The sequence below is a fragment of the Epinephelus lanceolatus genome, chromosome 10 (genome assembly GCF_041903045.1).
Source record: "Epinephelus lanceolatus isolate andai-2023 chromosome 10, ASM4190304v1, whole genome shotgun sequence".
In the NCBI taxonomy this organism is placed as follows: Eukaryota; Metazoa; Chordata; class Actinopteri; order Perciformes; family Serranidae; genus Epinephelus; species Epinephelus lanceolatus.
In genome coordinates, this window is record NC_135743.1 from 17,192,501 (window position 1) to 17,442,547 (window position 250,047).

General features: G+C 40.5%; 17 protein-coding genes across 26 annotated transcripts in view; 10 read left to right on the forward strand and 7 right to left on the reverse strand.

The window, feature by feature from the left end:
• The window catches only part of LOC117259838 (cell adhesion molecule CEACAM5-like), a 21,585-nt gene extending 19,556 nt beyond the window's left edge, over positions 1-2,029 (reverse strand). For all 5 annotated transcript variants that reach the window (XR_013492193.1, XR_013492194.1, XM_078171695.1 and 2 more), the window contains exons 1-2: positions 1,920-2,029; positions 199-516 (exon numbers count right to left, since the gene is read on the reverse strand). Coding sequence is in view for 3 of the 5 variants with exons in the window: in XM_078171695.1 (XP_078027821.1) it covers positions 199-516; positions 1,920-1,965 (364 nt within the window). In the remaining 2 variants the exon portion in view is untranslated. The remainder of the gene's footprint in view (positions 1-198; positions 517-1,919) is intronic.
• Positions 2,030-2,714: 685 nt separating this feature from the next.
• Positions 2,715-13,907, forward strand: LOC117260291 (cell adhesion molecule CEACAM1-like). Of its 2 annotated transcripts, XR_013492195.1 has the most exons (6): positions 2,715-2,871; positions 3,512-3,829; positions 5,802-6,080; positions 6,424-6,690; positions 8,502-8,609; positions 11,085-13,907. XR_013492195.1 is itself a non-coding variant. In XM_033632255.2 (5 exons), exons 1-5 carry the CDS (start codon positions 2,826-2,828, stop codon positions 11,111-11,113), a joined length of 939 nt encoding a protein of 312 aa, XP_033488146.2. In that variant the 5' UTR covers positions 2,715-2,825; the 3' UTR covers positions 11,114-13,907. The 2 variants fall into 2 exon arrangements, 1 of the variants encoding a protein (XP_033488146.2); XM_033632255.2 differs by lacking the exon at positions 8,502-8,609.
• A 4,101-nt stretch (positions 13,908-18,008) lies between these two features.
• On the reverse strand, positions 18,009-46,229 carry LOC117259837 (cell adhesion molecule CEACAM5-like). The gene is made up of 12 exons (XM_078171214.1): positions 46,097-46,229; positions 34,447-34,764; positions 33,354-33,632; positions 32,325-32,576; positions 30,209-30,317; positions 29,528-29,546; positions 27,511-27,598; positions 21,228-21,521; positions 20,160-20,531; positions 19,508-19,774; positions 18,713-18,985; positions 18,009-18,547 (listed from the first exon to the last, which is right to left on the reverse strand). Exons 1-12 carry the CDS (start codon positions 46,140-46,142, stop codon positions 18,255-18,257), a joined length of 2,610 nt encoding a protein of 869 aa, XP_078027340.1. The 5' UTR covers positions 46,143-46,229; the 3' UTR covers positions 18,009-18,254.
• A 1,273-nt stretch (positions 46,230-47,502) lies between these two features.
• Positions 47,503-63,260, forward strand: LOC117260290 (cell adhesion molecule CEACAM5-like). 2 transcript variants are annotated; one of them, XM_033632253.2, is made up of 12 exons: positions 47,503-47,659; positions 48,692-49,009; positions 50,635-50,913; positions 51,221-51,487; positions 52,444-52,722; positions 52,908-53,174; positions 55,255-55,527; positions 55,675-55,926; positions 57,436-57,550; positions 58,715-58,746; positions 58,887-58,927; positions 60,655-63,260. In XM_033632253.2, exons 1-12 carry the CDS (start codon positions 47,614-47,616, stop codon positions 60,904-60,906), a joined length of 2,421 nt encoding a protein of 806 aa, XP_033488144.2. In that variant the 5' UTR covers positions 47,503-47,613; the 3' UTR covers positions 60,907-63,260. The 2 variants fall into 2 exon arrangements, with proteins under 2 accessions (XP_033488144.2, XP_033488145.2); XM_033632254.2 differs by lacking the exons at positions 52,444-52,722; positions 52,908-53,174.
• Positions 63,261-65,052: 1,792 nt separating this feature from the next.
• On the forward strand, positions 65,053-71,390 carry LOC117259566 (hemicentin-2-like). Its single transcript, XM_078171696.1, has 5 exons — positions 65,053-65,241; positions 67,125-67,382; positions 69,483-69,776; positions 69,858-70,133; positions 70,225-71,390. The coding sequence occupies exons 1-5, from the start codon at positions 65,178-65,180 to the stop codon at positions 70,314-70,316; spliced, it is 984 nt and encodes a 327-aa protein (XP_078027822.1). The 5' UTR covers positions 65,053-65,177; the 3' UTR covers positions 70,317-71,390.
• Positions 71,391-77,467: 6,077 nt separating this feature from the next.
• Positions 77,468-101,578, forward strand: LOC117266091 (hemicentin-2). Its single transcript, XM_078171215.1, has 18 exons — positions 77,468-77,555; positions 77,663-77,968; positions 82,073-82,354; positions 82,469-82,735; positions 82,817-82,906; positions 86,902-86,994; positions 87,156-87,446; positions 90,282-90,563; positions 90,664-90,927; positions 93,569-93,844; positions 93,944-94,195; positions 94,633-94,908; positions 96,363-96,614; positions 96,709-96,984; positions 97,881-98,132; positions 98,223-98,510; positions 100,362-100,619; positions 100,898-101,578. The coding sequence occupies exons 1-18, from the start codon at positions 77,501-77,503 to the stop codon at positions 100,978-100,980; spliced, it is 4,143 nt and encodes a 1,380-aa protein (XP_078027341.1). The 5' UTR covers positions 77,468-77,500; the 3' UTR covers positions 100,981-101,578.
• Positions 101,579-103,760, reverse strand: LOC144464497 (uncharacterized). Its single transcript, XM_078171698.1, has 5 exons — positions 103,519-103,760; positions 103,389-103,439; positions 103,172-103,252; positions 102,959-103,033; positions 101,579-101,897 (listed from the first exon to the last, which is right to left on the reverse strand). Exons 1-5 carry the CDS (start codon positions 103,718-103,720, stop codon positions 101,791-101,793), a joined length of 516 nt encoding a protein of 171 aa, XP_078027824.1. The 5' UTR covers positions 103,721-103,760; the 3' UTR covers positions 101,579-101,790.
• Positions 103,761-106,810: 3,050 nt separating this feature from the next.
• pafah1b3 (platelet-activating factor acetylhydrolase, isoform Ib, gamma subunit) lies at positions 106,811-110,979 on the reverse strand. The gene is made up of 6 exons (XM_033639766.2): positions 110,894-110,979; positions 110,495-110,588; positions 109,999-110,088; positions 109,737-109,853; positions 109,457-109,579; positions 106,811-108,371 (listed from the first exon to the last, which is right to left on the reverse strand). Exons 2-6 carry the CDS (start codon positions 110,573-110,575, stop codon positions 108,111-108,113), a joined length of 672 nt encoding a protein of 223 aa, XP_033495657.1. The 5' UTR covers positions 110,576-110,588; positions 110,894-110,979; the 3' UTR covers positions 106,811-108,110.
• A 162-nt stretch (positions 110,980-111,141) lies between these two features.
• Positions 111,142-121,523, forward strand: prr19 (proline rich 19). 2 transcript variants are annotated; one of them, XM_033641045.2, is made up of 4 exons: positions 111,142-111,263; positions 114,551-115,809; positions 118,002-118,141; positions 119,689-121,523. In XM_033641045.2, exons 2-4 carry the CDS (start codon positions 114,564-114,566, stop codon positions 120,316-120,318), a joined length of 2,016 nt encoding a protein of 671 aa, XP_033496936.2. In that variant the 5' UTR covers positions 111,142-111,263; positions 114,551-114,563; the 3' UTR covers positions 120,319-121,523. The 2 variants fall into 2 exon arrangements, with proteins under 2 accessions (XP_033496936.2, XP_078027826.1); XM_078171700.1 differs by having other exon boundaries at positions 118,017-118,141.
• On the reverse strand, positions 120,559-128,529 carry tlr21 (toll-like receptor 21). Of its 2 annotated transcripts, XM_033641729.2 has the most exons (3): positions 128,464-128,529; positions 125,532-125,620; positions 120,559-123,984 (listed from the first exon to the last, which is right to left on the reverse strand). In XM_033641729.2, exon 3 carries the CDS (start codon positions 123,883-123,885, stop codon positions 120,946-120,948), a length of 2,940 nt encoding a protein of 979 aa, XP_033497620.2. In that variant the 5' UTR covers positions 123,886-123,984; positions 125,532-125,620; positions 128,464-128,529; the 3' UTR covers positions 120,559-120,945. The 2 variants fall into 2 exon arrangements, with proteins under 2 accessions (XP_033497620.2, XP_078027825.1); XM_078171699.1 differs by lacking the exon at positions 125,532-125,620 and having other exon boundaries at positions 128,464-128,519.
• Positions 128,530-128,739: 210 nt separating this feature from the next.
• cnfn (cornifelin) lies at positions 128,740-130,422 on the reverse strand. The gene is made up of 4 exons (XM_033641537.2): positions 130,284-130,422; positions 129,813-129,938; positions 129,585-129,721; positions 128,740-129,403 (listed from the first exon to the last, which is right to left on the reverse strand). The coding sequence occupies exons 2-4, from the start codon at positions 129,934-129,936 to the stop codon at positions 129,314-129,316; spliced, it is 351 nt and encodes a 116-aa protein (XP_033497428.1). The 5' UTR covers positions 129,937-129,938; positions 130,284-130,422; the 3' UTR covers positions 128,740-129,313.
• A 6,903-nt stretch (positions 130,423-137,325) lies between these two features.
• On the forward strand, positions 137,326-139,865 carry cxcr3.2 (chemokine (C-X-C motif) receptor 3, tandem duplicate 2). The gene is made up of 2 exons (XM_033640163.2): positions 137,326-137,680; positions 138,087-139,865. The coding sequence occupies exons 1-2, from the start codon at positions 137,546-137,548 to the stop codon at positions 139,185-139,187; spliced, it is 1,236 nt and encodes a 411-aa protein (XP_033496054.1). The 5' UTR covers positions 137,326-137,545; the 3' UTR covers positions 139,188-139,865.
• Positions 139,866-142,548: 2,683 nt separating this feature from the next.
• Positions 142,549-145,589, forward strand: LOC117265429 (C-X-C chemokine receptor type 3-like). Of its 2 annotated transcripts, XM_033639914.2 has the most exons (3): positions 142,549-143,064; positions 143,641-143,991; positions 144,282-145,589. In XM_033639914.2, the coding sequence occupies exons 1-3, from the start codon at positions 143,062-143,064 to the stop codon at positions 145,041-145,043; spliced, it is 1,116 nt and encodes a 371-aa protein (XP_033495805.2). In that variant the 5' UTR covers positions 142,549-143,061; the 3' UTR covers positions 145,044-145,589. The 2 variants fall into 2 exon arrangements, with proteins under 2 accessions (XP_033495805.2, XP_078027827.1); XM_078171701.1 differs by lacking the exon at positions 142,549-143,064 and having other exon boundaries at positions 143,400-143,991.
• Positions 145,590-153,132: 7,543 nt separating this feature from the next.
• On the reverse strand, positions 153,133-156,017 carry cxcr3.1 (chemokine (C-X-C motif) receptor 3, tandem duplicate 1). The gene is made up of 3 exons (XM_033640319.2): positions 155,892-156,017; positions 154,388-154,787; positions 153,133-154,304 (listed from the first exon to the last, which is right to left on the reverse strand). Exons 2-3 carry the CDS (start codon positions 154,775-154,777, stop codon positions 153,567-153,569), a joined length of 1,128 nt encoding a protein of 375 aa, XP_033496210.1. The 5' UTR covers positions 154,778-154,787; positions 155,892-156,017; the 3' UTR covers positions 153,133-153,566.
• A 12,893-nt stretch (positions 156,018-168,910) lies between these two features.
• trim35-28 (tripartite motif containing 35-28) lies at positions 168,911-177,624 on the forward strand. Its single transcript, XM_033641743.2, has 6 exons — positions 168,911-169,569; positions 171,275-171,370; positions 172,538-172,768; positions 172,885-172,907; positions 174,006-174,124; positions 175,997-177,624. Exons 1-6 carry the CDS (start codon positions 169,144-169,146, stop codon positions 176,530-176,532), a joined length of 1,431 nt encoding a protein of 476 aa, XP_033497634.1. The 5' UTR covers positions 168,911-169,143; the 3' UTR covers positions 176,533-177,624.
• Positions 177,625-178,032: 408 nt separating this feature from the next.
• megf8 (multiple EGF-like-domains 8) lies at positions 178,033-203,656 on the forward strand. Its single transcript, XM_033640361.2, has 44 exons — positions 178,033-178,199; positions 178,797-178,986; positions 179,104-179,267; positions 179,357-179,566; positions 179,674-179,854; positions 179,991-180,079; positions 182,464-182,677; positions 182,798-182,981; positions 184,195-184,340; positions 184,439-184,549; positions 184,642-184,793; positions 184,894-184,995; positions 185,182-185,329; positions 185,705-185,868; positions 186,226-186,429; positions 188,082-188,279; positions 188,421-188,678; positions 189,127-189,245; positions 189,344-189,475; positions 189,753-189,866; positions 190,007-190,090; positions 191,007-191,246; positions 191,379-191,563; positions 191,905-192,118; positions 192,339-192,579; positions 194,354-194,486; positions 194,827-195,077; positions 195,233-195,343; positions 195,453-195,571; positions 195,993-196,218; positions 196,324-196,495; positions 196,606-196,769; positions 196,901-197,036; positions 197,114-197,345; positions 197,449-197,575; positions 197,673-197,883; positions 198,020-198,234; positions 198,315-198,510; positions 198,881-199,049; positions 199,153-199,345; positions 199,438-199,608; positions 199,746-199,876; positions 200,193-200,325; positions 200,518-203,656. Exons 1-44 carry the CDS (start codon positions 178,176-178,178, stop codon positions 202,015-202,017), a joined length of 8,658 nt encoding a protein of 2,885 aa, XP_033496252.2. The 5' UTR covers positions 178,033-178,175; the 3' UTR covers positions 202,018-203,656.
• Positions 203,657-207,706: 4,050 nt separating this feature from the next.
• On the forward strand, positions 207,707-212,128 carry LOC117265500 (uncharacterized). The gene is made up of 3 exons (XM_033640018.2): positions 207,707-207,821; positions 208,094-208,574; positions 210,303-212,128. Exons 2-3 carry the CDS (start codon positions 208,127-208,129, stop codon positions 211,685-211,687), a joined length of 1,833 nt encoding a protein of 610 aa, XP_033495909.2. The 5' UTR covers positions 207,707-207,821; positions 208,094-208,126; the 3' UTR covers positions 211,688-212,128.
• Positions 212,129-250,047: the final 37,919 nt, after the last annotated feature.

Below are 250,047 nucleotides of genomic sequence, written 5' to 3' on the forward strand. Positions count from 1 at the left end.
GATGAGAAACCATCTGAAAATTTACATAGTGACGCCATTTAAGCATGAAATATTATTTTTGACCTTGGAAATAGTAATTTGACAAAAAAGAAAAGTTCACGTACAGTACTTTAGTAGTTGTGTATGAATTATGGTCTCAGTATACATATTATTTCTGCATTCAGCACTGAAATAGATACATGTGAAATGTTGTCTCACCATATACGTTCAGTCTGGTTTCACCTGTCTTCTGTGGCTCTCCAAATGGAAAAATGCTAACTCTGTATACCCCACTGTCATTCAGAGCCACATTTCTGAGCTCCAGAGATCCAGTAGACATGAAGAGGGTGATCCTGCCTTCATACTCTGGTGCAGTTGTATTTACACCACTGAAAGTGATTATAGATTTTCCATTAAATGCCCAGCCCAGTGTTAGAAATGGTTTCTCTGATGGAGTCAGTGTTGTGTTGAACATCACCGTCTCTCCCACAGCTCTATTTAGAACATCAGGCAGCACACCAACTCCTTTGGTTAAACCTGGGGAGACAGTTACAGGTCTGAGAGGGACTATAATGAGGACACTGCAAAATGGCTTACTGTGATGATGTGCTGAAATCAATTCAAGTCAACAAATCAAGTCAGACTTTATTTATGGAGTACATTTAAAAACAACTGCAGTTCACCAAAGGACTGAACAGGCACAAAATATCAAAATATATATATATAGAAGCAAACAACAGTAAGGACATCAGAAAAAAATAATTGTAATAGAGAACACAACAGAAGTCTTGATTTGGAAACTTCTCAAAACATAAAACTGCAGTAGATAATAAAAAAACCTGCTCTCTCTGACCAACCTAAACCTAATTTGGAGCTTGAAGTTTTTGCCCAACACTTTACATTGTTATTGATGATATTTCATTTGTACATGTTACTAAGAATAGTGAGCCTTGTAGTATGTGTCACAACCGTCAGCAGATTACAATCATTTTTCGGTGACAGCACAGATCATGGACGAGCTAGGATGACCTCAGCTGTCCAACCCACTTTGTTCTATATTTTATTCCAGCTGTTGCTTAGCGCTTGGTGCAGTATTTAACCAGTGTTGACCTCACAGTTTTATCTTTCCCAGTTATCCACAACCACATTCATCTAATAAACACGAGAGTTCAACTTCTTTTCAGCCTACGATCAGACTGAATGGCAGTTTCATTATCAGTCACTTGAATTTACATGGTGATTGTATAACTACCTTCTCCTTAATTTATGTATTAGTTATAGCTGCATGCCTCAGCTTGTGCTGTACAAGCAACTGCAGATGAATCTTGAGTGCAAATGCAGAGTTAAACATAAAAGGTTCAGTGTGTGGGGTTTAGAGGCCTCTGTTGGCAGAAGTGGTTTGTAGAGTGTATTTTCCCTTGTTCATATACTAGCCTACTTAAAAAAAACTGTGTGGCCAACACAGACTCTGTGAAAAGGAAGTTCTGAGCTCCATTTGTCTGAGTGAGGAAAAGACTAACATATTTTTTACATATAATTATCAAACAAAATAGCTCCATGATACAAAAAAGTCTGAGAGGAGAATACAGTATAACACTATGCTACATGTATTACATTCTCTTGTGAATGGCTTTTTGTCAGTGCTGCATTGGGTTATTAGGTATTTTTGTCAGGTGGCAATTTTCACTGTCCAACAAATTCCCAGCTAACCGGGACATTTCCATTTACAGAATCGACAGACTAAACTTATATGTCTGTGCACTCATATTACTACAGATGAGAAGCTCGTACCATCGTTTGCGGAAAAGAAACTGACTGCCCATTTGCAGTTGTCTCACAAAGCTCTCTCAAAGCTCTGACACTGTTAAGCATCAATCATTACATTTTGATAAATATCTGACTAAACTGCTTTTATCTTCTGTCATTTGTTAAGAGCTCACCTGAGATGACTGCAAGAAGGATGAAGTGTATCACAGTTGTTTCCATTTCTTTTGCAGTATCATCAGATATCGGAGAAGTGACGGCTCACAGTGCTTTATCCTTGGTGATATGAAGTAAGTACAAGGAACCTCTGACAGGTAAATCACCTGCACTATTTTCGTCAATCATTAACCATGAACATACTAAACTTTGATCACCAAGCAATCAAAATCATTTATTATTAATAACAAAGGACTTCTTGTTGATATCATGTACGGATAACAACAATCAGCACAGTTTGACACGACTAAATATTCAGGGGTTAGGTCATGTATTAACACAGTATCCTGCACTGCATGTGATAAAGTTATATTCTATGTGTGTCATCTTGTAATTATACTGCAGGCTCTCTGGCATTTTAATCTGTCCATTATATTGATCCAGCCTAAAATATCTCAACAGCAGTTTGATTATGTATTGCCTGTAAATTGAGAGTTAAATTTTTTCTCTTTAAACATGAAAACCAAGCATACAAACCAAAACAATACAAAAAGATCTATAAAAGCTTAATTTATCACAAGAAACTAGAAACACTAGAGGCTTGTTTATTTGTGATGTCACACATTAATTCATGTTTATGTTTTGCCTAATATACATAGCCTAACCAAACATACTTTGTTTACCAACCCACATGTTGCTTGTGGAATCACTAATACCACAGCAGTATGTCAGTACAAACACATTTACACCACTGGAGGGCGACGTCTTGCAGCTTTAGGGTATGACTGCATCTTCAGTGGGTTTGTCTCATTATGCAACATAGTCACTCATAAAATTAGAGCTGCCGATGCTCACATTTATTTGGACAGTCAAACCTTTGATGGTTCAACTTTCCTCAGCTGTTCACATCTCACAACGATCGATCAATGGATATTTTACCTTTACTTTGTATTGTCTCTGCGGCTTTTACAGGTAAGAATCATGATCTTATACGTTTTATTGTCTTTGCTGTCGGTGTTTGAAATACATTTTCTGTATTTTAAAAATTGTCACATTGTTGAGAAGATGTTGGACAGAAGTTTAGCAACTGATCTTGAGGTCTGCTAACCATGCTTTTGTGACTCAGTAGCAGAATGGATAACAGATCATAGTCTAACTGGTAAAGGCAACTTAATTGCTGCTATTAATTATAGTAAGCTGTACTGCATGTGGTTTTGGTGATTGGGAAATGACTTTTTTTATGTAAATAAAAAAAAGTAGTTTTACTAAAATAGTATGAATCAAAATCATGTTAGATGAAGCTGCTATGTGTGTGTTGGTTTGATTATGAACTCAAGGATCTCTTACTAACTGGGTCACTTTGTTAGATTTGATGTCCATAATTTGATTTTAAAAAAAGATGATGTCCGAAAAGGTCCTCTACTCAAACACATATGATTGACAATCACTCTAAGTTTTTTTGATTGCTTATCTGTTTTTAATAGATAGACAACCTCAGTAAGGCATTATGGAAAAGATGATTTGGGGGGGTTTCTTTCTCTTTCTAAGTGGCCCATTTTGCAATGTACTCAACTTACTGTAGCGTTCTCAGGCCTGTAACTGTCCCCTCCAGGTTTAACCCAAGGAGCTGGTGTGTTGCCTGATGTTCTGAATGCAGCTGTGGGACAGACGGTGATGTTCACCACAACACTGACTCCACCACAGAAACCATTTCTAACAGTGGGCTGGACATTTGGTGAAAAAGATATAATCACTTTTAATGGTTTGAATATAACTGCACCAGAGTATGAAGGCAGGATCACCCTCTCCATGTCTACTGGATCTCTGGAGCTCAGAAATGTGGCTCTACATGACAGTGGGGTATACAGAGTTAGCATTTTTCCACTTGGAGAAGAATTTAAGACAGGGAACACAAGGCTGAATGTATATGGTGAGACAATATTTCAAATGCACGTATTTCAGTGTTGACAAGAGAGCACGCGTAGCATTTCAACAAGGAAAAGACGTTTGAGTTTAAATAATTGTGTTTAGGTGTTCATTGGTTTCAAATAAGATCTATAATGAGACCAGAAACAGCTACAAAAATAACAACCACTATTACTATTACCATTATTATCACATAACATAATAATAATTACATAGTCAGAGTCACAAATTTGATATCTTTAGACTCGACAAAATCAAAAAGAATTGGACATTAATACCAATGATTTGTGAATTCACTTGGACTTGAGCCTTTTGATTTATTGTACTTCTTGAGAACTTCTCTTAGGAAAAGAAAGCTAAGGACATTTTTACAACACGTGATGAGTTAGGTACAGAAAAATACAAATTTCATTGTGTTGTGGTACTGATTTACATGCTAAGAAAGTGAAATGTCAGCACTTTTTATGATCTGGTTCGGTCTCATTTGTTTCTAAAATGGAGCATTATGCCATTATGAGCAAATAATTACTTGTTTGGACTCGCAAGGACTTGGGACATTGGTCAACCCTGACTTGAGACTTGACTCAGAACATTCTTATCTTAATTTAGGACTTGATTTGAGACTTGGGTGCAAAGACGTGAGACTTGCGAAACAATGACTTGGTCCCACCTCTTGAACAAAGATAAACAAGTAGTGAAAAGCCTGGGAAAAGCAAGTAAATGAACCTTCAGTGAACATTTCTCTTTTGTCAAACTACTATTTTCAAGGTTAAGAATAAACTTTCACTCTCAACGTACTTGAGTATGTAAATTGGGGGATGATTTCCTCTTTTTTCTTCTTTGATTTTAAATGGCAGTTGGCGTCCAAAAAGTTGCAGTAGCCCCACCTACTTGATTTACCATAAGGTCTCCACTTACCACACAATTTAAAAAATCAAGAGACCACTTAATGGTCACATTTTAACACCAAGTTACTTGAACTTATGGGATATCAATCTTTCAATTTAGGAAGCACAAGAGATTGTGAATCAGTTTCACCTGCTTTGGTGCAAGTGAAAGTGACAACAGGTGCAATGGAGAGGCAAAAGCAAGGTGACCCCCTATCGGGGAATGGTTTTACAATGTGGTGGCCACAGACAGTTGCTCTACCCTTATCCTTCCTGACTGATTCTCCTCTAGTTTTGTGTTCTGCTAGTGTCCTCGTCACTACTGGTAGCATGAGGCGGTACCTGCAGCCCAATCAAGCTGCACAGGTAGTCCACCTCTAGGATGGCGCATCGATCCCTGCGATCGCAAAAAGGTTTGCTGTGTCTCCCAGCACAGTCTCAAGAGCATGGAGGAGATACCAGTAGACTGGCTGTCACACAAGGAGAGATGGACAGGTCCGTAGAAGGGCATCAACCCAGCAGCAGGACCGGTATCTGCTCCTTTGTGTGAGGAGGAACAGGAGGAGCACTGTCAGAGCTCTACAAAATGACCTCCATCAGGCTACTGGTGTGCATGTTTCTGTCCAAACTGTCAGAAACAGACTCCACTTGGACCAAAGAATAAACTCATTACAATCTTATGGTTGAAGGTCAAAGTCAGTGTGACCTCACAAAATATGTTTTTGGCCGTAACTCAATAATTCTCATGCTAATGATAACAAAACTTCACACAAATAGGATAGGATAAAAAATTAAGTGATGACATTTTAGATTCTAAAGGTCAAACGTTAGCTTCACAGTGACATCATAATGCTATTGTGTAGATTTAATGTGCTTTTGGGGGGAAAATGTGTGTGAAAAATCAATTTTTTTTCACAGACATGGATGTAAACTATAATAGAAACTTGACCAGTGCGCAGAGGCATACAGCTGCTGGGTGATAATTTTAGTGTGTAGTGGCAGGAGCTAATGTAAACTTTAAATTCAGTGTTTCCCAATACTGTGACTCTGTCATGTGGTGGCAAATATAAATGTTGTTTTCACCCACAGAGCCAGTTTCCAGTGTAATGGCAACAGCCAGCAGCACAGACTTGGTGGAGTTCAACAGCTCCGTCCGTCTGTCCTGCTCTGCCTCTGGATCCTCTCTGTCTTTCCTCTGGCTGAACGGCAGCTCTGAGGTTACAGCCAGTGACAGAGTTCAGCTCACTGATGGAGGCACCATTCTCACTATATTAGACGTGACCCGCTATGACCAGGGACCATTCAAGTGTCATGTGTCCAATCCTGTCAGTGATGGCACCAGTGATCCAGTGAACCTCTCCATCAGCTGTGAGTTACTAACCTACATGTTCAGTTCTTTATCTGACGACATCTGTTTGCAAACAGAGTGAAAGAGTTTAGATTATTTGTTATTGTGGTTCCCCATTAGCTGTGCAAACTATTAAACACATATTCTGACCCACTGAAATAAAGCACAAAATTACTGTAAACTGCAGCACAATATGAACTAAATCAATATACAATCAGTTTAATTCAGAAACTGTTAATTGCAGGCTTGTTCTGTTATATTAAATTGCCCTGAGGTGTATTTTTTTCTCATGACTTGATGTATGATAATGCTGTTGTGTATACTAACTTTTTTGGTGTTGTTTTTTTCTTGCTCTACCCCCAGATGGCCCAGAAAATGTTATTTTAACAATATCTCCGTCACAAGAATACCATGTAGAAGGGTCAAACATCGACCTGATGTGCTCAGCTGACTCCAAACCTGCTGCCCAATTTAAGTGGCTTCTGAATGGAGTCCTGCTGTCTGATACTGGACCACAGTTCAGGCTGATGAACATTCAGATGAGTCAAAGTGGGAACTACAGCTGTCAGGCCTTTAACAGCAAAACTCTGAGATATGAATCATCTCCACCTGCCACCATCTCTGTACTGAGTGAGTTTGAATAAGTTTTATTTATTTTATTTTTTTTGCAAAAAAAAATGGATAGAAAAGGTGAGACCTGTGATAGTATCAGAAAAAAACCTCTTAAATACAAAACTGTTGTACTAAATATTTGTGAAACGAAAAGAAGCATTCTTGCTGTAAATACGTTTCAGGGCTCAACAATAAGGATTGTGTGATTTCCTGGGGCAAGTGAAATTCCACCTCGGGCTAGTAACTAACATCTCAGTTGCCTGATTGCACAAGTGGTAAAAAATAAATTAAACAGCTTCCCTCTCATCTCTGTTGAGATTTGCACATGTGCAGTACCATTCAGGCATTTTCGAAAAAATAGAGGCAAGTAAAGACAAAGTTTATGAGCTGAAGCACAAGCAAGGATTTGAATGGGTGGCATTTGAGGATGCGGGTGAAAGATTAAACATGCCAATTAGCTTTCGTCTTTGTTGTTATTTGATAACCACTAATAAATCAACGTACCAGTGTTGTATAGAGGCAAGAAAAAAGTTCAGGCACTGAAGGCAATTTTTGCATGTACAGAGACAACTGAGGCTCAGTGTGAAAAATATTTAAATAGTACAAATATTACCTCCTGGAGTGGCCAGTAGCACAGCAAAAGTTGTGGCAAGTAACTATAACAAAGGGATAATGATAGTTAAATACAATCACCATTTAAATGCACATTATTTGTTGTAAGTGCAATATCTTTACAGTAATCTAATTTGGCACAGACTTTATGGCGTTTCATATCTCAGATTTGTTTTGGGGTGACTGAAAATGAAATTGTCATTCAGTAATCTAGCATTTTCTGCAAGTTGCTAAGATTACTTTTTGGTGATTTTTTTTACTTTCAACATGCTGCACAATGTAGATGAACCTGAAAACATTAATTTTTTTTTTTTCTTTTTTTAATTAATTTTTTTATTTAACAAGACAGAAGTACATACATCAAACAACAGCAGCCACAACACAAAAAAAAAAAAAACAAACAAATCAAAAACAACTCAGACATCTGCGATAATCAAAAGATTATCTCCATATAAATACAAATGATGCTGCTCTATATTATGGTAGTGGACGTGTACACATGCAAATACGCACAAAACACAACAAAGACAACTTAACAAACAGCACCCGACGAACAGCCAGACAATTATCTCCTTTCCCATTTACGACAACAGCCTATCAAGTAAGGAACATAGCAATGAGCAAAGAATATACTTATATACCGTATAGATAAAGAAAGAAAGAAAGAAAAAGAAAGAAAGAAAGAAAGAAAGAGAAAAAACCCCCAAAAAACTCTCAAAGTAGGGCAGGGGCAAAAGCTAACCTGCCAAAGAGTTGAGGTGTTTGATAATGGGCCCCCAGATACACTCAGACTCAACAGATGATATACTTTTGTTGCTACAAAGCCTCTCAAGATACATCCCTGAGACCATTTCCCTGAGCCATCTAGAGAAGCTAGGAGGGTCAGAAGCCTTCCAATCATTAAGAATTAACCTTTTTGCCACCAAAGTGCCAAATCTGATGGTCTCCTGTATAGAGCATGGAAGTGAGAAAAGGGCTTCGGAGCAACCAAACAAAACAAAAACTATGTCTGGTTCCAGCCGTACATCATAAACTTTACAATACCATGAAAAAATTTGTTGCCAGAAAGGAACAATCTTAGCGCAGAACCAAAACATATGACCCAGAGTCCCTATTTCTTGGTTGCACCTATCACAGATATTAGAAACGTCAGGATACATTTTGCTCAACTTTTCTTTGGAGAAATGTAATCTATGCATACTTTTATATTTAATCAGCTGCAACCTGGCATTGATTGAACCTGAGTGAATCCTTTCCATCCCCTCCCTCCACACCTCATCGGACAGCTCCACACCAAGATCTGCCTCCCAGGCAGACTTGATATGGTTTGTTGACACTACTGACAATTTAGAAAACAGTGTTACAAATTTTGAGACAAGGTGGATCGATCCCGGATTTTGTTTCATTATAGCAAAAAAGGAGTGCTCCATGCTAGGATTTACATAGTTGTTTAAATTTTCTTTAACAAAATGCCTAACTTGTAAATAACGAAAAAAATGGGCTTGAGAAAGGGAAAAGCTCTTTTTCAGCTCATTAAAGGAAGCTAAATGATTATTAAAGTACAAGTCTGAAAAGGTAACCAGGCCCCTATCTTTCCAAAATGCAAAAGCTTGATCAGACTGAGCTGGAACAAAACTGTGATTGAAACAAATAGGAGAATATATAGAAAATTCAGGAAATTGAAGAACCTTCCTAATTTGTTTTAAAATTTTAATAGAATTTTGCAGAACAAAACTATCCTCAGCTAGATGCAAAGGATAATCTTTCGTGCAAAACAGAAGAGCTGAAAGGGAACTCTTTCTTGCAGCATGCGATTCCAATTGTACCCACTTAGGTGTGTCACTGAGCTCACTACGTTGAGGGAGCTGATCCTGCCAAAAAATGAAAGCTCTGGCATTGGTTGCTCAATAATAATGTCTGAAACTTGGAAGGGCAAAACCCCCATGTTTCTTGGGCTTTTGTAGGTGGGCCTTCGAAATACGATGGGTTTTATATCCCCATATAAAGGCATAATTATAGAATCGAGTTTTTTAAAGAATGACAACGGAAGAAGAATAGGAATATTTTGAAACAGATACATAAACCTAGGGAGCGACACCATTTTAATTGCATTAACCCGCCCTATAAGAGAAAGTGGCAAAGACCTCCAATAATCAATATTTCTCTTAAGCTTGTCTAGCTGGACATCGAAGTTGTTCTTAAATAAATGATTGGAGTTTACAGGTATAGACAAGCCTAAGTAAGAAATCTGGTCTTTGGCAATTTGAAAGGGCAGGGATTTGAGAAAAAGGGGATCCAAATTTGTAGTAAGAGGCGTAAAATCTACCAGACACAAAGCCATTTTGATCGGGATGAACTAGAGATGCAATATGCTTACTTAACCTAGTAGCCAACATCTTTGCTACCACTTTCTGATCGGAATTTAACAGACTGAGAGGTCTATAGGACAAAGGGTCAGAGCCGTCTCTCCCTTTCTTAAGTAGAAGACAAATGTAAATAATAAAACGATTGTGGAAATAAATGGCTAGCAATAGAGTGTTGAATCATTCTATGTAACAATGGGGCAACAAAATCAGTGAAGGATTTAAAAAACTCTACGCTAAACCCATCTGGGCCTGCAGCCTTACCGCTAGGAAATGATTTTATTGCATCACAGATTTCATTGACAGTAAAGTTAGAATCCAAACATTAATTTGACAAAATCACAAGAATATTATGGCAAAGGGTCAGACATCAGCCTGATGTGCTCAGCTGTCTCCAGACCTCCTGCCCTGTTTGACTGGTTTCTGAATGGGGACCTGCTGTCTGATACTGGACCTGATGAACATTTAGATGAGTCAGAGTGGGAACTACAGTTGTTAGGCCTTTAACAACAAAACTCTGAGATATGAAACATCTCAGCGGTCAGTTGTCTCTGTACTGGGTAAGTTAGAACGAAGAGGTTTAGTGGATATAGTAGTGATATTTCTCAGAAAGATGGCACATGCATAATTTGTACTGACAACGTGTGTATTCTAATCAGTGCAACTGGCAAATATAGCCAATACAGAAGCTGAACCCATTACTTAAAGAAGCTAACAGCTCAAATACATTGATAGAAAAGCTGAAAGGTAGCTCTGTGTTCCTACAAAACACCTTTCACTTTGCAGGATTCTAATTAAATCAATGTTTAGAAAAATCTAAACATGATATTGACACCAGTTGCCCAAAGAGAGTGATATGTTTCTAAATATTTAATATTTAAAAAAAAAAAGTGAACCCAAAGCAACGCCTGAGCGGCGTGCATTTGGTGTGACGTGCTTGTTTTTTCGTCTGGTGCACAGCTCCATGGACCTGCTTCTCTAGAAACAACATGGCGAACTCTGTGAAAAAGGACCCGCTCTGTTTCTAGATAGGCTTACTTGCAAGTATTTATAAGCCAATGAAAACTTTATTTTTTTCTGTGATTAAGCGATCAATGAAATCTTGCCGACTAATGAACTTTCTGGTTGGCTAACTATTAGGTCGACTATTAGGGGGAAGCCCCAGTTGCAAGTGATCTGCAAACTTTTAAATATGAAATTCTTTTTCTACTGTATACTATTGGTCAGTCTGTGATCAGGTTTATTCCGACTGATTTAAAGAGGCTTCCTCCCCCCATTCACCAGACTCCTGTGTTTACCACAGTTCTCAATGTCAGACTTTGAACCAGGAAGAAGAATTTCAGTTCAGACAGGATATTAATCAGATATGTTTTCAACTGATATGATACAGCTGTAAAAGTAATCCAATGTTTTTCCCCCTCACTTTTTCTTTTCTAGGAGCTCCATCATTTAGAGGTCAGGTTTGACAAGAACAAAGGTAGTGGGACTGTCCAGCCTGGGCCACAGAATGACACATCAGAATATGTCAAGCTCCAAGTGAACAACAGTCGTCCTAAAGCGTCCTCACCTACTTCCTATGACAACCACCAGGCGCAACAGAAGGGAACAGCTCCTCAGCCTCCTAATGCCACACAAGTTGACTCAAGTTCGCAAGAAAGCAACCGCACTGGATCTGAAGGATCCTTATAGGGGACTATTTTGGACTTGAGTTTATTTAGTCAAAGCACTTAATCAACAGCAGTTAATAATCAACCAGTCTGTGACAGTTATTGCTGTGACTGAGGTCACACAGCACAATGCTGACCTATTTGCTTTCATTCACATATAACAGCTTTCTTTGTCTGTGCACAGTTAATGCAAAGTGCACATTACATGTGAGTGAAAATTTTCTCTTTATGTGATTCACTTGTTTGCTTGAGCATAATGTTTGACACTGATGTGGTGTCATGTTTGACTCCTCGTGTGTACTGTGTGATGCAATTATGGATTTATGTTTTGCATCATACAAAATGAAAAATATTGGTTATTTAATTATATTTAATTCACCTTTCACTGGTGTTTATCAGGACATGGATATACTTTGAGCTTGTTTTTTGGCCAGTACAATGGTGAACTGCAATGGCCTAGCAGTAATGGAAAGATTAATGTTATCAGTTGGTCCAAAGGAGCAGTTTAAAGAGCAATACAGATTCATATCTTAATAATTAAATTCCACCATGATAAAGTTAAACTCTATTAAAACACAAAGGGGAGGTCTGCTGCCACAATATCCAAAACGCTAGCATGCAAAAATAAGCATAACAATGGGTCTCTCTGTAGTTCCACTTAAATCATAGAGAAAACCAGAGGTGTGGACTCAACTCACATGACTTAGACTCGAGGTAGACTCCACTCACAAATTTGTTGACTTTAGACTTGACAGAATCAAAAAAGGCTTGCAATACAACTTGGACTTTAATTGCATTGACTTGTCACTTCGCCTGAACTTGAGCCTTTTGACTTGGAAATACTTGACCCCCCCCCCCCCCCCCCCCCCCGAGCCCAAAGATTAGAAGGCTATTTAAAATGTGCCACAAATCAATTCATTTGCTGAAATCAGCTAATGTTAAAATTATTCATTCTCAACAAGCCAACATGCAGTTCCTCAGAGGATTCTCTTTGTAACACCCAAAGAGGAAATAAGAAAAGCACATTTTAATGTAACAAATCATGAATTCAAAAGAACATACGTGGAGAAACTAAAAAAGTTAATCTAGAAATAAAATCCATGAAGGGGGAGGAAGCAAAATTACAAACATTACCCCTAATTGTCACTGCATTTCAATTACTGCAATAAATTCAAAGTTCAAGGTGAATAAATATGTTGCCATGCCAACCTGACATCATCACAGCAACACAATCTACTCAAATAACAAAGCACTAAGATTATAGGAAGGTGTGAATGAGCGAAAGCAGTAAATTAAGGTAGTTTTTCTTTTGTGATCTAAAATCTCAATAAATGACAATATTTTCTGACAGAAAACACACCAACATTTTATGGTTTACTATTGTCCTGGCTCCGCCTGTTTGAACAGTGACAGTATTACCTTGGGAATCACAAATGATGATGAACTTTGAATGTAATAAAAACTTTTAAATACTCTAAGACATGTTGTGAAAACATCAATAATAATATTTCCTCTCAGTTCCTCTCCCATGTAACAAGATTCAAATGTCACATCCCTGAAGCAAAACAGTATCAGACTGTTCAGTGATCACAGTAGAAAAAACACATTGTTTCCGTTTCAGGAGCTGAATAGATGCTACCCTGTGAAGCTGCTTTAATAATTACATGAACACCTATTTACAGCTAGGCCTGCCGAGAAACTGTTGTAGTAATAAAATAATTCAGGTCATTTACTGTAGTCAGTACAAAGGCCAGGTCAAAAAGAGGCGGGGACGTCAGGGAACTACAAACTCATGTGAGACAGTGCCATCTAGTGTTCTGTGTTATTCAGTGCTCTAATGAAGCTGCAATTGTGCACAACTGTTTTTATTCGTCTTGTCACTGTTTCTTCCTAATTTAGACTAATTCATAGATAAAAAAGAACAGTCACATTCCCCTACAACTAACAAAAGTCACAAAGCTAACTTGTGCTGGAAGTTGAAAACAAAAAAAATAATGAAATGAAAATAAAGACTTAATAGATATTACTCCTGTAATTTGTATGCAAAATTGGTCTGTCCAACCAGCAGACAGAAAATTCCACCCGCAGAAACATTGCAAAAGTAGCCCAGTTGCCCAGGGAAACTGTGGACCTTGCAACCCTGACTCAGAACACAAAAGATTCTGCAGCAGACAGTGCAGTCAACAAGTCTTCAACAAGTTGATTTATTCAAGGGCTGTAACAGACTCAAAATGATGCTAGTTGAATTAGATGTGGCTGTTTAATACGAGTATGTGACTATTTTTTTTCCTCAGCTGAACAACAGTAGCTGGCATTTTGTCAGCTAGGAAATTAAAGGCATTGGTAGACACATGACCTTTTTAAAGTAACACCAGTGATTGATCAACTAATGAAAATGTGGTCGGACAAAAGCATAACGACCAAACAGTTGACCAAACGAACTTTACAGCCCTGGTTGTCACATTGAGAATGGTTGCTCACTCTCACCCTTCTGTCCATTCATAGTTATCAACACGGATCCCATTTGCTATGACTTGATTAGAATTAAATGAATGCATTAAAAGCACTTTGTTTGTTTCTATGAACAGCCAAATGGTGTGTTGCTTTAAATGCTGCTGCCCTAAGGAACCATGGGACACCTTTTTTTTGTAAAGGATGAAGAAGACAAGAAAGGAAGCAAAGAAGCACCTTGCCTTAGCATTTAGGAAATTTGACCAGCTCTTATCATGGCTGCCACTTAGATACTTCCAGGTCATGTAATTCACTAAGGAACCTTACTAAGCAAAAAACACTATTCAACCACAGCCCCAGTCTTACACTGTATATGGAATGATGTTGTCATATTGTTGTGGATATTTAAATGCCATACACTGAGTTTATGCACAGCTCCTATTCTCTCACACATTCACACACTAGTGGGCGACCCTACCATACAAGGTTCCACTGGCTACTCCATCAACATATTTACATTTATAAGGTTTAAACACCATAACACACAATTTAAGATTCGATATCTTGCCCAAGGACACTTCGACGTACGGACTGGAGGAGTTGGGGATGTTTTACCTAAATGCAACATATGAATTCATCCCCATTAATTTGGGTAAAAACATTATTGTAGACTCAAAGAAATGATGTTAATAATATTTTCATAAATGTTTTTATTGATAAAGGGCTGTATACAAGTGGCCCTGAGGGTCAAAACACAACAACATTTCAGAAAACAAAACAGCATTTCACAAAACTAAACAATATTTCAAAAAACAAAACAACATTCCAGAAAACAGAACAGCATTTCAGAGAGCTAAACAACATTTCCCAAACATGTCAACATTTCATAAACAAAACATTTTAGAAAACAAAACAACATTTTGGAAAGTGGAGTAAAGTGGAGTGTTGACTTTTAATTTTGGAAATGTATGTAGCAGCAGGCAGCTCTGCAGCAGTGCCGCGGCAGCAGCGCTGTCTGTGTGAACACTGCACTTGTGTGAGCTGCAGCAGCTCAGCAAGGTAGCTGTCAGGTGCTGCTCACACAGGCAGTGTGGCCTGGACATTAGTAATACAAAAAAACTAAACAAGTGTGCGAAAATCTCTTCAAGCTGCCTTATCTTAGTTTCAAATATTTTATATATAAACAATTGATTAAATTATGAATGTAAAATGCATCATAATGACAAAACCCACAGAAACCCAACTTTGCCTCTTTGTTTTGAGCTGAAAGGCGAGTGAATATTGGACTTGAACAAGTTGCCAGACACAGTAGCAGAAATGTCACTTTTGCTCCGCAATGGATGTGTAAATAGGAAATTGTTTGCTAACACATTAGCGATAAAAACAAGCACATTTCATATGTAGAGTGGTAATTCAGTTACTGTTAAATGGCACCGCACTGTCTAACCTGAAATTTAGGGTTCAGACCTAGAGTTGTCTTGCTTTGGTCTGAATCAGGGACTAATTTTCTTACACAGTTGCATAATTACCTAGAGTTGGTTCATATTCTCACTGCAGCATTTACAAGCAGACCAGAAGAAATGCCTGTGTGAGAAAGCTGCTCTTGATTGGTCAGAATTTCCATGTGGGAAAAATCCAGGAAATAAAAAAAAACGTTGAAGAAGAGTACACTTGCAAGATAAATGTGACACTTTCTAATGTCACAATGGAGGGACAACTACGCAGGTTGATTTTAGCGCTGGTCATCGTAGACTATATTGCTGTCATTGTTCATTTTAGTCAAACCATACAGTTTGAAAACAAGGCGCGGCTCCAACTAGAAAACAATGTTTTCATGCAGCATACAGACCAAAACAATACAAAAATATCTATAAAAGCTTAATTTATCACAACAAACTAGAAACACTAGAGGCTTTTTTATTTGTGATGTCACACATTAATTCATGTTTATGTTTGGCCTAATCTAAATTGCCCAGCCAAACATCCCCTGTACACTTACCTCCATGTTGCTTGAGGTATCACCAATACCACAGCAGTATGTCAGTACAAACACATTTACACCACTGGAGGATGATGTCTTGCAGCTTTAGGGTATGACTGCATCTTCAGTGGGTTTATCTCATTACGCAACGTAGTCACTCATAAAATTAGAGCTGCCGGACGCTCACATTTATTTGGACATGTATGAGATGAATAATCCCCATTATTTGTGATCTTCACTGCTAATATTACCGGATACAGCTGCACTGCGTACTGGCTTCCATAGCTGTTTTTCAGAAGTGGAACACTTTGCCTGCCCGATTTTGATGACTTTTCCTTAAAATTTGTGCTTCTACCATAAGTAGGTCAGTCGGCATTTAAATTTTGTCGATTTCATTCGTATTTATTGTTGTTACAGTATGTCCTGCATTGTTGTGCTGTAGTCTACAGACAAAATTAATAGTTATAGTTATTAAAAGTAAATTCATCCTCATAACTGTATTATTGGCCTATCTATATTTCACATACAGTGCATGTTAGCAGGAGAACTATCTAACTCAGCTTCATCAAAATAAGACGTGTATTTCTTGGATGCCTCTAAAATGTGTTGTGTGGCATCTGCTGGAATTACAAGAGTTTTAAAGTAAGGTTAGTGTTAAAAGTCAGTCAGCCATTAATCTCTCAAGACAGATTCTGCATTCTACATTGTAGAATCTGTTGGCAGCCCTGTGTGAAAGACGACTTGAGAGGGAGGGAGGGCGGGGCTTTGAGTCTGAATGATGCTGCGCTTTAGCCAATCACAATGGAGGGGGCGCGGCCGAGACATACAGGTGTCCCCAGGAAATGTGTACCTACAGAAACAGCAAGCTCTGCGTCCATTGCACGTCCATAGCGACCGCTCCAGTGATGCCGTCTCGTTAACGTGAAAAAAAATATTTTTTCCAGCAGATGTCTGAGTTACAACATGATTGAGCTAACTGGAGTAGTTTCATGTCGTATCCGGCAACGGGAGGCTTTTAACAGATGACGTCCTGATGTTAGCTTTGCTAACTGTCCCTGTCAGCTGCAGCCACTGATGCTTTCTAGACATCGTGATTTCCCATAACTGAATAAATACCACACATAGCAACACAAAACGGCTTTGCTAGCTCAATCATGTTGTAACTAAGATATCCGCTGGAAAAAATATTTTATTCACGGACCGTTTATTGAGTTATTACCTTATTTTTATACAGGCTATGGTTATAGACAACGCTAACGGCTAACGTTAACAGCTAACAGTTAGCCCAGCTAATCTACGATAACCATATTAATTACGTGCACACCGAAATAGTAACGTTTGTTCAGTCATTGTGTTTATAGACTTAACAAACATCAGATTAGTCTACACGGTGATATAGTGACGTGAAAAATGTGATATATAGCTAAACTCTGCTGGTTTTCTACCCAAAGTATTTGTAAACAACACTGCGATTCCCTGGGGGCACCGCCGGAAGTGAAGGGCGTGAGGCCCCTTCACTTCTGGCTAGTCGAAAAACTCCGGGCTGTGCCTCCAGAGGTAAAGAAAGAATTTTTTTTTTTTTTTTTTTAACCGATGGATTTCCAGATTGGTCAGCCATTAATACGTGATTAAAAAAAGGGAGACTTACTTATTTTTATAAATAAAGTATCCTCCAGCAGCTGCTGCATAAACAACCACTAAAACTGAGATAACTATTGCAGCGATGGTGCCAGCTGAAAGACCTCCAGACCTCCCATCTGAAACGAAACAGAACAAAAACAAACATTAGGAATTCGCCCAGCAATATTAGCTTTTTGTAAACTCACAGACACAATCACAAGTGATAAAATAAGTTTTTATCATGGTGAATGCAAATATTTCTATGTACATGCAGTACCACCACAACCACATGATTATATGCAGTAGATGACATAAGTGTTAGAGGAATAGTCAAGCATAATTAATAGTCCTGGCCCTGACTAATAAAAGTTCAGTGATTTGCTAATGTAATACAGGCAAAAAGCTTTAACAAGGACAAGAGATGATAACAATTATGACGATTGATTAATTGGTCGTTAAGAATTTGATCGGATGTTTGAAATGTAACTGATAAATTGTTAGCGTATGCAATATGTTTCTGTGAGCTTTGATTGTAGAAATAACACATTTGGTGTTTGGCACGAGCAAAGTTTTTATGTTTTTTTTTGAAAATCATGATTACTCTATTAGTTGATCATTATTTTTACCAATAATCAATTGAGGAAAAGGACATATCTCTGGTTCTGCTGCATTAATTTTTGATACTTTCCGTCATGAGTCTGTAAAGTGTAGAACTGCAATGCTAAACTTTGGAAGAGTATTTTTAAGGGCAGCTAATTAGAGTTTTGCATTTCTAGCCACTGTTGTCTCATAAGCTTAAAATAAATCTGTAACATATAGTTGAAGCAATGGATCTGCAAGAAACCTTCAGATTATCAGAGTTATAACACAGTGGGTTGATCATAATATTCAAGTATCAACAAAATGTGCAATCAGCACCATCCTGGTACCTGTTACAGACAGTTCATGGTCTGCAGACAGTTTTCTTCCAGTTACGTCATTCATCGCTTCGCAGGTGTAGATGCCACTGTCAGAATGTTGAATGTTGTCTTTAGTGAACACAGCAGAATTGTGTATCTCTGTCCCATTCAGTATCCAGGTGTAAGTGGCAAGTGGTCTGGACTCAGCAGAGCAGGTTAAAGTCAAGTTCTCATTCAGATGTATCTGACTTGGACCTGTGATTTGAACATTTTCTGGTCCATCTGAAAAACAGATATTTGTAAAGTTCTCACAGCAGCACAAATGATAAGATTATAAAATTAAACTAAACTGCTGTTTTACAGACCTACAATAAAAATATTTCAGTACAACAGTGTTATTTATGTCACTCATCATTTTGAGCACTAAAAGTACAGTTAGTCACCTACAGTTGACCTCCATGGAGTATTTAGCTTCATCGCTGCTGACGGGATTGCTGACTGTACAGGAATATTCTCCACTGTCTTTTTTGTTCAGGCTCTTAAAAGACAGCACTCTGTTCTCATCGTAAAGTATTATGTTCTCAGACACGCTCAGATCTGAGCCACCCTTCCTCCACTTTCTGGTAAAGACAGAGCCAGCAGCGTCACAGGTTAAGTTGACTGAGTTTCCTTCAATCAACACGTTTGTTGACGGCTTAACTGAAGCACCTGATATTATCTCTGTTGGGCAAAAGATCAAGAAAAATAGGAGAACAGGAACAAATGTAATTGTTACTGAAGGATAACGGAAAAAATAAGTGTCCCCTTGGGGATTAATAAAGTATTTCTTCTTCTTCCTCTGCTTGCTCAGAACTACTTCACTATTAGTTTGACACTTATTAACCCACAGGTTCCCTATTCTAAAGTTGCCTCCTCTTCACACTTACTAAATTCATTATAGCACATCACTATGGCAACTAATATCTCCTTTATTAATGGACCAATTGGGCAAAAGATCAGGACAAATATGAGAACAGGAAGAAAAGTAGTGAAGCTGCTGGGGCTTGAATTCAGAACAGTTCATCTTTGTAAGAGGCAAACATAGCCTCTAAGTTGTTCCTGTAGAAGCAAAATTTGCAAACAAATCTTGAGTGCACATTTATGTAATTTTATTCACTTAAGTATTGTTTCATTTTGTTCACAAATGTTTATATAATAAAGTTTTTTAACTAACTTTTCACAAAACCTATTATTCAAACTCACTCAGTACAGAGATGGTGGCAGGTGGAGATGATTCATATCTCAGAGTTTTGCTGTTAAAGGCCTGACAGCTGTAGTTCCCACTTTGACTCATCTGAATGTTCATCAGTCTGAGCTCTGGTCCAGTATCAGACAGCAGGACTCCATTCAGAAGCCACTTAAATTGGGCATCAGGTTTGGAGTCAGCTGAGCACATCAGGGTGATGTTTGACCCTTCTGCATGGTATTCTTGTGACGGAGACATTGTCAAATTAACATTGTCTGGGCCGTCTGATTGTAGGGATAAAATGACAGCAAAAAAGGTCAACAAAATGTAAGGAAAAATAAAAATGACTCATTATGAGGCATTATAGCTGATTACAATGCACAATGGATGTCGTCATCGAAAAAAAGGAATAACCCTAATCTTAACCCAGTAAACACTTTCTAAGCAAAACTGTTGAAGGTGATAAAGTGCTGTAGTTAGTACTGGAGTCAAGTTGAAAAAATTCATTTCTAGTATGTAGTGCAACCAGTTAGGGAAGGAAAAGACCACAAAAGAAAGAAAAGACAAGGCCACTCCTCACTAAGCTGTGATAATAATCTAAACTCTTTCACTCTGTTTGCATACAGATGTCGTCAGATAAAGAATGGAACATGTAGATTAGTAACTCACAGCTGATGTTGAAGGTTATTGAATTACTGTCGCCATTACTGACAGGATTGGACACATGACACTTAAATGGTCCCTGGTCGTAGCGGGTCACATTAGCTATAGTGAGGTTGGCGCCTCCATCAGTGAGCTGAACTCTGTCGCTGGCTGTAACCTCAGAGCTGCCGTTCAGCCAGAGGAAAGACAGAGAGGCTCCAGAGGAGGAGCAGGACAGACGGACGGAGCTGTTGAACTCCACCAAGTCTGTGCTGCTGGCTGTTGCTATTACATTGGAAATTGGCACTGTGGGTGAAAAACAAATTATTTTATATTTGCCACCACATGACAGAGGTACAGTGGTGACTGACACTGCTGTGGCTGAGAATGAATCTGTTTATCATGAGATGTTGAAGATTTTCTAACTTATCAATGAGAATCAAAAAGGCTATTTGGGGCTTTTAGAAAATGCGTTCCACATTAGAAGGTAATGTCCAATTGACCACCATCAAAAGTATGACAAAGTTAAATTAGTGCCTCTCTGATACGGTCTTAACAAGAGCTAAAGTAATACAGTCTATACAGGTGTGTCAAAAGAAAAACTCATATTGTTCGCATATTGTTCATCATCATCAGAGGCCATGTGAAATTATTCATATCTCAGTTACGATGCAGTTATTGCAAGACTTGGAGGCTTTAAAAAAATTTCATGATGAGAAACCATCTGAAAATTTACATAGTGAAGCCATTTAAGCATGAAATATTATTTTTGACCTTGGAAATAGTAATTTGAGAAAAAAAGAAACGTTAATTTAAGGTACACTTACTAACTTTTTCCAAGCTTCAACCACATCTCAGATTTTTGTAGTGCTTGTTTTTTCTAATTTATATAATAATAATAATGATAATAATAATAATATGAACATGAATAAAACGAATGTTGGTCTTATATAATACCACTGAACACCTCAACACAATTATTTGAACTGAAACAATGTCTATTTCTTGTTCAGTTGCTCGGCATAATCTCCATTCAGCACTGAAATAGATACATGTGAAATGTTGTTTCACCATATACGTTCAGTCTTGTATCACCTGTCTTCTGTGGCTCTCCAGATGGAGAAATGTTAACTCTGTATACCCCACTGTCATGTAGAGACACATTTCTGAGCTCCAGAGATCCAGTAGACATGAAGAGGGTGATCCTGTCTTCATACTCTGGTGCAGTGAAGTTTGCACCAGTGAAAGTGATTATAGGTTTTCCATCAAATGTCCAGCCCAGTGTTAGAAATGGTTTCTCTGGTGGAGTCAGTGATGTGGTGAACATCACCGTCTCTCCCACAGCTGCATTCAGAACCTCAGGCAACACACCAGCTCCTTTGGTTAAACCTGGAGGGGACAGTTAGGCAGATCTGAGAGGGACTATAATGAGGACACTGCAAAATAGGCCACTGTGATGATGTGCTGAAATCAAGGCAAGGTAAAGTCTTGATGTAGAAACTGCTCAAAACACAAAACTGCAGTCGACAAAAAAAACAAAACAAAACAAAAAACATCAGTTGTGTAATTCTCAAAGCACCCACATGTTGGTGCTCCTGATCCATTTGCATGTGTTTAAATGGGGTAATCTGCGAAAATCAGCGCTAACAGCCACACACACTTAAAATAACATTATTAGTGTCTTCAGAGAGTTGGTGATAACTGATGCACATTAATTAGGGTCTCAGACTTCCCAGTTATCACAGCAGCAGTGACGCAGCCAGGCAGAAGCCTTGTCTTGCCAGGCAGGCGTGCTATAGTCAGCGGATATTTCGATGGACCTGCAGCTCATGGTCTGAAAATTTCAGTTTTTGTTTTGCAGATACTATTAGCAGCCAGGTGTCTGTAGTCAACAATGCGATTTACACCTGGGGTTTAAAGCTATAGTGCGTAACTTCTGTCGCCTCCCAGCGGATAATGCGTTATTACAACTAATAAGCTGGCGGCACTTCCATGTACACAGAGTAACACTCGCCACACACTGTGTACACAGAGTAACACTTGCCTTTGTGGTAGGATCCACTTCTGAACCGTGTCTCGGCCGCTTCTCCGCCATGTTGCTTTCTCTTTCTACCAGCACTCTACCTCTTGCTATGACACTCTCCGCTCTTCCTCCCCCTCCCTTCTTGTTGTGAGGAAGCATTTCCTGTGTGCCAGCGCGGGAATGTCGCCGGTCGACACGCATACTAAAAATGATATATATTGAAAAATACCGAATATACCCGAGAAAATACCCGAGATGTTAAAGGAGCCAATCGGCTAAATCAGCATTGTTTCATCTCCTCTAGTAGTGGCTTGGGTGAAACGGACATTCGCGGACCTGTAGAAGTTACGCACTATAGCTTTAAATAGTCAATGTGGCAATTTTTTACACTCAGGTGTACAGTATATTCCTGGTCGTCCCAGCAATGTCAAAATATGACGTTAACAAGAACAGGTCTAAGGTGTTAAAGTTAATGCACAGTGCACACAGTGTGATCCATAATAACGAATTTCAGATATTGGTGTAAATCATAAATGTACACCAATCAGCCAAAACATTAAAACCACTGACAGGTGAGGTGAATAACTTTGATTATTCTATTCCAATGCATTGTTCTGATGGAAAACCTTTGGTTTTGGGTCATGGCAACAGTACTTCCCAATGGCAGTGGCCCCCCAGCAGGATAATACACCATGCCACACTGCAAACATCGCTCAGAAATGGCCAAAGGAATGTGACAAAGAACTCAAAGTGTCAACCTGGCCTCCAAATTCCCCAGATCCCGATCTGAATGAGCATTTGTGGCATGTGCCATTAACCCACCACACAACCCACTGGACTAAATGCATCTGCCGCCAACGCACTGGTGCCACACACAGCAGGACACTTCCAGAGATCCTGTGTCCATGCCTCAACAGGTCAGAGCCAAGTCCGATCCAAGGAGGCCGCACCTTGGATTAGAGGTACATCTGGAGTACCTGCACATCATAGTATCCTTGAGCAGACTGGGACCTGGGAAATTTGGAAGCCAGGTCGACACCTTGAGCTTTTTGTCATGCCCCCACAGGCCATTTCTAAACACTTTCTGCAGTGTGGCATGGTGCATTATCCTGCTGGGGGGCCACTGCCATTGGGGAGTACTGTTGCCATGAGGGGGGGGTACTTTGTCTGCAACGGTGTTTGACTGGGTGGAACATGTCAGGTGGTATCCACATGAATGCCACAACCAAAGGTTTCCCAGTAGAATAATACCCTGGAACAAAAATAATCAAAGTTGTTCACTTCACCTGTCAGTGGTTTTAATCTTTTGGCTGATCGGTGTATAATGATAAGGGACAACTGCAGTGTGACTACTCTCACCTGGGTGCAGATAGACACCATGTTCTTATTCCCTGTCTGCCGTGGTTCTGCGTTCTGTGTTCTTGGCGCAAAAGCAACATTTATTGAAACAGGTGCACATTTCAGTACTCACCACTGTGACTTATACAACCTAGTAGACTGGACATCCCTCCACACCAGACAACTCCGCCATTGGCTTCAGCTCATTTACAAAACCATACTTGGTATGACACCTCCCTACCTCTCCTCCCTCCTGCACCTCTCCCACTCTGCCCTCAATTTAAGGTCCAGTAAACTCATTAAACTCTCCATCCCCAAAGCCTGCACAGTCTTTGGACGCAACACTTTCCGCTTTGCTGCAGCTAATGACTGGAACACCATTCAAAACACCCTCAAACTTACCGTCCTCACATCACTCACAGTCTTTAAACAAAATTTGCAACAAATTATAGTTGACTCTTGCACCTGTTGAGTAGGCCTACTTGTCATGTTTGTACTGTTTTTCACCTTTATTGTATTGTATTTATTAATTGTTTATTAATTGTTTATTGTGTATTTTATATAACTTTATTTTTTATTTTTAGCATCCACTCCCCCTCTCCCTCCAGAGAGCTTTTGCTCTTTGGTTCAGGCTGCATTTGTAAATAAGAATTTGTTCTTAATTGCTTGCCTGGGTAAATAAAGGTTAAATAAAAATAAAAAAAAAAAATTATTCTTTGCTTCATGGATAATTGCGATCAGACACCAAAAAAAGGGCAAATTGCACTCACCTGCAAAACTTTATGGGCATGTTTGCACTGTCATATCATTAGTGCGATATCTTTTGCTAATCTGACCTTTAGACTGAGCAAAAGACTGTCGAAATAATGGACGTAGCTTCTGTGATGTCACCTGTTGATTTGAAGCCTTGGGTTCGGCATTTTGGCCGTCACCATCTTGTTTTTGTTGGAGCCAGAAGAGACCATATTTGGACGTTATTATTTTTATAACGTCCAAATATGGTCTCTTCTTCTTCATCCCCCTACAGTTGTCATGAAGGAGGAAATTGGCTTTAGAGACCAAAACCGTTTATTGCACCATGCTGTGAACACGTTTATTTCTGCTGTAAAGCTGGCCATTTTAACATAAGGGGATTCACTGTTTTGGATCCAGCTTCAAGTCACTTTTCGATGAACTGCAGTTTTTGCCATTTTCACATTGGCTTCATTTTTCAGCCTTGGAGATTGTTGACGGGGCAGATTTAGCACCAGTGAAAAGCTCATACCATCCAATGTGAAAAAATCTGAACTACCCATTTGTAGTTATCTCCAAAGCTTTGTTAAGCATCAATCGTTACATTTTGATTAACAAGTAAATACATTAATTTTACCTGCTGTCATTTGTTAAGAGCTCACCTGCGATGGCTCCCAGGATGATGAAGTGTATCACAGTTGTTTCCATTCCTTCTGCAGTCTCATCAGATGTGATGGGAGAAAAGAGGGCTCACAGTCCTTCAATTTGCCTTTGCTTATGTCAGAGGAATGTGTGTTGATTTAGATTTATCAAGGCAGTACAAGGAAGTACTGTGCAGTGCAGGTTTTTTCCATCATCATACCCCTGAAAGGCTCACTCAAAGCCCTGTTTTGCATCCTCAATCATTAACTACGAACGCAACAAGCAACTTTGGATCATCAAGCCCTCAGAATCTTTTAAAACTAATTAAAAAGGAGTTCTATTTTTATTATGTCCAAATAACATCAATCATCACAGTTTGACATGACTAAACATTCAGGGATTTATTCATGAATTAACACAGTAGCCTGTACAGCAGTTGTTAAAGTTACACACTGTGTGTGACAGTAGTTTTATTGTTATACTACAAGCTCTGTGGCAGTATTGTTCTGTTTGTTGGTTGGTTGATCCACCATTTTGGTCCAGACTTGAATATCTCAACAACAGTGTAATGGTTGCTTTGAAATTGAAAGTGTACATTTTTCTCCAGACATTAATGGCACTAAGAGAATAAAAACGTCTGACTCTGGTGATCCCTTTCCATGTAGCGCCACTGTAAGGCAAACATTTTTGATTTTTAGTGAAATATCTCATCAGCCCTTGCCATAAATTTTGGTACAGACAATGAATCCCAAGGACTTTAATGGTTAAATATTCTGACGTCTTTTTGTTGTTGTTGTTACTACTCTTCTTCTTCTTCTTCTTCTTTTTGGTAACTTCAGGGACCCAAAGTCCTCTCCAATACTAAAGTCTCAAATGCAAATTAAAATAAAAAAACAAGCACACAAACCAAAAAAAAAAAAAAAAAATCTAATACAGCTGAATCTATCACAAGAAACTAGCAGCTTGTTTATTTATGATTTGACACATTATTTAAACCTTCATTTATCCATGTTTTTATTGATGCATACTGCTCCTTATCATCCAATGAAAAAATTACATACATTTTTTCTAGATGCCCTGTGTATAATTTTATATATTTTTTTATTGTTCTGTGAGAGCAACATTTATGACTGCACAGCATTAGTTTGCCCTGACTGTCCTGTTGGATTTCCTGTTGCTTTTGCTTACAGCCTTTGAGGTTTAATTCAACAACCTATCAGTGAGAATTAACTGATATATTCACAGCAAACTGTCAAATTATATGCACATTATTTTTGCTGCATCATATCACAGGTTAATAAATAAAACTCTGCAGGTAGGTTGTTCGAAACATCTTGGACAACTAACCACATATTTTCTGAAGATGTAGGCTGCCTCAAATCCATCTGACTTGTCATATAATTCCAGACAGATGCAATGATGTTGAGATCAGGGCTCTGCGGGGGGCATACCATCACTTCCAGGGCTCCTTGTTCTTCTTTAGGCTGAAGATAGTTCCTAATGGCACTGGCTGTATGTTGGGGGTCATTGTCCTGCTGCAGAGTAAATTTGGGGCCAGTCAGACACCTCCTTGATTGTACTGCATAATGGATAAGTATCTGCCTCTATTTCTCAGCACTGAGCACACCATTAATCATGACCAAATTCCCAACTTAATTTGCAGAAATGCAGCCCTAAACTTGCAAGGAACCTCCACCATGCTTCACTGTTGCCTACAGACACTCATTATTGTACCGCTCTCCAGCCCTTCGGCAAACAAACTGCCTTCTGCTACAGCCAAATATTTAAAATTTTGACCCATCAGTCCACAGCACCTGCTGCCATTTTTCTGCAGTTCCACAGTATGGCTTTTTGGCCGCAGTCCTTCCATGAAGACCACATCTGGTCAGATTTTTTCAGACAGTAGATGGGTGTACCTCGGTCCCACTGGTTTCTGCTAGTTCTGAGCCGATGGCACTGCTGGGCAATTTCAGATTTTGTGAGAAAGTAAGACAACTGCGTCTACTGTCCTCAACATCGACCGTGTCTTTGTGCTTCTTCAAAAGAGCTTGAACAGCACATCTTGATACCTCAGTCTGCTTTGAAATCTTTTCCTGGGAGAGACCTTGCTGATGCAGTGTAACTACCTTGTGTCTTGTTGCTGTGCTCAGTCTTGCCATGGTGTACGACCTGTGACATGAATTAGATTAGATTAGATTCGATTCGATTCGATTCAATTCGATTAGATTAGATATTAATAGATTAAAAAGACATCTGATGGCCAAAAGTGTCATCTACTTCAAACAGTTATGATCGATAATCACCCTAACTTCTTTTGATTGCTTATCTTTTTTTAATAGATAAACAACCTTTGTAACGTATTTTTGAAAAAAATGTCTTCTTGATTTTGAAAAAGTATAATGTCCAAGTGGCCCATTTTGCAATGTTCTTAGCTTACTATTGTCTTTCTCAGATCTGCCTAATTGTCTCCTCCAGGTTTAACCAAAGGAGCTGGTGTGTTGCCCGATGGTCTGAATGCAGCTGTGGGAGAGACGGCGATGTTCAACACAACACTGACTCCACCAGAAAAAAACATTTCTATCAGTGGGCTGGACATTTAATGATCAAATGGGATCATTTTCAGTGGTACAAACTCAACTGCACCAGAGTATGAAGGCCGGATCACCCTCTTCATGTCTGCTGGATCTCTGGAGCTCAGAAATGTGGCTCTAAATGACAGTGGGGAGAGCATCTGGAGAGCAACAGAAGACAGGTGAAATAAGACTGAACGTAGATGGTAGGACAACATTTCAAATGTATCTGTTTCAGTGCTGAATGGAGATTATGCAGAGCAACTGAACAAGAAATAGATATTGTTTCAGTTCAAATAATTGTGTTGAGATGTGGTTTCAAATTACATCTATACTGAGACCAGAATTCAGACAATAACAGTAATAATAATAACGACAACCATTATTATTCTTATTATTATCATCACATTGTAATAACTATATAGTACTAAGCAGAGGTGTGGACTCCAGTCACATGACTTGGACTCGAGTCAGACTTGAGTCACTGATTTAATAACATTAGCCTCGACTTGACAAAATCAAAAAACACCTACAACTCAACTTGGACTTTAACACCAATGACTTGTGATTTCACTTGGACTTGAGCCGTTTGACTTGAAAATACTTGTTACCACATGTCTTGGCAGTTGACCCAGTAGTTCTTCAGTCAGTGGACCAAAGTGGTGACTGAGCAACAGTCTAACTCGAGCTAAAAAGACCTGTTGTTCATTCTCCGTTCTACCTTCAGGAAGAGTTAAAATCACATCACTACCACTTTGCTCAGTATCTTTTATGCACCAGACTGCCACAGCAACTAGTTACACCACAGGAGGGCAGCATACTGCAGCTTTTGACATGATGGTGTTCTGCAGTGAATTTATTCTGGCATTTTGGGACTCAGCACTTTGGTGGTTTCAGTATGAACTTTGACAAGAGTCCTGTAATTACAGCTGCCATGGGACAGCAATCATAAAGAGGACTGTCAAAGTCTGATGATTAGCTTTCACTTGTCCATGAAGTCAGGTCAACAAACAAGATTAAACTTCACAGGCACAACTTCATTAACCATCAACATGTCTTTATTGTTTGTATTTATAGTTTGATGACATGAGAAAAAGTCAAATGTGTCAAATTTAAACCTCATTTCCAAAGTCGCTGGTGTTTCACCATGATATTGCACCACTGTTTAAACTATTGATACATATTTAGTTGCTGTCACATGAGAGAGAAATCATTAGTATTTTGTGGTGCAATTTTCCAAACTGCATATCACCTGCAAGTCTTATTCCAACCCAGTATGTTTCCATGGCTTACAGTTTTTAGTTTGGACACAGTGGGAGAACAGAAGAATAAAAGCAAACATTATACATTGCAAATACACAAAGCACACAAAACACATAACATAATTACAGTAATTTTATTGCATCAATTCATAAATGCCAGGAATAAATGCAAACACATTCACCACTGTTTAGTAACAGGCAGTTGTTTTAACTTGACTGTCTATGTGCAAAAGAGTCAGCATAGCTATTTATAAGTAAAACATTTTCATTTTAACAACACATTAAATGCAAAAGGGCTCAGAGCGTAAAACCTCCAGAGAATTACAGCTTAACTCTGCAGCCCTGTCAAGCTTGTGATTCTATTTTAGCCTTTTCAATCTCATAAACTCAATTTCCAGGAGAAGTTTTTAGCAATAAAACTCTGATAAACCTACTGTAAGCTACCTCCTAAAAGCAGAGTAAATCGGAATTGCATTCGACAGAAATGAAATCTTTCTCTGTAATGGATGAGTAAATGACAAATGTTTCCCGATAGAAAAAAAATACATTCATTACAATAAAAAGAATAACATTGACATACATTAGCATATTCTTTTCCTCGGGCTGGTTATGATGTTTCTGTTTTGCTCATTTTCTGATCATATGCTGGACAAGAAGTGAAAAAGAGGGTAAAGTCACTGCTTTGGTCAACCGTATGATGTAATGAGAGGTCAGTAACATAAATCCTACATTTATCCCTGTTAACCAAATCAGATTAGTTTGAAACTCACTTTTAAAGGGGAAGATTTTTGAGTTTATATGTTCTCATACACCACTGAAGTGTTCTCATACATCTGTTCTTCTTTGTCTAGGCCAAAAGAAAAGTATTGTTACATCTTATTATTCATATGTACATTTGCGTAATTGCAGTGTATTCATTCTGTCTATGTTGTTATTTGTGCTTCTACCGTAAGTAAGTAAGTTGGCAGTTAAATTGTGTCTTTCCTTTGTCTGTTTCATTCGTGTTTATTGTTGCTATGTCCTGCATTGTTGTGCTGTAGTCTACAGACCAAGTTAATAGTATTAAAGTCCACTTTTGAACAACATGGATCATAGATTTGTGGCTGTGTTTTAGTTATTAAAAGTAAATTCATCCTCATAATTGTATTATTGGCCTGTCTATATTTCACATACAGTGCATGTTAGCAGGAGGACTCTATCTAATCTATGCATCACACCACAGCTTCAGTGTATTTCTTGGATGTCTCTAAAACATACTGCGCCACATCTGCTGGAATTACAAGAATTGTCTAAAGTAGCTTGGTCCGCTGCTTGCTCACCCAACACAGATCTGCACTCCACTGAATGCACGTTACTAGTTTTTATTTTGTCATTTTCATCCCTTTCATAAAAATTCTACAAAGGTTGGTGTAATTTTTACAGTAAGTCTAATGTGAATGAGTTTCAAAGTAAGGTTAGTGTTAAAAGTTTGTCAGCCTTTAATACATGGTTTAAAAAAGGGAGACTTACTTATTTTTATAAATAAAGTATCCTCCAACAGCTGCTGCAGAAACAACCACTAAAACTGAGATAACTATTCCAGCAATGGCGCCAGGTGAAAGACCTCCAGGCGGCCCATCTGAAACGAAACAGAACAAAAACAAATATTAGTAATTCGCCTCACAATATTAGCTTTTTGTAAACAAACACAATCACAAGTAATATGATGATGAAGATTTCATCATGGTGAATGCAAAATATTTCTATTTATATGCAGTACCACCGCAACCACCTGATTATGTATAGTCTAGTATAATTTATAGCCCTGACTAATAAAAGTTCAGTGATTTGCCAATGTAATCCAGGCAAAAGGGTTTAACAAGCACTAGAGATGATAATTTGGGCCGCCTGTAACCACAATCTCATTCTTTTGGTCACTACTCAGAGCTCATGACCATAGGTGAGGTTGGGATGTAGATCGATCAGTAAATGGAAAGCTTTGCCTTCCGGCTCAGCTCCCTCTTCACCATGACTGACCGGTGCGTCGCCTGCATCTCTTCAGAAGCCGCACCAAATCGCCCATCCATCTCACACTCCATTCTACCCTCACTCATGAACAAGACCCCGAGATACTTGAACTCCCTCGCTTGAGGCAGTAACTCTCCCCCAACCCGGAGAGGGCAATCCACCATTTCCGGAAGAAAACCATAGCCTCAGTTTTGGAGGTGCTGACTCTCATCCTTCACACTCAGCTGCAAACTGCCCCAGTGCATGCAGGTGGTCACGGTATCATGATGCCAACAGAACCAAGTCATCTGCAAAAAGCAGAGATGTAATTCTTAGGTCCCCAAACTGGACCCCTTCCTCCCACCTGCTGCGCCTCGAGGTCCTGTCCATGAAAATCCCAAACAGGATTGGTGACAAAGGACAACCCTGGCGGAGGCCAACACCCACCAAGAATGTGTGTGACTTTATCCCAAGTATGCAGATACAGCTCCCACCTTGGTCATACACGGACCGGATGGCTCTAGCATGCGAGCCCTGTACTCTGTACTCCCACAGTACCCCCCACAAGACCTGCCAGGGACGTGGTTGTAAGCCTTCTCCTAGTCAACAAAGCACATGTAGACTGGATCCCCCTCCACGTTTCTCCATTATTGCCTACATGAGCATTGAAGTCCCCCAGAAGAACTGTAGAATCCCCAGCCAGCACCCCTTCCAGGACGCTGCCAAGAGACTCCAAGAATGCCGGGTACTCCGTACTGCTGTTTGGTGCGTACACACAAACGACAGTCAGAGACCCTCTCTTTGCAGTCGCATCAAGACGACGCTCTTCTTCTCTGGGAAGAACCCCAAAACAGCAGCACTCTGCCAGGGGCTTGTGAGTATCCCAACACCCGCCCGGCACCTCTCACCCTGTGCAACTCTGGATTAAGCGAGAGTCCAGCCCCTCACCAGGAGTTTGGTTCCAGAACCAGTGCTGTGCGTGGAGGTGAGCCCAACTTTATCTAGTTGGTAATGCTCCACTTCCCGCACCAGCTCCCACTCCTTCCCCACCAGAGAGGTGATATCCCACCTCCCCAGAGCCAGTCCATGACGCCAGGGATTAGCACGCCCATTGCCCCACTCCTGCCTGCCGCCCAGCACACAATGCACCCGTCCCTGATGCTTATCCCTGCAGGTGGTGGGCCCACAGGGTGGCTGCTCCATGTGACTCATTTGGGCTGAGCCTGACCAGGCCCCATGGCCCAAGGCCCAGCAACCAGACACTCACCGGCAAAATCACGCTTAGTCTATTAATTCATCATTAATTTTACCAATAATCAATCAAGAAAAATGCTCACAATTTGCAATCCTAACAAGGACATATCTCTGGTTCTGCTGCATTCATTTATGATACTTGCCGTTGTGAGTCCGACAGTGTTGAAGTGTAGAACTGCAATGCTGAACTTTGGAACAATCTCTTCCTTTTTTTGCATTTCAAGCCATTGCTACATTTACTATTTACATTTAGTTGATGCAATGGATCTGTAAAAAACATCTTTAGGAACCCTGCTACCCTTCAGATTATCAGAGGTATAACACAGTGGGTTGATCACAATATTCAAGAGTATCAACAAAATCTGCATCAACACTACACTGGTACCTGTTACAGACAGTTCATGGTCTGCAGACAGTTTTCTTCCAGTTACGTCATTCATCCCTTCACAGGTGTAGGTGCGACTGTCAGAGGGTTGAATGCTGTCTTTAGTGAACACAGCAGAATTGTGTATCTTTGTCCCATTCAGTATCCAGGTGTAAGTGGCAGGTGGTCTGGACTCAGCAGAGCAGGTTAAAGTCAAGTTCTCATTCGGATGTATCTCACTTGGACCTGTGATTTGAACATTTTCTGGTCCATCTAAAAAACAGATATTTGTAAAGTTCTCACAGCAGCACAAATGATAAAGAACATAAAATCTTGTTTTACAGAAACCCACAACCAAAACATTTCAGTGTTATTTATAGCACACTGTTAAAACTGGTGAACCATGAGAGAATGGACTCAAACGCACGACTCAAGAGGCAGTTCAGGTAAGTAAAAAGTCTTTACTGGACAAAATAGGTTGAGGTACACACAGGGAGATCAGTAGAGGCAAAAGTATCCAAAAAGGGACAAGGCAGAGGCAGAGTCAAAAAACAGGCTAAGTCCAAAAAACCAACAAAGAGGCACAGGGAATCAAAAAGCTGGAACGTCGACACACAAGGAGCTAAGACGAACTGGCACAGAGAGAAAACAAGGCACACACTAAATACTGTGGTGAGGGGAAGGATAACAAGGCACAGGTGAGACTAATCAGGGCGGGACAGACAATCAGACACAGGTGAAGCCATCAAAAGGGAGGGAAAACACACGGGCAGGAAGTGAAGTGATCTGAAATGAGAAGAGATGTGAGTTTCAAAGTAAAACAGGAAACAACATAACTGAATAAAAACAACCTAAGAAACCTGAGCTGTGACACACTCATCATTTTGAGCACTTAATGCACAGTTTGTCACCTACAGTTGACATTCATGAAGTATTTAGCTAGCAGGAATATTCTTCACTGTCTTTTTTGTTCAAGCTCTTAAATGACAGCACTCTGTTCTTGTTGTAAAGTGTTATTATCCAGAAAAACTGAGCATGTAGGTTACTTACAGCTGATTGAGAGGTTTATTGGATCACTGGTGCCATTACTGACAGGATTGGACACATGACACTTAAATGGTCCCTGGTCGTAGTGGGTCACGTTTAATATAGTGAGATTGGCGCCTCCATCAGTGAGTTGGACTCTGTCACTGGCTGTAACCTCAGAGCTGCCGTTCAGCCAGAGGAAAGACAGAGAGGCTCCAGAGGAGGAGCAGGACAGACAGACGGAGCTGTTGAACTCTACCAAGTCTGTGCTGCTGGCTGTTGCTATTACATTGGAAACTGGTACTGTGGGTGAAAAACAAAATGATTTTATATTTGCCACCACATGACAGAGGTACAGTGGTGACAAACACTGCTGTGGCTGAGAATGAATCTGTTTATCATGAGATGTTGAGGATTTTCTAACTTGTCAGTGAGAATCAAAAAGGCTATTTGGGGCTTATAGAAAATGTATTCCACATTAGAAGGTAACTTCAGGCTCTACTTTTTGGTGGTGTTTTTTTTATATATAAATGAGCAATGTAATGTCCAATTTTTGGTGGTGGTTTTTTAAGAATACATTGTCAATGTACTGTAGTCCAATTTAACACCATCAGAAAGTATGACCAAAAAAAGGCAAATTACTGTCTCTCTGATACAGTCTTAACATGAGCTAAATTAATACAGACTATACAGGTGTGTCTAAAGAAAAACTCATATTGCTCATCGTCATCAGAGGCCAAGTGAATTATTATCTCAGTTATGATGGAGTTATTGTAAGACTTGGAGGCTTTAAATTTACATACTGAAGTCAGTGAAGCATGAAAGATGATTTTTGACCTTGGAAAAAGTAATTTGACAAAACGTTTACCTCAGGAACACACTTTTTCACAAGCTTTCAATAAGTGTCTTTTATTAGTTTTATGTAATTATTATATTATGAGATAATAATTCTTATAATAGTGATATAATGATAATATGAAATTTGGTCTGAGTTTTTTGAAACCCCTGAACACCTCAACACAATTACTTAAACTGAAACAATGTCTATTTCTTGTTCAGTTGCTCTGCATAATCTCCATTCAGCACTGAAATAGATACATGTGAAATGTTGTCTCACCATCTACGTTCAGTCTGGTTTCACCTGTCTTCTGTGGCTCTCCAGATGGAAAAATGCTAACTCTGTATACCCCACTGTCATTTAGAGCCACATTTCTGAGCTCCAGAGATCCAGTAGACATGAAGAGGGTGATCCTGCCTTCATACTCTGGTGCAGTTGAGTTTTTACCAGTGAAACTGATTAGATTTTTTTCATCAACTGTCCAGCCCACTGTCAGAAATGGTTTTTTTGGTGGAGTCAGTGTTGTGGTGAACATCACCGTCTCTCCCACAGCTGCATTCAGAACATCAGGCAACACACCAGCTCCTTTGGTTAAACCTGGAGGAGACAGTTAGGCAGGTCTGAGAAGGACCATAATGAGGACACTGCAAAATAGGCCACTGTGATGATGTGCTGAAATCAAGACAAGGTAAAGCCTTGATGTAGAAACTGCTCAAAACCCAAAACTGCAGTTGACAAAAAAACAAACAAAAAAAACCCAAAACACATTTTTTTCTGAAGCTAAAATACAGTACCTTTATAAAAAGGTATCGGAAGGACTTCCGGTTGAGCCCACGCGGGAGATGTTGCTGTGAACTGCTCTCCAAGATATCCCTCTAAATATGCTATCTTAAACAAAATGTTTGAAATATACAGAGGCTAAACTAGTCGGATACGTTTTGGACTACGGTGGCATGAACTTGCGCTCGGGATCAGTGACTCGGAAGGTGGAAATTAAAAAGAAAAATAACAGACGCAACGAGCAAACAAAGACAAGCATGGACAGGGCGGCCAGAAACACTCCGAAACACTAAAGAAGACATTGCTGCGCAAATCAAGGATTTCAGATCGGAATTTCAGCAACGCTCTGATGAAACAAAAGGAGACATCTCAAAACTAAGATCTGAAGTAAGAGAGATACAAGCGGCGTTAAATGGCATTAAAGAGGATGTTTCGGCTGCGGAAAAAAAGAATAAATGATTTGGAGGAGAGAGAGAGATAGCCTAAGTAATATTAAAGTCTTGACCCACTTGCTGCAGCAAGAAAGACATGTGGCTGAAAAACTGGAATATTTGGAGAACAAATCAAGACAGAATAACATAAGGATTTACCAGGTGAAGGAGAAGGCGGAGGGAGATGATATGGTCAGTTTCCTAAAAAAGGGCACATCTCGGAGACGCTGGAGATACCAGCGGAGGAACAACTTGACATTGTAGCGGCACATCGATCATATCAGAGAAAATCCATACAGAGTGGAATAGCTCCGCGCTCAATCGTGGTTAAATTTCTGACATGGGACACACGCCAAAAAGTCCTCCGTGCTGCACGGTCGAGGAAAACAATAACCCACGAAGGCAGTCGGATTTATTTCGATCAGGACTACTCATCTAAATTACAGAGAGAGAGAAGCCAATATGCCCCAATAAGAAAAGAACTGCGATAGAAAGGAGTGAAATCTCATCTCATCTACCCGGCAAAGTTGAGAGTTTTTGATGAAGGCGGATCCCAGATGTATAACTCGGCGAGGGAGGCAGCTGTAGCCCTGCATACCAAAGGTGCCATCAGCGGAGCGCAGCACCTGCTGGATCAGGAGGACCCGCTACCCAACACCCAGACTGGCAACCTTTCAGCGCCGTTTGAACAGTGGAGGAGACTGGGGGGACATTATCAGACGGCTGCGGACTTATTGAAAGAGCTGGAGGGTAAGCCTTGAGCTTGGCCCCAAAGGTACTGTAACATGCGAACTATAGGCTAAAATGGCCTGCACACACATAGTCCGCATACCTGCGTGCATATAGACTTTGAAGAAACCGAACAGCCAAATATATTATTTTTATTTTTTATTTTCTGAACTACTGTAATGTAGCCTATGTGAAGGCTGGATAGACGCCGATTTCAAGGAACTGAACTCTAAGCCAAATCAAAATGATAAAAGAGCAAGGGGACTTGAAAAATAAGGGGGCATTTTCTTTTTCTTTTTTTTTTTTTTTGTATGACATTTAATTAAATACAATAAAAGAATAGAATGCCTAGGTTTTTTTTCTGACTTACTGATTTTGAGACGCATAAATGGTCGAAAAAGTGGGATGAAACCCATAATGTACTGTGTTTAAATTTGCTGCTGGTATTTTATTTAGACCTAGCCTACTAACTAAAAGAGAAAAGGCTGTCGAGGTTAGGCAGACTGGGCAAAACTTGAGGTTGTAAACCTCGAAGGATATAATGGGCAACATAACGAGGGGTTTTACATTTACTGCAGTTTTGTTTCTTCTTTTGATCAATATAGCCTATTAATTTATTTTGATCTAACGCCCATAGAGAAGTATGAATTTTAAAAGACAAAGGCACATAATTGTGTTTAAATATTTATGGAGAAATCAGGTCTAGAACCAAAAGGAAATTGTTTAACTTTCCCCTCCCTTTATTTATTTATTTATTTTTGTTATTTATTGTTTTATTTTTAATATGCTCTGACTACTTTCAAAGGCTGTGCCAACAATGATATTACAAGAAACTAATAAAAAAAAAAAAAGCAAAAGAGAAAAGGCATTCTAAATAAGGGGAGGGAAAATGAACACTTAAAGGAAGATATTTGAGTAACAGGCCACCTTAAGATGGTATAGCCTAAATAGATTGGGGGGGGGGGGGGGGGTTTCACAGCGATGTACAATGCAACTTGTTTTTGGGAAGCTGTTATTGCTTTCTCACTTGGGGCAATTCCAGAGAGAAGCCCCAGATTTCTATTCATATTTAGGGAATCTATACTTATTCGGCAGTCTTATAGTGACTGCTACTTCTGGAAACCATCATCTTTTTCTTTTTCTGTCTCACTTTTTTGGTATGGTGATTTTGTGTTGTTCACTTGTTCACATGACTGTCAATGATAATGTTAAATACTTGAAAAATAGTGTAACCAAAGTTCTGTTACATAACATGGACTGTGATTTATTGGACAAATTCAACTTATATGCTATCTTTACCAATAAATGAAAGCATTAAAAATTATTTCATATAATGTGAATGGTATAAGTAATCCGATAAAACGCAAGAAGTTACTTCAACAGCTTAAAAAAGAAGCGGGAGATATTATTTTCTTGCAGGAAACACATCTCGTGAAATCAGAACATGAAAAACTTAAGAAATTGACAAAGGCCCAAGTTTATTATTCATCATATAAATCTTCAAAAAGAGGAGTTGTTATTTTAATTATGCCTCAAATAGCTTTTACGCTCGAAAAGATGTTAACAGACAAAGAAGGCAGATACATAATGATAGTTGGAAAGATCGATGAGGTATTGGTCTCATTTATGAATGTCTACAATCCACCTGAAGAAGGTCCAGACCTAATTAAAAAAGTTGTTGAGACAATAGTGTCAGAAAGCCAAAGGATAACAATCACTGCAGGTGACCTAAATATAATTATGGACCCAAGTATGGACACACAAAGTGATAGATTGCATAGCTCAGATCAAGCTGCTAAAATAATGAGAGGAGCAGCTAAAGAAATAGGGCTGATAGATGTGTGGAGAACTTTCCACCCAAAAGAAAGAGATTATACTTTTTTTTCAAAATCCTCTAGTAAATATTCAAGACTGGACTATTTTTTTATGTTTAAAAATCATGTATCGAGGGTTGTAGAATGAAACATAAATTCTGTTACATTGTCTGATCATGCTATGATAACTATGAAATTAAATCTCGACCTGGAAGTGGGTCATACTCTCTGGAGATTAAACAACTCTTTGTTACAAATGGAAGACTTTAAGATTAAAATAAGATCATCTTTTAAAAATTATCTAGAAATTAACGATACAGAGGATATCGAACCGGTTACATTGTGGGAGGGAGCAAAGGCAGTGCTGAGGGGGGAAATCAGATCTTTTGCCTCATATAAGAAGAGAGAGAGGGGGAAAAAAATTAAAGAAATAGAACAATCAATAAGGATATTGGAACTGGAACATAAGGTGAAAGGAAATGGTGCTACTTTGAATCTTTTGAATGAACTAAGAAAAAAACTTCATCAATTATTAACTGAAAAGGTAGAGAAATCTTTGATATTTACCAAACAACAATACTTTGATAGTGGAGCAAGAGCAATGAAAAACTTGGCGTATAAATTGAAAAAACAACAGATAAAATCAAATATTGTGCTATTAAAGATCAAACCAGGAATATAAATGTAAAAGGTAAACAAGAGATAGCACAAGAATTTGCAAAATATTATGAAAAATTGTATAATCCTGAGGACAACCTACTTACTCAAAATAAAATTAGCGAATATCTATCTGGAATAAGACTACCACAAATAACAGATGAACAAAATGCAAACCTAACTATACCAGTTACATTAGATGAGATTAAGGTAGCAATAAAGAAATTAAAAAAGGGTAAATGTCCAGGGAGCGACGGATTTACAGGTGAATTTTACAGAGAATTTGAGAAAGAACTACTGCCAATCTTAGAGAGAACATTTAACTGGGTGTTGGATCACGGCCAATGGGCAAACACTTGGTGCAACTCTGTAACTACAGTAATACACAAAGAGGGAAAAGATCCCTCTGACTGTGGATCTTACAGACCAATAACCTTATTGAACGTAGACCAAAAATTGCTAAGCAGTATTCTGGCAAATAGACTGGCAAAGATTGTTTCGAACATTATAGACCCAGATCAAACATGTTTTATTCCAGACAGATATCTATTTGATAATGTACGACGAACTCTGAACATAATAGATTATTCACAGAAAATGAACATTCAAACACTGATTTTAAGTTTGGATGCCGAAAAAGCCTTTGATAGGGTGTCATGGTCCTTTATTTTAGAAATTTGTGCCAAATTTGGCTTTCATGACACCTTTATCAAATGGCTACAAGCAGTGTATACAATATCAAAAGCACAGGTTAGGGTAAATGGCACCTTGTCAGATAGATTTGAATTTAAACGAGGAACAAAACAAGGAGACCCACTGTCTCCTCTAATTTCGCAATCTGTATCGAACCCCTGGCAGCATATATCAGAATGAATAAAGAAATTGAAGATGTGAACATAGCAGAGGAGTGTCACAAATTGGCCTTATATGCTGACGATGTGGTTTTATATATAACAAACTTAGAAAAATCATTACCGGCATTAATGCAAACTATTAATGCTTACAGTTCAGCCTCAGGTTACAAGTTAAATATACAGAAGTGTGAAGTGATGGTTCTAGGTGCCCCTGTCTGCAAAGTATTGAAAAAGGAGTATTCATGGCAATGGGATAAGGATAGGGTGAAATATCTCAGTACTGTGATACCAAAAAATACCAATTTACTGTACCAGCTGAACTACAAAAGTTTGGAAGTACAAATTAGGCAAGACCTGAATCGGTGGAGAACTGTTATCTTAACACTGGGTAGAAGAATAGATGTAATTAGACTGAATGTGCTCCCCCGCTTTTTGTTTTTATTTCATACAATACCTGTGTATATAAGTTCAAGTGTTTTTATAAACTGGGACACAATGATGAGTAAATTCTTGTGGGATGAAAAGAAACCGAGAGTTAAATTGGAGACATTGAAAATGGCCAAAGAGAGGGGGGGACTTGCTCTCCCCAATCTGAAGCATTACTATTATGCTGCTCAAATGCACCCAATACGGGTTTGGTTAAACGATAATTCCAAAGCAAGGTGGAGGTCAATAGAAAAGTACATGTGCCATGTTTCATTAAAAACAATACCTTTCTGTACAGTGATCCAACGAAAAACACAAGTAACTGAGAATATATTCAGCAGAAATACTTTGAAGATTTGGCGTAGAATTAAAAAGCATTGTGAAATGAAGAATGACCTAATTGCATTGAGAGAGATAAAGGAGGATCCTGAATTTACACCTAATAAACAGAATGCACTGTTCAGTATATGGGCACAAAGAGGACTTGATGTGTCTTGATGATAATGGAGTAATGCCATTTGAAACTTTAAGGAAAAATTATGATTTACCACACTCCCACCATCTTTGTTATTTGCAAACGAGAAGTTATATCCGTGACAATAAGATAGGAAGAAAGACCAAAAGTGAACTTCACCCACTTGTTAAATTTTTGCTATAGAACTATAACAATGTTAGAGTACCACATCAAATTTCAGCAGTGTATGCTATTCTAGAAAATAGCTACAAGCAGCAAGACACGAGGGCCAAATTAAAATGGGAAGAAGAACTCAACATACATATAGCAGGGGAAACGTGGAAGCAAATGAATCAGAATATACACACAACTACAGCATCTCCCTATTGGAGGGTGTATGCATGGAAAATACAATCACGTTACTTTATAACACCAGTGCAACAAGTTAAATATAATCGTAAAGTACTATCAAACTGCTGGAGGGAGTGCGGTGAATCTTATGCTAAATTTAGTCATATTTTTTGGTCATGTCCATCATTAAAATCATTTTGGAATAACATACAGAATGAAATTAATATTATTTTAAAGGTTGACATTCATCTGAATATAGATTTTGTGCTGTTGGGTAAGACAGTTGATAAAATACGAAATGAAAATGATAGATATTTGTTAAGGGTTCTGCGTGTAACTGCACTGAAACAGGTAACAAGGAACTGGCTTCAAAAAACATGTCCTGTGATTGATAAATGGAGAGATACTGTTCAACAAATATATAATATGGAGTATTTAACTTACAAACTGAGAGGTAACCTGAAATTATTTGATAAAAGATGGTCTAAGTGGTTGATGTATTATAATGTGGTTAAAGAGTGATTACTGAAGTAATGAGTCTTGGTTCCTCATTTTGAGGCGGACAGTCATTTGGGGGAGCACTAAATGTGCCTTGCTTTGAGTAAGGCTGCACTCTTGTTTTCTTTATTTTATTTATTTTTTATTTTTTATTTTTTTATTTATTTATTTTCATTTATTTATTTATATTTATTTTATTTTATTTATTTATTTATTTATTTATTTGTGTGTGTGTGTTTGTTTCTTGTTAATATTGAGGTAGATGAGAGACCTCGATAAAGGAAAAAATAGATTTATGAAATAAGATTTTCTTAGGTGGAAAAAGAATCAAGGATGTATTTGATTTGTTTTGCTTTTAATTCTTACAGTTATGAACCTGACATTGACTGAACACATGGAAATGAAATGTCAGTATTTTTAGTATTTATTTAGGTTTTTTGTTGTTATATTGATTGGTTCAACATATCACTGGGTGGTACACTTACTCACATCTTGTCAAAAAAAACAAAAAAGGTGTCATCTTTTTTCTTTTCTTATCCATAGTAGATTGCAAAAATATGTACAATGTGTGCATAAAATGTGATGACAATAAAAAGTATAAAACATAAAATAAAATACAGTACCGTCCCTCTGAGTATGCGCATTGAAGCATCGTAACTTTTTTAATACCTCAGTTGAAACTTTGAGGGTTCTCTAAAAAAATGTATTTGCTGCAAACTGAAACAAAACCTCAGAATAAAGTTAAGCTGATTGTCAAATCGCTAATTTTACACAGAGAGTCAGAGAGTAGGCCTACACTGAGGGGAGACTTCACTAAAGGATCGTGCGGCTTTTGCAGCTACTAAACCTGGACAAGTAGGACAAAAAGTTCTATCAGACCAAACAGATAAAATTCTGATAGTAAGAGGAGTCATTTTGCAGGGGTTGTGACAAAAAATTATCCACAGATTTCCAGATGTCTCTCTCACAATTTAAGACAATGGGAAAAGTCTTTTTTGGCCCAATGGCATCACATGACAGACCCAGAAGTTGTTTCACTGTTTGACCACTATGAAAATTGGCTTCAAAATCTGGCACACTTTCTGGGGGCCTTGTGCATACACCGAAAATGCGCTCCTGGATATCTGGACCACTGAATATGCCCAGTAGTGTTGCTCCCCCTGGCTCCACCAGTGATTTACTGTATGACTCTTTATTGTAATGATGTTACAGATTTTAAATGACTTTTCTCAGCTGGAGGAAAATTTTACAAATACAAACTTCCATAAGAGTAAGAGTCATAATTGTTTTTACTGATTTGAGATTTCTAATGCAATGCTATGGGAAAAATGTTTTTTGGAGTGCAGTGAATTTTTTCACTGTAATACCATAATTGGCCACTGGAATTAATTGGAGGCAAGACTGAGCAGCATTCCTGGTGGCCTGGTGTAGATAGCCAAATAACTGCAGTGTGACTGTTCTCACCCAGTTTCAAATTGACACTATGTTCCTATTCCCCCTCTGCCATGATTCTGCCTTCTGTGCTCTTGGCGCAAAAGCAACATTTATTTTTCCCTCATGGATAATTGTGATCAGACACAAAAAAACTCACTCACCTGCAAACTTTATGGGCATGTTTGCACTGTCATATCATTAGTGCGATATCTTTTGCTAATCTGACCTTGAGACGGGGCCATAGACTGTGTAAATAATGGACGTAGCTTCTGTTACAAACCCAGCTCGTTACGGGAAAAGGGAAGTAACACACACACACAACCCGATGGAAGGATTGCAAATTAAAGTGTATTTATTTATAAAGACAAATGGAAATTAATAATGAAGTCAACAGAAAAGGGCCGCCAGGTGCTGTCAAATCAACAAATAAATATAACCAAAAGAGGACTCCTTAAAATAAAATGGAGCTATCTGTCTAATGTTTAACATAAATCGGGAATAACAACAAATCAGGCAATCTTAAAACAAAACCTAACTAACTGCTCTAGTGAAGTGGTGAAAACAAAAATACAAATGACCAGCACCCCTAAACCTAGTGTTACTAAACAATGTGACAAAAACCTAACCGTGAGTGCAGGTGATCGAAATCAGTGATGAACTTACGCCTGGCCCAAATCTGGGTAATACACAAATCAAGAGCTAACGCTCACAGCACACAAATCAAGAGCTAACGCTCACACTATACAGAAAGCTGAACCACACAAAATAGAGCTTCTAAGGTGTCTGCCAGCGGCTGCAGGGCACACCAGCCTTTTATATCCTTTCCCCGCGCCGTCGCCCTCTGATTGGCGGAGCCCCGCACCAATCAGTCGCCGGGGAATCCATCCAGGTGCTGGAAGGACACGCCCGCTGGAGACGCTCTGCTGCAACACAGCGGGATAGAGCACACACGCAGAGTGGAGAAACAATGCCAACGGCTCAAGACCGTAACAGCTTCTGTGATGTCACCTATTGGTTTGTGGACTGCCGTTTTGAAGCCTCGGGTTCGGCATTTTAGCCATCACCATCTTGTTTTTGTTTTTTTGGACCCAGAAGTGACCATATTTGGACGAGAGATTGGAGCTGTGGAGCAGCAAGGGGTGGATCCAAGTCATAGACTGTAGGGACAGCTCAGAGACAGCCTGTTGCTCAAAGTGGACCGCCCTTAACCCTTGTATGGTGTTCATATTTTGTTGTCCAGCCACTGTTTGTGGGTCTGGTGGACCCACAAAATTTTGGGGTTTTTAATTCAACGCAATCAAACAATTTTATGTTAAAATACTCAACAGACGTTTACTTCATCTCAATTACAAGCAATATAAACAGCATTTAATATTTGCCCTTCACCTTTGTTAGATCATATTTATGAATTAAAGTGCTACTCGTTTTTTTTAATAAAATGTAATAAAAAAAAGAAAATCAATTATAATCAAAATATGAGTGGAAAAAAATCACCAAATTTACAAATGAAGCAAGGTTTTTCATACCTATTGATGGATGTGTTGATTTTTATCTATTTGAACTTCATTAGAAATTTAACCCATTCAGGTCAGTTTACACAACACAAGCTGAACACATACAGTAGTCAATCTACCTCTGCATCATCACTGAAAGCTTCTCTCTTTTCCAAAATCAATTGCAAGGCCATCTTAAAAAGTTGTGATAAGAAACCACACTGACAAAGCTATATGTAATGTGTCCTGCCCCCAATTTGCAGCAGGATAGAGTATGAGAAAATAAAGATTGGATCCCGCAAGACAGAGGGTAAAATGTGTGGGACTGTGAGAGCAGCAGGTGTTGGTGCTTGAATGTTGCAGCCTGGTGTGGGAAAGGCAGGGGCAACACAAAACACATATGCTAACAGCAGGCCCAGACAGGTGGAGGACAGAGTTAAGGTACACAGGCCCTACTATTTCCACACCTTTATTAGCCCCGGGTCCAGTGGACCCAAACATCCTGTATGTAATATACACATGTAGGGGGGGTAAACAGTGTGTGGTCATAGAAAATGTGTTCTGATATATGTTCTTCGCAGAAAATGAGCCAAGGCCAATGAGTCTCAGTTTGAAAAAATAATCGTATCATTTTTCTTTTGATAAAAAATTAAAACGGGTTCCACAGACCCGAACATCATATGCGTAACTTTGGGCCTTTATAAAATGTAAATGGGTAAGCTATAAAAAAAAAAATCCTCCCCCTACAGTTGTCATGAAGGAGGAAATGTTATTATACCAAAACCAGTTATTGCACCATGCTGTGAACACGTTTATTTCTGCTGTAAAGCTGGCCATTTTAACATAAGGGGATTCACTGTTTTGGAGCCAGCTTCAAGTCACCTTTCGATGAACTGCAGTTTTCACCATTTTCACATTGGCTTCATTTTTCAGCCTTGGAGATTGTTGACGGGGCAGATAGCGATACCAAGTGATACACACTTTATGATGCTTTGAGCAGTGGCAATCCATTATATGTGAATTCACCCCTCAATGTCCTCTTTAACCCGTTATGTGGGTTAATAATTACCCATTGTTTCTATCAACAACAGCAAGGGAACTAATATTAGTGAAAAAAGGAACGACTTCGACTTCCTTTTCTGTTACGCTTAATAATTAGCCTGGTTTATGTATACAGTATTTACTGGTAAGTACATTTTTAGATTTTTTAAAGCGTTTTCCCATAATACATATTATATTACATGATATAATATTATAACACATATATCATTCATACATAACCTGTTTGTGTTGTTGTATATATTAGTTGCACCTGTTTGCACCTTACTTTAGATAGTTATTTTTTTAATTCTACTGTGAGCTAGTTCCTATAATTTGCACCTTACTGTTATCTAGCTTTGTATCTGCACTTTTCTAACTTTGTATTGCAGCTGTTGCACAGCCATTTTCCTCAGGATAAATAAAGTTCTATCTTATCCCATCCTATCTTCATACATGCAATATACAGTGTCTCTATGTGTACAGTGTAGAGGCTAAGCTTCGATTACTGTGTGTGTATCCAACACACACACTATTTAAAGGAAGTACTGGGCTCCACTTGTCTGAGTTAGGAATGGACTTCATTTGATGATGATAGTAACCATAGCAGGAAATTATTTATCAAACTAAACAGTCCATACAGGTGATATAGATAATACAGTGTAACACTACACCAAATGTATTGCATTCTGTTGTGAATGTCATTTTTGTCAGTGCTGCATTGTGGTTTAGGTATATTTGTCAAGTTGCCAGCTAACAGGAATATTTCCATCCACACAATGTGCCGACTAAACTAATGTGTTTATGCACTCATATTAGTACCAGTGAAAAGCTCATACCATCTAATGTGAAAAAATCTGAACTACCCATTTGTAGTTATCTCCCAAAGCTTTGTTAAGCATCAGTCGTTATATTTTGATTAACAAGTAAATACATAACTTTTACCTGCTGTCATTTGTTAAGAACTCACCTGCGATGGCTCCCAGGATGATCAAGTGTATCACAGCTACTTCCATTTCTTCTGCAGTCTCATCAGATGTGATGGGAGAAAAGAGGGCTCACAGTCTTTCACTTTGCCTTTGCTTATGTCAGAGGAATGTGTGTTGATTTCGATTTATCAAGGCAGTACAGGGAAGTACTGTGGGGGGGTTTCCATCATCATACCTCCGAAAGGCTCACTAATCTGCACTGTTTTGCATCCTCAATCATTAACTATGAACGCACCAAGCAACGTTGGATCATCAAGCAGTCAAGATCATTTGTAATTAATTAAAACTGATGTCTTGTGAAGGAGTTCATTTTTTATAATGCCCAAATAACAACAAATATCACAGTTTGACATGACTAAACATTCAGGGATTTATTCATGAATTAACACAGTGGCCTGTACAGTAGGTGTGAAAGTTATGCACTGTGTGTGACAATAGTTTTATTGTTTTACTACAAGCTATGCGACAGTATCGGCTGTTGGTTTGTTGGTCCACCATTTTATTTACACTAAAGATGTCTTGTTCCCATCTGTGTAACATAAAATATTATTCTTGTTCCAGCTCTTCATTGGAGCTGTATTATGTTTACACAAAATGAATATTCAAAACAAGACTTGTTTTTAATTTGTTCTAGATGCTGTGTGTATAATTTTATATATTTTTATTATTCTATTAGAGCAACATTTATGTCTGCACAGCATTAGTTTGCCCTGACTGTCCTGTTGGACTTCCCGTTGCTTTTGCTAACAGCCTTTGAGGTTTAATTCAACAACTTATTAGTGAGAATTAACTGATATATTCACAGCAAACTGTCAACTTATATGGACATTATTTTTGCTGCATCATATCACAGGTTAATCAATACAGTACTGTGCAAAAGTTTTAGGCAGGTGTGAAGAAATGCTGTAAAGTAAGAATGCTTCCAAAAATATAAAGTTTAATTGTTTGTTTTTGTCAATATACAAAATGTGTTGATGCTGTTTTGAAGGCAAAGGGTGGTCGCACCAAATATTGATTTGATTTAGATTTTTCTTCTGGTTGCTCACTTTGCATTTTGTAAATTAATAAAAGTAAACAAACTTTATAATTTTTGAAAGCATTCTTACTTTACAGCATTTCTTCACACCTACCTAAAACCTTTGCACAGTACTGTATGCTATAATGCTTTTATTTGTATGCTTTGTCCAATCTAAATAGCCTTAACGAATGTACTCTGTTTACTAACCCACATGTTGCTTGTGGTATCACTAATACCACAGCAGTATGTCAGTACAAACACATTTACACCACTGGAGGGCGACGTCTTGCAGCTTTAGGGCATGACTGCAGCTTCAGTGGGTTTATGACATTATGCAGACACTTTGTAACTCAACATGTGGGTTGCTCTGCATTTACTCACTCATGAAATTAGAGCTGCCAGACGCTCACATTTAGTAGGACAGTCAAAGTCTGATGGTTCAACTTTCCTCAGTTGTTCACATTTCACAACGATCGATCAATGGATATTTTACCTTTACTTTGTATTGTCTCTGTGGCTTTTACAGGTAGGAATCATGATTTTATAAGTTTATTGTCTTTGCTGTCAGTATTTAAGACACATTTTCTGTATTTTAAAAATCGTTTAAGTTGTTGGAGAGAAGTTTGGTTACTGATCTTGAGGTCTGCTAACCATGCTTTTGTGACTCAGTAGCAGCATGAATGACAGCCAATAGCCTAACTGGTAAAGGCAATTTAATTGCTGCATTTATTTATAGTAAGCCATACTGTAAGTGGTTTGAGTGACATTGAAATGTCTGGGGTTTTTTTTAAATTAATTTAAATAAAGAATGTAGTTTTATTAATACTGTATGAATCACAATCATGTTCGATGAAGCTCCTTTGTGTGTGTTGGTCTGAGAGAAAATAGAAAAAACTCATTGATCTCTTGCTAACTGGGTCACTTTGTTAGATTAGATCTGTAATGTGATTTAAAAGAAAGCTGATGGCCAAAAATGCCATTGTTTTGTGCCCAAGGCACACCAAAGGACACGCCAGAATCTCAAGGCAAACCTGTATTTATATCTGTGCACAATAACCTCTGTAACGTGTGTTATCACTCTCATCATAACATAAATGTTAGTTTTTATTTACTAATATCAAATAACAATTGGCAACCAACCATTACTCATGAAATATCTATTAACAAATTGATTCAGGACTTGATTTTAAACTTTGTAATATTACATCAAAGCACCAGCAACACATCCATTAAACGGGAAGTAATGTAAGATAATGTGATGTGTCACACACTTAAAATTCCCTCGTGCAAACGCTGACACATAGGTTCCCTGTGAAGTTTTGTTTTTTTTTTTATGATTGAATTCATATTTTTAAGGTAGAGTTTGCCACACCTGGATTTGCGTCATGTCACACCAATGTGCCACAGCACATCATTTGAGAACCACTGAGATAGACAACCATTGTAATATATAATAGAAAAGATCATTTGGGGGGTTTCTTTCTCTTTCCAAGTGGCCCATTTTGCAATGTGCTCAACTTATTGCAGTGTTCTCAGATCTGCCTAACTGTCTCCTCAGGTTTAACCCAAGGAGCTGGTGTGTTGCCTGATGTTCTGAATGCAGCTGTGGGAGAGACAGTGATGTTCACCACAACACTGACTCCACCAGAGAAACCATTTCTGACACTGGGCTGGACATTTAATGGAAAAAATATAATCACTTTCAGTGGTACAAACTCAACTGCACCAGAGTATGAAGGCAGGATCACCCTCTTCATGTCTACTGGATCTCTGGAGCTCAGAAATGTGTCTCTACATGACAGTGGGGTATACAGAGTTAACATTTTTCCATATGGAGAGCCACAGAAGACAGGCGAAACGAGACTGAACGTAGATGGTGAGACAACATTTCACATGTATCTATTTCAGTGCTGAATGGAGTTTATGCAGAGCAACTGAACAAGAAATAGACATTGTTTCAGTTCAAATAATTGTGTTGAGGTTTTCAGTGGTTTCAAATTACATCTAGGCCTATACTGAGACCAGAATTCAGACAATAATAATAATAAGAAGAAGAACAGCCATTATCATTATTATTATTATTATCATTATTATTATTATTATCATCCTCACATTATAATAATTACATAGTACTAAGCAGAGCTGTGGACTTGAGTCACATGACTTGAACTTGAGTCACAGGTTTGATTAAGTTAGACTCGAAAAAGTCAAAAAAGACTTGCAACTCAACTTGGACTGTGACACCAACAACTCATTATTTTACTTGGATTTGAGCCATTTGACTTGAAAGTACTTGATGCCATCTCCCAAACCAATTGGGGAAAATATTTTTTTCCAATATGGGATGAGTTGAATAGAAAAACATACAGAATTCCTTGTGTGGTGGTGCTGGTTTACAGTGTTATATGCTACGAAATATGCAGTGTCAGCACTTCTGTTTTCATAATCCGGTTTAGTCACATTTATTTGAAATGCAAATATTTAATTGCATTTCAAATAAATGTGAAATGCACATATTTAATTTCGGGTGGCTTTGGCTTAGGGGTAGAGCAGGTCGTCCCCCCAATCAGAAGATAAGCGGTTTGATCCCCGGCTCCTCCAGTCTGCATGTTGGAGTATCCTTGAGCAAGATACTGAACCCCAAATTGCTCCCGATGATGCTTCCATCGGTGTGTGAGTGTGTTTAAAAAAAAAAACTGAGTAGCAGGTGGCCCCTTGTATGGTAGCCTTGGCCATCAGTGCATGAATGTGTGTGAATGGGTGAATGTGACTCATAGTCTAAAAAGTGCTTTGAATGGTCAGATGACTAGAAAGGTGCTATACAAGCGCAGGTCCATTTACCAAATTTTAAAATACTTTCTGTAAAATGTAAATTTATTACTATGCTTTTAAAATGCACATTATGGCATTATGAGTGAGTTATGACTTGTTTAGGACTCTAAACTCATGTTAAGGACCTGGGACTTGACTTGGAATTTGTTAGGCTTGACTTTGGGATTGATTTGGGACATGTTTGCAAAGACCTAAAACATACTTGTGACTGTCAAAACAACGACTTGGAAATTAATGAAATTTAAAGCCAAATTAATTTCACTGACTCTGTTTTTAGGTACACCTATATAGTATGTATATATTTAGCTCTTGTTGAGACTGCATCAGAAAGCTGTAGATTTAGCTGTTATGGTCACACTTTCTGATGGTGTTCAATTGGGCTACATTACTTTGAAAAATTATTCCAAAGAGCAGCTACAAAAAAGTACAGCCTAAAAATACCACTGAGTTAAATCAATGCTGGTTAAATGTCCCTCTGATGTGCAAAGCATTGTGTAAGAGCCCAAATTGCGTTTCGGCCTTTGTATCTTGGTCACGAAATAATTAGTGAGAAAATGTTGCTTTTTTGTAGTGGCAGGAGCTAGTGTAAATTTTAAATTTAGTCTTTTCCTCTACTGCACCTTTCTTATTTGGAGGTTAATCTAACACCATTTTGTTTTTCACCCACAGAGCCAGTTTCCAATGTAATAGCAACAGCCAGCAGCACAGACTTGGTGGAGTTCAACAGCTCTGTCCGTCTGTCCTGCTCCGCCTCTGGATCCTCTCTGTCTTTCCTCTGGCTGAACGGCAGCTCTGAGGTTACAGAAGGTGACAGAGTTCAGCTCACTGATGGAGGCGCCAATCTCACTATATTAAATGTGACCCGCTACGACAAGGGACCATTCAGGTGTCAAGTGTCCAATCCTGTCAGTAATGACAACAGTACTTCAATAACCTTCAACATCAGCTGTGAGTTACTAACCTACATGTTCAGTTCTTTATCTGACGACATCTGTTCGCAAACAGAGACAAAGAGTTTAGATTATTCTTCTTTTTGTTTCCCCATCAGCTGTACAAAGTATTAAAAACACATTTCAACCTAATGGAATCCAGTACAGCATCACTGCAAACTACAGCACAGTGTGAGCTAAATCAATGTACAATCAGTTTCATTTAGAAAGTGTTTATTGCAGGCTCTCTTTTCTCATGACTTAATGTATGCTAATGCAGTTGTGCATACTAACTTTTTTGCTGTCGTTTTTTTCTCTACCCTCAGACGGCCCAGACAATGTTACTTTGACAATGTCTCCGTCACAAGAATATCACGCGGAAGGGTCAAACATCGACCTGATGTGCTCAGCTGACTCCAAACCTGCTGCCCAGTTTATGTGGCTTCTGAATGGAAGCCTGCTGTCTGATACTGGACCAGAGCTCAGACTGACGAACATTCAGATGAGTAAGAGTGGGAACTACAGCTGTCAGGCCTATAACAGCAAAACTCTGAGATATGAATCATCTCCACCTGCCACCATCTCTGTACTGAGTGAGTTTGAATCAAAGGTTTTGTGCTAAAAATATAGATAGAAAAATGGGACATACCTGTGATAGTGTCAGATAAAACTTTATTAGATATAAAACAGTTTTAACAAACATCCATGGAACAAAAAGAAATAATACTGTACATACATTTCAGGGCTCAACAATAAGGATAACCTGATTGCAGAGGGCTAGTAAATTCTACATCAGGCTGGTAACTCTAGCATCTCAGTTTCCTGATCTAGCAAGTGTTAAAAACTATTAAATCACATTGTTTTGTTCCCATGCTGAAAATGTAAGTAGCTAAGGGGTGAATCATCTTGTTTCTTTTTCTCATCTCTGTTGAGAGTTGCACTTGCTCAGTATTAATCAGGCTCTCGTGAGAAAATGGCAACAGATAAAGACAAAGTTTATGAGCTGAAGCACAAGCGGGCATTTCAGTTATTCTGGAGACAGAAGTTTAGCTGCATGGCATTAGAGGACGTGGGCGAAAGATTAGACATGAACTTTAGTCTTTATTGTTATTTGATAACCACTAATAGATAAAGCAATTTGTATAGGGGCAAGAAAAAATAGACTCTGTTGAAGTAGATTGCTCACCCACTTGCACGACTGAGCACGTGAAGAAACCTTTGATAATGAACCCTGCATTTGGACCCAAGATAGGTCGGCAATGTTTGCTTGTACAGAGACAACTGAGGCTCAAAATGAAACATGTTTGAACTTATACAAAAATGACTTCCTTGAGTGGCCCACAGCAAAAGTTGTGGCAAGCACCCAAACTAAAAGACAAATTAAGAACAATAAACTTGTAAGATCAGCCAACACTGGTTAAATATTGCACCAAGCATTAGGCAACAGATAGGATAAGATATTATACAGAGTGGCTTGGACAGCTGAACTCATCCGGCCTTAGGCAGGAAAACCGGCTAGTTTAAAAACCACTGTGTTTTTCACCCACAGCACGTGTTGCCAATGTTGTGGTAACTTCAGACCCACCAGACTTGGTGGAGTTCAACAGCTCTGTCCGTCTGTCCTGCTCCGCCTCTGGGTCCTTTCTCTCTTTCCTCTGGCTGAACGGCAGCTCTGAGGTTACAGAAAGTGACAGAGTTCAGCTCACTGATGGAGGCGCCAATCTCACTATAGCTAACGTGACCCGCTACGACCAGGGACCATTCAGGTGTCGTGTGTTTAATCCTGTCAGTAATGGCACCAGTGATCCAGTAAACCTCTCCATCAGCTGTGAGTTACTAACTTATATGTGCATATTCTTTATCCTGCACTATATGCATCCATGCGTCAAAGCTGAAGGTATAATGAGGCTTCACACTGAACTAAACTGCATGTAATCTAGCATTTTCTTCAAGATACTAACATTACTTTTTGGTGATTCTTTTTTTCCACTCCCCACGTGCTGCACAATGTAGATGGTCCCGACAATATTAATGTGACAGTATCTCCATCACAAGAATATTATGGCGAAGGGTCAGACATCAGCCTGATGTGCTCAGCTGTCTCCAGACCTCCTGCCCTGTTTCACTGGTTTGTGAATGGAGACCTGCTGTCTGATACTGGACCAGAGCTCAGACTGATGAACATTCAGATGAATCACAGTGGTAACTACAGCTGTCAGGCCTTTAACAACAGAACTCTGAGATATCAAACATCTCAGTCATCAGTTGTCTCTGTACTGGGTAAGTTAGAATGAAGAGATTTAGTGGATATAGTTAAGTGATCACAAAGATGACAAATAAGTGCCCAGCTGCATATTCTGTATTGACAAAGTGTATATACTCAAATCAGTGCTTCTTGATATTATATTAAATAATAATTTAAAAAAGACAAGATAAACATAAATTGTGTAACATAGAGCACTTAAGTCCTATGCTTCCTGACCAGACAGACAGACAGAGTGACTAGCTGGTGAACAAATGGGATCATTTAGCACAGTGGTCGTCAACTGTCAGTCCATGGGCCACAACCAGCCTGCCAAAGCCCGCCGAACATTATTGAATTCAGAAAATTTGAGGAGGAAAAACATGCGTTCCAGTATTTTGGATATTTAGCTCTTTTTTTCAAATTCTTGAATTGAAGCAACTGCAATTGGTTGAGCTGTGGGTGCTAAAGACATTATAAGTCTATCTGTTAGCATTTAGCTTAGACAGCCCGATGCAGGAGTCAGGCCAATGCTACTCTAAGAGCTGTGCTTGCTTCACTGGTTGTGCACTGAATAGCAGTACCCTAGGGTCGATGAAGCTGAAACAAATTTCTGTTGTTTAAAAATGGGATGCAGCTTACACTGAATTTTAATGCAAGAATGGGGACAAAACCATCGCTCTTATTCAACATGTCATTTTTTTTCATGTGCACAATATTGGTGATTGTTACTGTTATTTTTAAGGTACACATATTCACCATTAACTAGTTGCTTATTAGCATGCATGTTGGTAGCATAGTAGCTCCTAATTAGTCATTATAAAGCTATGCATTGTTTCTCTGGACCATATACCACAGCTACTAGGCCATTAAGTAAGAGTTTCAATCAATCAATCAATCAATCAATCAATTAATCAATCAATCAATCCCTCCCTCAATAGCTTTCTAATTATTGCTTATTAATAGTAAGTAAGGAAGTACTTGTACATTAATTACTATATTAATATGCCCAATATGGGCCTAATACTGTGGTAGTTCCGCAAAGTCAGTCATTCTCCCTTAATAACAGTTAATAGATAATGATCTATTCTTATTTAATTAAAAACAACACTACAACTTTTAATGGTGTCCAAAAACACTCCAATTTAAAGGAACAATGTGTACGATTTAGGGGGATTTAGTAGCATCTAGCAGTGAGGATTGCAGACTGCAACCAGGTAAACCTTCTCCCAGTTAAAATTCCATCAGTGTTAAATGTTCAGGAAGTTTTTACCGGGAGCTGAATCATCCGCTGAGGTCTCTTTTTCTACAAAACGAAGAGACCAGCTGATTAAAACTGGTAAAATGCTGATAAAAGAAGTTTGACTATAAAAAAATCAGTGCTTTTTCTAAAGTCTCATCGCGGTGAGGCTAATGATGTTGGTCTGGGATGCAAAAATGTGAATGACCCTATGTAGAGCCAGTGCTTGTGTTTTTTTCTTCTGTAATGGGCTAGAAACATGGCAGTGCAACATGGCGGAGAGACCCGGTCCCTATGTAGAAATAAATGCCTCCTTCTAAAGTAACGAAAACACTGCGTTCTTATTTTCAGGTGATTCAACACCATAGAAAACATACTTATTATATGATATTCCATTTCTGCCAATACGTCCTCCTAAACCGGACACACTTAAACTTGAAGTCTTCTCAAAATGTGTTGGCCATTCTATGGTGAGGTTTGCTCACAACTAATTTACGAGTAGTTTAACACTTATTAACCCGCACAGATTTCCTATCCTGAAGTTGTCCCCTCTTCAGGCATGAAGGCAGTACATTTTTAATAGATATTGTATCTGAAAATTGATGAATTGGTCCATTAATAAAGGAGATATTAGTTGCCATAGTGATGTGCTATAATGAATTTAGTAAGTGTGAAGAGGAGGCAACTTTAGAATAGGGAACCTGTGGGTTAATAAGTGTCAAACTAATAGTGAAGTAGTTCTGAGCAAGCAGAAGAAGAAGAAGTAGAAGAAATACGTTACTAATCCCCAAGGGGACATTTATTTTTTACCTGTTATCCTTCAGTAACAATTACTTTTGTTCCTGTTCTCCTATTTTTCTTGATCTTTTGCCCAACAGAGATAATATCAGGTGCTTCACTTAAGCCGTCAACAAACGTGCTGATTGAAGGAAACTCATTCAACTTGACCTGTGACGCTGCTGGCTCTGTCTTTACCAGAAAGTGGATGAAGGATGGCTCAGATCTGATCCTGTCTGATAACATAATACTTTACGATGAGAACAGAGTGCTGTTTTTTAAGAGCCTGACCAGAAAAGACAGTGGAGAATATTCCTGTACAGTCAGCAACCCCGTCAGCAGCGATGAAGCTAAATACTCCATGGAGGTCAACTGTAGGTGACTAACTGCACATTTGGTGCTCAAAATGTGCTATAAATAACACTGTAGTACTGACATGTTTTGTTTGTAGGTGTTTATTTTATTTGATGTTCTTCATAGTTTGTGCTGCTGTGAGAACTTTACAAATATCTGTTTTTCAGATGGACCAGAAAATGTTCAAATCACAGGCCCAAGTGAGATACATCTGAATGAGAACTTAACTTTAACCTGCTCTGCTGAGTCCAGACCACTTGCCACTTACACCTGGATACTGAATGGGACAGAGATACACAATTCTGCTGTGTTCACTAAAGTCAACGTTCAACCCTCAGACAGTGGCATCTACACCTGCGAAGCAATGAATGACGTAACTGAAAGAAAACGGTCTGCAGTCCATGAATTGTCTGTAACAGGTACCAGGATGGTGTTGATCGCACATTTTGTCAATAATTTTAAACTAGTCCATACCCATTGAGTGCACAGTTGCCCACGTACAGTTTCACATGGTGTGTGTTTGGGATACAGGTCATAGGAAATTGCAAATTAAATAGTCTACTGAACCCATTAAGAAGAGCAATGTATTCAGACAGAGTTTTTGTGAATTTGATAGTACAATTGCCTTATTTGAAAGTACAGTAGTACCATTGCCAATAGTGGGATAGTTGGTGGGCTAAAACTGTACATTAGTAGTTGAGGTAGCACGTTGAAAGGCAGATAGTTAAAGTGTTTATATGTTGTATTGACTTAAATGAGGGGCACACTGGTAGTTCCCATGGGAAAGGTGCGGCTAGCCCTTGTTGCAGCAGCAACATGACTTAGTCATACCAGAAATTAGAAAAAAAAACAACATTGGTCCACAGGGGGAGCCACAGCGATCGGTTGCATTTTAGCCATTTTTCTGTTGTTATAGCGCCACCCAGTTGCCAATTAGAGTTAAATTTCTCCAGTCACCTTGAGGCGTCCTGTTCTACATATCTACCAAGTTTAGTAAAAATCGATATGGCTGTTAGGCCTAGATAAGAAATCAGCTCTCTAGCGCCCCCATTTTGTTTGATGGGGTCAATAATGGAGGGGTCCCCTCAGATTATGTGTGGTCATATGCCTACAAAGTTGCGTGGTGATCGGTGAAACCCTTGAGATGTTATACACCTTTATGTGATGAGCCACGCCCTCCGCAATATTCACCACCTTATAGAAGCTCAGTTTTAGTAAGTTTTCCAACTTTTGCCAAGAGGGAACTTTAGATATTGGTCCCTAGATTATGTTCACCGAGTTTCATGCAGATCAATCAAATTTCCTAGGAAGAGATCGATTTGAAGGGTTTTTCAAAAAATCCAAAATGGCGGAAAATCTATATAACCAGAAGTTATGGGTTCTTGGGGCAAATTTGTTCCTCATGAGGAGAGGCATCTCTGTGCAAAGTTTCATGTCTCTACGACATACGGGCCATGAGATATGCCCATTCAAAGTTTGCCCCCCTTTGGCCAATTGATGTAATATTGCTTCATTCGCATCCTCCCATGACCCTCTACCACTGTGCCAAATTTCACATGGATTGACCAAGTAAGTGAGGAGAAAAAATGTGGAACAGACACACACACAGACAGAGTTTTTGTCATTATATAGTAAGATACCGATCAACCCACAGTGTTCTACCTCTGGTAATCTGAAAAAAATCTGTGGAGTTCCCCTTTAAGAAGAGTGTATTGACCATCCTGCCAATCAGGGATGTTCTCCATCTGAGCCAAAGTAGAAATCGATGCCTTACGGTTAACATTAAATAAATGTGTATTTATAACTGGCCACCTATGGAAGCACTTTAGGGCAGAATTTATTGAAAGCTTTGTATCCATGGGCACTATAGACAGTTCCTGTTTACAGAGTGGTGTAAAAATCACGTTCTTTTCCCTGTTTCATTTCAGTCAAACCACAACACAAAGGAGGCTGTGGGGGTGGTTGCATTGCTGGAATAGTCATTGCAGTTCTAGTCGTCCTTGCAGCAGCTGGAGGTGGAGGGTACTTCTTTTATCGAAAAAAGTAAGTGGAAAAGAGCTTAAAGATATAACCAAGGAGCCATTTTTTAATCCCTAAGAGTCAATCACAACTATGAGAACGATGATGGCTCAGTGTTGCCAGGTTTGGACCCAAAATCAGACTCAGAGACCAGGCAGGAGGAAGTGTCACTTTGTTCATGGCAGGAGAGCAGATAGAAAATGTGGAACTAGACTCAGGCTGACGTTGGTAAAACTTTGTTTACTCAACCTTCAAAGGGTTGATGTTCAACAAAGGCTCACTTACCTATGTGGTGCTTTTGTTATATATTTTCCATATAGTCCTAAGACTGCCTTTAGCTTTGACTGTAAATCTTTAGTGTTATTTCACAATGCACCTCAACACTGTTCAACCTCATGGTCTAACCTTTTGTTTTTGTCAGGTATAAATATTAAACTGTCATATATTATGTGGCTTACCATGCCTTAAAACTCTGCAATGGGTGTCATGAAACACTTAAAGAACTGCACAAAACCCTATTCAAAAGTCTTCATAATGTACGCTAGTAAGACTAGAAGTCATTATTGTAAAGCATTCTTAAAAGAATTACATCTCTGTCATGTTAGAATTACTAGTAAACATATTTGTACATATATATATATATATATATATATATATATATTTCTTAACAATATAAAAAGGATTGTGCTGATGTCAGGCTCCATTATATTGTATGACGTTTGTGCTACACAAGACAAATATGATCCTCAGAACAGATTTAATGTAATTAGAACCAGCTAGAAGAGAGCTAGAACCTATCCCAGATGACATTGGGCGAGAGGCAGGGTACACCCTGGACAGGTCGCCAGACTATCACTAGGACACATAGAGACAGACAACCATTCACGCTCACATTCACATCTACGGACAATTCAGAGTCACCAATTAACCTGCATGTCTTTGGACTGTGGGAGGAAGCCGGAGTACCCAGAGAAACATGGGGAGAACGTGCAAACTCTGCACAGATGGGTTTAAACCCCCCACCCTGGGTTCAAACCAGGAACCCTCTTGCTGTGAGGGAACAATGCTAACCACTTGACCACTGTGCCTCCCCTATATATTTTTGTTATTGTTATTATGTTGCATTAAGACATAATGTCTGTCTAATGTCTAATCTGCATAATAATGACTCATTACCTTTCTAAACAGGATACAGAAAAAAAACACCACCAGTAGAACAGGTATGTGCATTACAAGTGTGTGTGTGTGTGTGTGTGTGTGTGTGTGTGTGTGTGTGTGTAGAATATAAATATGTGCATTTATACAGTTTATACATTATTTACTACCTAAATTCATTGTTTATTTTTTTTATGTTTTAAAGGAGGTGAAGGGCAGGAAAACACAGGATTCTCAGGAAGTCAGGTAAAAGTCTTCAGTTTCACTTTATATGCAGTATAATACATATTTTGAAGTTTTGTTTGATATACAATATTTAAGATTTAGCACAAGGTGACAACTCTGCTCTTGGCTACTTATGAACATTTGGTAAGATAGCAAACAAATCTCTCCAAACATTATTAATGTCTTTATTTTCCTCTTAGATATTTATTTTTTTTGGATTTGGGTTCCATAGCCAGCCCAGTATAAAACTCAAGACAAGCCACTGCTAGTGAGGTTCAGGAAAATTTAGAGGAATAGGCACCAGGCTGTAGACAAAAAAGTTATAACATTTATTTTTTATTCAGTGAGTAGTCAACACATTTTTACAATTGTATAATGTCTGAAATTCTTCAGGCCTACAAAAATGATAAATGAAAATTGACAAAAAAAAGAAGTTACTTATTTCCATATGATTTTTTTAAGCCACAGGGAGCCACTGGAGACGAACTAAAGAGTCGCAGGTTGCCAACCCCTGGTCCAGTGGGAACAGTAGGATTTAGTGGCATCTGGCAGTGAGGCTGCAGAAATAGAACTTCTCCCATTTGCCTAGCGTAACAGATAACTTTGGTGGCCAGTGTGAAAATGCTAGCAGATAGCCCTATCAAGAGCCAGTGTTTAGTTTGTCCACTCTAAGCTTATTTGCAATTAATTATAAGCTAATGAAAACATAGTTATGAATATTATATTCTGTTTGTGCCAGTAGGTGCTCCTAAATCCTACACACTGAACATTTATTGATTTAATACAGGGTTGTAATTACAATAGATGGTTTTATCACATATAGTGCACAGTATTAGTGTTGCAAGAAGGGCTGCCCTCAACTAAAGATTTTCCTAGTTGAGCAATAGCTGTCATTTAGGGCCATTAGTCGACTAGTCGCCCACATGTTTATGATATTAATTTAATTATTAAATGATATATTTTGGGGCGGGGCAACACAATGTTTTGAGTTGAAGGTGTGAGAAAGAATAGTATCAGTAACATTGTTAACGCTGTGCTACATTACAGAGAAATACAAAACCGTACTAATGAACCTTCATTAATATAGGCCTATATTTTATCTACAAGTGCACGTCACACACTGAGCGAGCCACCTGTTAATGACGCTGTCGGCAAAGCAGTAATGATTGTGCTAAGTGGCTAATGGGCTTGTAGCCACTGACATGTTTCAGATGATACATCATGTTTGTAGTCGACCAATGAACATGAGTTTACATATCACCTTGGGTTCGTCCTTCACCTTCTCAAAATGATCCCACACTTTGGATTTCCTGCCCGACATGTTATTAACTAGCCTGTGGAATAACTGCCCTGTAACAGCCCTGTACCAGCCCTGTAAATGTATGTGACTCCTGTCTGACTGCTGAGCGTGGCCACTTCCTGTGTCTGTCCTCAAATTGAATTCCCACATGGTCCACTCATAAAGGTTTTGATTTATTTTGACAAGGCACAGCTAATGGAGTTTCATGTTTTTGTGTTTTTTTCTGTGACTAAACAACCCTCCATCAAACTCCTGTGTTTACCACAGTGCTCAACGTCAGACTTTGAACCAGGAAGAAGAAATTCAGTTGACACAATAGAGAGAAAGTGTGTCTTAACCTCAGCAGTCTGCTGCAGCTTCTCTTGCTTATGGTCGTGTTTATTTTTGAGGATATCAATTAGATGTCAAAGTGATCTAATGTTGTCCCCCCTCACTTTTTCTTTTCTAGGAGCTCCATTATGTAGAGGTCAAGTTTGACAAGAACAAAGGTGGGGCTGTCCAGCCTGGGCCACAGAATGACACATCAGAATATGTTGAGCTCCAAGTAAACAAAAGTCAACCTAAACCGTCCTCACCTCCTTCCTATGATGACCATCAGGAACGACAGAAGGGAACAGCTCCTCAGCCTCCCAATGCCACACAAATTCCCAGTTCAGGTTCGCAAGAAAGCAGCCGCACTGGATCTCAATCATCCTCTTAAGGGGGTTAGACCAGAGGCCAGAAGCAGCTGACTTGGTTTGTGAAAAAACCTGCACTCCTCTCTCAGTTCCTTTTATAGGGGACTATTTTGGACTTGAGTTTATTTAGTCAAAGCACTTTAGCAGCAGTTAATAATCAACCAGTCTGTGACAGTTACTGCCGTGACTGAGGTCACACAGCACAATGCTGACCTATTTGCTTTCATTCACATATAACAGCTTTGTTTGTCTTTGCACAGTTAATGCAAAGTGCACATTACATGCAAGTGAAAATGTTCTCTTTATGTGATTCAGTTGTTTGCTTGAGCATAATGTTTGACACCGATGTGGTGTCATGTTTGACTCCCCGTGTGTACTGTGTGATGCCATTTGAGATGACTGTTTTTCAATTATGGATTCATTTTTATATTTATTTTACATCAACAAAATCAAAAATATTGGTTATTTAGCAATATATAATTCACCTTTCACTGGTGTTTATCAGGACATGGGAACACCTTGTTAATTTGTCAGTACAGTAGTGAACTGTAATGACCTACACGTAGCAGTAATGGAAAGATTTGTTATCAGTTGGTCCAAAGGAGCAGTTGAAAGATCAATACAGATACACATCTTTATAATTAAATCCCACCCTGATAAAGTTAAACTGTATGATGGCACAAAGGGGAGGTCTGCTGCCACAATATCCAAAACGCTTGCATGAAAAAACAAGGGTTTTCTCTCCAGTTCTGCTTGAGTGGTAGAAACAATATTTGCTAGCCAAAGATAAAGGAAACCACTCGAATGGCTCTTAGATGGTTATCTACAGATTCGTTGGTATTAAAGTCCGTTCAACGGGCATGCCGAAACTGTGACCTAATGTGTCAATATGAACTGTAAGTGATCATCAGAGTTATTCAGGACAAATTAACGGTAAATGTCAACAAAGGTTGCTATATGATAAAATTATATGGTGCTTTCTCTCCCTGTAAGGCCTGGAGCCAACAGGGAAGTATTTCAGAGAAGTGAAACATTGCAAGGTAATCGATGTAAGTTCCCCTCAACCCTGTACATAACCAAACTTTTATGTAGACATTAGAAGTTGGGGACTGTATCATTATTCTCAGGCATTAAATGCAGTACGTTTGCACTGATAGTTTCATTTGTTGATAAAGCAGAACACACTGTGTTTGAGGTTAACAAAGTAGTTATAAGGTGATGGTAATGCTGTGAGTGAGGATTAAATCAGTGTTACCTCAGATTTTTCTTAAGTTAATCCATTGGGTTTGACACTGGACAGCTAACCAATAAGCTGAGAGTCACTATAACACTCTATAAAGCCGAGGGAGGCTGTAAATTCAGGTGATAACTCTCTGTAGGGTCATCATCACCAAGGGCTGACCCCTTTCACATCGTCACAGTGTTTTGAAATTATAAAATACATTGTTAGCATGAAAATATTGATTATAGCTTTAAGTAGACCGATATAGAGCAGATGCATTGTAAATATATGAAATAACATGTATGTTGAGTGAGTGTTTTTCTCAGTTCTAAGTATCTATTTACACAGTGAGTCATTTGTCTTCAGTCAGATTGATGTCATCAGACAAGTCACTCACGTGTTGGCTAGAACCCCCCCCCCCAGCTAAGTTGTTAGCTTAAAAAAAGGGGGAAAGAGGGGGGGTGATGACATGCAGCAAAGGGCCATAGGTTGGAATCAGACCTGTGGCCTCTGCGGCAAGTACACAGCCTTTGTACATGGGGCGCCTGTTCTACTAGGTGAGCTAATGGGCGCCCCTGTAAGGATATTTTTAATGGATTATATGCACTATTAAAGGGGTAAAAAAAAAAAAAAAGAAAACCAACACTTAATTTATACCTTAAAAGGCCTTAAGTTATCAATTAATGTTTGAATTAGAAGTGGTTTTCATCGGTTTTAAGTTGTTGTTTTTTACCACTTGAAATACTTTGTCAACTGTGCATGTTATCCATTAAAATCATGTTCGCCTTAAATTCTTCTTATTTTTTTCAGTGATGTGCTTTCCAAATTAAGGTGTATGAAGGGGTTTCGGTTTTGCCCTTTCATATGAATGGACAAATTAAGGGATCCCTTACCACACATCTTAATCTAATGTTAAGGGCTTTTGTGTGTTTTAAAGGGCAAATTAAGGAATAAGTCTCGTACTTGTTTCACAGTGAATTGTGTTATGTTGGTAATCTGTAATGACCAAAGCTTTTTCTTAAAGTGCCGCATGCCTCATTAGAGTGAACATGTGATTAATGTTTGACCAAAGAAAGAAGTTAATGTAAAGTTCAGGTTGCATTTGTAATAATTTATTTTTCTCATTCAGATAATTAAACTGTTTGAATTTTTGTATTTGTGTAGCATGTCTCACTTTAGTGACACTTGTGTAGACATTGCATGTGCATATCCACACACATCACACTGGTCTCCTTTTATCTTGTGCGTGGAAGTCACAGAGTCTCGGCCTGGGAGCCAGGCGAATCTGTGAGCTCATGTTTTGTTTGCTCTGGCTGATAATGTTCATTTGCAATTTGGTCTGGTGGTATCAGGCTAACAGAGTATGTAAATAATCAGCAGGCACAATAGCATGTTGGTGTCTGTTACTTACAATGCTTGAGGTCAACATAAGTGCAAAGCTGAAGAGGCCTAAAAAGAGACTGAAAAAACCCCATCTAAAAATAAAAATCATGAAGGGGGAGGAAGGCGTTGTACGCAAACAGTATGCAGAATTACAACCATTAACCCGATGACACTGCATTTCAATTACTGCAATAAATTCAAAGTTCAAGGTGAATAAATACGTTGCTGTGCCAACCTGACGTCATCACAGCAACACAATCTACTCAAATAACAAAGCACAAAGATTACAGGAAGGACGTGTGTATTTTTTTCCTTTGTGCGCTAAAATCTCTAAAATAGATAAATGACAATATTTCCTGACAGAAAACACACCAACTTGTTATGGTTTACTATTGTACTGGCTGCACCTGAATATACTGTTTCCTTGAGAATCACATATGATAATGAACTTTTATTGTAAGAAAAATTTTGTATTCTGCTTCAAATCATATCTCCCATGTAACAGGACTCAAATGTCCCTGAGGCTAAACAATGATAGACTGTGATCATATATCGTTTCCATCTCAGGAGCTGAATAGATGCTTTATTGTGAAGCTGCTTAATAATTACATTGACACCCATTTATAGCTAGGCCTGCCAAGAAACTGTTGTAGTAATAAAATCACTCAGGCAATTGACTGTAGTTAATAATTAGGCCATGTCAAAAAGAGGAGGGAACATCAGGTAATGACAAACTCCTGTGAGACAGTGCCATCTAGTGTGTGCGTGTGTTTAAATATACATGTGGCTATTATAAATAGTTATAAGACCATAAAGCCAAAAGAAAAACAAAAACAGAATTAGAATTTGTACAAATGTATTAATTTTCAACACAAAATAACTACGTACAAATGCTTTGAGTCTTCACCCATGTAGCCCAAGGCCTCAGGAAACAAACAAAAGAAAAAGGAAGTCTCTATTGCACACACACACACACACACACACACACACACACACACACACACACACACACACACACACAGAACTATTTACATTTTTATCTTTCATGATACATTAGTTTTTATGTCCACTTGGACTCAAGGAAGAACTGATTAGGTTTTGGTGGTCAAAGGTCAAAAGTCAAGGTCAGTGTGACCTCACAAAACACATTTTTTTCCCATAACTATAGAATTCATACAGTAATTATGACAGAATGTCACACTAATATCAAATAGGATAAAATGATGAAGTGATGACATAGTATATCCACACGGTCAAAGGTCAATTTCACTGTGACATCATAAAGTTCTCTACAGATGGTTTCATCTCTGGACAGTGCGCTGTTGTTTCACTGTGTGCATCATGTGTGCACATTACAATGCTCTCCAAGTGCGCACAGAGTAATCAACGTTCAGATTACTGTCTTTACAACTCACTTCACATAATGCTTCAAAACGCACCAAAACACCACACAGTATAACCTTTGTGCTGTAATTACAGATTTCCTGTTTGCCTGTAAATTTCGAAATCGATTTCATCATCATGTGAATTCTGATGTTAAACAAGATGATGGGTGTGACTGAAATGAGTGATATTTTAGTCATAGGTTTAGTTACAGTAATAACTTTATGTCTCAGACTTAAACAGTAGTTAGTGTATTAAAAAAAGGAGGCACAGTAGTTCTTGTTTAAACTCACAGTGGAGTAAGACATGAGAGACACCATGATACCCTACAGGAGGAGTCTTTACTGTGTTTTGCTGGTGGCACTAATAGGTAAGAGCACTTTGTTTACTGACTGCTGATTTTTACATAGACTGTAACTCTAGGGAGAGCTTTAAAAACCTGATATACGAACAGTTAGATGGCTTAATGTTATTTTAAGAATGTGTTTAAGAGAGTGTTGGTACTGCATGTTACATTTCTTATTCTGCTAACTAACTGAATATGCCCCTCATGTATCCTACTCTACATAATAATTTAATTCTCAGGATTCAATGGTGTATTCTAAGTTCAGACTGGCCTTGATGTGCTGTGATTTGTATGTTCTGAAGTTCAATATGACTTCATCTGTGCTTGAGTGGATTTAACACTACAGGGGAGACTGGGTATGGATTCAACACTTTTGGCTCAGCATCTATAACTTGCTGAATTTATGTTTAAGAGCTTTTAAATTTTGACACTAAGTTACCTTGTTTGTATTCTAAAAATAGCAATGTTTCCAGCTGCTTTAACGATACCACAGAATTTGAAAAATGATGTCAAACACAAGGAGTTTCATAGATACAACCTGCCCCATCACTGGGGTAAGTTTTGACACAAGCTGGGGTTAGCTGTGCCGACATTAGTAAAGAATTTAAAATTACACAGTTACACAAAGCATACAGAAAAAAACTGATCCATCCATCCATTTTTATCCACTTATCGGGGGCCGGGTCACGGGGGCAGCAGGCCAAGCAAAGCACTCCAGGCGTCCCTCTCCCCTGCAACGCTTTCCAGCTCCTCCTGGTGGACCCCAAGGCGTTCCCAGGCCAGATAAGATATGTAATCCCTCCAGTGTGTTCTGGGTCTGCCCCAGGGCCTCCTACCAGTGGGACGTGCCTGGAAGACCTCTAACAGGAGGCACCAAGGAGGCATCCTGATCAGATACCCGGTCCACCTCAATTGACTCCTTTCAACGCGAAGGAGCAGCGGCTCTACTCTGAGCTCCTTACCTTATCTCTAAGGCTGAGCCCAGCCACCCCACGGAGGAAACTCATTTTGGCAGCTTGTATCTGCGATCTCATTCTTTCGGTCACTACCCAGAGCTCATGACCATGGGCAGATGCAACACTGCAGACACTGCACCAAACCGAACTGACACTAATAACCAGTTCCTACTAAGTTGTTACCTGCTAACCTGTATCTGTTGGATGCTTTGTGTGGATTAGGTCCAAAATACAAGTCTGCTGCCTCAGTGAATCAGTCAGGACATATTCTTGCTGCAACCTTTTGACTGCTGTGATGTCCCAGGGCAGCTGTGTTGATCCTCTTTCTCTGAGGTTTTGTAATTTCTTGCAGTGTCTGCTCAATGTCACATGCCAGAGTATTCTGTGGGGACAGACCTTACTGTCTCTCCCTGCCTTACCTCATCTCATGTAGACTTGAAGACATGTGCCAGCTCACTCATCAACTTTTCTCACCGACTCTCCTGGCATGCTGAAAAAAGAGCAAGATGTTTAGTTATCATTGGGTTTAGTTGTAGCCTAACACTTAAAAATGTTACAACCACCCCCACCCCTGAAGCCAGCTGTAGCAGCATGGTGGTTTGAAATGAACAAAAAAAATACTTCACATTTTACCCAAGTGACAACTGTCTAATCTTAACAAGTTGCAATATTCTGTTTCAACAGTACAGTAGTAATCAAAATGTAATGGTCTTCACACATATTTCACAAGTTCAGGAAAGAAGTGGTCATACCATATATTAGTCATAATGGACATTCCATCTTGCTGAAACTGGTGCTGTCACAGCCATCTCATTGTTACAACCATACCCGGTCTCCACTACTATTAACCTTTAACTCATATTAAAAATATGAGTAAGAAGAAATAGTAAGAATATAAATGCACATCGTACATTGTCTGATAAAGCCATACTGACTCCTCCTCTCCCTCAGGTGCACCAGGTTTGGAGGCCTGGGAGCAGATTTCCTGGACCGGTGAGGTGACAGCTGGTTTCAGCACCACTTTCACCTGTTCCTCTTCCTGCCGCCCAAACTGCACCTACACCTGGACCTTCGAGGGCCGCACAGTCAATGGGAGCACGTTAATTTGGGCACCGAATGGACTAGAAAATACAGTGGTGTTAGAGTGTAACGTGCTCAATCCAGAAACAGGAGTCTCCAGCAGTATGAGCTCCGTTGTAGAGATTAAAAGTAAGTACAGCAGGTTTATCACTGTATTAGATGTGCGTTGGTGGAAAGGAAATAAGTACATTAACCGAAGGGGTCACTGGAAGTGTGTGGTGGTGTATTTTTCCACAGACTCTGCCCTCGGCCTGTGTTTTCTTCTTATCTTGTGTGTTCAGGATGTTTATGGGCGTGTTACCCCACAGCCAACAGAGGTCAGGCTTTATGAAAAGGTAGCGACCAAGTGCCAGGTAGTAAGCAGCAGGTATCCAAGAGACATAGTGCCATAAAAACACCAATATCGCAAGGTGGAACGCCAAATGGGTAAATCTAAGGCTGGCTTTTACTTTCACTTTAACTGCTAAGTGTGTTTACAGACAGTAACCCTGCATAGAATACTTTTATATACAGTTTTTAGGTAGGCCACTTGTACTTAACCTGTATATATACTTATGTACTTATACTTTATACATCTTATCTTCCACATTTTAGAGGGATATATTTGTACTTTTTCAGGGTAAGATTTTTTAAAATAATTTTACCAGCACTCAGATTTTTCTTGGGACCTGTTTAGGGCACGTGACCCCTAGGTTGGAAACAACTGGACAAAAATACCAAACAGTATATAGAGAGCATAAAATCAGCTTCACCTTGACATGCTGCTTATGCATTTATTCATCAGTATTAACAATCCTATAAAATATTGTCAGTCACAGGAGACATTTTTTGACAGAACAAGACTTTTATTTTGATACTTTTGTGGTGGCAATTTCTACCAAACAAAATACATTGACCCAGAAACTTGTCTTTCTGTAAGTTTAATTCAGCATCTGCAGATGGACTCACAACAAACAGTCAAGAATAAGCCGAGTGCAAAGAGTGAGCCTTGAACAAGATACTTATACTCAGGTCAGGGATCTTAAACTAGCATCATCAGACGGGTGACAGAGCAGTCATCATATCTAGTCATGTCCCTGGATATCAAGTAATGTACACACTGACAAAGGGTAAACATCATGTCAGGCACTTGTGCTTGTGGCATCCCATAAAATGCAAGATTACTTCACATTGTTTCTGTTTAGCAGCACATAGTACAGAGGCCTACATGTTTCCATGACAGTGTTAACTGTTGCATAGATTTTACATAATTACACAATTTTTATTATATTCTTGATTAACTTTTTGATGATATTAATCATTTCCATTGCAGTACTGAATCCATTATTATATGCATATGCATGATGTGGAAAACTACTCTGTCAGTCCCTAGTTTGATGAATAAATAAATCCTCAGTGAGCTTCAATTGTTCCTACTTCAATAATTAAAACACAAAAATACAATACAGTACAGGACTATAATTTCAACCATATACAGCACTGGTTCCCAACTCCCACTAGGGGTCGCCAAAGTGCAATGGTGGTGTTGTAAAAGCCTTTTTGATATTCTTTCATCCATTTCTGTGAGGAACATTAAATGAAACTGTTATTTCTTAAGGTTAGAATGTTTTTCAAGATATAAAACCTAAAACACACCGCACAGGACAGGGATAAGGGCACAGTGAAGACCTGGACACGAGTTATATTCACAGAGCCTTTACCCTGCTAAACAGCCTCATCCGCATCAGAAAAGTACAGTTACAACAACCAGAGAGCTAATTTAACAATGGCGAAACATCAGGAAGAAAAAACAGTGACTTTGTCCAAAAAAGACGTCTATTAGGAACAGGAAAAGGAAATAATCTGCTCAAAATCCATCTAAAGTGCTTGTTTTACACAAATGTCCTGGAGTTAAGTGTACAGTTTATCATTTCTTCTGTATAGTTATTGTTACGCTCTGAATACAATTTGAAATATTCAGTTTACTCAATGATAGAAAAGGAATCCCTGAAGGAAAAAGGTTGGGAACTGCTCTTACAGCGTCTGTCCCACATCATTCAGATCCTCGTATCATTACAGACAACATCTCTCTGACAGACAGAAGCATCTCAACATTAAACATGCTAGTGTGAGGAGCACTGATGGTTCAGGTCAACTACATGACAATGCAGAATTGGTGATACATGATTTAGATGCTTCTTCCTTCTTAATGATTTTAAAATCCCCTGCATCTGGTGTCCTCTGTTACAGATCGAGTGTCTGTGCAGCTCAGTCCACGAACCACTGTCCCATCTCTCGACCGGCCACTGGACCTCGTCTGCCACGGTGCTCCATCAGGTGACCCCTCACACCTGGAGAACGAGGTGGTCTGGTACAAAGACGGACAGAAGGTGACCCTGCGTGAAAATATGCAGCTGCTGCAAAACAACCTCACACTTCACTTTGACTCACCGCTGCCCTCTGACGCTGGATTCTACCTGTGTGAGAGTTCCGTGCCGACACTTCAGCAGACGAGAGTTTTCAGCCTGGGGTATCTGCTCAGCTGTAAGCATTCATGAAGAGAGGAATAGTGTAAAGAATTTAATGTCGTTCACATACTGGAGTAAACTTTATGTTATTTTGTAGTTGATCCGTGGGTCGTCAGCATCAGCGGACGTGACACAGTGTTTCCTGGCAGATTGAATAAATTCACCTGCTTGACGAGCTGTACCTTGAACGTGGACTGTACAGTCAGGTGGGAGTTCAGGGACGGTTTCCCCACCGGAACCTACTTTGCTGTCCATCAAAATAAGCTCCTGTGGACCCCATCCATACCGGGTACTGTCCAAAACTTCACCTGCATAGCAGAAAATACAGCTGTTGGACGTTCTGCTGAGGCCACCAAGATGGTAGAAGTTAAAGGTGACAACTCTTTAGTATTTGCTCTTGTGTCTGCTTTAACATCGGTGTCAGATTTCATATCAAATCCAATGTTATCTTCATCTTTACACAGGTGTTCCTGTCTCTGGTTCAGAGGCTGTGCCGCTCTGTGGACTGTTAACAATGATCGTCAGCGTGGGACTGCTGGTGCTTTTTGATCCATAGAGCTTAAACCTTTTTAAGCTTTAATGGTTGTTTTTGCTGTTTTTGAAATGTATTTATTTGCCTTTCTCTCTCCCATAACACTATGTTTAGTTTACAATATAATAATGATATAATCTTCATTCATAAACCGCTTCTCAAAACAGAGTTACAAAGTGCTTTACATGTCAATAATTAAAACAGACAAGGCATGAAAACTTTTAAAAGAACTAATAAAAACACATGGTATTTAAAAACTCAGGAAATGACAGTCTAAATGAACTTAAAACTTAAGTAGGATCAGGGAAGGCTCTCTGATTTTAAGTATTTTTTAAGAAGGGACTTAATCACTGACTCTAGGCTGTTCCAGTACATCCTAGTGTGTACGGCACTACCAGGTCGGAGACATAACTGGGAGAGGGACCATGAAGAGCCTTAAAAGTAATCAGTAAAACCTTAAAATCTATTCTACAACATACTGGGAGCCAGTGTAAGGAGGCTAAAGCTGGAGGGGTGCTATCATGTTTAAACACACTGGTTTTTCCATTTTAATACACCAGCTTCATGTCTTCATCAAATATTGTGTACCATGAAATCCTGTAAATATGAGTAACAAAATAACTGTTTTATTAAGTCATGAAACAAATTGAAATGAAAGTGTGTGTATATATGTTTTTTTAGGAAAATAGTTCAAAATTGTGGCCTATATAATCCCCAAAATGGCACAGTTCCAATCAAAATACTAATATATTTGACCAATATTTCATAGTTAGTCATATACTTGACAGTGTACTCCTTTTACACAGTATTATTTATGTATCTTTCTCATTGTTTGCAACAGCAGCGTCCAAAATTAATGTGAACCACAGGACTGCAATAACAGAGTTTATCCATTTAATCTGTCACCTGTTTTTCACCTGGTTACATTTGATGGTGAATGTCAAATGTAACCTGATGCATACAAAGGTTCAGCACAAATTTATGGTGTAATTTAATTAATATACACACACATACAGAGCTGCAATATTTTTTTTACTACAGTGGAATTTTCTATTCTATGTGTTAAATTCTAGTTTTATTAAAGATACAGCGACATAGTTTTTAACTGTTGTCATTTTCATGGTGTTTGAGCATTCAGCTGCCGTCACATCCTGTTAAAAAATGCTAACATTTTGTATTATTAAAGGTCCAGTGTGTTAGATTTAGGGAGAAATTACTGGCAGAAATGCAATATAATAGAATCAGTATGTTTTCTTTAGTGTATAATCATCTGAAAATAAGTGTCGTCTTGTTTTTGTTACCTTAGAATGAGACATTTTTATCTACAAAGGGAGCTGGTCCTCGTCCACAGAGATCACCATGTTGCACCATCATGTTTCTACAGTAGCCAAGAACGGACAAACCAAGCACTGGCTCCTCTAGATAGTGCCATTTGCATTTTCACATCCGCCACCATAGTTAGTAGTTCCTCCGCATTGAGACCAGGAACAATGTCACACTAATAAAACTAATTTGTAATGTAAAGCAGCGGTCTCTTGGAGAGAAAGAGACCTCTATGGATAATTTGTCTCTGTAAAAACCTCCTGAACAATGAATGCTCAACAAATCCTAGCTAGGAGTTCATGCTTGACTCACAGAAGTCTCAGCTGGTCACCTGTAGATGCCAGGAAATCTTACATACTGTTCTTGTTTTATAAATAATATCTCTGATGGTGACACATTTGTAAACCTTTTGTCGACACCGTTGCTGACTCTTGGTGTTTCCCAGCATCATGAGACATTGTTTGACTTGAAGTTGACCTCTGACCTGGATGTGTTACTGATTCACTTTTTGTGAAGTCACCTTCTATGTAGAGAATAACTGATTTATTAAACTGATGTGTTTTTAAAGCGGCTGTGGTTAGTGACACACCAAGGCCCCTCTTAGCCTCCTGAAACTGAACAAATAAGACAGATAAGAGAGTCACACAGAGCAAACACACGAGGGAGACAGAGGCCTCTGGTTGCTCTTGCAGCTGTCCTGTGACGCAACAACATAATCCATCTCTTTTTGTTCTTTTGGTGTTGTCTCACCTGTTTCATATTATTTTAGACCTGTGGTTTGGTTGGAATGAGGAAGCAAAACTAGGAAACTATTTAAAACTGTTCATGTTAAAGCAACCACATAAAAAAGGTCTCCATTCGACAGCAGAGCAAAGCTGAAGCTTCATTCAAGTTTTAGTCGAAACATCACAAACTATATAGGAAAAAAAGATGAATTTCAGGCACTCATGCGTGAGGCAGGAACAAATGCGTTTGAATTCCGTTAAAAAGCCTTTATTTCAAATACATGGCTGCTCACTTTAAAAACATCAACCGGTCTTCGTCAGGGTGCAAACTATATGTTGTAAATGTATAGTCGTGGTAAAAACAATACAAAGACAACGATTACATGGTGTATGTCAGTGGTATAATATCTATGATTAACTGCCCAAAAACTTGGACTTGCTTCTGTCCGTCATTGAAATGTTAATGATACTGATTCTGTGCTTGCAAAGTAAATCTCTCTATTGTATTTATTTTCTTCTTTTCACTTGTTTTTAATGAAATATGGCATATAATATATGTTATAAAATGTTTCCATGATCTACAACTCTACTAGATGTACTTTGCTCTTACCCAGCTGCACTAAAATATCTGTTTACTTTGATCCTGGGGAGAAAAACAACATCGTTTACCATTCTTTTTTTATTTGCTTTTGTTTTCTTGGCTTTTCAACTCTTATTCTTTACTTTGCGCCTCTCAGTTGTAGGCATGGCATGCTATTCACTTCCCAAAGGGGGGCACTGTTCTCTCAGTTAACAAAATTAAGTCCTTATTGAGCTTTCTTTCACTGCACTGTATGTGTTTTAGTGTAACTCACTCAGAATAATACTGCCTGTAATTTAATTAAGCTCAAGTCAACAGAATAATGATGATACACTTAAGTCCAAAGATGTAGTTCCATTGTGTTAATGTGAACAGAAGGAGCAAAGATGCAGACTAAAGCTGGTTAGGCAACATCATACCAGCAGCTAAACAACACAATCATTATCTGTATCATAACTGATAAAAAATCACCCTATGTCAAATAACACCTTTCATACAAACATGCAGCCCAAAGTGCTTCGCGTGGCAAAACTGGAATGACACAAGCACAAGACAATAAAGTATTAAAAAAGTTAACCAACCAAAACAGAACAAACTAACAAAAAAGACCATTTAAACACCATAGAATAAAGAAAGAGTGAGTAAATAAATAAATAAAATAGAATAGAAATAAAAACGAGAGATACAAAAAAGGTGAAAACCAGAGGTTGAAACTTAAAAATCAAGACTGTAATGTTACTCCACATCAAAAGCCAGATTAAAAAGATAGGTCTTTAATTCACGTTTAAAAATACAGAGAGAGCCATTCTCATATCCAGAGGTCGTAAGGGGTGTGAAAGCAGAAAGCGCTCTCACCAGTAGTTTAATGGGACACATGAGGAACATTGAAAAGTAAAGCAGTGGAGGACTTTAGTGATCTGGTTGGAACATAAAATGATATATATCTCTGATATACGGAGGGGGCAAGGTCATTGAAAGCTTTATAAATGAGTTAAAGAACTTCAGAATCAATTCTAAAACAGGTAGCCAGTGTAGTGACTTCAGCAGTGGGGTAATGTAATCCGTTTTCCTGGACTAGCTGTAGTTTTCTTATTGACTTTCTGGGTAGTCCAGTGAAAAGGGAATTGCGGCTGATAACAAAAGCGTGAGTGAATGTTTCGGCATCTTCCTGGGTTAAAAAAAGGTCTGACCTTAGCAGTGTTCTGAAGATGAAAAAGGATGTTTTGATGACCCTAAATAAAAAATATATTAATAATATATTACACAAAATCACATACACATAGAAGGAAAGCCCACGCTTCAGGTGTCCCATATGTGACCTGAAAGCATTAATAACAAACCAATGTGGCTTCTACTTTGTCGTGCCACACAAGCATCCATATACCCATATCTGTCAAGGCTTAACATTTAATAATAACAGGGCGTTGTCAGGACAAACTCAGGTGACAAACTCAGCCGGATGATTCTGCTCTCTTACTGGAAAATGTGGTTCCTCTGGTCAGGGTGTTGGATTACAAGATGGAGGCATGAGTCAGCTGTATGAGACTAAATGAGTGAGATGTTAACAGGAGCATTCAGTGAAATTTTGATTATTTTAGAAATTATTTTTGTTATTCTTATTGTTCTTATTGTTGTTATATTGTTTTAATACCTTAGTTATTTTAATGAAGGCTTATACAAAACATTTGCATACAAAGTTGTGCAAGCTGCATTTTGCATATGACATTCAAAACAGAATATGACACACAGTCGTGGGATGATCAACAAGATTTTCTATATCATTTAATAAACCTCAGACACCTGAACTGACATGCACACTATTATTGTCTGACTTAAGCTAGCAGCTGGTGCAGGGACTGGGACCATTTATCTGTACAGACTCTTGAAAAGAAACAAAAAACCTCACACACTGATGTGAGGCTGTTAATGTGACAGGTTACCACACATTTTGAATGTCATGGCAGAATTATTCAAACAATACGATTTGAATGTGTGGAGAGGCTCCTCAGGCAGTTCAGACTTTCTAACTTTATAACCATTGGTGGAAAAATTCAGTACTATTTTGGAGTATTTGTATGCTGTTGTCACTGTATGCTGCCTAATGCATGCACTTCTACTCCTCTACATTTATTTGGCAACTCACTTTTTAGATTTAGATAATCACAAAATATAATCAACCAATAAATTATGATGTGATTTTATAGATTAATTTAATAGAGTCATTTATATTGCTGTACTTTTACTTAGGTATTTTTGATGCTAATACTTATGTACTTTTACTTCAGTAGAATGTTGAAGGCAGGGCAAACTGTATGCTAGGAAACATGATGGAGACAATACCAGAGCTGCAATTTTTTTGTGTGGAAGGAAATGCACTCAGCGTGTTTGTTAGGTCTCAGAGATACGCATGTGTTTTAGAGTGGAAAACTGAATGTAAACATAATTTTTGGTTGTTTACAAGAAAACCATTTGTGCCTAAACACAGATCAGAAGAAATGTTTAAAGTCAGTCAAACCGTTTGGCTGAAAAGTGAGTTTTTATGCCACCGTGCAGGCATTAGCCGTGGCTGAAGGCATTATGTTTTCAATTTGTCCACCTGTCTATCCCATTCGCAAAATCTCAAGAATACCGTAAGGGAATTTCTTCAGATTTGGCACAAATGTCCATTTGGACTCAACGATGAAGTGACTGGATTTTTGTGGTCAGAAGTCAAAGTTACTGTGACCTGGCATCAGTCTCATTCTTGTGAACGTGATAATTCAAGAAGACATTGAGGGAGTTTCCTAAAATTTGGTACAATCGTCCACTCAAGAATAAACTAATTAATAGTTGGTGGTCCACACAAAGCGTGATTTTGCCCATAACTCAAGAATTCATATTCTAATTGTGACTAAATTTCACACACGTGTCTAACAGGATATAGTGAAGAAGTGATGGCATCATAACGTTCTGCAAAAACACTTTTCTGGCCGTTACTCAACGTCATATCTCAGGAACAGCAGAAGCTGTATTTGGACAGATACTGAAGTGATGACGCTACTCTTGAAACTATACTCATTGTACAGATCTTCTGTGCTGTTAGGGGGGAAGATGTGTGTGAGGCATCCATGTTTTCACAGACGCAGATGTAAACTGTAATTCTGGTACTATATTTGGTCTTTGGGTACATGGGACTACTGTTAAGAAAATTGCTGTATCTCAAAAACTACAAAGAGCTCAATCCAGTCTTTGATATCTATGAACTTGTAACAAGTTGAATATAAAGATATGCACGCATTATATCCAGTGTAAAAAAATATTTAATATGGAAAACATTCAATGAACACAATGTTAGTCACTCATTTTTCAGAAATCATGATTTACTATTAAAAGTGTGATATTTTAAAGTTGTATTGTTACATACTTGTATGTCTGCACCAGATTTTAAGACTTTAAACCATCAGTACAAATGTGGCATTTTTCCTTATCATACTAATTATCATCTGGACAAATCAGTTTAAAAAAAAAAAGAGTTCTTCTTCCGCCTTTGTTTATTACACTGCCAAGCAGACAACACTAAGTGTCAAATGAAAATGCAACAACTTTAAAAGGCCTGATGACAAACTGTTAAATTCAATAAGTAGAAGCTGAATTTTAAGTCTAGACTATCTGTCCTCCAGTGCTACTGCTACTTCTACTCGCCTTCATATTCTACAAATAATGCAACCTGGTCATCAATCTCACCTCCTGTGTGTCAGGTACACAACACCTGTGTGCTCAGATACTGAACTTTGCACCATCACTGCTCAAATAAGGCCACAGGTGTTTGCTGAGCGGTATTGTTAGAGATATAATGGTTTGACTACCCTCTACACTATACTACTAGAAAAGACAGCATTTCTGAAGAAGTACACCTATTGAATTGTGTAATTAATATGCTGGTCTATCATATCATACAGTAAATCTTGTTCTGCCTCTTTTAAGTTAAACAATCGGTTGGTTCATCGGTTGTTGTGTAACTGCTTGCAAGATTCAGCACACTGAATAAACAGAGCAGAGCACATTAACATTCTCAGCAAACATATGACACAAAGGTGCTGCAGGTGCAGGTGTTTTCATTTGACACCCACACGCAGCCGAAAGTGTCAAACCGAAACTTTCAGGAGTAGGGGTGGAAAGACAAAAATAGAAAACCTTCACAAAATCTAAGCCTTACCTAATAAGTGAGCAGACATCATGGTAAAGACAGACATGACACTGATGAGAAAAACAGCATAAATTTTCCTTCAAAATTTGTTTTATTTAGCCAAAAAAGGGGGGATAAGAAACACCACCCATAAGCCCACCACCCCCTAATCCTGCCTCACATACCCTCTGTCATAATTTGTCATCTTGCTCACAGAACTTCACCCAAGATAATAAACAGAATATGTAATGCATCTTTTGTAAGTTTGACAGAGTGAACACCAAATAACCAGAAACCACCTGCAGATAAGAACTGGAGTTTGCGGCTGGAGGTATTTATGAGTGGGGGGCTGGCCATCATATACGGGTATAATAGAGGAGAAATAGTGAGGACATCATCAGACCATTGATACAAAATGGAGAAGAAAAGCAAAGGAACCCTGGCTGTTGTATTGTGGGCTTTAACACAAGGTAGGCTCTGTGTATGATGAGTAAGTTGTAGTGATTAAACTGAGAGAGGAAAGGTATTTTGTGTTATTTTTATTACAGTGAATAACAAATATTTTTCTCTTCTTCAGGTGTTCTGGCCTCTGCTGTGGAAGTCCAGCCCTCCATCAACCCTGCTGTAGTCGGGGACTCTGTGACACTGTCTCTGTCTCCTTCAGCTGCTCTGAACAGTGGAAGCTGGGCAGTGGGAGAGTCTCTCATCCTCACCTGGCTGGGAGACCAGCAGGCAGTCTTCCCCAGTCACAGCGGCAGGGCGTCAGTCAACGTCCTCACTGGAGCTCTCACCCTGAGCTCTGTCACGGTGGCTGACACGGGAGTCTACACAGTGCAGAGCAATGACCCCCAGCTTAGTGCCAGTGCGTCCTTCACTGTCCTGGGTGAGACAAATGGCTGATGTTCAGTTACTGTTTTTAATTACAAACTCTAACGCCTCTCCTAAACATCGCATTAAAAGCCAAACGATAGCAACCAAATGTCACTCAAGGTGAGAGTTTGATAAGCAGCAACTGAAATATGGATTTACTTTGTGGAATATTTCCAACAGAAATAATCACTACTCTGTCCTGTCTGTCCCGTTGATCTGCATGGAAAAGATCAGATACAAAAATGCTGTATTAAGTCAGTTGATAAGAGACTAGAGCCCGTATTCATTCTGCCTTTTCTTTATAATATTAATCTTTTTATTACTGACTTTCAATTGGGTTTGTGTTTTATATTTAAGATATTTTATTGAGCAGATGGATTCCACATATAATTTAACAATTGTGCAATACAACAATACCCTGACATCAAAAAGGGATCAAATTTTATAGGCACAGAGGTGGAAGAAGAATAAGGTAGTAAAATAAAATGCAAGCACATCAACATAAAATAATGTGAAAAAATAAGAGAAAATTGGGTTTGTGTTTTGAAGAAGACTTTAAATTGAAGGGTAACTTATGTATTTTCAAAGTGGACCTTACTTTCCAATATGTTTGTGTCCAGGTGACTAATGGGAACAATCATTTTCAAAATTAGTCAAGTATTTAGAGAGACTGCTAGAATGTTTACCACTCAGCGCATGAGTGCAAAGTCAAATTACATCCACTAAAAGTGCTGGTTTTTGCACTGACATGTTTAGATTGTTACTGTAAGTGTCTGACAACATTATTAAAAGGATCCCTACAGAGATAGACCCATTTCGTTAACGAGAAAGATCCTTTTTGTTTCACCAGAAACAGCCCCGAAATAGCCAAAACCCTCCAATCTCCATTTAATTAAGCAATAATTTTATCATCGTAGAACACACTTATTCAAAGTCAACAGAAACAAATTACATCTCACAAAGCCATCTATGTTTGTCATCTCCATTTCCAAAAATCACAAATTCTGGTTTGGTTGAGACAGACCCCGAATTAACCCAGTTAGATGTGAATATATGCTGGCTCTATACACACTAAAATTACTGTTTATTTAAATGGCGTCTGGTGAGTTTGGCTATTTCGGGGCTGTTTCTAGTTAAACAAAAAGGATCTTACACTCTAACAGAAAGGTTTATCTCTCTAATGTTGTCAGATATGTAAAATAACAATCTGAGCTGTCAGTGGCAAAAACAAGGGCTTTTAGTGGACGTACATTGATGGTTCATTAATGGCCTGAATGGTTACGTTGTTGCCAGCTGCAGCACTCTTGCTCAGTACTGTTCCAGTTTTAAACTAAGACACAGAAACATGGGCAAACAGGTCCAGGTACAAAAAAAAAAAGACTTAATCCTTTATCTGTGGGTGTTGTTGAGTAAATACAGTGAATCACAAAAAACATACAGGTGTTGTATGGTTTCCCTTTAAAGCCACATAAAGCTGTTCCCGAAAAATATTATTTGTTTCTTAGAGATTGTCATGCTGATGTAATGTTGCTTATGCTGTGACCCTAGTATCTATATACAGACTCTACATTCAGTGAATGTAGAGTCTGTAGGCAAACCCCGGAGATCTTGCCTCCAGAAGAAGAGCAGAAGAGCCCTGGTTTCCGGTTGTAGGCTAATTGTAGTCCGCGTGATATTGACCAATCACATTTGAGCCAGCTGCAGTAGTTGCCAGGTTAAACGGTCCGTGCGGTGAACTAACGAGGCGGAACATAATTGGCGTCACTGCAAACTCTCAATCCATCGCAATGGTTCAGCATATTTACTTATATATAAACGGAAGTCGGAAACAGAAATTCGCCTCCTCCGCTCAAATCAAACCAGAATGCCAAAAAATCAGGGGTCTACCCCCAGAGGCTGTATTGCCGTCTGCCAGAAGTCAGACGCCGAATACAGCCGATGGGTTCCGAGAATGCTGTGACCCTAACCCTGAATGACGCACCCAAGCACACTATTTATAGTCAACAAGGAAATGAATTTTAGAGGCACACAGAAAATGTCATAAAGTTGATGCTGTAACAGGACAAGCATAAATCTTATTAGCAAATAAGGATGTGCGGACAGAAAACAGCCAAACAAGTAAAAAAGACTTTATTAAATGAAACTGGAACATACACTTCAACAGTAGGAGCATAAAAGAAAGTGACTGCCAGCTTCTTGCAAAGTTCAGCGAGACACATTAGGGTGGAGAGGCAGAGAAAAATGTGCTGATGAATTGTTTGCACTGCCCTTTCTACTGGAACAGGTTCTTGTTGTAATGAGAAACGAGGATTCCCAAACAATATTCACAGAGGCCTCACAGGAATTCATGTCTCTGCCTTGTGATATTTGGACTGACAACCAGCAAATAGGTCACTCCTTGCTGTTAGTGCGGGTGTGTTTTGGTGCCCTTTTTGCTCACGTGACCATCCCAGTGTCCGTGTGTATCTGTGTCTGTCAATACTCACCTTTAACTTGTCCTTCTGTGTTTCTTGTTCTTTCAGTTTCACAGAGCCTTCATCTGCTGGGTCAATAGCTCCTAACACATCCCTGAGACCACCCCCCAGAACAAAATCTATCACAGTTATATAAGAACATACCATTTTGCACATTTCACCTCATGATTACAGTCGCTTAAATATAGATTTCAAGCAACATCACTGTACATTACATGGAGTACGAAGTCATCATACCACTTTCTAATAAAACTTTATTTTTAGGTTGAAACAGATATCTTAATTAAAGCTGGGGTAGGCAGTTTTATTTTGGAGTCACGGGGCAAGATTACCATAATAACCTTTGAGCATTTTGTAATTCAGGTGGACTGAGAGAAGACTTCTGCACCCTCTTTTGGCTCAGCCTTTAGAAAATCAAGGCCATGACGGGAGACTTTGGCCAGTCACAGGTCATTTAAAAATGATAGTCTTAACAAGAGTCGGAAAGGAAACAAAATTAAACATGTGTAAATATTGGCAAAGCGTTTCAGAGAAGGAGAGAAAATAATATAATGTATAATGTTATAATGTTAATACTTTAGCCTTCTGCTCATCAGAGCTAAAGGCACGCTGCTAGGGCTAATTCAAGTTCATGTTTGTAAAGCTAGCTAACGTTAGAGCCTCAAATTATCACGTATCCTCCGCCTCACTCCCCGCCGCCGCTACAGACCACTTCACTGGCAGCAGCTCTGGTTCGAATCCTGCCAGTGCAAAACTAGCTCCAGGGGTCCGGACCACTTTAACTCCCCAACTCTGTTCCTGATGTTAACACAGGTTAGACTCAGTGCTGCAGCTGTGACCACTGAATTGTGGTCACAGTCACCGACCAAGGGTCCGTCCCTGGAGCCGCTGTCCACCCTCCTCTTGGTGAAGAAGTCCACAGTGGCGGGCAGCGAAATGGAGAGACTGCCGAGTTTAGTGGCTAGCTAATTCCTGTCTCATTTAGGGTCTGATAAATGAGAAGGCTGTCAAATGACATAAGATTAAATAAATAAATGTATGGGAAACACTGGGTTACTGTATGAAGTGTGCCATACTCGTCTGGTGGGAGGGGCTTAGGACAGAGAACGGAGAGCTGCAGGAGGAGCGTCCATTTTCAAATTTAAATTTTTTGCCCCAGATTTAATGGTTAATACACTTGTTTAATGCCTCATAGATCAGTAATAATCTTTAATGAGGACAGATCTGAGTTGCCAGATTGTGAAAAATCCTGTCCTCATTCCAGCTAGCTCTATGATTCATCAGAAAGACCTTCAGGAAAAAGAGTATGCAGACAAAATAATCGTTATTCTGTTTTAAACCTTTACAGCACCAGACTTGAAAGATCCTTTTAGCTGAAGGACCTTTTGTTAATGTCTTCTTAATGACAGCTTACTTTTGAATATGCCAAGTCATAGAAAGCTTTGTAAAGATAGATCTTATGGCAAGGTTGTTAGATTGTACAGGTGTTTCTAATAAAGTGGCCACAGTGAGGCTTATGAGACCATTAACATCCATTTTTTGGTATGGGTGCTGGTCCTTCATTATTCACCTACTACAAAGCCTCACAGTGTACAGTATGTTGAAACATCTTGATCCTCGTCTCCTCCATTTGTCTTTCACAGAGCTGATTTCAAACGTGACACTGAGGATGAATCAAACCGACCTGATTGAGTTCAACAGTTCACCGGTCATTGAGTGCTCCGTCTCCTCTGGATCCTTTCTCTCTTTCCTCTGGCTGAACGGCAGCTCTGAGGTCACAGCCAGCGACAGAGTTCAGCTCACTGATGGAAACTCCACTCTCACTATAGTCAACGTGACCCGCTACGACCAGGGACCGTTCAGGTGTCATGTGGTCAATGCTGTCAGTAATGGCACCAGTGATGCAGTAAACTTTACTATCAGCTGTGAGTAGGACAGTGTCGTTTGAATCACAATTTGTCCGTCCAGTTTTGCTAACAGAGCTCTAAAATGCTGCAGGGCTCTTCTCTTCTGGGTTTTTCTTTCTGTCTCTTTCTCAGATGGTCCAGATAACATGGCGCTAACAGTAAACGGACAGAACACGACTTCCTTCCCCGCTGGATCCAATCTGACCATGCTCTGTTCGGCACAGTCCAATCCTCCAGCTCAGCTTCAGTGGGCTGTCGGAGGAGAGCTTGTGAACACTACAGGTCCACTGTTGGAGCTGTTCAGTGTCAGCGAGGACCAAAGTGGTGCATATTCCTGTCTGGCCTTCAACAATCACACCAACATCAACAGCAGCATCACTGCAAACATCCTGATAGGAGGTGAGTTTGTTAGTATAGTGACAACCTGTATGTTTCTCCATCTGTTCCTGACTTCATCCTCACTTTTTTTCATCTCTACAGAGTTCCCGTTGTCAGGGTCTGAACAACAGGCAGTCAATGTGTGGCTCCTGCCACTGCTACTATTGGTTGGGTTCCTCTTCTCAGTGTCAGGCAAGTTGCAGAACAACTTGTAAATCAGTGGTTCCCAACTGGTCCAGCCACGGGGTCCAGATTTCTCCTGAGTCATTCGTTTTGAGGTCCCACAGTTTAATACATTCAGCGTCATAGTTGTGTTTGGCCATGTCCTCGAGCTAGTTCGCTGTCTCTGTCAATTTGCTGTCTGTTGCTGTCACTCCACATCAGAAAACAGCATTTCAAAAGAAAAGCTCTGTGCTGGAAATTTACTGTACTTAAAAATAAATTGTGAGTTTTACAAAACTGACACATTTGGGAGCCACTTGCGGTCCATTTAGATTGGGCCCATGACCCACTTTTGGACCACGACCCACCAGTTGGGAACCACTGTTTTTTATCATTCATACACTTGAAAATATTCTAATTTAGATGTTGAAATTAAATTCTGCATATTGTCAAATGTTGTCCCTTCAAAATTGTGACTTTTCTACATTATTTCAGATCAGTTCAAGTCTTGAACAAGATATGTGAGTTAAATTGTTAGATATGTGCAGCAGGGGGCAGGTATAAAGTCAAAACTGCTTCCTGTCACGACAACAGGTTGTGACTCATCATTGTTTTTATCATTGATTACTATGATAATTATCAGTTAAAAGTTCTGTCTATGAAATGCCTTAAATTGGGACAAATTCCTCTCAGAATCTTCAAAAGCCCAAGTTGTAAGATTCAAACGTGTTGTGTTTGTCCAAACCCAAAGATATTTAATTTACTATCACTGGAAAAAAAGGAAAAAAAATGAGATTTGGTTAAAAATGATATTAATCAATTTAAAGGAGCTATATGTAAGAAATCTAAAGCAAATAGTCATAAAATCATGCTAATATGTCACAGAGACTAAGAAATAATGTTCACATAACAATACTGATCTCACTGACAACAATAGTACGGCCAGAATATTCGCATTAAAAAAAAAAAAATTTACAGTCCACAAATCATGTTTAGGTTTTGAATTTGTGTTTTGGCCTGTTGCGCCACCCACCACCAGTCATGCAGTCAGTAGAGTCTCAGCATCACTTACAGTTACGACTGAGCTACAGCAGCACAGCAAGTAGCATTAGCAGTGTCCCGGTACATAGCATTAGCAGCCGGCTCCTCCTCAGCTGTATCCCGGCAGCAGCGTTAGCAGCAGAGAAGCCGGACTTGCTTGAACAGTCCGCTGGAAAACCGAAGATCAAGGACGCGGCGACGCGGCCCTGCCACGGCAGCTGCCCGTGGACAAACAAATCAGTCTCCAGCGTGCCACTGTCCAGCAACCTCGAATCTGTAGGGGAGGGGGGGGCGGACACGACTCGCGGCAGTATTTTGAATTTGAGTGCAGTAACTGTTTTGGCCACATTCTTACATACAGCGCCTTTAATTAATTCCACTAAAGTCAACGTGTGTTCTAGACTGTGTCTCCTTTGTTTTGCCGAATACATTTTGGAAAAAAATAATTAACAGTGTAAAGAATTACACAAACATTCAGTCATACTTCAACTTAAGGAACCCCAAAATCTGAAAATATATGTTTTCCTCTTACCTGAAGTGCTACTGATCAATCTAGATTGTGTTTGGTGTGAGTTACAGAGTGTTGGAGAGACAGCTGCCTTCACTCCAATATAATGGAGCTAGATGGCACTCAGCTTGTGGAGCTCAAAGTGCCAAAATGCATGCATTTCTCTTCATTATATTGGAGAGAAGGCAGACATCTCTACAGCCGATATCTCCATCACTCACACCAAAACAATCTAGATTGATAAACAGCACTACAGGTAAAAAGTATTTTGTTTTTGGGGTGAACTGTCACTTTAAGGAGGGAGAACGAAATGGACAAATATTTTTGTGCACAATAGTATTGGATGAAAAAAAATATATACATTGTAATGTTATGTATACCGTGAAATAACTATCATGACTAATAACTGCCTTTCTTTCACAGATGTTGGTGGCTCATTCTGTCCATGGATGACTCTGATACAATGAACATTTGAGCAATAACATTCACAACCACTTCTGTGTGTCTCAAGATTAAAATGTTTGGTTGTTTTTTGATTCAGCAATTAAATTATGAAAAAAAAGGTTAAAATCAGTCGTGTCAAATATTTGTAATGTCTGCAAACTTATTCTATTTCCACGCCCCAGTATCTTGATCCTGCTTGGATCTTCGTCAGGTAAAAATTGATGAAGATTTTGACCTGACGAAGATCCAAGTAGGATCGAAACTTTGGGTGCGTTCTAAATCACATGCTTTTTCGTTCTACTTTTAGTAGGTTCTGCAGCTGCCCTTAAAAAGTAAAACTGTTGCATGCCCAATGCACACAATCAGGACACACTACTGTCTCATAACATTACACCCTGAACTTTGACTCTCTTGCTTTTATACGCATAACCTTAGAGATAAAAAAAAAATGCCACTTACTGAGTTCGCCAGATCAACCCGGAAAGCTCTGCTGTTGTTACTTTGCAATGTATGAAGTTTAACTTTAAAGTTATAACACGGATTGTAGATTTGTGACAGTGAAATCACATCTGCACTTTTCTGTCATTGTTATTTTTATAGTTATGTCCTTATGTTTTTTGTAATATTTATGATTATTTTGTTCACTTAAACAATCAATATTCCCATTATTACTGTTTGACCCGTCATCAGTCACTTGAATGCACTGTCATCCATCATTGCGACTTCTGACAGCCGTCAATCAGCTGTCAATAGAACATCCTGGTATTTTTGGCACACTGCATTTCTCCTACTATCTATTGGGATACTAAATCTTTTTCTGGCATATGTATAGTATGGTAGTATGGGTACTGGAACGCACAGATTGTCTTCATTAAACTTGTGAGGCATGGAGTATGTGTTTTCTCTTATCAAACAATGAATTCAGGCTGATAAGAACTACTTGAAGTGAGCTAAAAATACTTTGCATGACGGCAAACCTCAAACACAGCAGTCAGGTACAGGTATATTAACTGTGCCACCCCACCATAAAACGACTCAATTTTATCTTTAATAAACCCCACTGCACAGTGTTGTACCATTAGGTCTTTGTAGGCCTTCCATGTGCTTTACAGCGCTCATTATATCCACTTGAATTGCTGTCATTATTTATGATGTATGATGAGGAAATACTCGTTCTTCTGTGGCTGAGCTCAAAAGAAAAATCAAAATCACTCATTAAAGCCCGCTGACAGTCGCGAGGTAAAACTGGAAGACCGTTGATGATTCAAAAGACACCTATGGCATATTCTTTAGAGCTATTTGACAAATTCAGATGTTTAAATGATAGTCTTACTATGAAAACGAATCTCCTTTGTAAAGAAATAGGATATGAATTCTGTCTGAACTACATTAAACAAAGACAGAGAAAGAGAAACGTCCAGCAAACAAACAGATGGTCTATTGTCCTCCATTAAATACTGTTGATATTGTTATTAATAATGCAGTAATTATAAAATAACAGTAACAGCAAATCTGTCTGTATTCCAAAATGTGCTTAAATGAATTTGTATGGCCTTTAAATAAGAAATATTAAATACGTTTCTTTTTTGTTGGCAGTCTTTCTCTGAATTTTCCAATGTTTATTCCACCTGCACTGTGGGAGGACGTGTTGTGTAAGCCCACAAGTATATTTTGCATAAAAGAACCAACTCCTCACTGAATGGGTATTTGCTTTTGTTACACTTCAGAGACATACAGTACACTTACAAAATATCCATCCATCCCATCCTCTGGTTGGTTAAAAGCTGCAGAACCACTGAGGTTTACAGTAAATGGACACTCCTTGGTGTGGACCGATGTGGACCAGGGCAAAACAAGGTGTGGCCAGGGCTGTGAGGTGGTGCTTGGTGATGGTAGGGGTAAGCATTTACATCATGCGAACAGAAGGCTTGGGGGAAGTAGAGCAAATATTTGCTGATCAAAAGGCGACTGTGACTATACAGTATCGCCAGATTTGAATTTATCCCAGCCAGGGTGAGGGCCATTTAGCCAGCAAGGAAGAATCAAACCAAAAAGAAACTGAAGAGTGAAATGGGGTCTCCAGTTGTGTTTGTTCTGATCCTGGTTTCGACAACCTTTACAGCAGGTAAGTCTGAATTTTTATCACATTGATTCAGTTCAGATGAGAGCCAGTTTATAAATCTTAATGATAATTTTTTTTTTAAACCTGCTACTTGCTTTGACTGGTGTGCAGATTATAACTACATTTAAGGGTGACTGAATCTGTTCCTTGCTTTCTGTTTCTAGCTGCAACTAATCAGATGATATATCCCTCTGAGGACCCGTTACCGGTGGGCAGTACAGTCACACTTTTCAGCCGGAACACTGTCACTACAGGTGCATGGCTGTTCGACAACGACATCATCGTGATCATATTCCCAGGAGATGAAATCATAAGTGACAATTGGAGTGACAGGGTTACATTCAATTCAACCTCTTCATCGTTGACTATAAGGTCACTACAGCTCGAAGACTCTGGAGTATACACGTTACAAGCAGTGAATTCTTTTCGTGCTCAGTTAACACTGTCAGTCCAAGGTAAGGATCCTTCCTCACATTCTACTAATGCTTACTAATCGATCAGGCACGCATAACCCCTCCATTATTGTGTTGAAAAACCTGATATCATATAAAGAAAAAAACACCAACGAGTGAGTATTTGCACACTCCAATGTCTACTTCTGTGTTTGACAAGTTTTGATTTGCAAGACAAAGAATAAAGCAGTGTGGGAGTGTGTGACTGTTACAGTCACCTTGCCTTTGGCAACAGCTAGCAGAGCAAGTCAGCTTTACTTGAGTCCTAAGTTGGTTTCAGTCTTCATATTAAATATTTCACGAAAAATAAAAAAAACTTCAGACTTCTCATTTTGTATAAATTTCATCACCAGACGTGCATGAACACATATTGATACATAATGGAGCTGGTCCAATTACTGTATTAGTCCAAATCTAGTCTCTTACACAATGGTGTATGTATGGTACATACATATGTATGTATGTATGGTTTGAAATAAGACTACATCTACCGCAGGGATACTCAGCTTGCTTTTTCTGGGGGGCACTTTTGCAAAACGAGAGGAGGTCAGAGGCTAGTTGCAGCAATGTGGCACAGGTCAGGTGTACACAGGATTTGAGGATATTTGGGGCTCAGCCCAGACCTATGTAGGGGGGTTCAGGGGATCCTCCTCTTGCACTTTTTTTGATAAACAAGCTCTGTTTTGAAGCATTTTAATCCACTGTGACACCTTATTAACGTTATAAGAACAAAACAACAAAATCCAAGTGAATTTATTTTCATGGTGAATTAGAAAAAGTTTGAGGAGCCACCTGGCACTCTGTTGTGGGCCTGCGGGCTGTAAGTTGAGTATCACTGATTCAGCTTACGATGAATGTTCTCATGCACTGTTCGTACATATACTTATGAAAGTAATGCACCAGAATTTGTATGTAACTGGCATGACCATGAAGGCTGCGATCACGTGATAAATGAGCTGACGAGAGTAAAGATAAATATAAATATATAGTTTAAAAAGGGAAAGTCTGCATAAAGAGTTAGGATGGAGTCTTGGATGGGTCAAACGAACACACGACTTCCCCCGTGGGAAAACCAAGTGAACTTTGAGTTATTTTAAGGTGTGTCACCGCCACTATGTTTTTTTTACCTAAACCTAACCCAGGTAATTTTACTTTTCTAACCCCAACCTAAGTAACTACATTTCCAAATTGAACCCACGCAACTTTACTTTCCTAAATCTGACCGATGTCACTTTACGTTAAGTATGTCACGTGACAATGCCCCACCATGATTCTTTTTCTAAATCTAACCCACGCCACTTTACTTTTTCAAATCTAACCTACGTAACATTACTTTCCTAAACCCAACTTAAATTGCTTAACTTTCCCAAACCTATACGTAACTTTACTTTCTTAAACCTAACCTATGTAACTTTACTGTCTCAAACTTAACCTAAGTAACTTTACTTTCTTAAAGCTAACCCATGCAACTTTACTTTCCTAAACCCAACCTACATACCTTAACTTGTCCAAACCTATACGTAACTTTACTTTCTTAAACCTAGCCCACATAATTTTACTGTCTTAAACCCGGGTCCATGTCATTGGTCCGACAGCCCATTGGTCCGACATCCCATTAGTCCGACGGTCCGCGGTGCTGAATGGCTCCCGGCGGGCATATTTCTACCTTGATGGTGCGCTGCGACCGGCTCAGCTGGGAAAGGCTTGAGGCGAAGCAGGCTCACAGCTTATGTGTTTGTCACTTTCTTTTTCATTTTAACCCACACCATGATCTAACCCTTCCTCACCCTAACCAAGTGGTTTTTGTGCCTAACCCTAACCAGACCTTAACCACAGGGCATCATGATGATTTCGGAACGGACCTCGGAACAATGGGTTTAATATGGTTGGAACAATGGGCTGTCGGACCAATGGGCAATTCCCCTTAAACCCAATTTCCCTTAACTTTCCCAGATCTAGCCTACGTAACTATACTGTTCTAACTCTAACCTACGTAACTTTATATCAAATACGTAATGTGATGATGCCCAACCATGATTATTTTTTCTAAACCTAACCAAACGTAATTTATGTAACTACATAATGCAACAACACCCAACTGTGATTCTTTTCCTAAACCTAACCTACATTGCTTTACATTGCATCCCTAACCTACACAACTTTACTTTCCCAAATCTAACCTACATAACTTTACTTTCCCAAATCTAACCTACACAACTTTACTTTCCCAAATCTAACCTACATAACTTTACTTTCCCAAATCTAACCTACACAACTTTACTTTCCCAAATCTAACCTACATAACTTAACGTTAAGTACAATACTTGACAACAACCAACCATGATTCTTTTCCTAAACCTAACCTTAACAGTGAAGAGGCTAATTCACTGGACACGAAACTGTTTGATATCAACCGTTGTATGTGCATTTTCATAAGATATCCATTGTATGAGGATATGTTGGAATGGGAATCTCATTAGTTTTGATCATATTTAGCTATAAAACAAAATATTTAACCCGACAATGGCACTAGATACAATGGTAAGGTATCAAAGTGATAACAATTTATCCTCAGGAAGACATGAATATTTCTGCCAAGTTTATTGGCAATCCATCCAATAGTAATAATTTCAGTCTGGGCCAAAGTGGTACACTCACTAACCATCAGAACAACAGGTAAATATTGCCATCCAATTTAGGCTTGAATCAGACTTCAGCTCATTATACAAGTCCCGTTTCTATGTCTGCCTGCTATTGAGAGAAGACACAACATTGCTTGTCCACTGCAGTTCCACGTTTCCACAAGACTTGACAATTTTTTTTCCCCTTTTTCTGCAGTGCCTATTTCAGGTGTGACTCTGAGGGCAAATGCAATCAACCTGGTGGAGTTCAATGACACAGCAGTTCTTACGTGCTCTGTGCTCAACGGCTCGTCCCTGTCTTATGTTTGGCTGAAAGGCAACTCTGAGGTCACAGACGGTGGGGGAGTACAGTTCAGCAATGGAAATGCCACTCTCACCATGGTCGGGGTGACCCGCTATGATGAGGGGCCATTCAGGTGCAATGTGTCCAATGGTTTAGGCCATGAAATCAGTCTCCCTGTGCGTCTGAACATCAGCTGTGAGTTACCTACTGTATATTGGCCTACTGTATGTATTTTAAAAACTCTAATAACTGAATATCAACCCGTAAAACAATTTTCCTCTTGTTGCTTCATCAGATGGTCCATATAACACATCAATGACGATCATGCCGATGAGGTCCACGTACAAAACAGGGTCTAACATCACACTGTCATGCTCAGCGGAGTCCAGCCCTCAAGCGATGTTCCAGTGGATGTTTAATTGGATGTACCTGAATAAGTCTGGTCCGCTGCTTCAACTAGAGAGGGTTACAGTGAGCGACTCCGGAACTTACAAGTGCATAATTCACAACACAGTGACGGCCAGGTTTAGCAGCGAAAGTGCAATGATCAGGATTGTGGGTAAGGTTGGATTTGTCGTTTTTTCGAGGGTCCCTTATGTGTATTTGATTTTGTTTCTCTCAGCAAAGGCACTTAGAATATTCTTCAGCAGACAAGTATTTTCCTTCAACTTATTATTATGACGTTAGTGTCAATTGCACAGTGTAATGGCTATAGAATAAATGACACCATCTGCATTTACACTGAACAAAAATATAAACGCAACACCTTTGTTTTTGCTCCCATTTTTCATGAGCTGAACTCAAAGATCTAAAACATTTTCTATATACACAAAAGACCATTTCTCACAAATATTGTTCACAAATCTGTCTAAATCTGTGTTAGTGAGCACTTCTCCTTTGCCGAGATAATCCATCCCACCTCACAGGTGTGGCATATCAAGATGCTGATTAGATAGCATAATTATTGCACAGGTGTGCCTTAGGCTGGCCACAATAAAAGACCACTCTGAAATGTTCAGTTTTATCACACATCACAATGCCACAGATGTCGCAAGTTTTGAGGGAGCTGCAGGAATGTCCACCGGAGCTGTTGCCCGTGAACTGAATGTTCATTTCTCTACCATAAGCCATCTCCAAAGGCGTTTCAGACAATTTGGCAGTACATCCAACCAGCCTCACAACCGCAGACCACGTGTAACCACACCAGCCCAGGACCTCCACATCCAGCATGTTCACCTCCAAGATCGTCTGAGACCAGCCACCCAGACAGCTGCTGCAACAATCGGTTTGCATAACCAAAGAATTTCTGCACAAACTGTCAGAAACTGTCTCAGGGAAGCTCATCCGCATGCTCGTCGTCCTCAAAACTGCACATTCCAGAGTGGCCTTTTATTGTGGCCAGCCTAAGGCACACCTGTGCAATATTCATGCTGTCTAATCAGCATCTTGATATGCCACACCTGTGAGGTGGGATGGATTATCTCGGCAAAGGAGAAGTGCTCACTAACACAGATTTAGACAGATTTGTGAACAATATTTGTGAGAAATGGTCTTTTGTGTATATAGAAAATGTTTTAGATCTTTGAGTTCAGCTCATGAAAAATGGGAGCAAAAACAAAAGTGTTGCATTTATATTTTTGTTCAGTGTAGATTGGTTCTCTATAAGCCTCGTTTTCATTAAGCAGTTCTGTCTGCTACCAGGTACCATCTGACAGGAAAATGAAGGCTTAATTTACGTCACTAAATGCATCAACTGTTGCACAATCAAAACAGGAAGAAGATAGATAGTTACCAGTGTATCAATGTAAGTAATTTGCAGTTGCTATCCCCTGTAGCAGAAATGGCGAATGGTTGAACAAACGGTGTTAGTGACTCGGCTCTGAGGAAAACAGACAGTGACCTGCTTCTTTGTGACAGCAGCAGCAACAATAATACTACTTTGAAATAGTTTGACATTTTGGCTTAACTGATTTTATTTATTTTTTTGCCAAGAATTAGATTAGAGATTCAATCCCACTCTCACACCAGTTTTTTTGAATATAAACCTGGAGCTGCAGCTGGTTAACTGAGGGGGAGAGAGCTAGCAAACAGCTAGCTTGGCTCTGTCCAAAGATAACAAAATCTACCTAACAGCAGGTAGGGCTGTGTGCCAGATTTTTCTTGGCTGTGACTTCCTGACATCCTGTTGTCACCATGTTGCCAGGCAATCAGCTGAGATGTTTTTACACTTCGGTTTTTGTGTGTAGTCTAATAAACAAATGAGACAAAGCGTAACAGAGTGTTCACATGTGGCTCTTTAACCCCTCTCCAGTGGCTCCTTCTGGCTGTAAAAAAATTAAATCACATGGAAATGAAACACGTTTTAATTATTACAACATTTTAATTTTTATCTATTATTGTTAGGCCTAATGAAATTCCTACACACACTCTTATATGAAGAATAAAAAAAAAGTTTTTAACATTTTGTCAACTACAACTATGGCCTGGCACCTTTCTAATAAATGCTGCTGATGTCATATCTAAATGAACTTCAGGAGTGGTGGCTAGTCTTGAGTCTTCCAAGCAAGGCTGGCTATGGACTCCAAATCCAAAAATGTAAAAGTCTGGGAGGAAAATAGAGACATTAATAATGAGTGGAGGGATTCATTTGCTTTCACCACCAAATTTTACTGCTCATTTAGGCATATTAGTAATGTTGATTGTGGGTGCTTTCACACCTGCCCTTTTGCTTTGGTTCAGTCGAACTCAAGTTTGTTTGCAAAATTAGTCCCTGATTCGGATCAAAGCAATTTCAAACGGTACTTTCCAACAGCGCTCTGAATTCACGAACAGTCCACTTTGTGCTAGAATGCACTCTGGCACTCAAAATATTTCCACACACATCCATAATGTGGTAACTGGTGAGCTTTTGAGGTGCTGGCTTACATATTTTGTTATTTTCATTGCGAGCCAGACTAACTGTGCCCCACTGTTTCCGGTCTCTATGCTGAGCTAAGCTAATCGGCTACTGGTGGTTGCCATATACAGTACTTAGCGGACAGACTTGAGAGTGGTATCAATCTTCTCATCTAACTCCCAGTGAGAACGTTAATAAATGTCAGACAATTTTTTCAAAATATTCAGTGGCGTATGTCATACCCACTGAACCCACGTACATGTGTGAATTCAAATTACTCAATTACTTTCTTCTTCTTCTGTAGAGCCAATAGTAGCAGTTGCGGTGAGCCACACGGGTAGACTACCAATCCTTCATTACCAGTTCATTCTGGACTGTGAAGTGACTGGAACTGTTGCCAGCATTTGGTGGTGGAAGAATGGTGAACCTATCACTGCTGACAATACAACATTAATTGACCAGGACAACAGGACACTGACTCTCAACCCAGTCCAACTTTCAGATACTGGAGATTATCAGTGTCAGGCTTTAAATGCTGTGAGCAACATGACCAGCAGCCCCTACACCGTTAGAGTGAACTGTAAGTATCTTAATCTCTTTTTCTCCCTTATGTCGATACACGCAAAGAGCAGAAACATTGAGAAATTTAACCTTCTTATTAATTGTTTGACATGAAAAGATGGCCCAATGAAACCAGTGATTGTGGGGCCATCCATGGCTCTGATGGGAACACTGCAAACCCTCAACTGCTCAAGCGCTTCTTATCCTCCCAGCCACATCAGCTGGCACTTCAACAATACCCAGCTGGCTACCACCTCAGAGTTAACGATTGGGCCGCTAACCCTTAATATGAGCGGGATATACACCTGCATGGCCGTCAACAACATCACCTCCAACAACAGCACTGCCTACATGATGCTCTCTGTTTTGAGTAAGTTACTGCATAGTTTGACATTTTAGGCAAGCAAACATTTAGCTTAGCTTAGACTGAAAGGCGGAGGAAATGGCTAACCTGGCTCTATCCAAAAGTAGAATAAAACATCCACCTGCACTGACAAAATCACAAATTGAGTCTGAGAGGTGCTCGTAGGCTGATTTTCTTACCTTTGGATAGAGCAAGACTGACTGTTTTCCTCTGTTTCCACACTTTATGCTAAGCTAAGCTAAGCTAAAAGAAAAAAGCCTCCTGGCTGTAGATTTATACTCAGCAGTCATGAGAGTGGTATGAATGCGGACATCAAATAAAGCAAATATTCCCAAAATATTTATTTAGTCTGCCTCAAAAACATAAAAAAAAATTGCAAAACCAGTAAGCCAGTGCATCATATATGTTTTGGAGTTTTGCCACCATCCTTTTATTCTCCGCAGCTCCAGTGACCATGGCGTTAGTAAAGATTGTCAGAGCTCAGCCAATCCAGAACCACACTTTGACTCTGACCTGTGAGACAGCTGGAAGTGTGGACCGGATCATCTGGATGTATAATTCATCCCCACTGTATCCTGACAGCACAAGACACTTCTCAATGGATAACGCCACCCTCACCTTCAATCCTGTCATGAAATCTGACGATGGGAACTATCAGTGCGTAGCTTCCAACCCGTTCAGCAGATTATCCAGTCAAAACTTCACACTGGAGGTTTTTTGTAAGTACTCACCATGACATCTTACCCTGAGGACTTTTTCAATCTGCCAAAATAATACATTAATTAACATTAACATTAATACAGCAGTTTATAAAAAGAAATTCTAAAAAACATAGGAAATCGGTAACTATAAAGGAATTAGATGACACATTCGTGAATGTAACCACCAGTGGTGTAAGAAGTACTGAAATTTTACTTAAGTAAAAGTAGCAATACCACAGTGTGAAAATACTTTGTCACAAGTGAAAGCCTCTTTTTCAAAAGTATAAGCCAGGGGCCAGCTACCTTTATCATCAAAAGAGCCATTTTTGACCAAAAATAATCAAAAAAATCTGTGTGGCTCCTGAGACGCAGGTTGCCCAACCCTGGTATAGGCATTGAAATATTCTTATAAGTACCAAAAGTAAAAGTATTCATTATGTAGAATGGCACATTTCAGAATGATATTATTAGACTAATTACTGATGCATTTATGCCTCTTGTCTTTAAGATGCTTAAGCAAAAACCATGCAGTTGTTTGCAAAAATGTGTTGTTTTTGCCCACTGTATTCAAATATTTATGCATTCTGGCATCCCTAAATGGTCTTGAAATTGCATATGACTGGAAAGCTGAGACTATTTTGGATTTAATGAGCCCAAATCTATTAATGTGCGATGACATTAGCCCCCATAATAGCCATTTCATTGTAATGAGACCTTTTTTTTTTTTTTTTTAATGGATGACACTGTATGAAATGACCTATTGTAACTTTGAGGATAATACAGCCTCATGAAACTCTACAACCACAAACTATAGAGCTCGGACATTCAGGGGATGTATGGCCTGCATAGGTATAATGACAATTTGAGGGTTTCTCAGCAGTTTCCACAATAGAAGTGCTCACCATCAAATTGCTGATACATGCAAGTCTAACAGAAATCTTCAAATGTGAAAAGTTTTTGATACCAAATTACTTCTTATGGTGCTCTCTAAATGTTTTAATTTGGTATTTTGGAGGGATTTTGACTATTTCTATCAATTCTTGAGTGGTCAAAAATGCTTAAATTTAGCACAAAACTGTGTAACTGATGGTATCAACCCCAAAATTCCTTAAAAAATGTACACACCTAACTGAACATGTCATCATAATTTACTGGTTGATTATATTTTACATCTGCAGAGTAACTAGTAAACTAAAGCATTTCAATAAATGTAGAGAAGTAAAAATGTAAAGTTCTTGACTCTGAATTGTAGTGGAGTAGAAGTATGAAGTAGCTTAAATACAGGACTTGTGTAAATGTATCTGATGACCACACACTTAGTAGAATAATCAAAAAAATATCAACTGAAATGAACTCAACATTCAATCGTTGGTGTCAGTATATCCAAAGGTGGACTTCTCCATTCATGTACACGTCTGTGTTGTATAAATGTTTTCAGTGAAGGTGATCTAAAGTAATATCTGTGTGTTTAGATGGACCACAGATGCCAACTATCATGGGTCCAAATGTGGTAAAGACAGGAGACAACGTCACACTCAGCTGCTACGCATCATCAAACCCTCCCAGCTCCTACAAATGGTTTTTCAATGATACTCTGATGGCCAATACGTCTGAGTATACCACACCTCCTGTTACCAAAGACATGAGTGGGATGTACACCTGCGTGGCCTACAACAACATCACCCATAAAACCAGCACTGCATACACAAAGCTCACTGTTTTTGGTGAGACTTGGATTGCAATTTCAATGTTTCTGTAAGAACGTATGTGGCCAGGAGAGCACTAAAAACTGTCGTGTACTTTCTGCTTTGTTTCCAGATGGATTTGAACATGTGCAAGTAGAACCACCCATGGATCCTGCCATAGAAGGTGACTTTTATCAGCTAACATGCAATGTGACTGGACCTGTTGGGCATGTTTACTGGATGAAAAATGGTGAGCCACTGCATGAAGACAACAGAACTGTTTTCCACATGGAAAACAAGATGGTCACCTTCAACCCAGTGGAACAAAATGACACTGGAGACTACCAGTGTGTGGCTACCAATGCGGTTTGGAACATGACCAGCCCTCCATACAGGCTCCTTGTGAACTGTAAGTAACTTTTAAAGGTCAAATGTAAAAGATTTTGGGGGATTTAGTGGCATCTAGTGGTGAGGATTGCAGACTGCAGCCAGCTGAAACTTCACCTTGTTAGAATTCCTTCAGTGTTCACTGTCCAGATTGTTTTTACTGGGAGCTGAATTAACTGCAGAGGTCTCCTCCTCTCCAAAGTAACGGACCAGGTGATTAAAACGCTGGGCCTGGGCCTATTTGCCCAGCACCTGCTAATGTGTGCTCACCTACTTTCTCTGATAACTGAATGTGTGCTCACTTTGTTTCTGATCCAGACGTTCAGGAGGTTTTCACCTTGAACTAAATTGTCCACAGACGTCTCCTACCCTCCAAAACAAACAGACCCGGTGATTTAAACCAGTAAAACCACTGAATAAAGCAGTTTCACGTTACAAATCAGTGATTCTCCAACACTCTTTGGCATGTCGAAGGCGGGCCTCTTACCTAGCACCTGCTTATCTCAAGATCTAGTCGTTTAGGAGGTTTTTAGCATAAATTGATTTATCTGCAGAGGTCTCTTCCTCCCTAAAAAGTGGATCCAGTGATTTAAACTGGCAAAAACACTCAATAAAGCATATTCACGTAAAAAAAATCAGTGTTCTCATTGGGCAAGGGCAGTTAACTACAGTAGCCGATGTGATTACACGAATGGCGCTATTTAGAGCAGGTGTTTGGTTTGTCTGTTCTGGTGGTTCAACATGGCGAACTCAGTAGACGAGGGTCCACTCTTATTATTTTATGTTACATTTCTGCAATATGTCCCCCTAAATCCTACATACTGGACATTTTAAGGATTTATTTCACTGTAACTAACTTTTTTTTTTTTAACCCATAGTATTTGTCATGCAAACTTATTTTCTCCTTTGCTGTTTCAGATGGACCAGAAAAACCTATGATTTATGGGCCAGCTTTTGGTGAGACAGGACATAACGTGACCTTTTCCTGTTCTGCCATGTCAGTGCCTCCCTGTGAGTTCAGTTGGTTGTTCAATGGCTCCAGCGTGGGCAATAATTCAGAGTATACTACTGAGCGTTTGTCTTTTAATATGAGTGGAGAGTACACCTGCGTGGCCTCCAACAACGTGACGAAACAGATCAGCAATATCACCAAGATGCTCACAGTCATTGGTAAGAAAATTCAGAGGACTCCTTCAATGCATGTTCATGTGACTGTACAACTGATCAGATACTGATTTCTGCTGTGCTTTCTGTCCACAGAGGCAATTGAGTCAGTGATGATCAAAAACAACACAGTCCCAATAAACTCGGAGAACTTCACTCTCACCTGTGACGTTGTTGGGCCCTATGATGCGATCTACTGGATGAAGGACAACAAGTACCTCGCCATGACAAACTCCAGCTCACAATCAAAGATGTCCTACCACGCTATAAACAACACACTGCACTTCACCCCAGTGACAATGGACAATGATGGGGTATATCACTGTGTCGCTGTCAATCAGGCTGGTCCACATAGAAGCCCCAAATACAACCTCTTGGTGAACTGTGAGTGTTGTAGGAAATGATGGAGAGTGTTTTTTTTATTACTTGTTCAGTTCATTTAAACTTGTTTTAAGGTAATCAATATTCATTTCATTTTAAATGTTGCATGACATTGTATTAAAACTTCCTTAGCTTCTTCCTTAGCACAATAGTGGAAGGAAAAAATAGAAATACATCATTTGACTGGCTGAAACTGTCACATTATTCACACAGCACTAAATGAGACAGATAATCTGTGAAAGAAATTATATTCCTCTGCTTATACTCCATTGCCTTGTAGCGCTCCTAATGGCATTACCGCACCTGAACAAAAACAACCAGTCAGAGCCGAGGAGTCTCTAACACAGCTGTCAATTATGTCGATCACTGCTTGTGAACTGCAGTCAAAGTGTAAAGCTAGGCAGCGCTGATCAAATATGAATCAAGGTTTTGTTACTGCATTGCCTGCTTCTCACCTCAAGTGTTTTCATTAACATAATTTAGTGTACTGTTTAGCTGTAAAATGAGAAAGTTGCTTTGGCTGGTGGGTGCTACTTAGTACTCAATCGATCGCCCTTTTCCAACATGGCAGCTGGGGATAGGTGTAGATTTCAGGAAGGATGCAGGAGACTCTTCGACTCTGATTGGTTGTTTTTGGTGCATTGTGATAGACTCTAGCAAATGCCATTAGAAGCAGTACGAGGAGGCTGGACATGATTTTTCTCACAGACTATCTGTCTCATGTACTCTCATGACACAAAGTTACTTTCATGAAAGTTACCAAGTGTAGCTTTAGTGACAGAATAAGTGTGGACACATACAAGGAACCAGACTCCAATTTTTGTGCTCTCTGTCTACAAACAGAAATAGGCATACAGTTAAAACAAGGACAACAAAGTTGAACAGGTAAACATAAACATTTGAAGGGAATGAATAATAATGAATGATTAATATTTACTATAATATTAATTGCTTTACAACGGTTTGAGTTTGACCAGAAATATCTGACTGAGTTTTTATCCCTCTGCACCAGTGACAGCCTCGTATAGAGGCTTCATGTTTTTTTGGTCCGTTTGTCCGTCCGTTCGTTCATCTGTCTGTCCCATTCTTGTGAACGCAATATCTCAAGAAGACCTTGAGGGAATTTCTTCAAATTTGGCACAAATTTCCACTTGGACTCAATGATGGAGTGATTAGATTTTGGTGATCAAAGGTCACTGACCTCATCCCTCTTATTCTTGTGAATGTGATATCTCAATAACATCGCAAGGAAATTTATTTAAATGTGGCACAAACGTCCATTTGATCTCAACGATGAACTGATTAGAATTTAGTAGTCAAAAGTCAAGGTCACTGCAACCTCACAATCCTGTTTTCAACCACAACTCAAGAATTCTTGTGCTAATTATGGCTATATCTCACACAAATGTCTGATAGGGAAAAATGATGAAGTGATGACATTTTATATGCGAAATGTCAAAGGTCAGCTTCACTGTGACATCATAATGTTCCGCAAAAACACTTTTCTTGCCCTTACTCAACATCATAACTCGGGAACAAAAGGGGAGACATTTGGTCAGATACTATTAGTAGCACTAATCTTTTGTGCTCACCTTGAAACTGCTGATTTTATAGATCTTCTGTGCTGTCAGGTTGAAGATGTGTGTGAAGCATCCATGATTTCACAGATGTAGATGTAACCTGTCAGTGCAACTTGACGGAGGCATGCAACCGTGAGGCAGTAATTCTAGTTTTGCAATGCTGCTCAGAACAAACGTGGTTATAGGTTTGAAAAAGACTGAGCATTTTGTGCCAAAGCAATTCATAATTTTATTGTCCATAACTCTGACTCACTCCGTCTCTCTGTGTTTGCAGATGGCCCTCTGCATTTGAAAATCTCTGGTCCATTCATAACAGGAATTAAAAACTACGTGACCATGGTGTGCTCCGCTGATTCTCGGCCCGATTGTAAATACCAATGGTTCTTCAAAACTCAGTCATCAGTGGTTGTAGCGGCTGGCCCTGTTATCACTTTCCCTTCGAAGAAAGAGAATGAGGGAATGTACATATGTAAGGCGAGGAACCCTGTGACCAATATCACACTGTACGAGACTCAAACCTTCACTTTCTCAGGTGAGTGATCCTTACTGCTCAATCAGCTGACAAGCAGAAATATGAACGGAACATGTGCCGATGTTTTGACAGGATCATTTTAAAATGTTTTTGTTTATTTGTGTTTTAGTTTCTGATGGTTTTATAGTGTGGAATATTTGACAAACATAGATGATTACAGCCACATAAATAATTTTGTCAGTGATCAGATCAGAATAGTTGTTATACAGTTACAGATATCTCATGCTGTATTAAACGTGATTTACGTGTCATTATTTCCTCCCCTCTCTCCCTCTTAGCCTCCGCCCTCCACCTCCCATCCCGAGGCGGTCTGATGTTGATGGGTGTGTTTGCTTTGTCTGTCTCCAGGCTGTTCAGCTGAACAGTCAGACTGAAAGACGTCTTGCTCCCTCTGCGGTCTGAGCAGTCTTACTGTAAAATGAGTGTGAAGGTATTGTACGGTCTATAATCTGATGCTATATTATCAGTCCTTGTGGGTTTTGCCGGAGAGGTAAAGAGGAATGTGAAAGTATGACAGACTTTGATTTAAGTTACAGGGTTTTTTTTTGCTGTTGGATACTTTCTTTTGTCCGTTTTATTTTCATTATCAAACAGAATATTAACATTTACAGACACTGACAGGGAATTAAATCACCTTATTATTGCATTGCCCGTTTTTTTAGGTGACATGTTTTCAATATTAGCAAGTGAAAGTAGTTGTATTAGTGTTATTGTGTTGACTGTTGCTTTAACTGTAACTGCCTCTGAGGTAGTTTAATACAAGTAATTCAATACTTTGTATAAACAATTTACTCCTCTAAAATACCTGCACACTCTTCTGGTACCAGCTGCAACTCTTCACTGTAAACACCTGCAGTTTTTCTGTCATGTGTTATATCATTACAACTGTAAGTAGATGTACATCTCATCATGCTGTAATTCATGGCATTTATTTTTTAATTAATAAATAATCAACACAATCAACATTGTGGGGACTTTATTGTGAATATACAGTGTCTTTGTGCAGAGTCAGAAAGTTACATTTATGCAGACTTTTGTTGGTGAAATATATAGTCAGAAACATTTTGCTGTTTTATAAACGTACAACTTGTATACAAAGAAACGTGTATGACAGTAATCATTGCATAAACCTCACTACAGGAGGAGGATATACAGTGCTTCTTAGTGTAGGTCATATGGGGACACTGGGACCGTACTTCCTGGTGTGAACGCCCCTCTTCTGTTTCCAGCTGCACTTCTTCAGATTCTTATTTTTCTTCCTCTGGCAAAATGCTTTCACTTATGGTTTGAATAAATCCACACAGATAAAGCAATGGGGTGAGAAAATAACAGGTTAAGTTCACAGTCCAAAATATTTTAAATTGTTTAGTTAACACTTTTGAAAAATCCCTGAAGAGTTTATAATCACCTTTCACCTTTAAGGGGAGACGCCTTAAAGGTGAATTTCCCCAGCTGATAACTTACAGAAAGTTAGTTATTTTTTATATTACAAGTTTTCTGAAATGTTATGTTTAAATGCGCGAATGATCCATTATCATACAAAAATGTGCTGATTTACATACATTTCCAAAACAGGAATCTGAACATTGGATAAAGCCAAGTTCAAAGTTCTTTTTTTTAACTTTGTCATATTTATGTCAAAGGTTTTTACAGAGGGGATTTTGGATGTCTCTTTTTATCACTATATTAATCAAAAAACACTGTCAACAGCTATAAAAAAATCTATTTTTGCCATGTTTTTCAGAATAAAATGTTCTATAAATCAGGCTATGAATGATACATGAACGAACTCCTTGGTAAAAACCTTCAAAACATAAATAGGAATAAAACTGGAAAGTCTGGTGTATGTAAGCGCTACTGAAGTGGAGATTTTTGGATCGGAGTATGAGAAAAAACTCATTTTGAGAAAATGGCCTTCAAAATCATCATTTGTAAAATCCCACACATTTTCAGACAAACAAAGAAGACACACATGTAAAAATTTAACCAACAGATATTACCTTAAACTTCCCCAGCTGAGTCGTATCGTATTTTCTTAAATGTGTAAAAATTCAAATTAGGCGTTATCTATTTAAATATACACTTTTACATACATTTCCAAAACAGAAATCTCAACTGAACTAAACACCCAAATGTGTATTTTGGATGTTTTCTTTCCACTAGTCTGAAAGAAGACATGTTAAAGTAGCCCAAAATCTCAAAACTGACCAGTGCATAAACTGTATTTTCACCTCTGGTTTCTCCCCTTAGTTTGAGTTACTGAATACAAGACTGACTTACTTGTGACTGATTGTTTTACTTTAATATTTTATAAACGTGATACGCTATATGTAACTCACATTTTCCTTGTTTGCCATTGCGTCTGCCAGACTGGTGACAAGGGCAGCGTGCATTCACTGTCTCTCCTCCCTTTCCTGGGTGACCATATGAAAAGACAAAAGAGTAGATAGGGTTAGGACAATGCACTCAGCTAATACTGAGGCTCTGCTTACACATAAACTGTAGATTGCTGACTAGATATGTGTTTTGTTCACAGTATACACTTCTTTCACCTTTACAGTTACACTGCCTGACATGGTGTCTGGGGCTGTGGATTGGATTTGCAGTTGTCATGGGTTTTCCAACCGCAGACGCTACGACACAAATGATATCAAATAGAATAGATTAATTGCATTTATTAGGGTCAAATAAGTGCAAATGGAAATACAAAACTTTAGATATTACTGAACCACTCTTGGAAAATGTGTTTTAATCATTAATCTTGCATACCATCAGTGAGTGTGTTGACAGTCAGGGATTGTTCACGTGTCTCAGGATCACCTGTAATGCACGCACAGGATGTAAGATTACTTTTAAAACTCATTATCTTGTCTCACTCTGATATATAAGAACACAATACCTTGGCTGTGATCAGTAAATACAAGCAGTCCAAGAACAATCAGCAAGAACATCCTTAATCCCATGTTGTACCAAAGCCAGTTGAGGTGAAGAAATCCTGTAGGTAACCTCAGTCCCAGTGCTGGAATAAGATGGTTGCTGTTGCTGTAGTTCTTTATAAAGGATGGTGTTGATGTCTGAAATTTTAGCCGTGGCGCATTCATCGACTGCCAGATACGTGAAGCATGAAGCCTGCCCACCCAGCACCTTTCACAGTGGGTGACTGTGAATAACAGGAAATGGGTAACTTTGCCAAAAAAGAGTGATTGCGGTTTTGCGTAATGGCTCGTTGTCGTGAGAAAGTGAGGGACCCACATGATACTGACCTGCAGTTAAAGAAGATTAGGATTCAAAATATGCCTGTCTTTAAAGTCTCAAGGGAAGCTTTTCTTGCAGGGTCTTGTAATTATATGATCACACTTTTTATTGTTGTTAGGTTTGTTTCATGACTGTGAGCATGTTATTTGTACTGCTGCCTGTCTTGGCTAGGAGAGTCTTGAAAAAGATTGTTTTTAATCATAATGAGTCTTTTACTCCTGGTTATATCAAGGTTCAATTCAATTATAAATTAAAGCTGCTAGCAGCAATGAACAGGCCCCCACACCTTCCTGCATGTCAAAGGTGTTGGCGGGTAGCAGGTTCACGTTGTCATGCATTCCAGACACTGCGTACACGGCTTCAGACGTTATTCACAGCTTGAAACATGGTGCTGGAGATTAAGTACTGCATATTTTGTACCACCTCCTGTGTCAACTATGCTGTGCTAGAGAACACATGCTATTTATACGTCCATCCATCCATCCATTTTCATCCACTTATCTGGGGCTGAGGTGTGGGGGCAGCAGGCCAAGCAAAGCACCTCAGACGTCCCTCTCTCCAGCAATGCTTTCCAGCTCCTCCTGGAGGACTCCAAGGTGTTCCCAGGCCAGATAAGATATGCAATCCCTCCAGCGTGTTCTGGGTCTGCCTTGAGGCCTCCTACCAGTGGGACATGCCTGAAACACCTCCAACGGGAGGTGCCCAGGAGGCATCCTGATCAGATGTCCGAACCACCTCAGCTGACCCCTTTCAAAATGAAGGAGCAGCGGCTCTACTCTGAGCTCCCGCCGGATGTCTGAGCTCCTTACCCTATCTTTAAGGCTGAGCCCGACCACCCCACTGAGAAAACTCATTTCGGCCGCTTGTATCCGCAATCTCGTTCTTCTGATCACTACCCAGAGCTCATGACCAAAGGTGAGGGTTGGGACATAGATGGACCAGTAAATCGAAAGCTTCGCCTTCAGGCTCAGCTCCCTCTTCACCGCAATGGACAGGCGCAGAGCCCCCATTGCTGCTGAAGCCGCACCAAACCGCCGACTGTTTATACGTCATGTTGCTTATATTATCTGTGAATGACACAGTCTAAATTTTATGTAAATCAGACTATCTTTGTCACAAAAGGCTGACTTCCTGTTGTCAGTAGATGGCACTATGACTCTGAGTCAATATGGACATGTAGATGTCGTCAGGCCTTGACTGTTACACTTTGGACTCACCTTTCACTTTAAACATCAGTGGACAGCCATGGTCATGCAGACGGACATGCAGTTCTATTCATAGTATGATTGAGGAGGGGTCCGTGTCCGCTTCCAGCAGTACACAGGAAGGCTAAAAGGTGAACTTCCTGTCCTCCTCCTGTTGACGTCAAGTGAAAGTGAAAATAAGAAGATGCTGCTCAGTCTGAGGTGAATGTCTGCCAATTATCAAACTAACTTCACCGTGGTGAGGCAGCTGCAGCTTGACCCTAGTGTTTTGGAGTGGACTGGAGTTTGGACTGTACACCGATGCCCACATAGGGGTCCGTGTTGACCCTTGCAGACATGGTTGGATGATATCATTTACATCACGTAGACCAAAGCGGACCCTTGCGACTCTCGCAGACATGTGGATGCTGAGCCTATGACTTGGCCCTTATACAGCATGTGAAATTTGGAGATTGGGTTATGTAAAGTCATGTTACAACAGCTTACTGTTTCATGTCGAAACATTGAAATACAAAGACTCAGTCGTCATAAGAAACATCATTAAGGTCTAAAGGCTTTCAGACAAATAATGTGGATCTGGTCAACTTGCAAGGAGGAGTACATCAAAGTAATAAACATGCCATTTCCTGTTGACAGGGGATGGCGCTATAAGTAATCATTGGCATTTAGATGTCTTCAGCCTGGGACTGTTATCCAGTGTGTGAAATTTGGGGAAGATTTGACCATGGACAGTCGAGCTATAAACCACTTCCTGTTTCATGGCGAAACATGAAATTTGTGCCTCACCACAGCAACACCGTTTGACGAAATCTCAGGCTTTTAACACACTTTCATGTTGAAGATCTTAAGATGGCACAGACAAAATTTGAAGTCGATAGGGTGAAAGCTCTATGTATGACCCCTGAAAATAGAAAAAAAAATACTAAAATTGCACAGTTAATTCAAAATGGCTGACTTTCTGTTTGGTTCAGGGCATGGCTCTAGTCTTGGGATGTTACATGTACCTCCCAGATTTTATACATCTAGCTCTAATGCACCGCAAGGGCTACTTTGTTGAAAGTTTTACAGGGGGTGCTACTGTGCCCTTCTGTCGCACCCGAGCACAAAACCTATAAAATATCAAATTTTTCACCACTTGTGATGCGTGTACAAAGTTTTGTGAGTTTGGAGCACCTCAAAAATGTGATTCATCGCACAAAATAACAGTTCCTTCAGTTTCAATGGGGTCCTTGCACTGTTCTGTGCTGGGCCCTTATAACTTTGACTGGTTAAGTGTGTCACAAACACATTTAGTGTTCTATGCTTTCTCGTCATGCTTTACAGATAGGCTTACAATTAATCACAATTCTGGGTGCTTGTTATCAGCCCTGTCAGTACCACTGCTGCGGACATGCCATTAACTGTCACATGTAAGATCATGCTTGCTGTGATCTAGAATCAGGAGCCAGAATTGTAAGTTTGAGGTACTGTATTATGTCTGATGAATGTTGGATGCAGCTTTAGGGCAAAACAAGACTTGTTCACCCTCCTCATGTTTCAGAAATTCAGCTCTGTTCTCACAACCGAGACCAGGACAAAACCAGTGAACCAAAAGCAGTAAATCTCTGTGAGTGAGTAATCTTAATGAAGCTGCTGGTTCCAAAAATGTAGCACTGCATCAGTGATAATGTATCATGGTCTCTTACTCTGTCAGCAGCCTGGATCTGTTAAATCAATCAAGGGACACCGAAACCATTTTTTATCTTTAATGCATTCTTCCACTGCTTACACAATCAGCCATCCTGAAGCATAATTCAAGTCCTGCAGCACAATCCTTATCCAAGAGGCTCAGAAGCATTTTTAGTGTGAAGTAAAGCCTTTTTAAATGGTCTGATCGGCCGTTATGTTGCAGATGACATTAAACTTGAAGCACAAGTGACTTTAGATATATCTATACGACTTCACAACCTACTCAAATACATCTATGTTTGCAACAAAACACGGCCTCTCATGTCAAAATGTGTCACTGTTATAATAGGTGAAGCAAAAAGTTACAAGGACAATAATGAGACCTGTGACATAATAAAAGGCAAGTAAACAGTAACGGTCAATCAAAAACATTTGGTCATTCAAATGAACATAATACAAAAGACACCAGACACCACAACAAAGAAAATAAAGCTATCGCAAAAATAAATGCAAGCCATGGAACTTGGTCAAACTGAGAAACCAAAATGATGAATTACAGCAATTTCTTGGTCAGGGCAGCTATAGTATATTTTTATTTTTTACCAGACATATCCTGGCACCTAAAGACCCAAAGTCTCATCTCTTTCCCAACTAGTACTTGTTCCAGTAGCCTCAGGTGGACAAAGCATGTGTTGCATAAGAGTTTGTCTTTCTAGAAAGCAGATATCTGTCCGTATCCTGAGGTAAATTAGGCTCTTACAGTCTCATGAGAGCAGAACATGAAAGGGGCGAGATCTGCGGCACAGCTCTAAATAAAGTTTTTAATGAAGTGCAGCAACTAATGTTTTGACCTACAGCGTATCTTCATTTGAGTAAAAAGCTGCTGCATCTTTTTCAAAGCTTTTATTCATAAGCACTGGATTTATTTACTGTGTTTTCCAGTGTCATCCCTTCATGTCACCATCTGGCTCTGACCCCCATGGATGACAGACAGGAAGTTCCCGGTATCATATTTATCATTTGGATCATGTGGCAGAAAAATGAAGTAATCCTTCAATGGAAAAACACTGGGAACCAAAAGCTAGTGGAACACGTGCTTACTGGGAATTGAGGCAAGACTTCTCTCTCTAGCACAGCACATTATATTTCTGACTGTATCATGAACACAAAAAAGCTTAATGGTCCCATTATATGTAACAGTGGTCACCAACCCCAGCCATGGAGAGGACAAATAAACTGTGCATCTCTTTGCCTCAAGTAATTGATTCTATCTATCCTTCAAGGTGTTAATGAACTGAGTGTGATGCTCTCCTGAAACAGGGATGATGACCACTGTGGTAGTGTAAGTTTGTGCCCTGGTTGCTCAGTTCTCGGCAGGTTTATCTAGCATGGACTTCAGATGGGCGTGTAGGAGTTCGCACACAACCTGGTAGCCCTTAGTAGTCAGGTGAAGGTAATCGTACATGTCCTGATGGGAGATGCTACCATTGGAGTGGACGAAGCCTGGGTCTACGTTGAGGAAAGATGCATGGGGGAGGGACGATACAGCCTCCTCGACCAGCTTGTTCACCTTAGCATTCTTCTCCCGCAGAGGGTTTGGCAGTTTACCTCTGGGCAGTATACCCTGGAAAACACATGTATGGATGTTACAGTTTGAAAGATGGAACGCTCCTTAGCTTTTTTTTGTAATAGTACCAGAAATAAAAAAGTATGTATAAATACTGTTTACTATCTGAAAATTCAGCCACATGTCAGTTGAAATACCCATGAAGTTTTAGCCTCACCAAACACACAACACATGGAGTTCAATTTCATCCCTACCTCCAACAAGTAAAGACTATAAATGTGAAAAGTAGCGTACCGTAAATCTTAATATCCGAGTTTTAATTTGCCTTGATCACTGAATGGAACGGACCTTTAATTCCTTTCGCAAAAAATTGTTGCTTGACTAAAATGGAAAATACTATCACATTGTTTATTTAAACCTGGTGTTGTGTCAGTATGGCACCAGCATCTCCCTTTATCCTCTTAAAACAATATTCACAACTGGGATTGATTTTTATTTGACACTGTTTTGATTCTTTTGTTAGGTGGACCCTAACCGACTAAACAAATATAAGGAATGGATACATATTCAGACCATGTCAGAAGTAGAGAATCAGTGCTTTTTCTTCTCTCTTGTTTACCATGCCGGTAAATCTGAATGAATTATACTTTAGAGCTCACGGTTTCAGTAAAATTAACTGAATGACTGATTTGTGGAGAATCTAACAGAGCTAAGGACGTGTAGCATATCCACGTTGACAAAAGTTTAAACAATTATACGCGCAGTCTAGGAAGCTAACAAACATTAGCAGGTAGCCAATGAACTGTGAGTTTTTATATCCAAAGAACTAATAATATAAAAATGAATTGCCTCGCAACCAGGCAACCAGACCATTTATCCGTCAAAACAGGTAGCCACACCCGGCTAGTAAAATGGACTCTGCGTGTAATTGGGGCTCAGCTTTTAATTTAAGTTTTACAGCATCTCCAAACAGTTCACACACATTCCAGTAGTCTTTGTGTCCCAAAGCTGACATGGAACTAAAACGGGTGACATCACTGTGCAATTTGATGGTTGTATGAACTTCACTTGTCATTTTCAACGGACATGTGGGCGACTAGATTAAAACTTCCTTTAAGGAATGCATCAGAAAAAAAACCTACAAGTATGAGCGTCTTGGCATTGGGGATCTTGTTCTTGATGACTTGGACAATAGCCATGATGCCTCCACAGACCTGTTCAGCGGTGTGACCATGGTTGTTAGTGCCTACCCACAGCACTACAACCTACAACAACAAAAGAGAAAGGCTAGACTGAGCACATGTCATTGACAATTTGGGGTCAGCATATCTGGAATTTAGATTTTTACCACAAAGCACAATGACTCTACTGTGTGAATAAACAAGCATGATCATGTTCTCTATTTTTGGCAGTGATTTGGACCTTTGGGCTGATGTTATCCAGTTCACCATTGCACAGTCTCCACAGTACATGTTGTGTTGCATCGCCACCCACCCCAAAATTGAGGGCATGGAGAGGAGAGAACAGCTGCCTCCATATCTGCAGACAAACCACAACAACAAAGCATCCAGGTGTTGAAAGCTAAGCTCACCCAATTTCAAAGCGAGCACAGCTGATGATGAGAACAAGACAAGCCGTCAAACTTTGTACACAAACAGGGGACAGTGTGTGATTTGTGTTTTACCGCAAACTGGTGCATGAGCTGAACAAGAGAGTCTCCAACAAACAGGACATCAGGCTCTTTGTCTTTGCTGTCAGACACAAAGCGGTTGTGCTATAAAGAGACAAAGTAAAAGGACAAATACGCAGACTCAGAAATTATTTTTGCCTGTACATGAAAACTGCAGACACATAAAAAATGTTTTGTATTTATATGGAAACTGGAAGACATTAGCTTGGAAACCACATAAAGTATTTCCTCAGTGGATCAAATATCAGTGCATATTCTCATATCAATCTGTCAGGATTGTTTTAAGCTTTCAGTACGGTTATATATCACCACAATACATCACTACTGAATTATTTATGTTTTGTTCTTTACTGTAAATTCATAAAACTGAACATTAGCGACAATGCAGACCGTGAAAGCCACATAATCCACGGCTGATATACTGTAGCCATGTAAACAAAGGGAAAAAGAGATAGAAAACTCATAATAATAATAGTAATAATTCACACACCATAGACATCCATCGTCCATCTCCCTGGGTGTCTTCACAGGGAGTGGGTGTGGCGGCGGGGTTTGGGTCTTCTGCACTCATGACTTGGCTCTATCTGTGTTGGGAAAGCAGTCACGTAGGGTTTTTCAGTTATTTTGACATCGGAAACAAACCGATAAATCAGTAGTTTATAGCTGAAGTCGCTAGCTAAGTCTAAGGAGGTTGGCAGAATTAGCCACAGTAGCTAGCCTGTTTGCTAAAACACAAGATAGATGTAGTTTAAGAGAGAAATAGCGGTCACACACACGAGTTACACAGCTTGTTAATAAATCATGCGCGCCTGTAAGTTACTGTGCAAAAGTGAAAAGGCAGAGCTTTATACAGAAGCTACATTTAGAGATATTAAAGAATAAATGCTACCATGAAATCAAAAAATCGTCATCTCCTAATTCAGTTTCAGGAAGTAAATTTTCACTATAGTTGCCAGTACCATTATAGTCTACGGCAACAACGCATATGTTTTGATACATTTTAGCATCGTCTGACACTTTACTAGTGCTGTGTGCTTGGGGTTGATTTTTAAAAGCACATATTATAATGAAATCCAAATAAAGCATTGTTCAAGTGAATAAGAATATAAAAGATGAGACAGTTTCCCCCCCCCGCGTCTGTGAAAGTGGACTCGCCCTAGCCGTTGGTGTTCGAGGGAGTTGGTGCTGCGCAGGGAAACACATCTACGACATGTTGCCGAGCAACGACAGATCTACAGGGGGCAATAAAACGAAAGACGGTAAGCAGCGCTGTTAATTAATGATTTTAAGTTTATATAAAAGTGTTTCGTGACAGATTCACTGTTTCTATCGCATGACATGCGCCTAGAGTTATAGAGTACAATGTTCTTAGCAGCTACAGCTAAATACTTTAACTTTGTACACGTGTGCTTCAAGTTAAAGTGCACCTGGTGGACGTTATCATCACCCGTTTGCTAACCACCAACTATCAAGAATAGCTAACAGTTATGTTTCAGTTGTGCTTTGTGCTTGAATCCAAATGTTGGGTATTGAACCGCAGGGGGCGCAGTTGCATTGAAGTTGTGATCAATATTAATACACTGCCCGGCCAAAAAAAAAGTCACCACCAAAAAAAAGGTCATACACTCTAATATTTCGTTGGACCGCCTTTAGCTTTGATTACGGCACGCATTCGCTGTGGCATTGTTTCGATAAGCTTCTGCAATGTCACAAGATTTATTTCCATTCAGTGTTGCATTAATTTTTCACCAAGATCTTGCATTGATGATGGTAGAGTCTGACCGCTGCGCAAAGCCTTCTCCAGCACATCCCAAAGATTCTCAATGGTGTTAAGGTCTGGACTCTGTGGTGGCCAGTCCATGTGTGAAAATGATGTCTCATGCTCCCTGAACCAGTCTTTCACAATTTGAGCCCGATGAATCCTGGCATTGTCATCTTGGAATATGCCCGTGCCATCAGGGAAGAAAAAAATCCATTGATGGAATAACCTGGTCATTCAGTATATTCAGGTAGTCAGCTGACCTCATTCTTTGAGCACATACTGTTGCTGAACCTAGACCTGACCAACTGCAGCAACCCCAGATCATAACACTGCCCCCACAGGCTTGTACAGTAGGCACTAGGCATGATGGGTGCATCACTTCATCTGCCTCTCTTCTTACCCTGATGCGCCCATCACTCTGGAACAGGGTAAATCTGGACTCATCAGACCACATGACCTTCTTCCATTGCTCCAGAGTCCAATCTTTATGCTCCCTAGCAAATTGAAGCCTTTTTTTCCGGTTAGCCTCACTGATTAGTGGTTTTCTTAAGGCTACACAGCTGTTCAGTCCCAATCCCTTGAGTTCCCTTCGCATTGTGCATGTGGAAATGCTCTTACTTTCACTATTAAACATAGCCCTGAGTTCTACTGTTGTTTTTCTTCGATTTGATCTCACCAAACGTTTAAGTGATCGCCGATCACGATCATTGAGGATTTTTTTCCGGCCACGTTTCTTCCTCGAAGACGATGGGTCCCCACTATCCTTCCAGTTTTTAATAATGCGTTGGACAGTTCTTAACCCAATTTTAGTAGTTTCTGCAATCTCCTTAGATGTTTTCTCTGCTTGATGCATGCCAATGATTTGACCCTTCTCAAACAGACTAACATCTTTTCCACGACCACGGGATGTGTCTTTCGACATGGTTGTTTAGGAAATGAGAAGCAACTCATTGCACCAGTTGGGGTTAAATAACTTGTTGCCAGCTGAAAGATAATCGCCCATGCAGTAATTATCCAATAGGAGGCTCGTACCTATTTGCTTAGTTAAATCCAGGTGGCGACTTTTTTTTTGGCCAGGCAGTGTATTATGCAGTGTTTAAAGGGGGTGAAAGAAACACCTGACAATATTTGGATGCTAAATGTTTAATTTCCGGGTAGTCAGGTGTCACATTTTCTGCTTTTCCTTTGCTTACCCATGTGAGATTGTTTTTGCAGTTTTTAAAAATAGCTGAGAGAAAGATAAACTTGGTTGGTTCATTTCCAGGTACAGAGGGGTCATGTTTTCTGATGGCCTGTGTCAGAAATTGTCTTGACTTCCCACTTGTAGAAAGTGTGAAGGCATCCAAGAGTCAAAAGTTTGTTATGCTGTATATATATAGATAGATATATTGGGGCAACATGGTGGTGCACGCACACTCCCCCTGTGTCAGTGTGGGCCCCATCCAGCTTCCTCTCACCATCCAAAGACATGCAGGTTAGGTTAATTGGTGACTCAATTGCCTAAAATTGTGAATGTGAGCGTGAATGATTGTCTGGCTCTGTATGTTAGTCCTGCAATAGTCTGGCAACCTGTCCAGGGTGTGCCCCGCATCTTGCCCATGACCCCCAACAGGATAAGCAGTTACAGAAATGAAATGACTATATATATTGCATATATCTTCTTTTATTGACAGAATGAGTTAATATAGTGAGCTCTCTTTTACATAAATTGGATTTGTTTTTCACAATCTGCAAAGTGAAGGGCCTTTGACATGGTGCACATGGAATAAATTGTGCAAAATGCAAAACACCTTTCCTGGAAATAGTTGCCTCAAAATTATTTGCAACTCAAATTAAAGTCAATTCCCCTGGGTAGTTTTTTACAAAGTTTCCCACTGCAAAATGACAAGATGTCTGTGAACCTGTTTGAACACATTGTGATGTGAGTTCTGCACTTTAGAAGTGCCACTTTGATATCACCTCTGCCCATTATGGCAAGTAGATTAGATATGTGTCACCGTAGAGTGGGAAGCCCAGACCCACTGTCAGCTCTGTGGATTTTATCTGTGTATGAATCTTGTCTACAGTGATAAAATCCCCAGAGACTGTGGCTGTGGTAAACCAACAGCTGTTCCGCTTTATAATGTAAAAGTTCATCTAAATGCCATCAACAGCTGAAAGCCACACGTGCACTTTTGCTAGAACCTGTGCACCTCTGAGCTGCACTGTTATCAGCATTCGTTTATGATCTTAAAGTACTGCTGACTTGAACTGAACTGCAAATATCTGTGTGGTTTCTGTGAGTCTTATCACAGAGCACAAGCTGCTGCGAGACAGAAATAATAAAGGGGTCAATAAGCGTTGCTATGTAGCCATTACCATGCATTACATGGTTGATTGGTAAGGGCTGAATCTGTTTTATTGCAGCTGAATTTTAGACAAAATTAGCCTTGGTACTAATAAAATACTGTAAATGCTGCATTTCAGCTGTGCAGAACTTTGCAAGGTGTGTATTGTTTAATTAGTGATAATGTTTTTAAATGACGCACACATTAGTTGCCTCAAAAACTGACCCTCAGTTGAGGGTTCTGTGTGAATATAACATGAGCAGAGTTAATGCTCATGTAAAGCAAGTGTGTAACTGTAGCCTACATGTCAACTGCTGTCTGTCTCTGCTAAACTATTCACAGCAGAGACTCTGCACTCTCTTGCATAAAAATAATCTACCTCATTGAAGTTCCCCAGCTCTCTTATTTATATCTTCTACAGAATTACAAATGACTAACTGCAGTTTTGTTTCTACAGAATCCGATGCAGCATGAGCCACGTGTGTGGCGGGGCTTTACCAGACAAAGAAAACATCTTAAATGTTTTCAGCAAGCACATAAAAACAACAGATAAGAAACATTGCTCAGTGAACAGATTCACTGCAGACTGCAAATGTTCAAACCATTATCGTATGACAGATGGGCAGCAGCACAAACTTAAACGACTGAGGAGTCGCAAGGAGAGGAGTCAGATGAGAGGTGGTGGGAGAGAGGCCTCCAAGCCCAAATCACATCACCATCACTGCCATCGCCAAAGCAGTAAAGATGTAGCACATTCCCAGAACTGCTGTCACAGTGGCTGTCATTGCTCTGCAAGAAGAGCTGCACCGTTTCCGACTGTCATTCCTGCCGCACAGGAGCCCAGTATCATCACAGACAGTCGACTGATTGGACACCACGGCCTGTTCAACCATGAGGTGAAGTCTATCGACATTGAACGCTTGTTAAGTGAGCAGAGCAAACTGGAGAAAAGCAGAGAGCAAGTACAAGAAAAGAACAATGCTACTTCACATCCATCTTCAACATCTCACATTCCTTCTCCATTCTCCACAAATGATTTGTTGGGTGCTGATAATGATAATTGCCAGAAGACAGAGAAGAAAGTCAGTCAGGGATCAGATATCACTCCCGGCCAGAAACCACAGCAACAGCTTGATCTTTCATCTGAAAGTTTTAAAAGCATCCTCTCATCTAAACACAGCTCGCCCCCTGTAGTGATGACGGAGAGCAAGAAGAGTAGCCCTGTCATGTCTGAAAAGGGCAGAGAGTCACAGCTGACTCTCACTGTTGTCAGAGCAAATGTGAAGACGCTGAACAGAAAGGTAAAGCGTCATGTGATTTCTACTCTGGAGCACACCCCAAAGAACCAGTGTTTGGAGTCTCCTGTCCACCAAACACGACCTCATGGCCTCAGCACAAGCCCACTTCAGCTCCCCAGCTCACACACTGCTGACAGCTTTGACATACAGCAGAGAAGACAAGACCCTGACTGTGTATCTAAGTCTGTCAGCGCACTGGCAGCAGGTTTGTGTGACTGTCTGCAGTTCCCGCATCTGAGGAGGAGAAACCTGGTGGCAGAGAGCAGGGAGGTGTTGTTGAAAGCTCTACGGGAGAGGCATGGACCCTGGCTTCAGGAGAACCTCCTCGAGGTGCAGCGATGCCTCAGCTTTGGTGCTGATGCCGCAAAAAAAGTCCAGCATCAGGAGCCAAACATGATGGATGAACTCTTGTCTCCAGGTAAGTTCTAAAATATTAGACAACTCTGGAATTCTCATTATAAAAATAAAATATGGTGATTTGTTATGGTTGTTTATAATTGCTAATCATTTTTATTGTATCTTTTAACATATCTCAGTCACAAAAATCTTCATAGAGATATAGTGGTTCCCAGTTTACATATAAAATGACTAATAAGTTAATTTTTTCCAGCATTATTGATGTTCATATGCCTGAATAATTAAGGATTCCTATCAATCACTTTTTACCTCCATTATTGACAATACTGTTTAGTGCTAGTTGTCTATATTAAAGCTGCCCTACAGAGCCAAATGCTCCTAACATTTAATATGTTCATTTTAAACTCTGATACAGAACTATTAATACAGATGGATAACCGATACCTCATTCAAAACCACCGCAAAAAGAATTTAAAAAAAGTCCTAGGCACACAAAATACAATAGATTTTTCTTTTTTTATCAACAACCTCCACACAATGCTGGTACAGAAAAAGTTACTGAAGACACGCCTCCAGTCACATGGTGGGTTTGTTGCTGGAGAGAATGCGGTAACAGCCACAAGTTGAGGACCAGTTGATTTTCTTTCCCATTGTTTCATCTGTGCAGCCGTAGGTTGAAAATCTGATTGTAGATCTGCTTATCTCGTAGATTTGGTACTTTTTATTCTATCGATGTACAGTTAACAGGGATCGTGTCGTTGTAAGTGTGGTAATGAAAATGAACTCCATTGAAGTATTGATGCTTTTACCACCTAGGTCATTGTTTACATCTGTGTTTACCAGTTTGCAGTCTTCTTCCTTGCCTTGGAACATTACTACATGTCTTTGCATGTCAAGTCAAGCCAAAATTATATAGCACAATATTACAAATCACTGTTATCACTGCCATCTGTCCATCATTCAGAATAGCAGGAATGTGTATTGTGTGTCCTGCATGCTCTGCATCTTCCAAAGTTAGTACTTTGAGTGCTAAATTTACTCTTTTTGTGTTCATGGAACGTGTTTCTCTGTTTATCTTCAGTGGAGGGATACTAACAGTGTCATAGTGCTTTGTAGACTACTTGCACTGATTACAATTTTTTTGGCCAATCCCGATTTCGGATTTGCAGTGTTTGGACGGCCAATAATGATTTTGGCTGATTCCGATTTCATAGTTTTTTTTACAAACCACTTTACAGCACACAAGATATTGCAAAATTTTTCTTTCCTTTATTAGAACATTTTAACCAAGATACAACCAGCTTTTCAATAATCATCTCAAACAAACAAAAACAGTGACACAGGTTAAGAAACATTTTCCTATTTGCTCAAATATAACTTCAGGTACAGTATTAAAATAAATAAGTAAAAATGAAAACACAGATAAATAAAATAATATTTCTTGGTGTATAGCATTTGTGGGTAATTTCTTGAATAGATAAAAAAGTAAAAATATCTCCTGTGGAAAATTCACACAGGTCTTCACATCTACAAAGTGCAGTGTCATGGAAATTCTTATTTTAACAACTAGAAAAAAGGTGCACATTCTTCGGCATGTGGACACGCGTTTTGTCAGTTTCAAGCGGCACAGTGCACAGTTTAACACGGACAATTAACAACGTCTCCTCCTCTCTTTTGATGTGTGAATGATGAAGGTGAGAAGCCGCCCATGTTTCACTTCCTCCCATCGCCCAAGCTGTGAGTTGCGCTTTTGCGTGTGTGTGCGCTGCTGATGTTGCATGATGTCAGTCATGTGGCGCGGCAGGAATTTGACCGGTGTTTTAAATCGGCATATTTTAGACTGACCGGCCGGTCGCAGGTCATGAAAATCAGCCCAATTCCAAGCACTGCCGATTAATTGGTACAAGTCTAGTGCTTTGTCTAACTCATATTAACTTCAGACACTGTTGCACACAACGAGGACTGTGGGTTTTGTCACCATCACTTATGCTGACAGCACATTTGGATAGCATCTTTTATTGGTCAGTGTGAACAGGAGGGATAATTAACTATTGTCTTAAGATGGACCCCTTATATTATGAATTATAAACCTATCCTTTAAAGAGGCCGTTATTAGGAGTTGAATGAGTACCAAACAACAGCATGTATTCGCGTCAGTCCATACAGTACATTTCTTGTTATAAAAAGCAGTAGTAAGCACTGTAAATATTATAGTTTATGGACAGTTTTTCAGTTGTGTCTTCTCCTTTTTAGATATATTCACAACAGCGTTTCAGACCGACACTGCCAGTCAGCCACGATTTGACACCCACACAACCACATCTTTCAGGCTGACGGGAAGTGGGCATTTTAACTGGAAGTCCAGGTCACAGCCACACCAAAACCTGGAAGAGGTAAGTCCTGCACTCTGCCACTCTTTTACTTCAGTTCACATATGTTCCAGCTGTTACCCTTTCTATAGACGAATCCGGTGACCGCTATCTTCAGCGCCGCAATTACTGTGGTGGCATGTCATTGGTCACGGCTGCTGATGGTGACAAAAAAAAAACAGCTCCTCCTGAACATACCTGCCACTGTTTCAGTTCAATGACTGTTTACTGGTGACTTTCAGCAAAATGTGTCTGTGGTTGCTCTCAGTTACTTACACAAGTGGTTGTCATAGATAAAGAATGTATTTAAAAGTGATTTAAGTAAAATGTAAACCTTACACAAGAATACACACGTTCTATTCGTATTTCAGCAGCAGCCTGCAGTCACTACGAGTAACCATGATGCATTCAGCTGAGAGTCATGAGTCAGTTACCTCTCACTCATAAAACCGAAACACCAGACAACATTGAATGCCTTCTCTATATCAGTAACGTTTACTTTGTGTTCATTGCCCAAGTTAGAGCAACTAAGCTTATTTTCCCAATAAGGCTGCAGTCAGTTGACTGAGTTTTTTATTCTGTGGGACCACTGGCAGTGGTAGGTAGAGTACTGAAAACCTGTACTTAAGTAAAAGTGCAATTACTTACATAAAAACAAACATATAACTTAAAAAAATAAATAAATAAAGATATCTGGTTAATATATTACTTAAAGTAAAAGTTACTTTCCATTTCAGTATTTTTAGGGTGTGCAGGTCAGTGCAAAATACTGAAAAATCAGAATAAGGAAAGTCTAAACAATTGAGATATGAAAAATCTCCCGCTCTGTCTCCATTTCTTCCTCTCTACCCTTCTCTTCCTTATCATAACATCAAAGATTAACATAACACATAAAAAATTAACATAGCTTACATTAGCTGACTAACTACATTCTCACCTACAGTATGAACTTAAGTGTGCTTGCAGAAGTCAGATGAGGAGTTTTTAAAGGCGGAGATCTCAGTGTTTTTCAGGAGGCACGACTCCTCATCGAGTGACTGCTGCCTGTGTGGCCAGGTGTGGTCACAGATTGTCACTAGAAGTTGCCACTTGTTCTGGGTTTTGCTCCGTCATCACCACACTGTGGTCAAAACTCAGATGGTGCTTCTTTTTTCTTCCAGGCAGCTTAGCACCTGCAGTAGAGGTGCTCCTCACGTGCTCTCCACCCATTGACTCAATTCCTGCATTTAGAGCAGACTAGTTGTAATGAAGGTAAAAAAGTCAAATGTAGAGAAGTAAAAAGTAGATTACTGGCTCCAAAATATACTGGAGTAAAGAGTAGAATCACAGTTTTACAAAAAAGGAACATGAGAAGTACTTGCTCCTTTAAGACAAGAAGTAGCGTTACATAGAAAGTAAAAGTAAATTTAGAAAATTGCACACTTCTTTGGACAGCTTGCATTTAAACACAAGGGAGATGCCACCGCAGTAATAGCGACTTATTTACTTCCCCAGATTTGTCTATAGTAATCCTCAGATAATTTAAGATTCCCTTACTCTGGAATAAAATGCCTTCTGGTTTTTCTGTGAAGACTGCTGAATGGTTGACAAGCCCTGCGGAGACTTCTGTCAGCCTTTTGGATGATATCCTCAGACCAGCTAGCCCTCCACAGTTCTGCATGGAGTTTGAGCCCTGTGGAGTTACAGCCAGTGATCATTTGTTCTCTTCCACCTCACACTGGGGAGAAAAAGCCGCAGCCTCTCAGCACTGGGAAGACAGTTTTAACAGGCCAAAGAGCAGAGGGGCTGTTATGTTTGATTCCTTTGAAGACAGCTTTATGAAGCACACCAGAGCACTTCCAGAGAGGAGCAGTGGGTCTCAGTACAGTGGCAGCAGCATCAAGCCTTTCTTTCCTTACAAACCACAGCTGCCAGATAGACGTTCAGCAGAGCCAGTGCACTTTCCTCAGGGGAAAGACCCATTTGAAACTGACAGATACTCTTTTGCTCCCTCCTTCTCTGCCCAAAATAACTATCCTCAACTGAGCTTCCAGGCTTTCAACCAATTCAGTCACCCTTCAACTTGCCCTCCCCTCAGGTCCCACCACACTGACATGACGCATTACCCACCATCTTACATGCTTGAAAGAGACCCAGCAGCTCCCCTTTCTTCTTTCCCGAGCCCTGAGCATTGGTCCTTCCCTCCTATGAGACTGTACTAATGTGTGGTGAAGCTTTGCATAGAGACATGCCTGTGAACATTACTTTGGTTAACTAAAAAACAGTGCTCTCTTAATTAATACCATCAGGACTTTTTGTTTGGCAAGAATATATGTTGTGTGCTCATATTTTACTAAAAACACAGTATTAAATGTGACAGTTATAGCTGTTAGAGTTACCTCTTTTATTCTTTTGTCCCATTTATGCTGTGATAAAGAAACACACAATTATGTCTTGTTTGCATCCTTGGAGCATTTATGTTATTATGCAGAACTGTACACATTTCTTCGTCATGGGAGATTATTTACAGACCAAGAGCCAAGAACATGCTACTGTGAAAGCTGTTTGATATTTAGTTGTGTATGTAGGAAACATTTAAATGTAGTGAAACACTCTTGTACAACTGTGGGATAATTAAAAAAAGACATGCATTGTCAAGCATTGCTAAATATGATTAAACTGAGTACATGATTTTAAATGACATTTCTGATTCATGCTTGTATGAATTGTCACACTGCACATTTGCATCATATTTTCATGACCCATTCCCTGCAGCATAAAATTGCATTATTCATTTATCACAGTGAGAAGTTTGTCTTGACAATCACCAGTAAAAATGTCAAAACATTTTATGGAAGCAAGTAATAGTTTTCATCTGAGGTGCGAGCATCAACATGTTCTGTTCTGCCTTCTTTTTCACGACCTTCACTGCAGTTTTGCTCTGTTTCAAATCTGCTCCCTGTTCTCATCGCCCTACGTAGCTGATTCCAGAACAGCTCTTGGGCCTGTGTGGGGTTAGTGCAGTCTGAGCCAGGCCACTGCAGATACGTCTTTTTCAACATGACTTTCCTCATGCGGTGATAGGACGACAACTGCCTCTCAGAGATTGGCTCCAGAAACACGAGCAGGAGAACGTCCCGGTGCTCGTCGAAGAGCCGGTAGCTTGCCAGTTGGATTTCCAGAGAACACCATTCACTTGTCAGGAAATTCCTGCTCACCACACAGATAGTTTTACGGCTGCTGTACACAGCAGAGACAATGTTGTCCACAATATCACGGCCAAGTTCAAAGTCCCTGTGATGTAGGCAAAGTTTAAAAGATGATCCATTTCCCTCCAGGTTGGGCATTAACTGCTCAATGACCCATTGTTCATCAGAGGTATTGTAGGAAATAAATGCATCATATTTGCAATTTTCCTCCTGCTCTCGGAGTCTGCGCCACTGATCACTAAACCAGGAACGAAACACATAGTAGTTGTACTTCATCTTCCAGTAGAGTTTGACATAAAGTAATGGAGTGACTGTGAACAGAAAAATCACAATTGCTGTGCTCAAGAACAGGTACTCTCCTAGATCTATGTAACACACATTGGTCTTAAAGTTGTAGAAATTGTGTTGGTTATCATCTGGGCACTTCATATTGTAGAGATAGACCACCTGGACACGGCGGTTATGCAATGTCCAGTTTTGCAGCAAGTGGTTCTTGCAGGTGCAGCTCAAAGGAGTATTGCGTATATCAAGGTAGTGGAGTTCAGGTAAACTGTCTAGTATCTCAAAATGAATGCTCTGCATCACATTGCGGTTGAGCTGCAGTTTGTGCAACTTTGTAAGATTCCCAAAAACCTCCTTTGAGAAGGTCTGAATGCCCATATTTTCCATACTCAATATGTTTAAATTTCTTAGATTCTTAAAAATGCCAGGTTGCAGCTGTGCCACCCCAACACAGCAGCTTTCCAGTGAGAGGAAAGTTAAGTTTGTCAGATCATCGAAGGCATCAGGAGCAAGATAATAGATGTTATTGTTGGCGAGATACAGAGATTTCAGTGAGTGGAGACCACGGAAAAAATTTTGGGGCAATACTGAGAGGCCATGTGGCCGTTGCCCATCCAATTTCAAATCACTTAGTTTACTGAGATTCATAAATGGTGAACTGGTCACTTTGTGTAAGAAGTAAATCTGATTACTTTTTAAATCCAGCACTGTTAGTGTGTCTTGAAACACACGATAGAGGGAGGTGTCAATCTCTTTGAGGTTATTTCCATCTAGATAAAATTTGGACAGACTTGTCAGTCCATCGAGGCCAGATTGCTCAAAATGAGTGATCTTATTACCTCCTAGGTCCAGTGTAGTCAGATTCCTGAGACTGAGGAAGGTCCCATTGAAAATGACAGCAATGCGATTGTTGCGTAGGTTAAGGGTTTGCAGGTTGACATTATCTTCAAAGGTGTCATTGAACAAATCAGTTAAGAGATTATTGTCCAAACGGAGCATCTCGAGGCTTTTTAGCCCTTTGAGAGCTTTCCGGTGGAGAAAAGAAATTGTGTTTATGTTAAGCTTTAGTGTCTTGATATTTGGTGTATGACTGAAAGCATAGGCGTTGACTGAGAGGATGCGGTTGTAACGATAGCTCAGCTCTTCCAGATGGTTTAAATAAACCATATTTTCTGTTTTACAGGATTGAAGGCTGGTGATATGGTTATGCTCTGCATTTAAGCTTTTTATTTGTGTGTGTTTATCAAGAAACTTAAAACAACCTGTGCTTTTCAGGTTGTTGCGGGATAGATCCAAACTCCCTGTGATAGTAGGACAGTACTGCAGTGCGTAGTTTGTTAGATTCTTGATCCCGTTATTACTCAGGCCCATTCGTTTAATCGATTTCACTTTTCCCTTCAGCGATGTACATAGCTCTGTGAGCAGGGTGTCATTTTTAAGACCCATGCCAGAGAAGTCAACGCTACCTGCATTGACATTGCTGATGTTTAAAAACTCCACTACCTTAACACTTGTTGAACGCAAGCGCAGATAGTTTATATGACTCAAATCCACCCCTTGAAAAGCCATTGTAGGGAGCCGAGGATTGTATGACAAATCTAGCAGCTGAATGAACCCAAGAAACGACTGGTGACATCCTAATGTTAACAGATTATTTCTACAGATATATAATGTCGTGAGAGATTTGGGTAGAGACGCATTTGAGTGTTTGAGATTGGTTAAATTGTTAAAGCAAAGATCTAGTACCCTCAGCTTTGGTAGATGTGACACAGACTCAGCAATCCCTGAGAAATTTGTCAGAAAGTTTTGCCTCATGATTAAAGTGTCCAGATTGAGAAGAGTGGAGAAAATGCCGACAGGGAGCTGCTTTAATGAATTGTTTGTCAGCGAGAGATAGGTGAGGTTGTGCAGGTCTTTAAACACATAAGGGTTGAGCTGTGATATGTTGTTAGAGGACACATTCAGAGATTTGAGTCGAGTCAAGTTTTGAAAAGCGAACGGATCGATTTTCCTTAAGTAATTATGATCTAGCCTAAGGTATTCTAGGTTTGTTACATTAACAAAGCTCATGCTGGGAATGTGCCACACAGGATTAATGGTGATGGTGAGATTGACAGCAGTTTGCGGCAGGTCTCCTATAACAGCAGACAAGTTACTTTCCTTCCGAAGGATGCATTTGAAACTTTGTCCATATGGGTATGGGTCTTCGATGCAGTTCCTGAAGCTGTAACCACTGATGAGGTGAACAGCACAGAGAGCAAGTGTAACTGACAACAGCTGATAAGTTAGACTCGCCATTTTGTCTTGTTGTCATGCAGAGAATTTGTCCTTTACATTACTTTCATCAGTTTTTGTTTGTTGGGCCTTTTGTTCACCAGATGAACATGGTACAGGAATCTGAGGACAGAGAGCAGGATTTATATCACTTGTAATGTTGTACAGTCGGATTGAAAGTTGCATTATCAGATCAGGCTTCCTACTCTCTAAGCAATCAAACAATTCTAATAGAGAACTGCTACCACAGTCCTTATGTATACATACACATATCACCATTCACACTGCACATGGTGACCCTGTTTTCATACCTTTACAGAATATTTCTAAAACTGTCAAAGTAATTTAAAAGAATTCGTCACTTGCAAAATGAACATTTGTGTATCAGTTGGTCATCGTAACTAGCTGGATTTTGTGAAGAAACTTTTTTCTGGCATGCCTCCATGGTGAACAGAGAATCCAAAAATGGGGAACCTTCTTAATGAATTGAAACATTACAGCAAAAATTACATCAAAACATCAGTTTACAAACTCTCACACAACTCGTGCAGTATAATCCAAGTCTTGTTTATCTAGTGCTATGTTTAGTACTTCTCAAACACATGTATTTTTGTTATAAATGTTATAATATAAAATGCTTTCACCTAGAACAGGGGTAGGCAGCCTGCGGCTCCGGAGCCGCATGCAGCCTTCAAGACCCTCTCCAGTGGCTCCCTGTGGCTTTAACTAAAACATTCAGATTTTTATTTGTCACTGATGTAGCCCTGAAGTGATTATTGCATTCTACAACTGTGAACATGTGAAGCCTATACATCGAATTAAAAAATGTTTTACCTTTTCATCAACTACAATGTGTGTCGTACGTCGACGACCTGGTGCCTTTTCCTCTAAATTTTGCTGAACTTCAGCTAACCTGGAGTCTCTTTAGCATGGCTTGCTATGGATTTCAAATGCAAAAAAGGAAGTCTTGGAGGAAAATAAAGGATTTAATAGTGTGTGGACAGATTCATTTGCTTTCACTACCCACACTGCAGAGTTAAAGTACTAAATAACTATAAATATCCGACTGCAGAGTAGCCACCTTGTAGTAAATCATATTAATGAATGCTGATTTAGACCTTTTCGTAATGATGATGGGCTAATTTAGACTTAATAGGTTGTTACCTTTTATTCAAATATGTTTTGAGGCTCCAGACAGCTCTTTTAATAGTAAAGGTTGCTGACCCCTGGCCTTGAAGTAGCACACCTTGAGTGTGTTTGAGCAGAGTTTAAACCACTAGGCCGTGCATGAGACTGCACTGACATGTTTTAAATCATAATGTTTTAGCAACAAATCATGTGTTTGCGAATTGCCAAGCACATGGTTGGATAAATGAGACTTGGATTATACTGCATGTGTTGTGTGAGGGTTTGTAAATTGATGTTTTAATATATCTTTTGCTGTTGTTAACTGCAGTCCCCATTTACTTCAATTCACGAAGGGTTGTTCACCGTGGAGACATGCAAGAAAACTTCTCTTCATGAATTCAGGGTAACACTTGGTGAGTAACTGATGTACAAATGGTCATTTTGCTGGTGAAGTATTCCTTCAAGGTGTCTTTAAAATGTTTGGTATTCATACAGTAGATGGATAATTTAATGGTAAGGCTCTCCAAAAGATTTAAATTTACCTTTTAAAGGTCCAGTGTGTAGGATTTAGTGGCATCTAGTGGTGAGGTTGCAGATTACAGCCAACTGAAACTTCTCCTGTGTGCTCAATCTATGGTAATGAAAACAACAATTTTTAGTTTCAGGTAATTATACACTAATGAAAATATAGTTTTGAATATTACATTCCATTTCTGTCTGATGTATGGTGCACTTTAATAAGAAGTCTGACATGGATATTTATTATGGTTTTGCAGTATAATCAGTACTGGGGAGCTCCACTCACCAGTCAGGTGAAAAGTTTCTTTATTTATTAGTTTAGTTGAATAATTTGTTTTGGTTATGTGACGTGTGTTTATCGTCTAAATTTAGGATCCAGTTTTGCTGATTAATACATTTGCTTCATTTAGTATGTTTTGATTCCAGTATTTGTTCCACTGTTTCTTGTTTGCTTTGATTTTTAGTCATTGTTTTTTCACTTCCTGGTTGAGGATGGTGCTCTAAGGAACGCGCACACCTGGGAGAAGTTTTCCTTGTAGGATATCTCCAAGAATTTCTGACAGAAATCTATTAATTTTTACCCAAACCACTGCTTTTTTCCAAACTTTAACCAAGAGATCCTTTTCTGGTAATAAGCCCTCAAGGAAGATTTCTCCCAACTGCTGAACGTGCACATATTAATGCCCCTTGCTCCATCAGGATTTGGTAATGTGGACTGTACCAAGTGGGACCTTGGGGATGGGGAAGGTGGCAGTGTGTTTTATTTTGTGTGTCTATTTTCTTTTCAGCCTTAGTAAAATTAACTGTGGCCTGATTTGTGAGTTCTAGTTATTATACACCTTAAAAGCCATCCTTAAAAAGACTGATGTAAGTGACAGTTGTAATACCTTTTAATTTTCCATTTAATTTCACCCTTGCTAATAATAATAGACTGACCCAGGAGTATTTAAAGCCCTTTTTAAAAATTGTTTGGCCTTTTGTCTGTGGGCTGGAGGGACCGTTCCTTTGTGTCAGTGAAGGTGCTTTCACACCTGCCCTGTTTGGTTCTTTTTAACCAACCGGTTCATTTTCCCCCTGAGTGCAGTTTGTTTGGGCAGGTGTGAACACAGCAATCGCACTCAGGTGCGCACCAATATAAACGGACCGAGACCTTGTTGAAGAGGTGGTCTTGGTACAGTTAAAAACAAACTCTGGTGCGGTTCATTTGTGGTGAGAACGTGTTCCAACCTTGATCCGAACCAACTGCAGTCACATGACACGTTGTTTGGGTTAAACATGAGCATGTTACAGTCCTGGAGGATTATTAATGTGCACCTCCTCCTGTACTGCCTTAATATGCACATTCAGCAGATCCAATGCATCAAAACATTGTTTTCTAGTTGGAGCCGCGCCTCGTTTTCAACCTGTATGGTTTGACTAAAATGAACAATGACAGCAATATAGTCCATGATGACCAGCGCTAAAATCAACCTGCGTAGTTGTCCCTCCATTGTGACATTAGAAAGTGTCACATTTATCTTGCAAGTGTACTCTTCTTCAACGTTTGGTTTACTTCCTGGATTTTTTCCGCATCGAAATTCTGACCAATCAAGAGCAGCTTTCTCGCCCAGGCATTTCTTCTAGTCCGCTTGTAAATGCTGCCGTGAGAACACGAACCAACTCTAGGCAATTATGCAACTTTGTAACAAAATTAGTCCCTGATTCAGACCAAAGCAAGACAACCCTAGGTCTGAAAGCACCCTGATTTCTTTGTTCTTTGTTCTCTCACATTTGTTTGATGCTGAAAGACGAAAGAAAACAGAGCTCTGAAACAAAAGTTCTTTGACACATGTTGGTTCTGCTGGCTCACATCCAGAACAACGGGGTTTGACATTCACACCCTGACAGGTTCACGTAAATGTCCTGTCACACAGCATTCCAGTAATTCCTGAGCTTTTGCTGTGTAACAAAACTAAGGCAGGAGTTATACTTGCTTTCTAACCATGCGTTTGCATTGACAAACGGCTGCATCGTGAATGGATTTATTCACATACTTGTCTATGTATTATGCATGATACTGGAGGATCTCACCAGAGAACTTAGACTGTATAGGACTTTCAGATTTGCATGATGTGAAAAATACATGCAGCGACACCCGAGGAGGTTACTGGATTGTTAATTCTGAGATCAGCATGGAACATGGCAGAAAAAGTGACAGCAACGTTTTTGTAGATGGTATATATAAAGCATATCGTGACAGTGGTGAATTTTCCCTCTGTCTGCCAACACTGCCTCGACTGTTCATGTATCTTCTTGTGGATACGTCTCGTTAATTCCTGAGAAGGTGCGCAACCTACGCTCGGACACAAGTGATGTGAGGCAGCCATCATGTGCACGTGTATGCGTGGTTAACAGCAAGTATATCTCTCACCTTGTGCTGCATAAAGAAAAGTGGGTTCCTCTTTTGTAAAGTTTTCATATCCCTTTTCACTCTTCGTTTCTGTTTCTCCTCCTCCCCCTGACATTTGTTCTGCTTTGTTATATAAGACACTTGATATTTTTAAAATCATGCCATAAATGTTGACAATTGTCGGCTAAACAGCAAATAGTTTGTCCTGGAGTTTAGGAATGGACTATAGATGACTAAATTATAGCAACATTGTGACAACCCATATGTATGTAATGGCAGCAATTAATCCTTTTACATTAACTGTCATAAAAATTCTCCCATTTTTTTTTGTCCTATATTACAGATTCAAACTATTCAAAAAAGATATTTATAGTCTATAAACTGACTGTTGTCCCAGTAACAACTTTTGCAAACAGTGATATCCTGTGAGATGTCACCCGCTTATAATCTTTCACACAATCTTTTACAAGCTTGTCTGATAACAAAAACACTTGCCAGTAGTTGCCAAGTATATCACTGTGTTTGAAGTTAAAATTAACAACATTATTTTGCAATGTCAGCCTCACCTGTTCAAAGGAACGCTGTTCACCTCACCTCCTCAGAGAGCTTGTCATGCTGTGGATATTTTAACACACTAAGTGAGAAAGAGGAAGATGGGTGCAGCCCAGTCTCTTACTTTCACATTCAGCCACAACATGTTAAATCGAAGAGGTTTTTTATTGAAATACTGTTACTTCAATTAATATACATCAGTTATTAAACATAACATAAATTACTCCTTTTATAGAACATTATATGAACACATGATATATGTCGCTGAATAACACTATATTCAAGAAAAGCAGTATTCAGGTGTAATTTTATTCCAAAATAAATAACGTGCAAATTCACCACTGTAAAGTGGCTTATGTAATGTCAGAGATAAGTCATTGTTCTTCATTTTCTTCTTCATTTCATCACTGGTTTGTTGCATAAAGACAATTTCATTATACAGTCACTTATTGTTCAATGTTCAGTTTAAAAGTACAGGCCTGTTGAAATATTGATATTTTTTCTCTGTTGACATTTTGTCTAACATCTGAATTATAGTATCTGAATTGCTGCCAACGTCTCAGATATATTATATTATATATATATATATATATATATATATATATATATATATATATATATACATATATATATACATAACATGTTATAGAATAATAAAGTGAAACAAACAGGTGCAACTCAGTCTGATTGTCAGGCAATCATTCATGTTCATGTTCTACATCCTTAGGTAATACAGTACTTAACTATGGTTATGCAAATACATTTCAATTTTTATTTGAAATACAGAAATCGTGTACAAAACAAGGAATTTCCACATTTCCTCTTTCTTTGTAGTTTTAAAAAAACAGATTCATTTCTATCTTTTCATCCTCTCCTCTTCTGCTCACGTGCCATCTGACACAGTCCACACAGAGGCAGGCAGGCCATGACCACCCAGTCATCACATACCGAGCCCTGTGGAGAAGCACAGGGACAGTAAACTGGTGACAAACATCATTATTTCATGCAAAAAAAAAATTGTATGGGGTGGAGGATATTTTTTATAGACCAGATTTCACAGTTATAAACTGGCATTTTATTTCCAGGAAGATATCAGCTATATTATTGTTTTTGTCGGCAACTTTAGCACACTTACGTCAATGTGGTATCGGCTGCGCATGCTTGTCCTCAAAGCTATCATGGCACCAGGAAGGAAGGGCAGGCAGCAGCTGTCCCCGTTGTCCTGAGCCACCTTACAGCCCAGGATACAAGGGACGAATGTTGCACAAAGACCTGGAGGTTAGATGTATACACATATTGTCACATTCATGTCACAGTGTTGGTTAATGTCGACCTGCTTCCACAAACACACATTAACACTTACAGATGCCACAGTCCTCACAGCAGTCGCACACATTTGAACTCCAGTCTGTTAACCCAGGGGACACAGAGTACTGTGTGACAGAGACCTGAGGCTGCGAGCTGATCACACCTGACTGGAACGCCATCACTGCAAGTAGAAGCAAAGCAATATTCAAATGTAAAAACAGATCATATTGTACTAAGACACTGATATGAAAAATGAAAAATCCCATCTGGTAACATTTTCCAGTCCTTTTTGCATTAACGCTTCCCCCTAAACAGATATCCTGCTGAGTCCAATCCTGTGTCATCGAAGCTTCCAAGCAGAGCCAGTTTGAGCTTATTTCACTAATCACGCACCAGAAACCAGAGATGGAAGCTTTAAATTAGAAGAATCAGTTTGTGTAATTAATTGAAATGGAAACCCGAAGAATCTTCCATGTAGCCCGATTGGACAACCCTGGTTTGGAGGAAACATTGCTTCACATCTCACCTCCTGAGGCTCCTTTACGGCTCCTGAAAAGGTGGTCTGGCGTTGTAGACGACCACGGGCTGAATCCACAAACAGGAGGGCAAAGGCATGGCCACAACTCTTATACCCCATCTGACATCACAGCAGAGCCCAGTTTCTGTGGTGATATGACATAGCAAACAATGACTGTTTGGGCAGCTGCAAATACCTTATAAAGACAAAACCCAAGTGTTTAGTTTTGGGGCGTATCGCCTTTCAAGAGGGTGCACCTAACGTGACGAGGTCAGTAACTGAAGAGCAAAGTGGGCATAAAGTACATACAGTATCAGTCAAAAACCAGGTTTTATCTTTAGGGTAGGTGTGGTGTGTGTACACACTGTGGGCCCGACTCAATGGATGGGAAAATAATAGTAAAATATGAGCTGTGAATTGAAAAAGGGTTTGTGCTTCAGTAAACTTCTGACATTGGTACGTACTGTACAGAGGTGAATAGAATACCTTTGTCGCTGTACAAGTCTGCAACTTCGGCATCGATGCTCTAATGAATATGCTTAAAAAAGAAAAGTTAAAATAGCAATAAATAGCTCTGTGTACACAGAATAATACACTCACCCACCCCATGTTTTTACATTGTGTGTTCTGTTTGCACAGTTCTGGTTTTTAATGCTGCATTTTACATCTGAGGTTAATTTTTAGTCACAGCAGCTGTCACTGTATTGTAATGAAGTCAGTTGTACCTGACAGATCATGGTGAGCACTTAGTGGACTGGTTCAGTGCAGTTATAGTTGTAGGGGAAAAGTTACTTCTCAGTTTGTGGGTGTGGGTGTAGAAAACCATATATAATGTACCTTTCAATTCCAAGCCCACTTTGCAGAAAAGAGAAGCATGTCCTTTTCAACACTTTTCTACAGCCTTTTTTTTTATACATGCAGCCATGGAGTCTGTGAGGCTTCACAATAATGAGGAAGTAAAGCTCGTGCCAAAAAAGCACAGGGATTAACCCTATAAGCAATACTCAGAGGTGGGACCAAGTTATTGTTTGCAAGTCACAAGTTAGTCTCAAGTCCTAAACAAATCATAATTTGCTCTTCACTAAATGTAACGCCATTTTAACAACAGAGAAATAATTGATTGAATTCACAAAAATCATGAAGGCTTTTCAGAATTTGTATTTTTGTGTTTAAACAAGGTTTATGGAAGTTGTTGCTTCTCTGTCTGTCATTTTCGACCCACACATTTTGCATACTGCAATTGGTTTGTTTTGTTTTTTGTTTTTTCACTTCATAGTTTTTGGATCCATTGAAGACTATCTTTGGTATCATTTTTATGAGTGGCGCCCAGTAACGTAATACGGCTCTCTCCTGCAGCTTTATTGGATGCTGTCGGATTGGTTCAAAGTGGATCTGGGGAATTAAATGTTGACTTGCTGGGAATGAAAAGCGTTACAGTGAATTGATTCAGGAAATGAACAGAAATGAAGTGATTCATGGCACTACTTTTTAATCTTTGTGCGTAGGGGAAGGTATCAAGTATTTTAAAGTCAAAAGGTTCAACTTCAAGTGAAGTCACAAGTTACTGGTGTTAAAGTTCAAATTTAGGTGCAAGTCTTTTGTGATTTAGACAGGTCAAGTCTAAAGTCATTTTTGTGACTCACTTTGATTATCTCTTTGTAACGTAATTATGTAATATCTTACTATATAATGACGAAAACTCTGTGTGTGGGTGTCTGTGTGTCTGTTCCATGTTTTTCTCCTCACTGACTTGGTCAATCCATGTGAAATTTGGCACAGTGGTAGAGGGTCATGGGAGGATGCGAATGAAGCAAAATTGCATCAATTGGCCAAAGGGGGGCGCTATAGCAACCAATTGAAATTGCAAACTTTGAATGGGCATATCTCATGCCCCGTATGTCGTAGAGACATGAAACTTTGCATAGAGATGCCTCTCCTCATGAGGAACAAATTTGCCTCAAGAACCCATAACTTCTGGTTATATAGATTTTCCGCTATTTTGAATTTTTTGAAAAACACTTAAAATCAATCTCTTCCTAGGAAGTTTGACCGATCTGCATGAAACTCAGTGAACATAATCTAGGGACCAATATCTAAAGTTCCCTCTTGAAAAAAGTTGGAAAACTTACTAAAACTGAGCTTCTATAAGGCAATGAATATTGCGGAGGGCGTGGCTCATCACATAAAGGTGTATAACATCTCAAGGGTTTCACCGATCACCACGCAACTTTGTAGGCATATGACCACACATAATCTGAGGGGACCCCTCCATTATTGACCCCATCAAACAAAATGGGGCCACTAGAGAGCTAATTTCTTATCTAGGCCTAACCGCCATATCGATTTTTACTAAACTTGGTAGATATGTAGAACAGGACGCCTCAAGGTGACTGGAGAAATTTAACTCTAATTGGCAACTGGGTGGCGCTATAACAACAGAAAAATGCTTAAAAATGGCTAAAATGCAACCGATCACTGTGGCTCCCCCTGTGGTCCAATGTTTTGGGGTTTTTTTTTCTAATTTTTGGTATGACTAAGTCATGGTATAGTATGTTGTACTAATCACGTAAACTGTCAGTGTGTCATTCTGTCAGTCAGTCATTCTGTCTGTCCCACGTTTTTCTACTCACTGACGTGGTCAATCTATGTGAAAGTGCAAACAGGCATTGAGGATTGGCATAGGTAGAAGGTGACAAAGCTACCAATGGGTATGGACTAGTATATCATGATTATGTACATATACAAGACACTGTGGTGGTGGAAATTAAATGCAGAATTATACTCAGTTGTATCATGGTCATGCATTTTCTTCCATGTCACATTTATGATCTTTTTAGGGAGCCATGAGATTTCTTTCTTTTTTTTTTCTTGACCATTGAAGCCACTGAATAACCAGACACATTCAGCTCAAGCCGCCCACATAAGTTACACCTACTGAGGTGTGGCCTTAAAATATGACCCCAGTTGCAGTTGGCATTAACAGATCCAAGCAGCAGACTGTTCTAAACTATGCTGAAGTAAACTCATATTACAAAAATACCTGCCAAGACAAGTCAGAACAGATAGATACATTGTTATGCTCTGCCATGACTCATTCCCTCTCACATTGCAAGCTCATTTTTCAAATATTTTTGGGTTTTGTCTCACAGTACTACATTTTTTTAAAAAAGGGATTGGTTGTAAAATGAAACCAAAAAGAAAAAGAAAAGACATACAGCCCCTTTTCCAAGCTAAGAGGGCCTTTAAGTCAGAAACCTCAGTACAGAAAGGCCAAACTAGGTTTGAGGTCATTTAGAAACAGTGTCACCATTACACAGTTTGTCCACCAGAGGGCGCTGTCTAGTTGAGTTAAACGCTGTAAAAAGTCCTGCTTAGTCTATAAAAAGATTTGTATCAAGAATATTTGAGTGTTGTTATTTTTGTTTTCAAGAAACTATCATCTGATATTTTTAATTGCATTTTTAAACCCTCAAATATGAATGTTACTATCATCCTCAAAAATCCAGTATGAGTCAGGATTTAATTTCTTAGATACACACTTTCTTTAAAAGTGAAACACCATGCAGGGCTGTAGGGTTCATTTTTGCCTTCAGGTCACTTAAACAAGCCCCAGGAGCGTTTCAGTGTCCCAAGTTTAAAAACATGAAGCATGGAGGTGTGTTGTTGGTGGGTCCCTGGGCACAGTCATGTAGAAGGCCCCATCACCTCTCCTACATAGGAACAGGACATACAGACGTTCTAGCTGTTTAGCCTCTGTGGTTTTGTGTCTCTTTGTTGTCATCTTGTGTCACTTTGTAGTTGCTCTGCATCTCTTTATCGTCATTTTGTATCCATTTGTGGTTGTTCTTCCCCTTTTCATAGATGTCCTGAGTCTCTGTGTCTTTGCAGCTGCAGCTGTTTTGTACATCTTTGTGGTCTTTTTGTGGCTATTCTTGGTCGGTGAGTGTCTGTTTAGGTGACATTTTGCAGGTGAAAGCCCCGGTCGGGCCCTGACACTCTGGGCCCCTGGGCCTGTGCCTGCTAGGCCTGTTCTGTGTTCCATCCATGCACCAGACGCTTCTGTTTTTTTGTACTTAAAAGGCACTTTGGAGAAGTCGGAGAGCAAGGACTGTCCTCATTCCACTCCTCCAGAAGTGTGTCAGATTACATACAGTCATACAGTGTGTATATATATATATATATATATATATATATCTTAACAATATGCCTTTGTGGTGTGTATTGCACTGTTCATCATTTAAACAATCGACAGAAGGAAGCAAAACACCAGCGATATTGCACAATAATATAATTTACCAGAAGACCCTCGGGCGAGACATAAGTAACCGCGAAATGTGAGCAACGTCAGTGTTCAGTTCCTCACACAGTTTGTTTTTGAAAAAAAATCATAAAGACATACTGAAAGGGGAATTTGCTTATTTTGTCCATCGTGTCTGTCCCTGCTCCAGTTTGTGGAAGTAAAGCAAAAAAAGAAAAAAGAAAGAAAGAAAGAAAAAAAAAAACGGCTCTGTGACTCATCGCTGCACTTAATCTCTGAACCAGCATTTGAGTGCTCCTGAGCTGAGTCTGCATGTGTCTGTTTGTGGTCAGCAGCCAGTGGTTCACCAAACTCTTCTTAACTGATTGTTATTTGAAGAGGGGAGGCAAAAGCAAGGCGACCCCCAAACAGGGAATGGTTTTACATGTGGTAGTCACAGACAGTTGCTCTCTCCTTATCCTTCCTGACTGATTCTTCTCTAGTTTTGTGTTCTGCTAGTGTCCTTGTCACTACTGGTAGCATGAGGCGGTACCTGCAGCCCAATCAGGCTGCACAGGAAGTCCAGCTCCTCCAGGATGGCACATCCATATGTACGATCGCAAGAAGGTTTGCTGTGTCTCCCAGCACAGTCTCAAGAGCATGGAGGAGATACCAGGAGACTGGCCGTAACATGAGGAGAGGTGGACAGGGCTGTAGAAGGGCAACAACCCAGCAGTAGGACCGGTATCTGCTCCTTTGTGTGAGGAGGAACAGGAGGAGCACTGCTCTACAAAATGACCTCCAGCAGGCTACTGGTGTGCATGTTTCTGACCAAACTGTCAGAAACAGACTTCATGAGGGTGGCATGAGGGCTCGACGTCCCCTAGAGGGACCAGTGCTCACAGCCCAGCACCATGCAGCTTGACTGGCATTCAGCAGAGAACACCAGAACTGGCAGGTCCACCATTGGCACCCTGCTCTCTTCACAGATGAGAGCAGGTTCACACTGAACATATGACAGGTGTGAAAGAGTCTGTAATGACTGTAACATCGTCCAACATGACAGGTTTGGCGGTGGGTCAGTGATGACCTGTGGAGGAATATCCTTGGAGGGTTGCACAGACGTCCATGTCATAGCCAACAGTGCCCTGACTGCTGTTAGGTACTGGGAAGAAATCCTCAGAATGACTGTCAGACCTTACGCTGGTGCAGTGGACCCTGTGTTCCTCCTGGTGCAGTGGACCCTGTGTTCCTCCTGGTGCAGTGGACCCTGTGTTCCTCCTGGTGCAGTGGGCCCTGTGTTCCTCCTGGTGCAGTGGACCCTGTGTTCCTCCTGGTGCAGTGGGCCCTGGGTTCCTCCTGATGCAGCAGGCCCTGGGTTCTTCTTGGTGCAGTGGGCCCTAGATTCCTCCTGGTGCAGTAGGCCCTAGATTCTTCCTGGTGCAGCAGGCCCTGGGTTCTTCTTGGTGCAGTGGACCCTGGGTTCCTCCTGGTGCAGCAGGCCCTGGGTTCTTCTTGGTGCAGTGGACCCTGGGTTCCTCCTGGTGCAGTGGACCCTGAGTTCCTCCTGATGCAGGACAATGCCCGGCCTCATGTGGTTAGAGTGTGTAGGCAGTTTCTGGATGACAAATACATTAATGCCATTGACCAGCATTCAAATTGAGCACCTATGGGACGTTATGTATCGGTGCATCCGACGCCACCAAGTACCACCACAGACTGTCCAGGAGCTCACTGATGCCCTGATCCGGGTCTGGAAGGAGATCCCCCTGGACACCATCCACCGACTCATCAGGAGCATGCATACAGGTACGCAGGGACCAAACACACTACTGAGTCACACTATGAGTTGCTGTGATAAAATTCGCACAGGTTGGATCAGCCTGTGATTTCAATTTTTTTTACTCTGATTTTCGGTATGATTTTGAATCCAGCCCTGAGTGGGTTGATGATTTAGGTTTACATTGACCGTTGTTTCATCATTTTGTTCTTAACAAATTACACATTGTACATCAGTAAAGATTTCCAACTTGAATAATGTGTTCATCAAGATCTAATGTGTGATTTAAATGTTCCCTTTTTGTTTTTGAGCAGTGTATTTCATTTCAATGCATAGTGCATTCTTGCAGATGCCATTTTGGTGTCAGTTTATCCAAAGCATGTCTTATGAACGTTAATGTTTTCTTCTAAGAGTCTGTAATTTTTAACCACATATAGGGACAAATTACTTAATTTCATTATGTGTTCTTTTTAAGTGCATCTAACCATATATAAAAACCACCAGCCTCTTTTTTGCTTCCTTTCTTCTTTACAAGATCTCAGAGCGTAAGTAAGCAAGAATTAAATTTGTTTCTTTCAACATGTACTACATATGAACAGAGCTCTACATTCCGCCTGACCAAATGTTTGCAAAGGTGCTGGAGATAAAAATCACTAAAATCAAAACCAAAAACTATCTCACGCTAGTTTTTGTTTGTTTGTTTTTTTTCTTCTATATTTTGACATTTTCGTAGATTTGTATAATCAGTAACAATCTTAACCCACTTATTACAATACAGTCTGCGTGTAAAGCCTCGTATCTCAAAGCAAGCAGAACAGAAGATAGTGGATTACTACTACTGCGAAATTCCTGCCAACCCAGCACTTTCACTTCTCCTCCTTTTTGAAAGACTTGTTTTGCAAAACCATTTTTCACTTCTTGAGGGATAAATTCCAATAAATTTAGTTCCCTTTTGATATTATGACATGTAAGAATTGTAATTGTAATTCTAACATAAATTGGATCTGGAGTAAATGACGTAGAATATAGACAAGAGAATATTTTTCCATTCACAGTATCGTCATTTATAGTATTATCAGTCATGCACTGTCTGTCTGAGTTTTATCGCTGTCTGCAGCCACGTTTCAAATAGATATGTCACAATTTCCCTATCACAGTCATCCATTCCCACTAGCTATGTTTGCATCTGTCTGAAATGCGTAAAGATTCAGTTCCTAAAATTTTGACTTCTTCTTTCTGATCATCTGGACGAGTATGAGGGAAAAAAAAGGATGTTTACCCATTGTGTTTGTGAGTGTGCTCTCCAGACTGTTGGAGGGTTTCAGGTGTTCTGCTGCCTCCTTGTCTGACACAAGTATGGATCAAGTCTTTGCAACCACAGATTACTGGGTGAGTGGATATTTTTCTAATCTCTAATGTGCATTAGGAGACACAAACTGAGATGTTTGTCTTGTTTGTATTTTATTCTCTATAACATGAACAGGTTTAATCCATTGTGAGCACATTCCTCTGAAAGATGTTTTCTGCTGAGTTACTCAGATGTTGTACAGTATCTAGCACAAATACCAATAATCTTTAAAGTTCCTTTTTGAAAAGACAGAATACTGAAAGAAATCTTACTTTACATTTTAAGAATTTCATGACCTTCTTGTAAACACCTGCCATTACTCCATTAAGGCTCAAGTAAATTATAAAACAATATAAAGTTTGTGAAATGCTGAGAAGTCCATTTTTCTTGGATAACCTGTCTGTTTCAAGAATTTGACAGAACTCTTTTCCTCACTCTTGTCAACAGGACTATGACGACTATGACAATTTTACCTGGTCCCCTGAAACGAGCAAGAGTCATGCAGCCCCATGCGAACAGGGGGACATCTATGGTTTTGCACAGAGGTACTCCCCTGTTGTGTTCAGTCTGGTGTTTGTCCTGGCTCTTGTGGGCAATGTGCTGGTGCTGTGTGTGATCCGACGCTACCGAAACTCTCAGTCTGGCGGAGCCTGCGCCTTCTCTCTGACAGACACCTTCCTCCTTCACCTGGCCATTTCTGACCTCCTGCTGGCCTTCACCCTGCCCCTGTTTGCAGTGCAGTGGGCTCACGAGTGGGTGTTCGGCTTGGCTGTTTGCAAGATCTCCGGTGCCCTCTTCTCCCTGAATCGCTACAGCGGCATCCTCTTCCTGGCCTGCATCAGCTTTGACCGTTACCTGGCCATCGTTCATGCTGTCAGCTCCGGCTGGAAGCGCAACACCTGCCATGCCCAGATTGCGTGTGCCTTCATCTGGGTGGGCTGCCTGGGCCTGAGTGTAGTGGACATGTACTTCAAAGAGGTGGAGGAGGTGTACACTGTGGGCCATCAGAAGACACTCATGTGCCAGGTGTGGTTCACCGAGAACTCCACCCAGTGGCAGGTGGGGCTGCAGCTGCTCAGTGTGGTTCTGGGTTTTGGGCTCCCCTTGTTGATCATGCTCTACTGCTACATCCGCATCTTCAGGTCTCTCTGCAACGCCACTCGCCGCCAAAAGCGCAAGTCTCTCCACCTTATCGTCTCCCTTGTGTCTGTATTTGTCATCTGCTGGGCACCGTACAACTGCTTCCAGCTGGTAGACAGTCTGCACAAGCTGGACGTGGTAGGAGGTGGTTGCCAGTTTGGCTATGTGGTGGACATCGGGACTGTGATCACTGAAAGCTTGGGGCTGTCACACTGCGCCCTGAACCCTCTGCTGTACGGTTTTGTGGGGGTGAAGTTCAGGAGGGAGCTGGCCAAAATGTGTAAAGGGTTGCTGGGACAGAGAGGCTTGCTGGGGATGGAGGAATGGCGCCACAGGAGGCGCGGAAGAGTCACAGGATCTTTCAGCTCTGCAGAAAGCGAAAACACCTCATACTCTGTCATGGTGTGAGACTGGTTAGACACAGGAGGGGGGGGATGAGGGGAGATGAGTGTGTGGTTGTGGTTGTGTGTGTTTGTAAGGCAGGGGGTGGAGGGGGGCAGAGAGTAGAGTGTGAGCTGGAATGAAAAGGGGACGAAATAAAAATATATTTGCAGCTTAATTAAGACTAAAAAATTGTTCTCAGGGGGGAAAGTGGTGCATTTATTCCACTGGTGCTTTGACATCTAATTGTTGGTATGGTGCAGCTTACATTGTTTTTTTTTTCTGTTTTTAAAAAATACTGTAGTGATATCATGAAGTGAGAGTAGAGCATAGAGTAAACCAGAAGGCCACATCCCACATGCTGATTTTGCTAATGTTGTCACGTCACTTTTTAGTGAGAACTTGTTGATTTTGTGTCCATAGGTCAAATTTTGGGAAACATCTAGATTTCTTCATACTTGTAAAAAAGCTTGTTCAGCAGTTTAGGTGTAGCCTGGGGCTTCAGCAGTCAGATCTCATATCTCTTGAACTTCTCATTTCTGGTTAATTTTTTTCATCATCCATTTACAGTTGTGTCCTTTACAACACTGCAAAAGAGGGAATGTATACAGTGTAACTCATTTTTAATTTTGCATATTAGCATACATCAAAATCTATCCTCTGTGATGTACAAAGTTTTTTATAATAAATATTTTGGAATAAATATATAGTGTCATGTTTATATATGCATCAACACCATAGGTTCTCTCTGCAAGTTTACTATGACCAACTTTGTTCTGGCTCAACATGCAGTTGCCAAGTGCATCGACAGGTCTCATAGTTAATGCCAGTGGTGGAATATAAGTACAGTTACTCATGTATTTAAGAACCAATCCAATGTACTTGTACTTTATTTGAGTATTTCTTTTTTTATTTTGTACATTTTACTCCACTACATTTCTCCGACAGTTACTTTTCAGATTGCAATTTTTCATATCAATCTCAAGTCAAAAGGTTCAGAACCACTGGTTTCATCTTTATCAATGCATTTTATTTCATAAGCTTATCTCAAATAACGGCAAAGGTTTTGTTTCAATATTGGGGGGGGGGGGGGGGGGCACATAAGAAATAGATGGTTTAGGGGTCCTCTGCTACAACATTTTGCAGGAATACAGATTGCAACCAGGTGAAACTGGTTAGAATTCTGTGTTCAGTGTTCATCATTCAGGAGCCAAATTATCCGCAGAGTTCTCTTCCTCACCAAAACAAACTGACCCGGTATTTTAAACAGGTAAAAACACTGTATAAAGCAGTTTCACATAAAGAAAAAATGTTTTTTTTTGACACTCTTGACGCAGAGAGGCTGCAAACTAAGGTGGCTGATGAGAAAACACGAAAACTGAAATGGCAACACGGCAATCTCCATAAGAGGACCCACACCCTATATAAGCAGCTCATTCTAATGTAACAAAAACACAATGCTTCTTATTTTCAGGTGATTATACACTATATTCAATTTCTGCCAATATACCCACCTCAATCCTACACACTCTTACTCACATTCAAGGATCAACGAGCCAACATCATCGATGCAAAGTGAAAACATCGATCCAGATCATCATCTTTAGGTTACGCCTTTATTTTTACCTCTGTGGATAATTTGGCTCCCGGTGAAAACCTCCTTAGCGGGGCAACCTCTAGTTCACCTTGTAGAGTGTGTGCCACATGTAGGCTGAGTCCTTGCAGCAGTTTGGGTACAATTCCAACCTTCAGCCCTTTGCAGTGTGTTGTCCCCTGTCTCTCTCCCCCCTTTCCTATCATTCTCCAGCTGTGCTACAATAAATGCAAAAAGCCTTAAAAAATGATTAAAAAAGAGACAATAAACACTGAAGGAATTCTAACATGGAGAAGTTTCAGTTTGTTGCATTTGCAGAGCTCAAGGTTAGATGCTACTAAATCTCCCTAAATCAGGGGTCGGCAACCTTTCCTATTAAAGGAGCCATTATTGGCCAGCCGCTTAAATCCACATTTACCCATCAACATTACAAATAGGTCTAAATCAGCATTCATTAATATGATTTACTACAAGGTGGCTACTCTGCAGTCAGCTATTTATAATTATTTAGTACTTTAATTTTGCAGTACTGGTGGTGAAAGCACACGAATCTGTCCACACACTGTTAAATCCTCTATTTTACTCTGAGACTTTTCCTTTTTTTGGATTTGAAATCCATAGCTAGCCATGCTAAAGAGACTCCAGACTCGCTGAAGTTCAGCAAAATTTAGAGGAAAAGGCACCTGGTCGTAGAAGTGTGAAGCACATTTTAGCTGATAAAATAGTAAAACATTTTTTAATTCAATGTATAGGCTTCACATGTTCACAGTTGTGGAATGCAACAATCACTTTAGGCCTACAACAATGACAAATAAAAGTCTGAATGTTAAAAATTAACCTGTATTCATTTCCAGATCTGAAGAGCTGCATGTGGCTCCGGAGCCGCAGGTTGCCTACCCCTATCCTAAATCTCACACACTGTTCCTTTAAGTAAATGTGTTATGTCTCCACAGCACTACCCTGGTTGTTTAGCACATATGTCAAACACTAAGCCATGTTATAATTCTACTTCTACTTCTGTCTCTGATTTCTGTCTTTATTTATTTTTAACTCAGGCTGTTTGACTTTATTTTATTTTATTTTATTTTATTTAATTTATATTATTTTGTTTTATTTTTAATTCTATTTTATTTTATTTTCATTTATTTTATTTTATAAGATTTATATTATTTTGTTTTGTTTTAATTTTATTTTACTTAATTTTTTAATTTAATTTTTATTTTATTTTATTTTCATTTATTTCATTTATATTATTTTGTTTTGTTTTATTTTATTTCATTTCATTTTTTAATTTAATTAAATTTAATTTAATTTAATTCAATTTTATTTATTTATTTATTTATTTATTTATTTATTTATCCCTCTCAAGCACTGATATTAAAAGACCTATTGCTGATTTTTTCCATCTTAAATATATCTTGATAACCAGCAGGTTGGAACTGTCCTCAGGTTTTAGAAACACAACACCTCCATCTAGTGGAGAACAGCTGTATGTGCGGCTCATTGTTTGACTGCTTTGTGTTCACAGCATAGGTTCATATATGTACAATCGTTGCGTCAAGTCAGGCACAGAAAGCGGAAACGCGGAAGTTGGGCAATTTGGCCTTCAAAACAAAACACCAGTTTCCCCCAATAATGGAATAATCCGCATGCACTGAGCCATTTTTACCACATCCTGTGCTTTTTATTTACAACTAGACGAGCACTGTCTAATTCTCAGCCTCCTTTCTTGGATTTTTATGCGTAGACACTGAGGGTAATTTAACTATACATTTTATTTTGAAACACGGCTGAACAAGTGACTCGGGTTTTCGTGAGAGTTGGCAGACTGGGCAGAGAGTTGGCAACGTGTGAGAAGAGGTGACCCTTGGAGAACCACAACAATCGGGTAGGGCAGTAATAAAGTGCATGTAAGTGAGCTGAGTGCACGTGACAGATAAGATCAAAGTCTGTACGCAGAGTGCGTCCGTGTCTTAAAACTTCCTATAGGGGAGGCGCAGCGTCTCTCATCGCCCGACCGCCGTCTCGATGATTTACCCTCAAACCACTTAAACATGCGATTATCTTTTAGTTTTAAGTTGAGTGATACGTAAAGTTTGCGCTGAGACTCGGAGGAAGATTTGTGCGTTTTTGTCCCGTCCTTGACGGACGCCCGACAGCTGCAGGAGCTCCTCCGTCGTCCCTCCAAAAACACAGACGGTGGTTCATCGTGCAGAGTTGTTGACCCCGGTGTGAAGACATCTGTGGAGGTTGTCCTTTTTAAGTGTCATCAGTCCGCAGTGCACAGAGAGGCTACCTGCGCCCTGTATGGTAAGTGAAATCACATGCGCAAACTATGCTTTAACTACAAGCCTGTTTGATAATGTCAGCTTTAGTGTGTTTTAAAGTATGAAGCCAAGTCTTTCCCTCTCTGTTTCTTAGTGGACTCCGTTTCAAACCGGATCCAGCTGTATAATCAATATTTATCTGCGCACCAGTGTGTCTCATCAGCACGTAGTCCTACAGGCACTTCTGCTTCTCATGTTGTGTTTGCATATCTACCTCCATCAATATTAAAAAGTGAGTGTAGCACACAGCCACCGTGCATGACATAGCAGCTTAGGTTTTGTGTTCGTGTGTTTGTGTGTGACCAAGAGGAATTGGGCTTTCCGTTCAAACCCACTCCACTGTTGCCTCATCCGGTGACATCGCACCATGTGAGTTGTGATGTATGAGTTTGATCGTGTTTATAAAGCTCAGCTGGACTTCCCAAGGGGAGATTTTCAAAACTTGACTTTGACACAGCAGAGTTGAGACACAGAGAGAGGAGGTTATATAAGCTGGTCTCTGAGCCACTGCAGCATTTTGCATTTGTTTCTTTGAAGCTGAACCTTCTTGTCTCCACAGAAGATGAACATTGTGCCGGAGCTCGATGGATTATTCCGCCAGAATGACACCTATGACTACCAGGACTATGAGTACCCAGAAGACTTTGAGCAAAGTGCCAGTGAAGCAGTGTTGACCCCGCTTCTGTACTCTGCGGAGCTGGTCATAGGTCTGCTGGGGAATGGACTACTCCTGGCCGTTCTGGCTCAGAGGAGGCGATCCTGGAGGATGTCAGACACCTTCATCCTCCACCTGAGTGTCGCGGACATCCTGCTCCTGCTCACGCTGCCCTTCTGGGCTGCACAGGCCGCTCAGCAAGGTGGATGGTGCTTTGGCGTGGTCTTCTGCAAGATCTGTGTGGCTGTTTTTAATGTAAGTACCAGGTTGTGTGTGGAACAGGCAGGGACTGGAAAGTGAAAGAGGGATGTAAGAAGGGTGTTTTTGGCTGTAGACTGCTGTTTCCTCTTTGATGAAGACTCTTGGCAGACCAGGGTCATTGTACTTGATATGTTCATTTGTTTATACTCCCCATTGACTACCACATTCCTCCAGGCATTCCTAGGAAGAAGCAAGATGAGGGGAGAAGTGAAAGTGATAAAAATATGGCTGGAAGTTTTCAACTTACACAAGATAACTCAAGCTTTCCTTTTCTTTTCTCCTAGATCAACTTCTACTGTGGGATCTTTCTGCTGGTTTGCATAAGCGTAGATTGCTACCTGTCCATCGTCCACGCCACTCGGCTGTACTCCTATGATAACCCCAGGTTAGCTCATATCAGCTGCCTGTCGGTCTGGATCGTCTCCTTGATCCTCACACTGCCGTGGTGTATTTTCCTGGTGGAGATGAAAGAAACGACACAGGAGAGAACACTGTGTGATCGCAGCTACTCTGAGCCAGTAACTCATGGGAAGCTGGCCGCACGCTTGCTCCACCACACGCTGGGCTTCCTGCTGCCTGCAGGCGCCCTGATCATCGTCTGCTCTTGTATCCTGCTGCGGCTGCAGCGCAGCTATAAAGGCGTCCAGAAGCAGAAGGCCGTCATGGTCATCCTGCCCCTGGTAGTTGTCTTCCTACTATGCTGGGTGCCATACAACTTCGCACTCATTGTGGACACCTTCAGGAGCAGGTCCAAAGAACCTGGTGATGTTTCATCTGGTAATCATGAGCACTCCATGGAGAGAGCGCTGATGGTCACATCTGGGCTTGGCTGCCTGCACGCCTGCCTCAGGCCCCTGCTCTATCTCGGCCTGTGTGGAAACTTCAGGAATCGGACGCTGGCCATGTTGAAACGAGCTACAGTTGAATCAGAGGGCTCGCTATGGGAGCTGGGTGTGGGCGAAGCGACTGTGCCTGACCAGAAGCATGCGGGGGAAGAGATGAAACAGATGACAGCTGTAGATCAAGCGCCGTCACCTCAGTGCTGATCGGTGGACAGAAATGCCGTCCTGTGACTCATAAGTGACCTGAATAATGCTCCACCCCTGCTGCTGGGGAATTTAGTGTGAAATCATGTCATGGGTTCAAGGGAAGATGACATAATGTTGAGAAACAGATATTTATAAAAATGAGTCTTTCACATTGCACTTTAATGTGAAGGTTTCCGAGCCAAGTCATGATGACGTACACATAGTGTTGTACTTTTATTTGTAATCGCTGTAGCTTGTCACGCTCAATCATTAGTTCTTAATTCAATTGTAGATATCTGTATTTTTATTGTGTATTATTATTGTTATTGTTATTGTTATTATTGAAAGCAAACTATTTTTACATTATTTTATTTTTTAGTGAGAGAATTGTGTGTGTGAACATGTGAACAGTTTTAAACTGCTGCACAATCATCATAAAGCTAATGTCATAATGGTTGGAACTGTTGGGAATATAAGCTCTTGTCGAAACAGTATATTTACAGTATAATAATATCCTATAATTGTGATCTGCCATTAAAAAGCCAGACAGAGTTCATAACTTCACTGCTGATAACACAAACTGTTTCACTTTCCATGTTACCCTGTTATCTTCAGGCAGTAAAGACTGTGTGGATTCCACGATTGTGCAGTGTGTGTGTGTGTGTGTGTGTGTGTGTGTGTGTGTGTGTGTGTGAGAAAGCAGTGAGGGAATTTCCCTTCGGCAAATCCCACAGCCTTAATTATTTCTTTTACTTCATTGTTGCGACATGGGTGTGTGGACTGCAGGACGCAGGATGACACAAACAGGTGGTGATGTCACCAGTCAGGTGACAGAGAGCGAGGCAGATGAGTGGGGGGAGGAGGAGGAGGAGGAAAAAACAGCTCTCTGTTGCTGCAGCGGCCTTTTCACAGCTCTCTGTTTACTCTCATCAGAAGACTTGTCTGTTTGGTGGAGAGAACAGTGGTGTGCTTTGTGCATGAGGGCAGTTGACTGGAAAAAAGTGTAGGTGTCAGAGGAAAGCAAGACATTCAAAGAGATAAAATCTTATTTATAATAAGAGATCACAATGCATGTTGTGCCGAGCACTACACTTGTGGTTTTTCTATCTTTTTGCTGTGCAGGTTACAACCTGCCAGGCACGATTTGTTTCCGCATTCAAGGCAAGATAACGATATTGACTCATAAGCATGTGACAGGAAATTAAATGTACTTTCATTATTGAGTGTTGGTTTAGATACACGTAGATACAAACTCCCTTCTCCCAGGCCACTCATTTCTGTTCCTCTTTCTGTTTCAAAGGAATAGTGTTCAAGTTCATCTGGAGTTGAAGTCTCATGATAATGTGGTCTTGAGAAATGCTGGTTGGCTGTGACAGCAGCAGCACGTCAAGTTGATAGCATTACTGCTTATAATTAGTGATGAGTGTTGCATCAGACTGAAATGGTATTTCCTGTGTCAGCAAGAGCAGTGGTTCCCAAGCTTCTACTTTAAGGGACCCCTTTTCTATCATTGAGTAAAGTGATCACCCCTGTAGTTTAATATTTGATGTTATTTTCAATGCAAAACAACTGACAAACTGTATAATAAACCCAAATAGTGAGCACAATATATGCAAAAGCTGGTGTGAAATGATTTGGATGGAGTATGAGCAGATTATTTCCTATCAATATTACCTCAGAAATAAGATTTCTTGATATTTTTATGAACTTTATGTACGATTCTCTGTCTGTATGATGCATTTTCTTTAATTTCTAATAATCATACATACGTAATAGGCTTCTTTTTTGACAAGTTTAGTGTTTTTCTTCTTCCTGACACTTTGCCATTGTTCTGTTATTTATCCTTTTTCCTCCATTAGAGTTCCTCCAGTCTGATCAGGTACATCGCTTCAAAGTTAAAGGTCATTTTGGTCGAGAAAATCGTTTCAAGAATGCCAAAAATTTTAGTACAGAAGGGAGCAACTGAAGGGCAACCCCAGAAGATTAAGTGTGTGCTTTTCTAATGCAGGATGAGGCTGTTCTGTTTAGCAGAGAGTGAAGACTCTGTGAGTACAGCTCATGTTCAGGTCCTCACCATGCTTTTTTGAAGTTTATAGCTAAAATACCAATTTTAAATTAAAAAAATGACAAGTTCATTTAGTGTTCTTAACATAAATGAAAGACTGTATACTCACTGTGTGTTCTTTGTAAGTTTTCTTACATCCTCTAAACTAGTCCATACCCATTGAGTGCACAGTTGCCCACGTACAGTTTCAAATGGTGTGTGTTTGGGATGCAGGTCATAGGAAATTGCAGATTAAATAGTCAACTGAACCCATTAAGAAGAGCAATGTATTCAGACAGAGTTTTTGTGAATTTGATAGTACAATTGCTTTATTGAAAGTACAGTAGTACCATTGCCAATAGTGGGATAGTTAGTGGGCTAAAACTGTACATTAGTAGTTGAGGTAGCACGTTGAAAGGCAGATAGTTAAAGTGTTTAAAAAAACATTCGGCCACAGGGGGAGCCACAGTGATCGGTCGCATTTTAGCCATGTTTAAACATTTTTCTGTTGTTATAACGCCACCCAGTTGCCAATTAGAGTTAAATTTCTCCAGTCACCTTGAGGCGTCCTGTTCTTCATATCTACCAAGTTTATTAAAAATCGATGTGGCAGTTAGGCCTAGATAAGAAATTAGCTCTCTAGCGCCCCCATTTTGTTTGATGTGGTCAATAATGGAGGGGTCCCCTCAGATTATGTGTGGTCATATGCCTACAAAGTTGCGTGGTGATGGGTGAAACCCTTGAGATGTTATACACCTTTATGTGATGAGCCACGCCCTCCGCAATATTCATTGCCTTATAGAAGCTCAGTTTTATTAAGTTTTCCAACTTTTGCCAAGAGGGAACTTTAGATATTGGTCCCTAGATTATGTTCACCGAGTTTCATGCAGATCGGTCAAACTTCCTAGGAAGAGATCGATTTGAAGTGTTTTTCAAAAAATTCAAAAAGGCGGAAAATCTATATAACCGGAAGTTATAGGTTCTTGAGGCAAATTTGTTCCTCGTGAGGAGAGGCATCTCTGTGCAAAGTTTCATGTCTCTATGACATACGGGGCATGAGATAAGCCCATTCAAATTTTGCAATTTCAATTGGTTGCTATAGCGCCCCCCTTTGGCCAATTGATGTAATATTGCTTCATTCGCATCCTCCCATGACCCTCTACCACTGTGCCAAATTTCACATGGATTGACCAAGTCAGTGAGGAGGAAAACATGGAACAGACACACAGAGACACCCACACACAGAGTTTTCATCATTATATAGTAAAGAAAGATTCACGAAGGCCTCTCAACCCACTGTGAAGCTGTGGTGACCCCTAGTGGGGGTTGGGAATGAGTGAGCTACAGTTTATCAGCCAAGAGACAAGCAGCCAGTCAGGACTTTTCTATAAGTTAAAAAGCTGTTGTCAAACACAGACTGTCCACAATAAAGGGAGTTGAGTCCCCCATATGATCAAGACAAACCGCTTCATCAAAGTAGAAAAGTAGAAAAGCATCGAGCATCGTGACTGGATGACTAAAAACAAGACCAGTGCATGCTGACCACATAGCCGACCGCACAGAGTTTGATGTGTGTGAATGGGTGTGCAGCCAAGATCTCGACTCCCTAACTGTGGGAGAGACTATGAACCTGTTGCTCGCTTTGTTCTCTGACACAGTGACCGAACCAGCAGAGCTGCTGCTTCTAGACTGAACTATTTACTGTAGACAACACTGGTTGTTGCTGCAATCAATCAGTTTAAGAGGTGATAATATCTTTAAACACCACCACCACCACCACCACCCCCCTGCTGTTGTGAAATGTTTGCCTCTCATGTTAATTATGAATGAGAGGTGCTGTAAAGGGCTAACAGTGGTGACATGTTTTGTTTTTTTTTGATACTTGTGTCTTGAACTGAGAAGTCTCACACAGGACACGGCACATCTTGGTGCTCATTGTTCAGATACTTCTTGTCACCCTTCTGCTCAAACCACACGTTTGAGGATGTGCGGCTGCTTTTTGTCACTTTGTTTCAATTTCCTGTCAAAAAGATGTATGAAATTTCCACTGAAACCGCTACGTGTTGGTTTGCAGGTTTCATCTCTGTATGAGTTCTTTGTTTGATCACCGGATCCTAACTATATCATAAGCACTTAGAACATTTTAAGAATGTTAATATATTAAAATATCTCCCATGCTCAATGCATACAGATGGTAGAGAGGATAGAAAGGGATGTTTCACAATCTAACTTCTCCTAAAGTTCAAATTGTGAAGTTTCACGCTGCAAACTTCTCTGTTCTCTATCTGCCATCTCAGTCACACAACATTCATTACAGTATATATTTGGCTGATTTTATAACCTCTCTACAAGCTGTAAAGTTTCTGTTAATTACAATCAAGATTACAACTTTGAAACACAAATTCTTACAGTGCGCAATACTTTTTAAATGCCTGTGTGTTTGGATCATAGAGGAAAACAAACATAATACAAGGAGGCTAACATCATTCAAATTTGGTGTTGATCTGGATGTGATAAACAGAATTTGACAAAGTCTTCATCACGATACACCAGGGCTGTCAAACATATGGCCTGTGGGCCAAAACTGGCCTGCCGAAGGGTCCAATCTGACCCACTGGATGACTCTGCGCACCTTATACTGGTGCATGTGTATAGGCAAAGAGGTGCCAGGTTTCAGGAGCTGGTTAAATATTCAGTAGCCTGCCTTATGTAAAATGCTGCTTCAGAGTCTTTTCCACGTGGATCAGAATACAGTTCTCTGAAATAACAATGAATACTTATTGTGGTCTTATTTAGAGATATTAAACAGTGTGCAAAGTGTTGTCAATAAGCAGCCTCAGAAGACTACAAAAGTAGGACAGGCAGTGATAATTTAACCTGCTTCCTTAATAGCTGCCACCTTAGTTTGGTGTGGTGATGTTACTGTGCATTACTGCACAGGACATAAACAGAAAAATGCACATGTAATGACAGTGAGTAAGTTCACTGACTGAATGCGGAAAAACAGACAAAATGTTAATTCTTTTCAGAATGTACTTGTACTTCTTCACATGAAATGAAATGGAAACATTTAGAGGTGCTGTTATTCACAGGTTCAGTGCAGTGGTTTCACTGGTCTGGCCCACTGGAGATCAACCTGGGCTGTATGTGACACACAAATAAATCTTTTCATTCAAATAACTGTTCAATTTTATTGTCTTTGTGTGTGTGTGTGTGTGTGTGTGTGTGTCTGTGTCTGTGTATCTGTCTGTCCGCTGTTAATCTAGCAAACTACTGGACCATTCAGCCTCATATTTTGTGTGCACATTTCTGACTGTATGTTTAAGAAGCTCTTGTGGTTGCAGTGATTCACAATTGTTAAAAAAACCTGTTTCATTGACTGTTTTATACCGTCGACTGCTGACTCTTTACACCTCTTAACTGGCCAGTAGGGGCCGCTATGTTTTCCAGATATGATCTCGGCTAAAAACATCTCGTCTCACTCTGAAGTCGTCAAATTCCGGTGCCTGGGCAGCACTGTCCGGCGTCAGACACAGACGAAAAAAGCTGTCCTTTCATGTCGGCATGATATGTACTCGGTTGCTGTCATAGTTTAATGGCACCCGACGGTGTCAGGGGTAAAAGCAGCGAGACAAGAGCGACATTTAAGGTGACAGAAGTCCAAATACGGTGGATGGGAGGGTACAACAACCACAAACTTTCACCTGGGAGAGCGGGGTGCACTTCCCGTGAGATTATAAAGCCTAACCCTCTTCTTTTCTTTTTTTAAACCCAACCGCATGCTTTTGTTGCCTAAACCCAAACATGTGTATGTGTTGGCAAAACATAACCGCATGTGTTTGTTGTTGAAGGAAAGAAACATTGATTCACACTGTTGCACTGACGTAGTGTGTTTATTTTCAAAGAGACTATGTAAATGTCTTGTGAAAATGGAAGTGTATTTCGAAAGAAGACAATGCTGTAACAGGCAGAACTTGACATGGCATCCCAGATCATCAACAACCAACACACTCAGGGTATCTTCCATGTCGTATCTGGATGTGGAAGTCCATGACCAAACGTCAATATGTGATGAGGTCAGAGTGAGAATGTGTTGAAAAACAAGCCTTACCTAGTCTGTTTCAGGCCACATTTTGGTTTTCATTGTGGCTTCATTTTGAACCTCAGCATCTGCAGATGAATTCCATACCCAATATGTCCTAATCCACTAAAGTTTGTCACAATACGAGATGAGTTAGTCCTTGTCTTTTTTATCATCCATCTTGGCCTTAAAGGGATAGTGCACCCAAAAATTAAAATTCAGCCATTATCTACTCACCCATATGCCGATGGAGGTTCAGGTGAAGTTTTAGAGTCCTCACAACACTTCCGGAGATCCGAGGGGAGAGGGGGTAGCAACACAACTCCACCTAATGGAGGTTTATGGCGCCCCAGATTCAAACGTCCACAAGACATAATTGAAACCACAAAATATCTCCATACTGCTCATCCGTAGTGATCCAAGCGTCCTGAAGCCCTGACATAAAAAGTTGTTTGGAAAAACGTCATTTGAACTCTGTCTTTCGCCTCATTGTGTGTTCACGTGCTTTCGCTGGAATCTGGGGCACTGTAAGCTTCCATTGGGTGGAGTTATGTTGCTATACCCTCTCCCCTGGGATCTCCGCAAGTGATGTGAGGACTCTAAAACTTCACCTGAGCCTCCCTTGGGATATAGGTGAGTAGATAATGGCTGAATTTTCATTTTTGGGTGCACTATCCCTTTAAAGGAGCCGGGAGGAACAATTTCACCATGTGCAACTCTCTGCGCAAGTAGGTATAGCTGCAGCTGGAGCAGCTACGTGACCCGCCCACCATATCCATGCGTCAGTCCACGATCACCCCCTTTTGCCTCTTGGCCCGGAAACCAAAGCCACGACAAAAGTGATCAGCTAGCTAGGTTAAAAGAGAAGCAGCTAATTCCACTGCAGATTACTAAATACATGGCCTAAAATGTAATTTGTAACATATTTACTATTAGATTATTCAAACTACCGTAAAACTTTAATAGCCCGGGCAATTATTTGCTTAACAACTGAAACCAACAGGCCTATATTTGGGACAGGCCTTTAATTACTTTTACACACCTTTTACCCTGCTTATAAAATGCATTATGTCTTCATGTGTAATGAGTTATAAAGTTGATTATCGTTATGTATGGCCTCATATATTTTCACTACAGTGGCACCTTGTAGCAGGGTTCAGATAACCATTATGTTGGCGGGTTTGTCTGGGGGTGGGCGCAGTTTGTAGGGCTGTCTTGTTTCCACTGCAAATGTAATCTGTCTGGAGTTATAAATGTCTGTCTGCAGTCTGCCTGCAACACAGTTTCCTTCTGTCCACTGCACGGCATCACAACACACCAGGAACATCTCAGAAGTGGAGCGATTTGCCTGCCATATTTTGTACACTTGGAGATTTTGGGTCATTTTTCCTCGATACTTGTGCTTCCACCATAAGTAAGTAGGCTATTTAGTGACATGTTTTTACTTTTTGTCAGTTTTAATTGTGTTCATTTCCTGTATTGTTGTTTTATAGCCCTCAGACAATGACACAAAGTTAATACTGTTAAAAGTCCAGCTATAAAAAACATGGATCAAAGATATATGGTTGTGTCTTAGTCATTAAAAATACAGTCATCATAATAATTATATGGTAAGGATATTTATATTTCACATACAGCGCCTGTTTGCGGGAAAACTCGATGTGCTTTGGGCAACACGTTGCAGCTGTTTTAAAAATAGACGACATGTGTATTTTAATAGTTCTGAAACGCGCTGCAGGGCTTCTGCTAAAATGACAAGACTGTTTTAAGTGGTCAGCCTGGGCGGGTGGCTGTCAGAGAGCTGTGCTCCACTGGGTGCACTTTTCTAGTTTTGTTTAAATTTACATAATGGTCTAAAGTCACTTCAAGGCCTTGAATCTGGCAGGTGTGTTTATTGCCTAAAAAACAGTCACAAGTGAAGACATTTTTTTTTTTAAATCTCAGAGGCTCCTGTTGTTTTATTGTAATGATGAAAACACTGGTTTAGAATAGAAAAAAAACTATTTTATTCTTTATTGAGAAAAACAAAGCAATATACAGTATTATCATGGTATAAAATATACATAATTTAAAACTTTGCTTGTAAAACAGTCGCTATCATGTTACCTTGCAGACAGAAAAGGGAAATGTTATATTTCTACTACAAGAAAAATAGCTGCCAACAAGTCCAGGTGTGTGACCTCAAATCCCTGAAAGACAATATTATTTTTGTCTGATGGTCATGCTCATGTTCATCTACTTATACACTGTGAGAACAACAAGAAGTTGAAAGAATGCATAGCCTGTTTAAGGCTACTGAATACAGGAAATTTACATTAACACTTTGTGCTCAGCTGTCTCGGTCTTCATGTCAGTCAGTCTTTAAGTTTGTGCAGGTCTGTACATGTGGTTGTTGATGTGTCTGTGTCTCTCTCTCTCAAATAGCGATGGAGTTAGAGGTGTCGGCAGACTCAGACCAGATGGAGCTTCTCCTGCTCGTACCAACAGAGTGCAGTTTGACACTTGTCGACAGCTTGCAGCCCAGAGACCTCAGGATTTCCAGGAGCTGACGCCTGAACTTCACGCCCACAAAGGCATACAGGATGGGGTTGAGGCTGCAGTGGAGGTAACCCACACAGGAGGTGACTATCTTGGCTTTCTCCAGAGATGTTCTGACTCCACAGGTGTCCATGGTGTAGTTGGAATGAAGCGTGTCCACCATGAGTGTGATGTTGTATGGCGTCCAGCAGAGGAAGAAAACCATCACCACAGACACGATGACCCTGAATGCTTTCTGCTTTTGGAGGACATGGGAGCCACACCGCAGCCGGCGCAGGATGCAGGAGTAGCAGAAGATCATGATGACTGAAGGCAGCAGGAAACCCACTGTGTGGTAGAGCAGGCGTGATGCCAGCCGCCAGTCACCTACTGACTCAGAGGAAAACGTGAAGTAGTTGCGAATACACTCGGTTTTGTTTCGCCTGTCATCCTTCATAGCCTCCAAGAAAACCCAGTCAGGGATAGAGAGGAGCAGGGAGAAGAGCCACACTGCCAAGCAGCTGACCTGGACGACCCAGGGCTTCCTGCGGGAGTACATCTGGGTAGCGTGGACGATGGACAGGTAGCGGTCCAGACTGATGCAGGCCAGCAGAAAGATCCCACAGTAGAAGTTGATCTGAGGGTACAAAGAGATGTGAAAAATCTTTTTTTGCAACAACCTTCTGTTACCCATCATGCCCTTTGATGCACGCCTCTTACCGTAAAAACAGCTCCATTGATCTTACAGAGGGGGGTGCCAAAGGTCCATCCACCTTTTTGAGCCGACTGTGCAGCCCAGAAGGGAAGTGTCAGGAGCAGCAGGACGTCTGCCACACCCAGGTGGAGGATGAAGGTGTCTGTCACACTCCAGGTCCTCCTGCTCTGAACCAGAACTCCCAGCAGCACTCCGTTCCCCAGGACACCCACAACAAACGCCACCGTGTACAGAACTGGGATGAAGACCGCCTCAAAATTCATGCCCTCGCTCAGGTCACATACATCACCCCCTTCACAACAATAGTCTTCATATGAATCAGAGGTGTTGTCGTATAAATCATCAAGGCCATCAAGGAGACTTCCCGTCAGTGTAATCACGTCAGAGTCGTCCATCACTGAACTTCTGCAAGAGAAGAAGAAGAAGAAGAAGAAAATGAGGAGGACATGTATACATTCATTTGGTTAAAGCATCTTACCTGTAAAGTCTGTTTGAACCACATGGTGGTGCTGTGTATCTATCTACTTATCTATCTATCTATCTATCTATCTATCTATGTATCTATCTATCTATCTCTGTCCTCTAAGAAACATAAACAAACATTTTGGAAAAATGTAAATGAAAAGAATCCTGAAGTCAAAAATTAAAATATAGAATAAGTATTTTTTTTTTTTTTTTTTTTTACATTTTTGCCAAACATGTGCATCAGTCATTGAGTTCCCTCTGATCAGAGGGATGGGCATCATCTTTTGAAATATTTGGAGGTGACAGAAGAGACCTTAAATGTGGAGGCTGAAATACCACAATGCATTTCCTTCACCGTGGTGCAGCAGTACAAAACTTTGAAAGGTTTGAAGGTACGATGCCAAGTGACCTAATCTCAGTTCCCTCTGTAGCCACAAAAAGTTGTGTACATTTCAGTTATTCGACTGTTGGGGTATATACAGAATTTCTTTGTGTCAGCAGATGGGGAAGAGAAATTAATACACATAGAAAGCATGTGTAACACTTAGTTTCAGAGTTGTCAGCAAGTTAAAATCCTTAATGCACTAAAATATGAATCACAGTGTTGACTAGCATATGTAACTTGTTACACAGATGATCATGAGGTTATGGTAAATGATTAAATATTTGACTATAGCGCCTCATTGTGCTGCAGCTTTTTAGTGAATGGCATGGTGAAGTTAACGGCACACTGTCACGCTACAAACCACATCACACACACTAACGCCGTGGCCTCTTACTGTGAACTAAAGCTGTTAGAACAAACAGCAAAAGAGTGAGAAAAAAGATGTAAACAATATTCAATTTATGTTCATCAGTAATTAGTTAATTACACAAAACAGGTGTACAGAAAGGTTCAGCCTACAAAAGCAGGTGAAATGAAGTGATGTGAATTAAAATCCTCAAATATTAAATAATGATATATGCCAAGAGCAATATAGGCATCATCTAAAAATGATTTATGATAAATGATAAAAAAAAATAAAATTCAAGGTAATAACTTACTGAATTGTAATCCTTTGATACTGTATACTCCACAGTAAGCTGGTACTACACGGCAGAAAGCTCTAATGATCCAGTGTTGAATGGTGAATGCATCTATAGAGGAAGAGACAAGAGAACAAAACCCGCCTCTAACCATGCGTGAAGTGTGACAAGTAGAAGCACAGCCATGCAGAAGATGTTAATGTCTTTAGAAAACATTAGAGCAACTGTTATTATTAAGAGTTATTGTGATTTAAAACTTGATTTTATATTTTTTACTTTTTCTTTTCTTCAAAAAAACAAAACAAAACCCAATTATCTCTTAAAAGTAAGAAATAGGTTTTTTTTGCTTTGAAGTAAATATTGATTGCACAGTGTAATGGCTATAGGTCTTCCCTTTAAGCCTTACTTTAACTATGCAGTTCTGTTCACCATCAGCTAGGAACTCCTGGGAAAATGAAGGCTCAATTCAAGCCACAAAGGAAGTTGACCACTGTACCACCCAAACAGGAAGAGAACAGCACTTTTGTTTTCCATTGTAGCAACCTGTGGCTATCTCCAATTACCAAAGAGTATCAGTTTAAGTTCTTTGCAGTTAGTATCCCCTGTGCCAGAAATGGCGGATGGTGAATAAACTGAAGTAACTTGGAAAAACAAAATGCAGTGTGTCTTTCGTTTGTGGCTGTTGCTTGGCTCCAAGGAAAACGCACAGCGGTCTGTTTGTCGTTGCAACAGCAGTGCAAACAGTAATACCACTCTGAAATGTGAGGGAGGTTAAAAGTTGTCCATTTCCACTTTTCCACTTTTAAAAAACATAATGATGTTTTATGTTCACAAAGAATTTGTGAAAATGAAATATTAAAACACTGAACAAATGAGAGATCTGGATGGTGATTCACAGGTTTGTAAAACAAACTAGTGCTCTTCAAGCTGCCCACTTGTCTTACGTTGACAAAGACAATAAAACTTAAGAACACATAAGATGTCACATGTGTGAGTAGGCTGGTACTGTACCACTTTCCACTGAAACTGATGAAAAACATTTCTTTGAATTAACACCCACCTCATCAGTTTCCTCTCAGACTCTGTTGTTGAAAAGAAATACATCTTACTAATATTGTGACATGACGTGTGTATATATGTTGTGACAAAACTCAATATTCACTGACAGTTTAGTGACACTCAACCTCAGGAGGACATGCATTGATTCTGGTCATTGAAGAGAGGACATTCATAGTTTGCAGCAAGTTAAAATCCTCAATGCACAAAAATATGAATCACAATGTCAACTACAACATAAAACTTGTTGCACAGATGATCATGTGGTCATGGTTTATGATTAAAAATTCGACCATAGCTGCATCATTGTCTCATTGCACTGCAGCTTTTTAGTGAATGGCATGGTAATGTCAACGGCACACTGTCACGCTTCAAACCACATCACGGTCCAACACTGTGTGGTTTCTTACTGTGAACTGAAGGTATGAGAACAAACAGCAAAAGAGTGAACATCCATCCATCCATTTTCATCCGCTTATTCGGGGCCGAGTTGTGGGGGCAGCAAGCCAAGCAAAGCACCCCAGACGTCCCTCTCCCCAGCAGCGCTTTCCAGCTCCTCCTGTGGGACCCCCAAGGCCAGATGAGATATGTAATCCCTCCAGCGTGTTCTGGGTCTGCCCTTGGGCCTCCTACCAGTGGGATGTGCCCAGAACACCTCTAACAGGAGGTGCCCAGGAGGCATCGTGATCAGATGCCTGAACCACCTCAACTGACCCCTTTTCAATGCAGAGGAGCAGCGGCTCCACTCCGAGCTCCTTACCCTATCTCTAAGGCCGAGCCCAGCCACGCTACGGAGGAAACTCGTCCACTTGTATCCGCAATTTCATTCTTTAGGTCGTTAGGTCAATGCAATTCTGAGGTCCCCAAACCGGACCCCTTCCTCCCCCAGGCTGCACTTCGAGATCCTGTCCATGAATATCATAAACAGGATGGGTGACAAGGAGCAACCCTGATGAAGGCCGACACCCACTGAGAACATGTTTGAGTGAACAATAAAGACGATAGAACTTTATAGACATGACTATACATAAACATAAGACGTCATGTGCGTGAGTAGGCTGGTACACTTCACTTCAGTCAAAGCTACCATGTCATTCACTAAAAAAACACATGTCATTTGAGTGACAGCTGCAGCCTCAGGAGGACGGACATACATTCATTCTGGTCATTCAAGAGAGAGTATAAAAAGGGATGTTGCACAATCTAACTTCTCCTAAAGTTTTAAGTGTAAAGTTTCATGTTGCAGAGTTGTCCATCCTCTATCTGCCATCTCAGTCACAAAATTGACGACAGAGAGTACAGTTTATATTTGGCTGATTTTATCATCTCTCCTCTACCTAGCTCTATATGAAAAAACGTGCAAATATCAGTTTCTGTTCGTAACCGATCAAGATAACAATTTGAAAACCCCACAATAAAAATCTCACAAGACTTTTTAAATAAAGCACTTGTGTGTTTGGATCATACAGTAAAACAAGTGCAACACACAATACAAGCAAGACTAGCGTCATTCGAATATAGAGCTGATGAAAACAAGATTTAATTTATTTTCAGTAATAAGTTAATAAGGTGAAGATCACATGCACAAAACAGGTGTACAGAAAAATGGCCTACAAAAGCAGCTGAGATGCAATGATGTGAATTCTAATCTTCAAATATTAAATAATGATATAAATAATGAACACACACAGATCTGGACGGTCTAGAAACAAGCTAGTACTCTCCATGCTGCTCTCTCGTCTTATGTTAATGAAGGGACTTTACACCAATATAAAGTAATGATTAGCAGATATACAGAAGTTGTGTGAGTAGGCAGGTGCACTTTCCACAGAAACTGATGAATAGCATTTCTCTGAATTAACACCCACTGCAGAATCGGTCGGTGCTGAAAAGAAAGATGACAGTACCGAATGCTCACTGACATTTAAGTGACGCTGGCAACCTCAGCGGAACATCTGCATTTATTCTACTTGCTGAACAGCAGCGTGCAGAAAGTCTTACTTTAAGACAGTCTAGTATCAGATCACCCTTTCTCTAGCAAAAACACTCTTCAACTTCCTTTATGAACCACATCAGAGACCGACCATCCTCGTGCCATTTGATCAGATTAACTGCATGAATGATCTCTACTTTTTAGTTTCAATTTCTCTAACCTGCAGTTGAATAGAGGTTATTCATTCATGTGTGTACTCCTGCCCTTGCTGGTGTAATGCTTAATGGGATTTGGCATTTCATACATTTGCTGGCTAGCGGATTTGTCATTCGTGCACAGCGACAACAGCAAAAGGGAGACACGAGGTCACAGCTCAACATATGAAACTGGCACTACGGTAGTTACACTAACACAGAAACTAGCACAAATTCAAAAAAGAAACATTAGTATAGTTAAGGGTAGACACAAAATTAAAAGCAGGTGTAATCATAATTGAGCAGTGACTTGATACAAGACTGATCTTAACTGAAGCACTGAAACTCAACCTTAAAAAAAGTACAGATTTAAATACTTAATTGCAAATGTGAGACAGAAGTGAAAACTGTAGAACTGCATACAACAGAGCAATGAAACAAGTATCCTCCAGTCACGCTGCTCATCTTTATTATACCAGTTCGCAGAAACAGCTGAGGTTGGTTCCTGTGGTATGTACGTATGTATGTATGTTAATAGGAACATCATGTACTGACACACAAACAGCAGCAGCAGCTCACACCTTTGACATGTTGATAGACTTCACTGTCTAATCAGAATGAAATGTACTGAATCAGCTTCTCCATGTCTCTTAACTCCTGTGAAGTTTTGCACCTTAGGTGAAGCCCAATTGAGCTGTTTTACTGTGAATGTTTTGTAACACACATGCATGCAGGTGGCGTCACATTATTCCAGTGCTCAACAGGTGGTGGTAACATGCCAAGACATGCTGCATTGTGCAGGTTAAGACATGGAAGAAGCTAGGGAACATGGATGTAACCAATTCAGGATTTAAAATACGCTTATGAAGGAGGAAATGCATGCAGCACGTAACACAGGACATGTAAAAGCCTTATCAATTACCCGATACTATTGATGTATTGCATATCAGTGTTGAATCTCTCCCTAAATCATTTTCACTAACCATTTCATATAAGGTTTCTCCTCCACAACCGCAAGATTTTTATCACTTTTTTTTTTTTCTTTCTTTTTTCTTTCAGCATTACACGAGTATGCACACCGACATGCAACACCTGTGACAGCATGGGGTTTAAAGTGTCTTGTCTGCTTCCCCTCGCCTATGTATAGAGCAAAAGGTTCAGAGTGTGTTCCTGTTTGTTTTCACACCTTTTCTTTCCTCTTCTGTTCTGCAGCGTTTATGCAATTCTTGTGGTGAGAGAGGCTGATGGAAGTGCAAACATCTGGCCATGAAACTCACTCGGTGACTTTTTCAGCCCACCACCAACACAAGAATAATCATTGCTGGAAACTAATAGACTTGTGATAGAAACAATTTACATAAGATGGAAACACAATGCACGTCTTAAGTTTCACTGTTCGGTTGAGCGGTGAGATGCAGAAAGTTGGACATGAAGAGTTATATCATAACTTGTGAGGCTACAGTTTTCAGATGTTTTGAGGAAAAAGGATGAATTATTACTTGAAAGAGTAAAGGAGATATGAAAATCAGACACACATACATTTTAGTTGAATACCAAACTGCAGAAGCATGCACAGCAGCTCCGACTGATTTCTGTGCTTTAAAACCAAACATATCCGCTATCAGAGGCCTTTCCTGTCTTAACCAAGAAAGTGTTAAACAGGAAAAGGTTGTTTTTTTGCCCTCACTACCTGTTCGAGTTTCAGTGTATGTCACTGACCAACATTTCTCCTGTACAGCGCACTTACATGAATCATGAATCATCTGGTTTCCACCTTTGACTGTGAGAGGTTTCCAGATAAGAATGTGATTAAAATGAGATAAGGTAAAAGCATGTGTGTTTTTCACATGGCATGTGAGTGTGCCCCTAATTTTAGGTTTTTGTTTTAAAGTAAACTGTGAAACCATGGAGATGTGTGTCACATGAGGAACTGAAAGAACACAAATATAAGAAAAAAACATTTCCACATTCCAGTTTTGATTCCTATTATTCTGTCCTACAGTGTTGGCCTGCAGTTTGAATTGCAACCAGTCATTTTACACAGCCAGTTGTAATATGTGTACTAAATCAATTTAATCAATTACAAAATTCAGTCTTGCATCATCTTCAAAGTCTTTAAATGATTGCTGTGGGATGTGTAAATCACAGCAATGTAAGATGCATATTTGTGAATTACTCATGATGAAGGGATAAAATATCAAAGCACATTTTCACTGCTGTTTGAGCACCTGCAGATTATGCATAAACCTCGTTTGATGCTTTCCTTCCTTTTGCAGTTTCTGTTTTTGACTAAAAGTGGTGTCACCACATTGTAGGTTAGTATGTCAGTAAAACACAACATGGCAGCAGCGATGGTGACATCATCTGATCAGCCATTTAAATGAGTCAGTCGTGACACATAAAATTTGTTTGTTTAAAATCTGCCTGGTTAATAGAAGGAATGAGAGAAGGGCTCATATTGCTGACAAAATGCATTTAAAGGGACAGTTCACCCCAAATTAAAAAACACAGATTTATCCTCTTACCTGCAGAGCTATTTTTCAGTCTGGATTTTTGGGGTGCGCGTTGCTGAGTGCTGTAGAGATGTCTGCCTTCTATTGGATATTATGTGCAACCCCAGTTCAAATAAAGTTGGGACATTGTGTAAGATGTAAACAGAATGCAGTGATTTGTAAATCCTTTTTAACTAATATTTCTGTAAGATATAGGCTACATTTATTCTGAATTTGAAGCCGCAACACGTTCCAAAAAAGTTGGGACAGGGGCAACAAAAGACCGTAAACTTTGTTGAATGCTCAAAAAATACCTGTTGGAACATTTCACAGGTGAACAGGTTAACTGGTAACAAATGATAGTATCATTAATAAGTATGAAAGGGGCATCTTAGAAAGGCTCAGGTGTTCATAAGCAGGGATGGTGACTTTTTGAAGAACTGTGGGGTCAAACAGTCCAACAGTTAGAGAATTGCAAAGAATTTAGGGATTTCACCATCAACAATCTATAATATCAGCAAAAGATTCAGAGAATCCAGACAATTCTTTGCATTTAAGGGACAAGGCTGAGAACCAACACTGAATGGCTGTGACCTTTGACCCCTGAGATGGCACTGTATTCAAATCTGACTTGATTGTATAAAGGATAGTACGACATGGACTCAGGAGCACTTTGGAAAACCTTTGTCAGTAAACACAGTTTGTTGCTTCATCTACAAATGTAACTTAGGACTCTACAGTGCAAAGTGAAAACCAGATACAGAAGTGCTGCTGACTTGTCTGGGCTCAACCTCATCTGAGATGGACTGACACAAAGTGGAAAAGTGTGTTGTGGTCTGATGAGTCCACATTTCAAATTTTCGGAAATCATGGACATTGTGATGTCAAGGACGAGAGGATTAAGGACCATCCAGACTGTTGCCAGCTCAAGGTTCACATCTGTGAAGGGCACTCTGTCCTTCTCTGGTGAGGAAATACAGTGTGGAGAGTTGGTGATCCACCACGCTGGTCCATTTTCCACTGGAGACACTTGTAGCTTGTGCCGCCACACAGCTGGTGTGTCCCAGGCATTAGAAGCTGACTTGTGCTTTTTGTGGGTGTCGGGCTTGGTCAGGCTCAGGCTTAGTATTTTATGTGATGTTCTCAGACGGGCTGGGTCACATGGGTTGGTTCGGGTTGTAATGTTTTCAGCCCATTGATAACTTTACGAGGCATGACTAGTTGATTTACAAAGGGTCAGTCTGTGAGTGAAGTATTCCTTTAAGAGAAGATGGATTATTTATTACTGCCTCAAGCGAAGGAGTTCAAGTATCTCGGCGTCTTGCTCAAGAGTGAGGGTAGAATGGAGTGTGAGGTGGTTCGGTGGTTTGGTGCGGCTTCTGCAGTGATGCAGGCGCTGCGCCGGACCGTCATGGTGAAGTGAGAGCTAAGCCGGAAGGCGAAGCTTTCAATTTACTGGTCCATCTGTGTCCCAACCCTCAGCTATGGTCATGAGCTCTGGGTAGTAACCGAAAGAATGAGGTCGCAGATACAAACAGCCGAAATGAGTTTCCTCCGTGGGGTGTCTGGGCTCAGCCTTAGAGATAGGGTAAGGAGCTCGGACATCCGGAGGGAGCTCGGAGTAGAGCCGCTGCTCCTTCACACTGAAAGGGGTCAGTTGAGGTAGTTCGGACATCTGATCCGGATGCCTCCTGGGCGCCTCCTGTTAGAGGTGTTCCGGGCTCATCTCACTGGTAGGAGGCCCCGGGGCAGACCCAGAACACACTGGAGGGATTATATATCTCATCTGGCCTGGGAAGGCCTTGGGGTCCCCCAGGAGGAGCTGGAAAGCGTTGCTGGGAAGAGGGACGTCTGGGGTGCTTTGCTTGGCCTGCTGCCCCTGTGAAGTGGATGAAAATGGATGGATGGATGGATGGATTTTTAAATCACGGTTATCATCAACACCAGTGTATCGTGACACCCTTATGTCCCATGTGGTTTTTGCTCCGATTTTTTAACCTCTGTTTATAACAGCTGAAATCTTGTCGCCCTCAGTGGTCTTAAAAATGCTTCCTCCGATAACAAGGTTCAACTGAGGATGGACAAGATGGGGGTGTTTCTGTGTCTGGGATGGGTGGGAGGTGTACTTTGTTGTCGTATTTAACATGCATTATTTTTAGTTACCACTCGTGGTTGGCCTCCCTATCTTTGTCCAGCCTTGAGCTACCTGTAAATTTATATTGTAATACTGAAACTGAATTTATTATTTTTTTTTTTAATCATTATTAATAGATCATCGCCTACTGTGACCAAATACATCCACATATTAAAGGGGTAGCAGTCGGGTCTGGATTTGCCACTTTGTCACCTTACGCAATCCTATGTTTTACGATGAAATCATCACTATGGTTGAGATGCATCGTCAGTGTCATCGTCATTTTGGTTTATCTGTGAAGCCTTTGCCCAGTGTTTACAACACCCACATCAACACCACTAAACATCCCCCGCCCCAACTGTAAACCTCAACACAGGGCGAAAACAAACGATTAACATAGCATCACTTGTAAAATGAGAGCACCCACCTCACCCTTAAGAGTTTCCTGTGTTAGATTTACTGCTCTGTGTCTTTACCAGCTTTACATTGTGCGTAGGTGTTGTAATATTTCTACGTTATTGTGTAACTTCTATGTTTTTTTATTGTGTGGTTGTTTGGCTAACTTTTTTTGTATGCTGCTATCTTGGCTAGGTTTTCCTTATAAAAGAGATTGTTGATCTCAAGTCTGGGTTACATAAAAAAAAACTTAAAAATGATTTTCACACAGATTGAGTGTGATTTTCTTCACAGGAAGAAACATATACATGCTAAAGATATATGAAGGAAATGTAGCTTCTTTTGGACATTTGTGTCGACAGTGTGGAAAAACACTTTGTTTCTGGAATAAACTCAGCAATAAAAAAGGGAATTTGTGGTCATACTTTTTGTAATGTGGTGCTATTTCTACATGTTGGAGCTACACCATTGAAAAGCTCCATCCGACTACATCAGAGTGAAATAAAAGTCACACTGACCCATGACACACTATACATGGCAACCCATGCGTACTATGAAAAGTGTCTGTGGATGTGTGGGTGGGTAGTGAGACAATGTGCCCCTGTGCACAGATATGCAAAAGGCCCCAGCACCTCTCATACACTGGAGTAAGAAACATAGACTTTTTGTTCCTTTTTGCGTGTCTCTGTAGTTGTTATGCATCTTTGAGGTCATGTTGTGCATCTTTAAGGTGGAAATGTGCTCTGTTCTTTGGAAGTTGGATTGTGGTAATGTGCTAACTGGCCATTTAGCATCAAGACGGTCTTCCAGTTTCCCTTTTTGAATGACTATTACAGACCACTGTTATTTCCTCTCACAAAGGCGCAGAATGTGCTGGTTGGCCGTGAGCTGGTGTCTTTGTGGTGTGTTCATGTCCTAATTTTTGGTGGAGACACTGTGACATCAGGTGACGCAGAAGGGGGGCTTTGTCGCCGCTAGTTCTCTGAAGTCGGTTTGGTGTGTCTGGACCTTTAATTTGAGTGAAGGTGCCCCTGACACTTTGAGTCCCTGGGCCTGTGCCCAAAGACCATTCAGTAATCCATTAATGTGTAGGTAGGTGGGAAGAGGGGTTTAGAGACGTGAAACAAGTTGTGATGCAGACTCATGATGATTAAACGTGCTGGAAATCCATCAATATGAATTTATATGACCCATAGAAATGAGGGGGATGTAAGAGAGAAGGTCTTTCTTTGATTCCTTTTTTTCCAGTCCTGTACAGATTTAAAGGGCATCTAAGTTGTGGTAAATAATATCAACAAATGGTGGATACTGACTGCAGGCTACGATGTGCCCACTTTTCATGCGATGACTGTCTCAGGCCCAAAGCAGCTGTCGTGCAATTAATCATGGCAACACTGAGCTACAGTGTTTTGCTTTCTGTTTTGAATGTTTGTGTGTGTGTGTCTGCCCTTAAAAGGAGAAGTGTGTAGGACTCAGTGGCATCTAGTGGTGAGGACCACAGACTGTAACCAGATGAAACTTTTCCCATATGCCAAGCATGAACTCCTGGTTAATTAAGTTTCCTTTTGTATTTGCTGTTCAGGAGGCTTTTACCATGAGCCAAATTATCCGTAGAGGTCTCCTCCTCTCCAAAACAAATGGGCCAGGTGATTAAAACCAGTAAATACACTGAATAAAACAATTTCAAGTTAAAAATCAGGGTATCACTGATGCAGTTTGGAGTGTCACCGACAAGCCGCTAACCCGTCACCTGCTAATGTGCGCTCACCTCTCTGATAACTTCATATTCAGAGAGTTTCTACTGGGTGCTGAATTATCTGCAGAGGTCACTTCCTCTCCAAAACGAATTAACCTGGTGATTTAAACCACTAAAACCACTGAATGACGCAGTTTCACATCAACAAAATCTCTTCTTTTCTGACACTGATCCTCGTGGAGGGGCTGCTGAATGTGGTGGCTGTTGCAAAAACACAGATAGCCCTATCTAGATATCTAGAGTTAGTGGTTTGTCCATTGTGGGCTACTGTAGAAGCATGATGGCGCAACACGGCAGACTTCATAGACAAGGACCCACTCCCTATGTAGATATAAATGACTTATTCTAATGTAACAAAAATACAATGATTCTTATTTTTTGGGTGAATATACACTAAAAAAACCTATTCATTACATTCTTTATATCCTACACACCAACACACGTCTTCCACGTATGACGTCATGATGAGCTTGAATACTGTCTGTTTCAGCAGTTTTAACTCTTGTCTCATGAGGCATTTTATTGAGATTGGCCTTAATCATTAGCAAATATATACAAATATAGAAATTATTGGTGATTATTGGTGCATTTAAAAAAGCTGTCTTTCCAGACACCATCCCTTTTATGGATTTATAGAAAACAACACAATGAAAAAAAGGAATAGAAAAGAGAAAAGCAAAACCAAAAAAGGGACAAAGAAAGAGCATTATCTTCTCCAAATATTGAATAAAAGCTTGCCAGATGACAGCAAATAAGTTCACCTACTCATTTCTAATATATCTGATCCTCTCCACCTCAACAGTACTGACAAGATCATCAAGCTGCATTTTACATAAAGGACATTTTCCCCGACATCAGCAAGGTGATCAGTTTTTACTCCGGGAGGGTAACAGGTGATCACTAGTCACCATGTGGTGTCACATGATGGCACTGTGGCTCCATCTGTTGGATATCATGAAACATGAAAAATCTAAAAAGGTTTAAAAAAAAAAAAAAAAAGAAATCATCCGTCCAAAATGAAAACAGTATTTTATTACAATAAAACAGCTAACACAGGATGAAGTAATGGTCCAGTTGGCGCTCTCACACACTCTGCTATGTTGAAAGAGGAAGGCAGAGAGTTATCAGAAACATACTCATGATACAGCGAAATGATACAGCAGCTGTTGAGTTATCTGGAACCTGCAGGAACACAAGTTGGCGTGGTCCTTCCTGTGCAAAATGACAAGTAAACAGCCAAGTTCAGGGTCGTGTTTATTTGTTATCAGCTGAATAATATATTGTTTCTCCAGGACCTGTGAACAAAAACTGACAAAACATCAGACAAAACATTTTGAAAACTTAAATTAAATTTATGGGTTAATCAAGTTTACATGGCTGACTGGCCCAGAGTTGGCCATGGCCTGTATGCTACCATTTTCTGAGACTGAGAGCCTGCCCATATATTGATATAGAAGATTTCATATTAAAGCAGGGCAGGTGGGCACAACAACATTTACAAACATTTGGCTGGCACTGCACCATCGTGGAGATTTAAGAAGCAGTCTCATTCCATCCTTATAGATCACATAATGAGCAAACGGTAAAAAAAACACAAAGCAATAGTTATGATATCATGTGCCATCCTGCTGTATTACAGACATTTTCAGTGCTTTTGTCACATAAAAAATATTAAAAATGATGCAGTGAGTCCATGTCAGCCACAATAATCCAGAATTAGTCATAACTGTTATCACACACACGTCCGTTGAAGACAATACGGCACCAAGCAAACAGGTAGTGAAAGAACAGGGAAAGCATGGCAGAAGAGTTGGCTGATCTTTTTAATAAATAGTTAGGTTGCATTAATGATTTAATGAATTCATAACTGAACTGATGATATGTTCAAAATATCTGACACAACAAACTATCACAAGTAATTCAAGCTTTGGTTTTGTCTCACTTGGATTACTTTTCAGCAGTTTGTTCTGGTTTAATGATCAAATGATAGTTTTGATTTACTGAATTCTGAATTTAGCAAATAACACCAGTTTTCATACTTTTGATATGTTGCATGAATCATTGATATAAAGACTAAACAATTAAGGGCCCCAACACTTACCCCTGGGGGACACCACAAGTAACATGTTGAACACTGATCACCAAGCCTCACAAACTGCCTTTTGTTAGACAAGTAAGGCCTCATCCAATCTAACGCTTTACCACTGATGCCATACTGCTGTGGTTTATTGAATGATATATCATAGTGTATTGTGTCAAAAGCCTTTTTTTTAAGATTGAAAATATTCCATATTTCCTCAACTGAATCTATTAATGCCACTATGCATTAATAGATTTTTTAAGCATTACTTGAAAAGAAACTTTATTAATTAATAGCATTATTTGGTGTGTAAATGTGTTACGGACCTTCTTTTCTATTTTATGTTAAATTATATTATTTATATGTTAGATTCAGTCGCAGACAATTTATTTAGGGTTTTTTAGGTGTGTGTATGTGTGTGTGTTATGTAAACTATGTCAGCTGTTAGTCTTTCTTTTACAGTGCGCATTATGACGTGTTATTAAGTGTATTGTGTAGTGTGAATGCATGGTTTGTATTGTCACTATGTAACTGTGTAGACCCCAAAAGTCTTACAAACTGATAAATGGATTTAACCATTTAAAAAACAAACAAACAAGACTGTCCCATTTTACCTGAACGTGTCATCAAAGTGAAGCAGGAGTTCTTGCAATGTCTGTGGGTCCAACATTTAAAAATTATTTTATCTGGCAACATATTTTCTTTATATAAATACAGCAGAGATCCATGACATGTTTTAAAAGTAACACTCGAGATGGTTTTCTTGGTGATCTAACATTAAGTGTCCCAAACTACCTGACTTCACCCTGTGTACTTTAATATAGCAGAGAGAGCGTCCCTGTCTTTATCAGGTGTGCAGACAGGTGCAGATGTGCAGACAGGTGCAGATGTGCAAACCTCCACAGCAAGAACTGACTGTAATCATTTCTGTTACAACCTCCAGATCCACTAGAGGGCAGTGCTGTATAAACCTCCAACATGTTTACTGTCTGACACCGAAGAAAGACGGAAATGGAGTTGGTGGAACAGTCACGAAGTGGATGCGCACTGTGACAGAGCAGTGTGTTTTCTACTTTATAAACCTGTTCTCGGTATTATTTTTATTTTTATTTGCGTTATCAAACAGGTGAAGGCTTGACACATCACTCGGAGCCAGGTTAGTGCTTATTATACGTCAGTTTGGGGTTTTAGTGAATACCGAAAGGAAACTGAAGCGGGCCCGTGAAGCCATGGCTGACAGTATGGATGAAGAGATGCCGGAAGAGACTTTGCCCATGCAGCAGGACCTGACTTGCCCCGTGTGTCAGGGCGTCTTCCGGGACCCCGTGCTGCTGCCGTGTACCCACACCTTCTGTCGGGAGTGTCTGCAGAGGAGTTTTCAGTTCAACAGGAAGTGTCCCGTCTGCAGGGAAGTGTTCAAGGAAGAGGACCCCATCGCCAACCGCGCGCTCAGCAGCGCGTGCGAGACCTTCCTCAAAGAGTCGAGTTTGCGTACGAACCGGAAACGGCCCACCAATGAGAACAGCTGTAGGCTGCACCTGAAGCCGCTGGAGCTGTACTGTGAGAAGGATGAGGAGCCCGTGTGTGTGGACTGTGTGACTCTACACAACACACACAAACTGTGGCCAGTGAGAGACGGGGCACCCATGTGTAAGGTAAAGCACTCTCACCAGGTATCGACTGTGTGTGTGTGTGTGTGTGTGTGTGTGTGTTCCCAAAAATATGTATTCCCTTAATAAAATCATGTTTTCCTTGATTATCCCATAACCAACAAAGGCCATAATGTGACAATAATGTACTTCAATAACATATCTATTTTTCACATTTGCCCAATTAGAGTAAAGGTTTCACAAATCTGAAACTCTGTGTAAAAGGTCTGGTCCAATGTGGTCTAGGTCTGAAAAAGCAGTGTATCTTCCCTTTTTGGTATTTTTTTTCACAAGTAGAAGATAGGTTTCATAAATCTGAAAATCTTTTTTTTTTTATTAGGGATAGACAGATGTCAATAATGCATAATTACAACTGCCATTCTCCTTTTTTTGTAAACAAGTCAGGAACAATGAACAATGTCTCTGCATTAAAAGATGATAGCTATAAATAATGAAACTGTATTTTCCAAACAAGACAACAGAATGCAATGAGTACAAAGTTTGGTTGTAAATAAACAATCGAAGTAAATCAGGAAAAAATAAGTAAATAAAAATCAATTCAAGAAATATATACACATATATCCTCCCGTCCTCCTGACTTAGACCTGTTATCCGCATTTGTGCACACTGTTTTGTGCCATCTATAGTGGTAGTAAGAGCACAATACACTAATCCATGGAAAAACAAGATGGCAGCCATCTCTGCCAAGTCAGTCTGCAGCCAGTCCCAACACGGATATAGACAAGGCACAAAACCTGATCATATTTTAAAGTTGAAACGTGTTTATTTATGATTAATAATGTTTGTAGTTTGATATGGCAACAAATGTGACCAATTTTAACAACAGTAACAAGATAAGACGCTGTTAATTAGAAGGTATTCGTTTGAGGACATTGGGACTTTATTGAAACTTCTGAAAGTCACTAACTTTTTAGATAGCGTGACATTTTATTTTTATAGCGTCGTAAGTAAAAAATGGTCTGTGGACTAAATGTGTTATAAAACTGTGTTAGACAGAAATATTGGAAAAGTTGTACTTTAAGTTAAAAGAAAAAGGAATCAGCTACGTTTTGATATAACATTTGAAGTCTGTGATGAATGATGGTTTGCTGGCTTTTAACACTGTGCCAACCGACCCTGTGGTGGGGCCGGTTGGCACCAGTGCACAACATGCCTTTAACCACAAATGACCTCATTTAAGAAACCATTTGTGTACATGTAAACATATTTATTTATAGCTGAGACCTCAACCTTTAATTTACTGCTGGTTAGAATTGGGCTTGGGCTTTTTCGTACCTACATATGCCTTCCTGAAACGGTATACAGTCTACTGCGATATTAGTGTGCGGCTAACACCAACCCCCAGCCCCACTTCATGGCCACAGTGAAAATTCATCCTGTGTAAATGCAGGTCACTGATTTTCAGTAGTGCAGAAATCATGGGTTTGATAAAATTACAGTTACTTCAGGTTTATTATAGGATTGTTATAACCGTATAGTCTATATTGGCAGTGACTTCTATAGGCAGCAGCTATTTTTGACTTAACAAAACAGGACAAGCACAAGAAGATGATGAGGATACCTTGTTGGATTCCCAATCTGGATACAGGTTCAGAGAACACAGACTTAAGCACAACACCAGTCTCTAGCCTGAAACACCTTTGATGCTTTTTTCTTTTGGTTACATCATGTTCTTTTTTTTACCCTGCAGAATGAGCTGAGCATCAAAGTCCAGATTTTTGAAAAGAAAGTGGAGTCATACAAGAAAATGACCCGTAAACTGAGCAACGCGGTGGAGTTCATCAAGGTAAAGTTACTCTCCTGTCTCATGGTGTTCAAATGACATCTATCTGTGTATAATCATTAAACTAGTACTTGTATAATTATCATTATACAAGTTGTAAAACTGGTCCTTTGCCGTCAGACATCTTCAGGCCTTGAACCCAAATACCCCCCCGCCCCGCCTTTTCAGCCCCACCAAGACTGCTCTGTACTAGATCTTGACCTTTGACCTCTGTGGAGGAAAGCGCTCCCCACAGGGATCTATTACGTAAAATGCCCCAAAAATATGCATTCAATATGCAAACTCTCCATTCAATCCAACGTACCCCAAAACTCGCAAAGTGCCCCAAAAATATGCATACAATATGCAAACTCTCCATTCAATCCAACGTACCCCAAAACTCAGGGGAAAAAACGACTTCTGACATGGAAAAGTAGAATGGAACAGTCATTAAAGTTGGAATTTCAAGTCAGAAACATCGGGCAAGATCCACCAAGCCCAAGTTGGTGACATAAACAGACCTGCGATCATAGCAACATGGCGGTTCACACAGTGAACCAAAAGCAGAATCACTTTCTCACCACTTTTTAGCAACCGCTGCTAGTAGTCCTGTGGAGAGAGGTTTGGGTGAGGAGTCAGGGATGGTGGGGCCACAATGTAGGGAGTTTCACAGAGGAACAGTTCCTCCAAGACTTGGGGATTTCTGGAGCTACATTTCCATATCTCTGTCGACACTTTAAGGCTGTCACAGCAGGACTCACTTACGACAGTCTTCCATTTTTGTTCTTCTTTGGTTTCAACACACTGCTCCAACACTCTATGGTGGGTGCTCTGCGCCTGCACATCTAAGTATGATGTGAAGAAAGCATGGATGTTTTGGAAAAACACACATAAATTCCCAGTTTCGACAGCGGTCGCGTGGCGAGTGGTCAGATTATCGGATTTAGGACAGTGGGCCGGATCTGATCGGAGAAAATCTGATCTGTGTCACATGAGAGCAAAACAAAATCGCATTTGCTCTACATTTGCTTATAATGTGAACGAAGCTTGTTCTGCAGTACATGCATGATACTCAAGTACACACATACAGTGCAATGAGACTACAATACATGTAACACACCAGAGACTACCCATATCTTCATTCACACTTGTATGTGCGCTCTAAATATAAACTCTCTTCTCTTAACGCAGTATCAAGCAGGGCAGGCAGAGAAGCAGATCAAGGCAGAGTTTGAGAGGCTCCACAAGGTGCTCGTCACAGAGGAAGCTCTGCGTCTCAAAGCCCTGGCTGCAGAGGAGGAGCAGAAGATTGCTGCCGTAAAGGAGCTGATTGAAAACACAAACAAGGACATTGAAACTCTGACCAAGATCAATGATACTCTGAAGAGAGAGATGGGCAATGAGGATCTGCCCTTCCTGCAGGTAAGACAAGGCAGCTTTTCCCCACAGTTATAAGACTCATGAGACTGCACCTTTTTTGTCTCCAATGTATAAAAAACAATTTAATTAATTTCAATTACTCTTTTTTTGTGTTTTAGAATTTCCAGAAGTTAAAGAGAGAGTAAGTAGCTGCAAAACTAACTGTGGCAATAACTATAAAATCTCTATGGCTGCGTTTCATTAGCTGTTCAGCAAGCCCTCCTTGACTTCCCCTCGGCACCTGCCCTCCTACCGCCATCATAAATGTCGTGCCATTTGACTAAAAGCATTCAAGTGAACTTGTTGAGATCGACCCTGAGAGGGGTGTGGGAGCGAGTCAACAACCATGGTCACTATAGAGATGTATATCACCCACAATGCATTGCAGTTATGCATTTAAAACAAAAAATGCCTCCCTAGTTATGTGACACTAAAACTCAGGTTGCTTACCACCGAAGAAGAAGATGAATAAATTGGAAAATGAATTAAATAATAAATAAAATGAAATAAATGTAATATCTGGCATGCTTTTCAGTTCTGCTCTCTGTAGGTTGGCTCGTTGAATTAGCAGATAGTTTCTTAAGAAAATCTCATTGATAGTTTCATATTTTACTGAAAAATGTCATGTCACTAATTGCAGTTAATATTTACTTGGATTATTGTACTGTTCCGCTTGTGTGATTTCGTTATTGCCAACATTATCTGTAAATGTAAAAGAATTGCTATTTTGCAAAACATCATAAATCTGTAATCATGATACAGATCACACACAGAAGTTTGTACATCAGAAACTGATGCAGCTAATTACAAAGTGCCGACATATTGCAGTGCAGCTATTAGCAGAAGACGACTTCACCTCATTGAAATGAGTCTGCAGGTGCTTCTGATAATTTGTAAAAGGCAGTATAGCGCTGATCCTATAACTGCTAGTTTGGGCTGAAAGTGTATAAGGGCAGCTGCACTCTGTTTCCATCCCACGTGTGACGTATGCTGTTACGTAATTCAAAGGGCTGAGGGGAAGTCAATGAGAGGAAGTGTAACCACTAATAAAACACAGTGTAAATCTACATGTGTAAATGTTTAATGCAAAGTAGACTGAAAAGTACATTTTACCATACATTTACATTTTTTGCATAGTTACACATTTCAGTCATTCAGCTCTTTAAACCAGGTTTCTGCTGCATTTTGTAGATTATCAAATGTCTGTTTTTAACTTCACATATTGCCATCTTTGCTGTAGAGCCCAGTGGACTCAGGACGATCCTTGTCTCCCTAACGACTCTCTTTTGAACATGGGCAAGCATGTCGGTTCTCTGAGCTTCAACATCTGGAAGAACATGCAGGCACATGTCAGATATAGTGAGTACATTACACTGTCAGAGTTGGAAATGGCCTGTGGTGTTAAGGATTGTGAGTCTATACTGGACCAATTTGGGTTTGTCTGTTTAATATTGATAGGAAACAATTAAAAGCTTTTCTAAAGAGCTGGCTGATGTCTGTTAAAATTGCATTGGTGTATATGAAACATTGGTCCAGGGGAGCTCTGGCTTGAATAATGTCACAAAATACTGTTATTCTTCAGGCTCCAATCATTACATGACTTCAAATATTTTGTCAGTATACTCAACAAATGTTACTGTTATTTATTTATTCATTCATTTTTCAATCGTTTTCAGGCATTAACACACATCTTGGAGCAAATCCATGAAGTAGTTACACTCTACTGGTATGGAGTTCAAATGACCTTATTGCCTCCCATAGTTCTTCTAGCTCTGGATCTCGGTGCCATAATGTGGCAGCAGCTCGCTCCATCCGTATTAACCATTTGAAGCCTGCGCAAATTGGTTTGATTTCTTTAAGAAAACATGGGAAGAAGACAGTGAGCAACGAAAAAAGAAATGACCCCCCACAAAAAAATTGCAAGAAATCAGTAAAAAGAGAAAATTTAAAACAAGAAAAATAGTGAAAGAAAAGAAAGTCAAAAAAACCCCAAATAAACAAGGAAATTACCTGCAAAAAATGCTAAAAGAATTACAATAATTCTGTAATTTAATTTTTTCTTACCAAGTTACTGCATTTTTCCAGAGTCCATTTTTTCAAGGTTCAAAGGTTTAAATAATTGCGGAAGGCATCTGATAGCAGCATGAGAAAAGTGATGTCGCTCCAGGCTTCAAAGGGTTAACTCCACAAATTCTTCTAACCAACTGTTTAGGCTAAAACACTTTAGAGTTTTACTCTTCCTATTCAAAACAATCTTCCGTTTAGTAGCGAGACATCCCACATCTCATTTTCATCCCAGATAACCTATCTATTTGGTCTCCTAGTGTACACAGAGCCAGACATTTAGGAACAACAACCTGACAGATGTCTGTGAGGGCATCTGTTACAGCTGAGCAGAAGGAATTTACCATGGGGCATTCCCACAAACAGTGTATCAGGGTACCTTCTTGACCACAGCCATGCCAGCATTTGTCTGTGATTGTCTCATCCATTTTAGTACATGTTACTGGGGAAATTTTATGCCCTATTTGAATTATTTCTATATCAGACATATTTTGATGTTGAAGTATTCCAAATTTTTTGCCATTTGGCTGCAGAAACGGGGCTCTGTCATTCTCCGAGCAAAGCTATGTAGGTAAGCTACTGTGTTGATTTTAACAACATAGTATCTTTGGCTTCTTTATGGTTTTATCCCAATCCTCCTGCAGAACTTGATAATCTAGTTATTAATTTCTCATGCAGAATTGCGAAATTAGTCCATTAAAGGCTTAAAATTACAGGAATCTCTCTCCCATCTTGTCCTCTCTGGCATATTCTTCTATTTCTAGCAGGAGGCAAACTATTAGTCAACACAGGGAGGCAGGATTCCAGCGTTAATTCTTTGGGAGACATAATCAGGGAGAAGAAAATAGTTCCATATAATAATTTAAAAGAAGAGTACAACCTAAATGATTCCTCCTTCCTGCCTTACCAACAACTATATTTCATAGTGAGATCTAAAATCCATAAAGGAGAGTCAGTGGCGACTCAGAAGGATGTAGATGACAAGCAATGGGACTGGGTTGCCAAAAAAAGAACTGGTCTCCAATATATAGTATAGTAAATCCTGGGATGTACTCCAATATATAGACTTATAAACTAACTATATAGACTAACTTTTGAGCCTCAGCACAGCTCCTAGTAACAAATGTTACTGTTATAATATAGTTGTCTTCTTTTGTCTGTGTGCAGATCCAGTGGTGTTGAACCCAAACTCAGCCTCTCCATGGCTTTCTATCAACGCTGACCTGTCCAGTGTGAAGGAGAGCTCCGAGCGCCTGACCACCCCAGACAACCCGGAGCGCTTTGATCCCTGTGTCTTTGTCGTGGGTGCTGAAGGTTACACCTCCGGGAAACACAAATGGGATGTTATTGTTGGTGACAACCCCAAGTGGATTGTGGGAGTGTGCAAGGAGTCAGTGCCCCGTAAGAAGAAGTTCACGGTCTCTACGAACCGTGGTGTGTGGTCCATAGGACTGAGCAAAGGGGTCTACACTGTCTCGACACCTGAGCGTACAGAGGTGCAGGTGCAGCAGCGCCCTGAAAGGATCCGTATTAAGCTGAATATAGATAAGGGAGAGGTGTCATTTTGGGATGGGGGAGCAGCAAAGCACCTGGTCACTTTAACACACAAGTTTGATGAGAGGATGTATCCTATTTTCGGCCCCGGGCTCCATAGTACACCTATGATTGTGGCTCCGGCAAAAATAGCTGTACACACCTCATGATGGGCCAGTGTACTGCAGAGGGATAGTTGTTGACCTAAAGCAGCTTTTTTTAAAAACAAGATGAACAACACTTCAATCAGGGGTGAATTACAAGTTAATGTAGTAAATAAAAGATTAAAATCTGCCATTGAGAAGAGATGAAACAACATTTAAGAAGACGAACAGGCATGGAATCATTAAAGAATATTAAAGACACAATACACTGATTGAAAGCCTCACAAAAGTTCAGTTTTTAAGACAGACTGGGGCTAACTTTAAATTTAGCGTAAGGAACTTGTGCCAGAAATAAATGTCATAAAGAAATTCAGTTTATTAAAAGGCTTGCAGCTGCATGATGCATACTGCTGGATACTGACGGCCTACAGGAATCTGCAGCAACTGAGATGTGATGGTTTTCTCAGCCTGCAGAGGATGATGGAGTCCAAGTTTTTAGATGTGCCTTAGCTGGAGGAAACTGGATTGACCGGGCTTTACTTACTTTACTACTTTATTACGGAGAGACAGACCAGAATTTAAAAAAGTGGCCAATACTGATAAAGTCTTAAACAGTCTCTCTTGATTTGTCATCATGCTGGAGGAAATCTGTGACATCCAGCTCTTAATATGCGATGGGTGAATAAAGAAAAGAGTGTGAACATAATTGAAGTTGCTTGCTTCAGTAGGTCATGGGGCTATCATGGTAGTAGCTATATTATCTTTACATTTTCAGCAATTTCAGTTCTATCAGGAATGAATTGAATGGAGTGCCTTTATGCTTGGGAAATCTTTTAAGCATTGTATTTTTATATGATTTTGTTGATTCTGCTCAAATGTAGGGATCTAATGTTGTTGTATTTGATTGCTTTTCAATGCACACTACACAAAGTTACATTGCTCAGCAGGACACAACTTAGGCAAGACTTTTATTTTGGATGTACGACTTACTACTGCTCTGGTATGCAGAAATCTGAATTTGCTGTCTCCAGATGAGCACTTGATCAGTAAACATTATGCATATTGATGTGGTGAGATTGCATACAGGTAAATTATGTGACAGACTTTTTTTTTTGAACCATATATTAAAATATAATAAAAATGCACTGGTGGTTTATACATTACTGTCTCTGTGTGGTTCATATCCAGATGTTTAAACGTTGTTTCTCATCTCCACTGGATGGCAGTGGTGGGACGTGCCACTCGCAGCGCTGCCTTTTGTGTTGGCAACCACCGGTTACTGCTAGCCAGCCATAAACACCAAAACAACGGGCATCTGTCCTCAAAATGGACTGCAGGAATCGGGTCGATACCGTTAAGAGGCGTCGTTGTTAGCTGGCTGCGTTTCCTGCTGATGTAACATCCGAATTGTAGAAGCATAATTTCGTGATTACATAATGATAAATTACTCTCAAGACTGACTTTTCGTGGTAGATTTTGCAGCCACTGACGATTGCGCATCTGGATTCAGCCGAGCCGCTGCAGCTAGCTAGCTAACAAGCTAGCTTAGCAGACCGCTGAGTTGTAGCCTCATTCAGGGCTGTCCTCTGCTGACTCCGAAGCAGCAGCTACTAGCTAATTCAGCTAGCTGCCAGTCTTGAGCACCCATTAGCCATAGGTTAGCTCATGTGGTAGCTAGCGTTAAAGGGTCACCGAAAATGTAAAATACTATGGGGGCAAAGAGACGGGAACTGGTGAGTATGAAGATGCAAATGTACAAACTAGCCAGCTAACGGCCTCTGACTGTTAACGCTAGTCAGCTAGCTACCTTAGCTTAGCAACCGTTTACGTTAGCTTTGTTGTGATAGCCTGCGGAGAGCCCCTTATTGCTAGTTTGTTTATATGTAGCTAGTTGGCTTTAAGCAAGACAGTTCATAAACACTGTGTTAGTGAATATCAATCTTTCTATATAACGCTGCATGTGTGAAAACATTCGTGTAACGCCACTCTTATATTTGATTGGTGCACTGCTACGTTAACATTTGTGAGCTAACACCACTGTAAACAGTGCTAACAGTTAGCTCCATTAGAATCAGTGTTTTTCTCAGAGACCGCTTCTGAGTCTCCTTTTGCGCATCAAGCCTTGTATTTTTGCCACCTTTGTCTCTGTTTAATTCTGTAGTGTTAATGGCATTGCACTGTGCAGAAGACTGCAGACTTTAGCTGGGGTTTTGCAGCAAATAAGAATTATGCAAACGCTGCATGATGCTGCTACATATTTGTGGTGGAAATGTTTCTGTTGGACCCACATCAAGTGATTTTCTTTTCGCATTCTGCCTCCCATTATTCAGGTGGTGCCAGCAATGGCCTCCCCCCTCCCTGTCTCCCTCATCCTGGTGGTTCTGCTACTGGCTGAGTCACCTGTGTGCCAGGCAGGGGACTGCAAGGGCCACAGGCAGGTGTTGAGGGGACCACCAGGCTACGTCACAGATGGACCAGGAAACTACTCTGTCAATGGGAACTGCGAGTGGCTTATCAAAGGTAATATGGGTCAAGATATTGTTTCATGTACAGGAAGATTGTCGATTTTAAACAAGTAACTTGCAGCCAAGAGACTGTTCATCTTACTTATATTTCCCGCCTTGTTATATCTTCCAGCTCCCAGCAACAGTCACCGCATTGTCTTAAATTTCACCTTCATGGACACAGAGTGTACCTATGATTACCTGTTTGTGTATGATGGAGACTCCTACCAGAGCCCTCTCCTAGCCAGCCTGAGTGGAAACACTCTGCCTCAACCCATTGAAGCCAAGTCTGGCAAGGTAAACAATCAAGACGTGACGAAAGAAACTCTGACCTATGATAACTGTGGCAAATATTTACTTTGTGTCCACTATTCTCTGTGTTCCAGATGTTGCTTCATCTCTTCAGCGATGCTAATTACAACCTCCTGGGCTTCAATGCAACTTACACCTTTTCTGTGTGTCCTGGAGCCTGTGGCGGACATGGTCGCTGTGATTCTTCCACATCGAAGTGTCACTGCCATCAGGGTTGGGGAGGAGCAGCTTGTACAACCCCTATGTGCTCCCAGGCTTGTTCTGTGAACGGCCAGTGTGACAAGGTAAGAGTAGGGACAGGGAACCTTTCGTGAATGTACAAAGCAATCAATCTTCGACTAAAGGGTCACTCATTCTTTCCTGAATAAGCGTTATCTATGTTTTGTCTCAGAAAGGAGAGCGCTGTTTGTGTAACCCAGGCTTCCTGGGTCACAGCTGCCAGCTTGGTTTCCATAATGACAGCGGGGCAGGGCAGTGGTGGCGAGTGAGTGAGGGAAACCCCTACACGCCTCCCAGGACAGGTTCTGCTGGCGTGTACCTGTCCTCCACTGGAGCTTTGTACTTGTTTGGCGGTGAGGGAGACATACTCTTAAATTCCACTGATGCTGTTTTTAATGTTTAGTGAACAGTCTCACTTTACACCCCCTTTATTTTAGCTGCAGTCCTTTATCTGACTTTTACAACATTACTTGTTTTCCTTTCCTGTAGGGTTTGACCTGAACAGAGCTCTTGGTGACTTGATCAAATATAACTTCACATCCAACCAGTGGGAAAGCAGATCTTATGGTCACTCTCCTGTAAGTTGCTCTCTTCTGCTCTTGCATCTCATACACTGTGTTTCCATGCAGTAACCTGATACTTTAAATGTCATGTAAACAAGAAACCTGGTTTCCTTAATAAGGATAAGACCAAGTGAAAACTGCTAGAATTCTGCTGGAGAAACCTTAACACAGTCATAGTTTAGTTTATTTGCACATTAAAAGACAATAAAATAACAAAAAAGTTAAAACATTGTGCAGGAGAGGATGGAATCCAAAAAGGCTTTTAAAGAATACCTCCCCTATATATCTAACAATGAACAACTTCAAGGTGTCAAGGCTAAGTAGTAATATAAAACTGATATACAGAAATGAATGTATACAAGGTGTGATGCATTACAATGAGGTCCAAAAAAAGATAATAATTTGTACAAATCTTTTTCCCATTAAAAACTTTTTCAGATGTTTTTTGAACAGTGATAATATAGATGTTGATTGTAGAGATGTAGGTAAATTATTCCAACGAGATGGTCCTCTGTATTTCAGTGTATGTTGATTCAGGGAAGTCCGACAGTATGGAAGATGGAAGTCCTTTGAGCAAGTCTGGGATATGTTCACATTAAAGATTGATAGCAGTTTGTATTTACTGAAAAGAGGAGCAGATGAATCAGATTTTTTAGCAAAGCTCATCATTCTCAAAATTTTATTTTGAATCAACAAAGTTGTATTGGGAAAAGTGGGACATGTGGCACCCCACACATCGTACAGTAAATATTATGCGAATAAATTAAGCTGTAATAAAAAGTCAAAATACAAGAATGATTTATCAATGAACAAACTACTCAATATTCCAATCGACTCAATAGTCTTTTTACAAACACATTCAATATGGTATTCCCATGTTAATTTTTCATCTACTATGACTCCTAGAAATTTAACATGAGGAACCTGAGTAATTCTAATACTGTCTATGAATAATTTGGCTTCTTCTTAAGTATACTTTTTATTAGTGTTACCGAATATTATGAAATTAGATTATTTATATTGAGAGAGAATTTGTTCATCTGAAACCGTTTAGAGATTGATGATAGTTCTTTATTTGCTTCTTGAATCAGTGTGCTAAAATTTTCATGCGAAGCATTAAGACATGTGTCATCAGCAAATAAAAGAGGCAGTACATGATTGCAGACCCTGGGTAAATCATTCATATATCAAAAACAAGAGAGGTCCAAGAATGGAACCTTGAGGTACCCCACAAAGAAGCTTAGCTTTATTTGAATTTTGCGTATTTAGAGATACATATTGGTCCCTGATCTTTAAATAATTAATCAACCATTTAAGAGCAACATCATGAAAACCATATTTTTGAAGTTTAGCAATAAGGATATTGTGATCAACGGAGTCAACAGCTTTTGACAAGTCTAAGAAAATACAGAGACATTTTTTATTGTCTAAAGCTGTATAGACTTTATGAACAAATTGCAAAAGGGCCATTTCTGTTGATTTTTTTTTTTTAAACCATACTGATGGCTGTACAATATGCTCTCACCTCCTAAATGTTTTTTAATTCTTGAATATACTAGTTTCTGTAAAACTTTACTAAAAGTGCATTAAGACAGATATGGGACGATAATAAGCCTTTTGCTGTTCCAGCAGCTCATGAACCATAGATAGAGTGACAAAATCTTCCTCACCTTTTTTAAGGCATTTTAATTCTTCAGTGTCCACAGTAACTTGAAGTAGGGGAGCTTTCCTTGAGTAGACAGTGCACAGTCAATGACAGCAGGTGATGAAGAGGATCCAGTACGCCCGAATTGTCAATCCATCAAAGATCTCTTAAAGTGCTGTCCATCCACACTTCAGCAACACATCTTCATATAAGACCTAAATGTATAATTAAAAAAAGTTTATATTGATATTAAAAATATTTTAAAAGGCCAGAAAGCAAAAAAAAACAATTTTAGTGGCTTGGAGCCTAAGTTCATGCTGCTGCTTCTGCCAAACAGGAAACAGGAAGTGAAGTAGACCCCCCCCCAACCCATTTTTTTATCCAGAGTTTGTCACAAACTCAAGCTGAAATGTACAAGCCTTACCAAGTTGGTATCTACAGTTAAACATTAGATGGATTGTTTGTAAAATCCAGATACAAATGAACATGGTTTGTGGGAGTCTGTCCCTTCATCATGATGTCAGTCCAGAGGCCCTGGCAAAAAATTTCCCCAGCCCACAGCATTATATGACAAATGCACTGAAAATATGCCAGATGTGGTTGAAGATACGGTAGGGCAGAAATCTGATTACTTAAAAGTGCAGGTGAATGAAGGTTTTGTAGTAATCAGGTTTTTGCATTGCATAGATATGTGACATGTTTGTCCTTTTCATTAACTTTCTGCCCGCACTGTATGACTTTCCTTTGTTGTCAGGTGGCTCGTCATTCCCACACGGCAGTAGAGTGGATGGGTAATATGGTTATCTTTGGAGGAGAGCTAGCAAACGGCTCCCTGGCCAGTGATGTCTGGATGTATCGGCCGCTTCACGATGACTGGCAACAGCATGGCTTTTCAAATTCACGCGGGTCTCCTAAATTGGCCAATCACGCTGCAGCTGTAGTTGACAATTATCTCTATGTATTTGGAGGTGGGTTTCATGTTATATTCTTATTTGGCAGTCTGTGTTTGGATTACCATACATGTAGCTCATGAGAAATAAATCATTCTTAAGCAGCATGTTTCCTTTTTCTTTCCCCTCATTCCCCAGGTCGCACTGAGGAGGATATGTTTTCCTCTTCTCTGTATCGGTTTGGCCTGCATGGTTCTGGACGGTGGGAGACTGTTCAGCCCACTGGTGGGAAGCCCCCAGCCACTGCTGGCCATTCCATGGTGTTTCACAGTCCATCCAGGACACTGCTGGTTTATGGAGGTCACAGGCCTACCACTGCCAGGTACACACCCTCTTGTGCATTAGCATACTGGATACAGTTTTAAGCAGGATTTATACTTGTGCGGCAGACCCTACACTCGTGGCCTACGCCATTGTGAGCATTTACACTTGTGTGGTGGTGTATCTGTGTCACTCTGGAGCTACACCTCCAAAACACTAGTTGGGGGCGGGGTTTCTGTGAAATGCTGCAAAGTTTACTTGATTCAAAACACACATTAAACATGGCTAAATAGACAATTTCAAACACAACTACACAAATCGGCTTCATTATAACCCACAGCATTCACAGACAAAGCACTTGTCTTTATCTGGACACATTTTCCCCACAAATACAATATGCTAATGTTTTTAGTACAAGCCTATGGCATTTTACATTGTATGAATTAGCCTAGTGGACAGCAAACTTTTCCTCTACTCATATGAAGCCAGGAACAATAGAAACATTTAACAAAGGTAACATTACAAAATTCTGCTCCATTACAACTTAAATGGTTCACCAACAAAACAACTGTCTCATACTAAATACGTTTTCTAACCAAATACAACATGCTAACGTTATTAGCACAAGCCTATGGCATTTAACAGTATATAAATTAGCCTAGCGACAAGCAGAGATTTTCTCTGCTCATATGAAGCCAGGATAAATCCTGAAGTACACATTCCCGAAGGATAAAGCATACACGAGACTTGAAATGCTATTTTTGTGGAGGCTTTATTGTCTATACAATTTTTTGTTTCTTATCTGTATGCAGAGCCTACGCCGTAAGTATGGTGTCGATTCAAAGCAGAAGTATAAATTCTGCCATATATACACACACACACACACGCACACAGCCAGTAAGAATATTTTGTACACTCTTATCTATTTGTGATTGTTAATGAGGAAGGAGAACTGTTTGTTGACTAGCTTTGGTCTGTATCTCTTTTTGTTTTAGAGATTGCACATGTGCTTTCTGTATATTTCTGTACACGTCAAGTGAATTTTAAACTATTTGTCCCCTTAGATTAGACAGAAGAAGTGACTCCTGCAGGAAAGCTTGTTAAGTGAAGCACAAGAGAAAAAATAAAGATAAGAACAGCAGAGGTAGAAATGATTTGAAATACTAAAGAAGAAGTGGTTACCCAAAGACCTTTTTGAGAATTATCCTGCAAGTAAAAAAACATACACAACATCTTTATACATACTGAAAGTATACCTGTATATTTTTTTTAAGGTTCAGTGTGAGGGTGAACAACACAGACGTGTTCCACGTGGACAGGCGGTTTTGGACATCTTTCCGCTCCCGTTTCCCAGCAACCGGCCCCAGAGAGAGGGCTTTTCACACAGCCACTGTCATTGGAAACTACATGGTGGTCTACGGTAAGCATCGAGAAAATGAGCAGACATAATTCACTTTAATCAGTGCCATCCTGTGCGTATTTATCTGTTTTCTTCCTGCCTCTCTTTCTGTCTTGAAGGGGGGAATGTTCACATTCATTATCAAGAGGAGAAGTGCTACGATGAGGAGATCTTCTTTTACCATCTGGGCTGTCACCAATGGGTGTCTGCTGGGGAGAGATGGTCACTCAGTGAGTTCCTGTGGACTTTCCGTTTGTTTCTTGTTGTTTGTTATTCATGCATCTACACATACAGTGCCTACAATATTTTAATGTTTTCGAAGGAGGGGAACCTGTGAGGGGGCGTTACTCGCATGTTGCTGCTGTGATGGAGGGCCGGGTGCTGCTGGTTGCCGGGGGTTACAGCGGAGTGGCCCGTGGAGACCTGGTGGCATACAAAGTTCCACTGTTCGTCAGTAGCGATCAAGGTGACAGGGTGAGTAGAAGTGTCATAAAACAAGAGAGCTGGAAGTCATATCAGTAGGAGGGATTTTCAAATAATTGTGAAACTGTGTGTGTGTGTGTTGCCTTATTAGGATGCCGTTTGTGCTGAGGCGCTAGATGAAAGTATGTGCCTTAAGAATCCAGAGTGCAGCTGGTGTGAAGGCCGCTGTCGAGAGTACCAGCCCACTAATCCGGTAACACTTCTCTCAGCTTACTGTCTTTGACTGATTCATACACATATCTAGTAAAACCATATTATCGTTATATCCATTCCCACATTGTAAGACCCCCAATTTACACACATTCACACTTAAATGTAATTGTATGAACATCTGACAGGATTACTGATGCTGTTTATAACCTCATGTCTGTGTTCACAGTGTGGGAGCACTGGTTGCCTGGGCCTGGCTCGCTTCCTGTCTGACTGCCAGTCCTGTCTGGTGTTCAGTGGCACTCCAGCTTCACTGGCCCGTGCCCCTGGTGAATTCGGCTGGTGTGTGCAAAATGAGTCCTGCCTGCCAGTGTCAGGTGAGACGCAGGGAGGGAGGAAGGAGGGCAGAAGACAAGAGCTAAGCCTCAGACTGAAAAATAAGATGTTGGGAGTCGACATGGGAGGGACTTATGTTGGGCGTGTTTCAGAAATGGAGCACAGTGACGTGACTACACCCAGCTGAGATTGGACAGGCTACTCAGACCGTGATTTGACTTGCCTGTTCAGTCGCGTACTTTTCCTCGGTGCAGTGAGGTCATGTCGTTTTACTCTTTTTGAACACATGCCACACAAAAGTCACAGATCAGACTCGTTTCAGCGCAGTAGCACACTTTAGGAAACTGCTGTATTATGAGATTTTAAGAGGTCAGATGTGTTCTTTGTGTGCTGACCTCTCCCTCTCGGTCTCACAGAGCGAAGTGCGTGCCGTGTGGACCAGATCTCAGGGGCGTACGGCTGGTGGGGGGAGCGTACCCTTTTCCTAACCTCCCTCCACTCCTGTCGCACCGAGAACTATGTCCCGGGACTGCACCTGCTCACCTTCCAGCACCCCCGCAACGACTCCCAGCCTGACAAGGTACGGAGTCCAAATCTCAAGTGCTAACTGTACTAGTTGTGATTGTAACTACTTCCCTCTCTGCTTATGCTTATCCCTCCTTCCTTCCTCCAACACTTTGACTCCACCTTGAATATAATGCTTGTTTCACTTTTATTGTTAATTTCTACCTTGGCTTTTCAACCTTTTGACCTCAGTGCTCACTTCTCTTTTGTGTTCTTTGTCACTGTTCTGTTTTTTATTGTACTCATAGAAAAGATTCCTCTCAAGTAGTTTGTCAAACTTGTGGAGCAGTTTGTAGAGAATAGTGCTTCTGTTGATGTGTTTCCACTTCCATCCATCCTCCACTGTCCTCCATCCTCCTCACCCCTTCGCCAGGTGTCCATCCTCCGCAGCACCACCATCATCCTTAGCCCCACCACAGAAATGGACGTCGCCCTACAGTTCAGGGGCTTTATCCACCCACTGTGGGGGGCCCCTCCACCTGCGCCCCCTCCCACTGAAACTGTCTCCATGTGGGCACGGATCCAGAGGCTCCACTTTGAGGCTCGAATGGCTTCAGGGCCCAACTCCAGCCAACTGGTGAGGGAGAGTGCATGTCAATTCTTAAGGATGGTTCTCTTTAAGGGTGGCTCAACAGCATGTTATGCAGTACTGTCGCCTTTTTTCGTTTGTTTGTTTGAACATATTACTGTAGTTATGCTGATTTTAGTGTTTTGTAAATAAGCTTTTTGTTAGGAAAATATTAGGTATATTGTTACTTTGTGAAATCACGAGGATGATGTTTTAAAACAAATTAAATACTTTTTTATTGTTAAATGTAGAGCACTAAAGGGCGATGAGGTGCAATAAGGGGCACAGCGTTTTTAGGCCTCCACACCGGCAGTACTCATGACCACACATTATGTTTGCAGGTTGTCCGTCTGCGCGTACATCTGCCCCATTCTCATGAATGCGATATTTCAAGAATGCCTTGAGGGAATTTTTTCTCTAATTTGGCACAAACTTTCCCTCAAACTCGAGAATAAACTGATTTGAATTTGGTGGTCAAAGGTCAAGGTCACAGTGACCTTGTCCCTTAAATTTCAGTGAACCCAATAGCTCAAGAACACTTGAAGGGATTTTTAGTTATTTTTTTTTTTTTTTTTTTTTTCGAAAATTTGGCACAAACATCTACTTTAACTCAAGGATGTAATGATTAGACTTTTGTGGTCAAAGGTCACTGTGACCTTGCGTCAGTCTCCGTCTCATTTCGTGAAATTTTGTGATATCTCTAGAAGGCCATGAGAGAATTTCCTCAAATTTGACACAAACGTCCACTTGGAGTCAAGAATAAGCTGTTTTGAATTTGGTGATCGTAGGTCAAAGGTCAAGGTCACTGTGACCTAACGAAATAAGAAAATGTTTTTTGGCCATGATTTTGGAATTCATACTCTAATTATGACAAAATTGTGTCTAACAGGATAAAATAATGAAGTGATGACATTTTATATCCAAAATATCAAAGGTCAACTTCACAGTGACATCATAATGTTCTGCAAAAACACATTTGTGTCCAGTATTTAAGACCAAAACTCTGGGACAAAAGGGGAGACATTTGATCAGATACTGAATTGGTGACACTAATGTTGGGTGCCCACCTTAACCCTCTGCTGATGGTATAGATTCTCTGTGTGTGGAGCGTCCATGTTTTCACTGACATGGATATAAACTGTAAGTGCAACTTTGCGGGTTTGCAGAGGCATACAACCACTCAGCTCTAGTTGTAGTTTCAGTTGTGACGCTGTGGTTGCATCTTGTTTCTGTGACACAGAATATTTGCGGAAGTATAAATGTCGGTACAAGGTAGAGAACCTGCTCTGAATGAAGGGTTGAAGCACTTTTTTTTTTTTGTTCAGCGATGTGATGATTAGTCTTAGTATTGTAAATAAACAGTTGCTAAGTATTTGTCTCGCCCCACCTCCTCTGTGATTGGACAGCTTGGTAAAAAGTGACAGTGATCAGCAGCTGCAGCGTGTTAGCCAAAGATGAATATTTTCCATGTCTTGGTGACTCCGCTGTGGTTGACTTGTCAAAACTGCAGTAATATTGTGGTTATCACAACAGCCTTACTCGTAATATTATTTTCACCAGAGATAATGTAGTACATTTTAGTCCCGTGTTCACAGTCCTATGTCAAAAACATTCACTTAACTCTAGTCCACTTTCTTTTCCACTTTAAACTGTCGGAGCAGGAGGTGGTTGGTCGTTGGGCAGCCCAGCAGGAGAAGGAGTTGAAGCTGTTGGCCCGCACAGACGGCAGTAGATTGTTCTCTAACCTGACCAGGGGCAACCATTACCTTGTCCAGGCTGAGGGCTACCTGAACAACTCAGGCTCAGGACAGACCAGTGAGATGGCCCTGACATGGAACAGAACATTGCCTGGAGGGAGTGTGAGTACCGGTACTGTTAAACCTAAAGAGATTTAACCTGCGTACATTTCTGTCATGTTTTTGCACAATGAGTTTCATCCAGCTGTGGCACAAACGCTAAACTCTTACCTCATAACCCCTTCTACCTTGCTCTCCCTTTAGGAGATCTCCTTCCTGTTCCTGGAGCCTTACCGCTCAGGTTCCTGTTTGGGTTACATGTCCTGTCTGGCCTGTCTGTCCGACCAGTCTTGTGGATGGTGTCCATCTTTGTCCCGCTGCCTGCTGCGAGACAGCCCAGACCTCGAGCCCTGCCCTGAAGAAAAGGGGGAAGGCAAGGGAGAGGGTCAGCGCCATCTGCTGCTGGCACCCCAGCACTGCACCTTGTGTGAAGAGTACAGAGACTGTTCAGCTTGTACTCAGGTACATCACAGATAACACCTCATTTTAACGTAGAATGTCACTCATAAGTATGAAAACATAGATGCCTCATTGGCTGCTGAATTTTGCATCAACGTTGCCGCCATATTAGAGAGAGCAAGACTTTGCCTGAAAACAAATGGAAGTAGACAGGGGAGCTGCTGTTTTTCTAGATAAAAAGCAGTGTAATATTTATATTTCTCAACCGATTGCAGTGAGTCGTTTTTATATTCAAGGGTTTATAATCTACTTATAGTAGAGGAAGACAGTTTTGTCTCCAGTTATGAAGATATCTTGATGTGGAGGCTATAATCGCTGATGGATGCCCAGAAGAGAAGTGTGTGTTAGGCTCATGTTAAATGTTTATGGTGTCACTGTGCAGCTGATTTTAAACAGCTTGATTTGGTTCTGCTGTAATCTTAATTCATGCAATGCTAACTCTGGCTTGCAGGACCCTTTTTGTGAGTGGCAGATAAACTCCAGCAAGAAGGGCGACTACCAGTGCAGTCGACGGGGAAGACTAGATGGATCCATTCGTGACTCAAGGGGCTGTCCTAAAGTCTGCAACCAGTGAGTTGAAAAACTATGTTTTTGACACGGGTAATTACTGATCATACTTGATATAAGCAAAAATCTACATGGAACTCCCTCCTTTTTGTCTTGCAAAGGAGAAAGACATGTGGTGAGTGCCTCTCTAACTCCAGCCAGTGTGCATGGTGTGAGTCAGCCCAGGCCTGCTTCTATTTTGCTGCCTACCTCACAAAGTACCCCTATGGAGAGTGCAGGGACTGGTACGACAGGTAAAACCAGGACATTTTTAACACTTTTTTTTTCTTGGTTTTATTTGTAGCGGATTCACTAGATAACTATTTGCAGTTGCACATACAGTTGCCTGCTTTCCTGTTAGTTTTGGTGATTTCAACTTGAACACATACAGCAGTACGCTCACATTACTTAAAAATAAGTCAAAGAACTGACTGATTTTTAAAATGTAAAGGTTTATTTTTCAGTCATTGAGTTGAAATGAACCTTAAATTATTGACTAATATTTTCTTCTCTTATTCTCTTACTCGTCAGTGTTCATTCGGTTCCCCAATGTAAGCAATGTTCAGCTTTAAACACGTGCACAGACTGCCTGAGAACATTCCAGTGTGGCTGGTGTGGCGACTACAACAATCCAACAATCGGAAAGTAAGTACACTGTACAGAGAAAAATATACATAGTGCCAATATGACTGATTTGTTTTAAAATCAAAGTGCTGATATGTTAGTCATTGTTTTTATTGTGATTTTCTTGTATTTATTCCATGTTTTCCCACTCATCTTTTCAGATGTTTGAGAGGAGACTGGGCAGGGATGGATGACCCCTCGGTGTATAACTGCAGTGTGGCTGTGGCTGAAGCACGGGCTGCAAAGTAAGATATCTCTTGTTACACTTTCATGACTTGATGTGGTAAGCATACGACTTTTTTCACAAGACAAGGGCTTTTCTCTCATGAGTTATTCTATACTTTAAATATTATGGATAGAGTGTTTCTCACAGGCTGAAAATGTATTTGTGATGGCACACACATTGGAAAGGGGAAGAAATCCTAGGGTTTTTTTACAATACGGTTTCATTTGCAAGGCTCATTAATGAGATAAAATCCACTTGCCCCAGTGTATGTCTTGAAAGAAACCATTTCATTGTTTTCAGCTATATCCATTTAAAAATATAAATAATTGAAGTGGTTATTCTTTGGAAGAGGAAGAGGAAATAGACATGTTTTTTTGCTTGAACTTATCATCATAAAGTATAGGTATAGGTTATAGAATAAGGACACCATCAGCATTTAGACTGGTCTCCCGTAAACCTCGGTTTCACTATGCAGTTCTGTCTGCCACCAGGTACAATCTCCCTGGAAAGGAAGGCTTGATCTATAGCACCAAAACACGAAGATGATAGAGTTTTTTTGCTGTAGCTATTATTAGCTATCCCCCAATTACCAAAGAGTATCAATGCAAGTTCTTTGCAGTTAGTTTCCCCAGTAGTGGAAACAGCACACACAGTAGAAAAGTCAAAGTAGCTGTGGGAACTGTGGTACTTGCTCCCAACAATAAAACCACTTGGAAACACTAAAGGGAAGGTTGAAAAGTTGTCTGTTTCCACCTTAATGATGGCCGATTTTTGCCTTATGAAAACCCTCATATGTCTGAGAATATCTGCCAACACTGTGTTTCAAACAAAACAGAACTTAAACATAGAGCCATAACACAGTGGATGGACATATAAATGGACATACAGATGGCTATACCTGTCTAACTTTACGTCTACTTGTCCTGCTCTTCCAGCCCTGAGCCTCAGACCTCGGCCCCACCTCGACCCCTGGAAATGGAGATGGAGCTGGAACACTTGGATGACGAAGAGCAAGATGCGATCTGGTCCTACCCCACCTGTCCTGATGTAGAGGAATGCAGGCTGGGTCTCCACAACTGTCACCCCTTCGCCACCTGCATCAACACTCCCACGTCCTATGAGTGTCACTGTGAGAGAGGATACACGGGGGATGGCACACTGCACTGCAACCAGACGTAAGAGTCTTCAGCTAAAAATGTGTTTCTGTGTTAGTTCATCCTTTATCTCTGTTAACTTAGAAATCTTCTTCACTTAACCATTTAGTCATCAGGATTGACCCCGCTGTTATTTTCTCTCCTGTCCCACAGGTGTTACAACGAGTGTCGTGAGGGTCAGTGCAGTGGAAGCCCGCGGTTTGAGTGTGAATGTTCCCTTGGCTGGACGTCTGACCCCGCCACACTGGTTCTCAGTGGTGTTGAATGTGACGTGGACTGTGGCTGCAACTTCCACTCCACCTGTATTACTGCACCTGGGATCTGTGACGAATGCCAGGGTAATATGTGGCTTATATGTAAAAGTCAACCCTTTGCCTCTGTGTGATCCAGGGTAGTTTTTGACAAGATTTTCTGTCTGCAACTTTATTTAATTGTGATACCGCCTGTCTTGGCCAGGACACTATTTTAAAGGGCAAGTTTAATCTCAGTGAAGCTTTTCCTGGTTAAATAAATGTTGAATAACAAAATAAAAACATTTCAATTGCTTGTTTTAGTCATCTTTAGCATTTCATATTGAATCGGGTAAATGTAAAATGAGGTAAAGTCATACTCACAGTTCTTAAAATTAAACTGCATTTGCTGAAGTTTGCTGTGCTGATGTTCTTCCCCTGTCTTTCAGACTGGACTACAGGACCCCACTGTGAGCACTGCCGTCCAGGAAGCTTCGGTTCAGCCCTGGCTGGTGGTGGCGGCTGTGTGCAGTGTGAGTGTAACGGCCATGGCGACCCTCTCCGAGGATACTGTCACAACCAGACGGGCCAGTGCTATTGCACCCACAACACTCAGGGACCACACTGTGAGTCCTGCCTGCCTGGTTACTACGGAGACCCCAGGTAAGAAGATCTTCATCTTATGATCTGAGTGTAGTGCACACTCTTCCTTTCTTTTGTGTCTGAACTGATTGAAACTAATTTAAAATCAACGAATGGAAACTATAATAAGATATTAATAAAAGCACTAAGTGTGAAAACAGTGGAAGTATCATTTGATTTTTTTATTTTCATATTCCTTCATCATGACTCATCTATCCTGACATCTTTCTCTGTCCAACAGAAATAATGGCACGTGCTACCGCCAGTGCCAGGGCCGCTCTGTGCTGCTCTCTTCCACCACCTCCTCTGCCATGCCTCTCTCCTCTTCTCTTGGATGGCGAAGTGGCACAGAGGGGAAAGGAGGCCTCTCTCATTGCCTGTGGGTCCTGTCGGTGACTGAGAACCTGGCACCTTGTCTGCCCAGACAGCTGTGTCCACCTGTAGCTCTCACTCTACACCCAGACTCCCATACGCATTGTAAAGTGAGTACAAACAAGAAAATGTTAGCTCAGCTGTAGCATTGAAGCAATGTTAATTTCATTAGAGAATTCTGTGACTAAATATGTTCGTCAGTGACCTTTTTTCCCATGACTAAGATGAGACGATGAGGAGACAGCACAGATCACTAAGTCTTACTATATTAACATGCAGTATTGTTGGCAAGAAATAACAAGTTTAAAATGTAATTTCAAAAATGAAAACTTTACTAAAACATCTCTTTATCTGTTGACAAAAAAAGAGTACACAAAATATTTTGACTTTTCTTTTTCGAAGTGTAGCAGTTTTGTTTCTTGTGTTGCACACAACATATCAGGACTATACACCGACAGCATACAGTGAGCAGAATCAGGAGGACTCGCATTAACTTACTTAAGTTAAAGCAACAGTGTCTGGATGCATTTCTTAAATTGATGCAATTAGACCAGACACTTAATGCAAAGCTCCATTCTTAATTATTCAGACTGTGTTTTTCATCATATCATGACGGTATAAAAAGTTTGACAAAAATGACAAAATTATTAGTTTTGTCTGGACTCGATTGACTGAAATGTTCAGTATAATTTGAGGACTGTAAAGCACTAAAATGTCAACAGTTTTCAGTGACAAAAATAAAGCCCTGTTTTGGTATGGTACCTAAAATTAAACCTTCAGACATGGTATCTTGACCCTAGGTCCATTTAGCATTTCCACCGCAAACAGTACTCTTAAATGTGGGCGGGGTGCTCTGTCCAGCACTCGCTGTATTTCCCTCTTTATCAGTCTGCACCTCATTTATTGTCCACAAAACAGGGTTGCACGCCGACATTTTCAGAACAAAATAGGATAGGCTGCAGCGAGAGTCTCTCTCCATTGGATATTTAAAAATACCAGGTTTGTGCATTTAGTCCTTCTCTGGCAACTGCAAAGGTTTAGTGTTGCCGGAGCCCACAGCAACGAAGCTCCACAATGCTTTTTCTTTCTCCAAGTAGGATTAGAATATGTGCAGATCACATAATCCCATAGAAATTAATATATATTTTTAAACAGTTGAAGACCCACTCATCACTCAAAGTGTATGTCATCCAAGAGAGACAATAAAAACTAAAGTAGTGGTCAGTGTAGGCACGTTAAAATTGAAGGTGAGCTGATTGATTCACGTTGTCAATTCATGCATTGAGTAACATTACAAGTTAATGTTCCACTTTGCCGGCAGTTGGCCCAGTGAATTATGTTATTTTCTTCTCAGTCTACAGCTGCTGCTAGAGGCAGCAAGACATCCTTTCATTTTATAGTTATAGTTTAATAATATATGTAAGACTTGCCAGGGTACAAACAGTAGTTACATTAAACCAGCCACAACTCAGCACTGAGCAGAGTGACTGTCCGCTATTGACTAATAATCAGACTGCAGTGTTCACAGCTCCACCTTTTAGTACCAGATCTATGTGCTAGGTACCCCAACAGAGAATGTGTATTGAACTGAACTGAACCATACTGGACTGTTTGGTGGAAACGGGGCTCAATGGAAATAGTACCAGGTTTCTTTGACTTGGGAGAAAATTAAAATGCCTAGACTTTTCATCAACTAAAACTTGACTATAAAAAAACAAAACAGGATGAGGTTGACTAAATATGATTATATCTAACAAGGTCATTTAACACAGCAATAAGACCAAATAAAGTAATAAGCTGACAAAAGTAACACTTCATCAAACACTATCAGTTTTCCTTTCTGTACAACCATCTCCCTTATGTTCCGTTTGTCTTGTTTTGCAGAGCTCTTATGTCTACGTGTTTGATGGCCTCCCTCGTTTCCTGGCCAATGGAGTCGTGCACTCAGATCACAATCTGATTGGGGCATTTTGTGGCACCACAAGGACTCAGCCTATCACTGTGGAGGCCACCTCAGGTATCCATACACACACACACACACACACACACACACACACACACACACACACACATATACATATTCAGTAATAAATATTATTGCCTAGAGAAATTACAAAAAACAAGTGTTTTACAGGCACACAGCAAAAGTTGAGTTATTTTGTGTGAGCTCCCACACACCTCTAAACACATTAACCACTAACTATTAACTACCCAGCAGATTACGCCACCTCAGGACATAGGGGAAGTCCTTTACTGTCAACCATGTTACATAGAGTAATCAAATTATAGAGGGCATTTAAACACAGTCGAAAGTCATCATGTCACTGTCACTATACTGTGTTCTCATTTACCACCAGGTGTGATCTCAGTCTACTTTGAGGCCAACGTCTCCTCAAATAAACCTCAAGGCTTCAATGCGTCTTTCTGGGTGCGGCGGTGTCACCAGAGCTCTGATGAGGGTGAAGAGGGGTCGCCTGTGTGTCCAGGTGGAGCCCAGTGCCAGGGGGGGCTTTGTCAGTGCCCTCAGGGATATGGTGGACCCCACTGCGATCGGCCATTGTGCCCTCAGGATTGTGGAATAGCAGAAGGAAGAGGAGTTTGTAATATAGTAAGTTTACATTTGGTTTTATTTCCAAGAAATGTGTCTTGTTGATAATAGTCATGTTACCCAGCCAGTATCACACAAATTATTGTGCGAAACTCTCGAAGATGAGAGAACAAATTTTCCTAGATTGCAGACTAACACATTTTGTTTTGTCTCAGTCTCTGGGAGTGTGTGTGTGTTCAGACAGCTGGGCTGGCTCAGACTGCTCAGTTCCTCGGGACTCCAACATTCTGGTCTGGGAAACACTGCTCGACACACAGCTGACAGTGGTAGGGGAAGAACACAACACAATAAAACAGATTCTTCGCAGTGTATTATTTAAATTTTTAAACCCCAACACACACAAACACACATTGATTATGCACTGCCGCTCCACAGAACCAGGCCCACAGGTTCCTCCACAGGATGGGACACTCTCTGGTGTCTGGACCGCAGGGCAACCTCTGGATGTATGGAGGACTCTCTCTGTCAGAGGGCATTCTGGGAAATGTCTACAGGTAAAGACTTTTCTGAGAAGAATTATTGTCACAAACATTTTAAATTGTATATAATAAGTAGTTCCGGACAGTTAAACATACATAGGTTAGAACATCTATACATGGAGTTAAAGATAATAATAGTGATAATAAAAAATGTGCAAATTAAGTTTAAAAAGACAAAATAACAAAAATAATAAAAAATAGAAATAAATACAACAACAAAAAATAAAATAAAGACATCTAATGGTGATACAAAAAAATTAAAGTTAAAAACAAATTACTAAAAAAAATAAAGAAAATACAAATATATTTTACAGAAAAAATATAAATAAAGGATAAGAGACAAAATTAACATGAGATGATGTTATACTGATTGTATATAGCACATGTACTTGTTACATATATGTGTAATGATGAATTTCGTCCCTGGTTTGTTCAGATATTCTGTGTCAGAGCACCGTTGGACCCAAATGTTGACAAGCTCTGTGGAGGAAGGCTCGACTCCGAGCCCTCGCTATCATCACGCCTCTGCACTGCTGACCATTCAGTCTGGCTCCGGAGGCAGTCACAACTTCATGCTGGTGGTGGGCGGTGTCACTCAAAATGGTGTTGCCATGGATACCTGGAGTCTCAATCTGAGCAGTTTAGTGTGGAGAGAACACAAGGTTAGGATTAGAATGATTGCGGAAATATAAAATGTCTTTAAAATCTGCAGTGCATTTTTACCTCTAGCAAATTCAATATTTCTTTTCTTCCTTTTTCTTCCACAGAGCACAGTACTGCCTCCGGTCGCAGGCCACACTTTAACTGTACACCGAGACTCCTCTGTGCTGTTGATTGGAGGTTACTCTCCAGACAACGGCTTCAACCACCATCTGCTGGAGTTCAGCCCTCATACTGGAAACTGGACCATTGCCCCCCACACTGGCACACCACCTACAGGTTTGTGAGGCCTTTTATTTTCTTTTTATGGTTGTAACATAGATTTTACAGGTACGTAGTAGTCAGTTTTTGCACTTAAACCTTTTCTGCCTTATGTGTTCTTCTATCAGGTTTATATGGCCACTCAGCAGTCTACCACGAGCAGACTGATGCCATCTATGTCTTCGGAGGCTACCGCTTCCACGTGGAAACTGTGGAGCCATCAGGCGAGCTCTACAGTCTGTACTACCCCAATCTCACCTGGTCTCTGCTCGTCCCCTCACGGGGTAATAAGGTAAGAGGCCGACCTCATCTCATCTCCTCTTACAGGCGAGTAAATTAGATGAGCCAAGCATTTATCCTCTATCAGTCCGCTGCATATAGATAACTTATCTATTCTTGCTGTATCATCTCTTTGCTACGCAGCCCCTGTCCCGTTTCTTCCACGCTGCAGCCATGATCAAAGACACCATGGTCATTGTCGGGGGGAGGACAGAAGCAGAGGACTACAGTAACTCGGTGTCTCTGTACCAGATTAACTGTAACACCTGGATACAACCAGGTGACTATCTTAGTGTCTTTCTGCAGATTCAGTTATGGTCTAATTAGAAGTTAACACTTTTTATCTTTGTCCTTCAGTCTCAGGTGTAGGTGATCCAGTAAATCGTTCAGTGTCTCTCGCCATGACGAGCTGGGGCGACCGTCTCTTCCTATCAGGAGGCTTCAATGGTGTAACGCTGGGTAGACTCCTAACCCTGTCTGTGCCCTCTGATCCCTGTGCACTGCTGCCCACACCAGAGGCCTGCAACACCACCACAGGCAGCTGCGTCTGGTGTAGGGGGACCTGTGCTTCTTCTGACATTGCTGAGAGGTAACATGTTGGCTGGAAGCAGACGTCTGTTTTTGAGCCTGAAGTTATGTGCAGCTACTAAATGAAATGTTTCCCCACAATCCTCTCCCCTCCTCTCCATCAGAATGGGCTGCTTCGCTGGCACGTCTCCCTGTTCCCCGACCCCTCGCCAGCCTGACCAGTGTCGCAGGCTGAAGACCTGCAGTGAATGCCTCGCCCGACACCCGAAAACATTCTCCAGTCCATCGCAGGTAACACACAAGACCTCGACTCCAACACAATCAGCAGCTCAAAGAGAAACGGCTTTTATCTTTAAACTAAAATCTGCCCCTCATTGAATTTCCTCAGCCTGCTCTGCAGTGTAAATGGTGCACAAACTGCCCAGAGGGGGCCTGTATCAGCAGCTCTGTTAGCTGTACATCTGAACATGACTGTCGGATCAACCAGAGAGAGATCTTCTTGTCCAGCAACTGCACCGAGACCAGCTGTGAGGCCTCTGACTGCCCCAAGTGTACTGCCTCGGGAAAATGCATGTGGACTCGCCAATTCAAACGCACAGGTACGGGCAGTAGTGTTAAACAGTCTTGAGGAAATTATTCTTCCTTTTTTTTAAATGTAAGTCTAAAGCTGGAATAGATGAGTTATCCATGTATGAAAAAAACATGAAGCAAATGACTGTATTGTGATTTCTTCAGGTGAGACAAGACGCATCCTGAGTGTGAACCCCACCTACGACTGGACGTGTTTCAGCTACGCCCTGCTCAATGTGTCACCCATGCAGGTGGAGTCCTCTCCCCCTATGCCGTGCCCTCCACCCTGCCACAGTCTCAGCAACTGCAGCCTTTGTCTGGGCTCCAGAGGCTCTGATGGCGGCTGGCAACACTGTGTGTGGAGCATGGCCCTGCAGCAGGTAAGATCCGCCCTGCTTCAGCTTGAGTTATTTAATAAAATCATGGTCATATTCAGCTAACCTCTCTCCCCCTCCTCTAGTGCATGAGCCCGTCTTTCATGCCCCTGCGATGTGAGGCAGGTCAGTGTGGTCGTCTGCTCTCAGGAGGGGACTCTTGCTCTCCCCAGTGCTCCCAGCTCACCCAGTGCTCCCAGTGCATCGCCAGGCCTCAGTGTGGTTGGTGTGCTACCCGTGGGGGCAATGGGGCTGGACGCTGCCTACAAGGAGGACTTGATGGTGAGTTGCATCCAGGAAGTTGAAAGCTGTGCAGTGAAACCGATCAGTGTCCAGCTACCGTCCCTCTCACTCACACTGCCTTTCTCTTTATACATCCATGGATTTTTCCCTGTCCTGTGCACGAGCATGAACGGCCCCTGTTGCTGATTGGCTAGAATACTTTGTTTGTTTCCTAATTAAAAAGCCAGGGCTGTGTATGAACACCAGATGTTTTAGCACACACACAGAACAGACAGCAAGCATACCTTAAGGACTGCTGAATTTGACAAAAGTATTTTAGATTAGAATCACTTACTGCACCTTTAATTAACCTATTTTCATTTTTTTTATGTGTTGTTCACTCACCTTTCTACCCTCCTGTGTCTGTCAGGTGTGAGTGAGGGCGTTTGCCCCCTGAGAAACAGCAGCTGGTCCTTCCTCCACTGTCCAGAGGAGGATGAGTGCGCCAATGGCCATCACCACTGCAACAGCACCCAGGACTGCCATGACCTTCCCCAGGGATATCACTGCACCTGCAAACAGGGTTATATACTCAGCAGGTGAGATCAGGATTCAGCATTTATGACTCGGGCACTAAGTACACCAACATAGTAACTGCATAGGTTTATCCAAATCTTCTCTTCTTGTGTTTCTCCTGTACAGTGTCTCTGGTCAGTGTGAGCCAGTGTGTGCTCAGGGCTGTGTGAACGGGACGTGCGTGTCCCCAGGAGTTTGCCAGTGTCACTTTGGATTTGTGGGGGATAACTGCTCCTCTCAGTGCAGCTGCAACAAACACAGCAACTGTGCTGGCGTTAGCAAACCAGATGTTTGCCTCGAGTGTCACAACAACACCATAGTAAATGCTTAGAGTAGAACACACGCATTCACTGCTGTAAACACAGTTTGTCCATGCCCAGTGGTGATGATTTATTTTCCAACCTTTTCCAGGGTAAGCACTGCGAGAAGTGTAAGCCTCTGTTTGTGGGCTCTGCAAAGGGGGGCGGAACCTGTCGTCCATGTCGGGAGTTTTGCAGGGGAAACAGCGCTGTGTGTTTATCCGTAGATGAACATAAGAAGGCCCTTGAGAACCCGCGGCTTTTCCCTCTGGACCCTCACAGCGTATGTGTCTGCCGTCTGTGTTGCCTTCTGATGATATGTAAAAACAAATACACCAGTAGTGTGCTAACTCTTGAATCTTTGGCACTGTCTTCGATATTTTTTCATCGGTTGTCCATCTCTCTTTGTGCCAACATCAGATCCAGAACTGGGTGTCTGAGGGTCCCACAGAAGAGAACGCTGTGTGTGTGAATTGCCAAAACAACAGCGTGGGGGATAAGTGTGAGAGCTGCCTCAGTGGCTTCTTCCTGCTGCAGGGAAAGTGTGAAAAGTGAGTAATATTTGCTCCTAAGCTCTCAGTGGAATTCCATGCTGTGACCAACATTACAGAGCACTTACATGTTATACATGCTTACAATGCTGGGCCTATCAGATATAAATCATACACTATAACCTACACTAACTACTACTAAAGGATGATTCCTCTTATAACTTACTGCTTTGTCTGGTCTTACAGCAACAGAAAAATGCCAGGAATGAAATGGAAATGTCTGCATGCCCCTGAATTAGATAGATGTGATGTGCAAATATTGCACAAATATTAAATGTTCCTTTTTAGTGATTGGGTTTCTTCCTCTTCATCGCAGGTGTCAGTGTAATGGCCATGCAGACACGTGTAATGAACACGATGGTACAGGTTGTCCCTGTCAGAACAACACAGAGACCTCCTCCTGTCTCAGCAGCCCTCAGAGTGACCGGAAAGACTGCTACAGGCAACAGGTACGTACCTGCACTTCATGCTTCTATTATGGAAGGACTTTCACATAGCAATATTGTTGACAACATATTTTTATACACAAAGAAGGTGGCTTTGTTTCTTTGTATTGATAAAAGAAATATTTACAAAAAAGTTTGTCCTTGTTCCATACAATACTGGGTTTTGCTCTAATTGTGTTGTTCTCTTTTGTCTAGTGTGCCAAGTGCAAAGACTCCTTCAATGGCACACCGGTTAATGGGCGCCAGTGCTACCGTCAGTTCAACGTGGATACAGAGTCCTGCTTTGACCCCACGTCCCAGGCCAACTGCTTCCATGATCCAGCCATTCGCAACCTGCCCAAGGGGCGCACTGTGTTTTTCTCTGCGCAGCCAAAGTTCACCAACGTGGACATTCGGGTCACCATTGATGTTACCTTCGGTGAGGTGGAGGTGTATGTGTCCAACTCTCATGATATCTTCATTGTGGATGTAGACCGAAACACGGGGATTCACACAATCAAGATCGAGGAGGAGTCCGTGACTCGGGGGACGACGACTGGTGTGGATAAGGATTCACCTCCGTCCCCTATAAAGGTGTTTGCCAATGCCTCATCCGGTCTCGGGGGTCCCGTGCTCTCTCACAACCCACTGCAGCTGCAAGCGAAACCCCCAGGGGCAGAGAGAGAAATTACAGAGGAGCAGGCCGAAGGACTCATCACCTACATCACGGTGTGGAAGCCACAGACAGTGCTGATTGTGCGCGCTGTTCGAGATCGTGTGGTCATCACCTTCCCCCACGAGGTGCACTCCCTGAAATCCAGCCGCTTCTACATCGCTCTGAGAGGCGTGGGAACCGACGAGAAACAGGGGGAGTCCCAGGGCCTGCTGTTTCTGCGACAGGATCAAGCCCACATCGATCTTTTTGTTTTCTTCTCTGTTTTCTTCTCCTGCTTTTTCCTCTTCCTCTCTGTCTGCGTCCTCCTGTGGAAGGTCAAGCAGTTCCTGGACTTCCGTCGGGAGCAGCGTCGCCACATCCAGGAGATGACCAAGATGGCGTCAAGGCCCTTTGCTAAACTCACCATATACCTTGAGCCGGAGGAGCCCCAGCTTATTTACCTGCCCTCAGCTGGTGGAGGGGTCGGGGGCAGCACTGTATCACTTGCTCATGCCCGCACAAGCAAGTTAGGAGGAGTGGTGGTGGGCCAGAGGGGCAGGGCGGGAGCTGTCTCCTACAAACATGACCCGGGCTCCGGACCCACGGCCCACCACCACCATCACCTCACCCTGGGCGGAGGGGGCAACGGCGGCCAGCACCTGCCGCTGCACTACTTGAACACCCACCACTATGCCAGCACCACATCTGGCACACCGGCCTCACACCATCACCACCCATCCACGTACAGTGGCTACCAGCACTTTTGCCGCTCCGACCCTTTCCTCTCTCAGCTCATGGGCTTCTCTTACTCCACCTTTAAGGTGGGGCCCATCACTCTAGAGCCCACAGATGACGGCATGGCAGGGGTGGCCACTGTCCTCTTCCAGCTGCCTGGGGGGGTCTTGGCTCCAAATCGTGCCTGTCTGGGCTCTGCACTGGTTACTTTGCGTCAGAACCTGCAAGAATACTGTGGCCACGGCAACGGAGGGGGGCACCCAGGGGCGGGAGCAGGGCGCAAGGGGCTGCTAGGGCATCAGCACCTGACCACTATGGCTATGTAGGGAAGCAACGATGTCATTTAAAGAGGACAGGGTTAAAAGAGATGGGAGAAATCTGTAAAGTGTTTGATATATGATAAATTAATTTTTTGAAAGCTGCAAGGCAAAAAACAAAGTCCAAAAGAAAGAGCTATGAAAGCACGTTCACATGAGCATTTTGAACAGAGTTGTACATACACTGTATAATGAATTATTAAGTGTCTTTTATTGTATTATGTATTGCCGTACTGTATTTCAGTGCTTCACATGACCAAGCCAGCTGTCTCTAGAATGCACTGCAACTGCTATACGTATCAACAAAATGTTGCATCCTGTCTGTGATCACTAAAAGAGGTGTGAGCACACTCCACAGTCAGTCTCGTACAATGACTGAAGCTGGACTGTTGTCAAAATTCTTCTCGATGACCAACAGAGGTGTTCAAAATACAGCCGCTCTCTTTGGAACCAACATGTGCTTTATACCCCGAAAAGTGACAATCAAAATTGCCATTGAGGACAAAAAGACTCAGTTCAGCCTAATGTGCAAGGTTTTGATTGTCAGCTCAGCGCAGGTAAAAAAACAGTCAAAGTCGCTTGTGAGATGGTTTTTATATCATAGTTGATATGAGTGATTTATAATTGTAACTCAATATATGGCAGGCTTCTAAGCTACAGACTCCTGAGTATGTGCATATTCATTCACCTGCTCTGTTACACTTCTGTTTGTTTTTCTGCTCATCTGCCTTCACGTCTTGCCTTGTCTGTGAGTCGACTGGCTTGCACTTAACAATTACATATTTTACATCTTGTTTCATGAATTGTTTTTGTAAAAAAAAAAAAGAAATGAAGGATTATGTTTTCGATATTAGTCTTCGGTTCCTATAATAATTTAACAACACGACAGAACTCGTCCATAAAATGGTGAAATTATGTGTCCTTTTGAAACATTTGATTACATTTTGTTGACATGAAATGTATGTTGGTGTTTGGCTAGTTTTGCTGGACTGCTTTTTTCAGGCAACTTGTCTGCTTAGTTGATTGTATTAGCCAATCATAGCTACAATTTGATTTTAAAAAAATGGGATGTAGAAAAAAATACAGTATGGTAAATGTTACTCTGTTGAAATTACAAAGATAATGGAAAGAGTTCTCCTGGTGAGAGATACTGAGAAGCCTTGACAGCAGTTTTACTTGCAATGAGACTGAATTACTTGTTCACTGGTCGGTGTTGACGTTAGTGTTCTTTGTTTTCTTTTTGTTTTCCTTTTTGCACTGCATGGAGCCGATGAGCCCCATTATTCACGTGAAACACTAAGATGGGATGTCATCCAACCTCAGGTGGCACACGGTGTCACGGATGAACTCAGAAAGATGCTACTGGCTTCTTATCAAATGAACAAAATTATCATGAACTGAAAACTCGCAGCATAGTTAAGCAAACTCAGCTAAATATGGTCACTATTTATAACAGCCCTCCACAAATAAGCATTAATACTGTTTATTTTTTGTCCTGTATCTTTGTGTATGTTCTTTTTTAACATATTTTTGTACATAACTTTTGTTGTGTTTGTTTTTGTTTTCAAAGAAGGGAACAGTGTTGTACAGAAGATTGCGTCAAGATTCTCTGTCCTGAGTCGGCTGAAATAAAGTCTGTGGAACATGACTGTGAGTGTGTTTGTACATGAGGTACCCGGGGGTGGGAGGTTCAAACCCTGGGGTGGAGGAGCCCTTCTGTGTGGAGTTTGCATGTTCTCCTTGTGTCAGTCACTCCAGCTTCCTCCCACAGTCCAAAGACATGCAGGCTAGGCTGACTGGTGACTCTAAAAGTTCCCTGTAGGTGTGAATGGTTGTCTCTGTATGTTAGATCTGTGATAGTCTGTTGAACTGTCCAGGGTGGACCCTGCCTCTCGCCCAGTGTCAGCTGGGATAGGCTCCCCCCTGGTTTGGTTGCCAAGCAGCTTTTTTTTTTTTTTTTAATAGAAGTTCATCGGATCTTTAAAAACGGGTTGTTGGCAACCTCAAATTATGTGTCCATTCCTCGATGACCTTGTAAAGTATTCACAGTTCTTTAGAAAAAATCAAACAGGTTTTTCATAAAAATGAATCCAAGTTGTAAGTATTTTTTTAACCTGATAAAGTGGTGTTGTGGTTTATAACTGATACTTTACCCGAAGCCTAATTTTTAGTAAAATTTATGCTGGTTTAAAATAATTTAAAAAAAATTTCCATCTTCGTTGGACTACAGTTTTGTGTAAAAGGAATTAAAGGCCTGTCCTAAATATAGGCCAGTTGATTTCGGTGCGGTAGATTTCATGTGAGGTTTGGAAATGTATTTGACCTCTATTATTGATTATTGGCAACCACTTTCAAGGAAGTCAGGGGTGTGTATGTGGAATTAGCTCTAAAAAACGTATGAAATTAAAGGCTTAGCTTGTCGCAAGAAATACTTCCAGATTGTTACCAATCAAATAGGCAGGCGAGTAAGTAAAGTTCTTAATTAAGCTACTCCCAATAAAATAAAATGTAAAATATTGATAACCTCCTGAGACCCCGTGGCCTCCTATGAGGATGTCATATTTGGGTTTACTGGGCCTTAAACTTCGTTCTTCTTAACTTAGACCTGTTGTCCTCATTTGTGGACACTTTTTGTGCCATCTAGTGGTAGTAAGAGCAAAATACACTAATCCATGTAAAAACAAGATGGCAGCTAACTCTGCGAAGTCAGTCTGCAGCCGATCCCGAAACACAAAAGTGGACAAGGTACAAAAGCTGATCACATTTGATGGTTGAAACTTGTTTATTTGTAATTTATAATTTTTGTAGTTTGATATGGCAACAACAGTAACAAGCTAAGACACTGTTAATTAGAAAGCACTCGTCTGAGGACATTGGGACTTTATTATCATCTCATTTAAAGACATTGGGACTTAATTATTGTCTTATTTGAGGACATTGGGACTTAAGTGTCATCTTGTTTGAGGACACTGGGACTTAATTATTGTCTTATTTGAGGACATTGGGACTTAAGTGTCATCTTGTTTGAGGACATTGGGACTTTATTATCATCTCATTTGAGGACATTGGGACTTTATTATCATCTCATTTAAAGACATTGGGACTTAATTATTGTCTTATTTGAGGACATTGGGACTTAAGTGTCATCTTGTTTGAGGACACTGGGACTTAATTATTGTCTTATTTGAGGACATTGGGACTTAAGTGTCATCTTGTTTGAGGACATTGGGACTTTATTATCATCTCATTTGAGGACATTGGGACTTTATTATTGTCTTATTTGAGGACATTGGGACTTAAGTGTCATCTTGTTTGAGGACATTGGGACTTTATTATCATCTCATTTGAGGACATTGGGACTTTATTGTCGTCTTGTTTCATTTTAGGACATTGGGACTTTATTATCATCTCATTTAAAGACATTGGGACTTAATTATTGTCTTATTTGAGGACATTGGGACTTAAGTGTCATCTTGTTTGAGGACACTGGGACTTAATTATTGTCTTATTTGAGGACATTGGGACTTAAGTGTCATCTTGTTTGAGGACATTGGGACTTAAGTGTCATCTTGTTTGAGGACATTGGGACTTTATTATCATCTCATTTGAGGACATTGGGACTTTATTATTGTCTTATTTGAGGACATTGGGACTTAAGTGTCATCTTGTTTGAGGACATTGGGACTTTATTATCATCTCATTTGAGGACATTGGGACTTTATTATCATCTCATTTGAGGACATTGGGACTTTATTGTCGTCTTGTTTCATTTTAGGACATTGGGACTTTATTATCGTCTCATTTGAGGACATTGGGACTTGTTGTCTTGTTTGAAGACATTGGGACCTTTTTGTCACCTCCTTTGATGACATTTGGACTTGATTGTTGTCTCATTTGAGGACATTTGGACTTCATTATGGTCTTGTATGAAGACATTGGGACCTTATTGTCATCTCATTTGAGGACATTTGGACTTTACTGCCGTCTTGTTTCAGGACATTTGGACTTTATTGTCATCTCGTTTGAAGACATTGGGACCTTATTGTCATCTCCTATGAGGACACTGGGACTTTATTGTCATCTCATTTGAGGACATTTGGACTTTATTGCCGTCTTGTTTCAGAACATTTGGACTTTATTGTCATCTTGTTTGAAGACATTGGAACCTTATTGTCATCTTTTTTGAGGGCATTTGGACTTTATTGTCTTGGTTGAAGATATTGGGACTTTATTGTCATCTTGTTTGAAGACATTGGGACTTTATTGTTGTCTTGTTTGAAGACATTGGGACTTGATTGTCGACTTGTTTGAAGACATTGGGACTTTATTGTCGTCTTGTTTGAAGACTTTGGGACTTTATTGTCTTGTTTGAAGACATTGGGACTTTATTGTCGTCTTGTTTGAAGACATTGGGACTTTATTGTTGTCTTGTTTGAAGACATTGGGACTTGATTGTCGACTTGTTTGAAGACATTGGGACTTTATTGTCGTCTTGTTTGAAGACTTTGGGACTTTATTGTCTTGGTTGAAGACATTGGGACTTTATTGTTGTCTTGTTTGAAGACATTGGGACTTTATTGTTGTCTTGTTTGAAGACATTGGGACTTAATTGTCGACTTGTTTGAAGACATTGGGACTTTATTATCACCCCTTTTGGGGACATTTGGACTTGATTGTCGTCTGGTTTGATGACATTGGGACTTGATTGTTGTCTCGTTTGAGGACATTGGGACTTTATTATCGTCTCGTTTGAGGACATTGGGACTTGATTGTTGTCTTGTTTGAAGACATTGGAAACTTATTGTCATCTTCTTTGAGGGCATTTGGACTTTATTGTCTTGGTTGAAGACATTGGGACTTTATTGTCGTCTTGTTTGAAGACATTGGGACTTTATTGTTGTCTTGTTTGAAGACATTGGGACTTTATTGTCGACTTGTTTGAAGACATTTGGACTTTATTGTCTTGGTTGAAGACATCGGGACTTTATTGTCGTCTTATTTGAAGACATTGGGACTTTATTGTCGACTTGTTTGAAGACATTGGGACTTTATTGTCTTGGTTGAAGACATTGGGACTTTATTGTCGTCTTATTTGAGGACATTGGGACTTTATTGTTGTCTTGTTTGAAGACATTGGGACTTTATTGTCGACTTGTTTGAAGACATTAGGACTTTATTGTCGACTTGTTTGAAGACATTGGGACTTTATTATCACCACTTTTGGGGACATTTGGACTTGATTGTCGCCTGGTTTGATGACATTGGTACTTTATTGTTGTTTCATTTGAGGACATTGGGACTTTATTATCATCTCGTTTGAGGACATTGGGACTTGATTGTTGTCTTGTTTGAAGACATTGGAACCTTATTGTCATCTTCTTTGAGGGCATTTGGACTTTATTGTCGTCTTGTTTGAAGACATTGGGACTTTATTGTCGACTTGTTTAAAGACATTGGGACTTTATTGTCATCTCGTTTGAAGACACTGGGACTTGATTGTTGTCTCGATTGAAGACATCAGGACTTATTTGTCATTGACAGTTTTTAGTTTTTTTTATACTTATCGGGTCCTACTGATCCCAAATAGCTCGGAGAAATTAAAAACGGCCCCTAAACGAAAGTTCAGGTTGCTGTCACTTTAATGAGACTGTGGGCTGTAACCTGGACACCAGTGATCTGAGCTGGTTGGTCAGAGCTAAAGGAAGTGTGTTGCCTTTCCTGTGTTATTATCACCACTCAGTGATGTACACAGTCAGTAAACGCTAGCGTTAATATTTAAAAACAGCTTTGGCTGAATTGCGTGATTTTCACAGGTGAGTCTTTTCTTCATAGCAGACAAAGGATGAATGACGCTGACCGCTGCTAAGCTAACGTTACAGCGGTTAAAGATTGACTGTGTTAGCACTGCTGCTAAGCTAATGCTGGCGTTAGTGTAGCGTTAGCTCTGATGCTAACGGTCAGTAACAGGAAGATGACCGCAGTGGAGACGTCTGATGCTTGGTTTTGGTTTTATATCGCCTGCATTGCCTGGTACGTAGCTGTCTTTGCCTTTATTCACCTCTATGTGTTTACCTTTGGTCCACAGCTTACTATACACCGACATCCTAATGGTGACAACATGAAGATGAAATCTGCCAAGTCTTTGCTGAACAAAGCAAAGAGAGGAGCGAATCAACGCGATGTGGTCAAAGTTAAAACTGAGTATGACTCAGAGCTGGAGGGTGGAGAGGAGGAAGGCTCATGTGAGGTGCACACCAATGGAGGTGGTCTCAAAATCCAGATCAAGGAGGAACCTCACGCACAGGAGATTAGTGAGGAGCACAATGGAGGCTCATTAAGCTGTTTAGACACTAAGCCGGACACTTTGGCGTGCAGGTCAGATGTTCACCATCAACAGGGACTCATTAAGGACGAATGTGACTCTGACCATCAGTCAGAGTATGATTTCACTGAAGCTGCTGTCAAGGAGGAGTCAGAGTCGTGGATTAAAGAGGAGGGAGACAGTAAAGAGGAGGAGACAGACAACATCCAGGAGGATTATGGAGAAGGAGAGGAGCTCTGCACAGGTAGGAGACAGTAGTTTATGACAAACACACAGTCCTAAGGTGTATTATTTGCTAGTAAGGGTTCTTTTTCATTACCGTAATACAATGGCAGGGTATTAGATGAAGCCAATTTTAGCTTTAAAAAGCATATCATTTATGTGTGATAGAACTCCACAGATAGCCATTTGACAGTTCTCCAACTGCAAACTGAAAGCAACGGTGTGTAAGATTTCAGCGCATTTGGTGGCATCTAGTGGTGAGGATTACAGATTGCAACCAGCTGAAACTCCTCCTGGTTACAACTCCTTCAGTGGTCATTGCTCAGGAGGTTTTAACCAGGAGCAGATTTATTCGCAGAGGTCTCTTGATTTCCAAAACAAACAGACCAGGGGCTGGTTGCATGAAACAAAAAACAAACATGTCCGTTAAAGTCCTAGTTAAAGTTTCCTTGTAATAAAATTGGTTGCACAAAACACCCTTAAGTCTTCTCCTTAAGGTTCCTTAAAATGTTTACATAAATATGTATTGTTTTCTCCTTATCTTGGTCTTATATGTAAGGGATCCCTAGACCATTGCACAAAAGACCTTAACAACCAAAGCAGGGTAAAAAAAAACAACCTAAGGTACTTCTGACTCTATCTTAACTGCAACATGACCGAGTTTATAGTGCTAAATGTAAAAAACGCGTTTTCTGCACCCACAAGAACCTGATGGATACACTTTTGATTTTACACTATAGATTTGACTGAATTCATTTTCATTTTAATTTCTTCCTACTGTTTTCTGGTATTTGGGGATCAAATTTATTTTGTAGTTTGTGCTTTCTATGATTGTATTCCTCCAGGCATGTTATCGTTTCCTCCTCTGACCAATTTGGTTTTCTTATCTTCTTTTCTTCTGCCATTTTTTTTTTTTTACTATCACACTATAAGCCAACTTTGTGGGACAATAACAGGCATCACAAGTGTGAGTCACAAACAAACAAGCAATCTCCATGGAAATTTTTATCGCTGTAAAATCTTTTTCAATGCAGTAAATTAGTTAATGGTTTTCCCCAACTAAGTTAACCTTTAATGGGATTCTGTGCAACAGTGTAAGTCCCTCAGCTAAGGAGAATTTAAGCCTTAAGTGTCATACTAAAGGAGAAAACTTAAGCTGTTTTGTGCAACTGGTCCGGGGTGATTCAAACTGGTAAAAACACGAATCCGTACAAATCAGTGTTTCTACTACGCTGTTTGGCACATCGCAGGTGGGATGCTAGTCCAACACCTGCCGATCTGTGCTCATCTATTTTCTCTAAGAATGTATTGTGTGCTCACCTTGTTTCTGATCCAGACGTTCAGGAGGTTTTTACTGGGAGCCGAATTATCCGCAGAGGTCTCCTCTTCTTCAAAACAAATGGGTCTAGTGATTTAAACCAGTAAAAGCACTGAATAAAGCAGGTTGATGCTACAAATCAGTGTTTCTCTGAGGCTCTCGTTGGAGATGGTGGCCGATGTGAAAATGTAAATGGCCCTGTCTGGAGCCAGTGTTTGGTTTGTCCATTCTGTTCTATTGTGAAGCCATGAGGGTGCAACATGGTGATCACCATGGATGAGGACCCGCTTCCTTTGTAGATATAAACAGCTCATTGTAAGATAATGAAAACACTTATTATATTATATTACATTTGTGCTGATAATATCCTCCGAAATTTAATGCTCTTTTAATGCACTCTGCTAACTGTGTGTATCTTCCTCTCCTACTTAGAGTCGTCATCTGACTTCTATCCATGTCCTCACTGCACTGTCTCCTTCACTGACTTGGACTTCTTGGAGAAACACGTCAAGTGGGTCCATCAGAAACAGTATCTTGCCAAGCTAAAAAGTTGCCTCTCAAGCCGCACACTAAACCTCATCCCTAAACACACCTGCACTGTCTGCAGCAGCACCTTTAACTCTAAAGTACACCTTAGGGTCCATGTTCGTGAAGTCCACCCTTCTGCGCCTCCCCGCAGACTTCACCCCTGTCCAACATGTGCACGCAGCTTCCAGTACCTGAAGAATCTGAAGAATCACTGTCAGCGCTGGCACAACATGTCAGTGTCTACCAGAGGAGGGCATCTCAGCTGTGCCGACTGTGGGAAGAGTTTCAAAGCTACCTGGGGGCAAGGGCCTCATCTGTGTCATGAACCGCACAGCACGGAATCTGAGGATAAGCCCATCTGTCTGGACACTGGTGTGCAGTGTCAAGAGTGTGGCAAGAAGATGGGCACACCTCAAAGCCTGGAGGATCACATGCGCACCCACACAGGTGACCGGCCGTTTGTCTGCAAGGATTGTGGCAGGAGGTTTGTGGAGCGCAGCGGTTGGCGGCAACACATGAAAATACACACGGGGGAGAAGCCATACAAATGTCAGATTTGCGGCAAGGCGTTTTTAAGATCGCACCACCTCAAGTGCCACTTAACCACACACTCCGGCAAGAAGGAATATTCTTGCTCTGAATGTGGAAAGGAGTTTGGGTTCAAGTCAAGTCTGGATCTCCACGTGAGGACGCACTCCAGTGAGAAACCCTACCACTGCAATGTGTGCGGGAAGAGCTTTAACACCTCAAGAAACCTGAGGGTTCACTCCAAAGTCCACAACACTAACAAAGCTCACCAGTGTGGGGACTGTGGGCTGAAGATTGGAGATCTCGGGGCTTTAAAAATACACCTGCGGACACACACCGGAGAAAGGCCTTACCACTGCACAGTCTGCGGCAACAGGTTCATTCGTCTTGCACATCTGCGAAACCACCAACGCACCCACACTGGTGAGAGACCCTACAAATGCACTGAATGCGACAAGAGCTTCACTCAGTCTGGCGACCTGGTGAAGCATAAGAGGATACACTCTGGGGAAAAACCCTTTGAATGTCCAGACTGCCACAATCGTTACACCTCCTCTGGTGATCTGGGCAAGCACAGGAGGAGTCACACTAACCTGCGTCCCTACACATGTCAAGAATGTGGGAAAAGCTTTCGCTTGTCAGGCCATTTAAAAACTCACATGTTAACTCACACGGGCGAGAAGCCATATTCCTGCCCCAACTGCCTTCGCAGGTTCGCTCGCTCTCACCATCTTTCTGGGCACGTGGCTAAATGTCGCTGAGCTTTTCATGAGAGGACTGTAAATAAGCTAGGCTGACGTGAAGCGGTAACTATAGAAGCTGCATCCAGGCTTCTACTAGTTCTTTCATGAATGTGTTTAAGTCAAAACTCATATCTATATATATATATATATATATGACTCTTTATATGAACTTTCTGTAACACTCTTGACTCAGATGACCGTTTTAACTTATGAAAAGTGAATTGAACACATGACGAGTTTGTTATTGCATGAAACTCTTTTTTAAGCACTATCCCGGGCCTTGTATGATTTTTGTGCAGGGTAGGTCTAAACTGGTGGCAGAACACTATTATAATGGACACTTGAGGGTATGTTGTGAGGCACAGTTGAGCAAACTTACAGATAATGAATTTTTTCCCCCCTCCACAGGTCAGTGCTGTATTATTTGTAAAAATGTAATAAATTATACGCTGAGTGCATGAACACTGTGTGTGATGCTACTGTGTGTTAAGTCATTGTGAGAGGCCAAATTATTTGCATTTATTTGTTTGCAAGTGTTAAAGGTCCAGTGTGAACAATTTAGGGGGATATAGTGGCAGAAATATAACCTGAAACTAAGAATTGTTGAGCGTTTGTTACCTTAAGATGAGCCGTTTATATCTACATACAGAGTGTGTCCTCTATCATGGAGTACGCCACGTTGTTTCTACAGTATCCCAGAACAAACAAACTGAACTCCGGCTCTACAAAGGGCCATTTGCATTTTCACATCAACCACTGTAGCTGTCCTACACGCTAGGCTCAAGTGAGAAATTGGTTGCAATTTGCAACCTCACCACTAGATGCCACTAAATCCTATACACTAGACCTTTAAATGCCCACAAAAAAAGGATGGTGACTTTCAACAGAAACTGAAAATTGGAGAAGTGGCTTGTAATAATACAAAAAAGAAGTAAAAACTAAACTATTACTGACTCATATAGGTGTTTTTGTTTCAAAGATAGATCTGGGGCAGCTCTTAAGAGGAGCATTGCTATATTTAGCTGGGTAACATTGAAGGGTAAAACCTTGAAATGGGGACTTGCGTAAAAAGAGCCATTTGAGGGCGCCTGATGGCTTAGGGGTAGAGCAGACGCCCCATATGTGAAGGCAATGTCCTTGCTGCAGGGGCCACAGGCTCAATTCCAGCCTGCAGCCCCTTGTTGCATGTGTCAAACACATGGCCACTTTGCACATCTAATATTGCTGCATTTGTGAATGCCAAGAGGTTCCAGGTTTCAGGGGTTAAACAGTGAGGAGTTTACTTCATGTAAAATGCTGCTTCAGAGGGTTTTCACTTTTACCAGAATACAGTCTTAAAGAAATCTCAGGGTGTTAATCATCTGTTTTGTAAATGGACTAAGGTTTTCAGAATGTACTTGTACTGCTGTATGCCAAAAGAAAGTGAAACACTTGGAGGTGTTATTTATAGGTTATTATGCACTGGTTTTACTGGTCTGGCCCACTTGAGATAAATTGGGTGGTAATTGGCCCATTCCATATTAGGAAATTATGGAAAATAGGCTGGTTTTCTCCATGGGGTGCCTGGGCTCAGCCTTAGAGATAGGGTAAGGAGCTTGGACATCTGGAGGGAGCTCGGGGTAGAGTTGCTGCTCTTTCGCGTTGAAAGGGGTCAGTTGAGGTGGTTCGGGCATCTGATCAGGATGTCTCCTGGGCGCCTCCCGTTGGAGGTGTTCTGGGCCAACCCACTGGTAGAAGGCTCTGGGCCGACCCAGAACATGCTGGAGGGACTGAATTTCTTATCTGGCCTGGGAACACCTCGGGGTCCACAAGGATGGATGGATGGATGGAACTTTTACTAATTTCTTGCTAAGTTTTGGATCATTTCTTGTAAAGTTGCCGATTGCCTTTTTCTCATGTCCTTGAAAGTAATTAGGCAAGTTTGCTTAGGTTTTAAAGGGCTGAATAAATAAACTTGTCTTTACTGAACTGACATTAATTTTTAATTGTGCAACTGAGCTCTGCTTATTTTCAAATATGGATTTACTCATTTTAAACCTAGTTTTACCAAACTCTTATTAGAGCTAATCTTAGATTAAATTAATCATTGTTGGTACAACTCATCCTAAATCTTTAAGATTTTACATGCTGCCCTATTTGTTTACGCTCTAGTAAATTGAGCGTTGATGCAATGAACGGTGTATCCCGGGGGGGGGAATCACACATTTTGAACAGTACTGCGGTTAACGTAGAATCTCCGCCCGCGAGGGGCAGACGGGTATATAAAAAAACGCATATCCTTCTACGGGCGGAGTACACACAGGTGAAAATTGCCATACGCGCATTAAGCAAGTTTATGTGTGTCACCACAAAATCAGTTAACAATTCACCTTTCGTAAAATTGTGAATTTTTTAATAGTAAAACGACTGAGTTTTGTCACTGGAGACGTTTAAACATTTATAATTAGCAGACACAAGCAGACTGAATCATAGCAAGTGTTAGTAAGTGACACATATCGCTAATACCGATGGTGAAGTAACGTTAACGTTAGTGAAGCACAAGCTAGCGCGGCTAACAACAAACCTAGCTTAAATAGCGCCGTTGCGGTATAATGTCGACCATAAATGGCACCCGGCCTTCTGGGGCCAAATTTAAAGTCAATTTAAAAGTGAAGGTACGCCGAAAACACTTAATGAAGAACCCAAATTAAAGGAACGCCACATACATGATTGGTAAGTAAGTTCAATTTTTTTTTCATATCCTTCCGCAAATTGGAACGGCTGATTAACGTTAGTAGTTTCAGTTAGGACTTAACAGTTCACTCTTTCATAACGAAATGAAGTCAGCATATCATCTACAATACTTCCGTTTAAACACTGTTTAATACAAACTGGAATCTTATTTTTAAACAATGTACCACTACATATTAACATACCGGTATATACTCTCACTGGCCACTTGTACACTTTGTTAGTACCAGGTTGGACCCCTTTTGCCTTCAGAACTGCCTTAATTCTTTGTAGCATAGATTCAACAAGGTGCTGGAAACATTCCTCAGAGATTTTGGTCCATATTGACATGATAGCATCACACAGTTGCTGCAGATTTGTCTGCTGCACATCCATGATGTGAATCCCCAGTTCCACCACATCCCAAAGGTGCTTTATTGGATTGAGATCTGGTGACTGTGGAGGCCATTGGAGTACAGTGAACTCACTGTCATGTTCAAGAAACCGTAAAGTGATGGACATGGTCAGTAGCAATACTCAAGTAGACTGTGACATTTAAATGATGCTCAGTTGGTACTAAGGGGCCCAAAGTGTGCCAAGAAAATATCCCACACACCATTACACCACCACCACCAGCCTGAACCGTTGATACAAGGCAGGATGGATCCATGCTTTCTTGTTGTTTACGCCAAATTCTGACCCTACCATCTGAATGTCGCAGCCGAAATCGAGACTCATCAGACCAGGCAACGTTTTCCAATCTTCTATTGTCCAATTCTGGTGAGCCTGTGTGAATTGTAGCCTCAGTTTCCTGTTGTAGTTGACAGGAATGGCACCTGGTGTGGTCTTCTGCTGCTGTAGCCCATCTGCTTCAAGGCTCAACGTGTTGTTGGTTCAGAGGTGGTCTTAGGCATACCTTGGTTGTAGCCAGTGGCTACTGTTGCCTTTCTGTCATCTTGAACCAGTCTGGCCATTCTCCTCTGACCTCTGGCATCAACAAGCTCACTGGATATTTTCTCTTTTTCAGACCATCTTCTGTAAACCCTAGAGATGGTTATGTGTGAAAATCCCAGTAGATCAGCAGTTTCTGAAATACTCTGACCAGCTCGTCTGGCACCAACAACCATGCCACGTTCAAAGTCACTTAAATCACCTTTCTTCCCCATTCTGATGCTCAGTTTGAACTTCAGCAGATCATCTTGACCATGTCTACATGCCTAAATGCATTGAATTGCTGCCATGTAATTGACTGATAAGCTATTTGCGTTAAGGGGCAGTTTAATAGATGTACCTAATAAAGGGGCTGGTGTGTGTATAATTTACATACCTAAATGACAAACAAGTCTAAGGTTATCATTGTATGCCATAGCACGTGTCATGCATCACACATTTACTGTGAATTGGCCTCTGCCGTTTGTCATATAATCAATAACCTCTCCTTTGTATTTAAAACGATTTGAGGGATTTGAGGGATGTGACACATTTTGTTTACATAGTAATACATTTAATTCACACTTATGAGAGAGTGGCCTTCATAACTGCGTGCATGATGACGTCTTATCTTGTGGAAAGAATAAAATGATCTCAGCAATAGTGACTCTTAATCATGCCTACAGGAAGATGAAGATAAAACCTCAGATACAGAGAGCTCCTGTGGCATTAAGGCAGTTTATCCAAAGTACTTCAAAGAGGAGATGGACCTTAAAACATAGCAGTCCAGTTTAAAGGGACAGTTCACCCCAAAATCAAAATTATATAATTTTATATTTTGCCTACATTATATTCAACACAAGGCAGACATTTCTATGGTCGATATATCAACACTCGGCAACTCACTTAAATAATCTAGATTGATAAATAACACTACGGTTAAGAGTGAAAATATGTATTTTTGATTTAGGGATGAATTGTCCCTTTAGAACAGCACGATTTTTATTCCGTTAAAAAAAAAAAATTTTGACTGCTGATAAGTGCTGATAACAGCTTCAGTGTGTTTGTAAGTAAATTTCAGTCCAACATTGCCAGAAATATAAATTATTTAGTTATGACATTACAGCGACAGATAATATGTAGTTCAACTCATTGCTTAATTGATGTTCTAAAAATTGCTGCTTAATTTCGTGTAAATTAATCCAGAAAATGGTAAAATTAAATGCTAATTACCTCATGTTCATTTTTGCGAAGTAGAAAATGTTTTGGCAAGCATTCATTGGCTTCTGCTCTCTGTATCTGCAGGTCAATAAATTTCCTCTAGGCTGACGAGGAACGCAGCTGGTAAAATGAAACAGTCCACCAAGATGGAACTTCAGCATCCTCAGACACCCGCAAACACAGAGGACAGAGGTCTCGAGGTAGGTGAGATGAAGATCCTCTCATTCGTCCTAAAAAGTCTGAAACCAAACCAGGGGATGACGGAAAAACTGTCTTTGGCCATCAGAATGATCTGTTCTCCCAAGTCATCTGGTCGGCCCACAAACAAAACTGTACAAACTATAATTAACTGTCCCAAAAGTCACACTACCAAAAAGAGGATGCCCTAAAACAAAAGCATTACTGTGAAAAAATATCCCCTGAAAAGCAAAATAAATTTTTCCTTATTAAAAAAAATGATCAGATGTGCAAAAACAGGATGGGGACGCCCTAAATGTTGCTCAGCACAAAGAAAAATAGAAGAAAAATGAACAGCAGAGCATGAGAGCATGAGCTGGAGTGATTTTAACTGTAAACAAGTCGAAGAGGAGCAGGCAGACCCTGAGACACATGAAATCTGCCATGTAACAAAGTTTGGGAATTGGGACTTTGAAGGCCTGGAGGCATTTGTTAAGGGAGCGACTGAGCCACGCTTAACTGGACACTATGAGGAGACACCACCAGCTGAGGCAGCGAAAAGCAACACAAGTAAGCCACCTTATATGTGATCTTTTACTAATCCTCCACACTGCAGCTGGATGTGTCACTGAAGAGTTTTTTTAAGCTTATTTTTGTAGTCATTACCATAGGAATTTCTTGCTTGGACCAGAGGACTGAAACTGTTTTGACAATTTTAATTGATTATTTAAACTTACATGGCTGTCTTCTTTGTTTAAAAAAAATCCTAAATAATTTGATACCAGTAACTACATTTTGAACAGCATGTTGTTCACTGTACCTTCACCAAATCAGATCAAAGTTGAAAGACCAAACGCTGACAAGTAAATGAGCAATTTCTGTGTATTTTTTTCTTATTATTTGCTGCTGAATTAAACATTCAATCTCCACAAACCTAAAACAATAAACATGTGTACATATGCTCTGTCAAGGCTAGAAGGCTCATATGTAAGCTTGCTGCTGACCTTAAATGAAACCAGAGAGAATTTGTGCAGACAGTTGGTCATCATCAATGGCCATTTACCTCTCACCAAAGTCCCTTGTCCACAACTGTTGTTTTGTCACCGCTAAACCATACACAATTACACAAGACCTCATCTAAATATGTTTGCCAGTCAGAGATGTTGGGTTGTTGTTAATGCAAAGTTGTGTTTGCAGTAGAGCTGCAATGATTAGTTGATCAATCGATAAGTACTACATCAACAGAAAAAAAAAATAACTGGCAGCTATTTAGTTCATCAAATAATTTGTTTAGTATTTTTTTTGTGTGTGCAAAAAAGCCAAACATTCGCTGGTTTCATGCTTCTTAAATGTGAGAATTTGATGCTCCTCTGCGTCATACATAATAAACTGAATAGATTTTGATTTTTGGACTGTTGGTCGGATAAAACATACTGTCAAAAGACGTCGGTGGACACAGGGCGCATTTGACTATTTTTGTGACAATTTATTGACAAATCAAGCAATTGATGAATCATGAAAATAATTATATATAATAATAACAGTGAAATAATCATTGGTTGCAGCCCTATTTTACAGTTGAGATTCAATGTGAATTTTGTGAACACTCAGGTGTTTTAATTTTTTTTTCTGATATGCTCAATTTTTTGAAAAATTGTCTGACTAAGAAGATTAATTTTATGGTTGCAAGGGATAGAAGTTACAGCAGGGTCAGAAAATTCCTTCTGGTCCTGTTGTTGCACCGTATTAAATATCAGAACTGAATTGCTGAACAATTCTTCAGAGTTTGAGCACTTCATCATGATCATTTCACCATCCCATGGTTTTTATGATTCAACTGAAGAAAACAAACAGGTGAGCAACTTTGCCAGATTCTACCCAAATTGAAAAAATCATTGCTTTATTATGTTAATAGCTATTATACACAAGCGGAGGTTCATATGTTTTGCTGTTTGTTTTGCAGATGACAAAACAACATGCTTGAATTTGCAAGTTAGATTTTTAACTCCTTACAGGCACATCAATATGCATAACGATTTGAAATTGTATAAATATTCTTACTAAGAATAAAATTGTATTTTTCCGGTGTAGTTAGATGTGTCTACTGGGCAAAAATTATAATGAAACTGAAAGAAATTAGCCACACATGGATAAAAGATGTTTAATGTTTATTTTTGTGTGTGTGTGTGTGTGTGTGTGTGTGTAAAAATATTTAACTATATATTCATTAATTCTTACTTGCCTTTAAATTCTGTAAAAGCCACTTAATACCAAGTTATTCATTGGTGCGCTCCTTTTCTCTCTCCAGCTTTGTCACTGTAGGATACACCTGAGTTTCACCCTTGTCTATAATGCACAGTCTCCTCTACTGACTGGCTTTCTGCAGCAGCATGTCCGGTATCATCAGACTAGCACTATGGTGTAGTTAGTCAAGTGTCCTCTAGATATCAGTCCTCTAATACTTTACTGTCCTCATTGTACTGCTACTCTTCAGACTTTGATGTAGCTCATGGTCCATAATGTCCATTATCTGAACGGGGAAGGCTTAAGTTGTACAGAATGTAGGAAGAGCTTCATCTGCAAGGATCCATGTGACCAGAAGATTAATCTAAACATGTACCAATGTGGGCACTGAAGTTGCATGCACGATGACAGATCAGATAAATGTTTTATCACTGCAAGGTGTGTGGCAAGATTCAAATGGCACTTGGCTTGTGGTGCTCAGGGTGCCAAAAAAAACAAACACATTTGAAAAATTGAAAAGGAATTCCTCTTCAGAAATCTTGACCCAGTTACTCACGATAATCCACAGACCTTGTTGTGAGCAGTTTCATGTCAGAGCTATTTTCTTTCTACCAATGGTATAACGGCACAGAAGGAAGCATGCCACTAGCTCACCTAGCACCACCGAGCTAGCTAATGTTACAGTTCAGCCAAGGAGGAAACGTTAGCATGTTAGCATCTTGCATTGTTCTGAGCATGAGCCTCTCCACAATAAGTAGATGCACGCCACTTTCTGCGTGGTTGGTGTTAGTGTGTGTAGTTTGGTAGAAAGAAAATAGTTCCTACATGAAACTGCTCACAACAAGGTCTGTGGATTATCTTGAGTAACCAAGTCATGATTTCTGAAAAGAGACATTGCTGTTGAGTTTTTCAAATGTTTTTTTTTTTTTTTTGGCACTTTGAGCACCACAAGCTGAGCGCCATTTAGTTCCATTATATTCAAGGCAGACATCTCTATGGCCGATATCTCCAGCAATCGGCAACTCACATCAAAACAGTCTAGACAGATAAATAACACCACAGGTAAGAGGAAAAATGGGGTGAACTTTCCCTTTAATACACACTTTAAGATCCACTCTGATGCATGTGTGAGATATGTTTAAGCTTTTCATCTGATGCGCAACCATTAACACTTACAAAATAATCTGTACAGCTGTTTAATTTATTTCTTTTTCACTGTTGTTATTACATTACAAATACTAAGAACCGTGTTAATAGGATACAGCTTTAAAATTGTACTGTTAAACAGGAAGGGTACTGACATACATGAGGTCTTTTATTACTCTTTAGCTTTGGAAAAATTGGATTCCGAAAATTGCCAATAAATGAAACTTAATGTACTCATTGTATTTGTCTGAGAGTGTTCACCAAAATATAAGAAACTCAGAGGTCTGTTTTGCCAGGAAGAAGTTTGGCATGATGCAAAAAATAATATACTATGGTAAAAAATAAAAATGAAAAACTTTTCATGAGAGAACAAACCCCAGGGGGGCTTCACAAAAGAAACACCTTCGAAAAAATCCCAAACTAGATACATGACAAAACTCTTTGAAGAGGAAAACACAATTTAATAAAATGCATGAAAAACAATAATAGAAAGATGATTGCCTTTTTAGTGTTGCAGAGTACCTTTGAAATGCATTGTAATTTAAAAACAAATCTCACTGTGTCTCTTGCATTTTATTTCCTGTTTGGATTGGAATACATATCTGCCTCTAGTAGGGCAGTCATCAGAGGAAAACCTTGCTCACACATTCATTTACACCCTGGATATGCATCACTAGGACAAGGGCCACAACCAAACCTGTCTCGGTCAATTCGGTGGGAATTGGTCTATTATTTTTATGTCCGCAATTACGAGGACAGAGCAGTTACTACGACTCCTGCGCAGATAACAAAGATATATTTAGGAGTAAATAATATTGACTGTACCTTTGTTTAAAGCTGGAATCAATACTTCTTAAAGTGTGTCCATTTTTCATTTAGCCGCGTCATGTCTGTGCGGAGGAGGGGCAGAGAGATGAATGGGTGGATTTTCTAATTCCCCCTGTTGCAGTTATCATAATTGTTGAACAACCACGGTTTTTAAAGATCGGGCTCGAGGAGAGGCAGGCCACACAAAGAAAGTTAATAGATTTGGAAAATTGAGATAGATTGCACAGCAGCCATTTTTGGAATGTTCCATCGGCGTGGCAGGCAGATGGACAAATATGATCCGGGGATGAGGAGGTGGGGTGGAGCCGGGGGGGGGCACTGCAGCACACAAACACAGGGCGGCAGAGAATGCATCCTGACAAATAAAGGTGGTACTGTTTACCCTTTCTGTGCAGCGCGCGTGTATCTCATCGCCTGGCGCGTGATAGCCGGATACATCACAGTTTGAGGCCTGCATCAGCTTTGGAGCAGATGAGTCGGCCGATGAATTCTCCCTGAAAGGCCGCAGTGAAACAGCAGTAGTTCCTCTCTTGAGGCACCAGGGGGAAATGGATAGCTGTGGAAAGGATGCTTCAGGGAATAGGCGAGCTCAGGAAATGTCTCTCACTCAGAAGTTCGGGCAATTTGTTAGAACTACAGTATGATATAGAATGAGCCTGTGGTCAGCATTGCATATAGAAAATGTTTTTTTTCTTGTCCCTTTGTGAAGCCTGTCATCATACCTCCTCCTCCATCATAAGCAGTGTTGTTCCAGCTGATAGTGCTCCCTGTGTAAGACCTCTGACCCTGTCATTTGTCTGCGGACGATGGCTTTTAGAACCTCTAAAGGATATTTTACAGCACTGATTTATCCACAGGGGCCTACATTTGTTTCCATCCGTTTTGATACCGGCCATTGTTTTCACATTTGATGCATTCAGGCTTTCCTCTGCTCCTCAGAAATCTTTCCCATATCCAATTTTCGCCTTTCCTGTGTCCAATTTTCCCTAATATTCAGATGATTATGGCATGATGCTTTCCTTCCCTTCTTTCGGCGTTCTCTTTTCCTCTCCTGCTTCTATTTTCCCCTGATTCTCTTTCACTCTCTCTCCTTAGGTTCTGACACACAGCTACATGATATGAATGTTTACAGTGACATAATGTATAATCAGCTGAGATATAGATGCACTGCGCTGGCTGGGAGTCTACTGCAAATCATCCACAAATCGAAACATAAAACCTTACATTTATTTAGCCTTCCCTGTCCCAGAACCAAATGGCAAAAACATTTTCAATCTGCCCTCTTTGACAGACAGTCGGTAGTGTTTTAGGTTGCAGTCTGAGAATTGAATTACCCCATATTGAATCTTATAAAAGTCCAGTTGAGGGGATTTTCTTTTTGTGATGTAATTTGAGCTATCCAATTTTCCTTGTATTTACTGTCTATATTTTTGTCAATTTGGCAGAGGAACACATTGTGTGCGTTGGCGCTGGGTGTCACTGGTGTCGTCACGCTACGGTGGTTTTGGTGTTGGCTGGCCTCGGAGGTCAGTGTGTGGGAAGAGATGGTGGCTCTGCAGGGCTTTGCAGCGGCTCTTGGCCTGTCCCTTTGGGCTCCGGCAGGCCCACATCCACTCCTCTTATTCATGAAGGGGTCAACACACGGGTCAAAACACACCGTTTGACTCCCCGCAACACACTGGTGTGTGTGGGCGTAGATGAAACCGGGTATTTTGTGGGCCTTTGGTAAGCTGCAGCTGGTAGCGGCTCTTACTTCTCTCCCTCTCAAGTCCAAATGTGCCTAAAAGCATGGCTCACACAAAGGAAGGAGAGAGAAAACGCCATTAAATTGTGTTGCATTGAGTGCTGAGAGTGGGCTGCCGAGTTACACATAAAGGGATGGAAAGACGCTGTTTATTCCCTATTAGTATCACCACATTGACAGGTTGGTCAAGAGGTGAGGAAGATTTCTTTCTCCCTCAACCACCTCTAATGCTTGCACTGAGAAACTATGCTGGTCAAGACTAACGTGTTCCCCACCAAGCCAGCTGCTATCGCGTTGACTCCTGGAGTGGATCTCTTGACCACGGCCTCCCTCCTCCTCCCATCCCACTGTAACCTCTTGCTCTCTCTGTCTCTTTAGTGGAGGGATAGAGATGTGGAGGGCGAGAGAGACTGACAGTGTGCGCACCCCTGCTCAGTAAATATGAACTGCACCCAGCAGACAGACTCATTCATCACAGGGGAAAGAGGGGGAAAAGGGGGTGGAGAGGCAGGGTGGAGGGATACAGAGAGGACTAAGAGAAATGTCCAAAAGACAGAGAGAGGGAGGGAGGAAGAGGAGGAAGAAGAGTGGTGGGAGGAATAGGAAGCAGATGGAAAGAGGATGAAAGAAAGGAAAGTGTTCTGGATGAAATGAGTGGGAGAAAGAGATAACAGGCTAAAAAGGGGAAGAGAGTGCGGGATGATTGAAGGATAAATAAAGGATAGCGGATGTGCATGGGGAGGAGAAACCTCAAGCATGGGAAACCTGATGAAATATCAGAGGACATTTTATATCTCATCACCAAGAAATCTTGTTTTGTAATCGCTGCCCTTTAGCATCTTGTTATGAAAGCAACATTAGTTTAGGTGCCCTGCAGTCAGGAAGCTCGTGTCTACTCTGACTTGTTGCTTTTTACATTTCCACCTTGAATATCCACCATAGGATATGTGCTTGCATCTGGAGGTCATATTGCATTACTGAGAATTGTTTGTATGCACATTAGACCTAAAGTGCCAGTTTGGTATGAGACGCGAAAACGTACTTCTTGTCTAAACTTAAATTAGCATTAAATGCTGCATTAGAGTTATTAGAGAATCCCATGACAAGACTAAAATCGACAATGTGACTTTGAGATAATGAGTGACACATGCTGGGGAAGAGCCCATTTATTTCTACTAAAGATTAAAGTTGTAACTACAGGTTATAAAGTCTTGAAACATGAGTAAAATGGGCATTTGTTGGGGACTGTTTTCAGCTGCAAATGTTTTTATAAGTAGCCTACACACTAGGAGTGGGCGATATGGCCCTGAAATAATATCACAATAATTCAGGGTATTTTTGCGATAATGATATTCTTGACGATAGGGCAAATAAATAGAAAGAATTTGTATGTAATTTCAGAGAATAGAATTGCAACAAAATAAGTAATAAAGTTTTATTGTTTGCCTTCAAATAGTCAGTAAAAAATAAACAAAAATTACCTCTAATTTCTTTAGTTTGTGAACAACAACAGTAACTCAGAGTGAGATTCAGATTCTGTATACAATATTAATAGTCAACAAAATAAAATCTACCACAAATTACACATTTAAACAGCTCCTAAATACAAAAACTGTTCTCTAGGATCTATATATATAAATCAACAGGTGATTTCCTTCTATTTTAGCAAAATCCTAATTGACTGAGATGGGTTTTTTTTCCACCTTGACCTTTATGCTCTGCCATTTCTCCTCTAATCATCACACTGTTACCTGTGACAAGCTATTATGCCACCAGAACTATCGCACATCCACATATGTAGTTTTTTGTTAAGCAATGAGTGGCACGTAGGTTTACATTACCAGAGGTTTATGACAACATGACTTGATGACACTGACTCCCATGTGCGCACGGTGAGAAAGGAGAGGGAGAGATGCTGTGCTGCTGCCTGAGGAGCCGCTGAATGAGTTCCCACTGCAGGGAGGGTAACTTGCAGTAACTCGCTAAAAGAGTCTGAGAAGCCTGAGGCTGTTCATAAAACATTTAGGACGCCACAATTTATTCCACACTACTGAAGCTTCACCTCTTTTTGGAAACACCGCTGAGTCAGTCATAATTTCGCTTTCAGCCATGCTTGTTGTTGCCATGGGTAACAGTATGACGTCAATGCCAACAAGTCGAAATATTGTGAGAATCACAATATTAATTTTTCATGACATTAAAACATACACCAATATCATCGTGACAAGATGATATGGCCCACCTCTAGTATTTAGTGCCTGTGCAGCCCTGTCTCCTAGAATTTATGTTTATATGCAACTAATCTGAAACAGCAAATACATTTTGATGGAAACTTTTTGCAGAACAAATAATGTTTTTTATTAGCATACTGAGGAAATGTTGCTAATTAACATTTGCCGCAAGTTGCAAAAATGTTGATACTGAATGCACTGGCAAAATGTTCACTGAAAATATAATTCTTTTTTTTGCCAGAACGGCCAATTTTATAATATAGTAACCGCTCATAATGACCACATTATTATTTTTATTACTCTTTTTGTTAATATTTAACTGAAATGAAGATCTTTCCCAAACCTTAACCAAAGTGCATTTGTCCAAACCTAAGACACATCTTTGTTATTACGTTTTTTATAAAAGAAATTAACCAAAATTACAACCTTTCCGTGACATTAACATAAAATATTTTGTAGGGTTTTTTTTTTATCAATAGGAAGGTTGTTAGCATGAAAGGGGGAAAGAGAGGGGGGACGACATGCAGCAAAGGGCCATAGGTCAGAATTGGACCTGCGGCCGCTGTGGCAAGGATAAAGCCTGCTCTACTGGGTGAGCTAATGGGTGCCCCGAACCACAGTACTTTTCTTGTCTAAAAGCAAGACTAGAGCCTGGACACGAACCTGAGGTTTTGGTGTCAATGTCCTGCACTTTGTCCCCAACCACCTCCTTCCAAAGCCTTGAATGTAGTGTTTTGTAACCTGAAAGAAATGTTGTCTCTGGACGTAATATAGGCAGCGATTATGTTGCCAAAATAACATAATTAAGAAAGCAGTTTAGTTATATACAAACTTAATTTCAAGGAGGCAAGGTTGGTGGCTTGCATTGTGATGAAGGAAAAGGTCGCCCAGTCCAATGGTGTGTCTCGCTTTTTGTTTTTAATAGTTTTTTATAAGAAGGTCTACGGCACGGAAAAACAAACTATACTAAGCTTTGGCTACACAGACAGTGATTGTTAGAAGGATTAATTCATTGTTGGTTTTGGTCTTTTTGTGGGATTGGTTGATAATAACACTATAGAATATAACCAGACCTGTCCTTTTATTGTGTGAATTTTGAAATGTCACTATTAGTCAAACACTTTGCCGTTAATTCTGACGAAATGTAGACATTTAAAAACATATGAAATAACTGCTAATATAAATTCAACACATTTACTCACAATAAAGACAAGATATATTTATCTTCTGCAATGAAATAAATCAATAATGTATCAGTTACAGATTTCCACAAAAAGATAACTGATTTTTTTTTTTAAAGAAATTGGTCAGTTAAAGTCAAATGTGTGACTTGTGTCTCCCAGTGTTTGTCTCAAAGCTGAGGCTGCAGCCAACAGCGATGCACAAGATGTATTTGATTATTGAGATACATATAGTATTGATTATTGACTCATCCCCCGTGGCAGGCAAATCAATTTAGCTTTTCTGAGTCTTAGTCGAAAGAGATTGGTCTCAAAGATGGACATTAAAACTGCAGTTTATGTTATTTGAGTTATTACGTACTCAAGTTCTCTGATATTTGCTCAAACACTGATGCAGATGATCTCTACTGGTGTCCAACATCACTCTGTCGTGTAGTTTGTAACAAATAGGTTTTGTTAGAAGTGCCCTTAATGTGCCATTGCTTACAACTGACCTTGAAATTTACTTTTACTTTACTAAAACACTTGAATATTCCAAATGCACGCCACACCAAATGCAAGGAGACAAAGACAACAGCAAAAAATTTCTTGAAAATCCCACAATCCTTTGCCCTTTCCGGTCCATGTCCTCAATTTCCAACAACTTCCCCCTCTTCACTCCCACCAAAACCACCTCCTCTCCATCTTTTTCCATTCCGCAGAAAGACAGGAGAGAGGGAAGATGATGTGTGACAGATGCCATATTTCGACTTTCTGTCAGGGAGATTAATATTGACACAGTGTGTTTCTTACCAGGGGCTTGTTGACTGTGTGTGTTGGGCTTTGATTTCATTATCCTCTGCTCAGCCACTTTTTTCTTAAGAATCAGACAATAACAGATGTGGCGACTGAAATAGGGACACTGATATTGGAGGGGCTGAGTGAACAAGTCATATTGCCGGGTGGGTCGGCCATCAGTCCTGTTTGCTGTGGAAGTGTAAACCCCCCAAGGATACCTAGAGACCCTTCAATTTTATCAACCCCACCAGCTCGACAGTAGCATGGCCCGCAGGCTGCTGTACATAGTGTCGGAGTTGTTGCCGCACATATTTGTATAGAAATATGGTTTAGTTCAAGGCTACTTGTACTTCCATTTAATTTAATTTTTCTACTCAAGAGCAAATATTGTTTAAATGCCACTAAATCTATTTGACAGATATAGTTACTAAGTATTTTTTTCAATTAAAATGTTGAAAACATTAGTATGGGTATGTGATGCATTAATACACAATAAATATGACGTCTCGACTCATAAACCTACATATTCTACATGATGTATCCACTTAATTGCATAATTACAATTTACATAAAAATGTACCACCAACAGTACTGCAACAATCCTACATGCAATACTGTTGTATACACTCGCCATTAACACACTAATTACATTTGTGCAATACTGTTGGATAAATTTGTCACTTACTTTTACACACAATCCTCATTTTCATATGTGTATTTAGTCCTATATTTCACATTTTATTTGTCATTGTATCTTATTTTAACTAGATTCTATCGTCACTTTATTTAATTTTTATTTCATCTTATCGTACATGCAACTCATTCACTTGTCCAACACATTTCATTCTATCGCTGACAATGTGTTAGACTACACGACTAATAAAGTAAACTCAACAGATGATAGTCTGACTGACACTGGATTTCTTGTGATGTTGAATCAGCGATATATCTGTATTTTTATTTACACAAATAAGGACTGGCAATAAGGATCCCTTTAAGATTTACTATGCAGGATTCTCAAAACCCCAAAACAATGTTTAGCCTCACACACAAGTAATCCTTCTTACTCATGACTTATGACCCACTAGAAGAGTGTGGTGGTGTATTTATGCAGAGACTGCAGATAAATAGTGGCAACTATGTTGTTCTTGTTCTGCTCGACTTGACTGCTGCCTTTGACACTGTAGACCACAACATTTTGTTAAAACGTCTGCAGCAGCCAGTGGGCATTGGTGGTAGCACCCTGGACTGGTTTAGGTCCTACTTAGCCGACAGGACTATGTGTGTTTGTGTTGGTGCCTGTGAATCCTCCTCCGCTCCGCTTTTATATGGGGTCCCACAGGGTTCAATTTTAGGACCCCTGCTTTTCTCCCTGTATTTGCTTCCCCTAGGGTCTGTCCTCAGAAACCGTGGTGTCACTTTTCATTGCTATGCTGATGACAGCCAGATATATGTCCCCCTGAGTAAAAGAGATGCCTTTTCCCTCAAACCCCTGCTGTCGTGTCTTGAAGACATCAAAGCCTGGATGGCCCTAAACTTTTTAAATTTTAATAGAAAAAAAACAGAGGTGATGGTGTTTGGCCCCAGTGGCTCCTGTGTTTCCTCCCCTGTTAATCTGGGTCCTTTGGAAGTTTATGCGAAGTCAACTGTTACTAACTTGGGTTTTAAGATGGACAGTGACTTTAAATTGGACCGCCAAATTAGTGCAGTAGTAAAGTCGAGTTTCTTTCACCTCAGGCAGCTTGCGAAGGTGAAGCCTTTTCTTGCACATCAGCACTTTGAAACAGTAATCCATGCCTTCATCACGTCTCGGCTGGATTACTGCAATGCACTTTATTTTGGAGTTAGCCAGTCCTCCCTTGCACATCTCCAGTTAGTTCAGAATGCTGCCGCTCGTCTGCTAACTGGAGTACGAATGAGAGAGTACATTACACCTATCCTGGCCTCCCTCCACTGGCTGCCTGTGCACTGTAGAGTTCATTTTAAGATCCTTTTATTTGTTTTTAAATCTTTAAATGGCCTCGCCCTGCCCTACCTCTCTGAGCTTCTTCACCCCTACGCCCCTGCCCGGTGCCTCAGGTCAGCTGATCAGCTGCTCCTTGAGGTACCGTGGTCCAAGCGAAAGCTTAGAGGAGACCGTGCATTCTCCGTTGCTGCTCCAAAAATGTGAAACAATCTACCTCTGCACATCAGACAGGCCTCCTCACTGTCTGTTTTTAAAACCAACCTTAAAACCCACTTTTACTCACTGGCTTTTAACCCAGCATGAGACCTCGTTCTGTTTTTTATTTGTTTGTTGCTGTTTTTACTGTTTTTTGTTTTAACTGCTTTTTATTATCTCACTGTTTTGTTGTTTTTATGACCTCTTATGTACAGCACTTTGTTTCAGCTGTGGTTGTTTTAAAGCGCTTTATAAATAAAGTTGAGTTGAGTTGAGTTGAGTTGAGAGACTCTGTCCTCTACCTGTATTTTGGCTCCCAATTTTGCAGGTGACACTGTTAACAAAAAAATCACAAAAAAATCCTGCGTAGTATACCTTTAAGTTATTGAAGTGTTGTAACCAAGATATGTATTGAGCATGGCATTTAACAGTTCAAAATAAAGTAGTGAGTGCTCTTTAGTTGGAAAACTATGTCATGGCAGAAAGTTTTTTATGACCTCAGACATATCTTTGGCAAGACTGTGCTGCGTTTTGTCATCAGTTGATATATAAGATGGTATTGATCTACAGCAGTGGTTCCCAAATGGTCCAGCCACAGGGTCAAGATTTCTATTTAGTCATTAGTTCAAAATCCACACAGCTTAATACAGTCAGCGTCATACCTGAGTTTGGCCATGTCGTCAAACTACTTTGCCATCTCTGTCAAGTAGTTGTCTGTTAGTCACTCACTCTACAGCAGGAAATGGCACTTCAAAATAAAATGTGGTTTTTACAAACTTGACATGTTCGTGAGTCACTTGGACCACAAGTGACTCACGAACATGTCAAGTTCAGAATGGACCCGTGACCCACTTTTGGACCGTGACCCACCAGTTGGGAACTACTGACCTACAGTAAGCTACTGTCAGTGGATAATATCTGTCTAGCTCTAATATGACAGAGCTCAAATTATTTCTGCTTCGACCAGGTGTGACTTAAAAAAAACTGCTTACACATTCATGCCTGTCTAATTACGGATGCACAGTATATTCGGGGCTTGTATACTCTTGGCTAATAAATGAGAAAATGCAATTATTAATATCCAATGATGGAATATCAGCTGATAATTATGTCTGATAATGTGGAGTCTTTTTACAGCTGTGGACTGAAACGTTATGACAGAAAAAGACAGGTGTCAGACTTCTATTAAAGTTCTTTTAAAGATAACCTAATGTTTTTGAAGATTATACATGCTTGTCCAGGTGAGGAGAGGTGTGATGTTACTATGTCCACATATTTTAAAAAATAAGACGGTTGTATTGTTGCATTTATAAATGTATTAAATCTTTTTTTTGTGTAACGGTGGCAAATGTTTAAATATCACTGTTTCTTGTGGAAAAATAAGCTAGTCAATTTAAGTTAGCAGTTCCTCCTCATATTTTTGGATTTGCAAGAGTATTATCAGTTACTGTATTGGTATTGGCATACAACAAACAGATCACTCTATAAGAAAATAGCACAGTCAGGAACCATTCTGCCTGCAAATTGTATACTTTTGTATTTACATGCTGAACCTATTTTCCTAAAGGATTTGAATATGTCTCCCACCAATGTTGGAGAGTATTTCAAGTGGCATTTTGGTCATTGTTGTAATATGCTGGAGCTTATAAATGTTGCATTTTGTATTCCTTAATAAGATACCATTTTAAGAATTTTTAGACCATCAAATATCAAATCATTGCCAATAACTGCCATGTTTTGATTTCAGTGAGGAAATGGATGTTTTGTTTTTGGAGCCCAGGCTTCAGGATTTATTCCTCAGTCCGATACTCCTAAGGGCTCATATGATCTACATGCCTGTTAGGGCTGCAGATGGACTTATAGATTTGGCAGAGAGTAATAAAATCTAATTGATTCAAATGTAATTCTTTTGTTGATTTGAGCAATCTACAAGTGGCTCCATGTCTCCGGGCCAAAGCCCGCCGGCCTTCATTTGTAACTTGTAAGCCTCTGAGAACTTTCTGACGCTTATCGAAGCATTTCTGAGGTGGATACAAGAGATGGATCCTACAGCTTCCTGATTTAGTAATTTCAAAGCGTGGGGCTTGCTGTTGGTGGGAGAATAAAATCAATAGGCCTCTCTGGAGAGGAGTAGGTATAGCTTGTAGTCCTATGATATGAGAGAGGATCCGAAACAGGAAACACAGGCGATGGAGGAGGAAATAGGGAGGAGCAAAGCAGCTCCAGCGAATAAACAAATAGAAAGCAAAGCAGGAGAGATAATGCAAGAAGGAGACAAGAGACCAATGGGGGAAACAGTTGTCGCCAGAGACTTTTATTGACTTTTTTACCCCCTCCTCTGTCCACGTGACTACCAGATAAATTCACACACACAGAGAGAGAAGGGTAGTGAGGGGAGAGAGAGAGAGAAATGAGAAAATAAATTACTCTGGAAAGATATGACGATAGGCTACACGCGGCTTTAAATCTAAAAGGGAATTCACGACACACTCGACCAATTTGTCACTGTGCTTTTTGCCTCTTTTCATTTCTTTTTTTTGCTACTTTTCCCCCCTATTATTTTTCACCCCCTCAATACCCCGATGCCCCTAATTTACCCCACTTTTCCCGTGTAGGCCTGTCCAATTTTTCTTGACTCCATGTTTTCCAAATCTATTCTTCAGGATCTACACACTGTGGAGCTGTCGTGGTGTTGTCATGCGAGGATATAGGTTCTTTTACTTTCCTTCTCTCTTTCGCTAACCTACCTGTCATAAAAGGTGTCTCCCAGCATGCCCAAGTCTTTATGTATCGGTTTGTAATTCATGACAAATCCATAAATCCATCCACCCCAGCTCCTCTTTCAATAGGTTTCCCTTCATCTGTAACTACAATCAGATTTGTGCCTCCTCCTCCTCCTCCTCCTCCTCCTCCTCCTCTGCAAACATGGGTCTATCAAAATCTGAGAGAAAGGAGGAAATGAGATGCATCGTAAAAAAAGAAGGAGCCCACGGTAAAGGATGTCTGGAAAAGAGGTGGAAGAATGGAATGGAAAAGAGAAAAGAAAGAAAACGCAGACTTAAAGTATACCCCCCTCTCTTTTATTTAATTTAGACGCCAGGCGAAAATCGATCCTGCCATTCGATACGCAATCCGAATCAAGGCGAATTAAGCGGGCGGAAATTAACTCTGAAAATATTTTTGATGGAGTGGCTTGTAGTCTCTCGGCCAAATGGACTGCAAAGTGGAACAAATGACAGGGGCCTAGTGGTGGAGACAGCGCCGCTCCATCTTCCATTAGGCCGTAATGGGATAGGTCCAGCCCCCTAGCTCGACTCGGCTGCATTAATCAAAACAGCCGCTATATGAAGATTTATGGTTCTCCACTCCAGCGAAGCCGGAGCCGGAGCCAGTTCTCGGTGCGTATGTTTGAAGGAGGGGGTCGGGAGTCCCCCCCCCCCCCCCCTCCTCCTCTTTCTCTTTCTCCCTCTCTCTCTCTCCCCTCTCTCCATCCATCCTATAGACTTTACCCCTACCTGTGGGCCTGTACACAACATGCATGTCGCGCCTTTACACACACACACCTTTAATCCAGAGACTGTGTAATCGCGTCTTGTCATTTTTGTCAACAGGCGTGTCAAGCCCCTGATTTTTTTGTTGACTCGGTAATATACCTGTTATAGGCGGATATGCATGTGAGCGTGGTGCTTAATCAAACATGTGAAGTGATGTGTTGGGAAATAAAAAAGGGCTTTAAATGACCTTCAGGCAACATGAGACAAACCATAAACAAAAAAGCAGACGTTTATAACTTAGAATTTCAATGCAACTTTATTAATCCATGAAGGAAATTTGATTTTGGCAAATAACGCTTACTATCTTAAAATATCTTTATTGTAAATAATTATATTGTAATTAGTTTGATGCCTCATGAATTTTTCAATCAACTCATCTCTAGATAAATATGATGTGCCAGCTCTGCAGATTTGATCTCCACGCAGCCCTGATTATGTGTTTTGCTTTGTTGTTTTGTAGTTTTTCAGTGTTTTGGGGGGCCGTCCTAAGCAACTTCTCCTCCTCCGAGCCTCCGAGCTGTATGGTTTGCCCGTTGTCGCCTCTTACCCATCCACCATAACAAACAGCAAACAAACAAAATGGGCATCCTCTGGCGTTCAGTAGTGAGACTTTAGATTACAGCCTGTATTACTGCAGCTTCTCTCTCCATGGCAGCCCATTAGGAGTGTATAGACCGGTGAGCAGGCGGCTGCTGTGACGAGCCAAAGGGACAGACAGGGGGAGACAGTGTGACGGAGAAGAGTGTGGCGGCTCAAGTAGATTGGAGCTGGGATCCATCCAAAAAACTTCAGCCAAGTTTTGATGAGATGAGACTGATCGGACCCACTGCTGAGAGACCCTGTTTGACTTTCTTTCTTTGTGTGTGTGTGTGAGAGGGGATGGTTGAACTCTCCCCAATAGATGGATCACACCTCTATCTATTCACACACACAATTCTCTATTACCTAACTTTCACAGCTCTTTCCTATCCTCCCCTCCCTTAACTCCTGTATCTTGTCAGTGTTTTCCCTCATTATTTGCGTCCCCTCTTTTTCTCTTCCATCTAGCTCCCTATCTTATTTCACTTCACTCTCTATATTCCCCCATTCCCCGTCCTCTGGTCTCTAACACTCCCATGCGGATAAGCAAACCAGCATGGAGACATCTCTGTATCCATCTATCTATCTCTCCTTTCCTTTTGCCCTCCTTCTCTTCCCCTTTTCCTTTCTTCTCTCTCTTCCTCGCGAGCAAAGGGGAAGCTCGCTGCCAGTTTCAGTCTGCCAAAGGGTTTATTTAAATTAGAAACGCTTCAATCTCCTCACTCCCCCCTTTCCATTCTCCCTCTCTCCCTTATTCGCTTTCTTACCTCTTTCTCCTGGATGAGGGTGACTCCCACCTTTCCTCGCTGACGGCCTCCAGGGTCCTGTCAATGCCAGGCAACTTTGTTTTGTAGATGGAAGTGGTGGAAAGTGGGGTTGGAAGGAGAGAGGAAACGAGGGAGAGGAAAAGTAGAGGTGGGAGAGTGGGAGTTGGAGCGGGGTCAGGGGAGACCTGTTAGTCAGTGTACTTTGGTTCCTTCTTCCTCTCACGGCTCATTCCACCCAGATTAGGACCTGTAAATGGCTTTAGGCTACCTCACCTGGCTTTGGATCTCCCCATCTCACAGGAATACAGGCAAACTATTACCTTGTTACTCTCTCATTATCACACACTCCGATATATCTTGTCCTAAGACCCCTCGCACCTCCTGCTTTTTGTTTATTTCGCGTCAATCCTTCTCACACCTGCTCAGTGTTTGTCCCCTAATTATTGCCACATAACTCCTCCACCGTCTCTGTGACCAGGAAGGGTCAGTCATCACATCTAATCATCTCCTCTGTTAACAGTGACCCATCTCCCCGATAATTCTTCTATCCTCTCTCTTCAGGCTCTAATCCCCCTCATTCCCACCCCTCCTGCCCCTCCTCCTCACCCATTAACACACAATTATTTTGGGGGGCCGACACGGGCGAGGGGGAGGAAACGAGGTGTGGAGAACACAGAGAGACTGTGTCTCTAATGGCTGAGTGACACCAGACGAGCTCATAGATCATGGAGATTATTAATACCACTGTTAAACACCCCATTCAAGGGCCGCCTCCATCCGCACATGCAGACACACGCAACCAAAACGTGCACGCACACACACATCACCAGACCCCCATCATATCTCATTCCCAGCACACATCTTCATATGAGCTGTCATTCATGCTTGGTAAATCGGCACCAATTTCATTTGAGTCATTTAAGCAATGCTGGGTGCTCATTACAGCATGTGGTTGAGGAGTAGAATCAGATTTACAATTACAACTTTCATTGGCAGTGTAGGCTATTATTCACGAGGTTGTTTCCTTATGACTCGCCTCCTGCAATATTTCTAATGACGGTAATTCCAGGTTTGATCTGATTATTGTGTATACAGTGAGGTGAGAGATTCTCTTTGACTTGCCGGTAATGACCAGGGAAATACGGCCTTTATATGGCAGCGGGGGCCCATCTAGGGAGAGCAGATTGAAAGGCAGGCAGAGAAGGGGTGTGTGTGTGTGTGTGTGTGTGTGTGTGTGTGTGTGTGCGCGCGCGCGCTTGCATGCGTGCATCAATGACCTGTCCGTTTAACCGTTGGGGTTCTGGGGAGATGGCAGGGGGAGCCGGGTGTCCCCGGAGAGCAGGGTCTGGGGAAATCACACTCTCACTTTCACCAAACAACCTGGAGGCTGCATGGCAGCTGGCAGCAGCCAATACACACACTCCCACTCCCCATATCCTAGTTTATATGCAAAGAGACTCCTAAACACACTGGATCTGTGATGTATGGCCTGTGTAAAAATTCAGAATTCAGAGAATCACACATCCAGCGCTTATACAGCCACATGATCTGTTAGTGATGCATCTGAGAAAGGAAACAGAATTCCATCTGTCATTGATAATATTTATTACCAGTTTTATAAAGAATTAAAATGACTTTTTACACCATCTGTAACTCCCAGAATTTGAAGGTTGCACTTGCAGGAAGGAGCCAATAATAAAAGGAGTTTCTAGTCAAAGCAGGGGTGTAAAAGCTTACTTTAGTGTTCTACTGCTCCATTAGCTGATCTCAGGTCTCCCTGTGAGTCTGCTGGTGCCAGCTCATTGATTCCTTAACTAATCACTCTAATTAAAATGCCTTTTATTCATTCAATGGTTTACATGGCAGCCTACTACTTGCACTTAAGGACCAATTGCCACACAAATATACTGAAATTTCTGTCAACAATTTCAGTAGATTTTCTACTGTTTTTGGCAAGGCTCTACATTTGTGCCTTTTCTTTTTCTTTTTCAGAAAGTTACACTTTCATTAAGCAGGGTGATACCGGTTGGAGCAAGTTCAAGACTGCAATACATGCAGTGTATGTAACTAGGCTGACTGCGCCTTAAAATACTTTGTCACCTGAGGAAATTGGTTTCCTGTTTATGCTGCATGTTATAAATCGGTCTCTTTGTCTATGAATGATTCAGCCAGAAAGAATTTACACCCTCATTATTTGGAGAAATTAGAATAGTATAGTCATTAAATAATTAAAAAAAAATACTGCCAAAGAATCATACATTGTCTCAGGCTGTCTTATTTTGATGGATGTCTGTTTATGACTCGTTCCGCCTTGAAATTCCTACAACATTTCTTTCCTGATAATATATCAATTTATCAGCAGAGATTTTTATGTTAATTTCCTCCTCCCCACCTCCCCCCCTTCCCCTAAAATAAAGTATCTCACTCCCAAATGATCTCGAACTAATTAAGCACGCGTTAATTAAAAATTCGAGAGAGGATAAACGCGGTAGGATTGTTATGGAAACGTTGAAGTTAATCAAGCTTTCAAATTATTGATAACATCCTTAGAACAGTGATCGATCGGGAAGACATTAAGTGGCAAAATAAAACAGCAGCATTCAGATTTGATGGGTGCCCGTGCGTGCGCGTGTGTGTGTGCATGTGTGCCTAAAGCAATGTGCAAAAACAATTAGGTCCATAATACATAATATTAGTCCGCATGACAAATAGGATATCTTTTGTGTCATCCCAAACTTGCTTGCCTGTGTGCACATGCGAGTCCGTGGCGCGTGCATGTGAGCGTGTGCACGCGAGTAAGTGTAGGGGGTGGAAAGGAAAGGTTGGAGGAGGAGGAGGAGGGGGGGGGGGGGATCTCTTTATCACACAGACGCCATTAATCAAATGTGTGCGTTCAAATTGCATTGTGAACTCCAAGAGACCGAGATATTGACGCGTGCTGATATGAATATTTCCCCTCTTTGCACGGCTTTGCGCCTGTTTTAAAAAGCAGCGTGCTTCCCCCGTGTGTTTACATGTTTCTCCCCTGCCTGCATGTCTGTTTACGCCGGTGTCAGAGCCTGTGTGGCATGTACTTACAAGGCGCTTCATCATCCCACCAGCGATAGGAGCAATTCACCCATAAAGTGGGTCTTTCGCCCATAAATAATATTCAAGTCGCTCTATTGTTAAGTGAAAAGTTGACTGGTGTTTGATTTTTTTTTTCTTATTTTTTTTTCTTCTTCTTCTTTTCCGCGGCGACCTCGGGTTAGGACTCATACATCACGGGATGACAGCTATAGAAAGGCCCTAAATTAGCAACTAAATCGAATATTGATCAGCTATGTGCGGCCCTGCGAGTCGCGCCTCCTTGCCGTTTTTTCCAGAGAGAAAGAGAGAGGAGGGGGGAGTGGGGTGGGGGTAGAAAACGAAAGATAGAGGGGGAAGGAGGGGAGGTGGGGGGGGCGGTGAAAGGTGCTTCTCTCCCTCTCTCCTCTCTTTCTCTCTCTCTGTTTGAGTTTAAGTGTTTGTGTGTGTGTGTGTGTGTGTGTGTGTGTGTTTGTTTTATTGCCCATTGCTTTGGACTCAGAGTAAAAGCATCTGTTGTGAAATTGGATGTTTATTTTTCACGCGCAGTTTTTGCATTCATAAGCAAATGAGACAACAACACACCACTAATCTCTGTATCTCTCAGCAAGACTCCAGATCCGTTCATTTCACGCTTTAGCTGTCCATCCATCTCGGCTCCAGCCCTCATATGTGCCCCGTTCCCTCGGCAAGCCAAATATTGCTCCTTATTGTTTACATAAAGTTCAAATGAAGTCCCTCATTACCCACTCGCCTATTGGCTCCTGTTTATGGATCATTGACTGTGTTGGCGCTGTTGCATCGACTTCCCCCTTATCCCCGCTGCTGGGACGAGTGGGAGGTCGGCGGCGCGCACATGCTCTCGCAGCGGGGACGCGTTTGATGAAACGATCAAGAGGGGCTCTCTCTCTGGCTTTCTCTCCCGGGAAGCGTTGTGTGTCCGGGGCGGCGATGAACCAAACCCAAGGCCGGGGGAGTGGGTGGTCAAGGTTGCGCCGGGTCAGTGAGATTAGCCCCGGCTTGCTCTGTAACAAAGGGCCGGATCGTCAGGTGCCGCTGAGTCTGGATCAAAGTATCGGGTGTAGGACAAGTGGGGCGTAAGACAGGGATGAGCTGCGGATTACAGCGGGCTAATCGGAAAGGATGCTTCCAGTCCATTAATGGGGCTCAGATATAGAGCAGGGTTTCTTAGTTTATTGTTGTTTTCTTGCTTTTGACCAACATTTTGTATTTAATTATAGGACACTTTTAGCAGTGGACCCCTGACTACATTAGCAAACAAAGTATTTTGGAGTCATTTGCAAGCAGTGTTGGAAAAAGTATGACCCTTTACTTAAGTAGAAGTGACAATATCAAGCTATAAAAATGCTGTTATGTATTAGTAGAGAAGGTTTTTTATCTTAATGTACTCATAAGGATGTCAAACATACAGCTCAGGGGGCCAGAACCAACCGCCACAAGGTCCAATCCGGCCCACTAGATGGCTTTGCACACCTAATATTGATGCACTTGTGAAGGCTGAGAGGTTTCAGCAGCAAGTTATGTATGTATGTATGACCATGTAAAATGCTGCCTCAGAGGCTTTTCCACCCCGACCAGAATACAGCTCTCTGAAATAACAATGGATAATCACTGTGGTTAAATTTAAAGATACTGAACATTGTGCAAAATATTGTCAACTAGCAGCTTCAGTATAAAATAATCTGTATCAGACTTCTGTCTGAAACAATATTAGTGGAACCTTGCCGCACACATACTGACAAAACATCAGATTGTAAATGGTTTGTAAAGCATGATATAACCTAACCTGTTTCTTCAATAGCTTCTACTTTAGTGGAAAATTATGAGAAAAAAAAATGCACATCTAATGAAAGTGAGTAGTAGACTGACTAAATGTGGAAACACTGAGACATACTTTTGGAGTTTAGACATAATTTTCTGAAGATATTGCAGGCTGTTCATCATTTGTTTTGTAAATGGATGAACTTTTTCGGAATGGACTTCTTTAGACTAATTAACTGCCATGTTATTATACAATGGTTTCACTGGTCCGGCCCATGTGCGATCATATTGAGCTGTATGTGACCCACTGATGTAGAAGAAGAAACCTCAATGGCATTTTAGATTCTGATCTCAATTTGAAAGCTCATTGTAATTCATTAACAAAAACTGCATTTTATCATTTACGCAGTAAAGCTAAGGTTTGACCTCCACTGAGTGAGATGCTGAGACGCTTGTTCATGCTTCTGTTTCCTGTCGTCTTGACTATTGTAACACCTTATACACTGAACTGCCATTGCAAAACTACGGACCATTCAGAATGCTGCTGCCAGAGTTTTAACAAAGACTAAAAAGAGAGACCACATAACTCCTGTTTTACATAACCTCCACTGGCTCCCAGTATCTTTTAGAATTGATTTTAAAATCCTATTGTTTTAAAGGCTCTTAATGGCATCGCCCCCTCCTATATAACAGATTCCCTATCACGTTATGTCCCTCCATGAACCCTCCCTCAGTTAAAAGACCCTCTTTTAACTGTTCCTGTCACTTCAAAAACCTTAAGGGATGCTTCCTTTAGCTACTACGCCCCCAAAATATGGACATCCTGCCTTTAAATATTGGACATGCTGGCTCAGTGGACAGTTTTTAACGACCTTTTTTTTAATATAGCCTTTAACTCACAAGTATGTGTTTTAATATTTTTAAGACGTTTTTCTTTTTTAACTATTTGATTAATTAATTAATTGATGATTAATTTATTCATCTTATTTCTCCTTGAATGGGTGCTGTACATTTGTACGGTCTTATTTCTTTGCTGTTTGTCTCTGCCACTGAATTGTAAAACACATTGTGCTGCACTCTGTGCATGAAAGGTGCTATGTAAATAAAGTTCATTCATTCATGCGGGGCGGTAGTAGTGTGGACTGGTAGCTGGAGAGGTGCCAGTTCGCCTCCTGGGCACTGCTAAGGTGGCCTTGAGCAAGGCATCAACCCCCCTTCCTCTGACATCTCTCCATTTAATGCATGTTCTGGTCCTGTTTGTGCACGTATGTGTTTAAGGCTTATGTGTATATGACAACAGAGTAAAAAAAAAAAATTGACTTTCCCCTCATGGATTTATAAATAAAAATCTTCAATGTATATCTTCTTCTTCTTCATTCATGTAGAATGAGACATTTTACATTAGTGGATTTCTGATGCAGTTAACAGTGTGTTTTATGGCTGCAGCAGGGGTGAAAAAGCCCAACACAAATTTCCCAGTCATTGGACAATAAAGTTAAATCTTGAACGTATAGCCTAGTATAAAAGCAACATTGTAATGTTTTAGCTGGTCATTTAACTACTACTTTTAACTACTTTACAAATTGTTGGGTAAAGTAATCTGTCATGATAATATGTTAGATGTCTAGCTACTTCCCAAACACTGTTTATAGGTTAAAAAATACAGCTGGGTGTGTAGGTGAAAACATTTTTGAGACAGTCTCCACAAAAGTTAAACGTTATGTTTCACAAATGACCTATACATTGCATTACTGTAAATACACTATCCTGTCCTTTTTATAGCACCTTATTTATCATATCTATCATATATTAGCCACATCCCGTTCTAATGTGTGGGTATGTGAGTGTGTGTGGGGGCAAAGAGTGAATGGAACATTTATTTCTTCTATGAGAGGCAGCAAATTACGCTGTGTGTGAACATGCAGTGGCAATAAAGGCATTCATTCATTCATACTGGTACTATTAGATCCTTTTCTTTCCCCTGGCCTTTTAAAAGTAGCTTAAGTTTTTTGAGCATCACTCACAAAACCACCACAAGCTCAGATGAGGTCTTTTAATGTCTCTGATCAGTGTCCCATGTTGTGTTGGCTTCGCTGTCCAGGGTGCTGAATGTGTGGGCCCACAGCACCACGGCCACAGAGCCTGTGTGGACATCTGTTCACTGTCCAAGGTGCTGACACCATCCTGATCAGCACTCTTTGTTTTAATGTAAAGCCAACCAAACTCCGTTTCTAATCACTTAAAATAAGCACAACCAAAAACACCATTCATCCTGACGGGGTCACTAGCAGCCATGACGTGTATCTCAGGGCTTCCCAAGCTTTGTCCAATCAGCGACCCCTCAAGTAAGCACATATTCCCCAAATGACAAGTTTGCGGTCTCAGGAGGATTTTGTGACGACACACGATTTAATACAGGTTATATAATCTTAAACTGTCTATCAAGGAAGGCTTTGCTGGAGCACTTTTTCACCGTGATGACGTGGAGTGAGTAGAGTACCAGTGAAATGAAGCCACGTTAGCTCCACTGCCTGACAGTGTAATTATATTGAACTATTATTAAGCATCCTAATCGAGCAGGAAGATGGAGAGCTACAGAGAAGAGGCAGATGAAGTTAAGTTTGTCGGAGAGACAACCTCGCGCCCCTCCTCCCCCCTCCCCCCCCTCCCCTCCTCTTCTTCACGCGCCTCTCGGGCTACTAGCAGCTCTTCGGAACTCCGCTCGAGGACATTCCGGGAACCATCTGTTTCCGGCAGAGCACCGGGCGCGGGGCATGCAGGAAGCGAGGCTCACAAATTTGCGAGGAAAGGTGGTTGTCTGCCAATGCGCTTGTTGTGAAATATCGCCCCCCCACCCCCTCCTCCTCCTCCACTCGGATTCCTATCTGTCGTGTTTTACCTAACAGGAGAAATGAAGTGTTGCAGTACGGAACGGAACAGCAAACTAATAACTGTGCATGAGGAGACAGTGTCAAATTAGTGTGCTTTGTGGAGATATATCACTGATGAAGGGGCTGGGAAACTGGTTGTTGTAGTTTACTATACCTGCTCACACCACTGCAATCCACTACTAATGGTAGTTAGTGCTGGTTCATGCACAATCACATAACAGGCAAAAGTGTGTGTGTGTGTGTGTGTGTGTGTGTGTGTGTGTGTGTGTGAGAGAGAGAGAGAGAGAGAGAGAGAGAGAGAGAGAGAGAGAGAAAGAGGTTGGAGAGAGTTAGTGTGAGTGTCAAGGTAAACTGGCAGAGAGACAAACCAATCTCCACCTCTTTGATAAGAAGAGCCCTGGGCATTTGCAGCAAAGACTGTAACACTGCACTGTAGAGAGGATATGATCTTTCCATCTTTCCACTCTATCAGCTCTAGTCGTAATCTAATTTAAATCAGCTAAATTGCTCCTGATTTTATTTTAAACAAATTAATTTGAGGGGATAATGTCAAGCACTGGGGTCTAAAGAGCATTATGATTAGCAGGGATGACTCGCTCCCACTTTAGGGGGGCATGCTGTTTCCCAGCTCCTGCAAAGGTGAGACAATGGGGCCTGCACGCATCACCTGAGACCAAAGGAATCTGCAGACACTTCACAGTGAGTGGAAAGTGTTAGCAGGGTCATAGCCTGAGGCTGGAGAAAGAGGTCTCTATTCATGTGTGAAAAGGACAGTATGTTTTTCCTCCCATATTGTATTTACAGCTTTATGTAGCCTATCACAAATGGCTGTGGAGACAGGCCTTGAAAAATGTATTATTTAGACTCATTAGACATTTTGGCACCATCTCAAAAAAACATGACAGTTAATTGAACACACAAATGAAAGCTGGATAAATAATATCTACTAACAGCTGCGGTTCAGGCATAAAGGATGCTTTGTACAGTTGCTCATTTTCAGCATTTGTGTCTTTGAATAATTTGATCACATATACAATCACTGCCACAAAAGGTGCAGTGTGTTAGATACAATTCCAATTAGCAGCAATCGACAGCTATAAAACAGGTCTGGCAATTAACGCTTTGATCTGTGAGTTTTCAACGTAGCATGAGGCAACTTGCAGAGCTTATTATTAAAGTAAGATATTTGTGGAAAAAAAAAATGTTTCAGTCAACAAAACTGGAAAATGATCTAATCCCTGGAGGAAAAGTCGGCATAAATGCATTCCAAACACAAACTTAATCAACAGATAGGAATGATAGCCACGAGGTAAAATGAACTGGATATGATGGACACATACAATTTACACAGCTTTGACAAATAATGCTAATGGCCGTCAGGCAGCCTAATATAACCCACCTTTTTGCTGCAAAGTCTTTGATGATGAAGTGGTGGTTATTTTTTTTCTACCCCCCCGTATTTGTTCAGAAGTCTTATGTATGTTTCTCTTTGCCATATTGCAGAGGCTCGGAGAAGAATGTTATCACATTTGGAGAGTGATATTGATTAATGAGAACCTTTTTGTCACACGCCGAGGCTACGGGAGACTGATCACTGAAGATCAAAACAAAGGAGAGAGCCAGGTAAGAGCAAACAAGGAGGAACAATAAGTACAACTGACAATGGTAGACACAGCGTTGTTAGCCAGAACATGACTAGAGAGATAACGAAAAAAGGGGGGAAAAGAAACAAAAAAATCTTACAAAGTAAAGCCGAAAAGTAGCACAGAGGTGGTTGTGAGTAGTAGAAACAGAGGGAAAGAGGAAGGAAAGGAGGAATGAGGGATAATTGCATTAGAAAGAAGAGAGGGCCAAAAGGAAGGAAATGATTAGAGGAGAAGGGACTGATATCCGATAGAGAGAAGGAGAGATGGAGGAGGGGATGGTCGGGAGAGGAGGGCTCACTTACTGCCCGCCGTTCAATATATACTGACACTCTCTCTCTGTGTCAATACACAAACACTCTATGTGCCTCTGAGTGTGTGTGTGTTGGTATAGCTCTGTTAATCCTAGTCTAGCGTCCTATCTCACTTGTCCCATCCGCGGTCTCAGAGGAACGTTCATGTCAAGCTCTCTCATTCCCCGCGTTGCAGTTTGTCTTGAACTTCCACGTTGCCTTCTCCAGTTTCCAGCCACCCTTATTAGGACTGATTGGATTATCAGCAATTATTATTTCTTAACATTTTGCAGCCACTGTTCATATTAGTTTGATCCATGTCTGTTTACATTTATAATTAGCTGAATGCCTTTAACTTTACATATAGTCATGTTTAGGCCGTCAGATGCCATCTTTGAAATATAAACAACCTCTTTGTACTCCTCCTCTGTTGCCTCTGATTTTTCTTCTTTCACCTTGTATTTATCTTGCCTCAAAGTTATACTATCTCACCGCATATCTCCCGTCCTCGACATCTATCAACTGCCTTCCCTTTCTCTCTTCTTCTTCTCCTCCCTCCCTCCCTCCCTCCCGATCTCCCTCTTTCCAGGCGGCCTACCTTTTGTCATTGACCCCTGCCCTGGGTGTCTGGGCATTGACTGGCTCTCTCCGTGTCACTGGAGCTCCCTGTCAATACTTACCAGGTTTGGCCACCCTCTGCGCTGTGGTCAGAGAGTGGGGGAGAGAGGGAGATACACGAGATGCTCCACAGCACTGGGAGATAAAATAAAAATGAATGAGAGGGGAGAGTAAAACAAAGAGGGACGGAGAAGAAAATGATGGAGGGAGGCAGTGTGTGAAGCAGCTGTTCAGCAGCCTTATAAGGTTGTTACACTTTAGTAGAGCCTTCTGGGTTTTTGGCATGTGAAGCGTTACGGCGTACGAGCTCATGAGCAGTGCAACACCACTATTAGCTGCCCCAGATTTCTGCAGCCATCACATACATTTCTCTATTTTTATCACTATTTATTTTTAGTTATTTTTACTTTAATACATTTGAGAAAAAAGGCCAAGAACGAGACAGTAGCACATAATCTAACGTTAGCTGTGTAAACAACCTTTGACTTAGCATAGATCTTTTGTGCAAAGATTCTGTTTTGCCACAGGAGATACCATGTCACATTGTAGTTGAGACAAAAAGCTCATGAGAAATTACAGTGAAAATTGCAGGAGCTGCTATACACTGCAAAAATAAAGCAAATAAAACTTTAGAAAACTTGCTATAAGATCTCGCTATCTTCTTAACTCTCAGTCTACATCACTACCTCATGTAAAGTGTCAAATTTCTGGATCTTTGCGTTCCTCTTTATGCAGTAAATCTGTCTCTTTTCATTGCATTTAATTTATTTATTTACAGGGACATTAATCAGCATTGTTGTAAATATGTCTTTGTTAGCCAGCCAGCTAAATTTCAACCGCAGTGTTTTGGCAAGATGTTCTTAAAACCAATAAAATTACAAAATCAATACAGTCACAAATATAACAGCATCGGAGTAATACGCCTCAGTGATAGCAATACCAGCAAAATCACCAGTAATGTAATAAGAATAATAAGAGTAACAACTCAGAATATACAAATCAAAAGTTAAAAGCAGCTTTGATAGAGAAGGTTAACATAATAGTCTCAACGTCAGAATATAATTTAAATAAATGTGACATAAAACATAGATGAAACAAATAAAAATGCAATATATGTATGTGTATGTATGCATGTATGTTTTAAAAAATATTTTTTTTATATTTTTTAAATTATTAATATTATTTTTCTTTTAAGGGACTGGTTACTGTATATTTCTTATATTTCTAAGGTTTATATTTAGGTCGCTTTTGGTCCTTAAATTATTATATAAAGAAAAATTCACTGACTGTATTAATACAAATGACTAGAGCCCTTGGTCAGATTTACATTTCAGAAGTATATTTCAGTTATAATGGGTCAAGCTCATACAATAACAACAATACATGCAAATTCATCATTATTGATAAATCAGCGACATCATGTACATAGAATATTTACAGATAAAAGTGAGTAGCCAGAGAAGTTAGAAATTTGCAGATCATTGTGTGTCAGTGTGCTGCAAACGTGTTGTTTTTACTTATTGATAAAGCTAAATGTATCAGATATCACCAGTTTACACTCAGGTTAACAGTTATTAGCAGACCAGGAAACCCCAGTCATGTTTCAGGCTGTCGTCACAGATGTCATTCTTTACATCCTCATCCAGAGTTTATACAGTATCATTTATAAACTCAGTGTGAGCATCACTCCCTATTTTACAGTCTACTCAGCCTGCAGCACGCTCGGCCTCCCGTTCCCTCTTTCCCTCTTTCCTCTTTACTCTTTTCATTTCCTCTAATCTCTCACTCTCCCTTGCTCTACCTCCGTGTCACTTTGATTTCCCTATCCACTGGCCTGTGGGATGTGTGTGTGTGTGTGAGGGAGAAACAGAATGTGTGCGTGAGCATGTGTGTTGTCTGTTAAGAGAGCATGACTTAATTGTGTAAAGCAGTTTCACAATTGTAAGTGAATCAGTGGATGTGTCCTTTAGCACATCAGTATATGTGGCATTGGAATTACATGGGATGTCTCATGTAATCCTCGCACCTTCGAAACACGCACACACACACGCTTTCTATTTTGGTTGCAGGTGTCCTGATGCATTCTCTGCTTTGTTTCAACTATATTTATATGGATATCAGTGTGAGGCTTTTCATGCATATGGCTGTCTAAGTATATGATTGTGCTTTTGACTGTGTGTCCATGCATGTATGTGTGCCTGCCAGTGTACGTTTCATGAATATGTCTGTGTTTGTGGATGTGTGTGTGCGCATGAGTAAATATATGTGTTTTTGTACTTGTGTGCATGTGTATGTGTGTGTGTGCACAGACGCCTCTGTGTCTAGGCTGGAGCCTGGATGGGCCCATCTATATGAGAGTAGACAGTGTGCGCGTGGAGAGCAGGGGAGTGAGAAGGACGTAGCGGCAGTTGGGGGGGGAGAGGCAGCGCCAGGCCGAGGGGCCCCCCTCTCGTAGACAGTTTGACTGATGACATGCATTAAACAGTTAATCTGTCTGATTGAATGTTTGCTTCCTCCAAATTGAAACATTAAACAACAAGGCGAGAGAGAGAGGGAGGGGAGAGCCCGAAGAGGAGAGAGGGATATGGCTTCATCTATTGCCCAAATCATGCAAAGCATGAGACTGGAATATATAATACTGTCCTGTGAGCTAGAGAGAGGGGGAGCGAGAGGAGAAGAGAGATTGGAAGGGACAGAGAGAGGAGTGTGAATGAGGGAAAGAGAAAACGAGTGAGGGAGAGAGATGAGGATGGAAAGGCTCTGGTGGAGGTGGAGGGGACGACAGGAGAAAAGTGTTAGCAGTGGGGAGAGGGGAAAAGAGAGAAGGGGAGAGGATACAGGAGAATAGGCCCATAGAGAGAAGCTCTGCAGAGCCAAAGTTCTCTTTAGCTGACAGTCCGACAGAGACAAAAAGCAAAGATTAAACAGCATCACTTTAAAGGGATTATGTTGGAATTATAAAGAGACGAGCGCTTTAACAATTAGCAGAATTTGTCTTTTATTCAACCTCACACACGTTCAGGATTAAACAAACTTATTTTGTGCAGGTCTGAATCATTTATCTGTCCTTCCTGTCTGGCTTTATGTTCCAGACAGAAAAAGAGGAGGCAGTCGTCACTATTTCCTAACCTGCTTTTACTTCCTGGGGTCGTGACCCCTCTCAGGGAGCCTGGAACCTCCTTATGTTGTCAGCTCTCTCCCAGTGGTACTGACACAGAAAGGAAGGTGCACCCTTTTAGACGACATCATTACGTGCTCATAGAGGACATGCATCTACTGATAAATTCATCAGTTTTTATCTTAGCGGTAGTTTGTCCTCAGCCAGAGAAAATAAATGGAGATATTTCTAACACTGTCATGAGATACACCAATAATAATAATAATAATTGATGTTAATATTCCCCAAACCTAACAGTTGTTTTGTTCATGCCTGTTCAGTGCTGAAATAATCAACGTCCTTGATAAAAGAGCTTGTTTTTCTGATTTTAATGGTGAACTGAAATTTGTTTTCTTGTCTTCTCAGTTAGAAGAAAAATATAGAATATAATGATTCTGCACGAGCTATTGTTTATATTTTTCAAAGAGGGTAAAACTGTTTTTCGACATATTTGTGTTATCAGCATCTACACTTTGAGCCTCTGGGTGGGTGTTTCCAATTGGCTGGTGTAACAAGAAGATGCACTGTCAACTTTCATGGTGTGCTACCAACAGAAGAACGTCATTATTATGCAAGTTGATAGATGATGTTTTTTTCTGTGTTTCAACAAGCCCATATAGCATAGGTTATCAAACTGTTATAGCACAACTTTTTCAACATATGTGAGAACCCATTGTGCTATTATGTTTGCACGCCTCTCGGGAAGTGTTAGAGCACAGTCACACATGAGCAAAATTAACACGGCTGAATATTCGCCTTGCGCTTACTTACATTTAATGTGAGCAGAGCAGCAATTAAAACATTCACTCTCAGTGGCAAAGCAAAATGTGCATCTTGGCTTTGCATGGAGTTCAGCTTTGGTGAACGATGACCCGCAAGGTTGCAGCCTCAACCACTAGCAAAGAAGTATGTGTGAAGGAGACATTTACTATTGTATGATACTGGTCATGAAAAATACAAACCCCGCTACATGAGAGCTGCTGCGTGGCTGACAGTGAGTCGAAAAAGAGGCATGGAGCATAAGAAAATAGAAAATGTACCAATAACACTATATTCCACTGTATTTATGAGCAAGCGAGCTAACATTAGCTAGCAAGCTAGCTTTCCCTGTCTGTCACATCAGGCACTGCCTACCTTCAGCATGAATATCGCCTTGCAAGTGATGGCCACAAGCGTGCATTTGCTCATGTGTAATTAGCCTAGTTTTCTAATGTTAGCGCAGATGTGGCTCAGACGTAGAGCAGGTCATTTACTAGTCACAACATTGACGGTTCAATCCTCAGCTCTTCCAGTCCCCATGTCGAAGCATCTGTGGGCAAGATACTGAACCCCAAATTGCTCCCAATGGCTCGGTGTGTGAGAGCGCGTAAATGGTTGGAATGGTCAGAATACTCGAAAGGCACAATATAAGTGCAGTCCATTTACCATTTATAATACAGAGGAGGGGCTGCTAGCTGGTATTAGCCGTCTCTCCTTCATTGGTGCAGTTGTGGTGATTACAAACAACCAAACTGTCAAAACCAGTGACTGTATATCAAGATGAACAGCGCGTCTCCATGTCTTCCCTCTGTACAAAAATGAAGCCAAAATATCCCAGATACGGCCGCTGCCATCTTGTGCTGATGACATCATTTAAAGTAGCGATCTGGAAGAAGAGCCAACGTGTTTAGCTTCCACTCATACACCTGCCTGACCCAATTGCGGAGGGCATTGATGGCGAGGACACCCATTGACAGAAAAATAAACACTTGAACATACATCAGCATAGTAAGAACAAATTAAGATTGGGAGAAAAAACTAATTTGATGTGTGTTTAGATTTTTTTAGTTTGGCCCATTTCCCATCTGCTAACATGTAGGGGGCAGGGTTTATGACGTTTACTGCAGCCATCCACCAGAGGGCTTCATTTTTGGGGAGCTGTCATCTTGTCCAACTTTACATATAGTCTGTGGTCAAAACTCACAGCAATGTGTGGTCCTGTGGCCTCAGCGGTCTTAATGTTAACCCATCATCTGAATAACAGCATGGTGAGCCATGTAGCCCCCCCTCAGCTGATCCACTGCATGTTAGTCTGTGGGAGTTTAAATTATATAACCAACTGTGTGTTGCACCCCTGAACACAAATACTTGTCTAAACAAATTGCCAGCACCAACATGTGCTACCAGAAACTCACATCTTTTGTAGAATACCAATGTAAGTAGTGTTATTGGTGCAGAAATATAAGTGAAATTTAAAATGTTGTCTTTTTGGTAGTGGTATGGTATTGATCAAATAAGTACACATGCCAGAAATATCATATATATTATATATGTTTTTACAGAGCAGCAGATGAAAGTATGAGCAGAAGGAGACAGACAGATAAATGATGGGTTAGCTTTTAACAGAACTGTCGCCACAGAAATGCTGGTAGTAGATTGGGAGAAATTGGGTGACCCCTAGCTGGTAATGTGATATGTCATTTAGCCTTAGCCCGACCCGGTTCCCTCCCAGGGTTCACAACTGTCACCATGTTCAAAATGGGCTTCCCTTTCCTTTGTCTCAAGTGCATATTCTCCTCCTCAAAATGACCATCATTTTCTCCCCCGGCTGATTTTGGTCCAGCTCTAAGACTGAGGAATAATTGCACAAACAGGTCTTGAAGAGCACATAAGCTTAAAACCACTTTACCACCCAACAGT

Bases quoted from the DNA above. Each gene is read 5' to 3' on its own strand.
- cxcr3.1 (XM_033640319.2), bottom strand. From the start codon at position 154,777: ATGGACGACTCTGACGTGATTACACTGACGGGAAGTCTCCTTGATGGC. The intron at 154,305-154,387 runs GTAAGAGGCGTG...TTGTACCCTCAG, and splicing joins TCAATGGAGCTGTTTTTACG to ATCAACTTCTACTGTGGGAT.
- LOC117260290 (XM_033632253.2), top strand. From the start codon at position 47,614: ATGGATATTTTACCTTTACTTTGTATTGTCTCTGTGGCTTTTACAG. The intron at 52,723-52,907 runs GTGAGTTACTAA...TGCACAATGTAG, and splicing joins AGTAAACCTCTCCATCAGCT to ATGGTCCCGACAATATTAAT. The intron at 53,175-55,254 runs GTAAGTTAGAAT...TTTGCCCAACAG, and splicing joins ATCAGTTGTCTCTGTACTGG to AGATAATATCAGGTGCTTCA.
- LOC144464497 (XM_078171698.1), bottom strand. From the start codon at position 103,720: ATGAATGCGCCACGGCTAAAATTTCAGACATCAACACCATCCTTTATA. The intron at 103,440-103,518 runs GTATTGTGTTCT...CGTGCATTACAG, and splicing joins ATTTACTGATCACAGCCAAG to GTGATCCTGAGACACGTGAA. The intron at 101,898-102,958 runs GTGAGTTACATA...TCAAACCATAAG, and splicing joins CAATGGCAAACAAGGAAAAT to TGAAAGCATTTTGCCAGAGG.
- megf8 (XM_033640361.2), top strand. From the start codon at position 178,176: ATGGGGGCAAAGAGACGGGAACTG. The intron at 179,855-179,990 runs GTGAGGGAGACA...CCTTTCCTGTAG, and splicing joins AGCTTTGTACTTGTTTGGCG to GGTTTGACCTGAACAGAGCT. The intron at 192,119-192,338 runs GTAAGAAGATCT...TCTGTCCAACAG, and splicing joins GGTTACTACGGAGACCCCAG to AAATAATGGCACGTGCTACC.
- tlr21 (XM_033641729.2), bottom strand. From the start codon at position 123,885: ATGGCGAGTCTAACTTATCAGCTGTTGTCAGTTACACTTGCTCTCTGT.
- cnfn (XM_033641537.2), bottom strand. From the start codon at position 129,936: ATGGCGTTCCAGTCAGGTGTGATCAGCTCGCAGCCTCAGGTCTCTGTC. The intron at 129,722-129,812 runs GTAAGTGTTAAT...TCTAACCTCCAG, and splicing joins CTGTGAGGACTGTGGCATCT to GTCTTTGTGCAACATTCGTC. The intron at 129,404-129,584 runs GTAAGTGTGCTA...GCTTCTCCACAG, and splicing joins GCAGCCGATACCACATTGAC to GGCTCGGTATGTGATGACTG.
- LOC117259566 (XM_078171696.1), top strand. From the start codon at position 65,178: ATGAGAGACACCATGATACCCTACAGGAGGAGTCTTTACTGTGTTTTG. The intron at 67,383-69,482 runs GTAAGTACAGCA...CCTCTGTTACAG, and splicing joins CTCCGTTGTAGAGATTAAAA to ATCGAGTGTCTGTGCAGCTC. The intron at 70,134-70,224 runs GTGACAACTCTT...ATCTTTACACAG, and splicing joins CAAGATGGTAGAAGTTAAAG to GTGTTCCTGTCTCTGGTTCA.
- LOC117260291 (XM_033632255.2), top strand. From the start codon at position 2,826: ATGGATATTTTACCTTTACTTTGTATTGTCTCTGCGGCTTTTACAG. The intron at 3,830-5,801 runs GTGAGACAATAT...TTTCACCCACAG, and splicing joins CACAAGGCTGAATGTATATG to AGCCAGTTTCCAGTGTAATG. The intron at 6,081-6,423 runs GTGAGTTACTAA...CTCTACCCCCAG, and splicing joins AGTGAACCTCTCCATCAGCT to ATGGCCCAGAAAATGTTATT.
- LOC117265500 (XM_033640018.2), top strand. From the start codon at position 208,127: ATGAAGATGAAATCTGCCAAGTCTTTGCTGAACAAAGCAAAGAGAGGA. The intron at 208,575-210,302 runs GTAGGAGACAGT...TCTCCTACTTAG, and splicing joins AGGAGAGGAGCTCTGCACAG to AGTCGTCATCTGACTTCTAT.
- pafah1b3 (XM_033639766.2), bottom strand. From the start codon at position 110,575: ATGAGTGCAGAAGACCCAAACCCCGCCGCCACACCCACTCCCTGTGAA. The intron at 109,854-109,998 runs GTAAAACACAAA...GTTTGTCTGCAG, and splicing joins AGCTCATGCACCAGTTTGCG to ATATGGAGGCAGCTGTTCTC. The intron at 108,372-109,456 runs GTAGGTTTTTTT...TGTGTTTTCCAG, and splicing joins ATGCCAAGACGCTCATACTT to GGTATACTGCCCAGAGGTAA.
- LOC117265429 (XM_033639914.2), top strand. The intron at 143,992-144,281 runs GTAAGTACCAGG...CTTTTCTCCTAG, and splicing joins TCTGTGTGGCTGTTTTTAAT to ATCAACTTCTACTGTGGGAT.
- LOC117259837 (XM_078171214.1), bottom strand. From the start codon at position 46,142: ATGGAAGTAGCTGTGATACACTTGATCATCCTGGGAGCCATCGCAG. The intron at 34,765-46,096 runs GTGAGTTCTTAA...TGTCTCCTCCAG, and splicing joins CATCCTGGGAGCCATCGCAG to GTTTAACCAAAGGAGCTGGT. The intron at 19,775-20,159 runs GTGAGTTACTAA...CCCTACAATCAG, and splicing joins AATAACCTTCAACATCAGCT to ACGGCCCAGACAATGTTAAT.
- cxcr3.2 (XM_033640163.2), top strand. From the start codon at position 137,546: ATGAGGGAAAAAAAAGGATGTTTACCCATTGTGTTTGTGAGTGTGCTC. The intron at 137,681-138,086 runs GTGAGTGGATAT...TCTTGTCAACAG, and splicing joins TTGCAACCACAGATTACTGG to GACTATGACGACTATGACAA.
- prr19 (XM_033641045.2), top strand. From the start codon at position 114,564: ATGAGCCACGTGTGTGGCGGGGCTTTACCAGACAAAGAAAACATCTTA. The intron at 115,810-118,001 runs GTAAGTTCTAAA...TCTCCTTTTTAG, and splicing joins GGATGAACTCTTGTCTCCAG to ATATATTCACAACAGCGTTT. The intron at 118,142-119,688 runs GTAAGTCCTGCA...TTTTCTGTGAAG, and splicing joins CACACCAAAACCTGGAAGAG to ACTGCTGAATGGTTGACAAG.
- LOC117266091 (XM_078171215.1), top strand. From the start codon at position 77,501: ATGGAGAAGAAAAGCAAAGGAACCCTGGCTGTTGTATTGTGGGCTTTA. The intron at 87,447-90,281 runs GTAAGGATCCTT...CTTTTTCTGCAG, and splicing joins GTTAACACTGTCAGTCCAAG to TGCCTATTTCAGGTGTGACT. The intron at 96,615-96,708 runs GTGAGACTTGGA...CTTTGTTTCCAG, and splicing joins CACAAAGCTCACTGTTTTTG to ATGGATTTGAACATGTGCAA.
- trim35-28 (XM_033641743.2), top strand. From the start codon at position 169,144: ATGGCTGACAGTATGGATGAAGAGATGCCGGAAGAGACTTTGCCCATG. The intron at 169,570-171,274 runs GTAAAGCACTCT...TTTACCCTGCAG, and splicing joins ACGGGGCACCCATGTGTAAG to AATGAGCTGAGCATCAAAGT. The intron at 171,371-172,537 runs GTAAAGTTACTC...CTCTTAACGCAG, and splicing joins ACGCGGTGGAGTTCATCAAG to TATCAAGCAGGGCAGGCAGA.